This window comes from Amblyomma americanum, chromosome 8, assembly GCF_052857255.1.
Source record: "Amblyomma americanum isolate KBUSLIRL-KWMA chromosome 8, ASM5285725v1, whole genome shotgun sequence".
Lineage (NCBI taxonomy): Eukaryota > Metazoa > Arthropoda > Arachnida > Ixodida > Ixodidae > Amblyomma > Amblyomma americanum.
In genome coordinates, this window is record NC_135504.1 from 39579821 (window position 1) to 39868178 (window position 288358).

General features: G+C 47.5%; 7 protein-coding genes and 1 non-coding gene across 8 annotated transcripts; 3 read left to right on the forward strand and 5 right to left on the reverse strand.

The window, feature by feature from the left end:
- Positions 1-21255: 21255 nt before the first annotated feature.
- Positions 21256-28999, reverse strand: LOC144100228 (uncharacterized). Its single transcript, XM_077633246.1, has 3 exons — positions 28809-28999; positions 24049-24583; positions 21256-21459 (listed from the first exon to the last, which is right to left on the reverse strand). The coding sequence occupies exons 1-2, from the start codon at positions 28900-28902 to the stop codon at positions 24093-24095; spliced, it is 585 nt and encodes a 194-aa protein (XP_077489372.1). The 5' UTR covers positions 28903-28999; the 3' UTR covers positions 21256-21459; positions 24049-24092.
- Positions 29000-54848: 25849 nt separating this feature from the next.
- Positions 54849-59479, reverse strand: LOC144100229 (uncharacterized). Its single transcript, XM_077633247.1, has 2 exons — positions 59476-59479; positions 54849-55379 (listed from the first exon to the last, which is right to left on the reverse strand). Exon 2 carries the CDS (start codon positions 55372-55374, stop codon positions 54889-54891), a length of 486 nt encoding a protein of 161 aa, XP_077489373.1. The 5' UTR covers positions 55375-55379; positions 59476-59479; the 3' UTR covers positions 54849-54888.
- A 65316-nt stretch (positions 59480-124795) lies between these two features.
- TRNAT-GGU (transfer RNA threonine (anticodon GGU)) lies at positions 124796-124871 on the reverse strand. Its single transcript has one exon. It is a non-coding gene; the product is annotated as a tRNA-Thr (tRNA).
- A 1342-nt stretch (positions 124872-126213) lies between these two features.
- On the forward strand, positions 126214-127795 carry LOC144102100 (uncharacterized). Its single transcript, XM_077635389.1, has 2 exons — positions 126214-126425; positions 127627-127795. The coding sequence occupies exons 1-2, from the start codon at positions 126214-126216 to the stop codon at positions 127793-127795; spliced, it is 381 nt and encodes a 126-aa protein (XP_077491515.1).
- Positions 127796-132007: 4212 nt separating this feature from the next.
- Positions 132008-153113, reverse strand: LOC144100231 (uncharacterized). The gene is made up of 7 exons (XM_077633249.1): positions 152995-153113; positions 150419-150568; positions 145859-145929; positions 141280-141375; positions 138468-138515; positions 136197-136238; positions 132008-132148 (listed from the first exon to the last, which is right to left on the reverse strand). The coding sequence occupies exons 1-7, from the start codon at positions 153044-153046 to the stop codon at positions 132095-132097; spliced, it is 513 nt and encodes a 170-aa protein (XP_077489375.1). The 5' UTR covers positions 153047-153113; the 3' UTR covers positions 132008-132094.
- A 7187-nt stretch (positions 153114-160300) lies between these two features.
- Positions 160301-164431, forward strand: LOC144100232 (uncharacterized). Its single transcript, XM_077633250.1, has 3 exons — positions 160301-160324; positions 162418-162600; positions 164255-164431. The coding sequence occupies exons 2-3, from the start codon at positions 162428-162430 to the stop codon at positions 164415-164417; spliced, it is 336 nt and encodes a 111-aa protein (XP_077489376.1). The 5' UTR covers positions 160301-160324; positions 162418-162427; the 3' UTR covers positions 164418-164431.
- Positions 164432-169061: 4630 nt separating this feature from the next.
- LOC144102322 (uncharacterized) lies at positions 169062-176504 on the forward strand. Its single transcript, XM_077635623.1, has 3 exons — positions 169062-169622; positions 171264-171496; positions 175834-176504. Exons 1-3 carry the CDS (start codon positions 169062-169064, stop codon positions 176186-176188), a joined length of 1149 nt encoding a protein of 382 aa, XP_077491749.1. The 3' UTR covers positions 176189-176504.
- A 2818-nt stretch (positions 176505-179322) lies between these two features.
- LOC144101420 (uncharacterized) lies at positions 179323-237795 on the reverse strand. The gene is made up of 10 exons (XM_077634584.1): positions 236887-237795; positions 199397-199508; positions 193485-193649; positions 191605-191849; positions 190596-190699; positions 189696-189804; positions 188005-188172; positions 186385-186507; positions 184516-184920; positions 179323-183905 (listed from the first exon to the last, which is right to left on the reverse strand). The coding sequence occupies exons 2-10, from the start codon at positions 199485-199487 to the stop codon at positions 180879-180881; spliced, it is 4437 nt and encodes a 1478-aa protein (XP_077490710.1). The 5' UTR covers positions 199488-199508; positions 236887-237795; the 3' UTR covers positions 179323-180878.
- Between the last annotated feature and the right edge of the window lie 50563 nt (positions 237796-288358).

A 288358-nucleotide genomic window follows, 5' to 3' on the forward strand; every position in this document is an offset into this window, starting at 1 on the left:
AAGTGCCTCCTGAATTTTTTTTGGCTGATTAACTGCGAGAAAAGCTTTGCGCCTTACTCTGTTTTGAAACGCATGGTTTAGCATTGATGCTACAAGTTTCGTTTGCGCAGTACAGGGGAAGATAATCATTAGTACCTATTGGTTCGGGAATTGTGCATGGTTGTGAAGCCCGGAGCATTTATCTGTCAATTTAATTTCGATTTTATTTTTAAACATACCGTCAGCTCGGCGTGCACGGAAATACATTTCCTTGCGAAGCTCGCCTCTTCCAGAACTTTAATCCTGCAATCAGCAACTGACATGCGGTGGACGACAGACGAACCTACAGCTTGTACGATATAGCCAGAGGTTTAAAAACGGAGCCAAGTTATTGATTTCGGCACAAATTTAGTACAGCAAGCTTTTACCAAATCGTGGAGAAACTTTCTTGATAACTAAACCTTGATCACCACCGCCGCGTGGAGATACGCTGGCCGAAACAATAAACGGGGTTCTTACAGTCGTCGGTCGGCGCTTTCATCTGTTGGGCTGGAGAACTAGTATCAATTTCAGCATCAAAACAATGTGTCAGTACACAAATACGCCAGATGAGAGACGCCAGTGGCGAAGCGCCGCTCGCCGGCCATGGAACGCAGTGTATTGTTCTGCCTGCGTTAACCTATCGAGAACCAGCACGGCCGCTGTTTTCAGCACAGAACGCGGCCAGGTCACAAGTGTTTTCATCCCGTCCCATTCGCGGCACCATTGAACGCGGCTACATGCGCGGATTCCGCGTTCAATTCAATTCTTTATTTTCCAGAAATAATGGATCCTGGAAAGGGTCAAGAGCTGAAAGCTGTCTCGTTCGGAAGCGTAAACTCCCGTAGACGTCCACAGGACGTGTAAGGGTGTTCCAGCGCCCGTCGGGGTGGCTATACCGGCACGCGAGTGCAACTTCAGGTGGGATTTTTCTATATTGCCCGTGCTCTCTTTTCAAAGCAGAAAAAAAACTAATGTTTAGCTACACAACTTCCTCGCTAGCTGCCATGCTCCCGACCTGTGCTTCTCTCCGTACTTTAGGCGGTTCCTGCATCAAAGAACTTACTCCACTGGTCCTCTTTTCGTGCATGACCCTCCTTACACGTTCCCAAGAGGTCTTCATCGAGGGTTACGCTGACTCCACATATACGCAATATACTGTGGCGAAATGGCGACGGCCGGAAAACACCACGGTGACGTGTTCGCACTTCGGGCTTCACTGCCGCGCGTACCTTACCCAGTTACACTGACAATGTGCTGAATTTGAGACCGGTAGAATGGCCATACTGTCCTCCCGGCACACTGTACCACGTTGCTCACGGATACCAACATACAGATCCTATTTTCTGCATATGGTAGCCAAAGCGGCCTGATAAGCACGGTCCTTCTGATCAGGTCCAGCCATAGCAAAATGGACTATACACTGACTCGGACCTCGATTGTGACTAACGTTCTTTCCCCGTTTCCACCCACAGTGGCCTTGTGCCTTCCTCTCAAAATAAGAAACTTTCAATAAATCAGTTTAGCGCATCAAAATAAGAACTGATTTATTAGAATTTTTTTTGGCGCACTTTAAAATTTGGCACGGGAATTTTCACCGGCGACGTGGAACTAAAAAGTTAATTTTTCAATGTAATTATTTTTTATTTATTTATTTGCCCCGCTGCGGTGGCTCAGTGGTTAGGGCGCTTGCTACTGATCCGGAGTTCCCGTGTTCGAACCCGACCACGGTGGCTGCGTTTTTATGGAGGCAAAACACTAATGCTCCCGTGTGCTGTGCGATGTCAGTGCACGTTAAAGATCCTCAGATGGTCGAAATTATTCCGGAGCCCTCCACTACGGCACCTCTCTCTTCCTTTCTTCTTTCACTCCCTCCTTTATACCTTCCCTTACGGCGCGGTTCGGGTGTTCAACAATATATGAGACAGATACTGCGCCATTTCCTTTCCTCTAAAACCGATTAATATTATTATTATTATTATTATTATTATTATTATTATTATTATTATTATTATTATTCCATTCCACAAACTACAAAAATTCTCTTCCCACATGCAACTGGTCAACAAAACGGTTCAAGTTGCCTTGGCCTATTACGCCACGGTCTATATTTAATCTTTGGCTAAAGTTAACTGGGACACTGGTTCACATGAGACTCTTAATTCGTAACATGGCTTACCAGTTTTTTTATACGTCTTTATTTCTGCATAAAATAGGCCTAGCCTTGCGGCAGAAATGAGGGGCATCATGGGGGTGGAGGTGGGGGAGGGGGAGGAGGGCCGGTCTCCACGGTTGCCTCGGGCATCGTCTCTCAATAGACCTTTTTAATGCGAGCTGTTTGCCATTGTGATCAGCATACCTCAGTCATGCGCGAAATACACATGCGCTCTGTTATTTAGTGAGTAGATGCCCGCAGCAATACGGAGCGGTAGCGACACCTATTCGGATAAAGATCGCAGTGTGCTATTAGCACTGAGGTTTGTAAAATGAACAGACCAGTGCAGCCGTGGTCATTTCTCCTATTAGTGCGGCCTTCAGGCCTCGTCGTGAGGATTTCCACCTGAAGGAAAAGCGATGGCTAAAAAAATTGACAGGACGGTGACCACGGTGTAACGCAAGATTCAGCGACAGCTGTTAACGTATTTATATTTTAGAGCCTGTTGACGTATAGATAACATGAGAGCGACTACTTATCTGGGTAGTTGTAAAAGCTGCTTTAAGTTTTCCATAGATACTCGCTTTCCGGATAGCTCTCCTCACCACTCCGCCATTCTAGGCCCGCGGTGTAAGCGATTACGCTCTCTTCACGCGGCGCATTTCGCAGCAGCTGCCACAGATGGACCATGATACATTCCTCGGTTCCCGGCATACTCCCCCCCCCTTTTTCCAGAGTAACTACCCCCCGGGTGGTTCCCATGACAACCGCCCTCCACTGGTGCCTTCCACAGTCACTTCTTTGGCTTTAATACCTTAAAGACCCCGTTGGAGGGCCTTGGATAAGGGATGAGACACGCAGGAATGATACACAGAATAAATACAGATACTTTTAAGCAAGTTATACAAAGAAAAGATTGTCGTCGTGTAAGTACGTGAGAAAGTTGTTCAAGAAACACAGATGGTCAGGTGATAGTAGCAAGTTCTCGAGGAAGGCCGTGCCAGTCGCTGGCAATCCGGGAGAAGAATGACGAAGAGATTGTAGTTGTGCGGGCGCAAGGTCGTGATACTTGCTGTTGGTGGCCGGTGCGAAGGGAGATGCGTGGTGGGGGGTGCGCAGATGTAGGGTTCCTGATGTAGTTCAGAATAAAAGAGCTTATGAAACAAACAAACTAGCAATGTGGCGACGAAGGGCAAGGACAGGTAGGTAGTTTGTACTGCGATTTTAAAGATGATATGTTGATATAAAATCAGTACGAGGAATGGATGAATCTAGTTGCCCGGTTTTGAACTGCTTGAATTGACATAGAGAGGTATGCTTATTTCGGAGACGAGATGGGAGATGCGTATTCTAATTTTGATCTAACTAGTGATATGTATGCGCGGAACTTTACATGCTGTGTGGCAGAGCGAAGATGACGCTTTAAAAATCTAAGTGCTTTGTTGGCGGATGATATAATGATTGAAATACGCGTATTCCAGGTAAGGTCTTGATAAAGATGAACACCAAGATATTTGTATGATTGGAAAAGGTCGAGAGGAACGTTAGATATGCTGTAGTGGAATGGGACATGGTCACGGCGACGGTGGAAAGACATATTTGCCTTTACTTGTGTTAAGTGTCATTAGCCAGTCATGGCACCAGTTCAGTACTTGTGTTTGGTTATTTTGTAAGGATATTTGGGAAGGTGTTAGTGACTGTTTTGTAAATAACACAATCATCTACAAAGATACGAATATGGTCATCTAATTTCTCAGGTAGATTATTTCTCAGGTAATTTCTCAGGAAGAAGGAAAGCTTGACTCTCCGGTTAAGCTTTCTCATGTCCATGCCAAGCCCTCCTCCTTCCATTGTAACCATGGTAACCACTCTCTGGTTACGCCCTCCAACACTGTCGTGATACCTTCCTTCTTTCATGGAAACCTTCCACCTCCTTCCAGAGTAACTACCCTCCGAGTGGTTCCTGCGTCAACCACCCGCCGGTCGCGCCTTCTTACGGCCTCCCCGTACCCTTCTTCTCTCTTGGTAACCTTCTTCTGGGTGGGGGTTCCTTCGCTTTCGCGATATTTTCTTTCACGATAACCACCTACCGGATTCGCGCACGCTGCTACTACTAGAACTGCGACGACGATGCGAAACCCAGGAACGTGCGCTTAACAGCTCTCGCTGCAAAAATTATTTCTTAACAATACAAAGTATTGCTGTCTGCTTCTATCGATGTTCACTTAGAAGTTTCCTGATTGCACCCTAACGAGAAATGGCAGCTCTAGATATGTGGAGGTTAAATACCCGAAGCTGTACATGGGCTGTGAGGGACACCGCAGAGGAGGGTTTGAATTTGGACCACTTGAAGTTGTGTAAATGATGTGCATTGGCATCGCACAGCACGCAGGAAAATTGGTTTTTGGGAAAGGAAATGGCCCAGTATCTGTCTCACATATCCAGCGGACACCGGAAGCGCCTCGTAAGGGAAGGGAAAAATGAAGGACTAAGAGAAGAAAGGAATAAAGATGTGCCGTGATGGAGGGATAGAGGCCTCGGCGTTTCGAATTTCACCTCTACAGAGATCTTGCAACCGCCACATGGGTTCGATCTCGCAACATAACAGTTTTAGGAGCACCTTCGTCGGTAATTTGAGTATACATGAACGTTCGACGTCCTTCTACTGACATTTTTTCAACGGTTTCAAGTAGGCGTTGAAAGGTAATCAGGTAAAGCACAACTCATCGCTTGAGAGAGCTGTGGCCACCTCTGCAGGGGAGATGGCGTCTACGAGCATGCTGTTCCTGGCTGTGGCTATGCTGTGCGCTGCGGCGGCGACGGCCGGTGAGGACACGGAGCCCAGTGGCGGGGCCGACTTGCAAGGAGGGTACCTGCCGAGAGGAGGAGCGGGCTGGCAGCAGCCATCGCACCAACCCGTGCATACCCCTCCTTATGGCGGGCACGGCTGGAAGCAGCCATCGCACCCACCAGTGCATACACCTCCACATGGCGGGCACGGCTGGAAGCAGCCATCGCACCCTCCAGTGCATACACCTCCATATGGCGGGCACGGCTGGAAGCAGCCATCGCACCCTCCAGAGCACACCTCTCCGCATGGCGGGCACGGCTGGAAGCAGCCATCGCACCCACCAGTGCATACACCTCCGCATGGCGGGCACGGGTGGAAGCAGCCTTCGCACCCACCAGTGCATACCCCTCCGCATCGCGGGCACGGGTGGAAGCAGCCATCGCACCCACCAGTGCATACCCCTCCGCATGGCGGGCACGGGTGGAAGCAGCCATCGCACCCACCAGTGCATACCCCTACGCATGGCGGGCACGGGTGGAAGCAGCCATTGCACCCACCGGTGCATACCCTTCCGCATGACGAGGCCGGCTGGGAAGAAGGAGCGAATGGGAAGCAGCCATCACACCCAAGCCCCTGCAAGTACCGGTAAGTGGCTCCCTAGACGCTGTTACGGGCCCCGGCTGCTTGTTATACTGCCGCTTGCTTTCGATCACTTGGTGCCACCCACCATTCCCGCAGTCGTCCGTGGCGAACAAGTGTCGATGACCCTCAAACCTGTCCCACACCACCGCCAAACCGACAACACACACACGCGCTCTTCAAGGAAGCGTCAATTTGTAGAAACACAAATAGTCGGGTCACATTGTCACACTCAACACTTTGCCAAAAGTGGCCATTGTCCAGTCCGCATGGAGACGACCAGCCGATTAACGGAAGAGTAGTTGGTTACACTAGAGTTTTAGCACCGTCAAACAGAATGCTCCAACTATGAAAACTGTACATCACCATCATAAAAAGCCTGACAGCGCCCATTGCAGGGCCTGCAGAGGCCTCTTCCTTGCCTCTCCAGTAACCCTGTCCTTTGACAGCTGCGGCCACCGTATCCCCGCAAACTTCTTTATCTCATCCGACCACATAACTTTCTGCCGCCTCCTGCTACGTTTGCCTCCTCTTGGAATCTACTGCGTTACCCTTAAATATAATACGGCAACTATTACCGCACGGCAAATGTGGCCACGCAAGTACGGCTACGGTAGCAACGGCAATGCATTTCCGTATGTGAGGACCATTGGCCGACACCCAGTTGCTGGTAGGAGTGATAATTTCGATACAAGCAAATTTCATCTCATAGCCGCTCTGCTGCTGCCGCCGCCGCCGCTTGGTGCGGCTCGCCTGGCCTCTTGTAGCTCCACTGCCTAGGGGGTAGTGGAGATCGAGCATATCTTTATTTTATTATGGGACGGGTTCACAGTAAAAAGGTTGACGAGAGTAGTACCTTTATTTCAGCGCTGGCCAATTCCAAAGCTCCCTCAGCAGCGGCTGAGTTGCTTATCCGCGGCATTGATGCGAAACCAGCTATGCTTAGCGACGATCAGGGCAGTCCGAAGGAACAGCGGAGTTCCCCGCCCGGTGCGCCCATATGCGGCGTCGTTGTCGAAAGATCGGCTGCTCCGCAGTAATGCTGTCATTGCTCGAATATAGAGTGCTGCCTTGGTGTTCACCGAGCCTGCCGGCCGACCAGCCAGCCTAGATCCCGTTCGCTGTCGTCATAAAAATGAGCTAAATATTGTTCTTGGCGTAAATCATAAACGCTGGGATGAGGAAATGTAAAAAAAAAATATACCTTTTTTGTGGATCGTTGATCAATACCGAGTTGATGGTAGAAGGAACAGCAGTGATAGGAGCAAACGAGTTAACTTCTTGTCACCACCGCGCCGGAGCTGTCGGCCAACCGTTGCGGTCCGGCTCGCCTGGCGTCCGCTATAGTTCTGCTGCCGAAGGCGTCGCGTTAATTGATCGCACTTTTAGTTTGTTGTGAGAGGATGGTGTTGACAGTAAAGCGATGTCAAGAGTAGGACATTTATTATGGATGAGGTGGTGGTTTCGATGCGAAACAGGCTGTAGGCTTCGTGACGACCAGGGTAGCCAGGCAGCAGCGCAGTTCGTCACCCGCCGCGCCTGCGAGCGACGCCGTATAGCTGAAGGCTCGCTACTTGCGCAGGCATGCTTTGTCGCTGCTCGAGTACAGCAAGTTAACGTGGTCACAGCGCGGAAACGACATCACGAGAGGGAGAACGGGACACACATCCCTTTCGTGATGTCGTTTTCAAGTTTTGGCCAAGCTGCCTTACTACCATAGTGGGCTTGGTGACACCGGTTACAGAAGGATGCTGATCCCGATTCTTTTTGCCCAGATCGCCTGCCGGGCGCACTTCGCCGTGGGATCAACGGACCCTCCGTTCGAAAGGACTCCTGAGGAGCATGCGCCGACTGACCTGGTCATCATGCCATCGCCAAGGCTGACCCAAGAAACAACGCCCTACGTGCATCAAGCCTGTCAGCGTATCAGCACGGTGACATCATCGGATAGCGACCACTTCAGGCATAAATACTGGACGCTCTTGCAAGATTCCTTCAGTGGGCTTGGTGACACCGGTTACAGAAGGATGCTGATCCCGATTCTTTTTGCCCAGATCGCCTGCCGGGCGCACTTCGCCGTGGGATCAACGGACCCTCCGTTCGAAAGGACTCCTGAGGAGCATGCGCCGACTGACCTGGTCATCATGCCATCGCCAAGGCTGACCCAAGAAACAACGCCCTACGTGCATCAAGCCTGTCAGCGTATCAGCACGGTGACATCATCGGATAGCGACCACTTCAGGCATAAATACTGGACGCTCTTGCAAGATTCCTTCAGTGGGCTTGGTGACACCGGTTACAGAAGGATGCTGATCCCGATTCTTTTTGCCCAGGTTGGTGACAAGTATCTAACTTCTTCTATTAGAGATGATACAGTCATATTGACGGTGTTGCCAAGCCCACAGTGTTTGTTTGGTCTATTATGTGACTGTTTGCATGTGATCAGGTTATTGCTACTAACATCCGGAGACATAGAGCTAAATCCTGGTCCTACTTCTGATTCAGAGTCTGAGACACAGTTAAACAACCAATTACTTAAGAAAATTTTGAAAGAGCAAACAAAGACTAATAAGACTCTGGCTACGCTGACTAGTAATCTGAAACAGGTAGAATCAACAGTCGAGAATATTCAAACCAGGATTACCAAAATTGAGAAAGAACTGTGCCGAATTGAAAATTGTGAGCAAAGGTTGCAGAAAGTGGACGAAGCTTGCAATAACACGAACAAACTAGTTCTTGGGTTAACCAAAAAGGTAGATGATCTCGAAAACAGAAGTCGTCGCAACAATATCGTAATATATGGAGTAAAGGAAGATCCAGAGGAGGACTCAGTAGAACTGGAGCGGAAAGTTAACGAAGAAATTTTTAAAAAGATTCTAGGTGTTGAAGTAAACTCAATAGAGCGTATTCACCGAATTGGCCTAAAACATGCACAGCGACATCGTCCGATCATTTTGAGGTTTTTTAACTACGTAGACAAAACAAAGGTTATGTCATCCTGCTTCAAATTAAAGAACACAAAAGTAGCTATATCGGAAGATTTTTCAAAAAGCATTCGGGATATTCGTGCAAAATTATGGCGTTCAGCGGCTGAAGAAAAGAACAATGGTTCTAAGGTTTCCCTTCGTTTCGATAAGCTCAAAGTTGATGACAGGCTGTACGTATGGGACGCAACGCGCAATCGCAGAATAGAGTTGTCCAAATCATCTGCGCCTGCCCAACCCGAAACTTCCTCTCATCGATCCACACGTGCGAACACGCGTAAGCTAGATAACAAATGACGGGAATCCGTCAAGACGCTACGGCTTGTTTCGTTGAACGCACGCAGTGTACTGAATAAGATCCAGAGCCTTGAAGATATAATTCTGACCTATCAACCACACGTCCTAGTGGTAACTGAAACCTGGCTGCATTCCGATGTGCAAAATTCAGAAATAATGCCTCCTTCGTACACGCTTATCCGTAAGGACAGAGGATCAAGGGGTGGCGGAGTTGCAATTGCAATAAAGAATAACATTAAATTCACACGCTTAAACGGCATCAGTGATCATGAAAGCATATGGTGCAAAATAAAGTTTTTTGGAAAAACTATATTACTAGGAGGGGTCTATCGGCCTCCGAATGCTCCTCAGGAATACTTAGATTCCTTATATGATTATTTGCTGCAAAAAACAAATTCGCGTTCCAACATCCTTATAACAGGAGATTTCAACCTTCCAGGAATTAACTGGTGCAGCCTTTCACATGACGGCAAAGATTCCAAAAATGCTGAGTCATTACTACTAACTGCATTTACGTTTTCGTTAACCCAGTTGGTTTTGGATGCTACAAGAATTTCCAGCTCTGCTGTACTTGACCTTGCGTTTGCAAGTAGCTCGCTACCAGACTGCTCAGTCAGTGTCAAGGACGGTATATCTGATCATCAGTTACTTGTTCTTGAGTGTCCTATTTCGGGCTTGCGATCGTATGTTAAACCTTCTGACACATTTGTAAGAGACTATACGCATGCTGATGATGACGGAATTATTAGTTGTATGGAATCTTTATTCCCTTCCTTTAATGAGACAAATGACGTTAATGTGCTGTGGACAAAGTTTAAAGACATAGTCATGCACTGTGAAAGCACCTACGTGCCTTTGAAGAAAAAGCGCATCAACAGGGAGTACCCGTGGATGGATCGTAAACTGATACATCAGAAACGCAAAATAAAACGCTCTCGAAAACGGGGTGACAGGAAACAACTTGCAAGTCTAGTACGCACTTTCAAAGATAAAGTGCGCGCTGCAAGAGATCAGTTCTTTTCTTCCACATTGACTTCTTTCATGTCTGAGCAACCAAGGAAATTCTGGCAATATTTATCTAAAGATAAAAGCGGCATCACAGAGATCAGAACATCTGGCACAGGCATTGACGATCCTTTGACCATTGCTAATGAATTTAACGCCTTTTTTCAATCGGTGTTTACCATAAACGCATCGCACGCGCACTTGCAACCTTACACGCTTCGTAATCCGATGCCCGAAGTAGATTTAAGCAAAAACGGCATCCTTAGTCTTTTACGTAATCTAGACATAAAAAAGTCATCAGGTCCGGACAAAATATCTAATGTTTTCCTTAACAGATACGCAATCTGGGTAGCAGAGTACTTATATGTAATATATAAAACATCGTTAGAATCCTGTGTGATACCAGATGACTGGCGCCTTGCAAGGATAGTTCCGATTCACAAATCTGGATCCCCTCTAGAACTAAATAATTACAGACCAGTTTCCTTAACATCCACAACTTGTAAACTGCTAGAACATATTTTATTTAAAGCGATTATAACACATTTAGAGAATAACCATTTACTTCATGCAAATCAACATGGATTTAGGGCTGGTTTATCCACAATAACACAGTTAGCTGAGATAACGGATGATTTTATGAATGAGCTGAATATGAGGGGTCAAATCGATGCAGTGTTTCTGGACTTTTCCAAAGCGTTCGATGTAGTTCCGCATGCCGATTTAGTAACTAAACTGCTCTCAGTGGGCATTGAACGCAATATCATCCGTTGGATAGAATCTTATTTGTCCTCAAGAAAACAATACGTTGCTGTTAAAGACTGCGTTTCTAGTACACTGAAAGTGCACTCAGGGGTGCCACAGGGGTCAGTTCTCGGTCCCTTGTTGTTCTTAGTTTATATCAATGACATCTATTTATCTGTTCAATCGCCTGTGAAGATCCGGTTGTTTGCGGACGATTGTGTTATTTATACTAATGTAAATCATCACTCCGACCAAGTAAGACTTAATGACGCGTTGCACTCAATTAGCGTATGGTGTGAAACATGGGGACTGAAGCTAAACACTTTGAAGACGGCAGCTATTACATTTACCAACAAGAAAGAACCCTTAGATTTTGCTTATATTATTAATAATTCTTATATTCATAAAACCCAGCGAGTGAAGTATTTAGGTGTTACACTCACAAGCAATTTAAGTTGGGAACCCCATATAGAAAACGTTTGCGGCAACGCGCTAAAAAAGCTGGCATTTTTGAAACGAAAATTGCGCCGTACTTCATCAACCGTTAAGTTAACAGCATACAAAGCTCTTGTCAGACCAAAATTAGAATATGCGGATTTAATCTGGAGCCCTCGTCAAAAATATTTAATCAAGAAAATAGAAAGAGTGCAAAATTTAGCTTTGCGGTTTATATACTACACATACTCGCGTTTTTCAAGCGTGTCCGTTCTTCGCGACAGGGCGAAATTGAAAAAACTAGTTCATCGCAGAATTGTATCTCGCATCAAATTTTTATATCAGCTGTACCATGGTCACTACAAAATAGCGCGTGAATGTTATTTACCCGAGCCCCCCATGCGCTCTGCTCGTACAAACCACAACAAAACAATTAAGCAACCATTAAGCAACCTTAACATCCATCAATATTCTCTTTTTCCCCATGCAATTTCACTATGGAATAAATTACCCGAAGAAGTAGTTAACGCTAATACAATAGAATCGTTCGTTCAGCTTTCAAATAACCTTTTCTTTGACCTCTAAAATTGCCGCAATGAGAGCAGTTTCTTTTGCGTTACGCTTTTTCATTGTTATTTTGTTTACGTATTGCACTGTTGTACGTTCATGTTTATTTCTGTTACGTATAGTGTTACAATGATGTATGTACATGTTTATTGTGTTCTTAATTGCTAATTGGCAATGGTAATTTACGTTGTTGTATGTACCCACTCCTGCTTGGGCCCGAATAGGGCCTGCAGTATTTGTAAATAAATAAAATAAATAAAAAATAGCTATACCATAGCTACCATACTTCCACTTTCGAGTGGAGCAGGCGGCCTTTCTGATAACATGGCTGTTTTGAATTTCTCATACGAGCTTCCTCGCGATCTGGAAACCTTTAAATACCGACTTCGCCTGAACGCAGAGTTTACAAACAGCTTCCGATACCGTTTCGGTCAAATGAACACTCCGCATTGTGACAACTGCGGCTCAAGCTAAACCCTGGAGCATATCCTGCTTCAGAGCCCTGCATATGCTTAGGAGCCTGCGTACTATGAGCAGTGCTTGGAAGAGCTCACCCCAGTGCCTCTAACAATGGACAGTGTTTTAGGACCCTTAGTCTGCCCTATAGGGAGCAGAGACATGCAATGAACTTTTTGTTTGCGTATTTGAAGGACACTGGACACCTCGACAAGCTCCAATTTCACCTTGCATGTTGCCCTCACGCACTGTCTTCGCAGTGACCTTTGTTAGCCCATTTATCAGACTATGGGCTTCATCATTTCATATGCAACATCATTATTCACCGAGGCACCTCAGTACGCATTTATTGGCTGCTATTTAATTTCTCACCTTTTTATTTGTTTTATTTACTTTTATTTTACCCTTTCCGCACCGCTCTCATTGTGCCTTTATCTCCCAATTCCCTTCCCCGCGCAGAGAAGCATGCCAGCGTTTAAACGCCGGCTTTTTTCATTAAAGAGATTCTCTCTCCGATGTGAACTTCAAGTACGCCAAGCTAAGCAGCGTTCAAGCAATGCTGCGCGGTGGCTAAGTTTGACACCTGTTGTGGGCGGAGCTTCAGTCGAGCGCCCCATCGATGCTTGCCGCTACGTGTGTCTCTGCTTGCAGCGGGGCGGCAGTTCGCCAGCGGCGACCGGTGCAGAGCGACAGCCAAGTTTTCGCACATGTGTATCCTGCTTTAGTCGTACAGCTGTCCGGCAGTGCTAAAAATCTGTAGGCGAAAGGGGCTGGTTTAACGATATGCATGCGTCTGTAGACAGTCTATATATACTTCTTATATACTATACTGCCTTCCTATAGAAATTTCTGTTTGTTTATTTATAGTCTACAGAATGTCTATAGAGAAAGGTCTACTAAAAGTGTATGGCCATAAATCTATAGATTGTCTTTAGACTGTCTATAGCATGTAGACTGTTTTCAAGGGTTTGTCTGTAGAGAGTCTATAGACTTTATAGACAGAAGTTTATGGACAGCCTATAGACTGTAAAATAAGTTTTTTTAAGGGGCCACGCTCTCCTAAGCGAGTTTATTTTCCGGGAAAAGTGCAAGGATCACAATTAACTTTTTTTCCAGGGAGTGTCACATAAGTCTATTGATGCGAGAATTTTGTACTGATCCGGAGAACATCAAACTTGGGATCAATGCTAGGCTACGTGAAAGACTTCTGCATCACAGACACCGTCCAGGACATGCAGACCAGAACACAAACACAAGCGCTTGCGTGTATCTTATCGTCTTACGTCCCGCGCTGTGTCTGCGCTAACAAAGTGCCTTCATGGATAAACTCGGCCGGATCCGCCACAATTCTCTACCTGAGAATTCACTGCCGCATGTCCCGATTTCATGGAACACGTGCTAACGCGTCTGTGTTCGTCTGTGTGCCTTGCTGTGCGCAGGTGTTCGCTGCGGGGTTGCGATAAGAGCCAGTGCCACTACAAATGTGTGCGTGGCGTCGAATGTCCGACCCTGGGCGGGCTGGATGCGCGCAGGGGTCAGGGCGCCGAGATCAGCGTCTCCAAGCCGCTCACGGAAAAGGTGGATGCTTTCGACTACGATCCCAAATGAAGCCTGCAATAAAGCGTTGATCGCAAAAGCACGATTGACTGTTTATTGGACAGAAAAAAAGAAACAACGTTTACTACTTTTCGACAGTCACCTTAGCATGTGAACATAATTAAACGCTCAGTTATTTTTCCGTCTTCCTTTCTGAATTCGAACATGGTTGCTTTACAGCAATACCTGTTGGGCGCCCGCCCCTGGCCTTCTCATCTCCGTCGGTGTAACCGGAGGGAGCGTTAATATCACGTGACCGTGACATTAACGCACCCATCGGTTGCGATCACCGTGACCATAATGACCTTAATGTCACGTGACTTTAATGTCACGGTCAACCTGGGTTGCATAACCCTACGGGTGGGTCTGATTGGAACAGCTGCCTGCAAGCGCACGGGATATTCACTTGACCACTACACACCAGTCTGACAGGAACTTATCCCCAAAATTAAACGCATAAACAGGTATCGCTGAACATCGCGTTACACAGTCGTAACCGTCTTGTGAGTTTTTTTGAAGCGAAAAGATTCACTACGCTAGTCAACACCGCGCTCCGCGTGAGCCGGCGTATGTCAGAGCACGAGTGACGTCACGCACGGCGCAGGTGGCCGCCGCCGACTTCGTCGCCTGACCTTTCGCCACTGCCGCGCGTGACGTCACGCGCGGGGCAGGTGGCCACTGCCGCGCGCTATGCGTCATCGTTTGACGTTCGAATCGCCCCAAGCGCGTGCCTATCGCGGAGGCCGACTATATAACTTCTTGCAAGAGAATAGGCGTGCGTACTCGACATGGAAGGGAAGGAGAGTGCGGCTGCTGCTAGGCTAAGCAGAAAAGTTGAGAAACTAAATTCGTCCGATCCAGAAGACTCGCTTGGGAGTTGGCTGCACAACAGCGAAAAAATGATAAAGCCAAAGCTAAACGTGCAGCCGAAACGCCCGAACAACGGGAAATACGCCTTGCTAAACGACGTCGGAAAGAAGCCGAAAAGCGTGTCTTGGCCGCATCTTCAGCCAGCAGTAGCCAAGCGAGTGAGGCTGAGGAAACGAGAGAGTCCGAAGAGGAAAATCCCGACTCGCCGTTACAACGACTACGCGGTACAACTTAGTGGTACGACTGGCTTTTCGCTTGTATATGCAGGCTTAACCAGAGCTAAACCACTTCCCATTTTTTTTTGTCGTTAAAAGAGCACGAATCACAAACTACAATCCTGTCATTGACGAAAAAGCAGCGCAGAAAAGCAGTGCACTGGCTTCTGTCACCAAAGAGAGAGAGAGAGAAAAGTTGACAGCAAAAGCATGTTAATCTGCCTGACCTCCGTGACGTGTGACTCAAAATCAGCTCTTTAAAATTTCCTTCATCATCCGTTGACGAATGCATCCGGTGTGCCAGCTAAAGATAAGCAAGGCTTTAAAAAAAATATGGAGCGTCTTAGAACAGTGACACCAACTCTGGGGTAGAGTAGTGTGGCCTAGCCTGAAGAAATCTTCTGTATATTAATTTGGAAACGTTATTTATCTTGCTTTTTAAATATTGGTGTCAGCAACACAGTATCCATGCGCAAGTGGCACATCTTTAAAACGAGCCGGCCGAAATGTTTGCATAATTGTACAATTTAGGCAGCTTTATTTACCGTCCTTAAAAGCAAGCTACCGCATGACAGCTGCTATCTTATTTGTCTCTCTCAGTGCTAATGCAAAGTTCATGCCGGGAAAAGCCCTTTGGTAAAAAGCGGACTTACTTCTCCCAGACGCGTCATGGGGCACTGAAGCAGCATCGCTGTCATATTGAAGCTTTTGTATTTCGCGAGCATCCACTTAAAGGTGCACTAAAGAGGAATCTGAACTCGTCTTTTTACCGCGTGAACTCTGTATACACGTTCCGGGCATTCTTAGAAACTTCGAATTATTTTACTGTGCGGCCAATTTCTCTAATTAAATCGGGTTAAACGTCCCAGTTCCCGCCTTTTTTTGAACTCAACGCTGTAGGTAGGCGGGGTCACCCAACGCGTGGAGGGCCTTCCAGCCAGTCCAGTGGCGGCTTCGCTTTCGCTTTTATTTTGTTTTTTACGTTTCTGTGAATAAACAGTTTCAGTCACAGACAATATAGCCGCCAATTAGGCCCACGGAAATAACAATACATGTGGACTCTGATTTACGTATTACTCCGCCGATGGCAGAGCGCCAAGCCGCCACAGGACTGGCTGACGCGTTGGTTGACTCCTCTTACCTACCGCGTTGAGTTAAAAAAAAAAGGCGGGAGCCGGGACGTTTAATTTGATTTAATTAGGGCAATCGGCCGCACAGGACAATAATTCGAAGTTTCTAAGAATGCCCGGGACGGGTAGATAGTGTTCCCGAGCTAAAAAGACCAGTTCAGATTCCTCTTTAGTGCACCTTTAAGGTCAGCAGAAAAAAAAGCCTCTTTACGTAAACGGTACCTTGGTGCAAACATTTCGGCCAGCTCTTTTTCAAAGCGATATACAACTTCCGCCTTAATACTTTATTCCTGACAGAAATATTTATAATGTTATGTATTAGTCCTTACTAATTAGGCTTACATAATGAAACAAACAATGCTGGCGAGTCCACGCAACTCTTAGAAGGACTTAATTGATTTCACTCGTCTATGACTCGCATTTTGAAAAAAAATTCTGAGGACGCTTACGATACTCCCTAATCCCAAATTTGAGCGCAGCTCTCTACGTGTTTTGGCTTGAGATATATTGGGGTAAAGAATTTCAGAGATACGTGAGAGTATGTACAGTTACAAAGCACTCTTTATTTTCAGCACACACTCTTCCTTCATGTAACACTCCTTTCCCAGTCTTTGATTTTCATGAAGGTGGGTTTGTGGTCAGAGAAATGGGTGGAAGTATGCTCAACCTGCTGCACCAATTCCCGGTTCATACTAGGAAGACAGCGCTGTGAGTGGCGTGGCCGACACGGTCAATTTATTACGTGCAGCACATTTCACAGCACCCCACGCCAACGGAGCGTGGCGCGGCTGTGAGCGGGCAGGGGAGGCTCAGGGAATATATACATTAACTATAGTCAGGCATAATCAGGCAGACTATAGTCCACTGACCTCCACTAGGGAGCTGGGTGACGCATCGGGTGTCCGAAAATGAAGCCACCGGAAGCAAGTATCCTTGTCCCGGAACTCAGCCTTTGGCAGCGCACGAAATGAGGCATCAGCATGGTCTTTCAGTTTCAGTCTCGGTTTTCACCTTCATCGTTCCCTTCTTTCTCCGCGACAATGCGTACGTGTTGCGCCGCCACCTGCACGAGAAGACCAGCAAAGTCTTGGGGAGAGGCGTCTCAAAAAGAAGGGTCTTTCGCACTGCAATGCACGACACCAGCAGACGACAGGAGGTCGCCACAAACAACACGTACGCACGGAGCCCCGTCTGCTCAGCAGTGCGCCGGTCGTCCCGATGCGCACACCACCCGCGATCTATGCGACGACTGCCTGTAACTGGAAACAGAGACTGGCTCTTCGAGGGGCGAGTGTGACGATTTCCGTCATCGTTCGTCGTTTCTCTGTTACGCGGAAATTCGGTTTAGAAATGACCTTAGCCTCATCGAGTTTCCACTTGGGCTCCTTTACGCTCGGCAGACAACAACCAGGTGTGCAGTCTTTGTCGAAAGTACACAGCCCAAAGGGTCTGCTTCTGAGCTCTGCAGTGCGGCTCCTCTTGCATACTCAGGGACCCTAATCTTACGAAGGCGGGAGGAACAAATGTCCTCAACTGTCCCAATCTTCCAACTGTCAAATGTGCGTAACAGACCAGCTACAAGGACTGGAGGCAAACCCGTTGGGCTGTATGCTTTTGACAAGTGCGCTACGTACGCCTTTGCTGCGGCAGGATGTGAAACCTTCATGTCTGTTTTCCTACATTTCTCTGAAATTATAGGCATTCTCCAAATGATACTTACATTTCTAGCGTTAATCTTTCTTATTCCTTTTTTTTTCATTTGATACTGTAAGTCCCATCAGGGACTGTAACAGGAAGGGCTCTGAATGATACAGTTGTAGTGCACATGTTGGTAAGTAAGCAATTTGAACAATAACATATGGCAAAAATAGTTACAAAATCGGTTAGAGAATTCAAGTTGAGGTACAAATAATAGGCGGCAAACATGATGACAAGCATACCAAAAAAGGAAATCAGCTGCAGTTAGTGTTGTATTTTCAATCTAGGCACAAACAAAACGGTAAAAATAAACAGGGCAGAAAAGTGTGGAAAATGAGAATAACTACTGGGAAACAAACAGGTGATCTATAACCAGGGCACTGAACGCATCTAATGATGAGCTGTTAGTAATATCTATGTTTAGATTGTTCCAATCTCGTGCAGCTCGAGAGAAAAATGAGTATTTGAATATGTCAGTACGGAATGGAAACTCGGTTAATTTGTGTGTGAGGTTGTGGCGGGTAGATCTAGTTTTTGTGGTCGTTATGTATTTTGCAGCGGGCATTTTTAGTTCGTTGTGTATTAGCTGATACATAATTTTAAGTCTTGCGAATTTTGATCTATTCTCCAGGGTTAGAAGTTCTGCACGTTTTAGTAATTGTGTTGGTGAGTCTGTAAGGGAGTGTTTATTATATAAACATCTTAGTGCCTTTCTCTGCACCCCTTCAAGTTTTTTAATGAGCTTTTTAATAAATGGAAACCAAACATTGTTGCCGTATTCTCGAATTGGTCTGACAATAGTTTTATATGCTAGTAAATTTTGTTTCAGAGGGTGCTATTTAAAGCGTCTGTTAAAGATGAAGACTTGTTTTAGTGCATTAGATGCGATGATATTAACGTGCGAATCCCATCTGAAATCAGAGGTTAGTGTCACACCAAGGTACTTATGCTCAAGGACAGATGCAAGATGAATATTATTAAGCGCGTACTGAAAAGCTGATGTGTGTTTTTTCCTAGTTATAAAAGAACAGATTTATTTAAATTGATGTCCATCTGCCAGTCCTGACACCACTGGTACACATATAAGGGCAGATGTCACGCGAGAACAACGCAAAAAAGTACGAACGAAAGGACGAAAAACATGACTTTTTGCATTGATATACTCAGCAGACACCCGACTTCCGGGAGAAGCCGTCGAACTTCCGGCGATTTCAGTCGCGCTCGCCTCGGAAAGCGGGAATGCGGCATCCAGCCACCAAATGGAGGTCAGGGCTTTAGTTGTGCTTTAGTCAGGCTTGCCTTAATGCTCGAGCCCTCGTGCAGGGTGGAGTCATTCTGTGAAACGGTGAGTGCCGCCTAGCGCTTTTAGATAAAGGAAGTTGGGAAACAGCCGCAGCGCGCCAGTGAGCGGCGCGGACCCCTGCGATTGCCACCTAGGCTGTGGCGCTACATGCAAGCGAACCGCTCGCGAACTCCGCCGCGGCGGCGAGTACACCCTCTCTCAAGCCGCGGGGAAAGCCCCAGCGGCTGGAGCGGCGAGGTTCGGGCAAGTTGGAAATTTTCGCGGCGGCGACGCGGCAGCACCGCATCTCAACCAATGACGGCCCGGCGTTGCCACGCGAGTTTCTACGCCGCACGTACAAACTTTTGTTTAAAAAATAAATTGAAAAGTGCCGTTTAATGCTTAAAACGCAATATTTATATTTATTTAAATAAACTGTGAAAAGAAATGACAAAATAATGCTTTTATATTAAACTTTTTTTGTGTTTGCAGGCCACCAAAACTGGTTGCAGGCCACCAAAACCGGTTGCGGCGCATACCTTTTGCCAGCAACATTGGTTTTCGCAGCGGTGGGAAACGCGCAGCGGCGATGCATGTGAAACGAAAGCTCGCGAACCGCTTCGCAGCGCCGCGCCGCTATTCGCTCTGTTCGCCAATTCGCTTGCATGTGAACCGCCATTTAGAGGGTGCGCGCATTGAGGCAGCCTATGCGTGACTAAGCTACAACTAAAGTACTGATCTCCATTCGGTGGCTGGATGCCGCATTCCCGCTTTCGGAGGCGAGCGCGAGCGAAGTCAATGGAAGTTGGACGGCTTCACCCGGAAGTCGGGTGTCTGATAAGTATATCAATGCAAAAAGTCGTGTTTTTCGTCCTTTCGTTCTTAAATTTTTCGTTGTTCTCGCGTGAGGTCTGCCCTTATATCAAAGGAATAAGAAAGCTGAACGAGAATAGTAAGTATCATTTGGAGAATGCCTATAATTTCAGAGAAATGAAGGAAAACAGACATGAAGGTTTCACATCCTGCCGCAGCAAAGGCGTACATACAGTCTTTGTAAGAAATATACAGCCCAAGGGGTTTGCCTCCAACCTTTGTAGCGGGGCTCTTACGCACATTGGACAGTTGGAAGATTGGGACGGTTGAGGACATTTGTTCCTCCCGCCTTCGTAAGATTAGGGTCCCTGAGTATGCAAGAGGAGCCGCACTGCAGAGCTCAGAAGCAGACCCTTTGGGCTGTGTACTTTCGACAAAGACTGCACACCTGGTTCTTGTCTGCCGAGCGTAATGGAGCACAAGTGGAAACTCGATGAGGCTAAGGTCATTTTTAAACCGAATTTCCGCGTAACAGAGAAACGGCGAACGACGCCGGAAATCGTGACACTCGCCCCTCGAAGAGCCACTCTTGGTTTCGAGTTACAGATAGTCGTCGCATAGATCGCGGGTGGTGTGCGCATCGGGACGACCGGCACACTGCTGAGCAGACGGGGCTCCGTGCGTACGTGTTGTTTGTGGCGACCTCCTGTCGTCTGCTGGTGTCGTGCATTTCAGTGCGAAAGACCCTTCTTTTTGAGACGCCTCTCCCCAAGACTTTGCTGGTCTTCTCGTGCAGGTGGCGGCGCAACACGTACGCATTGTCGCGGAGAAAGAAGGGAACGACGAAGGTGAAAACAGAGACTGAAAAAAGCTCGCGAAATGCAAAAGCTTCAACCTGACAGCGATGCTGCTTCAGCGCCCCATGACGCCTCTGCGAGAAGTCCGCTTTTTACCAAAGGGCTTTTCTCGACGTGAACTTTGCGTGAGCACTATAGGAGAGATAAGATAGGAGCTGTCACGTGGTAGCTTGCTTCAAGTTATGGACGGTAAATAAAGCGGCGTAAATGGTATCATTATGAAAACATTTTGGCCGGCTGATTTTTAAGATGGCACTTGTGTTTTGACATTGTATTCCTGGCAGTAAATATTAAAAATTAAGGTAAATAATCATTCCAGGTTAATTAACAGAAGACTGCTGCAGACTAGGCCAGGCTACTCTAATCCTGTGTTGGTATCACTGTTATAAGACGCTCCACATATTTAAACTCTTGTTTATCTTTAGCTGGAACACCGGATACTTTCTTCTAAAGATGAGAAAGGAAATTTTAAAGGGTTTATTTAGAGCCACAGGTCACGAAGTAGGGCAGATTAAGAGGCCTATCATGTCAACTCTTCTTTTCTTTTTTTGAAGAATGAAGCCAGCGCACTGCTTTTGTGAACTGCTTTTTTGGCAATGACAAAACAACGATCTCGGAATTCAAAAATAGATACATGTTGACATCTGCAGGGTACTGTCCAAAATTAGTAAACTTTCTTTTTTTTCTGTCCAATAAACAGTCATTCGCGTTTTTGCTATCAACGCTTTATTACTGGCTTCATTTCACCTCCCAAACGAAATCATCCACCTCTTCCGTGAGCGGCTGGGAGACGTTGATCACGCCGCTCTGACCCCTGCACGCATCCAGCCCACCCAGGGTCGGACATTCCACGCCACGCACGTAGTCGCAGTTGCACTGGCTCTTATCGCAACCCCGAAGCGAACACCTGCGCACAGCAAAATACACAGACGAACACAAACGCGTTAGCATGTGTTCCATGAAATCAGGACATAAGGCATTGAATTCTCACGTATAAAATCGTGACGGATACGGCTGAGTTGTAGCTTTATCCATGAAGACACTTTGAGCGCAGACAAAGCACAGTACAAGACGATAATGATACACACAAGCCCTTGATGTGTGTGGTCTGGTGTGCATGTCCTGAACAATGTCTGCGATACAAAAGTGTCTTTCACATAGCCTGGCATTGATCCAGAGTTTGATGGCCTCCGCGGACAAGTGCAAACTTCTCACATTGATAGACTTTTGTGAGGCTCCATGGAAAAAAAGTGAACTGGAAACCTCGCACTTTTCTCAGAAAATAAAACACGCTTAGTAGAGCGCGGCCCTTTACAAAACCTTCATTACACAGCCTATACATTGCCCAGACTTCTGTCTATAAAGTCTATAGACTATAGACGAACCCTAGAGAACAGTGTATATATATAGGCAATGCAAATCCTATAGACAGTCCATAGACAATCCATAGATTTATGGCCATACACGTTTAGTAGACCTTTCTCTATAGATATTCTGTAGACTATGAATAAAAAAACAGAAATTTCTATAGGAAGGCAATATAGTATATAAGAAGTCTATAGACGCATGCATATCGTTAAACCAGCCCCTTTCGGCTAGAGTTTTTTAGCACTGGCGGACAGCTGTACGACTAAAGCAGGATACACATGCGCGAAAACTTGGCTGTCGCTCTGCACCGGTCGCCGCTGGCGAACTGCCGCCCCGCTGCAAGCAGAGACACACGTAGCGGCAAGCATTGATGCGCAGCTCGACTCAAGCTCCGTGCACAACAGATGTCAAACTTAGCCACCGCGCAGCATTGTTTGAGGGCTGATTGGCTTGGTGTACTTGTGGTTCGCATCAGAAATGCAAAAGAGCCGTGTTATCATAAAGACTGCTTGCCAGGCGCGATAGTGGAAGTTCGGGCGGGTTGTTCAAGATATCTTGGTCACAGCGCGAGAACGACGTCAGGAAAGGCAAGTCGCAAAGCCTACAGCCTGTTTCCCAATGAAACCGCCGAGGACAGGAATTCGGAAGTCGTCTCAGCTATAATAAGAAGCCTACTCTTGACACCGCTTTACTTTCAATGCCATCATCTAAAAGTAAAATAAGCCTTCGGTCAATTACCGCGACGCCTTGGCCGCAGAACTGCGGACGCCAAGCGAGCCGTACCGCAACGACGGACCAGCTTGCGCTGCGGCGCGGTTATGACTAGAATTTTAACTCCTTTGCTCATATTAACTGTTGTTCCTTCTGCCATCAACTCGTTGTTGGTGAACTGTACACAAAAATAATATATTTTGACACTTCTCTATCCCAGTCTTTTTTTATTTACGTCTCACGCTGGAGCTCATTTTTATGACGACGGCGGACGCGATCCTGTGGTAGGCATGCATGCTCGTTGTACTTCACGCTCGCACCTGAAAAGACAAAGGAGCCGCGCCATCGGAAAGGCCCCCCTCTATATTCGAGCAATGACAGCATTACTGCGGAGCAGCCGACCTTTCGACAACGACGCCGCATGCGGGCGCACCGGGACGTGAACTCCGCTGTTCCACCGGACTGCCCTGATCGTCGCTAAGCCTAAATGGTTTCGCATTAATGCGGCGCAGCTAGAGTTAACTAAGCCTCAGCTGAGGGAGCTTCGGAGCTCGCCAGCGCAGAAATAAACGTAGTACTCGCGTCACCCCTTTACTGTGAACCCGTCCCATAAAAAAAGTGATATGCTGGATTTCCAATACCCCTTCAGCAGTACAGCTACAAGACACCAGGCGAGCCGCAGCAGGCAGCAGCAGCAGCAGCAGAGCGGCTATGAGATGAAATTTGCTGGTATCGCAATTATCACTTCTACCAGCAACTCGCTGTTGGCGAGCGAAACTCAGACACAGAAATGCATTGTAGTTGCTACCGTAGCCGTAATTGCGTGGCCACATTTCCCATGCGATGATAGTTGCCACAATATAGTTAACGGTAATGGACTGAATTCCAAGAGAAGGCAAGCGTAGCAGGGGCCGGCCGAAAGTTACGTGGGCGGATGAGATTAAGAAGTTTTCGTGGTAACGGTGGCCGAAGCTGGCAAAGGAGAGGGTTAATGGAGAGGCAAGGAAGAGGCCTCTGCACACCCTGTAGTGGGCGCTCCCAGGCTTTCTATGATGGTGAATTATAGTTTTCATTCTTGGAGCCCTCCGTATGACGATGCTAAAAGTCTATTGTAACAAAATACTCTCCCGTTAATCGGCTGGTCGTCTCCATGCGGACTGGGCAATGGCCACTTTCGCCCAGGAGTTCTGTGTGACAATGCGCCCGGCAAGTTGCGTTTCTTGCAAATGGCGCTCCCGTGAAAAGCGCATGTGTGTGGTAGGTTTGGCGGTGGTGTGGGACAGGTTTGGCATAGGGGTCATTGTCACTTGTTCGCCACGGACGACTGCGGGAATGGTGGGTGGCACCAAGTGATCGAAAGCAAGCGGCGGTAAAACAAGCAGCCGGGGCCCGTCACAGCGTCCAGGGAGCCACTTACCGGTACTTGCAGGGGCTTGGATGTGATGTCCGCTTCCCATTCGCTCATTTTTCCTCCTGGCCGGCCTCGTCAGGCGCAGGGATATGCACCGGTCGTTCCGATGGCTGCCGAGGAGAAGGCGGCGAGGCTTGGAAGCGCCTCATAAACTGCTTAAGCGCTTTCTTCATAAAGCTCTTTATTCCACTCTTCTGGTACCATCTGCGCCGGCCGGCCCCGCCGCGAGGCTCCGTTTCCTCGTCATGCGGAGGGGTATGCACTGGAGGGTGCGATGGCTGCCGAGTTCGGCGGCTCTCCAAGAATTCAGTGCTCGGCGTTGCAACCAAACCAAGAGCAGGCGGCGAGCCCGAGTCACGCGGGGAGAGCGTGGGAATCGCCTCGATAAGCTCCCCAAGAGCTTCGACGATCTCAGCCGTTTCTTCCTGCCGTCCCTGCAATTCAGTCCCGCCACTGGGCTCCGTGTCCTCACCGGCCGTCGCCGCCGCGGCGCACAGCATAGCCACAGCCAGGAACAGCATGCTCGTAGACGCCATCTCCCCTGCAGAGGTGGCCACAGCTCTCTCAAGCGATGAGTTGTGCTTTACCTGATTACCTTTCAACGCCTACTTGAAACCGTTGCCAAAATGTCAGCAGAATGACGTCAAAGGCTCAAGTATACTCAAATTGCCCATAAAGGTGCTCCTAAAACTGTTATGTTGCGAGATCGAACCCAAGTTGCGGTTGCAGAATCTCTGTAGAGGTGAAATGCGAAACACCGAGGCCTCTATCTCCCCACCACGGCACATCTTTATTCCTTTCTTTTCTTAGTCCTTCATTAATCCCTTCCATTACGAGGCGCTTCCGGTGTCTGCGGATATGTGAGACATATACTAGGCCATTTCTTCTACCCAAAAACCAATTTTCCCGCATGCTGTGCTATGCCAATGCACAACATTCACACAACTTGAAGTGGTCCAAATTCAAACCCTCCACTGCGGTGTCCCTCACAGCCCATGCACAGTTACGGGTCGTTAGCCCTCGCATATCTGGACTGCCATTTTTAGTTATGGTGACTTTAGGAAACTTCCAAGAGAACATCAATAGGAGCATACCGCAAGACCTTGTATTTTTACGAAATATATTTTTTTTCAGTGACAGCTGTTAAGCGCCCGTTCCTGGGTTTCGCGTCGTCGGCATAGTAAAAGTAATAGTAGTATGCCGTTGTCGTCGGCGCAACAGGCGGGTGGTTACTGTTGAAGGAGGAGGGTATGATTTTAGTGGAAGAGTGCAAAACCAGGGAGCGGCTACCATCCGAACATTCCGCAGGGTGGTCACCGCGGGAGGGGATATCGCGAGAGCGAAGGAACCCCCAGGAAGAAGGTTACCATGGACGAAGAAGGGCATGGCGAGACCGTAAGAAATTGCCACCGGTGGATGGTTGCCGCAAGAACCACTCGGAGGATTGTTACGCTGGAAGGAGTTGGAGGGTTGCCGAGGAAGAAGAAGCTATTTCGTAAGTGTTGGGAGGCTTAACCGGAAAGTGGTTACCATGGGAACCGTCCGGAAGCTGGTCATCGTGGAAGGAGGATCTGGTGAGGACATGGGAAAGCTTAATCGGAGAGTATGCGGCGGAAAGATGAAGGTATGGCGATAGCGGACGGCAGGAGCGGAAGGCGGTTGTCATGGGAACCACCCGGAGGATCGTTACTCTAGAAGTAGGTGAGCATGCCGGGAACGGAAGAATGTGTCATGGTGCTTCTGTGGCAGGTGCTGCGAAATGCGCCGCCGAAAGAGAGGGTAATCGCTGACCCCGCGCGCCTAGAATGGCGGAATGGTGAGCAGAGCTATCCGGAAAGCGACTGTGTGTGGAAAACTGAAAGCAGTTTTCTACAGTTATAAAAACAACTAGTCGCTATTATATTAGTCCGTGTGTTCCAACGGCGGGTTAAGTGTACTATTACTAGGAAAGACAGACAGCGATAGATAACCATACTTACTGTGCACTTATTTTCCAGCAAAAAGCAATGAAATGACTGGTACCCAGATACCTGCCACCACAGAGGTTCAGAATTAAAATATATTGTAGCGAGAGCTACACTACGCCAGCTCTTCGAGCCTTCAGCGTGGCATCCCTCGAGCTCCGTGGCGGCGCCGGTTGGTCATGTGGTGCGGAGCAGCTGGTGCTGCCAGCGGCGCGGCGCGCCAACAAAACCGAGATGCAACCGCAGTGCGCATGCGCCGTGTCGAACGGGAGAGGGGGGAATGGAGATGGGGAGAGGTGTCACAGCTCTATGGTCATGCGGCTCGGCAGAGCCGCTGGGTCAAAGTTTGAGCGCAGAGGAGAGGTCGAGCTTAGGTCGGCAGCTCTGAAAGAAGCCAGGGCTCGGCGTTTTAACGAAACCAAGAAAAAGCGGTGAGCCGAGGAGACGGAGGAAGAACATGCGATACGCCTCGATAAGCTGGGTAAGACCGACGCGGTTCGGAAGGCGCGCCTAGCCGCCGATAGTGAAATCATGTACAGGGACGAAGATGAAGAAGGAACGCCCAGCTCTCGCGTCACTCCAGGTTTAACCAAAGCTAAACACAGCCAATTTTAAAACAATAAATAAATGACTAAATCACTTGTCTGCACCCACCTTCTTTCCATACCATCCATCCACCTATCTACTAATTAACGGTCATATTCCTGTTATAAAATGCTCATCATAATCAGCCTGACTATGCTCATTGCAGGGTCATGGCCTCTCCCATTTAACCATGTCCCTTGCCAGCTGCGGCCACCGTAACCCCTCAATCTCTTTAATCTCATCCGCCCAGCTAACCTTTTGCAGCCCCTTGGTACGCTTGTCTTCTCTTGGAATCCACTTCGTTACCCTTAAGGACCAGTGGTTACCTTGCCTCCGATTAACATGCCCTGCCCAAATCCATTTCTTCCCATTGATTTCGACTAGGTTGTCATTAATCCGCATTTGTTCTCTCACCCACTCTGCCTGCTTCCGGTCTCTTAACGTTACACCGATTCTTTTTTTCCATAGCTCGCTCCATTGTCCTTAACTTAAGCTGAACCTTTTCCGTTAGCCTCAGCGCTTCTGCCGCATATGTGAGTACCGGTAACATACAAGTGTTGCATAGTTCTCTCTGGAGGGATATTGTTGAACAGGCATTGATGATCTGCGAGAACCTTCGACGTTTGCTGCACCCCTTTTCACTCTCATGATCCGGATCTGCCGTCAAGACTCTGATGTACCAGTTGTTTACCAATTGTAAACTGCTGTTCCCTTCAAAATTTGTGTAAAATTACTTTGATTTTTTCCATATTAATTTTTAGACCCATCATTCTGCTATGTCTGCCTAACTCATTGATCATGTTTCAGAGTTCATTTCCTAAGCGACTTAGAAAGTCAATGTCTTCACCAAATCGGAGCTTACGTAGGTATTCTTCATTAATTCTTATTCCCAACTGTTCCTAATCCTGACCGCCTGTAAACAGGCGTCATATAGCACTGGCGAGATCGTGTCTCCTTGCCTGACACCCTTCATTATTAGAATACTTTTGCTGACAATATGGAGGACTGTGGTAGCTCTGCAGTCGTAGGTGTATTCCAGTATTCGCATAAAAGTCTTATGCGTATGGAACATATATACGACTGCATAGCCACCACAGTAATCCGTAACGTCAGCAAAAAAATTTATTAAAGAACGGTGTCGGGAAAGCGGACACGATCTCGTCAATGCTATTCGTCGGTTGTTTACAGGAGGTCTGGATTAGGAACATTTGGCGATAAGATTAATGGAGAATACCTAAGCAATATGCGATTTGCTGAGGATAATGACTTGCTAAGTCGCTCAGGAGATGAACTGCAAATCATTATCAATGATTTAGACAGGCAGAGCAGATTGATGGGTCTAAAATTAATATACAAAAAAAACCAGAGTAACGTTCAACGGTCTCGGAAAAGAATAGTTTACAATTGATAAACAATACTGGTAATTATTTACGGATATATATATATATATATATATATATATATATATATATATATATATATATATATATATATATATATATATATATATATATATATATCCGTAAATAATTACCAGTATTGTTTATCAATTGTAAACTATTCTAAAATATTCTATATATATATATATATATATATATATATATATATATATATATATATATATATATATATATATATATATATTATATGTGTGTGTGTGCGTGTGTGCGTTGCTTATGTTTTGCTCATTTCTCTACCACCTGACTGATAGTGTGAATATTGCCTATATATGAGTATCCTTTACGAAATCCTGCCCGAAAATTTGGTTGATTGATGTCTACGGTTTTTCTTATTCTATTTGCAATAACCTTAGTAAATAATTTCTAGGCAGCGGATAGTAAGCTGATCTTTCAGTAATTTCTCAAATCCTTGACGTCTCCTTTTTATGAACCGGGATAATGTTAGCTTTCTTCCAAGCTTCTGGTGCGCTCGAGGCCATAAGACATTGCGTGTACGGGGTGGCTAATTTTTCCAGTGCCATCTCCCCTCCCTCCTTCAAGAGGTCCGCTGTTACGTGATCCTTATCAGATGCTTTTCGTCTTTGCATTGCATTGCTGACAAGGCTTTCTTTACTTACTCCTAAAAATGTTAAGCTATAGGAATTAGCGAAGGGTCGAGTACAAATATCCTATGGCTGCGTTGATCCATTAGATAGATAACACGTTATAGTTTGGACGTGAACGAGCAAAAGAGCAGCGGGGAAGCCCGCGGACTTACCGCTTGAGATCTCTGGATTGAAGGGCCTGCAGGAGCGTCTGCCCATGTCCCCGGTTTTCAGCCGTTTTATACACACGTCGTAGAGGAGCCGCATGCCGCCTTCCCTCCTAACTTCCGGTCTGCCCCAATACACTCTGATGAACAAGGAACAACGAGCACCTCGCTGCTAGGAGGAAGACCGCCCTCCCCTCCATCCGGGCTGAGCCAACAGCATTGGAACACAGTATGTTGGCTGCGCCTGCCTTTTTTTCTTCTTATCCACGGAGGAAATGGTTGCCCCCGAATTGCACTCAAGAGACACGTGCGCGGTCAATGCTTTACAGGAAGCAACAGAAGAAACAACGAGCACCTCGCTGCCAGGAGGAAGACCGCGCCCCCCCCCTCCATCCGGGTTACGCCAACACCATTCGAACACAGTATGTTGGCTTCGGCTGCCTTTTTTTCTTCTTATCCACGGAGGAAATGGTTGCCTCCGAATTGCACTCAAGAGACACGTCCGCGGTCAATGCTTTACAGGAAGCAACAGAAGGAACAACGAGCACCTCGCTGCCAGGAGGAAGACCGCGCCCCCCCTCCATCTGGGCTGCGCCCACACTATTGGAACACTGTATGTTGGCTTCGCCTGCCTTTTTTTCTTCTTATCCACGGAGGAAATGGTTGCCCTCGAATTGCACTCAAGAGACACGTGCGCGGTCAATGCTTTACAGGAAGCAACAGAAGGAACAACGAGCACCTCGCTGCCCGGAGGAAGACCGCGCCCCCCTTAATCCGGGCTGCGCCAACACCATTGGAACACAGTATGTTGGCTGCGCCTGCCTTTTTTTCTTCTTATCCACGGAGGAAATGGTTGCCCCCGAATTGCACTCAAGAGACACGTGCGCGGTCAATGCTTTGCAGGAAGCAACAGAAGGAACAACGAGCACCTCGCTGCCAGGAGGAAGACCGCACCCCCCCTCCATCTGGGCTGCGCCAACACCATTGGAACACAGTATGTTGGCTTCGCCTGCCTATTTTTCTTCTTATCCACGGAGGAAATGGTTGCCCCCGAATTGCACTCAAGAGACACGTGCGCGGTCAATGCTTTACAGGAAGCAACAGAAGGAACAACGAGCACCTCGCTGCCAGGAGGAAGACCGTTCCCCCCTCCTTCCGGGATGCGCCAACATCATTGGAACACACTATGTTGGCTGCGCCTGCCTTTCTTCTTATCGACGGAAGAAATGGTTGCCCTCGAATTGCACTGAAGAGATACGTGCGTGGTCAATGCTTTACAGGAAGCAACAGAAGGAACAACGAGCACCGCTCTGCCAGAAGGAAGACCGCCCCCACCCCCTCCTTCCGGGCTGCGCCAACACGCTCTGAACACAGGATGTTGGCAGCGCCTTCCTTTATTTCTTCTTATCCATGGAAGAAGTGTTGGCCCGTCATGGTGGCTTGAGCACCATGGTTTCTACCATCCGCCCAAATTGGCTTTCGTACGTCCATAGGTCCTAAAGATGGACTGGCTGTTTTGACGTCAGCAGTTCTGGCCTGAACTCGCAGCCACAATGTACGTATTGTACTGGCCATGGACGTTGAAAAGGCGTACGATAATATCAGTCATGCTGCCATCTTGGAATCGCTTGACATGCTGCATTTCCCCGCCAGAGTGCACAATTTTGTTAAATCCTTCCTTGAAGGCCGACTATTTGCCATACGCCTCGGTGGTGAGGCCGTCGGATCATTTGTGCATCTTCGCGGAGTTCCACAGGGATCCGTGTTATCGCCAACATTATTTAATATTGCTTTTATCCCCCTTTCTAGGCGCTTACAAGATGTTTCTGAGATTAAGTTCTAATTGTATGCTAATGATATAACGGTGTGGAGTACTCACAACGACCTGATGACTCAAGCAGCAGGCCTGCAATCAGCCATAGATATTACGTCGACTTTTGCTTCTTCAATTGGTCTGCAGCTTTCAGTGAGCAAAACCCCGTCCGTGTCAGTCGCCATCCGCTGCGGGCGTCGTAAACAGGCTGCAACACCAATTCGTCTCCATCTATCCGGAGCTCCAATTCAAGAAAGTTCGACCGTAAAAATCTTGGGCTTGACAATACATGAGTCAGGAACAGGTACTGATTGGCTTTTTCGGGCTAAAAAGCAAGCAATTCAGGCGTTCGGTCTGATTAGACGCATTGCTCCAGAAACAGGCGGAGCCCGCTCTCATGCTGCACGGCAGGTGGTGCGGGCGGTTGTGTAACCGCGCCTCGTCTACCAAGACCAATTCCAGCATTTGACGTGGGCTCAATGGGATCGTCTAGAAGCTGTTAATCGAGAGGCAATGGGGGTCATCACTTGCCTTCCCCGCATTACCCCGATCGTGGAGCTCCAAGAACATGCGCAGCTGAATACACTAGATGAGCTTGTGCAGCAACGACGCGATGCTCGCCGCCCAAAATCAAGTCTTACATACACAGCGTGTGCACTCAGGGCATATGCTTCATCGCACTCCATTCTTCAGCCGCCCCCGCCACTTCTTCCTTCTTGGCGTTTTGTGCAGCTAAGCGACCACACGACAACTGATCTGCGTCGGCCATCATCTACCCGCGCGGCATCGTCGTTTCGCGACCGAATTACAGAGCAAGACGCCAATCTGCCGCATGGATCAATCGTTATGTACGTTGACGCAAGCATCAAGGCCTGCGAAACAACAACGGCAGCTTACTGTCCTTGCAAGCTTGCTCTGAACAAAACGTCAAGGTTTCGCCTCTCAGAATATCCTTTCTACTTATGTGCGGAGATGCTTGCGGTTCAAGAGGCACCCATGCTCCCCACGGCCCGCATTGTCATTGGCACCGACGCCCTTCACGTCACACGCCTACTACGACGAGTCAGTCGCACCCCAGAAATCAGCCAAGACATCCATCGTCTAGCGGCACACATCCCGGCAAATCCGTATTGAGTGGGTCCCGCGTGACCTCCTGAGCGCACAAAGCCGCGCAGATTCTGCGACCCGCCTTTCGACCCCAACCTCGGCTTTGCCTCGAGTCCTCACTCTGGATGACACCACCCTCCTTTTAACAAACATCCCTTCAAAAAAAAAAAAGTGGTTGCCCACGAATTGCACTCAAGAGAAACGTATGTGGTCGATGCTGCACACGAACGAACAGAAGGAGCAACGAGAACCACGCTGCCTGGAGCATAATCGATATTTGTGTCAATAAACTAAATCTTTTTTTAGACAAGTGTGTTAATCGGATAATCGCAAAACGGGCGTGCAGTTTCTGGTTATAGCTTTCGTTCCGGTAAAAAACACACAACCAATGCACTTAAAAAATCTCTGCGTATAGGGGCTAAAGTTTTTCAAAAGAAAAGCTTTTTCTTACGAGTGTATACAAAGAAGTTCAGGCGTTTTTCGGTTTCAATTTCTAGCATTCCGAGCAGTCGGTCACACCTGTGAGACTCCTTGCACACATCTCAGCCCCATCATCATCATGTATAATTTTCTTCAAAATCATTCGGGAGTTGCACAAATGGGGATGCGTGAAAAACGGGTAGTATTCGTAAAATCTGAACCATTTATTTAGCCTCCTTGAATATAAGCCCTGCAAATATGTGCGTTATAACTATAATTATATCGTTGGAAGCTTTCATAAACCGATTTGGTAAATGTATATTATCTTCTGAATACCAATTGATCTGATTTGTATTTCAAAATTATGTACATAAGGTTGCTCGTCTGTTCCCTGTGTAGCCCATAGGTATTGAAGGCGATTTGTTGAGGGTACAGATTTTTCTTAATGCGAAAGCATTATAGTATGTCCCACTAAAACAAAAGTCGGCGTCCGTCGCCGTCATTGGCAGGAAATTCCTCAGTGACATCACCATGTTCTCTCATGACGTCAGCAGCAGACCATAAGATAGTGATGACTACAGCAAAGAAGAAAAAGTAATTTTTTTTTTCAACGACCACAGAATTCAAGATTGCGAGGCGACCACTCAACCCTTAGGCCGCAAAAACAGATTTTTTTTAATGGCACTCATTGAAGTTACTGTCTGTTTACATTAATTATTTACAAAGTTTTTAGCAAATGACACGAAAAACATCTTAACCAAGAGAGAGGAACTGAGCACTACACGGGGTTTAAGTCTGAACATATATGAACAAGAGGGAGTTCCATTGCGGTTCAAAAACGGTCTGCTTTTACAATTGCCGGAGATAGACAATCATTGTGCAGAAATGAGATTTCGTCCAATGAAATGATTCACAGTGCCGGTCCATCATCCATGGGCTGTGTAGTCCGATCAGAAAAAAAACACATATCGAGGGGTTCGTCAACAACAGCAAGGTACCTTGTGGTATGAGAGGTGAAATAAAATCGCTTTTTCAAGATTCCTCGCAAGACATCCCAAAATAGAATTGCGTTCTTACAATAGATGGAGCAATGCTCAATTGTTTCAGGAACATCACAGAGGTCGCACATCACGGAAAACAAAAAAAAATGCCCTTTCTCTCAAGCCGAGTCTTCAAGGGCAATGTTTCCGTGCGTGGCTTGCGGAAGAAAGTTAGATTTCTCGCACCCGCCTAAGTATGTCTCGTCCTGGCAATGCAAAGTACATTGAGCGGTAAGTAGGAGGAAGGAAAACATTGAAATCAAGTCTTTATACAAGATTTTTCGTGACACTGAAATTGAGAGCTCTGTTCAAAAATGGACTGCGAGAAAACACGCAGAAGAATATACCTCATTCATGAACCCCCCTAAACAAGGACGGTCGAGAAGTTAGAGGACACAGTCAGTGTGGGCAAAGCATCAACTGAATTTTTACGCGAAAACGCTCGAAGTATCGAGTGGGAAGTGTCGCGAAAAGATATAAAGAAGGCAACAATCTGCCGCTCGTAAAGATGGACTTAACCTACACTATCCCCGCTCAGAGGTCGGAAAAAATAATAGCCTCGCAAAGGTTTCATTGAAGACCTCCAAACTAAGTTCGCAAAGTTTTCTGTGGAAGCGATCAACAGAAATGCTGCCAACGAAATAAATTTTTGTTGCTCGAAAGAAGTTACAGCTGGTAGCTTTGCCGAATATTGGCAGGCCATGTTGGACAAATGTCTGATCATAGCGCTGTACATCCGATAGCCGATCTTTACAATGGCCTTCGCGGTGCCTTGTGCACCTTGGCGGTAAGCACACGCCCATGCCACGCCAGCATATTGAGTTGGTGCAGATAGCCACAATCCAAAGCGCAGACGAACAACTCATGGAACGGCAGCCGAAACTGCGCCAAACTTCATTTACGCGAACAGCTACAGGCTTGTGTGCAGAAAAATGCTGCATCATCTGCATAATTTAATAATTTGAGCTGACTGTCTAGGAAACGGAAACCTTGAATGCCACTACTGAAGCGTAATGCTCAACAACAGCTCTAAAAAGAATGCGAACAGAAGTGGGCGTGGTGGACACTCCTGTTTAACAAACGAAAAGATGGACACGGGTTGCGAAAGAGAACAAAGCAAGAACATGGGGCAATAACTGTAGCAAAGACGTATTCAATCACAGAGAACTGTGCCAACATAAACGCGCTCTAAAGGTAAGAAGAGATAATTGTGCTGGACACGGTCAAAGGCCTTCGCAAGGCATCATACCACGCAAATCACGACAAAAGCATCTTTGAGCGGGAAACCATTCATGAACGCAATTTTTTTCATGTATAACTATAACAATCATTATGTCCGTACAAGTTACCCGACGGCAGCATTGAATTTTTTTTCTACTAACGTTTTTCCTTCCGTCAAAATTGTTCCCCATTGGTTTTCTAAGGCAGTCTTTACTGTTCGATGCGATCGATGAAAACACTTTAAAAGAAAGTTTTTGCTACTTATCAGAAGGAAGGAACTTCATCTTCAATAATTGTATAAGACCGTCTTTCAATTTTTCAATTTTCGAAATTTCTCTCTCAGAATGTCGGACATGAATTAGAAACATCGCAACTTGTTCCTGAGATTTCTCACAAAACTGTGCAACTGTTCGTGCAATATGTATGCTAGATTGAATGGAACGTCCCCCCAGACCACGTTTCTGATGAGGTTTAATGACAGTCGAACGTGGAAACTGTACATAGCCAATACGCTAAGACTTTTCGAAAAACCTTATAGTCTACGTTAGCTTGCTATTGGGCATACACATTGCAATTTTTATTTATCAGCGCTCTTTAGTATCAGTGCTGTGCTACGTTTTGTAAACGCCTGCGGCAGAACTCCGATATTCAGAATAATAGTGAAATCCTTAGTAGAATGGGACTCGAAAAGGGCGTAAAGGGATTTTACTTTGTCGAACAGTCATCCTCTGACAGGGGCTTCACAAGGGAGACGAACCATGCCACAACTTCAGCAAAGGAGGCGTGGGAGGAAGCGGAAATCAGACACGCATAGGGTTCCTCGACTTCGATTTTATTAAATCCGTGCTAATCACCACGGACCTACCTTAGTAAAGTGCCGATATTCTCTTGGAAACCACATTAGGCGCTCGACAAGAAGCCTGACGGGTTGGGTCCTCAAAGTGCAAGGGGTTATTGATGCGAGACGGAATACGAACACCCCTGTAGAGTTCCGCGTCGAAGAGTTGAAGATGTCACTTCAAATCAGCAATTTCCTCCATGTATACAATCCAGGAGCGCCACAGTCAAGATCATAAAGGTTATAAGATGTTTTCTGTAACTGCTTCTCTTCGGCTTTTTAGAGCAAGACAGCGTTACTTATTGGCTGATCTGGGCAACCTGATGAGGTCGACCTCAACCTCAAACTGACGTCAACCTCACGCCGTGAGGTAAGGTTGAGGTGAGTTCTGCGACGGCTCTAAATTTTGTGAGTAAGGCCAGCAAATCAGACCTCAACTTCACGCTAGAGTTCGAGGTTGAGTGATGTCGTCCTTTAGTGAGGTCGAAATTTTGAGGTCGAGGATCTTTGCAGTTACCACGGCTTTCTTCGACGAGTGCTACTTCCGAAGCCGTGTTGGAGCGCACCACCGCAGTGTTCATGCAATGACGCTTGGTCTTGGGTTTCCCCTGTTTGGACAACCGGATGCCGCAATTCGCTCTTAGCTATCGGCGCTCCGCCGTGATATCCGTTCAGCCAGATCCTACAGGAAGGCGCACCCCTCTGGTCTTCCTGGAAGGATTGCTGCTGTCACGACGCGCCACTCTCCCTCCCCTTTCTTCCTCTGGCGTAGCATCCGTAGCGACCTGCAAGTCGGCCCAATTTCCTGGGAGCGCGCAAAGCACATAACCCATGTTAGCCCGCACTAGCTTTGTTTGATGCCGCAGACGCTTAAGTTTTGTCCAATAAGCACGCAATAAATTCGTCGCAGCGCGGATGGCCCAAAGGAAGTCTGCTTCGTGTTCATGCTCGTTACCAGCGCTGACGTCACGGCTCTTGCCTTGCAGTGGAGTAAATGGGATCCTGCTGTACATTACACGGTGATTTAACAAAAACTGGAGCAGCAGACACAGGGGAGAGAATATTATTCAGGCGCTTCCTAATAAGGACACCTGCTGATTTGATGAAAACAGTAGGAAGCCAGAAAAACCTGGATAACACCTTCAAAACGTTTGATCGGTGTCTTCCCGTTTCGAATTTCACGCTACTTCTTTATATTCCCATTCCGTAATGCAAGCAGGATACAAATATATTTTCACTTGCATATTCTTCGGAATAACCTCTCATTTGTCTCCTATTCCTTGTTCCTTCTCGGAAATTAAGATATTAGGCCAAAACACCGCCGCACGTTGCGAACGTACTAACACAGCGGTGTTATGGTGGTGAAAAAATGTACAACTATAATGAATGCATGATTATGGGCCACCAAACTGTTTTCGTTTAATGAACATGCGTGAAGAAAACTGATTAAGTGCTCGCGCTGTGCTGCTGAGTCGCTGTTTCAAACCTTCTAATATGGCGTTCAATAGAGAGAACTGATGTTCGCTTCTGTTTTTGTGTGCAATTTTGTTTCTTTGTTTCGTTTTATGGGTGGTTAACGTGCCGAAGTGACTCTGGCTATGAGGGGCGTCGTAGTGAAGGACGCTGGAAATATCGACCCCCTGGGATTCTTTAACGTGCACTGACATCGCACAGTACATGGGCTTCTAGCATTTCGCCTCCATAGAATTTCGACCGCCGCCGCCTGGATCGAACCCGCGTCTTTCCGGTCAGCAGCCCAGCGCCATAACCACCTGGCACAGCGGCGGCTCCAATTTAGTTTTGAAGTTTGTAAGCATTCTCTTTGTTCTTTTTTATGTTCTCGTATGTGAACAGTTGGGCTGGCGGCTTCTTGCAGACGACCAGGCGCTAGCAGTTATCTTTCCTTTAACTGTATTGTAGAGACCCATCGTTCACCTTAAACGACTTCGCGGAATGCTCGCGTGCTGGTCGCGGGTAAAAAAATTGACGATAGACGACGTGCCATTGATGCGCTCAGTTTTGAAGGAAAAGAAGTGATTGACTGAATGCAGCTTCTCTCAGACTGGTTAACGAAATTGTACCCAAAATTCTGTTCAGGCATATGAGTATTTAGGCGGTGTTTTATTTGTTCTTCTCCGCGGGCGGAAGACGCTGGAAAAGGGCTTCGCTGCGGCGAAATTTGACGAAGAGCAGTGGTGCTCTCGGTTGAGTGAGAGCAGTTCACGCTGCACACTCTAGGCCAGTTGTTTAGAGCCGTGTGATTTCAAAAGTCGGTACGTACAGTGTTTGAAGACGTAATGTGGCCCGTTCTTGCAAAATGCTGGGGGATTTCAAACTCATCGGAGAATTCCCGGGATTTCGAAACCAATATCATCACCACCTGGAGGTAAGTGGCAGAAACGGGGGATGGTCTTGGCTTCCCAAGAACACTAACACGTTATCCTTAAATATTAGCTGCAGGCATTCCTGTTTTCCCGCAGAATAATTGTCTTCGATGGCTGGGCAATGCACAATATTTATTCAATATTGTGGAAACATTTAATTTCGTAGCGGTATAGCAGAATTCCCCTGGGGCTCCTAAAAATACACTATTAGCATCATCATCACCATCATTATCATCAACATCATCGCCCTTATCTGGAGGGTCAACAGAGTGGGTCGTTGCATCGTCGTTGCAGTATGTCACACATGAGATCTGGCTCGTTTACCGGCTGGAGAACCCGAATGTCACGTGGACCTGGTTTTGGGCACTCTTTACAATGCGTTATGCGCGCATGCGTAGGAATGTGGGATTCATATGGATCATGAAATGGTGGTCGGTGGGGACCTGGTATGACGTGACATTACAGTGATGTAACGTGAATTGTTGTGACGTCACATTACATCGTTGTCACGTAATTAGGTGTCACGTCATATTACGTCGAATTCACATTACATGGTTGTCACATGACCTAGTATAACGTCACACACATATGATGGCATCACTAATTATACTAATTAGTCTTTAGTTACCTAATTAATTCAGTTACCATTAAATAATGATATCTCGTCATAATCTTCGTCACGTGATTCGTCGCCTTGTGACGACACATGGTGCCGTCTTGCGGACACTTTTACCGGATATCACCTAGAAACTGAGCCCTCTAATGTTTTCGCATCAATAAAGGAGCCGGTCGCTTTTACGTACACATAAATATAACGCGCCTCTGTTGGTGTACCACAGTCGCAGCTTAAGTGTTTTCGAAGGCACCACGCCGAGGACTGAAAAGAGCTTTAGCAGGGCGACAAAATTTTTATCAACGCCGAGTTCTCTCGCTATTGCGATAGATCTAGAAAATTGAAGTATACTGATATTCATCTGTGTAGCCCTCACAGTGGAAAGTACATCTGCGACCAGTTTCTTTACGTTCGCTAACTATTCTCAAGACTAAAAAACAGTATCGCGATTGACCCCCTCCCCCCCCCCCTTCCCAAATTCCTGGTAGACGTTATAGAAGGTCTGTGTTTGTGAATTGTCGGTTGGAGCGCTAATGAGCGATGGGCTTCCAGTAAGAACAAGCATGCGCGAACAAGGTTGCCGAATACCGACACTGATAAGCTTACACATAGTCAGTGAAGCGAACCTAATGAAAAAAGTACCCTCCGAAGTACTGGTGCTAACCGCGTAAGGGACACCCCTGTCCGCAGGCCATCAGCTCTCCGAGCGTTCATCCCAGATTATAAACTTCTCCGATAGCGTTCACATCAATTGTCTGCACACATCTTATTAAAAAATACAGTCCTCTCTCACGGGATTGTCAGAAATGTTTTACTGAAAACTTTTCAATCTCTTTTTGTTTTGTTTTTCGATGTATTCGGAAGTCGAGCAGCTGACCTCAACCTCAAAATGTGAGGATGAGGTGATGTTCAGTGAGGTCGCCAGTGGCCTCAGGAAAAGTGAGGTGAGAGTGTTACAGGGGACCCCAACCTCAACTGATGAGGTTAATGCTGAGTGAGGTCGGTAGTTTTTTTTTATGTTGAGGTGAGGTCGAGCTTTTTGAGGTTTAATGCCCACCTCTGCTTATTGGCGAATAATATTGAACCTTGTGTATGCGTTTCCTTTCAACTCTATATGCGTCATTTCAAAAGGTCGGGATCTTTAATTATCCTCGCAACGGACCTCGCGACGAGACACTGCTTTCTAATTCAAAGCACACAAGCAGTCTTAAGTGCCTTCCATATTTAAAAAAAAAAACTGTGGAATATACGTCAGCGTTGCCTGTAGATGGCACTGCAAGGTGGGAAATATATGTGCAGTCATTGAGAAAAATACTCAGTAAAAGGGGTTTGCTTCCAGGCTCTGTAGCGGGGCTCGTTAGCACATTTGACAGTCCTAACCTTGGGAGAGTTGAGGACTTAAGTTCGCCCCGCCTTCGTGAGAGTAGGGTCATCGTGTATGCAAGAGCAAGATTAGTAGCGATGCAGGGCTCAGAAGCAGACCCCTCGGACTGTATACATTTGACAAACACTGCACGTGACTTAGCAATGTATTTCCGATTACCGCACGTCGAAAGGACTCAAAAGTAGCGAATTTAGTTCAATATTATTCAAAATACAGAGCTCTATCACGTGCATAATCCTCGCCTTGCTGCACAGTCCCCCTGCACAGAGCACACGGACATCGCTGTCAGTTTCAAAATTACAGCAATAACCGCAGCCGATTTGCTTTTTTTGGTACGCTTGATACCATGTTTGTAGCCTATTATTTGTACGTCAACCTGAATTCTCTAACCGATTTTGCAACTATTTTTGCACACATGTTATTGTTCAAGTTGATTTACTTACCAATATGTGCACTACACCTGGTGGTATCATTCACAGCCCTTCCTGTTAGAGTCCCTGATGGGACTTACAGTATCAAATAAAAAAATGAAGATATGTAAACTTAAAAAAAAACTGTTCACATACATTATGTTATTCCGTAGCATTTCTTTTTCTTTGTCAAGTGTGGGGTTTGCTACGACGGCTGTTATTGAAGTGAAACTTCGCCCACATAACGCGTATTCGGGCCAAGGGAAAACTATAGGCAGAGCAAAAGCAAAAACTATACACGTGCGAAGGCACAGACAAGAGCGATCGCATGCCGCGTGGCCGACCAAAGGGTTAAATTGCGCGCGCACAAAACGAGGGAGGATCGCCACAACACGGGAAAGGTGCGGAGTACATCTTGACGTCACAGCAGGTCGCACGTCGATGGCCCATCGAATCAGGAGCGTCAGCGCCGCACTGGAGGGCGACAGGACTCCGTTCGGGCCTGGACTCCGGCGTATATATGTGTACATACTACGTGCGAGCGTTAAAGAGGAGCCATAAAATGCTGTGGTTGGGATGAGGGGACATTCGAAATCACGTGTGCACATTTTTCTTTATTCTGTCTGCAAAAAGAGCTGCGGACCCTTCTTGAAAACCCGCCGCCGACACTTCCTCGTCGCTTCCGGAAGAGCCAGGTGGGGGGACGGCAGAATGCGGGAACAGGCGGAAGTGACGCCATTCACGGGGAGTCGGCCGGCCGTCCGGCTGTGCTTTCTCAGCTGCGGCTCGCGCTTTGGCTAACGACAGATCAACGTAACCTTCTGCCGTTTGCTTTCTCTGGTTCGGGCGTTCTGCGTAATGCTTGAAGGCTGTTTATAAACCAGTTTTGGCATGGCACATATTTCGAGCAGCGCTTAGCGCAGCTTGGTCGAATCCGTCGGTTGTGCAGCCCCAGCCTCTTGCACGTTAACCAGACAAACAGGCGGTGCGCATCATACCGCACCTGCCAGCACAAAATATGTCCATCAATATTTCATCTTTCGTAAAATTACTTCCTTACCTCTTAGTAAACTTTTTGCCTTTTCCAGCTGGTTCACATCCATGCTGAGCTAAAGCCACTTCCAGCACTGCTTTGCTCAGGCACACAGCTTTGAACTCTTTTGAGATCGTCAAGCACTGTGTGAATTTTTGCGCTTTTTCCTGATTTATTCCACACCTTGGCAGCACAAGCAACACTATTAACCTTTCATCAGCGCGCAGCACATGCAGCTGCACGTAATTGAACAAAAAGCCTATTATATCAACCTAGTATATTTGAGAAATGCAAACATGTCCATTCATGATCGCGTGCTCACCGCTGACGGTCGACAATGGCGCCAGAATTCATGTAAATTTGTCCCTGAGACAGAACAGTAAAGTCGTCGAGCTGCCGTGCGCATATATCTGCAAAAAGTAATTCTGCTCGTTATCTCGGTACGCATCAGCAACAACTACATCTCGCTGCACACTAGTTTCGATGAGCAGAACTGCAAGCTCCGAAGCGCAGCTTTAATTATTGTTCAAAAGCGTGTTCAGCGGGCTTAAAAATAACGTATCGGGTTAAGCGCAGGAGAGTCCCGGTTTAACCGTACCCCGAACATGCGACAGAAGGAACAGCGCACACGAGAGCTTCCTCCGTCGTCTCGTCTCTTCGCGCTGCAGTGCAGCAGTGCACCCACTCCGACTCATCTGCAGTTTGGCATTGCTTTGCAGTTCTACGAGACCAACGGGTGTAATTAGGCACGTCACTAAGAATAAATGAACTAATATATGATTTACCTTCCGCGACTCGTGTAAGCATGTCGGCAATCTGAATTCGATCATGTTTACAGGTGCCCCAAGAAGTTGGTGGCCAAGATTTTATGCAGAAGCGGTGCACAACAACGTTTCGACGCAATTTGCTTTGTTTTATTGCCATTTACGCATGCACCTGCACCAATGATATGCACGCGCATGCACCGACGCAAAACGTATGTATCAGTTGAGCGCCTTGATGACTCAGTGGTTATGGCGCTCGACTGCTGGCCCGAAAGACGCGGGTTCCATCCCGGCCGTGGCAGTCGAATTTCGATGGAGGTGAAATCCTAGACGCCCGTATACTGTGCGATGTCAGTGCACGTTAAGGAACTGGTGGTCGAAATTTCCGGAGCCCTTCGCTACGGCAGGAGTCGCTTTGGGAAGTTAAACCCCCATAAGTCAAAACAAATTGAGATTTCCAACACGTGAAAATGTCGAGACTTGACCTTCGCTCCCTGACCCGCCGCGGTGGCTCAGTGGATAGGGCGCTCGACTACTGATCCGGGGTTCCCGGGTTGGAAGCCGACCGCGGCGGCTGCGTTTTTATGGAGGAAAAACGGTAAGGCGCTCGTCCACTGCGCTCCCCAGCTGGAACCGCATGGCTCGTTTTCCGCGAGCGAAAAACGTGACACGCGGCCAACGCCGGCGTTGCCGCCGACGCGCGAGCACCCGCACTACAGTGAATTGGAATAGGAACTACAGTGAACTAGAACTAGAATTTTCGAGTTCGCTCTACCGGCACGAAAAAAGGTGAGCTGCGCTTTCGTGTCGCGTGTTCCGCGTTTCCAGACAACATAACTCCCAACGGCATAAATTGTCCCTGTTACCGCATATATAATATGCCCTTAAACTTACTGAACACCACAATAAAAGAATTCATAGTGCTATTAGGCGGCGACATTTTTCGGAAATGTATTTATCAAGCTTAATTTCAAGCAGCAAGATTGTGTGCGAAACTGCGACTATGCACCTTCCTCATACTGAGAGGCCGCTGCTTGTTTACAATTGCTAGAGGTGAGCGCGGAGGCATCGGCGCACCGCCGCCGCGGACGCAAACTGAAGGCGCGAGGCACGCGTTTTCACTCGGCGCGATGGCGCGCCCTCTGAATATGAATATATTTAACCCGCAAAGGTAGCTGCGTTTGAGATTGTGTTTTGTCGTTTTAAATTCTTTTCCCGGTCTTAGACATAAAATCATGTGAAGTAGTCAACATGTCAAGTGTGTTGCAATGAATCTACACTAAATAAACGAAAGCAACCCTGCTCTCCGGTAGTCTACGCATGCGTATCGTCACCAGACAACGCAACGTGCCACTCCGAAACTTCTTCAAAGGCGCAATATTGCGCCACGAAAAGAAACAACGGTTTCGGAAAATCGAAATCATGAATTGAGAGTTGCGGGCACTGTTTCTGCGGGCGGAGTCAGCGATAAGTCCCAAAATGGCGTCAACGCATCGTAACATATCTCAGATAGAAAAATGTTCACCTGCTGATTGACAGGTAAAAGGCTGAACGAAGTAAATGTTGGTCATAGAAGAGGTCTGTTTCTTTTCGCTTGAACAATAATGTATAACCACAATCTCATTCAGAACAAGTGGAAGTACGATTAACATATCGAGTGTCACATGCGTCGGTGCCGTCGTAACAATTCTAGACGGATTCACTCACTGTGTGCAATGGAAAACTACCTGTATAACCCAAAGATAGCAAAAAAGAAAACGATTGCGACTACAACGCAGTAAACAAGAAAGGTTCGGCACTTTCGTGAGCAAGAAAGATATAAACACATCCAAAATACGCGCCAGTGATATGTACAGAACATTTTGCATTTCTCTCACCCTTCAACCCCTCTGTAATCTGAGCCCTTTGCAGTGTTGTAAGTGTTACCGAAAGAAATAACTCATTGCGTTACTCGTTAGGCTAACAAAAAAAGGAAAGCGTTACCGCGCTACGTCGGCTACAAAGAAACGTTACAGTTACCGACAAAACTACCGCACCTTATTTTGCCGTTACTCTATGGCATAAATTTTAAACAGTGCGTCTTCGCGTCAAGAACTCACCATATTAACTTTAAAAAGCTCATGTTTAGCATAAAAATTCTAGCCCGAACAACGGTTTTACCCCCAATCCTGATTTAACGAGAACACTGCAAAAATGTGCAGGAGCTTAACAATGTTATAGGGGATTTAACTTGCCTGTAGAGTTACATGTGATGCCTTCTAACATTGCGGAACATGGCGTAGCCATTTTCTTATTCTGACATTAAACACAGAATGACACTTCGTCATCAATACTAACGTCACAAAGAAAACATCGCTGAAATCTAAACATATTTACAGTTATTCTGAAAAATGTGTTGTTCGAAAGTGCTCGTTGTGCGCCTCCTCACAAAATAGAGCCGCAAATTGTGCAGCAATAAACAAATGCTTAAACGGCATAGTTCTCAAAAAATATATTTGCGCACATAAACAATTGTTTTTTCACTAGCACCTGTGTAATTTGCGCAAAAAATGCGACTGATCATGTGAAGGTATTCAGCCTCGCACGCTAAGTAATGCAATATCCAGAAACATAGCCGCAGTTCCAGATAGAAATAATAATAATAATCATAATAATCGGTTTCTTGGGAAAGGAAATGGCGCATTATCTGTCTCATATATCGTTGGACAGCTGATCTGCGCAGTAAGGAAAGGTATAAAGGAGCGAGTGAAAGAAGAAAGGAAGAAAGAGCTGCCGTAGTGGAGGGCTCCGGAATACTTTATACCACCTGGGGATCTTTAACATGCACTGACATCGCACAGCACACGGGCGCCTTAGCGTGTTGCCGCCATAAAAACGCAGCATATAGAAAGAAGCAAAAATTTATTTTTAAAAGAAACTTGATAAACCGCGCTAGAGGATTGCAGCGACAACTTTCTATAACCACAACTTGCTCTTGAATTTAGACAACAGCTCTGTTTCGAGGCTGTCATCGGTAATCTTGCCTCGCTCATTAGCCAATACTTCCGCACCTATGCCAAAAAGGCGCTCGACGGACGCACTCTATGGTACTCCTGTATTCACTTAAGGAAGAGGTGATGAAGGCGTATAAAGTTTTCCTCAAGCCAACTCGGCGCAAAGTTACGAGGCACCAAAAGGCACCGAGACAGTTCCTTATCTTCAGCTGGCGACGATGTCGAGAAAGCGTTTCCGATAAAAGTCATCCTCTGTTGAGCTGGAGCTGAAGCGGTTCGCTGTACCCCGAGTCTGGATACCCGCAAGCCGAGTAACGAGTAACGTGACACCTCACGTTGCCGAAAAATGTTAACGTAAGTACGTTACGCGTTACATCTCTGGAATGGTAACGAGCTCGTTACTAAGTTACCGTAAAAAAGTAACGCGTTACAAGTAACGCCGTTACTTGTAAAGAGTTGCCGCAAACACTGGCCCTTAGTACGAGTAGCCCTAAAATTTCAACAAGTCTAGCAAAGAAGGCTGTAGCGAAATACCTTTTTAAATGTGTGCTTTAGCTTTCGACGCCACCGGCGCCACCGCCGCCGACTAAAAACGACTGCCACGCCACCGCCGTTCGAAACCGACACGGCGAACACCTCTGCTTCACATAGAATTTGGAGTGTCGGCCGCTTACTACCGAGCAGAAGAGGCTATTGCTACTATTAAGGGGGATGCTGATACTGAAGCAAGAGCAAATGCGGTTGAGGAGGTATATGTGGGTGCGGCCTGCATGGTTGAGAAGAAAGCAAGAGAGTGAGTACCAGTCACTGGTAATATTATTTCAAATTCCCCGCCAGAATTAGGGATGAGAAATGGGGCCCTGAAGCTTATGTGTTTGTTATATGCAATTTCAGGTTATGAGGGAACAGGATCCGGAGCTCTTCTTCAAATATTGTCGAATGACCTCCGAACTCCTTCATCGAATTCATGGCCGCGTGCGGGAAAAACCCACAAATATGCACGTCGTTCAAGAGCCCATCTCATCTGGCGAGTTTCTGGCTATGACATTAAGGTAACTTAGTGGCATGAATCAATTTATGGCCCACTGTAGTGTTCGCTTTGTATGTGTGCTTGATTATTTGGCACCCACACAATTCTCATAGGGAAGTTGTCCAGCCAAACGCAGATGTATGCAATATGCAGATATAACTCAGGTTTGCGCAACACATTGGTGTGGGATCGATTTGTGGTCTTTCGTTATTAGAAATGAATTAAAAACCGTCCTGCGGATACTGAACCTCATTAAAAGCACAGCTTATTGATTGCTTTAAAAATAGTGCTTAAATGACCTATAAAACATGTGCTTCATGGTTTTGGGTGTTATTGTTCTGAAAAGAGACCTGTGGAAGAATGCACGTTTGTTTATACTTTCTACAACGCTTGGCAGGCGTGAGGTATCTATGTTCAGGTAGTGCCATTGTTGACATCGCCAAAGACTTTCCGTGTCGGGCTGGAGACTGCACGAGAAGCGATCCACTTGACCCTCCAAATGCTGCGGGATGATCTCGCTCCTCAGTATATGAAAGTACGTCGCTTAGAATGAATACTTGCTGTTGTGCAATGACAGTCCACCTCTTGCAAGACCCAGGCTATTTCTTTAAGATTGTGTGATGTTATCTAGACTTTCCTAAATCCTCTGGTCGCTTTTCTCTGAGGCACTTTTCAAAACTGTGTTATAACTGTTTCATGTAATTGGCATCACTGCTGTGGCTTGTACCCTTGCAGCCTCCAAATGAGCAAATGTGGCGGAACATTGCTGATGGCTTCTGGCCGCCTATACTATAATTATAAGGTAAATGACACATAAGTATTGAATACTCGAAGATTTTGATTTATATGCGGAAATTGGGGTGTTAAACCTTGTACATATAGGTGCATGGCTCCATGCGAACAAACACTGAGAGATTAACTTATTTGAGCATAAAATGTTTTAGGCCTTGAAATTTCGTGCGTCTGAATCCTGCCTCCTATCCAATTTCTTTTTTACTTTTTCCTGTGGCCTTGCCTATTGCTCAGAAGTGCCTTTTCTTTGCTTACTTCTTACAGATTACATTTTGAATCGTGTTTTGTGGCTGTAGCAGACAGCCGATATCTGTTTCGTCTCGTCGACGTTGGGACTCCTGGCCGCGCAAAGAATGGAGGCGTCTTTAAAGCTCTCCATTTGGTCGACAACTGCATGCTGGTCTCCTGTAGCTACCTTCACATTCACAGCGGCCTGGCTCACACAAAACACTCCCGTTTCAGTTGATAGGGGATGAGGCCTTTGAGCTGTGAGATGACATTTTGAGACCATTCAATAGATGTAGGGAAGACCCAGCTGCGGGAATATTCAATTATTATCTGAGCCATGCACGGTGTGTGTATTTTGCATATCCTCTTCAAAGGAAAAGTACATCATTTTCAATTAGTGTTTATTTTGACACCGTAATTATGCTCTCATGCAAAGGAAGTTCCTTGGTAGGAGTGTAACAAATTACAACTTTGGTAAATTAGATAAATGGCAATGTTTTGTATTCAACCACGATAAATAAGAGGGGAGCAGTGGGAAAAATTCTTCTACAGGTGAAGAGATCGCACAGATGGAATGTTTCTGTTGTCTGCTCTCTTTTTGTGCGTTGCTCCCCCTCCTTTTCCCTTTTGCTCAGTATGAGAACACCGAATAGCTAAGCGGTAGCTTGAAGAGGCAAGTCTTACTGCAAAAGATGAGAAAGAAAAATGTAGTGGTTTCAACATTCACTACCATACCCATAACCTCATCGGTACAACGAATTCCCTGCTATATTTCTTTGTTTCTAATAAACGATTAAAGACACTGTTTCCTGCTTTGTTATTGTCGCCACAAACTTCTGCTCTTGTCCTGAGCTCGATTTTTTTTTCCAGCTGTGCAACTTTAAAATTGTTTTGTGTGTTGTTTGTTTAGCACAACTAAAAATTATTTGCACATGAAAGCCCGTTTTTTTCGCTTGTACGAATCGCCTTGCTATGAATGCATCTTCCGTTTTTCTTTCTGCAGGAGATGTGTAGAGAATTCGTTTGGCATTCTGCGGGCACGGTTCAGATTCTTTCGTGGCCCCATCAACCCGAGCCCTGAAAATTCCGGACCGGCTGTGAAGGCCGCGTGCGTGTTGCACAATTCCTTGCGCGTCCAGTCCAATGGACGCTCTTCATATAGCCCCAGTTGGATTTGCCGGCCATGCGGTTGTATATGGCAATATGATTGACGGTGCGTGGAGAGCAACACCTGACGCAGTATGGGCAACATTTGGCCTGAAGCCAACGCATGCGCGGAAGTGTGCTCACTCGGCATTTAAGGTACGCAACCTGTGTGCAGCGTACTTTACGAATGAAGGAAAAGTGCCCTGGCAGTGTAAATTACTGGAAACTGATTGCAGGAAAATGATGAACCGACTTTTGAAGAAGTGCAAGAATAGTGCCTCAATATTGTGGAACTATTTTCTGGAAAAAGCTGTCAGGCGGCAGAATAAAAATTGTACTGTAATGAATGTTTCTTTATGCAATTTTTTTTTCAACGTTTTGCCGAAATGTCGTCCTCAAAATGCGCCGACGATGCCCCGTTCTTGCTCGCTGACAGCTTTACTCGTTGTCCGCATAACGAGCTGCAACTCGCAGAAGCTCCATCTCGAACTGTCCTCGTATACGCTGTGCGCACCGTCTGTTTGTCCCCCATAAAAAGCCCGAACAGTTCTGAAGCGTCGGCTCGTTTGGAAGCCAATTCTCCCAAGATCCCTATTTCTTTTTCAAAAGCCTTATCATGGCCCCTTTTCCTTTTTTGTAAACCAGATGATGCGCTGCTGGCTGCTGATGGCGCTAGCACGGGGCTGGAACATCCACTCCCATCTTCCTGTGCAGGCGTGGCAGAAAAGTAGGAAGCATCCAGATTGGCTTCGATGTCGATGATGCTGGGGCTTCCCGTCTGGATACGCGCGATGCCCGCTTCGTCGGACGAGTCCTCGTCTTGAACATCTGCGAGGTTCCCGCTCGTCCTGCATGGATAATGCACATTGCAAAAGCACACTGTATTTCAACATTCGTGTAAAACTACCACGACTTGTGGCCCGGAGATTTTGCAACTTGTCATAACCTGATTGTGGACAAGATCAAAGATGTAGAAAATTGAACCGCTAACTACTGACAACACTTCGACACTATTTTAAGCGGGATTAATTTAAATGTACACAGTACATTTGAAATGTACACCTTACGGTAATATGACTTTGAGTAATGTGCTTGATCTGAAAGAAATACTCACTCAGGATATTCCAGTGTGTCAAGGAGAAACAGCAACTGATTATAATGGCACCCCCGCACACTGACGACACTGTCAGTGCCGGCGCCACTTTTCGTTGCAGTTACTTCTTTACGTTTCTTCATAAAAGTGTCTCGTAGTGATTTCCAGCGCTTTATTACTTGCGTCACTGTAAAGCAGTAACAAAGTGTTAGTGTGGGCAATGACACATATGCGCCCGCCGAAAGGTGATGCAACTAAAGAAATCTGCTGCATAAATTTATTTTCTGCAGAAAAGAAAAACAAACTCTAGAAGGCAGCATCAGTCCACGCTAGCTTCCTACTGCTAGTATTTTCTTACAGGCATATTCATGCCAATCAGATGTCAAGAAGCAACCCAAGCCTCAATAAACATACTTTTTCTCGCGCGAATAAACAAAGAAACCGCGGCGGCACGCGCTCTGCAAGCGAGATCAGTACGAGAACGGTGGTAAACATTACAAGTTCACAAGCTTGTCGAGGCGAATGTACGCAGAACAAGCAGGGCAACCACACCACGCGTGCACAGATTTGGTACATACCGTCTGCGCTGAGGGCATCTGATATAGCTCGCCAAGCCTGGTCACGCTTGATGTTGCTTTTGTAGTAGCGGTCGCGTACGTCCCACAGGGCGCGACGCTTCTCCACTTCAGTTATTAGGGCCTCGTTGAAGGTTGCTTTGTCCATTTTAGGTGAAGACGATGCGCGAACACGGTAGCGTTTTTCTTTTTGACGCACGCGCCAATTCTGCCGAGAAAAAAAATGAGCCAAGGAGGTCCCGTCGAGATGAGCAGATAGCAGGGCCATCTGGTACAAAACGAAAAGAAAACAAAATGCCATGTGACTTGCCTGAATTCTGATTGGCGGAGGTGCTGCGCGAGGCGCTTTTCGACTGCGAGCAGCAGCACGAGGCGGCGCGATTTCGTGACGGATCATGCTGGGCACGCCTCAAAATGATGCGCGCGTCCTACCAACAGCGCGTCAATCGCGCCTGAAATCGCGTCATGCGGTTAGCCGACGACGCGCCCATCCTAAAGTGACCGCAGCGCCACAGGCTAGGCTTCAATCGAAAGGGTCCGCGCCGCTCACTGGTGCGCCGCGGCTGTTTCCCAACTGCCGTTATATAAAAACGCTGGGAGGCACTCACCATTTCACAGAATGACTCAACCCTTAGAGGGTGTGCGCATTGAGGAAGCCTATGCGTGACTAAGGTACAACTAAAGCACTAATCTCCATTGGGTGGCTGGATGCCGCATTCCCGCTTTCGGAGGCGAGCGCGAGCAAAGTCAACGGAAGTTGGACGGCTTCTCCCGGAAGTCTGGTGTCTGATGAGTATACCAGTGCAAAAAGTCGTGTTTTTCGTCCTTTCGTTCTTAGATTTTGGCGCTGTTCTCGCGTGAGGTCTGCCCTTATATCAAAGGAATAAGAAAGCTGAACGCGAGAATAGTAAGCATCATTTGGAGAATGCATATAATTTCAGAGAAATGTAGTTTTCCCATCCAGACAAAGTTTTCACATCCTGCCGCGGCAAAGGCGTACGTAGAGTACTTGTCAAAAGCATACAGCCCAACGGGTTTGCCTCCAATTCTTGTAGCTGGCCTGTTACGCACATTGGACAGTTCGAAGATTGGGACGGTTGAGGACATTTGTTCCTCCCGCCTTCGTAAGATTAGGGTCGCTGATTATGCAAGAGGAGCCGCACTGCAGAGCTCAGAAGCAGACCATTTGGGCTGTGTACCTTTGACAAAGACTGCACACCTGGTTCTTGTCTGCCGAGAGTAAAGGAGCACAAGTGGAAACACGATGAGGCTAAGGTCATTTTTAAACCAAATTTCCGCTTAACAGAGAAACGGCGAACGACGACGGAAATCGTGTCACTCGCGCCTCGAAGAGCCAGTCTCTGTTTCCAGTTACAGGCAGTCGTCGCATAGATCGCGGGTGGTGTGCGCATCGGGACGACCGGCACACTGCTGAGCAGACGGGGCTCCGTGCGTACGTGTTGTCTGTGGCGACCTCCGGTCGTCTGCTGGTGTCGTGCATTGCAGTGCGAAAGACCCTTCTGTTTGAGACGCCTCTCCCCAAGACTTTGCTGGTCTTCTCGTGCAGGTGGCGGCGCAACACGTACGCATTGTCGCGGAGAAAGAAGGGAACGATGAAGGTGAAAACCGAGACTGACAAAAGCTCGCGAAAAGCAAAAGCTTCAACGTGACAGCGATGCTGCTTCAGCGCCCCATGACGCCTCTGTGAGAAGTCCGCTTTTTACCAAAGGGCTTTTCTCGACGTGAACTTTGCGTGAGCACTAGGAGAGATAAGATAGGAGCTGTCACGTGGTAGCTTGCTTGATGTTATGGACGGGAAATAAAGCGGCCTAAATGGTATCATTATGAAAACATTTTGGCCGGCTGATTTTTAAGATGGCACTTGTGTTTTGACATTGTATTCCTGCCTGTAAATATTAAAAAGTAAGGTAAATAATCATTCCAGGTTAATTAACAGAAGACTGCTGCAGACTAGGCCAGGCTACTCTAACCCTGTGTTGGTATCCCTGTTATAAGACGCTCCACATATTTAAACCCTTGTTTATCTTTAGCTGGAACACCGGATACTTTCTTCTAAAGATGAGAAAGGAAATTTTAAAGGGTTTATTTAGAGCCACAGGTCACGAAGTAGGGCAGATTAAGAGGCCTATCATGTCAACTCTTCTTTTATTTTTTTTGAAGACTGAAGCCAGCGCACTGCTTTTGTGAACTGCTTTTTTGGCAATGACAAAACAACGATCTTGGAATTCAAAAAGGAAGCCGGAAAAATAATTGAGCGTTTATATATATGTTGACATGTGCAGGGTACTGTCCAAAATTAGTAAACTTTCTTTTTTTTCCTGTCCAATAAACAGTCATTCGCGGTTTTGCTATCAACGCTTTATTATAGGCTTCATTTCAGCTCGCACACGAAATCATCCACCTCTTCCGTGAGCGGCTGGGAGACGTTGATCACGCCGCTCTGACCCCTGCACGCATCCAGCCCACACAGGGTCGGACATTCCACGCCACGCACGTATTCGCAGTTGCACTGGCTCTTATCTCAACCCCGCCGCGAACACCTGCGCACGGCAAGGTAAACAGATGAACACAGACGCATTAGCATGTGTTCCATGAAATCAGGACATAAGGCATTGAATTCTCACGTATAAAATCGTGACGGATACGGCTGAGTTGTAGCTTTATCCATGAAGACACTTTGAGCGCAGACAAAGCACAGTACAAGACGATAATGATACACACAAGCCCTTGATGTCTGTGTTCTGGTGTGCATGTCCTGAACAATGTCTGCGATACAAAAGTGTCTTTCACATAGCCTGGCATTGATCCAGGGTTTGATGGCCTCCACGGACAAGTGCAAACTTCTCACATTGATAGACTTTTGTGAGGCTCCATGGAAAAAAAGTTAACTGGAAACCTCGCACTTTTCTCAGAAAATAAAACACGCTTAGTAGAGCGCGGCCCTTTACAAAACCTTCATTACACAGCCTATACATTGCCCAGACTTCTGTCAATAAAGTCTATAGACTATAGACGAACCCTAGAGAACAGTGTATATATATAGGCAATGCAAATCCTATAGACAGTCCATAGACAATCCATAGATTTATGGCCATACACGTTTAGTAGACCTTTCTCTATATATATTGTGTAGACTATGAATGAACATAGAGAAATTTCTATAGGAAGGAGATATAGTATATAAGAAGTAAATAGACGCATGCATATCGTTAAACCAGCCCCTTTCGGCTAGAGGTTTTTAGCACTGGCGGACAGCTGTACGACTAAAGCAGGATACACATGCGCGAAAACTTGGCTGTCGCTCTGCACCGGTCGCCGCTGGCGAACTGCCGCCCCGCTGCAAGCAGAGACACACGTAGCGGCAAGCATTGATGCGCAGCTCGACTCAAGCTCCGTGCACAACAGATGTCAAACTTAGCCACCGCGCAGCATTGTTTGAGGGCTGACTGGCTTGGTGTACTTGTGGTTCGCATTAGAAATGCAAAAGAGCCGTGTTATCATAAAGACTGCTTGCTAGGCGCGATAGTGGAAGTTCGGGCGGGTTGTTTAAGATATCTTGGTCACAGCGCGAGAACGACGTCAGGAAAGGCAAGTCGCAAAGCCTACAGCCTGTTTCCCAACGAAACCGCCGCGGACAGGAATTCGGAAGTCGTCTCAGCTATAATAAGAAGCCTACTCTTGACACCGCTTTACTTTCAATACCATCATCTAAAAGTGAAATAAGCCTTCGGTCAATTACCGCGACGCCTTGGCCGCAGAACTGCGGACGCCAAGCGAGCCGTACCGCAACGACGGACCAGCTTGTGCTGCGGCGCGGTTATGACTAGAATTTAACTCCTTTGCTCATATTAACTGTTGTTCCTTCTGCCATCAACTCGTTGTTGGTCAACTATACACAAAAATAATATATTTTGACACTTCTCTATCCCAGTCTTTTTTTATTTACGTCTCGCACTGCAGCTCATCTTTATGACGACGGCGGACGCGATCCTGTGGTAGGCATGCAGGCTCGTTGTACTTCACGCTCGCACCTGAAAAGACAAAGGAGCCGCGCCATCGGAAAGGCCCCCCCTCTATATTCGAGCAATGACAGCATTACTGCGGAGCAGCCGACCTTTCGACAACGACGCCGCATGCGGGCGCACCGGGACGTGAACTCCGCTGTTCCACCGGACTGCCCTGATCGTCGCTAAGCCTAAATGGTTTCGCATTAATGCGGCGCAGCTAGAGTTAACTAAGCCTCAGCTGAGGGAGCTTCGGAGCTCGCCAGCGCAGAAATAAACGTAGTACTCGCGTCACCCCTCTACTGTGAACCCGTCCCATAAAAAAGTGATATGCTGGATTTCCAATACCCCTTCAGCAGTACAGCTACAAGACACCAGGCGAGCCGCAGCAGGCAGCAGCAGCAGCAGCAGCAGCAGCAGAGCGGCTATGAGATGAAATTTGCTGGTATCGCAATTATCACTTCTACCAGCAACTCGCTGTTGGCGAGCGAAACTCAGACACTGAAATGCATTGTAGTTGCTACCGTAGCCGTAATTGCGTGGCCACATTTCCCATGCGATGATAGTTGCCACAATATAGTTAACGGTAATGGACTGAATTCCAAGAGAAGGCAAGCGTAGCAGGGGCCGGCCGAAAGTTACGTGGGCGGATGAGATTAAGAAGTTTTCGTGGTAACGGTGGCCGAAGCTGGCAAAGGAGAGGGTTAATGGAGAGGCAAGGAAGAGGCCTCTGCACACCCTGTAGTGGGCGCTCCCAGGCTTTCTATGATGGTGAATTATAGTTTTCATTCTTGGAGCCCTCCGTATGACGATGCTAAAAGTCTATTGTAACAAAATACTCTCCCGTTAATCGGCTGGTCGTCTCCATGCGGACTGGGCAATGGCCACTTTCGCCCAGGAGTTCTGTGTGACAATGCGCCCGGCAAGTTGCGTTTCTTGCAAATGGCGCTCCCGTGAAAAGCGCATGTGTGTGGTAGGTTTGGCGGTGGTGTGGGACAGGTTTGGCATAGGGGTCATTGTCACTTGTTCGCCACGGACGACTGCGGGAATGGTGGGTGGCACCAAGTGATCGAAAGCAAGCGGCAGTAAAACAAGCAGCCGGGGCCCGTCACAGCGTCCAGGGAGCCACTTACCGGTACTTGCAGGGGCTTGGATGTGATGTCCGCTTCCCATTCGCTCATTTTTCCTCCTGGCCGGCATCGTCAGGCGCAGGGATATGCACCGGTCGTTCCGATGGCTGTTGAGGAGAAGGCGGCGAGGCTTGGAAGCGCCTCATAAACGGCTTAAGCGCTTTCTTCATAAAGCTCTTTATTCCACTCTTCTGGTACCATCTGCGCCGGCCGGCCCCGCCGCGAGGCTCCGTTTCCTCGTCATGCGGAGGGGTATGCACTGGAGGGTGCGATGGCTGCCGAGTTCGGCGGCTCTCCAAGAATTCAGGGCTCGGCGTTGCAACCAAACCAAGAGGAGGCGGCGAGCCCGAGTCACGCGGGGAGAGCGTGGGAATCGCCTCGATAAGCTCCCCAAGAGCTTCGACGATCTCAGCCGCTTCTTCCTGCCGTCCCTGCAATCCAGTCCCGCCACTGGGCTCCGTGTCCTCACCGGCCGTCGCCGCCGCGGCGCACAGCATAGCCACAGCCAGGAACAGCATGCTCGTAGACGCCATCTCCCCTGCAGAGGCGGCCACAGCTCTCTCAAGCGATGAGTTGTGCTTTACCTGATTACCTTTCAACGCCTACTTGAAACCGTTGAAAAAATGTCAGTAGAAGGACGTCGAACGTTCATGTATACTCAAATTACCGATGAAGGTGCTCCTAAAACTGTTATGTTGCGAGATCGAACCCAAGTGGCGGTTGCAGGATCTCTGTAGAGGTGAAATTCGAAACACCGAGGCCTCTATCTCCCCACCACGGCACATTTTTATTTTTTTCTTCTCTTAGTCCTTCATTAATCCCTTCCCTTACGATGCGCTTCCGGTGTTCGCGGATATGTGAGACAGATACTAGGCCATTTCTTCTACCCAAAAACCAATCTTCCCGCATGCTGTGCTATGCCAATGCACAACATTCACACAACTTGAAGTGGTCCAAATTCAAACCCTCCACTGCGGTGTCCCTCACAGCCCATGCACAGTTACGGGTCGTTAGCCCTCGCATATCTGGACTGCCATTTTTAGTTATGGTGACTTTAGGAAACTTCCAAGAGAACATCTATAGGAGCATACCGCAAGACCTTGTATTTTTGCGAAATATATTTTTTTTCAGTGACAGCTGTTAAGCGCCCGTTCCTGGGTTTCGCGTCGTCGGCGTAGTAAAAGTAGTAGTAGTATGTCGTTGTCGTCGGCGCAACAGGCGGGTGGTTACTGTTGAAGGAGGAGGGTATGATTTTAGTGGAAGAGTGCAAAACCAGGGAGCGGCTACCATCCGAACATTCCGGAGGGTGGTCACCGCGGGAGGGGATATCGCGAGAGCGAAGGAACCCCCAGGAAGAAGGTTACCATGGACGAAGAAGGGCATGGCGAGACCGTAAGAAATTGCCACCGGTGGATGGTTGCCGCAAGAACCACTCGGAGGATTGTTACGCTGGAAGGAGTTGGAGGGTTGCCGAGGAAGAAGAAGCTATTTCGTAAGTGTTGGGAGGCTTAACCGGAAAGTGGTTACCATGGGAACCGTCCGGAAGCTGGTCATTGTGGAAGGAGGATCTGGTGAGGACATGGGAAAGCTTAATCGGAGAGTATGCGGTGGAAAGATGAAGGTATGGCGATAGCGGACGGCAGGAGCGGAAGGCGGTTGTCATGGGAACCACCCGGAGGATCGTTACTCTAGAAGTAGGTGAGTATGCCGGGAACGGAGGAATGAGTCTTGGTGCTTCTGTGGCAGGTGCTGCGAAATGCGCCGCCGAAAGAGAGGGTAATCGCTGACCCCGCGCGCCTAGAATGGCGGAATGGTGAGCAGAGCTATCCGGAAAGCGACTGTGTGTGGAAAACTGAAAGCAGTTTTCTACAGTTATAAAAACAACTAGTCGCTATTATATTAGTCCGTGTGTTCCAACGGCGGGTTAAGTGTACTATTACTAGGAAAGACAGACAGCGATAGATAACCATACTTACTGTAAACTTATTTTCCAGCAAAAAGCAATGAAATGACTGGTACCCAGATACCTGCCACCACAGAGGTTCAGAATTAAAATATATTGTAGCGAGAGCTACACTACGCCAGCTCTTCGAGCCTTCAGCGTGGCATCCCTCGAGCTCCGTGGCGGCGCCGGTTGGTCATGTGGTGCGGAGCAGCTGGTGCTGCCAGCGGCGCGGCGCGCCAACAAAACCGAGATGCAACCGCAGTGCGCATGCGCCGTGTCGAACGGGAGAGGGGGGAATGGAGATGGGGAGAGGTGTCACAGCTCTATGGTCATGCGGCTCGGCAGAGCCGCTGGGTCAAAGTTTGAGCGCAGAGGAGAGGTCGAGCTTAGGTCGGCAGCTCTGAAAGAAGCCAGGGCTCGGCGTTTTAACGAAACCAAGAAAAAGCGGTGAGCCGAGGAGACGGAGGAAGAACGTGCGATACGCCTCGATAAGCTGGGTAAGACCGACGCGGTTCGGAAGGCGCGCCTAGCCGCCGATAGTGAAATCATGTACAGGGACGAAGATGAAGAAGGAACGCCCAGCTCTCGCGTCACTCCAGGTTTAACCAAAGCTAAACACAGCCAATTTTAAAACAATAAATAAATGACTAAATCACTTGTCGGCACCCACCTTCTTTCCATACCATCCATCCACCTATCTACTAATTAACGCTCATATTCCTGTTATAAAATGCTCATCATAATCAGCCTGACTATGCTCATTGCAGGGTCATGGCCTCTCCCATTTAACCATGTCCCTTGCCAGCTGCGGCCACCGTAACCCCTCAATCTCTTTAATCTCATCCGCATACCTAACCTTTTGCAGCCCCTTGGTACGCTTGCCTTCTCTTGGAATCCACTTCGTTACCCTTAAGGACCAGTGGTTACCTTGCCTCCGATTAACATGCCCTGCCCAAATCCATTTCTTCCCATTGATTTCGACTAGGTTGTCATTAATCCGCATTTGTTCTCTCACCCACTCTGCCTGCTTCTGGTCTCTTAACGTTACACCGATTCTTTTTTTCCATAGCTCGCTCCATTGTCCTTAACTTAAGCTGAACCTTTTCCGTTAGCCTCAGCGCTTCTGCCGCATATGTGAGTACCGGTAACATACAAGTGTTGCATAGTTCTCTCTGGAGGGATATTGTTGAACAGGCATTGATGATCTGCGAGAACCTTCGACGTTTGCTGCACCCCTTTTCACTCTCATGATCCGGATCTGCCGTCAAGACTCTGATGTACCAGTTGCTTACCAATTGTAAACTGCTGTTCCCTTCAAAATTTGTGTAAAATTACTTTGATTTTTTTCATATTAATTTTTAGACCCATCATTCTGCTATGTCTGCCTAACTCATTGATCATGTTTCAGAGTTCATTTCCTAAGCGACTTAGAAAGTCAATGTCTTCACCAAATCGGAGATTACGTAGGTATTCTTCATTAATTCTTATTCCCAACTGTTCCTAATCCTGACCGCCTGTAAACAGGCGTCATATAGCACTGGCGAGATCGTGTCTCCTTGCCTGACACCCTTCATTATTAGAATACTTTTGCTGACAATATGGAGGACTATGGTAGCTCTGCAGTCGTAGGTGTATTCCAGTATTCGCATAAAAGTCTTATGCGTATGGAACATATATACGACTGCATAGCCACCACAGTAATCCGTAACGTCAGCAAAAAAATTTATTAAAGAACGGTGTCGGGCAAGCGGACACGATCTCGTCAATGCTATTCGTCGGTTGTTTACAGGAGGTCTGGATTAGGAACATTTGGTGATAAGATTAATGGAGAATACCTAAGCAATATGCGATTTGCTGAGGATAATGACTTGCTAAGTCGCTCAGGAGAGGAACTGCAAATCATGATCAATGATTTAGACAGGCAGAGCAGATTGACGGGACTAAAATTAATCTACAAAAAACCAGAGTAACGTACAATGGTCTCGGAAAAGAACAGCAGTTTAGAATTGGTAAACAATTCTGGTAATTATTTACGCGTGTGTGTGTGTGTGTGTGTGTGTGTGTGTGTGTGTGTGTGTGTGTGTGTGTGTGTGTGTGTGTGCGTGCGTGCGTGCGTGCGTGCGTGCGTGCGTTGCTTATGTTTTGCTTATGTTTTGCTCATTTCTCTACCACCTGACTGATAGTGTGAATATTGCCTATATATGAGTATCCTTTACGAAATCCTGCCCGAAAATTTGGTTGATTGATGTCTACGGTTTTTCTTATTCTATTTGCAATAACCTTAGTAAATAATTTCTAGGCAGCGGATAGTAAGCTGATCTTTCAGTAATTTCTCAAATCCTTGACGTCTCCTTTTTATGAACCGGGATAATGTTAGCTTTCTTCCAAGCTTCTGGTGCGCTCGAGGCCATAAGACATTGCGTGTACGGGGTGGCTAATTTTTCTAGTGCCATCTCCCCTCCCTCCTTCAAGAGGTCCGCTGTTACGTGATCCTTATCAGATGCTTTTCGCCTTTGCATTGCATTGCTGACAAGGCTTTCTTTACTTACTCCTAAAAATGTTAAGCTATAGGAATTAGCGAAGTGTCGAGTACAAATATCCTATGGCTGCGTTGATCCATTAGATAGATAACACGTTATAGTTTGGACGTGAACGAGCAAAAGAGCAGCGGGGAAGCCCGCGGACTTACCGCTTGAGATCTTGGATTGAAGGGCCTGCAGGAGCGTCTGCCCATGTCCCCGGTTTTCAGCCGTTTTATACACACGTCGTAGAGGAGCCGCATGCCGCCTTCCCTCCTAACTTCCGGTCTGCCCCAATACACTCTGATGAACAAGGAACAACGAGCACCTCGCTGCTAGGAGGAAGACCGCCCTCCCCTCCATCCGGGCTGAGCCAACAGCATTGGAACACAGTATGTTGGCTGCGCCTGCCTTTTTTTCTTCATATCCACGGAGGAAATGGTTGCCCCCGAATTGCACTCAAGAGACACGTGCGCGGTCAATGCTTTACAGGAAGCAACAGAAGAAACAACGAGCACCTCGCTGCCAGGAGGAAGACCGCGCCCCCCCCCCCTCCATCCGGGTTACGCCAACACCATTCGAACACAGTATGTTGGCTTCGCCTGCCTTTTTTTCTTCTTATCCACGGAGGAAATGGTTGCCTCCGAATTGCACTCAAGAGACACGTCCGCGGTCAATGCTTTACAGGAAGCAACAGAAGGAACAACGAGCACCTCGCTGCCCGGAGGAAGACCGCGCCCCCCTCCATCCGGGCTGCGCCAACACCATTGGAACACAGTATGTTGGCTGCGCCTGCCTTTTTTTCTTCTTATCCACGGAGGAAATGGTTGCCCCCGAATTGCACTCAAGAGACACGTGCGCGGTCAATGCTTTGCTGGAAGCAACAGAAGGAACAACGAGCACCTCGCTGCCAGGAGGAAGACCGCGCCCCCCCTCCATCTGGGCTGCGCCCACACTATTGGAACACAGTATGTTGGCTTCGCCTGCCTTTTTTTCTTCTTATCCACGGAGGAAATGGTTGCCCTCGAATTGCACTCAAGAGACACGTGCGCGGTCAATGCTTTACAGGAAGCAACAGAAGGAACAACGAGCACCTCGCTGCCCGGAGGAAGACCGCGCCCCCCTTAATCCGGGCTGCGCCAACACCATTGGAACACAGTATGTTGGCTGCGCCTGCCTTTTTTTCTTCTTATCCACGGAGGAAATGGTTGCCCCCGAATTGCACTCAAGAGACACGTGCGCGGTCAATGCTTTGCAGGAAGCAACAGAAGGAACAACGAGCACCTCGCTGCCAGGAGGAAGACCGCGCCCCCCCTCCATCTGGGCTGCGCCAACACCATTGGAACACAGTATGTTGGCTTCGCCTGCCTTTTTTTCTTCTTATCCACGAAGGAAATGGTTGCCCCCGAATTGCACTCAAGAGACACGTGCGCGGTCAATGCTTTACAGGAAGCAACAGAAGGAACAACGAGCACCTCGCTGCCAGGAGGAAGACCGTTCCCCCCTCCTTCCGGGATGCGCCAACACCATTGGAACACAGTATGTTGGCTGCGCCTGCCTTTCTTCTTATCGACGGAAGAAATGGTTGCCCTCGAATTGCACTGAAGAGATACGTGCGTGGTCAATGCTTTACAGGAAGCAACAGAAGGAACAACGAGCACCGCTCTGCCAGAAGGAAGACCGCCCCCACCCCCTCCTTCCGGGCTGCGCCAACACGCTCTGAACACAGGATGTTGGCAGCGCCTTCCTTTATTTGTTCTTATCCATGGAAGAAGTGTTGGCCCGTCATGGTGGCTTGAGCACCATGGTTTCTACCATCCGCCCAAATTGGCTTTCGTACGTCCATAGGTCCTAAAGATGGACTGGCTGTTTTGACGTCAGCAGTTCTGGCCGAACTCGCAGCCACAATGTACGTATTGTACTGGCCATGGACGTTGAAAAGGCGTACGATAATATCAGTCATGCTGCCATCTTGGAATCGCTTGACATGCTGCATTTCCCCGCCAGAGTGCACAATTTTGTTAAATCCTTCCTTGAAGGCCGACTATTTGCCATACGCCTCGGTGGTGAGGCCGTCGGATCATTTGTGCATCTTCGCGGAGTTCCACAGGGATCCGTGTTATCGCCAACATTATTTAATATTGCTTTTATCCCCCTTTCTAGGCGCTTACAAGATGTTTCTGAGATTAAGTTCTAATTGTATGCTAATGATATAACGGTGTGGAGTACTCACAACGACCTGATGACTCAAGCAGCAGGCCTGCAATCAGCCATAGATATTACGTCGACTTTTGCTTCTTCAATTGGTCTGCAGCTTTCAGTGAGCAAAACCACGTCCGTGTCAGTCGCCATCCGCTGCGGGCGCCGTAAACAGGCTGCAACACCAATTCGTCTCCATCTATCCGGAGCTCCAATTCAAGAAAGTTCGACCGTAAAAATCTTGGGCTTCACAATACATGAGTCAGGAACAGGTACTGATTGGCTTTTTCGGGCTAAAAAGCAAGCAATTCAGGCGTTCGGTCTGATTAGACGCATTGCTCCTGAAACAGGCGGAGCCCGCTCTCATGCTGCACGACAGGTGGTGCGGGCGGTTGTGTAACCGCGCCTCGTCTACCAAGACCAATTCCAGCATTTGACGTGGGCTCAATGGGATCGTCTAGAAGCTGTTAATCGAGAGGCAATGGGGGTCATCACTTGCCTTCCCCGCATTACCCCGATCGTGGAGCTCCAAGAACATGCGCAGCTGAATACACTAGATGAGCTTGTGCAGCAACGACGCGATGCTCGCCGCCCAAAATCAAGTCTTACACACACAGCGTGTGCACTCAGGGCATATGCTTCATCGCACTCCATTCTTCAGCCGCCCCCGCCACTTCTTCCTTCTTGGCGTTTTGTGCAGCTAAGCGACCACACGACAACTGATCTGCGTCGGCCATCATCTACCCGCGCGGCATCGTCGTTTCGCGACCGAATTACAGAGCAAGACGCCAATCTGCCGCATGGATCAATCGTTATGTACGTTGACGCAAGCATCAAGGCCTGCGAAACAACAACGGCAGCTTACTGTCCTTGCAAGCTTGCTCTGAACAAAACGTCAAGGTTTCGCCTCTCAGAACATCCTTCCTACTTATGTGCGGAGATGCTTGCGGTTCAAGAGGCACCCATGCTCCCCACGGCCCGCATTGTCATTGGCACCGACGCCCTTCACGTCACACGCCTACTACGACGAGTCAGTCGCACCCCAGAAATCAGCCAAGACATCCATCGTCTAGCGGCACACATCCCGCAGCAAATCCGTATTGAGTGGGTCCCGCGTGACCTCCTGAGCGCACAAAGCCGCGCAGATTCTGCGACCCGCCTTTCGACCCCAACCTCGGCTTTGCCTCGAGTCCTCACTCTGGATGACACCACCCTCCTTTTAACAAACATCCCTTCAAAAAAAAAAGTGGTTTCCCACGAATTGCACTCAAGAGAAGCGTATGTGGTCGATGCTGCACACGAACGAACAGAAGGAGCAACGAGAACCACGCTGCCTGGAGCATAATCGATATTTGTGTCAATAAACTAAATCTTTTTTTTAGACAAGTGTGTTAATCGGATAATCGCGAAACGGGCGTGCAGTTTCTGGTTATAGCTTTCGTTCCGGTAAAAAACACACAACCAATGCACTTAAAAAATCTCTGCGTATAGGGGCTAAAGTTTTTCAAAAGAAAAGCTTTTTCTTACGAGTGTATACAAAGAAGTTCAGGCGTTTTTCGGTTTCAATTTCTAGCATTCCGAGCAGTCGGTCACACCCATGAGACTCTTTGCACACATCTCAGCCCCATCATCATCATGTATAATTTTCTTCAAAATCATTCGGGAGTTGCACAAATGGGGATGCGTGAAAAACGGGTAGTATTCGTAAAATCTGAACCATTTATTTAGCCTCCTTGAATATAAGCCCTGCAAATATGTGCGTTATAACTATAATTATATCGTTGGAAGCTTTCATAAACCGATTTGGTAAATGTATATTATCTTCTGAATACCAATTGATCTGATTTGTATTTCAAAATTATGTACATAAGGTTGCTCGTCTGTTCCCTGTGTAGCCCATAGGTATTGAAGGCGATTTGTTGAGGGTACAGATTTTTCTTAATGCGAAAGCATTATAGTATGTCCCATTAAAACAAAAGTCGGCGTCCGTCGCCGTCATTGGCAGGAAATTCCTCAGTGACATCACCATGTTCTCTCATGACGTCAGCAGCAGACCATAAGATAGTGATGACTACAGCAAAGAAGAAAAAGTAAATTTTTTTTTCAACGACCACAAAATTCAAGATTGCGAGGCGACCACTCAACCCTTAGGCCGCAAAAACAGATTTTTTTTAATGGCACTCATTGAAGTTACTGTCTGTTTACATTAATTATTTACAAAGTTTTTAGCAAATGACACGAAAAACATCTTAACCAAGACAGAGGAACTGAGCACTACACGGGGTTTAAGTCTGAACATATATGAACAAGAGGGAGTTCCATTGCGGTTCAAAAACGGTCTGCTTTTACAATTGCCGGAGATAGACAATCATTGTGCAGAAATGAGATTTCGTCCAATGAAATGATTCACAGTGCCGGTCCATCATCCATGGGCTGTGTAGTCCGATCAGAAAAAAAAAAAACATACCGAGGGGTTCGTCAACAACAGCAAGGTACCTTGTGGTATGAGAGGTGAAATAAAATCGCTTTTTCAAGATTCCTCGCAAGACATCCCAAAATAGAATTGCGTTCTTACAATAGATGGAGCAATGCTCAATTGTTTCAGGAACATCACAGAGGTCGCACATCACGGAAAACAAAAAAAATGCCCTTTCTCTCAAGCCGAGTCTTCAAGGGCAATGTTTCCGTGCGTGGCTTGTGGAAGAAAGTTGCATTTCTCGCACCGGCGTAAGTATGTCTTGTCCTGATAATGCAAAGTACATTGAGCGGTAAGTAGGAGGAAGGAAAACATTGAAATCAAGTCTTTATAAAAGCGTTTTCGTGACACTGAAATTGTGAACTCTTTTCAAAAAATGGACTGCGAGAAAACACGCAGAAGAATATACCTCATGCATGAACCCCCTAAACAAGGACGGTCGAGAAGTTAGAGGACACAGTCAGTATGGGCAAAGCATCAACTGAATTTTTCCGCGAAAACGCTCGAAGTATCGAGTGGGAAGTGTCGCGAAAAGATATAAAGAAGGCAACAATCTGCCGCTCGTAAAGATGGACTTAACCTACACTATCCCCGCTCAGAGGTGGGAAAAAATAATAGCCTCGCAAAGGTTTCATTGAAGACCTCCAAACTAAGTTCGCAAAGTTTTCTGTGGAAGCGATCAACAGAAATGCTGCCAACGAAATAAATTTTTGTTGCTCGAAAGAAGTTACAGCTGGTAGCTTTGCCGAATATTGGCAGGCCATGTTGGACAAATGTCTGATCATAGCGCTGTACATCCGATAGCCGATCTTTACAATGGCCTTCGCGGTGCCTTGTGCACCTTGGCGGTAAGCACACGCCCATGCCACGCCAGCATATTGAGTTGGTGCAGATAGCCGCAATACAAAGCGCAGACGAACAACTCATGGAACGGCAGCCGAAACTGCGCCAAACTTCATTTACGCGAACAGCTACAGGCTTGTGTGCAGAAAAATGCTGCATCATCTGCATAATTTAATAATTTGAGCTGACTGTCTAGGAAACGGAAACCTTGAATGCCACTACTGAAGCGTAATGCTCAACAACAGCTCTAAAAAGAATGCGAACAGAAGTGGGCGTGGTGGACACTCCTGTTTAACAAACGAAAAGATGGACACGGGTTGCGAAAGAGAACAAAGCAAGCACATGGGGCAATAACTGTAGCAAAGACGTATTCAATCACAGAGAACTGTGCCAACATAAACGCGCTCTAAAGGTAAGAAAAGATAATTGTGCTGGACACGGTCAAAGGCCTTCGCAAGGCATCATACCACGCAAATCACGACAAAAGCATCTTTGAGCGGGAAACCATTCATGAACGCAATTTTTTTTCATGTATAACTATAACAATCATTATGTCCGTACAAGTTACCCGACGGCAGCATTGAATTTTTTTTCTACTAACGTTTTTCCTACCGTCAAAATTGTTCCCCATTAGTTTTCTAAGGCAGTCTTTACTGTTAGATGCGATCGATGAAAACACTTTAAAAGAAAGTTTTTGCTACTTATCAGAAGGAAGGAACTTCATCTTCAATAATTGTATAAGACCGTCTTTCAATTTTCCAATTTTCGAAATTTCTCTCTCAGAATGTCGGACATGAATTAGAAACATCGCAACTTGTTCCTGAGATTTCTCACAAAACTGTGCAACTGTTCGTGCAATATGTATGCTAGATTGAATGGAACGTCCCCCCAGACCACGTTTCTGATGAGGTTCAATGACAGTCGAACGTGGAAACTGTACATAGCCAATACGCTAAGACTTTTCGAAAAACCTTATAGTCTACGTTAGCTTGCTATTGGGCATACACATTGCAATTTTTATTTATCAGCGCTCTTTAGTATCAGTGCTGTGCTACGTTTTGTAAACGCCTGCGGCAGAACTCCGATATTCAGAATAATAGTGAAATCCTTAGTAGAATGGGACTCGAAAAGGGCGTAAAGGGATTTTACTTTGTCGAACAGTCATCCTCTGACAGGGGCTTCACAAGGGAGACGAACCATGCCTCAACTTCAGCAAAGGAGGCGTGGGAGGAAGCGGAAATCAGACATGCATAGGGTTCCTCGACTTCGATTTTATTAAATCCGTGCTAATCACCACGGCCCTACCTTAGTAAAGTGCCGATATTCTCTTGGAAACCACATTAGGCACTCGACAAGAAGCCTGACGGGTTGGGTCCTCACAGTGCAAGGCGTTATTGCTGCGAGACAGAATACGAACACCCCTGTAGAGTTCTGCGTCATAGAGTTGAAGATGTCACTTCAAATCAGCAATTTCCTCCATGTATACAATCCAGGAGCGCCACAGTCAAGATCATAAAGGTTATAAGATGTTTTCTGTAAATGCTTCTCTTCGGCTTTTTAGAGCAAGACAGCGTTACTTATTGGCTGATCTGGGCAACCTGATGAGGTCGACCTCAACCTCAAACTTACGTCAACCTCACGCCGTGAGGTAAGGTTGAGGTGAGTTCTGCGACGGCTCTAAATTTTGTGAGTAAGGCCAGCAAATCAGACCTCAACTTCACGCTAGAGTTCGAGGTTGAGTGATGTCGTCCTTTAGTGAGGTCGAAATTTTGAGGTCGAGGATCTTTGCAGTTACCACGGCTTTCTTCGACGAGTGCTGCTTCCGAAGCCGTGTTGGAGCGCACCACCGCAGTGTTCATGCAATGACGCTTGGTCTTGGATTTCCCCTGTTTGGACAACCGGATGCCGCAATCCGCTCTTAGCTATCGGCGATCCGCCGTGATATCCGCTCAGCCAGATCCTACAGGAAAGCGCACCTCTCTGGTCTTCCTGGAGGGATTGCTGCTGGCACGACGCGCCACACTCCCTCCCCTTTCTTCCTCTGGCGTAGCATCCGTAGCGACCTGCAAGTCGGCCCAATCTCCTGGGAGCGCGCAAAGCACATAACCCATGTTAGCCCGCACTAGCTTTGTTTGATGCCCCAGACGCTTAAGTTTAGTCCTATAAGCTCGCAATAAATTCGTCGCAGCGCGGATGGCCCAAAGCAAGTCTGCTTCGCGTTCATGCTCGTTACCAGCGCTGACGTCACGGCTCTTGCCATGCAGTGGAGTAAATGGGATCCTGCTGTACATTACACGGTGATTTAACAGAAACTGGAGCAGCAGGCACAGGGGAGAGAATGTTATTCAGGCGCTTCCTAATAAGGACACCTGCTGATTTGATGAAAACAGTAGGAAGCCAGAAAAACGTGGATAACACCTTCAAAACGTTTGATCGGTGTCTTCCCGTTTCGAATTTCACGCTACTTCTTTATATTCCCATTCCGTAATGCAAGCAGGATACAAATATATTTTCACTTGCATATCCTTCGGAATAACCTCTCATTTGTCTCCTATTCCTTGTTCCTTCTCGGAAATAAGGATATTATGCAAAACACCGCCGCACAGTGCGAACGTACCAACACAGCGGTGTTATAGTGGTGAAAAAATGTAAAACTATAATGAATACACGATTATGTGCCACCGAATTGCTTTTTCTTTAATGACATGTGTGAAGAAAACTGCTTACGGGCTCGCGCTGTACTGCTGAGTCGCTGTTTCAAACATCTAAATGGGCCAAACTGATGTTCGCTTCTGTTTTTGTGTGCAATTTTGTTTCTTTGTTTCGTTTTATGGTTGGTTAACGTGCCGAACTGACCCAGGCTATGAGGAACGACGTAGTGAAGGACTCCGGAAATATCGACCCCCTGGGATTCTTTAACGTGCACTGACATCGCACAGTACATTGGACTCAAGCATTTCGCCTCCATAGAATTTCGACCGCCGCCGCCTGGATCGAACCCGCGTCTTTCCGGTCAGCAGCCCAGCGCCATAACCACCTGGCACCGCGGCGGCTCCGATTTTGTTTTAAAGTTTGTAAGCATTCTCTTTGTTCTTTTTTATGTTCTCGTATGTGAACAGTTGGGCTGGCGGCTTCTTGCAGACGACCAGGCGCTAGCAGTTATCTTTCCTTTAACTGTATTGGAGAGACCCATCCTTCATCTAAAACGGCTTCGCAGAATGCTGGCGTGCTCGTCGCGGGTAAAAAAAATGAGGATACCGACGTGCCATTGATTTTTTTCATTTTTGAAGGAAAACAAGTGATTGACTCAAAGCGGCTTCTCTCAGACTGGTTGACGAAATTGTACCCTAAATTCTGTTCAGGCGTATGAGTATTTATGCGGTGTTTGATTTTTGCTTGTCCGGGGGCGGAAGACGCGGGAAAAAGATTTCGCTGCAGCGAAGTTTTACGAAGTGTCGTGGTGCTCTCGGTTGAGTGAGAGCGGTTCACGCTGCACACTCTAGGCCAGTTGTTTAGAGCCGTGTGATTTCAAAAGTCGGCACGTACAGTGTTTGAACACGTAATGTGGCCAGTTCTTGCAAAATGCTGGGGGATTTCAAACTCATCGGAGAATTCCCGGGATTTCGAAACCAATATCATCACCACCTGGACGTAAGTGGCAGAAACGGGGGATGGTCATGGCTTCCCAAGAACACTAACACGTTATCCTTAAATATTAGCTGCAGGCATTCATGTTTTCCCGCAAAAATAATTGTCTTCGATGGCTGGGCAATGCACAATATTTCTTCAATATTGCGGATACATTTAATTTCGTAGCGGTATAGCAGAATTCCCCTGGGGCTCCTAAAAATACACTATTAGCATCATCATCACCATCATTATCATCAACATCATCATCATCGCCCTTATCTGGAGGGTCAACAGAGTGGGTCGTTGCATCGTCGTTGCAGTATGTCACACATGAGATCTGGCTCGTTTACCGGCTGGAGAACCCGAATGTCACGTGGACCTGGTTTTGGGCACTCTTTACAATGCGTTATGCGCGCATGCGTAGGAATGTGGGATTCATATGGATCATGAAATGGTGGTCGGTGGGGACCTGGTATGACGTGACATTACAGTGATGTAACGTGAATTGTTGTGACTTCACATTACATCGTTGTCACGTAATTAGGTGTCACGTCATATTACGTCGAATTCACATTACATGGTTGTCACATGACCTAGTATAACGTCACACACATATGATGACATCACTAATTATACTAATTAGTCTTTAGTTACCTAATTAATTCAGTTACCATTAAACAATGATATCTCGTCATAATCTTCGTCACGTGATTCGTCGCCTTCTGACGACACATGGTGCCGTCTTGCGGACACTTTTACCGGATGTCACCTAGAAACTGAGCCCTCTAATGTTTTCGCATCAGTAAAGGAGCCGGTCGCTTCTACGTTCACATAAATATAACGCGCCCCTGTTGGTGTACCACAGTCGCAGCTTAAGTGTTTTCGAAGGCACCACGCAGAGGACTGAAAAGAGCTTTCGCAGGGCGACAAAATTTTTATCAACGCCGAGTACTCTCGCTATTGCGATAGATCTAGAAAATTTAAGTATACTGATATTCATCTGCGTGGCCCTCACAGTGGAAAGTACATCGGCGACCAGTTTCTTTACGTTCGCTAACTATTCTCAAGTCTAAAAAGAGTATCGCGATTCACCCCCTCCCACCCTTCCCATTCCTGGTAGATGTTATAGAAAGTCGGTGTTTGTGAATTGTCGGTTGGAGCGCTAATGAGCGATGGGCTTCCAGTAAGAACAAGCATGCGCGAACAAGGTTGCCGAATACCGACACTGATAATTAAGCTTACACATAGTCAGTGAAGCGAACCTAATGAAAAAAGTACCCTCCGAAGTACTGGTGCTAACCGCGTAAGGGACACCCCTGTCCGCAGGCCATCAGCTCTCCGAGGGTTCAACCCAGATTATGAGCTTCTCCGATAGCGTTCACATCAATTGTCTGCACAGATCTTATTAAAAAATACAGTCATCATTTTGGCTTTCCTCTCTCACGGGATTGTCAGAAATGTTTTACTGAAAACTTTTCAATCTCTTTTTGTTTTGTTTTTCGATGTATTCGGAAGTCGAGCAGCTGACCCCAACCTCAAAATGTGAGGATGAGGTGATGTTCAGTGAGGTCGCCAGTGGCCTCAGGAAAAGTGAGGTGAGAGTGTTACAGGGGACCCCAACCTCAACTGATGAGGTTAAGGTTGAGTGAGGTCGGTAGTTTTTTTTTTTATGTTGAGGTGAGGTCGAGTTTTTTGAGGTTTAATGCCCACCTCTGCTTATTGGCGAATAATTTTGAACCTAGTGTATGCGTTTCCTTTCAACTCTATATGCGTCATTTGAAAAGGTCGGGATCTTTAATTATCCTCGCAACGCACCTCGCGACGAGACACTGCTTTCTAATTCAAAGCACACAAGCAGTCTTAAGTGCCTTCCATATTTAAAAAATAACTGTGGAATATACGTCAGCGTTGCCTGTAGATGGCACTGCAAGGTGGGCAATATATGTGCAGTCATTGAGAAAAATACTCAGTAAAAGGGGTTTGCTTCCAGGCTGTGTAGCGGGGCTCGTAAGCACATTTGACAGTCCTAACCTTGGGAGAGTTGAGGACTTAAGTTCGCCCCGCTTTCGTGAGAATAGGGTCATCGTGTAAGCAAGAGCAAGATTAGTCGCGATGCAGGGCTCAGAAGCAGACCCCTCGGACTGTATACATTTGACAAACACAGCACGTGACTTAGCAATGTGGTTCCGATTACCGCACGTCAAGAGGACTCAAAAGTAGCGAATTTAGTTCAATAATATTCAAAATACAGAGCTCTATCACGTGCATAATCCTCGCCTTGCTGCACAGTCCCCCTGCACAGAGCACACGGACGTCGCTGTCAGTTTCAAAATTACAGCAATAACCGCAGCCGATTTGCTTTTTTTGGTACGCTTGCCACCATGTTTGTAGCCTATTATTTGTACCTCAACCTGAATTCTCTAACCGATTTTGCAACTATTTTTGCACACATGATATTGTTCAAGTTGATTTACTTACCAATATGTGCACTACACCTGGTGGTATCATTCACAGCCCTTCCTGTTAGAGTCCCTGATGGGACTTACAGTATCAAATAAAAAAATGAAGATATGTAAACTTAAAAAAAAAACTGTTCACATACATTATGTTATTCCGTAGCATTTCTTTTTCTTTGTCAAGTGTGGGGTTTACTACGACGGCTGTTATTGAAGTGAAACTTCGCCCACATAACGCGTATTCGGGCCAAGGGAAAACTGTAGGCAGAGCAAAAGCAAAAACTATACACGTGCGAAGGCACAGACAAGAGCGATCGCATGCCGCGTGGTCGACCAAAGTGTTAAATTGCGCGCGCACAAAACGAGGGAGGATCGCCACAACACGGAGAAGGTGCGGAGTACATCTTGACGTCACAGCAGGTCGCACGTCGATGGCCCATCGAATCAGGAGCGTCAGCGCCGCACTGGAGGGCGACAGGACTCCGTTCGGGCCTGGACTCCGGCGTACATATATGTACATACTACGTGCGCCCGTTAAAGAGGAGCCATAAAATGCTGAGGTTGGGAAGAGGGGACCTTCAAAATCATGTGTACACATTTTTCTTTATTCTGTCTGCAAAAAGAGCTGCGGACCCTTCTTGAAAACCCGCCGCCGACACTTCCTCGTCGCTTCCGGAAGAGCCAGGTGGGGGGACGGCAGAATGCGGGAACTGGCGGAAGTGACGCCATTCACGGGGAGTCGGCCGGCCGTCCGGCTGCGCTTTCTCCGCTGCGGCCCGCGCTTTGGCTAACGACAGATCAACGTAACCTTCTGCCAGTGCTGTTTGCTTTCTCTGGTTCGGGCGTTCTGCGTAATGCTTGAACCCTGTTTATACACCGGTTTTGGCATGGCACATATTTCGAGCAGCGCTTAGCGCAGCTTGGTAGAATCCGTCGGTTGTGCTGCCCCAGCCTCTTGCACGTTAACCAGACAAGCAGGCGGTGCGCATCATACCGCACCTGCCAGCACAAAATATGTCCATCAATATTTCATCTTTCGTAAAATTACTTCCTAACCTCTTAGTAAACTTCGGCCTTTTGCACCTCGTACACATCCATGCTGAGATAAAGCCACTTCCAGCACTGCTTTTGTCAGGCACACAACTTTGAACTCTTTTGAGCTCGTCAAGCACTGTGTGCATTTTTACGCTTTTTCCTGATTTCTTGCAAACCCTGGCAGCAAAAGCAACACTATTAACCTTTCATCAGCGCGCAGCACATGCAGCTGCACGTAATTGAACAAAAAGCCTATTACATCAACCTAGTATATTTGAGAAATGCAAACATTTCCATTCATGAACGCTTGCTCATGGCTGACGGTCGACAATGCCGCCAGAATTCATGTAAAGTTGTCCTTGAGACAAAACAGCAGAGTCATCGAGCTGCGGTGCGTATATATCTGAAACAAGTATTTCTGCTCGTTATCTCGGTACGCATCAGCAACAACAATATCTCGCTGCACACTAGTTTCGATGAGCAGCACTGCGAGCTCCGAAGCGCAGCCTTAATATTGTTCAAAAGCGTGTTCAGTGTGCTTAAAATCAACGTATCGGGGTAAGCGCAGAAGAGTCCTGGTTTAACCGTACCCCGGACATCCGACAGAAGGAACAGCGCACACGAGAGCTTCCTCCGTCGTCTCCTCTCTTCGCGCTGCAGTGCAGCAGTGAACCCACTCCAACTCATCTGCAGTTTGGCATTGCTTTGCAGTTCTACGAGACCAACGGGTGAAATTAGGCACGTCACTAAGAATAAATGAACTAATATATGATTTACCTTCCGCGACTCGTGTAAGCATGTCGGCAATCTGAATTCGATCATGTTTACAGGTGCCCCAAGAAGTTGGTGGCCAAGATTTTATGCAGAAGCGGTGCACAACAACGTTTCGACGCAATTTGCTTTGTTTTATTGCCATTTACGCATGCACCTGCACAAATGATATGCACGCGCATGCACCGACGCAAAACGCCGTGGGCTTAGTGGTTATGGCGCTCGTCTGCTGGCCTGAGAGATGCGGGTTCGATCCCGGCCGTGGCAGTCGAATTTCGATGGAGGCGAAATCCTAGACGCCCGTATACTGTGCGATGTCAGTGCACGTTAAAGAACTGGTGGTCGAAATTTCGGAGCCCTTCGCTACGGCATGAGTCGCTTTGAGAAATGAAACCGTCATAAATCAAAACAAATTGAGATTTCCAACACGTGAAAATGTCGAGACTTGACCTTCGCTCCCTGACCCGCCGCGGTGGCTCAGTGGTTAGGGCGCTCGACTACTGATCCGGAGTTCGCGGCTTGGAAGCCGACCGCGGCGGCTGAGTTTTTATGGAGGAAAAACGGTAAGGCGCTCGTCCACTGCGCTCCCCAGCTGGAACCGCATGGCTCGTTTTCCGCGAGCGAAAAACGTGACACGCGGCCAACGCCCGCGTTCCCGCCGACGCGCGAGCACCCGCACTACAGTGAATTGGAATAGGAACTAGAGTGAACTAGAACACGAATTTTCGAGTTCATTCTACCGGCACGAAAAAGGTGAGCTGCGCTTTCGTGTCGCGTGTTCCGGGTTTCCAGACAACATAACTCCCAACGGCATAAATTGTCCCTGTTACAGCATATATAATATGCCCTTAAACTTACTGAACACCACAATAAAAGAATTCATAGTGCTATTAGGCAGCGACATTTTTCGGAAATGTATTTATCAAGCTTAATTTGAAGCAGCAAGATTGTGTGCGAAACTGCGACTATGTACCTTCTTCATGCTGAGAGGCCGCTGCTTGTTTACAATTGCTAGAGGTGAGCGCGGAGGCATCGGCGCACCGCCGCCGCCGACGCAAATTGAGGGCGCGAGGCACGCGTTTTCACTCGGCGCGATGGCGCGCCCTCTAAATATGAATATATTTAACCCACAAAGGTAGCTGCGTTTGAGATTCTGTTTTGTCTTTTTAAATTCTTTTCCCGGTCTTAGGCATAAAATCATGTGAAGTAGTCAACATGTCAAGTGTGTTGCAATGAATCTACACTAAACAAACAAAAGCAACCCTGCTCTCCGCAAGTCTACGCATGCGTATCGTCACCAGACAACGCAACGTGCCACTCCGAAACTTCTTCAAAGGCGCAATATTGCGCCACGAAAAGAAACAACGGTTTCGGAACATCGAAATCATGAATTGAGAGTTGCGGGCACTGTTTCTGCGGGCGGAGTCAGCGATAAGTCCCAAAATGGCGTCAACGCATCGTAACATATCTCAGATAGAAAAATGTTCACCTGCTGATGGACAGGTAAAAGGCTGAACGAAGTAAATGTTGGTCATAGAAGAGGTCTGTTTCTTTTCGCTTGAACAATAATGTATAACCACAATCTCATTCAGAACAAGTGGAAGTACGATTAACATATCGAGTGTCACATGCGTCGGTGCCGTCGTAACAATTCTAGACGGATTCACTCACTGTGTGCAATGGAAAACTACCTGTATAACCCAAAGATAGCAAAAAAGAAAACGATTGCGACTACAACGCAGTAAACAAGAAAGGTTCGGCACTTTCGTGAGCAAGAAAGATATAAACACATCCAAAATACGCGCCTGTGATATGTGCCTAATTTTTTTTAATACGCCGCCTAAAAAACAAAAGGTTTACAGAACATTTTGCATTTCTCTCACCCTTCAACCCCTCTGTAATCTGAGCCCTTTGCAGTGTTGTAAGTGTTACCGAAAGAAATAACTAATTGCGTTACTCGTTAGGCTAACAAAAAAAGGAAAGCGTTACCGCGCTACGTCGGCTACAAAGAAACGTTACAGTTACCGACAAAACTACCGCACCTTATTTTGCCGTTACTCTATGGCATAAATTTTAAACAGTGCGTCTTCGCGTCAAGAACTCACCATATTAACTTTAAAAAGCTCATGTTTAGCATAAAAATTCTAGCCCGAACAACGGTTTTACCCCCAATCCTGATTTAACGAGAACACTGCAAAAATGTGCAGGAGCTTAACAATGTTATAGGGGATTTAACTTGCCTGTAGAGTTACATGTGATGCCTTCTAACATTGCGGAACATGGCGTAGCCATTTTCTTATTCTGACATTAAACACAGAATGACACTTCGTCATCAATACTAACGTCACAAAGAAAACATCGCTGAAATCTAAACATATTTACAGTTATTTTGAAAAATGTGTTGTTCGAAAGTGCTCGTTGTGCGCCTCCTCACAAAATAGAGCCGCAAATTATGCAGCAATAAAGAAATGCTTAAACGGCATAGTTCTCGAAAAATATATTTGCGCACATAAACAATTGTTTTTTCACTAGCGCCTGTTTAATTTGCGCAAAAAATGCGAGTGTTCATGTGAAGGTATTCAGCCTCGCACGCTCAGCAATCCAGTAACCAGAAACATAGCCGCAGTTCCAGATAGAAATAATAATAACTGATTTCTTGGGAAAGGAAAGGGCGCAGTATCTGTCTCATATATCGTTGGACACCTGAACTGCGCAGTAAGGGAAGATATAAAGGAGGGAGTGAAAGAAGAAAGGAAGAAAGAGCTGCCGTAGTGGACGGCTCCGGAATACTTTCTACCACCTGGGGATCTTTAACGTGCACTGACATCGCACAGCACACGGGCGCCTTAGCGTGTTGCCGTCATAAAATGCAGCAAATTGAAAGAAGCAAAAATTTATTTTTAAATCAAACTTGATAAACCGCGCATGAGGATTGCTGCGACAACTTTCTATAACTACAACTTGCTCTTGAATTTAGACAACAGCTCTGTTTCGAGGCTGTCATCGGAAATCTTGCCTCGCTCCTTAGCCAATACTTCCGCACCTATGCCAAATAGGCGCTCGACGGACGCACTCTATGGTACTCCTGTATTCACTTAAGGAAGAGGTGATGAAGGAGTAGAAAGTTTTCCTCAAGCCAACTCGGCGCAAAGTTACGCGGCACCAAAAGGCACCGAGACACTTCCTTATCTTCAGCTGGCGACGATGTCGAGAAGGCGTTTCCGAAAAAGTCATCCTCTGTTGAGCTGGAGCGGAAGCGGTTCTCTGTACCCCGAGTGTGGATACCCGCAAGCCGAGTAACCAGTTACGTGAAACCTCACGTTACCAAAAATGATAACGTAAGTACGTTACGCGTTACATCTCCGAAATGGTAATGAGCTCGTTACTAAGTTACCGTAAAAAAGTAACGCGTTACAAGTAACGCCGTTACTTGTAACGCGTTGGCGCCAACACTGGCCCTCAGTACGAGTAGCCCTAAAATTTCAATTAGTCTAGCAAAGAAGGCTGTAGCGAAATACCTTTTTAAATGTGTGCTTTAGCTTTAGACGCCGCCGGCGTCCCCGCAGCCGACTAAAAACGACTGCCACGCCACCGCCGTTCGAAACCGACACGGCGAACACCTCTTCTTCACATAGAATTTGGAGTGTCGGCCGCTTACAACCGAGCAGAAAAGGCTATTGCTACTATTAAGGGGGATGCTGATACTGAAGCAAGAGCAAATGCGGTTCAGGAGGTCTATGTGGGTGCGGCCTGCATGGTTGAGAAGAAAGCAAGAGAGTGAGTACCAGTCACTGGTAATATTATTTCAAATTCCCTGCCAGAATTAGGGATGAGAAATGAAGCCCTGAAGCTTATGTGTTTGTTATATGCAATTTCAGGTTATGAGGGAACAGGATCCGGAGTTCTTCTCCAAATATTGTCGAATGATCTCCGAACTCTTTAATCTAATTCATGGCCGTGTGCGGGAAAAACCCACAACGATGTACGTCGTACAGGAGCCCGTCTCATCTGGCGAGTTTCTGGCTATGACATTAAGGTAACTTAGTGGCATGAATCAATTTATGGCCCGCTGTAGTGTTCGCTTTGTATGTGTGCTTGATTATTTGGCACACACACAATTCTCATAGGGAAGTTGTCCAGCCAAACGCAGATGTATGCAATATGCAGATATAACTCAGGTGTGCGCAACATATTGGTGTGGGATCGATTTATGGTCTTTCGTTATTAGAAATGAATTGACACCGTCCTGCGGATATTGAACCTCATTAAAAGCACAGCTTATTGATTGCTTTAAAAATAGTGCTTAAATGACCTATTAAACATGTGCTTCATGGTTTTGGGTGTTATTGTTGTTCTCAAAAGAGACCTCTGGAAGAATGCACGTTTGTTTATACCTTCTACAACGCTTGGCAGGCGTGAGGTATCTATGTTCAGGTAATGCCATTGTTGACATCGCCAAAGACTTTCCGTGTCGGGCTGGAGACTGCACGAGAAGCGATCCACTTGACCCTCCAAATGCTGCGGGATGATCTCGCTCCTCAGTATATGAAAGCACGTCGCTTAGAATGAATACTTGCTGTTGTGCAATGACAGTCCACCTCTTGCAAGACCCAGGCTATTTCTTTAAGATTCTGTGATGTTATCTAGACTTACGTAAATCCTGTGGTCGCTTTTCTCTGAGGCACAACTTTTGTCAAAACTGTGTTATAACTGTTTCATGTAATTGGCATCACTGCTGTGGCTTGTACCCTTGCAACCTCCAAATGAGCAAATGTGGCGGAACATTGCTGATGGCTTCTGGAAGCGGTGGCAGCTTCCGAACTGCCTCGCATCAATGGATGGTGAGCACGCTCAGATTGTGGCACCAGCAAACCGTGGCAGACTATACTACAATTATAAGGTAAATGACGCATAAGTAGTGAATATTCGAACGTTCTGATTTACATGCGGAAATTGGGGTGTTGAACCTTGTACATATTGGTGCATGACTGCATGCGAACAAACACTGACAGATTAACTTACCTTAGCATAAAATGTTTTAGGCCTTGAAATTTCGTGCGTCTTCAATGCTGCCTCCTATCCAATTTCTTTTTACCTTTTTCCTTTGGCCATGTATATTGCTCAGAAGTGCCTTTTCTTTGCTTACTTCTTACAGGGTACATTTTGAATCGTGTTTTGTGGCTGTAGCAGACAGCCGATATCTGTTTCGTCTCGTCGACGTCGGGACTGCTCGCCGCGCAAGTGATGGAGGCGTCCTCAAAGCTCTCCAATTGGCCGACAACTGCAGGCTCGTCTGCTGTAGCTGCCTTCACATTCACAGCGGCCTGGCTCACACAAAACACTCCCGTTTCAGTTGATAGGGGATGAGGCCTTTCAGCTGTGAGATGACATTTTGAGACCATTCAATAGATGTAGGGAAGACCCAGCTGCGGGAATATTCAATTATTATCTGAGCCATGCACGGTGTGTGTATTTTGCATATCCTCTTCAAAGGAAAAGTACATCATTTTCAATTAGTGTTTATTTTGACACCGTAATTATGCTCTCATGCAAAGCAAGCTCCTTGGTAGGAGTGTAACAAATGACAACTTTGGTAAATTAGATAAATCGGGATGTTTTGTATTCAACCACGATAAATAAGAGGGGAGCAGCGGGCAAAAATCTTCAACAGGTGAAGAGATCGCACAGATGGAATGTTTCTGTTGTCTGCTCTCTTTTTGTGCGTTGCTCCCCCTCCTTTTCCCTTTTGTTCAGTATGAGAACACCGAATAGCTAAGCGGTAGCTTGAAGAGGCAAGTCTTACTGCAAAAGCTGAGAAAGAAAAATGTAGTGGTTTTAACATTACACTACTATACGCATAACCTCATCGGTACAACGAATTCCCTGCTATATTTCTTTGTTTCTAATAAACGATTAAAGACACTGTTTCCTGCTTTGTTATTGTCGCCACAAACTTCTGCTATTCTCCTGAGCTCGATTTTTTTTCCAGCTGCGCAACTTTAAAATTGTTTTGTGTGTTGTTTATTTAGCACAACTAAAGATTATTTGCACATGAAAGCCCGATTTTTTTCGCTTGTACGAATCGCATTGCTATGAATGCATCTTCCGTTTTTATTTCTGCAGGAGATGTGTAGAGAATGCCTTTGGCATTCTGCGGGCACGGTTCAGAATCTTTCGAGGCCCCATCAACCCGAGTTCTGAAAATGCCGAACGGGCTGTGAAGGCCGCGTGCGTGTTGCACAATTTCTTGCGCGTCCAGTTCAAAGGACGCTCTTCATATAGCCCCAGTTGGATTTGGCGACCATGCAGTTGTATATGGCAATATGATTGACGGTGCGTGGAGAGCAACATCTGACGCAATATGGGCCACATTTGGCCTGCAGCCAACGCATGCGCGGAAGTGCGCTCACTCGGCATTGCAGGTGCGCAAGCAGTATGCAGCGTACTTTGCGAATGAAGGAAAAGTGCCCTGGCAGTGTAAATTACTGGAAACTGATTGCAGGAAAATGATGAACCGACTTTTGAAGAAGTGCAAGAATAGTGCCTCAATATTGTGGAACTATTTTCAGGAAAAAGCTGCCAGGCGGCAGAATAAAAATTGTATTGTAATGAATGTTTCTTTCTGCAAATTTTTTTCAACGTTTTGCCGAAATGTCTTCCCCAAAATGCGCCGACGATGCCCTGTTCTTGCTCGCTGACAGCTTTACTCGTTGTCCGCATAACGAGCTGCAACTCGCAGAAGCTCCATCTCGAACTGTCCTCGTATACGCTGTGCGCACCGTCTGTTTGTCCCCCATAAAAAGCCCGAACAGTTCTGAAGCGTCGGCTCGTTTGGAAGCCAATTCTCCCAAGATCCCTATTTCTTTTTCAAAAGCCTTATCATGGCCCTTTTTCCTTTTTTGTAAACCAGATGATGCGCTGCTGGCTGCTGATGGCGCTAGCACGGGGCTGGAACATCCGCTCCCATCTTCCTGTGCAGGGGTGCTGGAAAAGTAGGAAGCACCCAGATTGGCTTCGATGTCGATGATGCTGGGGCTTCCCGTCTGGATACGCGCGATGCTCGCTTCGTCGGACGAGTCCTCGTCTTGAACATCTGCGAGGTTCCCGCTCGTCCTGCATGGATAATGCACATTGCAAAAGCACACTGTATTTCAACATTCGTGTAAAACTACCACGACTTGTGGCCCGGAGATTTTGCAACTTGTCATAACCTGATTGTGAACAAGATCAAAGATGTAGAGAATTGAACCGCTAACTATTGACAACACTTCAACACTATTTTAAGCGGGATTAATTTAAATGTACACAGTACATTTGAAATTTACACCTTACGCTAATATGACTTTGAGTAATGTGCTTGATCCGAAAGAAATACTCACTCAGGATATTCCAGTGTGTCAAGGAGAAACAGCAACTGATCATAATGGCGCCCCCGCACACTGACGACACTGTCAGTGCCGGCGCCACTTTTCGTTGCAGTTACTTCTTTACGTTTCTTCATAAAAGTGTCTCGTAGTGATTTCCAGCGCTTTATTACTTGCGTCACTGTAAAGCAGTAACAAAGTGTTAGTGTGGGCAATGACACATATGCGCCCGCCGAAAGGTGATGCAACTAAAGAAATCTGCTGCATAAATTTATTTTCTGCAGAAAAGAAAAACAAACTCGAGAAGGCAGCATCAGTCCACGCTAGCTTCTTACTGCTAGTATTTTCTTACAGGCATATTCATGCCAATCAGATGTCAAGAAGCAACCCAAGCCTCAATAATCATACTTTTTCTGGCGCGAATAAACAAAGAAACCGCGGCGGCAGGCGCTCTGCAAGCGAGATCAGTACGAAAACGGTGGTAAACATTACAAGTTCACAAGCTTGTCGAGGCGAATGTACACAGAACAAGCAGGGCAACCACACCACGCGTGCACAGATTTGGTACATACCGTCTGCGCTGAGGGCATCTGATATAGCTCGCCAAGCCTGGTCACGCTTGATGTTGCTTTTGTAGTAGCGGTCGCGTACGTCCCACAGGGCGCGACGCTTCTCCACTTCAGTTATTAGGGCCTCGTTGAAGGTTGCTTCGTCCATTTTAGGTGAAGATGATGCGCGAACACGGTAGCGTTTTTCTTTTTGACGCACGCGCCAATTCTGCCGAGAAAAATAAATGAGCGAAGGAGGTCCCGTCGAGATGAGCAGATAGCAGGGCCATCTGGTGCAAAACGAAAAGAAAACAAAATGCCATGTGACTTGCCTGAATTCTGATTGGCGGAGGTGCTGCGCGAGGCGCTTTTCGACTGCGAGCAGCAGCACGAGGCGGCGCGATTTCGTGACGGATCATGCTGGGCACGCCTCAAAATGATGCGCGCGTCCTACCAACAGCGCGTCAATCGCGCCATGCGGTTAGCCGACGACGCGCCCATCCTAAAGGCGGAACCGCATGGCGCGATTTCAGGCCGTCGGCTAACCGCATGGCGCGATTTCAGGCGCGATTGACGCGCGGATGGTGGGACGCGCGCGTCATTTTGACGCGTGCCCAGTATGATCCGTCACGAAATCGCGCCGCCGCGTGCTCCTACTCGGAGTAGAAAAAAACGCCTCGCGCGGCGCGTCCGGGGCGCGTCCGCCAATCAGATTTCAAGTAAGTCACGTGGTATTTGGTCACGTGGCATTTTTGGTTTTTGGTTTTGCCCCTAGATGGCCCTACTCTCTGCGCATCTCGACGGATCCTCTTCGGCGCATTTTTTTTTCGCTCTGCAGAACCGGCGCGCACGTGAAAAACACGTGCTACTGTTTCGTGCGCGCATCGTGTTCATCGAAAATGGAGAAAGCAGTCTTCAACGAGGCCCTTATCACGGAAGTGGAGAGGCGTCGCGTCCTGTGGGATATACGCGACCGCCTCTTCTGCTCTGTAGTAAGCGCCCGACACTCCATTTTCTATGTCGAGTTGTAAACAAGCAGCGGCCTCTTGGCATGCAGAAAGTACATAGTCGCAGTTTCGCACACACTCTTCCTGCTTGAAATTAAGCTTGATAAATATACTTCGGAAAAAAAATGTCGTTGTGTAATTACACTTAGATTATTTCTATTGCAGTGTTGTGTAAGTTTAAGGGCATAATACATATGCGGTAGCAGGGACAATTCATGTCGTTGGGAGTTACGTTGTCTGGCAACCCGGAAAACGTGCCGCGAAGGCGCCGCTCCCCTTTTTTCGTGCGGGTGCTCGCGCGTTGACGGCAACGCGGGCGTCCACCGCGCGTCGCGTTTTTCGCTCGCGGAAAACGCGCCATGCGGTTCCAGCTGAACCGCATGACGCGATTTCAGGCGCGATTGACGCGCGGATGGTGGGACGCGCGCGTCATTTTGACGCGTGCCCAGTATGGTCCGACACGAAATCGGGCCGCCGCGTGCTGCTGTTCAGGCGGAACCGCATGGCGCGTTTTCCGCGAGCGAAAAACGCGACGCGCGGTGGACGCCCGCGTTGCCGTCAACGCGCGAGCACCCGCACGTAAAAAGGGGAGCGGCGCGTTTTCCGGGTTGCCAGACAACGTAACTCCCAACGACATGAATTGTCCCTGCTACCGCATATGTAATATGCCCTTAAAGTTACACAACACTGCAATAGAAATAATCTAAGTGTAATTACACAACGACATTTTTTTTTCCGAAGTATATTTATCAAGCTTAATTTCAAGCAGGAAGAGTGTGTGCGAAACTGCGACTATGTACTTTCTGCATGCCAAGAGGCCGCTGCTTGTTTACAACTCGACATAGAAAATGGAGTGTCGGGCGCTTACTACAGAGCAGAAGAGGCGGTCGCGTATATCCCACAGGACGCGACGCCTCTCCACTTCCGTGATAAGGGCCTCGTTGAAGACTGCTTTCTCCATTTTCGATGAACACGATGCGCGCACGAAACAGTAGCACGTGTTTTTCACGTGCGCGCCGGTTCTGCAGAGCGAAAAAAAATGCGCCGAAAGACGGAACCGCATGGCGCGATTCAGGCGCGATTGACGCGCGGATGCTGGGACGCGCGCGTCGTTTTGACGCGTGCCCAGCACGAAATCGCGCCGCCGCGTGCTGCTGCTCGGAGTAGAAAAAAACGCCTCGCGCGGCGCGTCCGGGGCGCGTCCGCCAATCAGATTTCAAGTAAGTCACGTGGTATTTGGTCACGTGGCATTTTTGGTTTTCGGTTTTGCCACTAGATGGCCCTACTCTCTGCGCATCTCGACGGAGCCTCTTCGGCGCATTTTTTTTTCGCTCTGCAGAACCGGCGCGCACGTGAAAAACACGTGCAACTGTTTCGTGCGCGCATCGTGTTAATCGAAAATGGAGAAAGCAGTCTTGCTTCAGAATCAGCATCCCTCTTAACAGTAGTAATCGCCTCTTCTGCTCTGTAGTAAGCGCCCGACACTCAATTTATATGTCCAGTTGTAAACAAGCAGCGGCCTCTTGGCATGCAGAAAGTACATAGTCGCAGTTTCGCACACACTCTTCCTGCTTGAAATTAAGCTTGATAAATATACTTCGGAAAAAAATGTCGTTATGTAATTACACTAAGATTATTTCTATTGCAGTGTTGTGTAAGTTTAAGTGCATATTACATATGCGGTAGCAGGGACAATTCATGTCGTTGGGAGTTACGTTGTCTGGCAACCCGGAAAACGCGCCGCGAAGGCGCCGCTTCCCTTTTTTCGTGCGGGTGCTCGCGCGTTGACGGCAACGCGGGCGTCTACCGCGCGTCGCGTTTTTCGCTCGCGGAAAACGCGCCATGCGGTTCCAGCTGAAGAGGTTCCGTCGAGATGCGCAGAGAGTAGGGTCATCTAGTGGCAAAACCAAAAACCAAAAATGCCACGTGACCAAATACCACGTGACTTACTTGAAATCTGATTGGCGGACGCGCCCCGGACGCGCCGCGGGAGGCGTTTTTTTCTCCTCCGAGTAGGAGCACGCGGCGGCGCGATTTCGTGACGGATCATACTGGGCACGCGTCAAAATGACGCGCGCGTCCCACCATCCGCGCGTCAATCGCGCCTGAAATCGCGCCATGCGGTTCCGCCTTTCGGAGTAGAAAAAAAACGCCTCGCGCGGCGCGTCCGCCAATCAGAGTTCCGATAAGTCACGTGGCATTCTGTGTTTTTTGGTTTCCCTACCAGATGGCCCTGCTGTCTGCGCATCTCGGCGGGACCTCTTTGGTGCATTTTTTTTTCCTCGCGGCAAAACTGGCGCGTGAGGTAAAGAAAACACGTGCTATCGTGATTTTGTTCGCGCATCGTGTTAATCGAAAATGGGCAAGGCAACATTCAACAAGGCCCTAATAACGGAAGTGGAGCTGTGGGACGTGCGCGACCGCGACTATAAAAACAATATGGATCGTGACCAGGCTTGGCGAGATATTGCAGTTGCCCTCAGCGTAGACGGTATGTACCAAATCTGTGCACACGTGATGTTGTTGTCCTGCTTGTTCTATGTACATTCATTCGCCTCGACAAGCGTGTGAACTTGGAATGTTTACCAGCTGTTTTCGTATTTATCTCGCTGGAAGAGAGCGTGCCACCGCGCTTTGTTTATTTGCGAGAGAAAAAGTTTGATCATTGCCAGCTGCGTTGTTTCTTGACATCTGATTGGCATGAATATGCCTGTAAGTAAATACTAGCAGTAGGAAGCTAGCGTTGACTGATGCAGGCTTCTCGAGTTTGTTTTTTTCTTTTCTGCAGAAAATAAATTTACGCAGCACATTACATTAGTTGCATCACCTTCCTGCGAGCGCATATGTGCAATCGCTCACAGTGACACTTTGCTACTGCTTTACAGTGACACAAGTAACGAAGCGCTGAAAATCTTTACGGGATACTTTTATGAAAAAACGCAAAGAAGTAACTGCAATAAAGAGTGGCGCCGGCGCGGACAGCGTCGTCAATGTGCGGTGGCCCCATTTTAATCAGCACTGTTTCTGCTTGACACACTGGAATATCCTGAGTGAGTATTTCTTTCGAATCAAGCACATTACACAAATGCGTGTTTTACACAAATGTTGAAATATAGTGTGCTTTTGCAATGTGTATTATCCATGTAGGACGAGCGGGAACCTCATAGATAAAGACGTGGACTTGTTCGAAGAAACGAGCTCAGAGTGCCTCCAGACTGGAAGACCTATTATCAATGAAGCTGAAGCCAATTTGGATGCTTCCGACTTCACCACCGCTACACAGGAAGATGGAACTGGATTTTCCAGCCCCATACCAACGCCATCACCAGCCAGCAGCACATCATCTGGTCCACAAAAAAGGAAGAGGGCCATGATAAGGCTTTTGAAAAAGAAATAGGGATCCTAGGAGAATTGGCTTTCAAACGAGCCGACGCATCAGAACTGTTCGGGCTTTTTATGGAGGACAAACACAGACGATGCCCACAGCGTCTGCGAGGACAGTTCGAGATGGAACTTCTGCAAGTTGCAACTCGTTATGTGGACAACGAATAAAGCTGTCAGTGAAGGATGGGGAGTTGTTGGTGTATTTTGGAAAACGAATTTCGGCAAACAGTGAAAAAATGAAACAGTTAAAGGAACGTTTAATACAATGCAATTTTTCTTCTGAAGCCTGACACCTTTTTCCAGAAAAATAGTTCCACAATATTGAGGAACTATTCTTGTACTTCTTCAAAATTGGGTTCATTAATTTCCAGTAATTTCTACTACCAGGCCACTTTTCCTTCATTCGCAAAGTACGCTGCATACTGCTTGCGCACCTGCAATGCCGAGTGAGCACTCTTCCGCGCATGCGTTGGCTGCAAACCAAATGTTGCCCATATTGCGTCAGATGTTTCTCTCCACGCACCGTCAATCATATTGCCATATACAACTGCATGGTCGCCAAATCCATCTGGGGCTATATGAAGAGCGTCCTTTGAACTGGACGCGCAAGAAATTATGCAACACGCACCCGGCCTTCACAGCCCGTTCGGCATTTTCAGAACTTGGGTTGATGGGGCCTAGAAAGATTCTGAACCGTGCCCGCAGAATGCCAAAGGCATTCTCTACACATCTCCTGCAGAAATAAAAAAGGAAGATGAATTCACAGCAAGGCGATTCGTACAAACGACAAAATCTGGTTTCCATATGAAACTAATTTCTAGTTGTGCTAAGTAAATAACAAAGTAAATAAATTTAAAGTTGCACAGCAGAGAAAAAACGAGCTCAGAATTAGAGTATCAGTTTGTGGCAGCAATAAGAAAGCAGGAAACAGTGTCTTTAACCGTTTATTTGAAGCAAGGAAAAATAACAGGTAATTCGTTATACCGAGTTGGTTAGGGGTATATTATAATGTTGAAACCACAACTTTTTCTGTCTCAGCTTTTGCAGTAATACTTACCTTTTCAAGCTACCGCATAGCTATTCGGTGTTCTCATATTGAACAAAAGGGGAAAGGAGGAGTAGCAGCGCACGAAAACAGAGCAGACAACAGAAACATTCCATCTGTGCGATCTATTCTTCTGTAGAAGTTTTTTGCCCACTGCTCCCCTCTTATTTAGTGCGGAGGATTCCACAACTAGCCCATTTATCTAATTTACCAAAGTTTTCATTTCGTTACCTTCATACCATGGAACTTCCTTTGCATGAGAGCATAATTACGGTGTCAAAATAAACACTAGTTGAAAATGATGGACTTTTCCTTTGAAGAGGATATGCAAAATACACACACCGTGCACGGCTCAGATAATAATTAAATATTCCCGCAGCTGGGTCTTCCCTGCATCTATTGAATGGTCTCAAAATGTCATCTCACAGCTGAAAGGCCTCATCCCCTATCAACTGAAACGGGAGTGTTTTGTGTGAGCCAGGCTGCTGTGAATGTGAAGGTAGCTACAACAGACCAGCATGCAGTTGTCGACCAATTGGAGAGCTTTAAAGACGCCTCCATTCCTTGCGCGGCCAGGAGTCCCAACGTCGACGAGACGAAACAGATATCGGCTGTCTGCTACAGCCACAAAACACGATTCAAAATGTACCCTGTAAGAAGTAAGCAAAGAAAAGGCACTTCTGAGCAATAGACATGGCCAAAGGAAAAAGGTAAAAAGAAATTGGATAGGAGGCAGCATTGAGACGTAGGAAATTTCAAGGCCTAAAAACATTTTATGCTCAAATAAGTTAATCAGTCAGTGTTTGTTAGCATGCAGTCATGCACCTAAAGTACAAGGTTCAACACCCCAATTTCCGCATCTAAATCAGAACGTTCGAGTATTCATAAGTTATGTGTCATTTACCTTTTAATTATAGTATAGGCTGCCAGAGTTTGCTCGTGCCAAAATCTGAACGTGCTTACTATCCACTGATGTGAGGCAGCTCGGAAACTGCCACAGCTTCCAGAAGCCATCAGCAATGTACCGCCACATTTGCTCATTTGGAGGTTGCAAGGGTACAAACCACAACAGTGATGCCAATTACATGAAACATTTAATACACAGATTTGACAAAAGGTCTGCCTCAGAAAAAAACAACCACAGGATTTAGGTATGTCAAGATAACATCACAGAATCTTAGACAAATAGCCTGGGTCTTCCAAGAGGTGGACGGTCATTGCAAAACAGCACGTATTCATTCTAAGCGACGTAATTTCATATACTGAGGAGCGAGATCATCCCGCAGCATTTGGAGGGTCAAGTGGATCGCTTCTCGTGCAGTCTCCAGCCCGACACGGAAAGTCTTTGGCGATGTCAACAATGGCATTACCTGAACATAGATACCTCACGCCTGCCAAGCGTTGTAGAAGGTATAAACAAACGTGCATTCTTCCAGAGGTCTCTTTTCAGAACAATAACACCCAAAACCATGCAGCACATGTTTTATAGGTCATTAAAGCACTATTTTTAATGGAATTAATAAGCTGTGCTTTTAATGAGGTTCAGTATCCGCAGGACGGTGTTAATTCATTTCTAATAACGAAAGACCATAAATCGATCCCACACCAATGTGTTGCGCAAACCTGAGTTATATCTGCATATTGCATACATCTGCGTTTGGCTGGACAACTTCCCTATGAGAATTGTGCGGGTGCCAAATAATCAAGCACACATACAAAGCGAACACTACAAGTGGGCCATACATTGATTCATGCCACTAAGTTACCTTAATGTCATAGCCAGAAACTCGCCAGATGAGACGGGCTCCTGTACGACGTACATCGTTGTGGGTTTTTCCCGCACACGGCCATGATTTCGATGAAAGAGTTCGGAGGTCATTCGACAATATTTGAAGAAGAGCTCCGGATCCTGTTCCCTCATAACCTGAAATTGCATATAACAAACACATAAGCTTCAGGGCCCCATTTCTCATCCCTAATGCTGGCAGGCAATTTGAAATAATATTACCAGTGACTGGTACTCACTCTCTTGCGTTCTTCTCAACCATGCAAGCCGCACCCACATAGACCTCCTGGACCGCATTTGCTCTTGCTTCAGTATCAGCATCCCCCTTAATAGTAGCAATAGCCTCTTCTGCTCGGTAGTAAGCGGCCGACACTCCAAATTCTATGTGAAGGAGAGGCGTTCGCCGTGTCGGTTTCGAACGGCGGTGGCGTGGCAGTCGTTTTTAGTCGGCGGCGGTGGCGCCGTCGGCGTCGAAAGCTAAAGCACACATTTAAAAATTTATTTCGCTACAGCCTTCTTTGCTAGACTAATTGAAATTTTAGGGCTACTCGTACTGAGGGCCAGTGTTGGCGCCAACGCGTTACAAGTAACGGCGTTACTTGTAACGCGTTACTTTTTTACGGTAACTTAGTAACGAGCTCGTTTCCATTTCGGAGATGTAACACGTAACGTACTTACATTAAAATTTTTCGGTAACGTGAGGTTTCACGTTACTGGTTACTCGGCTTGCGGGTATCCAGACTCGGGGTACAGCGAACCGCTTCAGCTCCAGCTCAACAGACGATGACTTTTTCGGAAACGCCTTCTCGACATCGTCGCCAGCTGAAGATAAGGAACTGTCTCGGTGCCTTTTGCTGCCTCGTAACTTTGCGCCGAGTTGGCTCGAGGAAAACTTTTCTACGCGTTCATCACCTCTTCTTTAAGTGAATACAGGAGTACCATACAGTGCGTCCGTCGAGCGCCTATTTAGCATAGGTGCGGAAGTATTCGCTAAGGTGCGATGCAAGATTTCCGATGACAGCCTCGAAACAAAGCTGTTGTCTAAATTCAAGAGCAAGTTGTAGTTATTGAAAGTTGTCGCTGCAATCCTCTAGCGCGGTTTATCAAGTTTGTTTTAAAAATAAATTTTTGCTTCTTTCTATTTGCTGCATTTTATGACGGCAACACGCTAAGGCGCCCGTGTGCTGTGCGATGTCAGTGCACGTTAAAGATCCCCAGGTGGTAGAAAGTATTCCGGAGCCCTCCACTACGGCAGCTCTTTCTTCCTTTCTTCTTTCACTCCCTCCTTTATACCTTCCCTTACTGCGCAGTTCAGGTGTCCAGCGATATATGAGACATATACTGCGTCATTTCCTTTCCCAAGAAATCAGTTATTATTATTTCTATCTGGAACTGCGGCTGTTTCTGGTTACTGGATTCCTGAGCGTGCGAGGCTGAATACCTTCACATGAACACTAGCATTTTTTGCGCAAATTAAACAGGTGCTAGTGAAAAAAACAATTGTTTATGTACGCAAATATATTTTTCGAGAACTATGCCGTTTAAGCATTTCTTTATTGCTGCACAATTTGCGGCTCTATTTTGTGAGGAGGCGCACAACGAGCACTTTCGAACAACACATTTTTCAGAATAACTGTAAATATGTTTAGATTTCAGCGATGTTTTCTTTGTGACGTTAGTATTGATGACGAAGTGTCATTCTGTGTTTAATGTCAGAATAAGAAAATGGCTGCGCCATGTTCCGCAATGTTAGAAGGCATCACATGTAACTCTACAGGCAACTTAAATCCCTTATAACATTGTTAAGCTACTGCACATTTTTGCAGTGTTCTCGTTAAATCAGGGTTGGGGGTAAAATCGTTGTTTGGGCTAGAATTTTGATGCTAAACATGAGCTTTTTAAAGTTATTATGGTGAGTTCTTGACGCGAAGACGCATTGATTAAAATTTATGCCATAGAGTAACGGCAAAATAAGGTGCGGTAGTTTTGTCGGTAACTGTAACGTTTCTTTGTAGCCAAAGTAGCGCGGTAACGCTTTCTTTTTTTGTTAGCCTAACGAGTAACGCAATTAGTTATTTCTTTCGGTAAAACTTACAACACTGCTAAGGGCTCAGATTACAGAGGGGTTGAAGGGTGAGAGAAATGCAAAATGTTCTGTAAACCTTTTGTTTTTTAGGCGGCGTATTAAAAAAAAATTAGGCACATATCACAGGCGCGTATTTTGGATGTGTTTACATCTTTCTTGCTCACGAAAGTGCCGAACCTTTCTTGTTTACTGCGTTGTAGTCGCAATCGTTTTCTTTTTTGCTATCTTTGGGTTATACAGGTAGTTTTGCATTTGCACAGAGTCAGTGAATCCGTCTAGAATTGTTAAGACGGCACCGACGCATGTGACACTCGATATGTTTATCGTACTTACAATTGTTCTGAATGAGATTGTGGTTATACATTACTGTTCAAGCGAAAAGAAATAGACCTCTTCTATGACCAACTTTTGCTTCGTTCAGCCTTTTACCTGTCAAGCAGCTGGTGAACATTTTTATAGCTGAGATATGTTATGATGCGTTGACGCCATTTTGGGACTTGTCGCTTACTCCGCCCGCAGAAACAGTGCCCGCAACCCTCAATTCGTGGTGTCGATGTTCCGAAACCGTTGTTTCTTTTCGTGGCGCAATATTGCGCCTTTGAAGAGGTTTCGGAGTGGCACGTTGCGTTGTCTGGTGACGGTACGCATGCGTAGACTTCCGGAGAGCAGGGTTGCTTTTGTTTATTTAGTGTAGATTCATTGCAACACACTTGACACGTTGACTACTTCACATGATTTTATGTCTAAGACCGGGAAAAGAATTTAAAACGACAAAACACAATCTCAAACGCAGCTACCTTTGCGGGTTAAATATATTCATATTCAGAGGGCGCGCCATTGCGCCGAGTGAAAACGCGTGCCTCGCGCCTTCAGTTTGCGTCCGCGGCGGCGGTGCGCCGATGCCTCCGCGCTCACCTCTAGCAATTGTAAACAAGCAGCGGCCTCTCAGCATGAGGAAAGTACATAGTCGCAGTTTCGCACAAAATCTTGCTGCTTGAAATTAAGCTTGATAAATACATTTCCGAAAAATGTCGCTGCCTAATAACACTGAGAATTCTTTTATTGTAGTGTTCTGTAAGTTTAAGGGCATATTATATATGCGGTAACAGAGAGAATTCATGCGGTTGGGAGTTATGTTGTCTGGAAACCCGGAACGCGCGACACGAAAGCGCAACTCATCTTTTTCGTGCCGGTAGAGTGAACTCGAATATTCTAGTTGCAGTTCACAGTAGTTCCTATTCTAGTTCACTGTAGTGCTGGTGCTCGCGGGTCGGCGGCAACGCGGGCGTTGGCCGCGTGTCACGTTTTTCGCTCGCGGAAAACGAGCCATGCGGTTCCAGCAGGGGAGCGCAGTGGACGAGCGCCTTAGTGTTTTTCCTCCATAAAAACGCAGCCGCCGCGGTCGGCTTCCAACCCGGGAACCCCAGATCAGTAGTCGAGCGCCCTAACCACTGATCCACCGCGGCGGGTCAGGGAGCGAAGGTCAAGTCTCGACATTTTCACGTGTTGGAAATCTCAATTTGTTTTGATTTATGACGGTTTCACTTCTCAAAGCGACTCATGCCGTAGCGAAGGGCTCCGGAAATTTCGACCCCCAGTTCTTTAAGGTGCACTGACATCGCACAGTACACGGCCGTTTCGTAATTCGCCTCCATCGAAATTCGACCGCCACGGCCGGGATCGAACCCGCGTCTTTCAGGCCAGCAGACGAGCGCCATAACCACTAAGCCCACGGCGTATTGCGTCGGTGCATGCGCGTGCATATCTTTTGTGCAGGTGCATGCCTAAATGGCAATAAAAAAAGCAAATTGCGTCGAAATGTTGTTGTGCACCGCTTCTGCATAAAATCTTGGCCACTAACTTCTTGGAGCACCTGTAAACATGATCGAATTCAGATTGCCGACATGCTTACACGAGTCGCGGAAGGTAAATCATATATTAGTTCATTTATTCTTAGTGACGTGCCTAATTACACCCGTTGGTCTCGTAGCACTGCAAAGCAATGCCAAACTGCAGATGAGTTGGAGTGGGTTCACTGCGGCACTGCAGCGCGAAGAGACGAGACGACGGAGGAAGCTCTCGTGTGCGCTGTTCCTTCTGTCGGATGTTCGGGGTAGGGTTGAACCAGGACTCTTCTGCGCTTACCCCGATACGTTGTATTTAAGCACGCTGAACACGGTTTTGAACAATATTAAGGCTGCGCTTCGGAGCTCGCAGTTCTGCTCATCGAAACTAGTGTGCAGCGAGATGTAGTTGTTGCTGATGCGTATCGAGATAACGAGCAGAATTACTTTTTGCAGATATATGCGCACCGCAGCTCGACGACTTTGCTGTTCTGTCTCAAGGACAAATTTACACGAATTCTGGCGCCATTGTCGACCGTCAGCCATGAGCAAGCGTTCATGAATGTAAATGTTTGCATTTCTCTAATATACTAGGTTGATATAATAGGCTTTTTGTTCAATTACGTGCAGCTGCATGTACTGCGCGCTGATGAAAGGTTAATAGTGTTGCTTGTGCTGCCAAGGTGTGCAAGAAATCAGGAAAAAGCGCAAAAATTCACACAGTGCTTGACGAGCTCAAAAGAGTTCAAAGCTGTGTGCCTGACAAAAGCAGTGCTGGAAGTGGCTTTAGCTCAGCATGGATGTGAACCAGCTGGAAAAGGCAAAAAGTTTACTAAGAGGTAAGGAAGTAATATTACGAAAGGTGAAATATTGATGAACATATTGTGTGCTGGCAGGTGCGGTATGATGCGCACCGCCTGTTTGTCTGGTTAACGTGCAAGAGGCTGGGGCAGCACAACCGACGGATTCTACCAAGCTGCGCTAAGCGCTGCTCGAAATATGTGCCATGCCAAAATTGGTTTATAAACAGCCTTCAAGCATTACGCAGAACGCCCGAACCAGAGAAAGCAAACGACACTGGCAGAAGGTTACGTTGATCTGTCGTTAGCCAAAGCGCGGGCCGCAGCGGAGAAAGCACAGCCGGACGGCCGGCCGACTCCCCGTGAATGGCGTCACTTCCGCCTGTTCCCGCATTCTGCCGTCCCCCCACCTGGCTCTTCCGGAAGCGACGAGGAAGTGTCGGCGGCGGGTTTTCAAGAAGGGTCCGCAGGTCTTTTTGCAGACAGAATACAGAAAAATGTGCACACGTGATTTTGAAGGTCCCCTCTTCCCAACCACAGCATTTTATGGCTCCTCTTTAACGCGCGCACGTAGTATGTACACATATATACGCCGGAGTCCAGGCCCGAACGGAGTCCTGTCGCCCTCCAGTGCGGCGCTGACGCCCCTGATTCGATGGGCCATCGACGTGCGACCTGCTGTGACGTCAAGATGTACTCCGCACCTTCCCCGTGTTGTGGCGATCCTCCCTCGTTTTGTGCGCACGCAATTTAACACTTTGGTCGGCCACGCGGCATGCGATCGCTCTTGTCTGTGCCTTCGCACGTGTATAGTTTTTGCTTTTGCTCTGCCTATAGTTTTCCCTTGGCCCGAATACGCGTTATGTGGGCGAAGTTTCACTTAAATAACAGCCGCCGTAGTAAACCCCACACTTGACAAAGAAAAAGAAATGCTACGGAATAACATAATGTATGTGAAGTTTTTTTTTTTAAGTTTACAGATCTTCATTTTTTTATTTGATACTGTTAGTCCCATCACGGACTCTAACAGGAAGGGCTGTGAATGATACCACCAGGTGTAGTGCACATATTGGTAAGTAAATCAACTTGAACAATAACATGTGTGCAAAAATAGTTGCAAAATCGGTTAGAGAAATCAGGTTGAGGTACAAATAATAGGCTACAAACATGGTGGCAAGCGTACCAAAAAAAGCAAATCGGCTGCGGTTATTGCTGTAATTTTGAAACTGACAGCGACGTCCGTGTGCTCTGTGCAGGGGGACTGTGCAGCAAGGCGAGGATTATGCACGTGATAGAGCTCTGTATTTTGAATATTATTGAACTAAATTCGCTACTTTTGAGTCCTCTTGACGTGCGGTAATCGGAACCACATTGCTAAGTCACGTGCCGTGTTTGTCAAATGTATACAGTCCGAGGGGTCTGCTTCTGAGCCCTGCATCGCGTAAAATCTTGCTCTTGCATACACGATGACCCTACACTCATGAAAGCGGGGCGAACTTAAGTCCTCAACTCTCCCAAGGTTAGGACTGTCAAATGTGCTTACGAGCCCCGCTAAACAGGCTGGAAGCAAACCCCTTTTACTGAGTATTTTGCTCAACGACTGCACATATATTGCCCACCTTGCAGTGCCATCTACAGGAAACGCTGACGTATATTCCACAGTTTTTTTTTAAATATGGAAGGCACTTAAGACTGCTTGTGTGCTTTGAATTAGAAAGCAGTGTCTCGTCGCGAGATCCGTTGCGAGGTTAATTAAAGATCCCGACCTTTTGAAATGACGCATATATATTTGAAAGGAAACGCATACACTAGGTTCAAAATTATTCGCCAATAAGCAGAGGTGGGCATTAAACCTCAAAAAGCTCGACCTCACCTCAACATAAAAAAAAACTACCGACCTCACTCAACCTTAACCTCATCAGTTGAGGTTGGGGTCCCCTGTAACACTCTCACCTCACTTTTCCTGAGGCCACTGGCGACCTCACTGAACGTCACCTCATCCTCACATTTTGAGGTTGAGGTCGGCTGCTCGACTTCCGAATACAACGAAAAACAAAACAAAAAGAGATTAGGGAGTTTTAAGTAAAAACATTTCTGAGAATCCCGTTAGAGAGGGAAGCCAAAATGATGACGGTATTTTTTAACAAGATGTGTGCAGACACTTGATGGGAACGCTATCGGAGAAGCTCATAATCTGGGATGAACCCTTGGAGAGTTGATGGCCTGCCGACAGGGGTGTCCCTTACGCGGTTAGCACCAGTACTTCGGAGGGTACTTTTTTCATTAGGTTCGATTCACTGACTATGTGTAAGCTTATCAGTGTCGGTATTCGGCAACCTTGTTCGCGCATGCTTGTTCTTACTGGAATCCCATCGCTCATTCGCGCTCCAACCGACAATTCACAAACACAGACCTTCTATAACGTCTACCAGGAATTGGGAAGGGGGGGAGGGGGTCAATCGCGATACTCTTTTTAGTCTTGAGAATAGTTAGCGAACGTAAAGAAACTGGTCTCAGATGTACTTTTCACTGTGAGGGCTACGCAGATGAATATCAGTATATTTCAATTTTCTAGATCTATCGCCACCGCGCGAGGACTCAGCGTTGATAAAAATTTTGTCACCCAGCGAAAGCGCTTTTCAGTCCTCTGTATGCTGCTTTCGAAAACTCTTAGGCTGCGACTGTGGTACACCAACAGAGGCGCGTTATATTTATGTGTACGTAGAAGCGAGCGGTAAAAGTGTCCGCAAGACGGCACCATGTGTCCTCACAAGGCGACGAATCACGTGACGAAGATTATGACGACATATCATTATTTAATGGTAACTGAATTATTAAGTATTTAAAAAGTAATTAGTATAATTAGTTACGACATCATATGAGTGTGACGTTATACTAGGTCATGTGGCAACCATGTAATGTGAATTCAAATCTAGCCATTTCACGATGTAATATGATGTGACACCTAATTACTTGACGACGATGTAATGTGACGTCACACCTATTCACGTGTTATCACTGTAATGTCACGTCATACCAGGTCCCCACCCACCACCATTTCATGATCCATATGAATCCCACATTCCTACGCATGCGCGCATAACACATTGTAAACAGTGCCCAAAACCAGGTCCACGTGACATTGGGGTTCTCCAGCCGGTAAACGAGCCAGATCTCATGTGTGACATACTGCAACGACGATGCAACGACCCACTCTGTTGACCCTCCAGATAAGGGCGATGATGATGATGTTGATGATAATGATGGTGATGATGATGCTAATAGTGTATTTTTAGGAGCCCCAGGAAAATTCTGCTATACCGCTACGAAATTAAAAGTTTCCACAATATTGAATAAATATTGGGCATTGCCCAGCCATCGAAGACAATTATTCTGCGGGAAAACAGGAATGCCTGCAGCTAATATTTAAAGATAACGTGTTAGTGTTCTTGGGAAGCCAAGACCATCCCCCGTTTCTGCCACGTACCTCCAGGTGGTGATGATATTGGTTTCGAAATCCCGGGAATTCTCCGATGAGTTTGAAATCCCCCAGCATTTTGCAAGAACGGGCCACATTACGTCTTCAAGCACTGTACGTACCGACTTTTGAAATCACACGGCTCTAAACAACTGGCCTAGAGTGTGCAGCGTGAACCGCTCTCTCTCAACCAAGGGCACCACTGCTGTTCGTCAAATTTCGCCACAGCGAAACCCTTTTCCCGCGTCTTCCGCCCGCGGAGAAGAACAAATAAAACACCGCCTAAATACTCATATGCCTGAACAGAATTTTGGGTACAATTTCGTTAACCAGTCTGAGAGAAGCTGCATTCAGTCAATCACTTCTTTTCCTTCAAAACTGAGCGCATCAATGGCACGTCGTCTATCGTCAATTTTTTTACCCGCGACCAGCACGCGAGCATTCCGCGAAGTGGTTTAAGGTGAACGATGGGTCTCTACAATACAGTTAAAGGAAAGATAACTGCTAGCGCCTGGTCGTCTGCAAGAAGCCGCCAGCCCAACTGTTCCCATACGAGAACATAAAAAAGAACAAAGAGAATGCTTACAAACTTCAAAACTAAATTGGAGCCGCCGCTGTGCCAGGTGGTTATGGCGCTGGGCTGCTGACCGGAAAGGCGCGGGTTCGATCCAGGCGGCGGCGGTCGAAATTCTATGGAGGCGAAATGCTAGAAGCCCATGTACTGTGCGATGTCAGTGCACGTTAAAGAATCCCAGGGGGTCGATATTTCCAGCGTCCTTCACTACGACGCCCCTCATAGCCAGAGTCACTTCGGCACGTTAACCACCCATTAAACGAAACAAAGAAACAAAATTGCACACAAAAACAGAAGCGAACGTCAGTTCTCCCTATTGAACGCCATATTAGAAGGTTTGAAACAGCGACTCAGCAGCACAGCGCGAGCACTTAATCAGTTTTCTTCACGCATGTTCATTAACCGAAAACAGTTTGGTGGCCCAAAATCATGCATTCATTATAGTTGTACATTTTTTCACCACCATAACACCGCTGTATTAGTACGTTCGCACCGTGCGGCGGTGTTTTGGCCTAATATCTTAATTTCCGAGAAGGAACAAGGAATAGGAGACAAATGAGAGGTTATTCCGAAGAATATCCAAGTGAAAATATATTTGTATCCTGCTTGCATTACGGAATGGGAATATAAAGAAGTAGCGTGAAATTCGAAACGGGAAGACACCGATCAAACGTTTTGAAGGTGTTATCCAGGTTTTTCTGGCTTCCTACTGTTTTCATCAAATCAGCAGGTGTCCTTATTAGAAAGCGCCTGAATAACATTCTCTCCCCTGTGCCTGCTGCTCCAGTTTCTGTTAAATCACCGTGTAATGTACAGCAGGATCCCATTTACTCCACTGCAAGGCAAGAGCCTTGACGTCAGCGCTGGTAACGAGCATGAACGCGAAGCAGACTTGCTTTGGGCCATCCGCGCTGCGACGAATTTATTGCGAGCTTATTGGACTAAACTTAAGCGTCTGTGGCATCAAACAAAGCTAGTGCGGGCTAACATGGGTTATGTGCTTTGCGCGCTCCCAGGAGATTGGGCCGGCTTGCAGGTCGCTACGGATGCTACGCCAGAGGAAGAAAGGGGAGGGAGAGTGGCGCGTCGTGCCAGCAGCAATCCTTCCAGGAAGACCAGACGGGTGCGCCTTCCTGTAGGATCTGGCTGAGCGGATATCACGGCGGATCGCCGATAGCTAAGAGCGGATTGCGGCATCCGGTTGTCCAAACAGGGGAAATCCAAGACCAAGCGTCGTTGCATGAACACTGCGGAGGTGCGCTCCAACACGGCTTCGGAAGCAGCACTCGTCGAAGTAAGCCGTGGTAACTGCAAAGATCCTCGACCTCAAAATTTCGACCTCACTAAATGACGACATCACTCAACCTCGAACTCTAGCGTGAAGTTGAGGTCTGATTTGCTGGCCTTACTCACAAAATTTAGAGCCGTCGCAGAACTCACCTCAACCTTGCCTCACGGCGTGAGGTTGACGTCAGTTTGAGGTTGAGGTCGACCTCATCAGGTGGCCAAGCTCAGCCAATCAGTAACGCTGTCTTGCTCTAAAAAGCCTAAGAGAAGCAGTTACAGAAAACATCTTATAACCTTTATGATCTTGGCTGTGGCGCTTCTGGATTGTATACATGGAGGAAATTGCTGATTTGAAGTGACATCTTCAACTCTATGACGCACAACTCTACAGGGGTGTTCGTATTCCGTCTCGCAGCAATAACGCCTTGCACTGTGAGGACCCAACCCGTCAGGCTTCTTGTGGAGCGCCTAATGTGGTTTCCAAGAGAATATCGGCACTTTACTAAGGTAGGGCCGTGGTGATTAGCACGGATTTAATAAAATCGAAGTCGAGGAACCCTATGCGTGTCTGATTTCCGCTTCCTCCCACGCCTCCTTTGCTGAAGTTGTGGCATGGTTCGTCTCCCTTGTGAAGCCCCTGTCAGAGGATGACTGCTCGACAAAGTAAAATCCCTTTACGCCCTTTTCGAGTCCCATTCTACTAAGGTTTTCACTATTATTCTGAATATCGGAGTTCTACCGCAGGCGTTTACAAAACGTAGCACAGCACTGATACTAAAGAGCGCTGATAAAAAAAAATTGCAATGTGTATGCCCACTAGCAAGCTAACGTAGACTATAAGGTTTTTCGAAAAGTCTTAGCGTATTGGCTATGTACAGTTTCCACGTTCGACTGTCATTGAACCTCATCAGAAACGTGGTCTGGGGGGATGTTCCATTCAATCTAGCCTACATATTGCACGAACAGTTGCACAGTTTTGTGGGAAATCTCAGGAACAAGTTGCGATGTTTCTAATTCATGTCCGACATTCTGAGAGAGAAATTTCGAAAATTGGAAAATTGAAAGACAGTCTTATACAATTATTGAAGATGAAGTTCCTTCCTTCTGATAAGTAGCAAAAACTTTCTTTTAAAGTGTTTTAATCGATCGCATCGAACAGTAAAGACTGCCTTAGAAAACCAATGGGGAACAATTTTGACGGTAGGAAAAACGTTAGTGGAAAAAAAATTCAATGCTGCCGTCGGGTAACTTGTACGGACATAATGATTGTTATAGTTATACATGAAAAAAAATTGCGTTCATGAATGGTTTCCCGCTCAAAAATGCTTTTGTCGTGATTTGCGTGGTATGATGCCTTGCGAAGGCCTTTGACCGTGTCCAGCACAATTATCTCTTCTAACCTTTAGAGCGCGTTTATGTTGGCACAGTTCTCTGTGATTGAATACGTCTTTGCTACAGTTATTGCCCCATGTGCTTGCTTTGTTCTCTTTCGCAACCCGTGTCCATCTTTTCGTTTGTTAAACAGGAGTGTCCACCACGCCCACTTCTGTTCGCATTCTTTTTAGAGCTGTTGTTGAGCATTACGCTTCAGTAGTGGCATTCAAGGTTTCCGTTTCCTAGACAGTCAGCTCAAATTATTAAAATATGCAGATGATGCAGCGTTTTTCTGCGCACAAAAACCTGTAGCTGTTCGCGTAAATGAAGTTAGGCGCAGTTTTGGCTGCCGTTCCATGAGTTGTTCGTCTGCGCTTTGGATTGTGGCTATCTGCACCAACTCAATATGCTGGCGTGTCATGGGCGTGGGCTTACCGCTAAGGTGCACAAGGCACCACGAAGGCCATTGTAAAGATCGGCTATCGGATGTACAGCGCTATGATCAGACAGTTGTCCAACATGACCTGCCAATATTCGGCAAAGCTACCAGCTGTAACTTCTTTCGAGCAACAAAAATTTATTTCGTTGGCAGCATTTCTGTTGATCGCTTCCACAGAGAACTTTGCGAACTTAGTTTGGAGGTCTTCAATGAAACCTTTGCGAGGCTATTATTTTTTCCGACCTCTGAGCGTGGATGGTGTAGGTTAAGTCCATCTTTACGAGTGGCAGATTTTGTCCTTCTTTATATCTTTTCGCGACACTTCCCACTCGATACTTCGAGCGTTTTCGCGGAAAAATTCAGTTGATACTTTGCGCATACTGACTGCGTCCTCTAACTTCTCGACCGTCCTTGTTTAGGGGGTTCATGCATGAGGTATATTCTTCTGCGTGTTTTCTCGCAGTCCATTTTTGAACAGAGTTCTCAATTTCAGTGTCACGAAAACGCTTGTATAAAGACTTGATCTCAATGTTTTCCTTCCTCGTACTTACCGCTCAATGTACTTTGCATTGCCAGGACAAGACATACTTACGCGGGTGCGAGAAATCTAACTTTCTTCCGCAAGCAACGCACGGAAACATTGCCCTTGAAGACTCGGCTTGAGAGAAAGGGCATTTTTTTTTGTTTTCCGTGATGTGCGACCTCTGTGATGTTCCTGAAACAATTGAGCATTGCTCCATCTATTGTAAGAACGCAATTATTTTTTGGGATGTCTTGCGAGGAATCTTGAAAAAGCGATTTTATTTCACCTCTCATACCACATGGTACCTTGCTGTTGTTGACGAACCCCTCGGTATGTTTTTTTTTCTGATCGGACTACACAGCCCATGGAGTTAGGGCAATTCCGACCCGTATCCTCTGAAGCGCAACCTCCTCCGCACGGGTAATACCACGGGGGAGGGTTACCGCACACAGATGGATTAGAGCACGTGTGTAGCGCCGGAGGTGTTCCTTTCTTGTTAAAAGGAGGGTGGTGTCATCCACAGTGAGGACTCGAGGCAAAGACGAGGTTGGGGTCGAAAGGCGGGTCGCAGAATCTGCGCGGCTTTGTGCGCTGAGGAGGTCACGCGGGACCCACTCAATATGGATTTGCTGCGGGATGCCTGCCGCTAGACGATGGATGTCTTGGCAGATTTCTGGGGGGCGACTGACTCGTCGTAGTTGGCGTGTGACGTGAAGGGCGTCGGTGCGAATGACTATGCGGGCCGTGGGTAGCATGGGTGCCTCTTGAACCGCAAGGATCTCCGCACATAAGTAGGAAGGAGGTTCTGAGAGGCGAAACCTTGACGTTTTGTTCAGAGCAGGCTTGCAAGGACAGTAAATTGCCGTTGTTGTTTCGCAGGCCTTCATGCTTGCGTCAACGTACACATAACCATTGATCCATGCGGCAGATTGGCGCCTTGCTCTGTAATTCGGTGGCGAAACGACGATGCCGCGCGGGTAGATGATGGCCGACGCAGATCAGTTGTCGTGTGGTCGCTTAGCTGCAGAAAACGCCAAGCTGGAAGAACTGGCGGGTGCGCTGTAGAATGGAGTGCGATGAAGCATATGCCCTGAGTGCACACGCTGTGTGTGTAATACTTGATTTTGGGCGGCGAGCATGGCGTCGTTGCTGCACCAGCTCATCTAGTGTATTCAGCTGCGCATGTTCTTGGAGCTCCATGATCGGGGTAATGCGGGGAAGGCAAGTGATTACCCCCATTGCCTCTCGATTAACAGCTTCTAGACGATCCCATTGAGCCTACGTCAAATGCTGGAATTGGTCTTGGTAGACGAGGCGCGGTTACACAACCGCCCGCACCACCTGTCGTGCAGCATGAGAGCGGGCTCCGCCTGTTTTAGGAGCAATGCGTCTAATCAGACCGAACGCCTGAATTGCTTGCTTTTTAGCCCGAAAAAGCCAATCAGTACCTGTTCCTGACTCATGTATTGTCAAGCCCAAGATTTTTACAGTCGAACTTTCTTGAATTGGAGCTCCGGATAGATGGAGACGAATTGGTGTTGCAGCCTGTTTACGGCGCCCGCAGCGGTTGGCGACTGACACGAACGTGGTTTTGCTCACTGAAAGCTGCAGACCAATTGAAGAAGCAAAAGTCGACGTAATATCTTTGGCTGATTGCAGGCCTGCTGCTTGAGTCATCAGGTCGTTGTGAGTACTCCACACCGTTATATCATTAGCATACAATTAGAACTTAATCTCAGAGACATCGTGTAAGCGCTAAGGCAGGGGGATAAAAGCAATATTAAATAATGTTGGCGATAACACGGATCCCTGGGGAACTCTGCGAAGATGCACAAATGATCCGACGGCCTCACCACCGAGGCGTATGGCAAAGTGTCGGCCTTCAAGGAAGGATTTAACAAAATTGCGCACTCTGACGGGGAAATGCAGCATGTCAAGCGATTCCAAGATGGCAGCATGACTGATATTATCGTACGCCTTTTCAACGTCCATGGCCAGTACAGTACGTACATTGTGGCTGCGAGTTCAGGCCAGAACTGCTGACGTCAAAACAGCCAGTCCATCTTTAGGACCTATGGACGTACGAAAGCCAATTTGGGCGGATGGTAGCAACCATGGTGCTCAAGCCACCATGACGGGCTAACACTTCTTACATGGATAAGAAGAAATAAAGGAAGGCGCTGCCAACATCCTGTGTTCAGAGCGTGTTGGCGCAGCCCGGAAGGAGGGGGGGGGGGCGGTCTTCCTTCTGGCAGCGCGGTGTTCGTTGTTCCTTCTGTTTCTTCCTGCAAAGCATTGACCGCGCACGTGTCTCTTGAGTGCAATTCCGGGGAAACCATTTCCTCCGTGGATAAGAAGAAAAAAAGGCAGGCGAAGTTAACATACTGTGTTCCAATGGTGTTGGCGCAGCCCGGATGGAGGGGGGGGGGGGGCGCGGTCTTCCTCCTGGCAGCGAGGTGCTCGTTGTTCCTTCTGTTGCTTCCTGTAAAGCATTGACCGCGCACGTGTCTCTTGAGTGCAATTCGGGGGCAACAATTTCCTCCGTGGATAAGAAGAAAAAAAGGCAGGTGAAGCCAACATACAGTGTTCCAATGGTGTTGGCGCAGCCCGGATGGAGGGGAGGGCGGTCTTCCTGCTAGCAGCGAGGTGCTCGTTGTTCCTTGTTCATCAGAGTGTATTGGGGCAGACCGGAAGTTAGGAGGGAAGGCGGCATGCGGCTCCTCTACGACGGGTGTATAAAACGGCTGAAAACCGGGGACATGGGCAGACGCTCCTGCAGGCCCTTCAATCCAGAGACCTCAAGCGGTGAGTCCGCGGGCTTCCCCGCTGCTCTTTTGCTCGTTCACGTCCAAACTATAAAGTGTGATCTATCTAATGGATCAACGCAGCCATGTAATATTTGTGCTCGACACTTCGCTAATTCCTATAGCTTAACATTTTATAGGAGTAAGTAAAGAAAGCCTTGTCAGCAATGCAATGCAAAGGCGAAAAGAATCTGATAAGGATCACGTAACAGCGGACCTCTTGAAGGATGGAGGGGAGATGGCACTAGAAAAATTAGCCACCCCGTACACGCAATGTCTTATGGCCTCGAGCGCACCAGAAGCTTGGAAGAACGCTAACATTATCCCGGTTCATAAAAAGGAGACGTCAAGGATTTGAGAAATTACTGAAAGATCACCCTACTCTCCGCTGCGTAGAAGTTATTTACTAAGGTTATTGCTAATAGAATAAGAAAAACCGTAGACATCAATCAACCAAACTTTTGGGCATTCATCGTAAAGGATATTCATATATAGGCAATATTCACACTATCAGTCAGGTGGTAGGGGCGCAAAACATAAGCTATATATATATATATATATATATATATATATATATATATATATATATATATATATATATATATATATATATCCGTAAATAATTACCAGAATTTTTTACCTATTGTAAACTGTTGTTCTTTTCCGAGACCGTTGAACGTTACTCTGGTTTTTTTGTATATTAATTTTAGACCCATCAATCTGCTCTGTCTGCCTAAATCATTGATCATGATTTGCAGTTCATCCCCTGAGCGACTTAGCAAGTCATTATCCTCAGCAAATCGCATATTGCTTAGGTATTCTCCATGAAGTCCTATCCCCAAATGTTCCTAATCCAGACCTCCTGCAAACAGGCGACGAATATCATTGACGAGATCGTGTCCGCTTGCACGACACCGTTCCTTAATAGAATTTTTTTGCTGACTTTATGGATTACTGTGCTGGCTATGCAGTCGTAGATATGTTCCATAAGCTTAAGACTCTTTTATGCGAATACTGTAATATACCTACGACTGCATAGCTACCATTGTCCTCCATATTGTCAGCAAAAGTATTCTAATAATGAAGGGTGTCAGGCAAGGAGACACGATCTCGCCAGTGCTATACGTCGCCTGTTTACAGGCGGTCAGGGTTAGGAACAGTTGCGGATAAGAATTAATGAAGAATACCTACGTAATTTGCGATTTGATGACGACATTGACTTGCTAAGTCGCTTAGGAGATGAACTATAAAACATGATCAATGAGTTAGGCAGGCAGAGCAGAATGATGGGTCTAAAAATTCATATGCAAAAAATCAAAGTAATGTTCAACAGATTTTGAAGGGAAAAGCAGTTTACAATTGGTAAACAACTGGTACAGGAGAGTCGTGACGGCAGATCCGGATCATGAGAGTGAAAAGGGGTGTAGCAAACATCGCAGGTTCTCGCAAATCATCAATGCCTGTTCAACAATATCCCTCGAGAGAAAACTATGCAACACTTGTATCTTACCGGTACTCACATATTGGGCAGAAGCGCTAAGGCTAACGGAAAGGGTTCAGCTTTACTTAAGGATATTGGAGCGAGCTATGGAAAAAAAAAGCATCGGTGTAACGTTAAGAGACCGGAAGCGGGCAGAGTGGGTTAGGGAACAAATGCGGATTAGTGACAACCTAGTCGAAATTAATGGGAAGAAATGGATTTGGGCAGGGCATGTCAATCGAAGGCAAGGTAACCACTGGTCCTTAAGGGTAACGGAGTGGATTCCAAGACAAGGCAAGCGTACCAAGGGGCTGCAGAAGGTTATGTGGGCGGATGGGATTAAAAAGTTTGAGGGGTTACGGTGGCCGCAGCTGGCAAGGGACATGGTTAAATGGAGAGAATGGGAGAGGTTATGACCCTGCAATGGGCATAGGCAGGCTGATTATGATGAGCATTTTATAATAGGGATGTGACCGTTAATTAGTAGATAGGTGGATGGATGATATGAAAAGAAGGTGTTTGCAGACTAGTGATTTATTCATTTATTTATTGTTTTAAAAATTGGCTGTGGTTTAGCTTTGGTTAGACCTAGAGTGATCCGAGAGTTGGGCGTTGCTTCTTCATCTTCGTCCCTGTACATGATTTCACTATCGGCGGCTAGGCGCGCCTTCCGAACCGCGTCGTTCTTACCCAGCTTATCGAGGCGTATCGGACGCTCTTCCTCCGTCTCCTCGGCTCACCGCTTTTTCTTGGTTTCGTTAAAACGCCGAGCCCTGGCTTCTTTCAGAGCTGCCGACCTAAGCTCGCCCTCTCCTCTGCGCTCAAACTTTGACCCAGCGGCTCCGCCGAGCCGCATAACCATAGAGCTGTGACACCTCTCCCCCTCTCCATTCCCCCTCCCACGTTCGACACGGCGCATGCGCACTGCTGTTGCATCTCGGTTTTGTTGGCGCGCCGCGCCGCTGGCAGCACTAGCTGCTCCGCACCACATGACCAACCGGCGCCACCTGACCAACCGGCGTCGCCACGGAGCTCGAGGGATGCCACGCTGAAAGCTCGAAGAGCTGGCTTAGTGTAGCTCTCGCTACAATATATTTTTATTCTGAACCTCCGTGGTAGCATGTATCTGGGTAGCAGTCATTTCATTGCTTTTTCTGGAAAATAAGTGCACACCAACTATGGCTATCATTCGCTGTCTGTCTTTCCTACTATTAGTACACTGTAGAAAACTTCTTTCAGTTTTCCACACACAGTCGCTTTCCGGATAGCTCTGCTCACCATTCCGCCATTATAGGCGCGCGGGGTCAGCGATTACCCTCCCTTTCGGCGGCGCATTTCGCAGCACCTGCCACAGAAGCACCATTACACATTCCTCCGTTCCCGGCTCACTCACCTACTTCTAGAGTAACTAGCCTCCGGGTGGTTCCCATGACAACAGCCTTCCGCTCGTGCCGTCCGCTATCGTCATACCTTCATCTTCCCACCGTATACTCTGCGATTAAGTTTCCCATGTCCTCACCAAATCCTCCTTCCACGATGACCAGCTTCCGGATGGTTCCCATGGTAAGCACTTTCCGGTTAAGCCTCCCAACACTTTCGAAAAGGCATCTTCTTCGGCAACCCTCCAACTCCTTCCAGCGTATAACTACCCTCCGAGTGGTTCTTGCGGCAACCTTCCACCGGTGGCACCTTCCTGCGGTCTCGCCATGCCCTTCTTCGTCCATGGTAACCTTCCTCTGGCTGGGGGTTCCTTCGCTCTCGCGATATCCCCTCCCGCGGTGACCACCCTCCGGATTGTTCAGATGGTAGCCACTCCCTGGTTATGCACTCCTACACTAAATTCATACCCTCCTCCTTCCACGGTAACCACCCGCCTTTTGCGCCGGCGACAACAACATACTACTACTACTTTTTCTATGCCGACGACGCAAAACCCTGGATCGGGCGCTTGACAGCTGTCACTGAAAAAAAAATTCTCTTGTAACAATACAAGGTATGCTCCTATTGATGTTCTTTTGGAAGTTTCCTAAAGTCACTATAACTAAAAATGGCAGTTCAGATAAGCGAAGGCTAACGACCCGTAACTGTGCATGAGCTGTGAGGGACACCGCAGTGGAGGGTTTGAATTTCGACCACTTGAAGTTGTGTGAATGTTGTGCATTGGCATAGCACAGCATGCGGGAAAATTGGTTTTTGGGTAGAAGAAATGGCCTAGTATCTGTCCCACATATCCGCGGACACCGGAAGCGCCTCGTAAGGGAAGGGATTAATGAAGGACTAAGAGAAGAAAGGAATAAAGATGTGCCGTGATGGAGGGATAGAGGCCTCGGTGTTTCGAATTTCACCTCTACAGAGATCCTGCAACCGCCACTTGGGTTCGATCTCGCAACATAACAGTTTTAGGAGCACCTTCATCGGTAATTTGAGTATACATGAACCTTCGACGTCCTTCTACTGACATTTCGGCAACGGTTTCAAGTAGGCGTTGAAAGGTAATCAGGTAAAGCACAACTCATCGCTTGAGAGAGCTGTGGCCACCTCTGCAGGGGAGATGGCGTCTACGAGCATGCTGTTCCTGGCTGTGGCTATGCTGTGCGCCGCGGCGGCGACGGCCGGTGAGGACACGGAGCCCAGTGGCGGGACTGGATTGCAGGGACGGCAGGAAGAAACGGCTGAGATCGTCGAAGCTCTTGGGGAGCTTATCGAGGCGATTCCCACGCTCTCCCCGCGTGACTCGGGCTCGCCGCCTCCTCTTGGTTTGGTTGCAACGCCGAGCCCTGAACTCTTGGAGAGCCGCCGAACTCGGCAGCCATCGCACCCTACAGTGCATACCCCTCTGCGTGACCAGAACACGGAGCCCCGCGGCGGGGACAGCTGGTTTGGAGGGTTGGCGAGGATTTTTGGGTCGCTGGCTAAGACGATCTACCGAAGCTCGCATGCCCTTGCGCATGACGGGCGCGGCTCGAAATAAAAATGAGCGAATGGGAAGCAGCCATCACATCCAAGCCCCTGCAAGTACCGGTAAGTGGCTCCCTGGACGCTGTGACGGGCCCCGGCTGCTTGTTTTACTTCCGCTTGCTTTCGATCACTTGGGGCCTCCCACCATTGCCGCAGCCATCCGTGGCGAACAAGTGTCGATGAACCCTATGCCAAACCTGTCCCACACCCCCGCCAAATCGACAACACACACGCGCTTTTCACGGGAGCGCCATTTTTAAAAAACAACTTGATGGGTCGCATTGTCACACAGAACTCTTGGGCGAAAGTGGACATTGCCCAGTCCGCATGGAGACGACCAGCCGATTAACGGAAGAGTATTTTGTTACAATAGAGTTTTAGCTACGCTTGCCTTCTCTTGGAATCCACTCCATTACCGTTAACTATATTATGGCAACTATCATCGCATGGGAATGTAGCCACGCAATCACGGCTACGGTAGCAACTGCAATGCATTTCAGTCTCTGAGGATCGCTGGCCAACACCGAGTTGCTGGTAGGAGTGACAATTTCGATACAAGCAAATTTCATCTCATAGCCGCTCTGCTGCTGCTGCTGCCTGCTGCGGCTCGCCTGGTGTCTTGTAGCTCTACTGCCCAAGGGTTAGTGGAAATCGAGCTTATCTTTATTTTATTATGGGACGGGTTCACAGTACAGGGGTGACGAGAGTACTACGTTTATTTTTGCGCTGGCGAGCTCCGAAGCTCCCTCAACTGAGGCTTAGTTAACTCTAGCTGCGCCGCATTAATGCGAAACCATTTAGGCTTAGCGACGATCAGGGCAGTCCGGTGGAACAGCGGAGTTCACGTCCCGGTGCGCCCGCATGCGGCGTCGTTGTCGAAAGGTCGGCTGCTCCGCAGTAATGCTGTCATTGCTCGAATATAGAGGGGGGCCTTTCCGATGGCGCGGCTTCTTTGTCTTCTCCGGTGCGAACGTGAATTACAACGAGCTTGCATGCCTACCACAGGATCGCGTCCGCCGTCGTTATAAAAATGAGCTCCAGCGTGAGACGTAAATAAAAGACCGGTGATAGAGAAATGTCAAATTATAATGTTTTTGTGGATAGTTGACCAACAACGAGTTGATGGTAGCAGGAACAACAGAGATAGGAGCAAACGAGTTAAATTCTTGTCACAACCGTGCCGCAGGTGAAGCTGCTCCGCCTTTGCGGTCCGACTCGCTTGGCGTCCGCTACCACAAGTACTCCAAGCCAATCGGCCCTCAAACAGTGAGGCGCGGTGGCTAAGTTTGACATCTGTTGTGCACGGAGGTTGAGTCGAGCGGCGCATCAATGCTTGCCGCAACGTGTGTCCCTGCTTGCAGCGGGGCGGCAGTTCGCCAGCGGCGACCGGTGCAGAGCGACAGCCAAGTTTTCGCGCAGGTCTATCCCTGCTTTAGTCGTACAGCTGTCCGCCAGTGCTAAAAAACTCTAGCCGAAAGGGGCTGGTTTAACGATATGCATGCGTCTATAGACTTCTTATATACTATATTGCCTTCCTATAGAAATTTCTGTTTTTTTATTCATAGTCTACAGAATGTCTATAGAGAAAGGTCTACTAAAAGTGTATGCCCTAAATCTATGGATTGTCTATGGACTGTCTATAGGATTTGCATTGCCTGATTTGCATTTGCATTGATTTTGATTTGCATTGCCTGATTTGCATTGCATACACTGTTCTCTAGGGTTCGTCTATAAAGAGTCTGTAGACTTTACAGACAGAAGCCTTTGGGCAATGCATAGACTGTGTAATGAAGGTTTTGTAAACGGCCGCGGTCTACTAAGCGAGTTTTTTTTTTCTGGGTAAAGTTCGAGGATTCCAATTAACTTTTTTTTCCATGGAGCCTCACATAAGTCTATGGATGTGAGACGTTTGCACTTGGCCGCGGAGGCCATCAAACCCTGGATCAATGCCGGGCTATGTGAAAGACACTTTTGTATCGCAGACATTGTTCAGGACATGCACACCAGAACACAGACACCAAGGGCTTGTGTGTATCACTATCGTCTTGTACTGTGCTTTGCCTGCGCTCATAAAGTGTCTTCATGGACAAAGCTACAACTCAGCCGAATCCGTCACGATTTTATACGTGAGAATTCAATGCCTTATGTCCTGATTTCATGGAACACATGCTAATGCGTCTGTGTTCATCTGTTTACCATGCTGTGCGCAGGTGTACGCTGCGGGGTTGAGATAAGAGCCAGTGCAACTCCGAATACGTGCGTGGCGTGGAATGTCCGACCCTGTGTGGGCTGGATGCGTGCAGGGGTCAGAGCGGCGTGATCAACGTCTCCCAGCCGCTCACGGAAGAGGTGGATGATTTCGTGTGCGAGCCCAAGTGAAGCCTGCAATAAAGCGTTGATAGCAAAAACGCGAATGACTGTTTATTGGACAGGAAAAAAAGAGTTTACTAATTTTGGACAGTAGCCTGCACATGTCAACATGTATCTAAACGCTTAATTATTTTCTGAGCTCTGCTTCTGAGCTCTGCAGTGCGGGTCCTCTTGCATACTGAGGGACCTTAATCTTACGAAGGCGGGAGGAACTGAAGTCCTCAACTGTCCCAATCTTAGAACTGTCAGATGTGCGTAAGAGCCCCGCTACAAGGTTGGAGCTAGGCAAACCCCTTGGGCTGTACATTTCTGACAAAGACTGCACGTACGCCTTTGCTGCGACAGGATTTGAAACCTCCATGTATGTTTTGCTCCGTTCTTGTCAAATTATAGCGATTCTCCAAATGATACCCACATTTCTTGCGTTAATCTTTCTTATTTCTTTATATGAGGGCAGATATCTCACGAGAACAACGTCAAAAACTTGGAACGAAATGAAGAAAAACGCGACTTTTTACTTGGATATACTCATCATCAGTCACCCGCCTTCCGGGAGAAACCGTCGAACTTCCGGCGCCTTCAGTCGCGCTCGCCTCGGAAAGCGGGAAAGTGGTATCCAGCCACCCAATGAAGATCGGTGATTCATGTCACGCATAGGGTGCCTCAATGCGCGCGCCCTCTTGTAGGGCGGAGTCATTCTATGAAAGGGTTTGCGTGGCCTCCGCGATCAGCTCCGGTGGCGTGCCGTTGCTCAGGCCGTCCCATTCTGCGCGTAGCGCAGCGGAGAAGTGTAATTATGCTAACTCCGTAACACGCCGCGAGATGGCGACCTTATCCCAAGGCTCAAGCGGCGCTCGCCTGGCCGGCACTGCCTGCGATTTCAGTGGCGACATCAACCCTGCTGGCACGTTTTTACGCAGAAGAACAGTGACTACGAAGTCAATTTATTTCGTCTCCTTCTTGCAGCTGCAAAGAAGTCGAGGTACAGTACGGTCCACTGTTAAAGGGAACCTCGCGCAGCGTGGCCGCCGCGCTCCGCGAAGCGCCCCTTTTGAGAAGCGGCGAGAATCGGCGACACCAGGCACATGCGCAGTAACCGCGGAAGGTGGAGCCAGGACCGCGTCGTCTGCTACGGCTCTCTTTTGGCGCTTGGCTTGCTGAGACAAACTCTTGAACGTGACGGGAGAACTAAACATAAAAACCACATTTTCCTCGACGCTACATAATGGGCGTGCGTTTCTGCAATATACATATGTATTTAATTTCTGATTGTTGGTTAGGCACTTTTTCCGCGATGCAATAGTTCTGCAGGAGAGACATCTCTGGTTCTCGTCCACTTTCTGTTCTGAACCCACGAAAACCACTTCCTCTAGCTGCGGCGAGACTATTAGTGCATTTGGTCAGTCGCCCCACATCAATGACCGGCATGGTTGCGCTACTCAAAGTCCAGAACGACAAACGGTGCAGCTGTAGGCAACGAGACAGGTTAATGATGCAGAAACCCACAATTTTATGCAAAAAAAATTGTCCGGTTCATTCTGCTTTAGCAATCAGGGTACAGATTTTAGATATTGGGAATCACGCGTGATGCAACGTCCGAGTGCATGATCGGCGGCTCCAGGCACACGGGCACGAACCGTGGAAGGCGCAGCCGGCCGCGTGGGTTCTTCCACAGCGTGGCGCAGCCCCGCCGCCAGACGCCAAGGATGCCGTTCTTCGAATTACTTTCGCATCAAAGAGTAAAATAAAGTCAGAAATTACGAACTGAGCTGGAGACAACCAGAAAGCCGTCGATTTTGAAAGCAGCCCGGTAGCAAAAGGGATGATGCGGCATTTCGTATTTCCCAGGGAACGGACGGCGCCGATAAAACGCTGTTCGGTACCGAGCGGCTTCACTTGTCTGGCAGCAGTCAGTTCGAGATGGCTAGAGTACCAGAGAGCGAAAAATGGAATATCATTTGGCTATGCCTTCGCAACGTGTGATTTAACAGTTGTCACAAAGGCCACTCAAAACTGTTAACCGGATCATACAAGCCTTCGAGAAGGAAACCCGAATCAAGGATGCACCTCGCAAGCTGCGGTCTGGAGCAACAAGCCACGCAGAAGACCCTCATATCGTTGCGGTCGCAGCCGGAAATCCAGGTTCATCCGGCGATGAAATACGGGAAGCGGTTGGTTTTCCCGTTTCCAAAACAACGATCAAGCGGCGCACTCCAGACGCAGGCCTGAGAAGCAGATTTGCAGTTCAGAAACCACTGCTGCGTGTGTGCAACAAAACGAAGCGCTTGGCGTTTGCCCAACATCACGAGTCCTGGACTGCTCACGATTGGAACAAAGTGGTTTTTACAGATGTGTGCAGTTTCACAACTAAATGGGACCAAAAGGCTCGTGTTTGGCGACCCATAAACAGGCGGTGAGTTGTCCAACTCTGATGGACTTCGTGAAGAATCTGTCGCATTTTGTGCCATTTGACAAATATCTTGTTAATTTTTGCCTCGGAGTTCGTTTCTCATTGATAGATGAGCTAGGCTTGCTGTGTTTGCGGACAAGTACACTGCCTAATACGATGACGTGTTCTCTCTCGCATATATAGAACGTGTCCAAATTTTCAACCGTCGTAGCTTAGCTTTACCACGCATAGTAAGGAATCTGCGCAATGGGCACGCCCAACCCCTTCTTGGTACGAAAGCCTATAAGCTGAAGTGAGTGAGCGAAAAAACTTTTGTTGTCCAAAAGAGAAGTCCCCCCCTCAGCGCTAAGGCACACGCGTAATCTTTTTGCTCAGCATCTCTCAGAGCGATGTTGACAACGCATTTTTGTTCTTTTCTAGGTTCCGACCCCATTCGCGCAAACAGTTGCGGCCAGTGGCCGGACCGTCGTTAGCATGTGGGGCGTAGTTACGAAGGAAAGCTCGGCCCCCTCGTACGGATTCAGGGAAAATTCAGGGCTGAGAGGTACTGCGACATTTTGGAAAACGTAGCGTTGCCCTACGAAGACTACGTGTTTCATCATGACCGCTCGCGTGTGCATATTGCGAAGAAAGTGGAAGCGCTACTACAGCGACACGGCGTGGCTGTCCTCCCCTGGCCAGCTCAGTCACCCGACCTTAACGTGAGTGAAAACATTTGGGGGATGATGAAGTTTGCTCTGGCACGCCAGTGCCTACACGGACTGTCTGCAGACAACTTGTGGATTGCAGTGGAGTCCGAATGGGAGCGGCTAAAGCGCGACACAACATTAACAGAGGCGTTGTACCGATCATTACCCGCGCGTAGGAGTGCAGTCATCAAATCTGAAGGCGACGTTACACGCTACTAAGTAGATGAAGCGCTCGTTAAGCCGCCTTATTTGTTGTGAATAAATTATAGGAAAGTCCCTCACAACCACGATTTGCGAGGTAGTGTTATCTTACACTGAAAGCACATTGCAATACTAACGATATACGCATTCACTTTCGAAGTCTTCTCGTTTTCGAAATTACTACCCCTGTTTAAGGCGAAAAAAAACGAAAAATATTTCTTGCATACAATCGTGATTAAACTAAAATCTCGTTAATTCCAAGTATAAGGGAGTGGAAAAAACGGCCGGATTATCCGAATGTAGGATTATCGAAAAGTTCCGAAAACTTGCCGAAAACAGTTTGCGTGAAAGATAAATTTATTTCGTGAAAAAACTGCGCAATGGCCATTTCCTCTCAGGACAAAAACTGCGCGACAATGACAACTTCTTGCAATTAGAATTCTTCAATTTGTGCACACTATCCGGAGTGTCGGAAGCGGAACTGATCCATAATGGTAAAAGTTTCACCGGCTACTTTCAGTATATGGTAGATGCTCCCGCTGGAGCTTTTTTTGCAAGTGGTTTTGCACTGGAGGCGGCTTCACCGCATAAACAGCGAGCATCACGTAGAAAGCGTGTAGTTTCGACTCGTCGGAATAACGGGAATGCAACGCTAACAGAAGATTGGCGAGTGCGCATTGGCTGTGCAGGGGCAAGACGCCTTCGAAAAACTTGAAGGATCAGTGACAAGGCATTCATTGTTCTAAGCGGTGTGCAGCTACACGCTTCGCTTGGTGTCTGATATGCTCGGGCGGTAGTCGCCGCCGCCGCGTGCTGCATGCATGAAAGCGATGCTCCGAAAACGAAATTGTGCGGCCGGATTCTTTCTCGGCCTATCAACGGTGGTCTGAAAATTTGCCAACACACCTGCAACTGCGCGAAGTGATAAGGACGCAGGAAACGATGCAACATGCAGTTCAGGGCAGAGTACCAATATTTGAGTCAACCAGGTCATACCTCGGCACGTCGCCACTTCGGGAGTCCGTCTGATAAACAATATCCAGCCGCGAGGTGTCTGCATAAACGAGCATTCGATGCCATTGACTTGCATAGGCGTTTGGCGGGACCTCGAAGGCAGTCGGAATTATCCGAAGTAACGGGGGTCGAATTACCAAGGTTTTCGAGTATTTCTGCGTCATTAACCTGTCTCGTTGCCTACAGCTGCACCGTTTGTCGCTCTGGAGCATGAATACCACAACCATGTCGGCCGTTGATGTTGGGCGACGGACCAAATGCGCTAATAGCCCCGTCGCTGCTACAGAAGGTGCTTTTCGTTGGTTCAGAACAGAAAGGGGACGAGAACTAGAGATGTCTCTCTTGCACCACTATTGCATCGCGGAAAAGTGCCTAACAAATAATCGGAAATTAAAAAAAATATAGATTGCAGAAACGCACGCCCCTTAAGTAGCTGGGAGGAAAATATGGTTTTTATGTTTAGTTCTCCCGTCACGTTCCACAGTTTCTACCACAGCAAGCCAAGCACCAAAAGAGCGCCGTAGCAGACGACGCGGTCCTGGCTCCACCTTCCGCGGTTACTGCGCATGTGCCTGGTGTCGCCGATTCTCAAAAGGGGGCGCTTCGCGGAGCGCGGCGGCCACGCTGCGCGAGGTTCCCTTTAACAGTGGACCGTACTGTACAGGAACGCAGTCCAAGGAAGCAGCGGCGCTTTAGAAACAGCCTGCAGCAGTGTGAGCAGCTGAACGCCTCTACCTCGTCGCCATTGTGACGTTTTGTTCCCGCGTGGAACAAGGAGAACGCAAGCGAGCAACCAGCCACGCCGACGACAACTTTGTAAATGTAGCTAATTAGCACATACAGGTGATCTGGAATGACTGCATGATGAAAAAACCTTGCTCACCGCGAAAGAGCCGGACTGACGTCCACCTTGCCTGGTCAAGAGGCCCCCTTGAAAGTATGCAAAGGTAGCTAATTGGCACATACAGGTTATCAGGAATGGCGGCACTGAAGAGAAAAATAACCTTGCACTCCGCAAAACAGCCGGACTAACGTCCACATTGCCTGGTCATGAGGCCCCTTTGAAACTATGCAAATGTAGCTGTTTAGCAGATACAGCTGAGCAGCAATGACTGCACAAGACAGACAAGCGCGTAAAGGAGAATCTATATCGAATGCAGGATGAACAGACAGAGTGTTATAGGGTGGGCCATTAACTGTTACTCAGTAGTAGCATCATACGTGAGGCAGGCAAGAATGGAATATCGTGCGTGGATGCCGGACCTAGCCAGAGATCCAAGCTCGCACTTGCTGAGGTGTCTTCGAGAACCCAAGTCGACGTATCTGCAAAGACAAGCTGAAAGCATCGGTTTCGTGCGCATGCAATAGAGGTGTCCGGCGGACACGCTGAACACGTACCCTACTCCAGGGAGCAAAAGCGGCGTATGCCAAGCGAGCATCGATTCAGTCCGGCTTACCGCCCCATTCCTGGTGTCAATAAGGCTGAAAATAGGTGGTATGCGCTCGGAGCCAGAAGGGAACACCAGAATAACGGCCTGAGGGGCGAGTTGGTGCATGATGAAATGAACGGCTGCGCAAATCAGGACACAGACAAGAAAGAGACACCAGTTGGTAGTGTGCGCATGTGGTGTCTCTTTCTTGTCTGTGTCCTGATTTGCGCAGCCGTTCATTTCACCAGAAGGGAACATTTGCGCGGTGCATGGATGCCGGACCGGGACCAAAGATCCGAGCTCGGACCTGCTTATTCGGCTCCCTGCTATCCGCATTCAAGGGAGACCTGAAGTCGGTGTGTCTGCGAAGATAGAGTGAACCAAGGCAACCGTGGATACCGCGAGCATTCCAAAGGCGTCCCAGCGTGCGCTCTACACTGACATTGTCGTGAACCAACGCAACCGTGGATGCCGTGAGCATTCCAAAGGCGTCCCAGCATGCGCTGTACACTGGTATTGTCGTGAACCAAGGCAACCGTGGACGCCGTCAGCATTCCAAAGGCGTCCCAGCGTGCGCTGTACACTGGTATTGTCGTGAACCAAGGCAACCGTGGATGCCGTGAGCATTCCAAAGGCGTCCCAGCGTGCGCTGTACACTGTCTGTACTGTCGGGAACGGACGTGGCGTACACCACGCAATCTTCGACGAGCTGCATCCTCCGTCCCCTTCAGCGATAGCTGGTGTAGATGCAACCTTAGGGGGCACCGCTGTCATCTGCAGCCTTGTCAGTTTTATCGTTTCGATAAGTCGTGGTCCTACAGTACTTATCGAAAACGCAGAAGACTGGACGCTGCGATGCATCGAAGTTTCCGACAGTGCAGCGCTTGGGTTGGTAGGCAGAGGGTGCACGAAAGGAACGCTGCACGACCCGCAGCTGCCGTATCGGGCAAGGTGTAATGGCGGGCCGACTGCACCGGTGCCGTCGGATCAAGCATGAGAATGCTGCAGTTAGCACATCTGCAAAGAAAAAGAAAGGGTGACAGACACGCAAGCATATATCGCAGTAGCACATACTACTACTCACCGTGGAAGCAAAGTGGGCGCGACTGAAGCCTTACTACGCGGGGCTGAGGAAAGTAGGAATTGGGAATTACCAACTTTGGCTGCAGCGGAAACGCGATGTGCCGCAGGCCGTGGGCAGCGTCCGTTCTTCGGAGTTGCTGGACGCGGGTGGCGAGAATTTCCTAGCGCCGTCTACGGCCACAAACCACACGCGACTACATAGTGAAGGAATTGGGAATTACCAACTTTGGCTGCAGCGGAAACGCGATGTGCCGCAGGCCGTGGGCAGCGTCCGTTCTTCGGAGTTGCTGGACGCGGGTGGCGAGAATTTCCTAGCGCCGTCTACGGCCACAAACCACACGCGACTACATAGTGGCTTGGTCGCAGCGACGTTCGGAACAGATTTTTCTCCGTGAACGACAGCGAGCTCGGACATGTAACCCACCTTGAAGCAGCCAGCAAAGCGGGCCTGTAGTTTCCTCGCTGGCTCAGTACCTACAGCTGACCTACCTATCGGGAGCAAAGGCCTGAAGCTGTTGCACCCTGAATCATAGCTCACCGTGCTTCCGTCAAGGACAAAAAATCCCGATGGCTACAGTACATGAAACCTCTCTTCTGTACGCTGCATGTTACTTGCTGATTATTCTTCGATGCTCGCGGAAACAGCGAGTGTGAACTTTAAGTTCGCTCTAACAGTCCACAGCAGGTTTCACGGACATTTGTCACCCTCGCCGCGAGGCTTAGCCTCGCACTCACCTTCGATGCCGACGGCCTGGCTCGGTGCATTCCGCGGCAGTCGTTAGACGGTGGTGAGCGTAACGTTTCCTACGAGTCTCCGCTGGACGGTGAAGACGACAGCAACGCACTAGAGACGGCTACAAAATCATGTATAGAACCACCGTTGCTTGCACTGCGAAAGTAAGTTCAGCGCCTAGCAGCCACGAAGAAAGAATGGCTGTCTGACGATCCCATCTATGGCCGCGAGTCATCTGCTTGCGCATGCGCGTTACTGTCGGCTGCAAGACTTTTCAGCGGCGGTCTGCGCTGTCGCACTTATCAGCGCTTATCAGCGCTAAAAAACATCTCGTGGGTGCACTAGTCGAGAACAGTGACATTGCACTCCGCCGCACCGCTGCTGCCATGAGCAGACGGCGCATCGTAGCATTTCCTGCGGGCAGACTTTTTTTCTTTTTGTTTTCGTCGTCTGTCGCTGGCAAATCTATACGAAGTGATAATAAAACTGCTTTAGACGCGCAAGTTTCACATGCATGCGCAACCCACAGCTTGGGCGACGTTTTCCGTGTTCTTCTTTTCTGCTGCACTTTAAACAAGCGGACTGAGAGAAATAATTTTCGCATCCCGTCGTTTTAATTAAGCAGCCCAAAGAGCTCTAACTTCCGCAGTGTGAACGAAGCGCCTTCAATGACCCTATAGGAGACAGTTGTGCATAATGCATCCATACGGCGAGACTATTTCTTCTTCAACGGCTGTATGGACTGGCAGTGCTGCTAGGTTTTCCTGCATTCCTCTCAATTTCTTGCTGCGTTGCTTGTGCTGCTGGCGGTCCTGTAGTGGTGCTCGTGTAGTGGTAGTGAGAGTAGTTCGCCTGCGCGTCTGTCAGGAGGATTAACAGTACACGACCAAATCAAAACAAAGTCACACATCTGGCTCTTGCCCTGCTCCTAGCTGTTCTGGCTAGATACCCGTGAATGACAAGACAGCTACGGTAACCTTAATGGCTGTTGAACCCATGGTTGTTACTCTTAAGCATTGCACACATGTCATGACTTTGCGGCCACAGTCACATGCAGAGGTAGACTAATGCCCTCATTTTAAACAGAAAGGGTATAAACTGCGCGAACAAGACGGGACGAGAGGCACACAAATCGACAGACAAAGCGCAGACTTCCAATTGATTTTATTTGTGAAAAACACATCGTTAATAAGGCCAGAGAACATAAGAAAAATAAGAAAAACACTATCACCATAGGGTTCAACGATAGAAACATCAGCAGAAATTTACAGGTTAATCAGATCCGATGTGAACACCAACGTGCCCTTCTAAAAACTCTAGATCTGGTGTCGACAGCGAGGGCGAGCTAACGCAGTCGTCACCCCTTTTGGCTATCAGCAAAGCTTCGATAACCTCCCTTTCAGTTTTGCTGCGTGCATAGGAGAGGAATGCAGTTTTGTCTAGCAAGAGAACGCAGTTCCGGCTGTCACAGTTTTTGCAGTGTAATGGCAGATTGCTGCCTGTGCCGGTGTGCATCGATCGTCTATGTTCCAGGGCTCGCTCATTGAAGCACCGGCCAGTTTGGCCGATGTAAACCCGCCCGCAAGATAGAGGTATCTGGTAGATAACCTCGGAGGCACACCTGGTGAACTTGGTCTGATGATTCTTCTTCCAAGGCCTGCGTTCCGATCTTGTTTCTTTTTTCTCTTCCGAGAGCATGGGACAGACTTTTTTCAACTTACAAGGCGCTGAAAACACTACTTTTATTCCATATTTGCTTGCCACCTTCTTGATGCTGTGGGAAAGGCAGTGAAAATATGGCATGACGAAGGGAGGGGTCCTGTCTGCACTTGGATCTTTCCTTATTGCTTTTTTAATCCTCTGAAGAAGGCACTCACATGAGCTGCGAATTACTTCCTGAGGGTAGCCCGCGGATTCAAGTCGCTTGACTTGATTATGGAAACTAGATGAAAGAGAGTGAACACATGACTTATGAAGAGCAGACAAACAACACGACTTGATAATGCTACGCTTCAATAACTTCGAATGAGCACTTTTATAAGGTAGGTGGCTTTTGTTGGACCTGGGACTGTAAGCCCACCAGACATGAACATCAGAACAATGCAATTTTAAATCTAGATACTGAATGCGGTTGTCCCTTGTTACTTCATGAATTAAACGGAGTCCTTGCCCCTCAGAGGAGAAGGTGGCGAGAATGCTAGCAACCGTGTTGTCAAGGTCAAGATTAGTAGTGTAATCTAATATCACAAGACAGTCGTCAACATAACACTTGGAACACCGGATGCTTTGAAAGCTCTAGTTTCAGGCGCCTGTCAAAGGAAGCCAAAAATATGTCGCACAAAACAGGAGCTACAGAAGAACCGATACAAATGCCAGACTTCTGGACATAAATTTGTCCGTCATAAAAAGCTAGCGGTAGAGTTAAGATAAAACTGCAAAAGTTCTAGGAACTGCTCTGTGCTAATGCCAGCAGTATTCTGGAAGTCAACTTCACCATGTTCGTCAATACTGTCTCTGATTGCTTTGAATAAACCATCATGAGGCACGGAGTAAAACAAATATTCTACGTCGATGAAAAAGGCCGTAGATGATAACGGAATTCCGTCTTCCAGGACTTTTACCAGGTCCTTCGAGCTGCGGATGAGTTAAGGATCACCGCCTGCAAGGTTGTCCAGGTGTGGTTTTAGAAAGTATCCCACAATGTGTTGCCAGCTGCCTCTCTCCGAAATAATAGCGCGAAGTGGGCAATCCATCTTATGTGTTTTGCCGGTGATAAACATCTCCAAAGAGCCCCTCTCGTCTTTTGAGACCGAAAGCGCGACAGAACTAAGGTTCATTTTCTTAAGGAGCCTGGTAGCTTGCTTTCGCTGTATTTTCCCTTGGAATTCAATGGGATGAAAGTTCTTCAAGACAGCTTCCCGGGCTTTTTCAACAAACATTCCCTGTGGCAAGACAACGAAGCCGCCCTCCTTGTCCGCTTCTATTATTGAAAGGTCGTTGGCGCTCAGGAAGTTCACAAGTCTCTTCACTGGGGCCTTCCGTGAAGTGAAACGACTTACGTTTCGCAGTAAGCAGCCCCCAGAGTTGTTGACAGCCCGTTCCTTGTCCTGTAGAGAGGCAAACGCCCCCACACGGCGTACCATGGCTAGTAGTTCAGAACGTCCTGCTGAAGGTTCGAAGCAAAACTTCGGTCCCTTTTGCATAGTCTCCTTGATGTTACTAGGAAGGTCGATATTGCCCAGTATCGAGACGGAACCCTCTGTAAGTGTTGTCCGGAGTTTTGGCGGAAGCGTTAGACGCATTCTCTGCCAGAGAAACTCGGTCGTCTGCGCTGAAAGTCGCTTGTATTCTTGAAACCGTCTTGTGGCTACCCAATCGTTAGATTCTTGGAAGACGATGAACTTCAGCCAGTCTGAGTAGAGCCTCACTCGCCTCCAAGCTTCTGATTTCATTATCTTGCACATCCTGCGAGCGTGCCCCCAGGAAGGACCCGGGACTCCAAAGAGCCCCAGAAGTTGAGGTGGGACCATCTTCCTCCTGAGGTAGTAGGCCAGCACTCGCGACTGGCACGTAGACAGAGCGATCAGGCTCACAAAGAAGAGTGCTTGATCGTTGGTCTTGAGAGGTAAAAAAAGAGCCCAAGGGAGAAGAAATATAATGAAGAAGGACGTTCTGGCGGGCTAGTTGGTTCATGATGAACAGAAAGGGTATAAACTGCGCGAACAAGATCACACCTGGACAAACTTGCAGGCGGTGATCCTTGCCTCATCCCCAGCTCGAAGGACCGGGTAAAAGTCCTGGAAGACGGAATTCCGTTATCTTCTACGGCCTTTTCCATCGACGTAGAAGATTTGTTTTACTCCGTGCCTCATGATGGTTGATTCAAAGCAATCAGAGACAGTATTGACGAACATGGTGAAGTTGACTTCCAGAATACTGCTGGCATTAGCACAGAGCAGTTCCTAGAACTTTTGCTGTTTTATCCTAACTCTACCGCTAGCTTTCATGACGGACAATTTTATGTCCAGAAGTCTGGCATTTGTATCGGTTCTTCTGTAGCTCCTGTTTTGTGCGACATATTTTTGGCTTCCTTTGACAGGCGCCTGAAACTAGAGCTTTCAAAGCATCCGGTGTTCCAAGTGTTTCGTTATGTTGACGACTATCTTGTGATATTAGATTACAGTACTAATCTTGACCTTGACAACACGGTTGCTAGCATTCTCGCCACCTTCTCCTCTCAGGGGCAAGGACTCTGTTTCACTCATGAAGTAACAAGGGACAACCGCATTCAATATCTAGATTTAAAATTGCATTTTTCTGATGTTCATGTCTGGTGGGCTTACAGTCCCAGGTCCAACAAGAGCCTCCTACCTTATAAAAGTGCTCATTCGAAGTTAGTGAAGCGTAGCATTATCATGTCGTGTTGTTTGTCTGCCCTTCATAAGTCATGTGTTCACTCTCTTTCATCTAGTTTCCATAATCAAGTCCGCGGGCTACCCTCAGGAAGTAATTCGCAGCTCATGTGAGTGCCTTCTTCAGAGGATGAAAAAAGCAATAAGGAAAGATCCAAGTGCAGACAGGACCCTTCCCTTCGTCATGCCATATTTTCACTGCCTTTCCCACAGCATCAAGAAGGTGGCAAGCAAATATGGAATAAAAGTAGTGTTTTCAGCGCCTTGTAAGTTGAAAAAAGTCTGTCCCATGCTCTCGGAAGAGAAAAAAGAAACAAGATCGGAACGCAGGCCTTGCAAGAAGAATCATCAGACCAAGTTCACCAGGTGTGCCTCCGAGGTTATCTACCAGATACCTCTATCTTGTGGGCGGGTTTACATTGGCCAAACTGGCCGGTGCTTCAATGAGCGAGCCCTAGAACATAGACGATCGATGCACACCGGCACAGGCAGCAATCTGTCATTACACTGCAAAAACTGTGACAGCCGCAACTGCGTTCCCTACCTAGATAAAACTGCCTTCCTCTCCTATGCACGCAGCAAAACTGAAAGGGAGGTTATCGAAGCTTTCCTGATAGCCAAAAGGGGTGACGACTGCGTTAGCTCGCCCTCGATGTTGCTATCGACACCAGAGCTAGAGTTTTTAGAAGGGCACGTTCGTGTTCACATCGGATCTGATTAACCTGTAAATTTCTGCTGATGCTTCTATCGTTGAACCCTATGGTGATAGTGTTTTTCTTATTTTTTCTTATGTTCTCTGGCCTTATTAACGATTTGTTTTTCACAAATAAAATCAGTTGGAAGTCTGCGCTTTGTCTGTCGATTTGTGTGCCTCTCATCCCGTCTTGTTCGCGCAGTTTATACCCTTTCTGTTCATCATGAACCAACTAGCCCAGCAGAACGTCCTTCCTCATTTTAACTTTTTCCTCCCTCACCCCCACTTTCGGAACCATGACCCTTGGCCCTTCCTCGCCCTCGTTTTGTAAAATTATCCGGCCCTGGTATTGTTCCGCCAAAAGCTTCTATTTACCTAAAAAACCCTATCTTTAGAAAATAGTGACCACCTTGCCTGAAACCCCTGGTATTATTTCAGCTATAACGGGAACCTTTGTAGGTTTATAATAACGAGGCTTACCAAATAACTGTTTAGATTATAAGGATACTACCTGTCTAGCATACTTCTCCCTATTTATAACCGCAACTGCCTTCAACGATGTTATATATGAGAGCGATGATATTGATCTGCTTTTGGGTGTAACCAACTAAGCTAAATGCTTATAATTGCATACCATTTTCACCTTAGCTTATTTGAATACAGTCGTAAAGAAAACCTCTGTGACCTTTTAAAGCTTTCGCAGATGAATAAATAATCATCCTAGACACGGTATGCGCACAAATTTTTAAATACATTAGTTGTTTCAGTGTCTATGAACCTACAAACAAATATTGCCGAATTCCGCTACACACACTAAACTACAAAAAAAAAACCTGCACTTCATCGCGGCGACACCAGCCTTCCGCCAGGCACTGTGCCGCTCGCAGTATCCTCCTGCTTTTTATGCAGGCATTGACCGCACCACGACCTCACACGTGCTCCTCGACTGCCATTCTCGGGGTATTGATTTCTTCCGAGGGTAAGAAGGAAATGGGAGGGAGTAGCAACCCGGAAGAAGAAAAGAAAGCAGGTTCTCCGATGACTTCTTGTAAGTAGACTGTGAGGAAGGGAGGTTTTGGGGGAGAGGCGAGGGGTGTCCGGGTCGCATCTGGTCCGACCGGGCTGCTGTCCGATAAGGCACGGCTCCGGCGAGGTGTATATAAAACGGCCGGAAACCATGGCCAAGGACACGCCCTTCTCCCGGCAATCTCCAATCCAGGGATCTGAAGCGGTGAGTCCGGAGGCTCCACCGCATTTCGCGTGTTATCTGTTGACGTGTTATCTTTCTTATGAACAAACGGGGCCATCTTAATAGTTTCCAAGGAGTAGATAATTAGTAACTTCATTTTTTAGATCAGGGATATGGCAGTTAATGCGAAGGTAGGTGGACCGATAGTATGTGGAGCTGGTGTTCGCAAAAAAAAATTATTTCGGCGTGTATTTCTACTTTAAAACCTGTATATTCTGAGTATCCGTGGTAGTGTGACAACGCTTCACTGTTCGCTACCCATGAGCAGTGTCGCATATAGATGCACTTACTTGTCTTCGATACTACCTTTCAAAAAATTTTTTGTATCGGCATTGGGTATCGCTTGTCCATACATGATAATATCGGGTTATCGGCACCGAAAATACATTTCTAGTGCACCTTGTATTTTAATGGTACTTCACTGTTTGCTAGCCATGAGCAGTGTCGCATATAGATGCACTTACTTGTCTTCGATACTACCTTTCAATAAATTTTGTGTATCAGTATTGGGTATCGCTTGTCCATACGTGATAATATCGGGTTATCGGCACCGAAAATACATTTCTAGTGCACCTTGTATTTTAATGGTACTCGACACTAAAGCTGTGCCGCATATTCTGAGAGTGAGACTTTGGGACTGCGGCGCTGGGTCAAATAAACACTGAAAAGAGGGGGATTGAGTACAATTCTAAACAAAATATGTCACTGGCATTGTCGCCATCACTTTTCGTTGTTACTACGTTCATTATTTGGTAGACAGACGATGTAGACTTCGGGTTTCTGCACACTCGGTGGCAGAAGGATTGAGGAGACAGTCTCACCGTGGTAGAAACAACGCCCCCCCCCCCCCCCGCCTCTCTTGAAAGCTGCAGTGGTTGCCAACAGAAATGGACGACTTTCGCCATTATGCTCAGGTGCTTAGAGAACATTTGTTATAAGTGAGTCATTACTCATTGGCATCCATCCAAGCGCAGCCACACGGCTACAAAGGAAACTTCGCAGTTAAAGAAAAGTTCGTCCTGGTCCGGGGTTCGAACCCGGGACCACCGCTTCACCGGAGCAGTCGCTCTACCAACTGAGCTAACCGGGGCGGCAAGCTTATGGTAGGGCGAGGGCAAATTGACCAATAACTCGAAGTGGAAACAGTGTTGGACAAATGTTCTTAGGGGAATCCTCCCAAGGTAGAGTAGATTTGTAATAATGAATGGATGCCAGTGAGTAATTACTCCCTTCTAATCTTCTCCATTTTCGGAGATTCCCCTAAGAACATTTGTTGTTTACTTTACAGCCCGAGAAATGTCACGCACTCTTCCACCCGCGGGTAAATGGGGTCATCTGCGCCAGCAGCGTCAAATACATCAGCTGATGCATTCCTTTCGCTTGGAGCTCCTACAAAGATTTTCTTAGCGCTTTCTCAGGAGGCGAGGTTAATTCGTCGTACGTATCAAATAAGGACGGCACAGTTGATGCTCGATGATTTCAATCAAAAGCGTTCATTGAATGACCTAGAAGTAAAACCCGTGCGAGTATGCTTTAACAGCCTGCGATGGTGTTTTCTGTGACCTAATAAAATTGCATCAATGGCGTTCCCATAGAAAAAGTAAAAATAAATACCATGGTGATGAGCTGTACATTGTCAATTTGGAGTAAACGTAAAATACAAACGAAACAAATGAAACGCACATACCAGCATCACAAACAGGAAATATGTTGTGTCCCAACAAGCCTTACACCTGTCTAGTTCGCCTGTGATAACCAGTTCTTAATATGACTTACCAATTCTTTCGTTGAAAGACGGTTACATCGGCTATCCCCTCTCATTAGAATGTTTAAGCTTGAGTGGTTTGGAGTATTAAGCACTACCTCTGCCGCGTGCTAAATACACGCGCGCTTCGTAATTTAACAAGCACATGCGCACAGCTTTGCGAGGGTAGTGACTATTCTTGTTAGTACCGCGACCACGATGTGCTAGTCACTGAAGTTTGAAAAATCAGCAATCCAGGGTAGCCATGGTCGCATGTTATCGCAATAGTTTGGCCTTGAGACCCAGACTTGAAAACCTACCTGCAAAGTAAAAATAACGGTTTAAAAAAGTATTTGGCCACAACACCTAGGCTTACTGTAGGTTCATACTGAGGTGCACTTTAAACCTCTCTGCTGTCAAATTAACGACCGATGACAGCTAGAGAAGTACGTAGGGTTTGACGGCCTGAAGCTACACATAGGTTGTGAGAGGCACCGCAGCGGAGGGCTTGAATTTCGAACACTTCAGGTTCCATAACGTGCACTTAATCGAACAGTATACGGGCCTCTTTCGTTTCGCCTCCATGAAAAAGCGGCCTTTCGATATTTTGTACAAAGGCTGCATGCAATCAGATGAAGCACAAATCGTCTCTCGAGAGGGCTGTGTCCACCCCACTCCCGCAGGAAAGATGGCGTCTTCGAGCGTGCTCTTCCTGGCGGTGGCCGTTCTCTGGGCTGCCGCGGTGATGGCTGAAGACAACCCGGAGCCTCGAGGCCGCTACCCTCCGCACGGAGGAGGGTACCCATCGGGAGGGGGAGGGTACCCATCGGGAGGAGGAGGGTACCCATCGGGAGGGGGAGGCTACCCCGGTGGACATTATCCAAGGCCCTGCCAGTACAGGCAAGTGGTTCCCTGGACGCTATGACGGTATTCCGCTGCTTGCTTTACTGACGCTTGCTTTCGGTCACTTGGAACCGCCCACCATTTCCACAGTCTTTCATGGGGAACATGTGACAATGAACGAGATGCAAACTTGTCCTCCAACCCCTCCATGCATACAACACACCCATTAGAGCGCCAGAAAAAGATATGGTCTGGCTGCACTGCCACACACGAGGAACACATCGCCAAAAGGGTCATTGCCCAGTTCGCATGGAGACGACCAGCCGATTAACGGCGTGAGTATTCGGTTATAATAGAGGATTTTAGCACCGTGGTACGGAGGACGCGAACTACGGCCACTACTACCCTACGGCAAATGTGGCTATGCAACATTTCACACAGTAGCAACTCCAACGCGTTACAGTCGTACGGCTGTCTGGACATGCTATAGAAATTTGTAGCCTAACAGGAGTTGGTTTTAGGATGGTCGTGCGGAGCTATTGTCATGCGCTTCTATACGAGAATTTTTTTTTTGTAATAAAAGAACTATGGTTTCATATGGTTCTTCTTTCGGCGAATGAAGTTCATAAAGTGCTCTGTACAAATACTAAGACCGAATACTGTCTCCTCTAGTGCTCGTCTATAAATCCTCACCTGATACCGACGGTGACGTTTAACGCAACCCGGCCAGGTCTTCAATAAGTGTGTCTTTGTGAGAATCTTGCTTTGGTCCGGGTCTCACTGAAGCCGGGACCAACGCCAAGTTGCAAGGAAAGACACTTTGGTAGCGGAGACACCGCCCAGGATATAAATACAGGAGTACAGACACAAGCGTTTCTGCGTATCTTCTCATTCTAGGTCCGGTGTTGTGTTTGCGTTACACAAGCATGTTGCCGCATTTTAAAACTTGTGTAAAACTTTTCTAAACTTAATTGTATTATCGCTCAGTATCTCTTGCCAAATATTGTACGACGTTTCTCTTCAATCTTTGTTTTTGCTTTATTGTTTTCTAACTTCATGTATACTGCCCCACTCACACAATCCTCCCATATAAAAAGATCATCTGAGTAAATTGAATGAGTAAGTACAAAGAAAATAAAGAAGTAAGTAAACTCATCCAAATCCGTCACTTTTTTTGAGAATTCACTGCCGCATGCCCTGGATGCAAGGGACACAAATTGACGCGGGTGCATATCTCTGTGTGTAATGCTGTGCGCAGGTGTTCGCTGCGGGGCTGCGACCAGTTTCAGTGCCACTACAAATGCGTGCGGGGCGTCGGCTGTGCGGCCCTGGGAGAACTGGATGCGCGCAAGGGTCTGGGCGCTGAGATCACCGTCTCCAAGCCGCTCAAGGAGAAGGTCGCCGCGTTCGACTACGTGCCCAAGTGAAGCCTGCAATAAAGCGTTGGTTGCGAAAACCGGAACGAGTGTTTACTGCACAGGAAGAAAAAAATCCACGGATGTTCAATGCGATTTGTGCGGCAAAGCATGCGTTACCATTTGTGTTTCCCCCGGACGGAACAGCAGCCACTGCCGCTGAGGAGTTCACACAGCGTGAGAGGGTGGCGTGATCCATTCCACCAATCACCGTGTGAGCCGCCCTAGCCCGACTCCACTCCCGATCCAATGGGAATGTGACACGTCGTACCCGTTCTCCGCTGTCCCCAACCCTAGACTATGATTGGTGACCGCGGCGTCCTTCTCGCCATCCGTCACCTCTCACCCTCTCCCCTTTCCTGCCTCTTTCCTTCTTAAAGTGGAGAGAGAGAATTCCCTCCATTCACTTTGCCTCCAGCCAACCGAGGCTTCGCACGCCAACACCAACGACGGACGCTTTTTGCGATAACGGGTGTTGTTATGCTAACGCATTCAAAAAAACAATAACGAGGCTGCCTCATTTTGGGCAGTGATCTGAAGACATGAACAAAGTATTTTTGCGCCATCCCTTTAAAATCAATCTAATGGCCGTTTAGCAGCGCTTGTTTTGGGGATAGTTGGCTTCTGATTAGTGCTTATCGCGTCTATCTTTATGTGCTGTGTTCTGCACTTTGCGCTAAGAAGTAGTCAGTCCTTAATTTAGCGGTGAGATATCATTGTTTTCGGGTCCTAAAGGTAGGAGGCCAGTTTTCTGAGAAGTTTTTAATAGAAGTTAAAAGGGGAAAATAAGTTTGTTTCTTAGTAAGAGATTCGCTGTGTCCTATTCAAAATGTTGGAACGTATGAAAAAATATTTTATTTTTATTTAACTAATGTGCTAAATATACAACTGACTCCAGCTGCCAACTTTAATACAGGCCATCTCAAGCCAAACTGCTATTACGCGAAGACAGGAGCTGTGCAAAGGCCGAAAATAATTATGGTGCCATCAACGGACACTGTGTTATAGTGGAATGACCAGAGACGCTTGTTGTAGTATAGGAATCTTGTGAAAAAAATGCAGTAGTGAGGAATCTACCTGCATGATTTTAATTATTGAGGGTTATTGTACAGCTTGATATATAAGGAATAAATGTACAATGTTTGAATAAAGACTCTTTGCACGATAAAGTCAGGATTACTCGCGTAAGAAGGAATTGCAAAAAAGTGAGTTGCGAGAAAAACGAGAAAGGCGATTAGGAATAAGTACAAATGCCATAACTATTGTCCGAGGCGGCTAAAATCAATCATATTTGTACCTCAGCTCCTTTTTTAGTATTCGTCTTCCGTGATTTTTCTAGTGTGGCAGCTGACTCTTTTTGTGTTTTTGTTTTGTCATCAGGAGACCTAAAGGAAAATTTGAAGACACGCTTTTCGTATCCTGTCAGGCAAGCTTTCTGTGCGTGGGAACCGGATTTGATCCCAATGCTTTCAAAACGTCCAGGGTACCTCTGTTACCGTTCTTGAAATGGCACGTGCCATTGTACAATAATAATAATAATAATAATAATAATAATAATAATAATAATAATAATAATAATAATAATAATAATAATAATAATAATAATAATAATAATAATAATAATAATAATAATAATAATAATAATAATAATAATAATAATAATAATATTAATAATAATAATAATAATAATAATTGGTTTTGCGGGGAAAGGAAATGGCGCAGTATCTGTCTCATATATATCGTTGGACACCTGAACCGCGCCGTAAGGGAAGGATAAAGGAGGGAGTGAAAGAAGAAAGGAAGAGAGAGGTGCCGTAGTGGAGGGCTCCGGAATAATTTCGACCACCTGGGGATCTTTAACGTGCACTGACATCGCACAGCACACGGGCGCCTTGGCGTTTTTCCTCCATTAAAACGCAGCCGCCGCGGTCGGGTTCGAACCCGGGTACTCCGGATCAGCAGTCGAGCGCCCTAAACACTGAGCCACCGCGGCGGGGCACCATCGTACAAGCCAAACTTGAGTGCTTGAGTGTTGGTATCTCTTCATAATCAACCAATATGTTCCAAATGTCTTGTGTCGCTTTTGTTTTAGCGTTTTAGCTATGAGAAGTGCAAACTTAAAGATAGTTATGAGAAGTGTAAACTGAAAAATTGACAGGAAAAAATTGGTTAATTGTGCAAAAAGGATGATTTTATATGACTGAAAAAACATTTAGTTCTGGTTCCGCGAAATACGTGGTGATTACAACTTTGGCTGCAGCTTTGTAACGCTGTTAATTAGAAACATAATTTTTATTGGAGTTCATTCAGGAATGAATCAGATTTCTTATGAAACAAAATTTGAAAAAAAAATAGGAGTAGTTGAACGCGGTCGAACCAAGTTGGTCGAGCGATAGCTCGGCTTTGCTTGGTTTGTGAAAGGACGAGACCATTGGTTTGCCGGTATTTTTTATCGCAAGTAGACTCTCGCTTTATCGGTCGCCGAGCTCGCTGCTGTTCGCGCTGCTTGGCGTGGGTGCGCCAGTTTCCGTGAGCCCGCTACGTGGGCGCCAACGCCGTCTATTGGGAGGCGCTGTTCGCTTCGGCAGATCTGAAAGGGACGCCATTGGCCACACAGTTTTCTTGCTCCCTCGTGCGCGAGCCGTTCGCCCATAGCAGGGGCCTGACCTTGGCTGATCTTGAAGGTGAAATTGACGGAGACAGCCGTTCTCGTAGTTTGTACGTCAGTAATAGAGCTTTCGCTCTAAAATTGAAACTATCAAAACGAGGGAGTGAAAGAAGAAAGGAAGAAAGAGGTGCCGTAGTGGAGGGCTCAGGAATAATTCGGACCACCTAGGGATCTTTAACGTGCACTGACATCGCACAGCACATAAACGCATAGGCGCCCATGTGCTGTGCGGTGTCAGTGTACGTAAAAGATCCCCAGGCGGTCCAAATTATTCCGGAGCTCTCCACTATGGCACGTCTTCCTTTCTTCTTTCACTCCCCTTTTTATCCCTTCCCTTACTGCGCGTTTTAGGTGTCCAACGATATATGAGACAGATACATTCCCATTTCCTTTCCCCCAAAACAAATTATTATTATTATTGTCAAAAATATTCCGTTTTCTAAGTGGCCTCACACCTTACCAAGTACAATCCTGTCAGTATCGGAACAGAAGTGCAGAAGAGTAATGCGCTGGCTTCGGTCATCAAACACAAAAATAGAAAGGTTGCTAGCTGCGGCATGCTAATCTGCCGTGCCCTCGTGGCACCTAACACAAACGGATCTCTTTCAAATTTCCTTCGTGTTCCTGTGAGGAATATACCGGGTGTCCCAGTTAAGAGTAGCCATCTTTCTATAAAATGCAGACTGTTCTATCCAAGTGAAATCAACTGAGGTCTGTTGAGAGTCGAGCGGCATAGCTTTCAGCAGCTGTTATCGTTCTGCGAAGATAATTATTTAGCAATACTACTTAGCGCCTTAACGCTCTGGCGTTTGAAAAATTGGATGGCGTTAGCGTCAGCCTCTCCTCAGGCGTTGGAAAGAAGGCATGTGGAAAATTTTGCGGCCGGGACATGTACTTCTAGAAACAATGACTGGTTTGTCTGCCATAGCGACAGGGCTAACACGAAAGGTGAAAAATATCGATGGCGGAAGGTTTCAAATGTGGTAAGCAGGAAATTATTTATAAACAAAAAAATATGGAAGAGCACATGGTACACCTTCCGCCAGCACCCATCTTCTTGTATGTTATCGCGTATGCTTTTTTTCACTTTTACAGCGATAGCTGTTAGGCATCTGTCCCGGGCTTGCTCGCCGTCGTCACCGTAACCAGCGGGTGTGTTTATGACATCCGCACACAGGGTGGATGTCATTAACGCACCTGCCGGTCATTAATGCACTCACTTTATATAACGGTCAACTTGGCTCGCGTAAGCCTACGGGTGGCTCTGTTTGGAACAGCTGCCTGCCGGTGCAGGGGTGCATCACTTGACCACTACACCACCTATCTCTGAATCTCGCGTTATATAGTCATAACCTGCGTCCTGTGAGTTTTTTCACAAAAAAAAACTCGCCAAGAAGAAAAAATCACATGGAGGTAGAGGATTTTCTTGACATAGAACGACTGCATCTGGTAAAAGACTGCGCTAACTGGATATCCTTAGAAGATGCTTCACTTCTCTATTCGACTTGGTTGTGATTATAAGGTTTGATTATGATTGACTGAAATATTCTACTTAATTGCAGGAAGCTTTTCAACGCACTCTTTATTTTGGAGCGATCACAAATTTCACCAAGTCAGTCCGAGACGGGTCGGTGCAATAGCATTCAGCTCTTATTCATTTCTACAAGTTTTTTTTGATGATTGGAAGCCAAGCAGTTCTGAAAAAGAGGAAAGAGAACAAAAGATGAAATGAACCGAGACACACATGTCGATGCGGTAGCCAATCTGAACCGCGCGAATTACGAGAGGGCACGGAAAGTCGAATAATTTGATCACGTGAAAGTTTTTAATTGCATATCAACTCCGCTAAGTCTTCCCGATGCAATCGCGTTTTTCATTCTCACAGTTAATCATTCACCCCGCGTGCGGTATGGTGTCTGAGGGCAAAGAGAGGATCACAGTCGACTATGTATAAGTCCGACTCTAATGGGACGGAAGATTTGTTCGAATAAAGCTTAGTTTTTATTGACAGGAGTAATTCTATGAGGACTTTTGACGGCTCGAAAGTACGGCTTCCAATAGGCCGCAAGTTCGATGTAAGAGAGTTCTAAATGACGACGTTTCGCTGTACCAGTATTCTCCATTCCGCTTCAATCTGTAACAGCGATTGGCTGCATAGTTTAGCCGTTCAGGATTTCCCGCCTGGACAGCCATTTTGCCCCCTTTGAAACGGTGGGTTCCGGGTGCCACCATGCTGCGAATATATGGTGTCAAACTTATATATGTCAAACTTATATGTACTACCGTGAAGTTTTCGCTTTAATAACACCATTTTTGTTCACTTCTACGCTATACAAATTTTTAATCCTCTACTTGTATTGTTGGGTCATTGCCCTGTTTTTCACCCGCCAATTCACCAACCTTGTTTGGCTAAAGTCTACGGCTTTTTCGTGATGACGTGTTTCTTTGGGACATTATTCAAAGGACTCCCAAAAAGGACATTGAGATCACGCTTTATACTATAAGACTCTAGTCTACAATATAAGGTTCTAAGGTTCCATGTATTCTTTTGTGATCAAAGGACTGTTTAGCCTGTCGAAGAGCCTTTTATAGATCGCCAGGCAGAACCGCAATGTTCATCGAACTCTCTGTTCAGAGAGCAGAGTACTTTGGTACGGGAGGCATATGCTGCTCAAGGTAGACCTCCTGTATGGGTTGCCTTTACTCGATGCATGTGAGTGTCTCCCGGAATGTGGACGTGCGCGCGCAGTGACAGCAGGATGCTCGTGCGACTATGACAGTATCGCGAGATGCAGCCTGGATAAGTAACGCCTGTCGATGTTGTTGTACTTCCGTGCAATACAGAAAAAGGTAGCTGTGATCTAGTAAATAGCTCGTCAGTTTCTCTGCCTACTACATTGAGGTTCGATTTCAACCACCAGCACGCAATCTTTTGTAGCGAAAGCTACACTACGCTAGCCGGAGCAATTTGGCCCGTCTTGGCAATCTGCTCCCACTGCGCAAGCGCGAGTTTCGACACAAGTGCGCCGCGCGTGACGTCACAGCTGCGCCCCCACCGCGACCGCTTCTCCCCCGCTGCGCGTTGACGCCATGACTAGCCATGCGCCTTACTGCGCATGCGCGTGGGGTCGATTGAATGCGGGAGGTGATGCGCTCGGTCGTCAGTTGCGAGTCAGTTGCGAGAAGCCTTGCTCGTTGTGGCAGCAATGCAGGCTTCGGGAAATGAACTCGACGGACCCCGAAGTCGTTGCGCGGGCTGTTCGGCACGACTGAAGGAATGACTAAGCTGTTTATTTAGAAAGGGGGGCTCAAGGACGTTTGTTGGCGAATTGGGTTGTTAAGGAAGGGAAAAGTAGGGGCCTATTGATACATGAAGGGACGGCATGGGTGGTCTAGACACGCTTTACACTGCTTTGTTTAGGGGCCCACTTAGCATATTTGCCGATATTTTCCCAGATGCCGCTCACTCCGGCTGTGGTCCATGCACGAAATTCCTCGCCATCAGTGGGAAAACCATACTTGGCAACGAAGTCGTCGCGTCCTTCGCGGAACTCTGAACAATGCCAACTAGGTGGTACAGGTCAGCACGACACCTACAGCCACAGTACGGGCACCTCACAGCGTCAATATTGCCCCCTTGATGCCAGCGAGGGCCGGTAAGTCATTTACGGATGATGTTTGGCGTGTAGGAGGTATCGGCGATGATATTTTTAATGAATATCTGCTCATGCCGCGGGAGTGCAGCTTAGGTACCAAGGTAACCTAGTGGTGTAACGGCCGTAAGTCGTGCACGGCTCCTCTGTTTGGGGCGCTCTAGTCTGCACGTCAGGACAGCCAAGTTGTTGGACATATCAGCAGGTCGTCGGTAACGGCGGCGTATTCCAGCTGAAGATGGAACGAGACACTATCCCGAGCCGCTTTGTGAGCGGACTGGTTCCCGTCGTCATCGCCCGTGTGTCCAGGGATCCACGCGAGGCGCATGCGCACGTTGAGTGTTGAGAGGGTTCTGATTATAGAAGTAATCTGCTGTGCAATTGGGTGGTTCGAGAATGGCTTGTGGAGCTCGCGTACAGCTTCATGTGAATCAGAGAGTATTCGGATTTTGCGCAACATGTCAGTTTGGAGCAATTGATTGCCGAACAGAACGTTTTCCACCTACAGTAGAGCACCGTACATAGCGAGCAGCTCCCCTTCCTTTACTTCCTTTATGCACCCATCGAATGCACGAATAGTACGGCAGCCGTTGAATTGAGATTCTCAGGGCTGCGCCATTGCATTGATAAGGCGCCGCCTTTCAGGGATGCACCTACGTATATGTCCTCCTCATCTTGTTCTCTATCAACGGCCATGTGTCGAGCTAGGTAGAGCCGTGCCGCCGTGTGTGGTCTGGGTGGAGCCGTACGTCTGTAGCGGCCGAGGTGTGGATGAAGCCAGGGAGGAGCCGGCCGGCCTTCATAATCAACCGGTGCCGAGAGTTGGCGGTCCCAGCGTTCCAAGGCGCGTCCCTGTTTCGTGCAAATTCTGCGTGTTTCATCGGCACGACTCACAGACTCATAGGCTTTCATCAGTTCGGCTCCATCTGTTAATGGCTTCTTTCGCTACGGATACTAGGCATAGCAGAGCTAAGCTGCTGCTATTTTTTTCCTCTTTTTGGTTTTGCCCTCTCAAGATGAATGGTTCCTCTCTCAAGACGAACAGCTGAGCCCTAGGGATGATTCGTTGCTAGACTAATGGCTAGTATCTCTGCCTCCGCATTTAGTCTCGGGAAGGACTAATGGTTGCCGCAACGCACTTCGTCTCCCAAAGGACCTACTTTTATTCCAAAATTACCAAAAAAGGGTTAGAGTGCTGAGACACCTCCACTCGCTTCCAATGCGATGCTGTCGGCCTTCCTTTGGATTTGACGTCATTAGTTTGAACTAAGCGGTAGGAAAAAAAGTATTGTTTTCGAGTGCGACTTTCTCAGCAAGAAATGCAACCTTTAGTAACGGATCCCAGTCAAAAACACAACAAAAAACGTTCTGTCGTCATAAATTATTTTCTGTAATGTTCTGGTCAATGAACATTTAGTAGAACGAGTTTTTGTAGTAACAACAAGTTTCTGTGCTTCAGGAAAGTCCAACCGAATTACACACTACAGCAAACTACTACACAAAGAGCCGCAGTACTACAGAAACATGCCTAAAACGACAGAAAACATTGTTGCAACGGCAAAACATGTCCATGCTTGTAGTACAAGTTTTTCTTGCAACAACAAGAGTTTGTGTACTGGAGAAAAGTGCCGCCGAATTACGCACGACAGAAAAGTACTATAGAAAGAGCTGTAGTACTACAAAGATATACTGGAAAACGAAAGAAAAATCTGTCGTAACGACTAAACGACAAAACATTTTGCTGTATTTTTGAGATTCTTCTGTCGTGCTTTTCTGACTGATATAAACATCAATAAAGCAGGAAAGAGGAACACAATCCGTTTCTACCAAGAAGAAAAGTATTGAGTTTTCGTCAGAGTCCCATTTAAAAGTTAAGCTATGTCGTGGAACGAAGCTCAGAAACTGATTTAGAAACTAAGTAAGACAAGAAGGAAGTGAAATTTTATTTCACAGTAAAGCAGGCGTGTGTAAGCGCTTCTCAAACTTGCACAAGCCAATAAATGTCTCTATTCTATCGGCACCGTACATGCTGTAAATGCAAACTCTCTTTCCCTATCTTTTGTGATGAAATCATCCCATCTAGTATGCTTACCGTAAATTCATTCACAAAATTATTGTTCTTCTTATCGCCGCTCTGCAAAAAAAGTAACACCACGGAAATTACTGTGGTGGTAGGATTGGTGCTGCAAACTGATGGCCGCGCTATGACACTGCAGATCAATTGTAGTAACAAATTAAGTGACAAAAAGACAAGACTGGCTGTTAAAATTGAGTGTGAAACATGTTGGAAGCATGCTGCGCTTCTAGAGAAAATGGGCTCAGTGGTTTGCACCTCCAGATTCGTCATAACCATCATCGTCTTCATCGTCATCATCATCATCATCATCAGTTTAACTATGTTCACTGCGAGGCAAAGACCACTCTCACCAGCCCCTAATTAACCATACCCAGCGCGAACTGCACCAACTTCATCTGGGAAACTTCCTAATCTCCACTGCCCACCCGACTCTGCCACCCTCTGCTGAATTTGCCTTTCTTTGAATTGACTCCCTTACCACGAGGGATCACTATCGGTTTTTTTTTTGCACTATATGCCTCGCCTATGCCCATTTCTTCTTGATTTCAGCTCAGGTAGAAGTACCTGCGTTTGTTCTGTGAATTATCCTGCTCTCTTCCTATCTTTTTATGTTACTCCTATAATTTTCTTATCAGTTGTTCACTGTGCCGCTTGAAGATCAGTGTCGTTAGCTTCTACGTCTGTGCCCCCCGGTTGGGCAGTTGTAAGATACAAAGTTGTATCATATATATTTCTCGTCACGAATATGCGCATGCTGCCGTTTACAAACTGAAAGTACATGCGAATTGACTCCACCTGATTCTTATCCTCACTCAATGATAGAAGTTTGCTTAGATAGGTAGATGTTAGCCCCAGTAGCGATTAGGATGATTAGATTTTGGTAACAACAGTAGTATCCGTGTCTATACCAAAACACCGTCTTACTTTGCCTGAATAGGATCACAGTGTTAAAATTAGTATAAAAAAGGCGCGCTGTCAGTAGCATGGCGAAAAGGCAAATTCGCTACAGGAATTTAAAAGATTATCTTGCAGCTCAAGTACCATCACCTTTACGTTCCATGTCATTGATGCGTGTGGCTGGTATAGCTAGCACAACTTGGATTAATACAGCGGGTGCTGTTTTTCTGTTAGGTGAGCGATTGCATGAGGCACGGGGAGCCTCAGGAGCTTCAGAGGTTAGCCTACCCCTACTCTACACATGTGGTTATCCGGTTCACAGGTACCCCTGCGTGGACGCCTAGATTTGTCAGAGCGACCAATGCTCCACATACAGCTAGTGGTGTGAATCAACCAATAGTTTAATATTACAGCGACAGGGAGCTTACAAAGGAAAGCAAACGCCGCAGTGTGCGGCAGAGAATGTGGTGAAGTGATGAATGAAACATATGCACCAGCCTTGGTTTTAGCCACCGCCGTGGACTTCACATCCATGAAGGGGAAGAATGATGTTAAATCACAACAGAGGCAACTATGCGCTTCAGAAACTACCTTGCCTAGAGAGAAAGCGGTTGACACATCGTCATCATCATCAGTCTGACTGCGCCCACTGCAGGACAAAGGCCTCTCCCATATCACTGTATTTAAACCTGTCCTGTGCCAGCCGTAGCCACCTTCTCCCCTCAAACTTCTTAATCTCGTCCGCCCACTTAAGTTTCTCCGCCACCTGCAACGCATTGCCTTCTCTTAGTACCCATTAAGTTACCCTTAACGACTATCGGTTATACGGCGTTCTCTTTGTAGCTCTGCCCAAGCCCAATTCTCCTACTTGGTTTCGACTAGAACGCCATTAACTGGCCTTCGTTCCCTGACTTAATTTGTCATCTTCCGCTCCGTTAACGTTACACCTATCATTTTTCTTTCCACAGCGCACTGTGTTCTCTCCAGTTTAAGTTGAACCCTTTTCGTTAGCCTCCATGTTTCTGGCCGACAAGTCAGTACGGACAAAGTACAAAGCTTATATACTTTTTCTTTGCGGGAAGCGACTGGAGGCCTTTCAGTTCTCTGGACCCGGATGGTGAAAATGAACGACAATATTATCAGTACTTAACGCAAAAGAAGAAAACTCCAGGCTTATTACTCTTGAGCTGACAAGTGACAGATAAAAAGTGGGAGCAATGCCCGTGCTTAAGTGTGGGTTTCAAGAGCGGCTTTGTTATTGATGCATCCTCTCATACATCTGTTTCAAACACCCCAGCTGTTTCGAGACCAAAATACTCGGGCTGATAGGAAAGAAGCTCTCCTTAACACAAAGCGCTCTTCGAAGCTTGAAGAACTGAAGGCACTTACGTTGAACTTCTTAAGAGTTAGCTTGAGGCAACCCGAGAGTACTGAGACCTGCGAGGTACAAATGCGGAACTAAGGTGTGAGATCTACTAGCAACAGAACGAATGCAGGAGGATAAGGTCAAAGGTTCTTTCCAGAGCTGGAGGGTGGAAAAACCCGTCTTCAAATTATACTGTACTTTCGTCGTCAGATCATTCTTTTATTCGATGATTGTTCCGTTTACTGCGTCAGCATTATAGCTCAAGTTCCAGCTAAGCAGTTGTTGTGGGTGCTGTTACCGGAGCGAAGGAGTGTGAGAGAGCAGGCGAAGCGAAAGGTGAAATAGAGAGGGGAGAAGAGAGGGAGAGAGAAAGAGACAAGATGATGGATGGATGGATGGATGGATGGATGGATGGATGGATGGATGGATGGATGGATGGATGGATGGATGGATGGACGGACGGACGGACGGACGGACGGACGGACGGATGGATCGTTGGATATGAAAGATACAAGTGTCCCCTTTGAAACAAGGTTGTGGCAGTTGCTCGCATTCTCACTTTTTCTTTATCTTTATTTAACTGTGTCACAAAAGGATGGATGGATGGATGGATGGATGGATGGATGGATGGATGGATGGATGGATGGATGGATGGATGGATGGATGGATGGATGGATGGATGGATGGATGGATGGACGGACGGACGGACGGACGGACGGACGGACGGACGGACGGATGGATCGTTGGATATGAAAGATACAAGTGTCCCCTTTGAAACAAGGTTGTGGCAGTTGCCCGCATTCTCACTTTTTTTTTATCTTTATTTAACTGTGTCACAAAAGGATGGATGGATGGATGGATGGATGGATGGATGGGTGGATGGATGGATGGATGGATGGATACGGCTGAACCCTTTAAATCGGGCGGTGGCTAAAGCCACCTAGCCATTGCTTATGAAATTTTACTCTTGTCTTGATTTTAGCCACCAACCAGATAACCTTCGCTTGGTTGCTTCTACCCGCTTAAAATCTACTTTCCCTTCACTGTCCTTAAACCCCAATGCCTTGGATAAATCCGCCCCGTTGCTTTCCACTGTAGGGTGAAGCCCTTTACAGAAAAGTATCAAGTGTTCAGCCGTTTCCTCCTCCTCTCCGCACGCAATGCAAAGCGTGTCTATCTCGTGTTACCTGACTCTATACGTCTTAGTCCGCAAAACTCCCGTCCTGGCCTCAAACATCAAAGAGCTTCCCCTACAATTATCATAGATATTTTCTTTGGCAATTTCCTGCTTAAAAATTCTATATGTTTTGCAGTGCTGATTTCGTCAGCATCCCTGTTTTCCACAGAGCTCTCTCTGTTTCTTTAACCTTTTTCTTAACCGATAATTGCTGATTTGCCCCCTTACTGCTGTCCAGATATTTGCTTGTCAATGTTTTAGTTCGCTTTCTCCATTTGGTGTCAACATTCCTTATGTACAGGTATTTGAAAACTTTCCTAGCCCACTGCTTTTCCCCAATTTTTCTCAGCTGCTCCTCAAATGCTATCTTACTGCTAGCTTCTCTGCTATCGAACGACGCCCATCCCATATCACCCTGTACCCCCTAATTTAGTGTATTGCCATGTGCTCCCAAAGCTAGCCTCCCTACGCCACGTTGTTTAATTTCTAACCTTGCTTTCTAACAAATGCTGCTGAGGAATAACGCCCCTTGCGGGAGTGAGAGGAACTAGCGCTCGGGTCGGAGTGAGTGAATGAGCGCGAGAGAGAAAGAAACGCGTCGGAGAGAGCGCAAATGACTAGAGGGAAAGTGCCAGAAAAAGGCGCGTAGAAATAGCGCCTCTAGCTGAAGCATACGTAACGCTCGCGCTAGCGTTGGCTCAAGCATTCGCAATGGAGACTCCCAGTCCTCAGACTAGCCGTGCCGTCCGTGCCGAAGCGCAACGAAAAAGGCGTCAAGATCCATGATTTTGACTGGCTGAAGAGGAGGACTCAAAGAGGTGGAGATAGTAGACCCCTATACCATACCGCCTACCGTGTTACAGTTACCGAATTACCTGTAGCCCTGCCACCACTAGTGCGCTCGCGCTGATTGGTCCCAGTGCGGCAGGCCTTCATGCAGCTGCCCGATACCCGGCGCCATCTGGTATCGTAAAGGTAATCTGCGCATGCGCACTGATGGCACGCTGGCTCACGGTACTCCGGTAACGATAATACGGTACACGACATACTAAAGGTGTCTAGTAAAGATACCTTTCAGTGCAGCATAAACGGCGGCAAGCCCCTGTTGCACGAGAAGCTCAGGGTGGAGAAATGAGAAGGGCAAGCTAAATGGGAAATATGCAATTCAAAAAAGAATCTTAAAAAGTAACTTGTAAAGACGGGAATTAAAAATGTACTGCTGACACACATATGCCATGTTTTTTTCACTGTTCAATAAGCAGCGCACAGAACAGGGCTGACAGACAGACAGACAGACAGACAGACAGACAGACAGACAGACAGACAGACAGACAGACAGACAGACAGACAGACAGACAGACAGACAGACAGACAGACAGACAGACAGACAGACTGACAGACAGACAGACAGACAGACAGACAGACAGACAGACAGACAGACAGACAGACGGACGGACGGACGGACAGACAGACAGACAGACAGACAGACAGACAGACAGACAGACAGACAGACAGACAGACAGACAGACAGACAGACAGACAGACAGACAGACAGACAGACAGACAGACAGACAGACAGACAGACAGACAGGAGGACGGAAAGGATGGAAGAAAGAAGCCTAGTAGTCTTGTGGGCTGATGCAAGTGCTGCCACTTACTGATTCCTTTTCAGTGCAGTATATTCGATCTGGGATTTTGGCGGCATTCTTGGCAGCACACATCATCAGGTCCTCGTCTGCTCTTTTCTTGCTTAACTGACACAAGGACCAGGGAAGAGGGAAAGAAAAACGCGCCAATGCGCAGCAGTGAACTGAGTTTTTTAGCTCTTATTGCGGCTGTTTGTTGTTTCGAGACGCACGAACAAATTCAACTTCCTTCCTTTTTGTTCCATATGCACCGAACGATCCTTTACTTCTCACCACTGAGAACCACCTATGGGCAGTTTGTGGCTGCAGTGGTGTGCAACGTTTCCTGATGGAGTCGTTTTCAGTTCAGTGAGGTTCATCCTCCTTAACTGCAAGGAAGATAGCCTTCGCAGATGTGCTGCCTCGGTAGATGGATTCCCTTCAGTATAACAACCCGCGTACCGTATTTGCCAAAAGTATTTAGGCAACGGGGTTTCATTCTCAACCGTATTTGCGAGGAGACGCGTCCTTGCTACATTATGCAGATTTAGAGCTAAAGGGATTCTTAAGTACTCTCTCAGATGGCGAATAAAGAAATCCTATTACTTGATCGTTTTTTGCAGAGGCGGTGCATAGATCGAGACGCGTATATACGTATTTATTACATACGTGAAAGGGTAGGATGTCAATTTACGCGACAACATTACTGAATTGCAGTTAGACCTTTGATAGTGCGCGGAATGAGAACAGTATACATGGCTGATAGCGCGTCGTCCAAGTCCCCTTTCTGCACTGCTCTTCGGGCTGTTTTGTGATGCATTTCGAACATTACTGAAATTGAGTATGTATATCAAGACTAGCAATTGCAGTGTAGCCTGTTCACAAATTTCTGCGACGTGTTCGAAAACTGTTTCTAATGGCAGCTGTCTAAATTTCCTGGCACAAAATTGACGTAAAAATTATGTTCTAGATGTGTGACCTGGCACAAAATATAAAAATATGAAAAAAGAGCACACTCTAAAAAAACTGTTCCGCTTTAACCAACAAAAAACATGGACGGTTAACTACGGACATTAGGAACAAGTGTAGCAATTACGTAACCGTATTATATATTCACTAGACTGAATATTTTCAAATTATAGAAATATAATTAGTTTCTTCGGGTTAAAAGTGGTTGCTTACTCTTTCTTTACTACGCGAACTGGACTGCAAGATTTTTAAAAATAAAAGTTTGTAGCCTACCTCGACGTCGACAGCTGTAACGTGTAAGCTGTGCATGATGTTCAAAATCACCATACGTGCCAGGATATTGCCTCTTCATTTTAACTGGAAACTACAATGAGCCTGAACTAGTTTAATTTACCTTCGCTCCCGCATGCAACGTTTCGCACCTGTCGCGTGCATTCAGATGCAATATTACGTGTTCTGTTTGAATCGACGCCTCCTTTATTATGTATCCCTGTCACATAATCCAGTTTCCAGTGGAAGAGTGGACACGTCGTTCACCTGTTAAGCACGATGTGGCGCTCTCTGGCTAAAGCCCGGCTCTCATCATCATCAGCCTTACTACACCCACTCCAGGGCAAAGGCCTTTCCCATGTCTCTCCAATTAACCCTGTCCTTTGCCAGCTGCATCCACCTTTGCCTGCAAACTTCTTAATCTCGTCCGCCCACCTAACCTTCAGCCGCCGCCTGCTACGCTTGCTTTCTCTTGGAATCCACTCCGTTACCCTTAAGGACCAGCGGTAATCTTGCCTTCGCATTACATGCCCTGCCCAAGCCCATTTCTTCCTCTTGAGTTTGACTAGGATGTCATTAACCCGCATTTGTTCTCTCACCCACTCTGCCCGCTTCCGGTCTCTTAACGTTGCACCTATCATTTTTCTTTACATCGCTCGCTGCGTTGTCCTTAAGCTGAACTCTTTTCGTTAGCCTCCACGTCTCTGAGCCGTAGGTGAGTACCGGTAAAATACATCTGTTGTACACTTTTCTCTTGAGGGATATTGGTAAACAGCTATTCATGATCTGAGAGAACCTGCCATATGCTCTCCACCCCATTCTTATCCTTCTAGTTATCTCCTTCTCATGATCCGGATCTGTTGTCACTACCTGCCCTAACTAGACGTATTCCTTCACAACTACCAGGCTCTCGCTGCCAATTGTGAACTGTTCCCTTCCTAGGCTGTTGAACATTACCCTGGATATCTGCATGTTAATTTTTAGACCCATCGTTCTGCACTGCCGGTCTAACTCATTGATCATGATTTGCTGTTCACCTCCTGAGTGACTCAGCAAGGAAAGTCATCAGCGAATCGCATATTATTTAGGTATTCTCCATTTATTCTTATTCCCAACTGTTCCCAATTCATGCCTCGGAATACCTCCTGTAAACAGGCGGTGAACAGCATTCGTGAGATCGTGTCTCCTTGCCTGACGCCTTTGCTTATTGGAATTTTATTACTGACTTTATGGAGGACTATAGTAGCTGTGCAGTTGCTATATATATATATATATATATATATATATATATATATATATATATATATATATATATATATATATATATATATATATATACCAGTATTTTGACATAAGGCTCTTCTACCCCCTGATTACGCAATGACTGTATGACTGCTGAGGTTTCCACTGAGTCGAATGCTTTCTCGTAATCAATGAAGGCTATATATATATAGAGGTTGGTTATATTCTGCGCATTTCTCTATCACTTGATTGATGGTGTGAATATGATCAATTGTGGAACATCCTTTACGAAAGCCTGCCTGATCATTTGGTTGATTAGAGTTTAAGGTTGCCCTGACTCTATTCGCGATTACCTTAGTAAATACTTTGTAGGCAACGGATAGTAAGCTGATCGGTCTGTAATTTTTCAAGTCCTTGGCGTCTCCCTTCTAATGAATTAAGATAATGTTTGCATTCTTCCAAGCTTCTGGTACAGTCGAGGTCATAAGGCATTGTGTATACAGGGTGGCTAGTTTTTCTAGCACGATGTCCCCTCCATCCTTCAACAGATCTGCTGTTACCTGATCCTCCCCAGCTGCTGTTCCCCTTTCCATTGCTCCTAAGGCTTTCTTTACTTGATCTTTCGTTACTGGCGGGATGACGCATTGCTCTTCACTACTGTCTTTCTTATTAACGCTCTGATTACATTGGCTACTGTACAGGTCTGTATAGAACTCTTCGGCTACGTTAACTATCTTATCCATATCATTAATGACATTGCCATGCTTGTCTCTTAACGCATACATCTGGTTTTTACCTATGCCTAGTTTCCTCTTCACCGCTTTTAGGCTACCTCCGATCTTTAGAGCATGCTCGATTCTCTCCATATTCCAGCTCCAGGCTTTATGTAAGTTCCATATTCCGGCTCCAATCCCGGCTCTGTGTAACTTTAACTGCGGCACATCATGGTGCTTTCTACAGCCTCCACGACACGCCCTTACAAAAATTTTTTTACATAGTCAATAGACTGTCCGCCCTTATGAAAATGGTCTATAGACAGTCTATAGACTACTTATAGACTCCATTGCCTGTCTTTAGATGTTTCTTTTAGTCTATTCATAGTTTATTGTCTGTCTGTAGACAAAAGACTACTTAAAGTGCATGGCTATAAATCTATAGATTTTATATAGACTGTGTATAGGTTCGCTAAGATTGGTCCATTGAGGGCCTATAGACTGCCTAAAGAAATTTTTGTAAGGGCGTACACTTTTGTCTATAAACTCTATAGAGCGGTCTATAGTCAAAACCTAGAATATAGTTTATAAGCAATACAAATCATATAGAGAGTCTATAGACAGTATAGATTTATGGTCATACACTTTTAGTGGACTTTTATCTATAGGCAGTCTATAGGCTATCGTATTTGTATTGCCTATAGACTACTGTCTGTAGACAGTCTATAGTATTGTACAGTATTGACTACGGACTGTTTGAAACAGTCTGTTCATTTTGGTTTTATCCGGTTCAACGCCCCCAAGCGACTCAGGCTATGAGGGACAGCGTAGCAATGGGCTCTGGGAATTTCGACAACCTGGGGATCTTTAACGTGCACTGACATAGCACAGTACACAGGCCTCCAGAATTTCGCCTCCATCGAAATTCCACCTGCGCGACCGGGATCGAACCCGCGTCTTTCGAGTCAGTAGCCGAGTGCCATAACCACTGAGCCACCGCGGCGGCGCGGTCTGTAGATTTATGGACACACACTTTTAGTAGACTTTTCACTACAGACAGTTAATAAACTGTGAGTAGAAAACAAAGGAAATATCTCTAGGAAGGCAATAAAGCCTATCAGAAGGTAATAGACTGCTTACAGACCGCACTTAAAAAGGTAGTGCAGAAAGGCGCCACCCTACGTGGTCAGCGATAGCCAGGACAGGCAGGAAGGCTTGTGTGCGGAAAAGGGCAGGATGGAGAGGGATGGGAAAGGGGTTGATCTTTGTTTTGGGCTTACATGACAGGCATTGTTAATAAAGGAAGCGTTGTTCGATCATACTCGTCAAGCGCCAGTCAGCGAACCGTTCAAGTTACAGCTGGTGAACGCATGATATGTTGGTTTCAGCTCATTGGGAATGAGTAGGAATGTACGTACGGCTGAAAATACGTGTTGGAAACCCTTCATCGACAGCAACTTCCTGGTGCAGTTGCGCATGACGCGTGTGACTGGGAGGCACATACAAACAAGAATGTAAAAGTTATAAACAGATGAAACAATTATAAACGAGCTGAAGCAATGTAAGACCTCTGCAACTGGGCGATGTGAGCGCCTTTTACCAGCGCAATTAGTTTCTCTCAATTTCAACGAAAGCCGAAGCCGTCACTTCTCGGGGTCACAAAAAGAACGTACGCTTTTACCTGTTTCACGAGCCACCCTTTTTTTCATTTCAAGACAAAGAGTTTTCCGTCCATATCCAAATCTCAAGAAAGGATTTTCGTAAGTTTTACAAATCCAGACACCACCGGATATTTCTTAGCCGCCACAACTCCGACCGCGGCGCGCCCGCCGCCGCCTCGCCAGATGTGGTCACGTGATTATGCACGTGGCTAAGCGTTCGCTTAAAGAGCCGAAATGCAGTTTTGCCATGGATGAGAGCGCGGCTAACACTGTGCCTGAAACGCCTGAGAGGCGTTTAAATCATCTAACCAAGCGTAGTCAAGTGTAATGGATCTTTAACTCTTTCTAACTAGGTTTAGAAGAGTTTAACCACTGCCAGTTTTCTTTTTTTTGCCAGTACAGTACCATTGTCGAAGGGGCATTGTGCTGCTATGTGGCCCAAGGCGTGACCGTATAAGCTGTTGTCCGGCGTTCAGTTTATTGCTTTGCGCAGATATCTGAAAAATCACTGGTCTACAATACTGCTCGATGCACTCAGCCTTCGTAAACTATGTATACCGTTTTACGAAACTAAGAAAACCTTTGCGCTAAGTTTAGCACCACTGCCAAGAAAGCTCAAGAATTTAAGCCTAAAGCTCTTTTATGTAGTCGGTGTCATAAGTATTTGGGCCAAATAAATCCCTCTTGGGTTGTACAGTGGTGCACTGCAGATTTATATTAACTCGCCAAGATATGATCAACTAAGAGAAAAACTGACGTTTTGGGGTCAGATTGCGTACTAAACAAGTGTAAATTTCCCGCAAGGCTCCACGTCATGTTAAGAGCATGCTTGGTGTTTCGCATGTGCAATGATTCTAGGAGAAAGCACGATTATTGGCATTTATCTATGGCGACGACTGCGTAACCCATCATTGCGCACGCAAAATACTTCATACGCGCTAAATTGGACGCACGGAACGCTTCGGCAAATCTACACTCGCTCAGTGGTTGATTGCAGCTGCACAGAAGATATCGCCGTTCCATTCGGCGCTCATTGTAAACAATTAACCCGTACGGGCAGCGAAATATTGCCTTCCATTTTAATTCCAGCTATGTTGCTCCTCATTTCTGCTAGTTCGCTCCTCCTAAGAAATATTTGTTCTAGTGGAGCCGTTCACCATCATCATCATCATCGTCAGCCTGACTACGCCCACTCCCATGTCTCTCCCATGTCTCTCCAATTAACCCTCTCCTTCGCCAGCTGCGCCCACCGTATGCCCGCAAACTTAATCTCATCAGCCCACCTAACTTTCTGCCACCCCCTGCTACGCTTGCCTTCTCTTGGAATCCACTCCATTTCCCCTTAAGAACCAGCGATTATCTGCCTTCACAATGCATGCCCTGGAAAACCATATTTATTCCTCTTGATTTCGACTAGGATGTCATTAGCCCGCGTTTCTTCCCTCGCCCACTCTGCAGCCCGCTTCCGGTCTGTTAACGTTACACCTATCATTTTTCTTTCCATGGCTCGCTGCGTTGTACTTAACTGAACTCTTTTCGTTAGCCTCCACGTTTCTGCCCCATAGGCGAGTACCGGTAAGGTACAGCTGTTGTATACTTTTCTCTTGAAGGATTTGGCTAACTGCCATTCATGATCTGAGAGAACATGCCATATTTGCTTCACCCCATTCTTATTTTTCTAGCTATTTCCCTCTCATGATATGGATCATCGACCACTACCTGCCCTAAACAGACGTATTCTTTTACCACTTCCAGCACCTCGCAACCAGTTGTGAACTGCTGTTCTCTTGCCATACTGTTGAAGTTTACTTTGGTTGTCTGCTTGTTAATTTTAAAACCCACCATTCTGCTCTGCCTGTCTAACTCATTGATCATGCTTTAGAGCCCATCTCGTCAGTGAGCTAGCAAGGCAATGTCATCAGCGAATCGCAGATCACTTAAGTGTTTTTCATTAACTCTTATCGACAACTGTTCCCAATCGAGGCCTCGAAACACCTCCTGTAAACAGGCGGCGAATAGCATTGGCGAGATCGAGTCTGCCTGCCTGACAGCGTTCCTTATTGAAATTTTATTGATGAATTTATGAAGGACTACGGTAGCTGCATATTCGTTGTAGATATCTTCCAGTATTTTTACATAAGACTTTTCTGCGCCCTTAATCCACGACGCCTGCATGACTGCTGAGCTTTCCACTGAGTCAAATGCGTTCTCGTAATCAATGACGCGCGTGAGGCGGGAGCACTCAACAGCGCTGTTGCTGTAAATGATGCGCTTGAAGAATGCAAACCAATGGACCACTAAACACATAAGTTCCAAATAGAACGCGATTTGAAATGCACCGCCTGAAAACAGTGAGATGGCCACAAACAGAGCTGATATCTGAGGACGCTTGGTACGAAACATTACCAACTGTAGCTCGTTATATACCATGTGTACTTAGAGTAGCAAGCAGAGCGGCTTCATCAATCTTTGCTCAGGGTAAAAATTGATTTGTGGCTCCTTCCTGCCATGGTGGTGTTTCTTTTTCCGGCAGCGAAGTACGATTTTATTTCATATGAAACTGAATTTAAAACAACTCCACCTCGGAACTCCAGCAAAACAAAAACGGCATGGATCTGCTTCGGCCTTCTAACTTCGGGTTGCACTTTTCTAGAACAAGGGTCTAGCGGATAAATGCCGTTGAAATTTCGCTCTTCCGTAGTGACTGCAGTTATTTACGTGTCAAGATGGTTTGAGATCTCATATATTGCTTCATCAACGATTTGTGGAGTAATTGGACGCGAATAGGCATAGGCCATAGGTTTACCTTCCCTTAAGCGGCTTACTCAGCACAATGCTTCGAAACATTACACCTGAATTTTTTTGTTACGTCATTAATTCACACCCTTTTTAATTTGTGCTCTGTTCTCATTCCTTGCAGGCGACATTCGCTTTGTGCGCACTGAGCTTGTGGCTTTCATTGAACCATCCCGTATGTTTTGAGTGCCTTTGAAGCAGCCGTCCGGAAAGCCCGAAACGGATGCTTGCAGTATGCCTGCAAATAAAAACATAAAAGCGCAGCTGCTACTTCTCCTGATGGTGATATTGACAAGAATATAGGCTTAATAAACAACACCGCTGAGGAAACTGCTGGCAAACATTCCTATCGTTCCACTGTTCCATATTATCTCAAGAGAGCACCTAAGCAACTCAAACATCACTCGATTTTCTAGAGCAAATAACCTATTGCTTCGAAACGTTCGTACCAATTATGGCAAACTAACTATCGGTCTCATCATGATTAAAATAAGGAACTAACCTCCCTCCTGTAATAAATTATTGCGCTCTCTGTCATAATTCAGGAAATCTTTCAGGCAATACATTTCCGATCATCGGATAATGTTATAGTATTGTAAAATACGCATTGTTTAATGGATATTTTTGCGTATAGCCATCCTGCTAAAACTTCTACTCTTCTCTCGTTACGCATTACGTGTCGCATGCATTACGTGTTTAAACCTTGTCTTCAGTATTTGCCACCTTAAACTTGACGAACATATTTATTTGATACGATGCTTGTGCCCCTTCTTTATACATGCTATTTTGCTTGTTGACATATTGAGTTATTGAGTTATTCGGTATGCTTTGCTACTGACAAATAGTTTTGGTTTGGTTTGGTTTGGTTTATGGGGTTTAACGCCCCAAAGCAACTCAAGCTACGAGGGACAAATGATTTTGCTCATTGTCTGACTGCTTCGGTTTTACTTTCCCTATGCATTTGTAAAAAAAGGTCCCAAAGCGATATTGACTTCAGGACCTCTTTCTGTATAATATTGCTGCGTCCTCTGTACAACCCTCAGTGACAATGAAACTAGCAGAGGTTTATCGCTTGTTAAACCTATTGACACGAGCGAAAGCTCTGTTAAGCATTGTTACGCATAGCTTGTCGCCGGAGTCAGTCCGGAGCGCGCTCCTCATTGATGGCGAGACTGGGCGGATGAGAGCCAGCGAAGCAGCTGTTATACTAGTTATACCTCCGCTAGTCACGTGGTAAAGCAGTGACGAGGCAACGAGCGAGTGCGGCTGCGGCTCCTCTCCACAGCGAGTGACGCCGTATGACGTCACTTGCCACACCTCCGCTCCGCCGGCTCAAGGTCAAATGCGCACCAAAAGTTGACCTTGGGAGTCATAGTGCGAAAAGTAGAGCTTTCGCTCTAAGACTGCAGCTTAAACACGAAATGTAAAACAGAAAACGCTTCATCATCTGATGTGCGGCAGCTTTGGCTGCGTAACAATATGCACTGTTCTGTGCGTCACACGGTTGAACTCGTCACTTACACCACTGGCACTCGTACGGTGCAAGGGGCATGTAATCGACCCCGCCTTTGGCATTGGTGAGCGGCTCTTCCTGGGATTCCGCGATGTGTGGGGAAGCAAGAAGAGCTAGAGGCACGAGAAGAATCAGGATTCGGGCGCCACCCACACCTCCTGGATGGATGGAAAGTTGGAAATGGGTATTTATGCATTTGAAGTGGCATTCGGGTTAGCTGCTGAGTTATTCGCGTGTGATAGGTTTCTGGCGTTTGTCAGATAATCCGCGGGACGCTAATCATCAGCTCATCACCAGCCAGAACAATCCTAAAGTTCTTGTAAGTGGCACTGTAGGAATGTTTTGCTCCCGTGTATCGTGCCTTGAGTCTTCAGGTGTGTCTCGCAGTGGTATTCCTGAAGATGTCACTCACATTCATTCTTAACTCGAGGAGAGCAGGAGCAGGTGATTTATTTTGGTCAGATATGAAGTGTCATTGACATTGACGGGTTGTGGCACCAAAGCACTCTTGCACTCCGCCATGTACCCTTCAATCAACCCATACGTATTGGCATAAGCGACAGTCCTCGGTGAAAAGTTCCAGAAGTCTCAACCCCACAAGGCGATTCTAGTAATCATACTTTCCAGATGCACTAGCCGAGAATTTTATCAGGGGACATGAATTTTTTAGAGAAAGGAATCAGCAGAATACACAAAAAAAGTAAGACAGGACAAGGAAAGGGAGAGAAAATTTTCGGGTGAATCTCACAGATCTTGCCTTTAGGCTAACTCCAAAAGCCACTCAAAACGGTGTCCTAACTTCTACAGGCCCATGACTGGGCTCACTTCAGTACGCTCAAGAATAGGTGGCTTTAGGCGGCACTTTGTCTAGTGACTAATTCTCGGTACGTGCAGTCTTGGTCAAAAGTCTTAAGGCCAAAGGCTTCGCTTCAACCGTATAACAGAGCCATAATGGCACTATTAAAGGCCGAATGATCTTGAAATGCTAGCAGAAGGTTTCTTCTTGCGGTAAAGAAGATTCCTGCTTGACTTGTGCTTTGAATGGTTCGCTACACGGAGCATTCTAGGAACATTTATTTCGCGGCAGCTGGACGCTGTGGCATTGAGACTTTTGACAAAGACTGTTCATCCCTTATGGCCGGGACAAACCCGAGGACTTTGTCTATGATCCTCAAGTGAACGCTAGTTATCTGTGCGTACAATCTTCAATAGTCTGGCCTTTGTATATATTAGTTTTGTGCTAACGAAACCCCATTTGGGGCTACTGCTGCAATATAAGAGATAGATGATTAAAAAATCTGACCGCACAGTGGCGATGAACTGCACGATAGAAGAGGCAGACGATTAATGTTTAAAACCGAATAAGAATATACCTCAGGTTTAATTTGTAATATCTGCCGAAGGAAGCGGAGAGTACGTGTCGCATTTGGAAGAGAAAAGGTGAGAGGATGTTGAAACAGACAAAACTCGCAAGGAATTCAAGCACCTGGAGAACACGAAACCCAGTGCGTAAATGATGGACAACTCATTTCCACCGGAATACCTCGCGTAGAAAAAAAAGACAGGTCGTAGAACATTTCTTTAGATTTATGTCCAGCAGTCTTGGATAAAAATCTTGAATTCTCATGTAAAGCCCTCACCCAAGGGCCCTTGAGGTATCTCTAATATAGCAAGGTGCTGTTATAGAAATATTGAAGGTAATGATATGTATCCAAATCTTTCTTTGAAAGTCTTTTCAGCGCTCGCAACGAGCAGTTAAGAGCTGCAATAGAAAAGCAATGGGGAACGTTTCCGACGATAGCGAAAACGTTCATAGCAAAAACATGGAAACCTGCATAGAGGATATCAGCGTATATATCAACTGTTATTGTGAGATTTTGCAATTTATGATAACATTGCTTTCATTAACTTTATTCGATTGAAAAGTGCTTTTGTTCAGACTTGTTGAGTATGTATTTGTCTGCTTTGCCCGTGTTTGCTTTCTTTTCATGGTACCACTATTTTACTGCTACATGGCTACTGCGTGCGACCAGAGAATCTTGCATTGTGTTACAAGAACACACGCATTCTCGGCCACTTTGTCTGCATTGTAACTTCTGAAATTGACTGAAAGGCAACAAATCCATTAGACTTCGTGTTTCTTAAGCAATAAGGGGGGGGGGGGGGGGGGGACAAGGGAGTCAAAGGGATATTAGTGAAGATTCGCTGGGTAACGCTAAGTGTTCCTGAAGAATATTTTAATTACAGTTATTCCCGGTATGTAACTTAAGTTAATTCTTTTTGCTGTATTTTCTTTTAAATTTAATTATTAAAATCACTAAAGAATTGTCCTGTTCGCGGGAAAAGTTCAATAAGATCCTCTTCAGACGAGCCTGCGGTCGGTACTATAGCAGAGCAAGGTAGTAACATATGATTTCGTATCCGGCTAGGTATGGAACCATGGTCCATAAATATCCCAGTCCAGTGCTGCTCCGGGCATCATGTATGGCAAGCACAGTTATCTTGCCGTACGTAAAAACGGAGCAGCAAGCACGGGCGGGGCAAGCCCTCCACGCTGAGGCGATGAGCGCAAGATAGACATTACCTTTCATCTTCAAGCAGGCTTCAAAGCTTGACCGAATACGACGACGAAGCATAAAGGGAGCATATGCGGTCGTGAAATACGATGAAAGCCAAAGGAGCGCTGTAAAGAAATGCGCTGACAGCTGGTTGAAACCGGCCAGCCTAATTGCTGAGCTGTACTAAACCCTTAGACACACGTGGATCTTCAGGAATAAATGAATCCGGAGGCGCTACCCGTGGAAATAAATGCAAGCATTTCTCTAAAGGCCAGAGGTAAAAAAAAATAAATCAGCGAACTGAGAAGGGAGCATCGGGTTTGAGTAATGTGCACATTATGAGATCAGGTCTGTTAGACAACATTGGAGCACTGCTTTTTCACCCCCTATGTATTACTGGGGACAAAAGTTTCCGGGACGCGAGTTCTGGGAAAAACGTTTATTGTAGCTCCACCTCGCAACCAAGTCGCCTGATATTGTGAAGAGAGGAAGGAGCATTTAGGCCTTTCATGCCTTCGTACAATATCAGGCGGCTGGATAGCGAGGTGTAGCTACAATAAACGTTTTTCCTAGAAATCGCGTCCCGGAAACTTTTGTCCCCAATAGTACATGCAAGGCATAAAGCCCGCAGTCGTAAGTGTAAACCTTCTTGTCGCCGCCGTTAAGACCTCCAAAATTTAGACACGCACGGCTGTTTCTGCTAAGACGAGCAATGCATAAAGGTTTTTTGCTGCAATAGCCGTAGCTTCTGCTTTTAAAAAAGGGGCGCGGATTTCTGCCTCATTTCCGCAATGTTTGGCGAGCACACTTGCCAGTAGCGCAGCGCTCTTGTACGCAGTCAGGCTTTGGAAAAATGGTGTGTCAGTGGAAGGTTGTCGAACCAGAACCCGAGAAAAACACGTAGTTTTGCCCAGAACAGCATCCGAACCGAACAAGTATCTTTTTTTCCCATCTTGGAACTGAACCCGAACCGGTCAGTTTTACAGGAACCGTTCCGAACCGGTGTGGGGCATGGTTCAGCCACAAATTTTGCGCAACACGGCATACTTTTCTTTTTTTTTAGATAAAAAAAAGGAGAGAACAGTGTAGGCTGCGAAACAAACTAAGTATTTCCACAATGCAAATTGAGCAATCCTAAAACATTTTACACTAAACCAATGTGAAACGTCCTTGAAATACATGTGAAAGATGTTTTTGGATGAAAATGTTCAAGGAGTTGTTAAACTGCTCAAAATAAAGAGCACCATGTGCGAGAAGATTTCCGCTCTCTATGTCATGTAGCTTCAATATTTTAAACGTAGTTAGGTAGATTGACACACGCCTTCCAACATTTGTGTTCCAAGCAAGTCGTCAATTGACTCTTACAGCAATAAACTCGTCCCGTTCTTTCAGAATCTGTAGTGTGTTGCAGCCGACGGAAATAAGCATACAAAGGTAGTCTTTGGGCAGCATTAAATGCAGTAAGATTAAAAACGAAACATCACAGCCAGTTCCCTCTCATGGCCTCCGCAACCCTAAGATTACCTTCCGAGCCTTTAACGGGCTATAGGACGTCTATCAACAGTCGCCCTGCTATTACACGTTGAATGGCATGCTTTTTGCTCTATGCGTATAACAATTAACCTTAACCACTTGGCCCATCTGGCATATTTATTTCTGATCACTATGCCCCCAAAACTGCATTTCTTTATCTTGATTATCCCTAAAGTAACAAGAGGGGCGTACATACGATGTTCGAATAGAGAACGCATATATGCATTGTCAGCATTGCAGCGGCATTGCATCAACAGCAGCAATGACCCTCCTTCGGTACTGCTCGAAAGTCTAGACGTCAGCACGTGTTATGCTTAACGGCTGGTGAAAACTTGAGCAATGGAGCGATGATATGTCGTCCACGAAGGCATGCTTTGCATAACGGATGAACTGTAGGGTTTCGAAACTGTAATACCAGTACCGTGTACAGCTGAGACCGCCACAACTGAACTTTACAAGGAGCCCACACCTGGAGATTTGCACAGCATATCACTGAAATTTCGCATACAGGTGCCTAAAATAAACGTCTCGGTTGCAACCAACGTGGCTGCCAGCATGAAAACGCGGAGATGGTCTTGTTCGAAAGCCACCTGTTCCGTGTCTCAGTTTTTAAGCAGGGTAGTGGCATGAGAAAATCGTTTGTTGCTAAGGTTTTTTACCATGACTTTCATCCCCAATATTTCCCTCTCTAACTCCCCGAATCCCTCTCGTAAGCACGTTATTTATAACAGCAGCTATATTTCTTCATACCGTATGATGCCTTTTCTGATTCGTATTATGTAACTTATCGTGTGATTGAGCTGCGCACTCGAAATACCTATTTATAGCACCTTTAAATGTCTCTTCCGCGCCTAGATTGCACAATGACTGGGCGATTACTTATGTTGCCTCCGAATCAATTGCTTTCAGCTCCCAATCCTCGGCAAACGAAGGCGAACATTTTCCAACCCATGGTGAAACTGATGCACAATACGAATAACTCTTCTAAGCATTTCTAAACATTTGTAAACTTTTACTTTCGAATGGCATCGTCCAAAATATAGATGCCAACGTGTCTACGCTCTGCCTCGTAGCGCGCTAAACTAAGCCGAAAGCTGCTGGCCCTCTTTAGCTAATGGCTAGACCTCCAACAAAGTCTAACGCCTACACAGTTTGTGAACCTAAGCTAGTACACCGATCCCAACGGGCGCGCGATGAAGTGCTCGGCGCTGGTAACGCGGGCTGCGCTGGTCGTTTGATGAACCGTGATCTCATCACGAGGACATGACGGTCAATATCTGGTAACATAGCGGGTCACATGACCGAATGCTGACGTTCTACGAAACCCAAAGAAACAATGAAATGCAACTGATCTATGGATGCAGGCATGGAGAGTTTTCAATTTCTGCACGGTGCATGGAACCACATGACGCATGTAGTTTTCGGTGCCAAAATTACAGGAGTGCATTTAAGCCTGCTTAGGTGCAGTAATGCGAAACCATTTCTCTTACTGCGCGTCCTTCCTCCCTAGTGCGCGTCCGCCATCTCGTCTACGCGCCTACGCGCGTGCCGTCTGCTGAACCAGCGCCGTACTTTGCAAGGGGGGTTTCAGTAGGTACCGCATGGTGGCGCTACGACTGCACTCCAATCATGCAGTAAATTCACCGGAAACGTACCCCTACGACTTAGATGCTCATAATTACGCATGTACGCCTCAGTACACATCTCGAAGATACGTTTCTGAGACATCTGTGCGTTCACCAGACTGCATTAGTTTTACTGCGTTTGTGCGGACGCGCTCTGCCCACAACTTCCAGTGACGCCACTTATGAGCCAAGAAATGTTTTCGCATTAAAACGAACGACGTGTGCGACTCCCATATAGACCCCCATGACCATAAGAAATGGGCGTTTGACGGCATAACGATGACCAAAATAATAGTTTTTTCCACTCACGAGCCTTTAGCGCTGTTTACGGCTGGGCTATGTGTTGCGCTGGACTGCCAGATGAGCGGCCTCATCTGCTGCCGTCCTTCGCCATTCTTTCCGCTCTGCGAGAAAGGGCAGCTTTATTCGCCTGTCGTTCAAATTCAGAGATGGGCCCATCAGTGAAGAGCCCCAACCAGACATTGTGGGTTTAGTGGGCAGCCAACATTCATGCCAGCTTGTGGGATGTGACTGCTAACGTATTCACTTCTAAGTCTTCATTGTCGAGAATTCTAAGGAAAGACACCCGCATCCCCTCCAGCTACTGCGAAATTCAGAAGGCACAGACCTGCAATGTCGGCTTGACTTCGTGAACCTGAGGCTTAAGAAATATCGGACTTTAATGACAGGGTGCTTTGAAGGGATGAAGCTAAATTGTCCAGAAATACCCAAGTCAACATTCATAACGTGCATTGCTGGAGCGATGCGATCCCAGACTGGGTGGCGCAATCAAAACGCAATTACTTGCGGTCATTCGGTGTCTGGTGTGGGTTCTTTGAGGGAAGAATAACTGGACCCGCATTTCCTGACCATAGGCTCGCTGCGCAGCGGTTCCTGGACAACATCTTACGAGGCCCAGTCACAGATTTTCGCTGCAACCTGCCCCTTGCACTTCTACCTACCACTAGGCATCAGCATGATGTGGTACCGGCCCACTGCAGCAGCCTTGCCAAAACATGGCTTGACGGGGCCTCCAAAGAAAAGTGGCCTGGCCTGCAAGGTCACCTGGTTTAACTCCTTTAGAATTCTTGGGGGGTTATGTGAAGGACCGAGTGCACCGCATACGGACAACTACGCCACAAGCAGTCAAGGCGGAAATTGCAAATGTCTGCAAAGGTATACAGGCTAGGGCCGCCAAGGAGGCTGCCACGAACGTGCTGAAAAGGTGCCAGTGCTACATTCTCGCAAAGGGCGACTTAGTCGAGCACATTCTTTACGCGAATATCACTGCGAAAAACTACCTGGAACCCTTTCCCGTTACAGACGGCCGTGCGAAGCTCGCTTTTTGGACGTTAACAAGCCACGTATTATGGACAGCAAATGCCAAACCATCGTTATGCTTATTTTTTATTTTGTTTCTTCATAAGAAACGCCGCAGTTAACGGGCCATTTTCCAGCGTGTTAATATGCGTCGCTGTTCGTTACTGTCACACTATTTTAATGCAAAGACAAGATATTGTCATTATTTTTCCACGTGCATTTCAAGGACCTGTATTCTGTTATCGTGAGTGAGCATATATCGCTATACAGTAATGGGCGTCGCGAATTCTTTCTGTAACTGTTTTGCTGGCCCTTACCTCGGAACCAGCGAAACGAAAAGCTCGGCTCAGAAGGCAGAAAGCAGGGGCCGCTTTACGAAGTCGCGGATGAGAGCGTTGTAACTGCGGCGCATATTGGTCACACGGAGCACACTGTCATGTGGTATTTATTAAATTTCGAGGGCTTTCCTTTTTGCCGCATAAATAAGGCTACGCTAAGGCTACTCCGTCGGTAGAACCTGGATCGGACCGTTTTTATGGCGCCTGAGAACTTTCCTATCGACGTCTAAGCGTTTGAAGACATCATTGAAAGGTTACATAACTAATGTTGACTTATTATTAAAATAGGAGAAACGAGAAAAATACTAGCGGGTACTTTACATAAATCATAGGAAAATTCATTTGATTTCTGCTTGGATGAAAGCTTTTCTTTTTTTACTTTTGGTACGTATTAGCTGGAACACCCTGTATCTGGAAGCAAGGTATGCAGAGTTTAGCTTCTTGGCCGACGCATTTCGCGCCCACTGCTCAAAACGATTATCTACCAACTGGCTAACTCGCATTACTCTCCACTTATGCTTTGCAAGCTCAGTCCTTTTATCAACATACGCGGCCCAATAACTAACTTCTATAAGTGGGCTACTTAGCGTTGTAACATATCGAAAACCTAACAGCACCATGTAATTGTTCGACATTGTGGTTTGATTCCGGGCACCCGTGCTTCGCGTTGAAAGAGATAGCAGGCTATCTTAACCTTTTAGTTAAGTTAGCTATAGGCTCACAACTGCATCTAGGGCTGCTTTTGTCTGCAGGGTGATGATTGGAGCGCTTCTTTTATCTTTTCATGGCATACAGTTGAGTTGAGTTGAGGTGTCGAATGCTACAGGTGGGGTTAGCCTCGCTTTAACGGCCGGCAATTGCTGCACCGTAGCGTCTCTTCTATATTAACAATGTCCTAAAGCCTGCCGCATCTACCCCGCTATGCGCAAAGTCTCTTGTAATAGCACACATTCTCTCTCGCAGTAACCATCTATGCACACAATCAATCCACACAGTCCACATCACAGTCGACTCCAGAAGTCACCATCTATGCACATTTTCAGTCACAGTAGAACATAGGCCATTGTAGTGCCATAATCTATACACACATTCACTCACAGTATAACGTAGTCCACTCCGGAAGACACCATCTATGCACACATTCCATCACAGTACGCCATAATCCGTTCCTGCTGTCACCATTTAGAAACAAGATCCTGTCCTGCAGAAATGTTAAAAGAAGCCGTGCAGCCTCCCTTCTGCATGTCTGGTTTCCACTCGGGTAGACAATGTCCTGGACTGTGCTGTGACGGGTTCCTGTCTTCTTGAAGGAAGCGAACATCGCATGCCTTTCCGCGTTGTACTCTGGGCAGTACATAATATAATGGCATAGTTTCATAGGCCCAGCCTTAACTCTCATCTCCTCGTGCTGACAAGTTTTCATTCCTAAAGTTTCAAACGAGGTTTGTTGGCGCGATTGTTGGATACTACAGTGTGCAGTGTCTGCACCGTGTACAGGAAGTGGTGTGCATTGTGCAGTCTGTATAGTTATTGCAGGATATTACAGTGTACAGTTAATGGTGTGCATTGTGCAGTCAGTACAGTGATTGCGGGATACTACAGTGTACAGTGTCTGTACCGTGTACAGGAAATGGTGTGCATCGTGCAGTCTGTACAGTGATCGCAGGATATTACAGTGTGCAGTGTCTGTACAGTGTATAGGAAATGGTGTGCATTGTGCAGTCAGTACAGTGATCGCAGTATGTTACAGTGTACAGTGTCTGTACAGTGTACAGGAAATGGTGTGCATTGTGCAGTCTGCACTGCGATTGCAGGATACTGAGTTTAGACTGTCTGTACAATGTACAGGAAACGTTGTGCATTGCGCAATCTGTGCAGCGTACAGAAAACAGGAAAGACGAAACCAAGGCCGCATTACACGAGTAAAGGCAACTTTCTACCAAAGCGCCACTGCTAGGGTTTTCTCTTCGCTATTTCTTTTACCTTTCAAATCTTTTTTTTTATCCACTATATTCGCAAAGTCCCGAAACCGGACATTAAACCGCCAGTTGCAACTGCCGTTATCCTCGAGCCAAGCGCAATTCTAGCATCACACAAGTTTTCCTCAAAGCCAATTTCGAAACAGCAGTTTCACCATAGATTCAGATATTTACCGCGGCTTCAAACACGCCATATACATCCAGGTACCTGGCTCACGGACACAGCGCCACTGCGGCTTATCGGGCACATTCCGTCCCGTCCTCCCACCGACATTGAGACGGTCGCAGCAAAGACTTTGGTCTGAAGTTTTCATTCTCTCCATTGACCGGTCAAGTGTCGCGCCATACCGAGAGACGCGGGAAGGGAAGGGTGCAGCACGTGCAAAGGAAGGGTAAGCTGGTCGGCATCACGATGACGTCCCGCCGTTTGGGCGGTTGTGTCCGGTTCACCCGGTCGGTCACGGCCGATAAGGTGACGGCCCCGGCGGCGGGCATATATAAGGCGCAAAGCGCCCAAGCTGCATTCACCTTTGGAAGCTCCACTCTTCAGCCCACCGAGCGGTGAGTTCAGCCGTCGCGACATACCTCCTTGTGCGGTCTTGGCCCGATCCACGTGCAGCCGGCCTCAGATAGCCGGGCTGTGCGGGCAAATATTCATAACAAAAGCATTTTTGAGCGGGGAAACAGTTTATGAACGCGATTTTCTCATATAATGTAAGGTTTCAGTATAGCAATTAATATATCCGCAGATCAACCGACGGCAGTCTTTTTTTTTTCTACTCACGTTTTTGCTATCGTCAAAAGCGTTCCCCATTGGTTTTCTGTGGCAGTCATAACTGTTCGGTGCGAACGATGGAAACACTTTAAAAGAAAGATTTTGCTACATATCAGAACAATGGAGCTTCATATATATTTCCATAATGATTGACGAAATAATAAGCGCACAGGTCAACACACACAAGAGCAGAGGAAGACACGGACATAACGCCAGTCCGTGTCTTCCTCTGCTCTTGTGTGTGTTGACCTGTGCGCTTATTATTGCGTCAATCTGCAATGCACCATCTAGCCCGTCAGCAGGTGTTGTTAAACTATATTTCCATAAGTGCCTTACAATTTTCCAATTCTCAAAATTTTGCCCAAGAAAGCTAGACTTGTCTCTGCCTTGAGCTGTGTTACGGTGGAACGATGAGCCTGTTAGCATTTCAATATTCTGAACAACAGGGTAACACTACAAATTATACTTCTGCCAAAAAATTTTATAAGCTCTGCTTTTGAAATTTACGCAGAAACAGACAATTTCGTATATACTAAAAGCGAACCTAACAGTCCCGTTCTGCCACCTTTTCACTTTAGGGTGGCTAATATCAGTGAATGCGCGTCCGGTGACGTTATCACAATTGATAATAGACTTCTACTGAGAAAAAAATGAAGATAAGAACCGACAACTTAGCCCCACAGGCCTTTTGTCACCAGGTCACAGGGGACGCGCAGAACCTTCGTAGCTCCATCTTTGGTGGTGGTGACAGCTGCGCCATTGAAACTGACGGCTGCCAACGGAATAACAGTTGTCACCACTCTAATTGGACGTGTAGGCATAAGGGCGCGCAGTACACTGAGCGCGATAAATAAGGAAACGTCATGAGAGACTAAGCCTTAGAGACTGTCTGGGAGAGTGCAAATCTACAAAAGAAAACCTGATAGTGTCGATAAAAGAGCTGCAGATATCATCAAAAGGGCGTTGCACCCCGTTAATCGTATCTGGCAGACCATAGGCAGGAAAGCTCGTTGAAGTGGCCCGTTTTATACCGTAAAAAATGCAGGTCTGAAAGTTAAAACAAAACAAAACAACGGACGTAGTTTGAGGCGCTCAATTCCACCGGCCTTCTTTTTACACTGATAACGGACGACGCATTAAACGGCTTTTCGAATCACTGCAAAATCAGTGGCAGCAACACTTCACCGGCAGTAAAAGTCGACGCCAGACTTTGCTCAGGACTGTACTCAAACTTGAGCATGCGAACGGAAAGAAACGCTCCTGTCCACTGACCAACATTTAAACAGAAAGTGTCTCACCTTCAATTCTACGTAGTCGTAGACAAGTTCTCTTGCCGGAAAGTTTCTGCGCGGACTGAGTCTTGCCTTCTGCGTACCTAGCTCAAGTTCTTGCTTCAATACCTATCCCCCTCTCCCTCTTGTTTCCTTAGCCTATCTCCTGTGAAACGTTGCGTATGACGTTTCTCACTATTTCGTTTAGTTTTCGTTGTGTGCACTACGAAAACCAACGTGATTTTCATGTTCCTCACATTACTTGCATAGAAGTTGGAATCTGTGCGCGCAGTACGATAAACAACACGTAATGAAAGGACGGAATTCATGCGAGCTATATATAAGAGCCATACACGTCATACGAAACTCACGCCAAAACGATAAGGAATTCATATGAAAACTATAAACAAAAGTTTAGAAAGCATGCTGATTACCGTGTTTATGATTATTTTTTCATATTACACGCGCTCTTCATTCTCGTAGTTCAATATGCGCAACTCATACGGAACGTTTTAATAGAGAAGCATCTCTAAGCCAAGCAGTCTAAGCCCAACATGCGTCGCTTGGGATACGCAGCGTGGTTTGAGAGCGTTGTAACTACTGTGCAGTTAATCCACGATGGCGTCAACCAGCATGCTGTTCCTGGCGGCGGCCTTGCTATGCACTGCTGTGATGGGTGACTCCCCGACCAAGGAGGAGCCATTAACAGGAAAGGTGCTACCCGGAATATATCCGGGCCACGGAGTATACCCAGGAGTAGTGCCCGTTGTGCCACGACCCTGCCACTACACGTAAGCGCTGCTCTGGCTTTCCGCTTAAACGCTGCTGGGCTGCTCGTCCCAAGTTAATGTTAGAAGCCCAAGGGGCCAAAACGCGTCATCTGTCATAATATTCGCCCATTGGCTGGACGGAAGTGACGCCACCAGACCGGAGCATTCCCATTGGTTGGAGGGAAGTGACGTCCCCGGACGAATCATTCCCATTGGCTGAAACTAAGCAACGTCACCAGACCGGAATTGATGTCACTTCTGGGAAAGGCGCCAAAAGGTTACGTTAATAACTCTGTCTAGCAAAAGGGTCTTCTCCTCGTGAACCCCAATATTTAAAATTCTGTTTCATGGTTTCATTTGTTTCATTTATTTTTTTTGCCCTCGTGCTGTTATTCCCGCGTTTATCTTTGCGTTTGCTTCGAATGCAAATAACTATTTTGGTTTATTTTTTTTTCCGGTCACGCTGCATGCTTATTTGAATTTTTGTTTGTCTCATATAGCTTCGTTTTGTTATGTGAACAACGGTGTTCCTCTCTTGAACTGAAATGCTCGACTTACATTTATTCATAGTAGCTGTACTATTTAGCATGTGGTCTTCATCCGAACACCTTTATATACAGTCGCACCTCGGTATAACGAAACAGTTTATATGAAATAATAGGTATAACGAAGGAATGACGATTCCCCTTGTGAGCTCGGTTAACACGGGCTATATAGCGAAGTTACTGATATAACGAAGTATTCGCCGGTCTTCTTCAACGTCACTATAACGAGGTCATGCTGTACATATCAGTACGCTGTCCGTCCTTTTTGCACAACTCGTTTGCAGATAGATTGATAAGTAAGATATATTGTATTAGAAAAAAAGAACTTATGAATGCACAAAGATGGTGCTGCAAAAGACGTGGAGCGGCATAGCTTGGTCAAATCCTCGCCTCTGAAAGCGTGCTAATGTCTGAACAGCGTCTCCTCGCCGCCCTCGCTTACACATTTACTCACGTCCTGTCCTTACAGAAAGTGGTCTATAGACTTCTCATCCCCTCGATTGCATTCCTGTAGATATTTTCTTCCGTCTATTCACTGTCTGTAGATTGTTTATAGAATAAATTCAACTAAAATTTATAGATCTATAGATCTATAGATTGCCTATAGAGAGTCTGTAGAATTCGTGTTGCCGATTGATTAATGTCTAGGATTCGCCTATATGCTATCTATAGATTTTATAAACAAAACTCTGTGGACAGTCTATAGACTGTCTAAAGAAATTTTTGTCAGGGTCGAAGCTAAGTGATCCGCACCCCTACGCACATAAGTAAGCGCTTCTGCAATAATTTCCCGTGTACGGCTTGACCGGCAGCGGGCTTTGTGCACTAAGCTTTGCGATGCATTGCAGGTAAAACCTTGTAGGCTCCAGTGGTAACACGTGTATCTGGTTGTAGTGTATTTTTATTATGAAAACGTAACTACATACATTGATGTAACGCCCTCTCTCGGGGTTCAGTCGATCCTCGCAAGGCTTCGTCACGACGACCATTTGCGTGCGTGTTAGTCTGCGACGTAAAAGTAAATTGATAATAATTACTACTATATAATCGTTGCTACGTGCAGCAGCCCTGAATGCTAGCGCGCTTGGCCGCTGATGTGACGTCACTGATTTTTCCCTTTGTGGGCGCAGGTGTCTGCTAAGAGCCTGCGACCTGTACCAGTGTCACTACAGATGCGCGCCCAACCCCAACTGTCCCTTGATAGCAATCGCCGGCCGCAAGGGAGGTACCGTCAACGTCTCCAAGCCGCTGAAGGAGAAGGTGGACTCCTTCGACTATGTGCCCCCTCAGTGAGGGATGCAATAAAACGCGCACAAGGCGAATGCGATTCATTGTTCATTCGAATCCAGAGCTGTGTGGTGGGCCATTCTGAGGTCTTGGCGCCACGCACCAGCACTGGCTGCAGATTGATCAATGACTGAATGAACGACGAACGGATGAATGAACGAATGAATGAATGAATGAATGAATGAATTGAGATTGGTGGACGGATGAAAGAATGAATCACTCACTCAGTCACTCAATAAATAAGTACGTAAGTAAGTAAGTAAGTAAGTAAATAAATAAATAAATAAATAAATAAATAAATAAATAAATAAATAAATAAATCGTTCTGTCTGTCGGTCTTGCTCCAATTTACAGGCCAATTGTGATGTCAGAAGCCCTCGGATCTCGGATCCGGATGTTTGTAGAGGCGTGTGTGCCCGGCCACCTAAATAGGCGAATTCTCGGCCAATTAAATATGCCATTAGGGCCGATTTATGAATTACTTATGCTTGTACATAATAACGAAAAAGCTACTTCCATCGGAAACAAAGCTCTTATGGGCTAGATAGGAGTGAATAATGACAGGCTAGTTTCGCTATCAGCGGCCATTTCTGCAAGTCCACTGCGGGGCCATCATTTGAGACTTCTCATCTCCATTCTACGGAAAACCAAGGATTACGCGTCTGAATATTAGGACACCTTTTGCATCACTATCGCATGCGTACTTTTATTGCTCAAATAATCTTCAATGTCAGCAGTTTGAGTCGTAGTGGCGCGGAGGAATATTCCGGGAATATTCCAACGCCATCTCCAACTTTCAAAGCAATTAAAGCACTGGTATCTGCCGACTGACGCTCAGAAGAGTCACGGTAGATCCAGCTAACCAGCTATCAGATTTTACCGAGAACGAAAGCACAATGTAGTTGCTGTCAGTGTTTTTTTTTTTTAAACTTGCATTGAGCCGGAACTTAAGATTCTTGTTCTCAGGGGCGGAGGCGTTACCGCGCTGTGCTGTGATTGGCAGACGACGGAGAGAACTTCTGTCAGAGATTAGCCCCGAATGGATGTTGCAGGAGCACGACGCAGAACCCGATCATGCTGATATAGCCTTTGAAAGAGGAGAAAGGTGCCGGAAAGCTCGCCAGCAGAACTTTCCCCGTCCTTACATGACCTCAAGGATGCCCTCCAGGTGTCGTTGATCTTTCCTGGAATGGAAAATAAGAAAGTGCTATCACTATAACTAAAAATATATCAAGTTAAGCTTGCTGGTCTCCAGGTACCGACCGGAAAAATCCCCTCGTGTTCTCCGCGTGCCTGCATAATCGCGGAACTCACGCACCCGGTGATGCGTCGGTTCCGCGTACACCCTACATTCAATGTTAGTTAGCCAAGCAACAAATTTTTTTTCCTTGGCTGCTCTATCGTTAAACACACTGAAGTGGCCTAATTGTCTTAGCATGCAATATGGAAATGTTAAGCTCGGATTTAAGCTTACATTTCTAAACAGCATTGCCTGTTCTGGATCGGACTGCGTGCATCGCATTTCTCATTTTTGTATAAACGCTAAGGCGCCCGTGTGCTGTGCGATGTCAGTGCACGTTAAAGATCCCCAGGTGGTCGAAATTATTCCGGAGCCCTCCACTACGGCACCTATTTCTTCCTTTCTTCTTTCACTCCCTCTTTTACCCCTTCCCTTATGGCAGCTCCTTCAGGTGTCCAACGATATATGAGACAGATACTGAGCCATTTCCTTTCCCCCCAAAACCAATTATTATTATTATTATTATTGTATAAATCATCATCATCCTAACCACGTCCACGGCACGACAAAGTACCCCAGTACCCCCCCCCCCCCCCCCATCTCTCCATTTAAACCTGTCTTAGACCATTAGACCAGATGCGGCTACCTTATCCTCGCAAACTTCCTAATCTCAACCGCACACCAGGCTTTCTGCTGCAACTTGCTACGCTTGGCTCCTTTTGGAATGCAATCGATCAGCCTAAGGAGTCATATCTTGTCATCGCTTTACAAGTCCTGCCCATGTCCATTTCATCTTCTGGATGCCGACAATGATAATTACGGGGAGCTGAAATTATTTTTTTGAGAATTTGAGGTGATTCATACCATACAATTCTGGACAAAAGCATTTTTGAAAGGGAAAGAGTTTTTGAGTGCATTTCGTTTCCCTATTTTGCAAGATTTCACTATAACAATCAATATATCCGCATATGTCTCGCCGGCAGGCTTGAATGTATTTTGCTATTAACGTTTTTGCTACCGAGAAAAGCGGTCCCGATTGATCTTCTACGGCCGTCTTAACTGCTCCATGCTTGCGATGGAAACAGTATAAAAATTAAGATTTTGCTACATATCGGAAGAGTGGACCACCAATCACCTTCAACATTTCTATACTAGTAACTTACAGTTTTTTAATATTCAAAATTTTTGCCCAAGAATGCTGGACGTGCAACGAGTCGAATGCATAAAACTTTTGACTGAAGCAGGGCAAACAGTTTTTCGTTGTCATTTAAAATGGTGATGCAATCACCGATTAAACCAGCAACGATGCTCAGGCTTTTTCCTCATTGCGTCGGAGAATTGAGGAGAAACAAGTGGTGACGTCATTGCGGAGAGGTGGCTGGTGGAAAGCAAGGACTCCACCTAAAGCCCCCTGCCACGGGCAAATGGAGGCCTCACACAGAAGGAAACGCCGGACAGTTTTCGCCGTCATGGCGTTCCTAGTGTTCTACATCTAAAAAGGTGTAACAAAATGCACCCACACAAGGCTTGCTGATAAAGAAAACAAAAAAAATTGGCTGAATTCAACTCAGCTGGACCTGGTTGTACGGAGCGAAAGCTCGGTTAAGCATGCTTACACACAGTTTAGCTTTGGTTCCTCTATCCCTGTTCGAGCCTTGGTCAATCTTTATTGTTCAACACTGGGTAAAGCTTGGCCTTTCCTGCGGATTATCGTCAGTTTCTGTTTCTAACCTAGCACGTTTCCTCGAACTTACCTTTGCTAAGCCTATGCCTCGGCGCCTAGAATCTGCAGAGTTGTCAGAGTCGGCCTGGCGCCATCGATACACACTGGGGGTTTGCATGAGCCAGGGGGTCGACCTAAGTGACCATTGAGTCGGGATGGGCAAGCCCGACTGCAGAGTGTGAGCTGACTCGCAGCCCCCTCGGCAATTTAACACTTAATCCTCTTTCACGCTTGGGGAAAGCATTTTCTGCAGGGGAGAACAGAAGCAGGCGTCGGTTTACTACTCCTGCGGTCGCTACTCGCAGGACGCGCCGCGAGAGTCGACTCGCTAGTATCGAGTTCATGTAAACAGACAGTCATCGAGTTGAGTTTACCTTGCTCAACTCGACCCCCGACTCGACCTGCAACGTCGGGCTCATGTGTACGAGGCTACAGTCGCACGGCTGGGACCCGCTCGTGGACGTGGCTCTTCCACAGCTCTGCGAAACACCAAGCAGCGCCCGCGATTATATTTGGGCGAACGTGAGTCACGTGGTTAGGCACACCTGCCGAGCGAGTGAGTGCCGCGGGCTTTCCGCGCCACAGCCCTGGCAGCGAAGCACGGTGAGTCACGTGGTACGGCGCGTAGCAAACAGCTGCGCTCCTTTGAAGGGCATTTTCCCAACGCGACATGACCTTCAGCTTTGCATGCAAGAAGTACAGCTTTCACTCCAAAAGAAATAAAGGATTAAGAAAGTACTCAAAGCAGGGTGGCAGCGACAAATAAAAAAAAGAACTCTCTCACTGAGCACTCACAGTGTGTTACAGAGTTACAACCCTCCGAGCAGTCCGGCTGATCCCAAAAAGTGTAGGAAGCACTCTAGACGGGACAAATTTAAGTAGAACCTACAGCGCTGGTGTCTGGGTCTTTCTCTTCTACTCTGTGTCGTCCAATGCGCTGCTCAAACTATTAGCCTGAAATGCTTTCTGCCTAATGAGTCCAGAGCAGCCGTAATCTCCTGGCATGTGCGTGGCGGGCTTTAGAGCGCCCAATAGGTGTCCGCGCCCGACAGGTGTGTTGTTTAAGAGCAGCGAGGGATCCGTAGAAAGAAAATCAGGTGTTGGCACGGCAAGTCAGCTAAAATTTAATTCTGTGTGGGGTAGTCTCCTAGAGGGCGGCACGTGTATTTCTTTCTCCTATTTACAGGCTTTTCAGGCCATTAATGTCTTGTGTGTTTGCCACTTAACCTGACTGGCTGTGTTTCTTTATGGGCTTTGCCGAAGCGATCCTCGGAATTCTCATCGTAATCGTTATTATCATATTTGCCGTCTGTACGTGCAAAATACCTGCAAACAAGAAAACAGTGATGATAACACACTGGCGTCTTCCACGTACTTTTCTTCGCTTTCCGACGTTGAATCATACGTCCGTCATTTCTTCCTTTGCTGTTGCTGCCGACGTCTTTATCAACGCAAATAAGAGGCAGCGGGAAAGGAGTTAGTGGCGTTTTTTTTTGTGTGTGTGTGTGCAGTTTGCAAGCTCTAGGTAGTCACCATTGAAGCGAAGGTTCTTTTGCAGCCGAGACCAAACAAAATTTTGGCATTGGCTACATTATTTTTCTTCGTCACCTGTTTTCACTTCATCATCGCCATCGTGGCCAGTTCCTCGTGGGCACGCCAGGAACGCGCGCGGAGAACGAAACGAGCCATGGCCCAGGCGAGCGGTCGCTCTGGGTGCGCTGCACCGAGCACCGAACAGGCCTCCCGGGGCGTCATCCCGTGGGTAGCCGACACCAGCTACTTCCACTGGGCACCGGGCAGCGAGGCGCGCCGTCTGGACGCCCCCAGCTGCGACGGTGGCGCCGACTCATCGGCCTCAGGTGCCTCGGGGGCCAACGCCTCCGGTGGCCGGTTCCGGCCTAGCCGCCCATTCTTGGCCTGCACGGTAGCGGGCCTCATTGGGGCGACCCTGCTGGCGGCCACCATCTGCCTGGCAGCGAGCTCCAACTGGATGCTGCTCTCGTCAGCCGTGAGCGACGCCGGGGCCAATACCTCCAGGGAACGTCGAGGACCACCGCGTCTAGGCCTCTTGCTTCGTAGACAGAGCGGGAACCGCTCCAAGTCGGTCTCCGAAGAGACGCGGTCGTTGCAGGTGTCCTTGGCCACGGAGTCGGTCGAGGGCTCGCAGCCACTCGCGGATTCGACCATGGCGAGGGGCAACTGGACGGAAAGCATCGCGGTGACAGAGCCCCCGACTTCCCCGACGCCCGTAAGAAAGCACGCGATAGCATTGAGACAGCAGCCAGAGGCTTGGTCCGCGACGTCGCATTGGCTGTCAGCAGAAAACGCACGTGGCATATGAGACATTTGCCGAAGCGATCTTTGCGCGCCCCTTGTTTTCACGCATACGAGTTTTACCTGCTCACCGCCGGCTCCGTGTCACAGGTGTTCAGTGACGTCATAGCACCTTACGGTCGAGAATTTGCCCACAACGACGTTTCATTAGTGTTGGGAGTATAAAAGACCGGCTCGTGCCATTTTTCTGCTTTTCGCACAAAATTCGCTGCAACGACTCTTTGCCTTAACCCTACCAGAGAGGTGTCGCAGCTCTCTACATCTTGAACGATAGTTTAAATTAATATTATTTTTCTTGCATCCTTGTGCCGTTTATCAGGCGTGCGAGGGATTACACGCTTCAATATTAACGGAGCTTGCGTTCGTGAACAATTCTCTAGCGGATGTACAAGCTTCGATCGAGCTGGCTGCTGCTGCTAGTGTGCTGCCGTAGGTGTTTGCCGCAGGAACCGGGTTGCTTTGGTGCGACGCAGGAAATACATTGCGAAAGCCAGCTGCAAATCTAAAAGCCGGTTTTAACCTTACACTAATTTATTTTTGCTCTGGTACGCACAGCTTGTAGCTAATTCAAATGGCGGTGCTCACGACCACACTCAAGAAGGAATCAGTTTCTTACATTAACGCGACGCCTTGTGACCTGTCCGCTTTTAGATGCAGGACCATGCGTACTGTGGTTGTAAAAAAACACTGTGAAATCATGAAACGGGTGGAGTCATTATCGAGCGCTTCGGCTCTCTAATGCCTAATCGTATTAGACTTCTTTGCTATTGTCGCTGGCGCAGTTAATTACGAAAGGACTCTCCTTCCATCCCATAATCTGGAAAAAATCGCACTGAAGCGTTTTCTTCTTGGGCAATTTTTCATCCTCTGTCACAGCTTTACAGAATTTTAAGCGCGTGTCTCACGGTAAGCGGTTGCGGTATTGTGAGCAGGCTTTCTTTTTACCTCTCAGTAATAATAATAATAATAATAATAATAATAATAATAATAATAATAATAATAATAATAATAATTGGTTTTGGGGGGAAAAGGAAATGGCGCAGTATCTGTCTCATATATCGTTGGACACCTGAACCGCGCCGTAAGGGAAGGGATAAAGAAGGGAGTGAAAGAAAGGAAGAATATGTGCCGTAGTGGAGGGCTCCGGAATAATTTCGACCACCTGGGTATCTTTAACGTGCACTGACATCGCACAGCACACGGGCGCCTTAGCGTTTTTCCTCCATAAAAACGCAGCCGCCGCGGTCGGATTCGAGCCCGGGAACTCCGGATCAGTAGTCGAGCGCCCTAACCACTGAGCCACTCTGCGGGGCAAGTTACCTCTCAGTAAATGGCGGAATACAGCACTGAGGAAGTAAATACGTCAATCGACAAACTAATAATCCGTCACTCAAGTAGTAATTCAACCAACGATTCGTCAGTAAGTGACTTATATCATCAACTAATCTCTTGCCATGCACCTGTTAATTAAATAGGCAGTCTTTCAACCTATCAAGAGTTCCCTCCCTTATTGTTGTGGACTTGCTTACGCGGCGTCGACTTCCATTCCGTGCAGGCTGGGGCCTGCGGCGTGGCCTTCTACACGTACTGTCCCATTCTGCGGGACGAGTACCGGGCCTCAACGCGGGACCGCATGTGCGTGCCCAGCGGTGCCGACCGCGTGGCGGTGTGCAACAGGGGTCGAAACCGGTTCGCCAGCCTCGAAGAGTGCCACCGCGCCTGCGCCCTCCTCCAGGGACCCACCAGGGAGACCTGCTACGAGCAGCCGCTCTTCACGGCCTGCCACAGGTGAGCCGTTTGGACGCACTGGGAGAGCCTAAACTTGACGTCTATAGTTGCTGGGGCAACGCGTTTATGACCGCATATTGCCGCTAGATTTTATAGCGAAGAACCTGCCAGCTCTGAAACGGTGCACTGTCGGCTCTTCCACTAGATAGGAAGATGGAAGGGGAACGCATCAGGATTCTTGCCAACGTTTTGACAATAGGACTGGTCGCGTCCATCATTGGCGGGGTCTAAATATGACCTTCCCTTATAAAAATGATCTTTGAATTTTCTATAGACTTTTTGTTGACTCTATTGCCATCCTTCACACTTTCTTCTTTTTTTAAATAGGCAGTTTATAGACGATCTATAGACTAAAGTGTGTAACAGCCTTAATTTTTCCTTTTCTATAGACGGCCTGAAGACTATCTAAAGACGGAAATCTTTAACTGCCTTAATTTCCATTTGGCAGTAGGCAGTTTATAGACACTCTATAGCCTAAATCTATAACAACCTTATTTTCTTTTCGCATATAGATATATTATAGACAACCTGTGGGCTAAATACTATAACAGCCTTACAGTCCATAAACAGTCTATCTAATATCTACAGACTATAAATGGTCTATAGTCTATGGATCAGTCTACAACAATCCCAATTTATTTTCATCCCATAATATGCACTGCCTCTCCACGATCAACAGAACAATGTCAATTTCTTTTTGCACTACATGCTGAGAGGAACTGCATCGGGTGACCGCAACTATGGATAAAGTCCTCCACCTGCTTCGCTATTTCGGCCGTTAAAAGATATTGTGTGAAGACAACGCAACGCCCTCCTGTATAATGTTTTTAGAAGCCTTGAAAAGCTGAATTTTCGTTATACTTTGACGTATATTTTGAATCCAATTCAAGAATTTTTAATGCTAGCCGGTAAAGCGAGGAAACTTAGCCATTCCTGAAGTAAGGGCGCCCGCAAACTTTACTACATCGAACGAACACGCTCTCCCTTAAAAAGATCGCTCGAGACAATTCCATTCAACCTCGAGATCGTTACTGTTCAGCGCGCTTAATTCAGAAACATTTAATCGGCGATTCTACATTTTTATTTAAAACGATCTTAAAATAAAGGGGGAAAGACTTGTGTAAGGCTTAAAGGATGTACCCATCTATTAGAAACACCGTTAGAAGTCTCTCAACGAGCATGGTCTTGTCGCGATTAACAAATGCTATTTATGCCTTTGAAGTTTCATTCACGTGAAAAAGTGCTGCGACGCAACAATAACAAAGCCAGTATTTTTTAGTTCCTTCCCATACACCTGCTGCTTCGGAGCCGATGACACGCTGATGTCACCCATATCAGTTTTCAAAACAGGAACACACGCAAAAAAGACGTTGTGCTATGAAGCTTTTTCTTTATTATTCTAAAACTGTACATCACACTATTCGGTGGGAGATGAGGCACGTATAAGCAAAGCAGGAAGGTTTCGGTTTTGTTTTCGCGAAAACAATATGGTTTCTAAATCGTGTGCGAAGAATTTAAGCTAGTGAACCAATTGCCCTCTGTGGTCTTGGATACCAGATCAAGCTTACACATGGCAAGAGTGCGAGCGATGGTACGACCCTGATAAGGCTCTCTGTTTCACGTTTTACACATTTTACCGCGGAACGGTGGAAAATCATTCAGGCTGCAAACAACTGTGTGCACGGGTGTGTCGGTGTCGTCGGCGTGTTCTTTCGTGGATTAGGTTTTCAATTAAATCCAACTTAATTGTCCACTTACGGTGAGTTTACACGATCATGCTTTATTAATTTGGTCTCCTAGCTAAACCATTCTAAGCGGAGCTGTGTGTGCAGAGAAGATTATGTGCGCAGCGACAATCTTCCTGTCCTCGTTTGTAAAAGGCGTTATAAGCAGCGCAAGTCATCGTATTCTCGACTAATGCCGCTTATATCTGTGCCGCTGTGTCTTTCCTAACGCGCGGAAAGGCAGTCGGTGCGCAACCCGTGATGGCAAGCTGCTCCTCGCGAGCTGTCTGCTGTCTTTTCCGTGTTGCAAGGTATACATGCGCGGCAAGAAATACCGCTTAGCCCGTGAATGACGGCCGAAATGGAACTTTGCGTTAGTTTGCGCCGTGTTAGCTCGATTTACTTGGCACCTCCGGAAACGCACACTCACCTTCTGAGGTGGATTACATCTATTTTTTAATCTTTGTTATCGCCTGTCCGGAATATGGAGTGCTGTTCATTGAAAGGTCTGCATTGCTTGTTACGTGTAGACGTTCGCTCGATGCGTGTCGTGGACAGCGATGTTTCACCAAAGATGCTTTGTAACGCTACAGACTGGAGCACGGGACGTTTTGTTAAAGTTGTAGTCAAGCGGCGCTGGAGGAATGCTTATAGTGTGATTCCTGAATAAAAGTCGTTGCCGGCGCGAATGGCCGCGTGCACAAACACCGCGAAGAACCTACGAGTTGAATCCCGACTCCCCTTTCTTTGCACACGTATGGATTCGTCCATCCATGTCATCCGATCCGGTGGCCGTCGCCGGTGGCCTGCGGGCACTTCATTTTCAAAGCTGAGTAAAGGTCGCCTCGAAAAGAGATGGCTTACATTTCGTCCCGAGAGGCTATTTCATGCACCGCGCTCACGCGTGCACAAATTTCGCGAATAGAGAGGCAGAGTAAGCATTTCTGATGCTACATTACGAAAACACCAATGTAACTCGGCGCTTATTAGCGCCACGAATGGAATTCAGCTCGCGCTGTGTTGTTATGGCTGCGCGCTTTGATGAAGACGTTAACTGTTTCTTTCAAATAGTTCCTTCTTTGACACGTTCATTGCTTTCGGTGATTTTTCTAGCATCGTTAGTTTAGGGTACCTGCAGGCAAGAACCACCTGTTTGCTGTTCTGTTCGGGCTGCACCTGGAGGAATAGCTAACCGAATTTGAGACTATTTCATCGTGACAGTAATGCGTACGTCTGCTCAAGCTCGCGCCTGCTTTTGAAACGGCGCAGCTGCAGCCACTATGTGAATGCTGTTTGCGTTTTTATGGATAATGCGAGCGGCATGGAAGCGCTGCATCCCGCTTGTTTCTAAGAGCGTGCGCTGATGTACAAGTATGCTGTTCAGTCTTTGTGCTTCAAGTTATGGGCACAAAACTGTGCTTCCTGGTAGGTTTTGCATGTATTGTGCCCGTTTGAATATCGGCGTACGTACTAGAATTCACTCACGATATTTTGAAGCACTTGTTCAATAGTGGGTATGCGAATAAATGCTACAATGTTCTCCTGTCCGGATCCCTGTATAAGGAGAACTGAACGTGCATTTTAGGGGATGGCATTCTCAACAGCTCGTAGCGAGTCAGTGTCGATATGTGGAATAATCCTTCGAAGTTTTCTGTTCCGGTTAATGTAAAAGGAATGCCAAACAGACCGGTATAGGCAGTAGGTATTCAGTGTAGAGGTAAAGTGCTCTAGGGATTATTGGTCTTAATTACAACGTGTTATTAAAACCACTTCGAATTTATCATGCGTATTTACTGAAATGAAGCCGGCGCGGTGTCTCAATGGTTATCGTGCTTGTCTGATGACCTGAAAGATGTAGGTTCGAGCTTTCTAAGCAGAGGGTTCAAGGAAGTCTGAATTTACTGGAAAGCGCGAAGTAGCTTGAGCTCTTGAAGACGACGTACCGGACACCTTAATCCCTTTAGTCCTGTTGCTAGTTTCATAGTGAAAGCTGTTAGCGTTACTCGTAGCGTAACTTCCGTGCACGATGCATGAAACTCTTCGCTTTCCAACCACTCCGACGTATTCGCACGGGCTCTGCTCGTATCCCTGCGTATATTGTATAAGACAGTTCTGGCATCGTCTCCGCTGTGTTCCACACGTGATGTGTGCGGGGATGTAGAACGTTATCTTATGTGCTCTCCTGTGTACAACGCTGAAACGTTTGTGTAGTTCGCTTCCCTCAAGAAGACGGGAGTCCCTCACAGTTCCCTTCAGGACATTGTCTACCCGCGCCGAAAACAGTAAAGTAGAAACGAGACTTCACGCCTTGTTTTGAAGTTTTTCGAGGACTCTGATTTGGACTGCAGATGGCAACAACAGGAATGGAGTACTGACTGTTGTAGGTGTTCTCAACGTTATGTAGATCAGTCAGGTCTATGTATGATCAATCAGTTCTATGGCCTATGTACATAAGTGAGACGTATGTAGATCAGTCAGGTCTCAGGTATGTGCCTGATTTGTGGACCTTATTTAGCAACTAAGTGTACCTATAGAGGAGCAATTGCCGGGACAAAATCCGCTGAATCCCTCCGGTAGCTTTCAACAACCTCAACCTCTCATGTCCCGGTGCAGACAGGACGTGGTCGGGGCCTGGTGGTACTTCGACGGGTTTCGGTGCGCCGAGTGGGACTTCCCCCACGGCGAGTGCCCGCTCAACAGCACCGGCGGCGGCGTGGACGTGTACTCGTCCCTGGACGAGTGCCGCGCCCAGTGCGACGCTGGGGGAAGACGTCGCTGCCGCCCACCGGCTTCGGCCACCTGCGACTCGGGCCAGCTACGGTTCCCTTACTTTGCGCGCCTCCTGCCCAACGGTCGGGGACTGTGCGCCAGCGCCTCCCTGGGAACCCTGTTCGCGCACCGCTGCCTCGTTGGGGCCAACCGGTTCGACAGCCTGGCCACGTGCCGGGACACCTGCCTGCGCCAGTAGTCGCTGGTGGTCCCCGTTGTATAGGGATTGTATATATAGGGAATATAGGGATTGTGTATATAGGGACTTCTGTGTTGCTGTGAGCGCTCGGCTCCCCATGGCCACCACGACGTCCGGAGTCAGGCGCCATGCTTGACTCGTGTTGAAATGCCGCGAGCCAATCTGCTCTAGCCGGATGAATTAATAAAATGTGTGCATTGGGTTGCAAGAAAGGGTATAAAAGGCCGAACAACAAATACAAAAAACGCGCGAACACAAAAGCGAACTTAAAAATTTACAAGAGGCTATAAATACAAAAATTAGCTGTGGTCTAAACTTTGGTTAACCCTAGTGAGAAGCGAAAGCTTCCTCCGCATGGCTACGTTCACAAACGCCACACACACTGCCGAAAGGATTGTCTGTAAAGCGTCGATGAAATGCCCGATGCCCGATGGGGCAGTTCATTGCCACCAGCTGCACGGTGGGCAGATTGTGACGACGTGAGTAGGTCAAGTGACGGCCACCTGACACGTGTCACGTGACTGCACTGACGCTGTTCTCTTGAAAACCTAGTGTAGTGAAGCTTTAGCTTTAAAAAAACGGGCCGCAACTAATTCGGTTCTGTTTGCTGGTCATCTTCAGCAGCTATATTTGCCCAGGAAATGAGTTGTTTCTAATCCGACTTCGTTTTCTTTGCTTCATATAGCTGTGATTGGAAGTAAGGACAGGGTCGGGGGTTTCGTTTAAAAATTGTTGAGGCGATTTTAGGTCTCTGAATTAAGGGAGAGTCAGTGGTACAACGTATGCCGTTATCATAGTTAATTCAACACGCAACTACTCTAAAGAATTGTGCCCGCACTTCAAGTGAACTTTTCTGAACGTTTGGCGACATGCTTACGTAGTCGAGGAAGCTCGTGGTTGGAGATCTTGGCATGTGAGAGGGGACATCAGATGGAGACTCCGGCGAAAGTTATAGAGTATGCTTGGTGGCCGAGGGCCGCATATTTGACCAAGATCCAGTGCTCACCTTCTACGGAGGCCTGAGAAGCCTCAGTTTATCAAGATCAATTACCGAATCGGGCTGTCCACAAATCCTAATTGTCCTTGCCCACTCCCAGCAACCCGATTCCCCGTTCTTGCAACCAATACTATATAACTGTGTGCCACCGTCAGCACCTTTAACACGAACGCTCGAGCGCGTGTCTGACCACTGACATTAGCGCCGCTGGGCGTCGACCGCTGGATCTCAATGTTAGCCTGGAAGCAGGGCACCAGCTTTCACAAGCCCCCGCAAACACCGTGCAGCATGGTCTCGGACTTAACGCTCAGGGGCTGTAATATGAATGCACGACGCGCAATCGAGCGTTCGGGTTAAACGTGCTGACGGCGGCACACTTAGCCTTTCGTTCTTACGTTTTTTTTTGAAATATCAGAGAAATTGAGGGGTGGATTAGGCAAGCGGCGCTTTACTTGTCGTACCCAACAACATCGCACCTATCACGTGGTCATCAAACTTCGCCGAAAATGTCATCTTTCGCTGTGTTAAATACTTGCTCCTCATGCTATTTGTACTGGCCCCTTTTGTAACACACATCGCCGGGTCTTTAAGTTATTAAAAATAAATAAGAAGTGCGTGTATTCTGTACTGCGCATATTTCTTACTGTTTATAGGAAGTGGTATAATTCGTCATGGTCTGCTGCTTTGATTTTTCTGCCTTCTAAAATGGACGCCGAAACTGCTGTTTAAATTTAGTGCCTGGGCCTATAGTTAAGTTGGCCTAGTTAAGCTTCTTGCGCAAGTAGCCATTTCAGAATTGCATAACATCTGGAACAAACCGAATAAGCTCTTTCTTCCACCCCCAATAGGGCTAGAGGGTTCAGACGCTTTTTTTTTCTCTTTAGTCCTCCCTCCATGACGCCCTTCTGTACACGCTGTAATGGTCGAGCAAGTCACTGCTCATTTTCATTGCTTAAGCCATTTCCTGATGGCTCGCTTCAATATGTGACGTCGCCTATGCTTGTTGCCAAAAGTGTTTCGCGTCCTCTCTCAAAGGGCATCATCATCAGCATCATCAACAGCCTGACTACGCCCACTGCAAGGCAAAGACCTCCGATGGTACCCGAACTGCTAACTTTGCATCAGAACGTGGCTACAGAGGATTTCATGACAACAGGTAACTTTATTAAAAGCAGGGTTAAGAATTAATTCTATTGCCGTGTTTAGTACAAGGCAAGCAATGATTTGAATCAATTTCCTGCGGTCAGATTTTTTTCTTTCGCTGTTCCAGTGTACAAATAAAATGCTTACTATCTTCTGTCTTTTCAATTGATATCGCAGCTATCACATCGACTTTAGCGAGGCTTACTCAAAGCCTTCAAGCTTTTTTTTTTCCTTCTGTACGCTAGCTGATAGGGACGCAAACCTCGCGCATGTCCCATCGACGCTTAAGGATGCAAATAACCACGACCTTACCGTTTCACGTGTGACGCCAGTGCAGGGAGGAACATGCGCGTTTTCTACTGGCCAACAAACTTGCTGGAACTTTTCATAGAAATGGGGTGGAGTTCCAGCGAAGAAAGCGCTTTGACCTTGAATGCTTACGAGTAACATTCGATGGTTTAGTACAGAGTTCTTGCGGGCTAGTTCTTGCACCCGTGGTGCCGTATTCATTTCTTTACCTGCTGTCCTCGTCCTTCTGCGCAGTTTCTAGACTTCCTCCAGCATTAACTGATATATAGCACAGTCCACTTAGATGCCCAGTCTACGGTATTGTAACCAGGAAACCCTTCAGCAGCTCTTTTTCGAAAACAGTTAAAATTGCTTCGATAATATTTGATTCTCTACGTAACGATACCTCCAGTGACAACGGCCACCAGCAGTGCGGCACTGGCATCGGCTTCACTCTCCAATTGCACATAGAGTTGCTTTCCATGAAAACGTGTTTGTGAACCGATTTTCATTTGCGGGAAACCCTGCTACGTACTTATCATCACCGAAAGCAGGACCGACATGCTGATTGTGAGAAAAAGTGGAGACATTGAGCGTGGCGTCCGTTTCTTCGCGACATAGTGTCCACACTGACTACTAGCCTCGTTTATAACAAGGCACCAGTCGTTAGACAAGTACCCGCCTCAGGGGAGTACAAGTTTAACTCTTTATGAACAAAGAAATAATTTTATTTCTCCAACCTAACACAACTCATAACAACAGTAACTCCACTGCATAACATAACATGTAGATAGACATCGTAGAGATTCTTTGTTGCCGTGGTCACAGGCGTAGCTCCCGCCTTGGTCGATTCTTCAGCATGCCACTGAAAGGCTTGGGGAGCAGTGGCGTACTTGCCTGGCGAAATGCATGCTGCGTTACTGTGATCCATGTCGCTAGTTGAGAATGATTATGGTCGACGTGTGCTTGTGTAAATTGCGTGTGGACATTGCTTTTTGTAACATATGGTGTTTAAGTGCGTTGAAGTGTGCTTTGTTTTATAACGGTATTAAAAGCTTGTTCAGTTCCCATAGTCCCCTCGATTTTAATCGCACTTCTCGACGCAGTTCGCTTGGGCACACCTTTGCTTATGATTGCAGCACTTGCGCCTCTTCCGCTCACATGAGTTAGTGCTGCTGAGTATTTTGTGTGACATATCTTGGTTTTAAATAAAACAATTCTGCTCCTGCTCTGTGGAAGATTTGCCAGCTGTAACCTTTCACAGGTTCTAGCAAAATCTTACTTTCAACAAAAAGTATCAAACAATAGTGTCGTCGCCAGTCGATGCATAATGAACAAAGTGAAGTAGGGGAAACAAGTCCATGGAACATGTCTTCCTCAAACGAAGCCAAAAGCTCTGCTATTAGCCAGCGGCTGGAGGCCACATTTGTTGACGTGAAGGTCAAAATTTTGTTCTTTCATCTCCACAAGTCTGGTCTTCAGCCGCCGGATAATAACAGAGCTATCGCTTCGCTTGAAGAACATGTAGTCTAGTGACTTTTGTCCCCGACTGCAGGTTCATTCTCACGCCCACGCAACGCCATTCCCACGCCACGACCTTAAAGTTTGATCACTATCACTTTTTTCTCGAACGCATGTAGCTGAAGTTCTGAACTGTTCCCTATGGTTATAACTATGACGCACGTTAAGACCTCTTTCATTTATCTTTATTTCGTCTCGAAATCCAGACAGGCATTCCTCGCCGATCTGCATCGCAACATTTCCTATGTTTTCTGCCGACGCGGCCATTAGAGAGTCACTTCAGGCATGTGGGCACTTCCGTTGTCATTGACTTGCTATTGGTATTGATTTGGCATTAATGCTCGCGCGCAGTTTCATTTCCGTCTTTGCCTGTACTTCCTGGCCTACGTCTCTGCCTTGCGGCGAGAAGGGACGATGCTCACAGTCTGCTATAACTCCTTATTGAGTCGAGGGTCGACATATAGGCTTACGAAGCGAGCGACACTGTCCTTGCCATTCGATTGAACCGGTTCACCCTAACTATCGCTCCTGGAAAGTGAACCTAGAATCGGTATTTGCTGCTGCTTTTCCAGAACATCCACCGCGTCCACAAGACATTCGAAGACATTCGGTCATAGTACACCTCTGAGCGCTGTAACGTATTTTCCTTTTGAGTGCGTGTTCATGTGTGCGGGTGCGCAGATGACAATGTACAGGGCGAGCGCAATTCCTTCTACCAAGAATATGCGCGCACGTGTCCTTTCATTTCGCTGCGGCAGCACTCTTCTTGCTGCAGAGCTTCTCGTAGCCTTCGGAGCTGCAGGCGGACACAGAGCTGTCGAATGCCAGCTTGATGGGACACTCGAATTCGTGCACCGTGTACTTCTGTAGCCACTTGTCGTAGTAACACTCGTAGAAGCGGCTGCAGTCGGTCGGGTGCCTGAACAGACCCACCCGAGTACAGGCCACCTCCGGAATGGTGGACATCTTGGAAGCCTTGTCTCTGAGCTCCTGCTGGAGACCGTCGGCCGGTACTTTGTTCGTGGCCTGAATGTTCTCGACCAGAGTCTTTCCCTTGAGGAACACTGAGGACTTGTCCGGTGGCGGACTGTCCGCAACGCTGGCCGCGGACTGCTGAGCAGACAGCGGTTTCTGGACTTTGTGCGCCAGGAGCTGAGGGTCGAGGATCTCGACCGGAAGGGCCGGCTTGGATAGGACGCGAGCTCCAGCGTGCGGCAGCTCCGGTGGTCCCTGGTCGCTGGCGATGAGTTTGACGGCCTGGTCGTCCTCCTCTTCGAGCAATTGTTCGATCGGCGTGATGACAGGGTTGGCATAGCTTCCGGGTCGCATCCGTCCCAGGACAGTCTGCAGTTCTTCGATGATGGACTGCGGAGGATCGTCGAGCGGAGCAGTGTGGAGGATTGGCTTGACGTTTGTGATAAGCGGGTCGCGCTCTTCGACAACGAGCTTGTTGACGGAGTACTTTGCGGCCGGTTTGGTGACAGCTGTGGTTGTGGTAGGAGGCACAGGAGGAAGCGAAGGAGGAGGCGAAGGAAGTGGTGGGAGTTTTGATGTCGGCTTGGTGGGAATGGGCGCAGGCGGCAGTGCGGGAACGGCAGGCGACGAGTAGGCGGGAGCTGTGGGCACTGGGGGTTGAGAGATTGGTATCGTATACGTTGGCCGCGGTGGGGGTGAAGGTGGTAGTGATGGAGGAGGAGGCGGTGCTGGTCGCCTTGTCTGTGCAGGAACTGTGGGTGGAATCGGTCTGAGAACCGGGACAGTCGGAGTCGGTGGTTTGGGAGCCAGAGCCGCAAACGTCGGGGCAGGACCGGCAGGCAGGATTGTGGGGGTTGGCAGTGGAGGCGGGAGCTTGCGTGTGGCACCAAGATTCTGTCCTGGAGAGAATGAGAACGAAGGCTTCTGCGGTTGAACTGGTGGCAGCTGAAGGGAGGGCGGCGCTGTGTAACTGGGACCATTGTATTTGGGAAGTTGCTGTGAAAGCGGCGGCTGGCCGAGTGGCGTAGGAGCTGCCGGAACCAGTGGACGGCTCCTGGTGTTGGTCAGTGCGTCGAGTGAAATGAGCTCGTCGTCGTCCCTTCTCGGTGCTGGAGGTGGCGTTGTGTACGTGTATTGGGTTCCTGGTCCACCAATGGTGAATGGAGGAACAGTTCGAGTCTCGGGTGGCTTGGGCACAAAGCTCAGAGGTCTGGTTACAGGCAGCGTCGGAACCGTGGGTTTCGGTGGGTCCGGAGGGCGCAAAGGGAACATGTGGTGGCTATCTCCGTAGAGGTAGTTGGAACCAAACATGGTCATGCCTTGCCTGAAATTGGTGTTCATGTAAGTAAGTGGGTTGAAGAGGTACACATTTGCCGTGCCGAAGGGCAGTCTGGTTCTCACAACCTGCGTGAGGCCATCGTAGCGTGGAGGTTGCGGTTCCGTATTGCCAAAGAGGAAGGAGTTGCTGCCTGCCTGTGGCTTCTGCGTTTGGAAGTATGAATCGCCCTGTGGCCCTGTTTGGAACTGAGGCGCCGGTGGCAGCGTTTCGTATCGAATGCGGGACTGTGGCCGCACAAGCGGAGGCGAAAACGCTTTGCGTTCGTAAGTGCCAGCATAGCCACCGTAGAAGGACGTGGCAGGGTTAAACCTCATATAACTGTTGTAAGGTCCAGATAGAGGCCTCAAGCCTGAATCAAGTTGCGGAGGATACGAGAGCGGTCTGGGCAGTTCTTGGAACGGCCTGTAATACTGAGGAAGCTGCGGTGGTCCAGGAATGAACGCTGCACTCGATCCAGGACCGTGGACGATGTGGTGACGGTAGAGGTTCGAGAGCGTGTGGTCGAAGTTTCTGTGCACCTCTGGTGGTCCGTACTGGACGCCAGGAACCTGGAACTTTGGTGGCGGTGCTGGAGGAGGTGGAATGTTGGCTGTTGGCACCCTATACGTTCCAGGCGGGAGCTGGCCGACTGCGCCGTAGCTTCCATCCTGGCTGTACAGAGTGGGGCCAGCCGGTTGCTGGAGCACAGGAGCCTGAGTTCCCTGAGGCACGGTTACTTGCAAAGCTCCGTAGCCGCCGGTCGTCTTAGGGACCTGCGGCGCTTGTTCGTACAGTGGTGGCTGCCCGTAGACCTGTTGTCCGTAGTAGACGCCCTGTCCCTGAAGGTCCGGCGACTGGATGAGGCGAGCCTCGATTTGGATCTCGGGATAGTGCGATCCCAGTTGACCTTGGTACGCAGAAGGCAGGAAATGAGCAGGAATGTCCCTTGTTTGCACGTGCGACGGCCGGTGGTAGGCGCTCTTTTTCACAAGCGGGTGTATTCTCTGCTGAGCAAATGGGGCGGAAAGGTGAATCTCGGTCGGGATCACGCCCGTCGGGACGGACACGCCATGAAGGCCGAGAGGCTGAGGCCTCTGGACGTGTCCAGGAAGAAGGGGAACACCTCCACGAATGGCCGCCGAGCCAGCTGGTCTGTGGTAGAATTCTCCGGGACTGAACAGCGACGGTCCGAAGAGAGCCTGCTGAACGACGCCGGAGTAGCCCTTGCAGCCGGGAGTGACTGCCTGGTAGTTGCAGCTGAAGGTGTTTGGGTCGAAGCCGAGGCCGTGTGGACAGCGCATGTCGAAGGCCATAAGGGTTCCATTCTCGTACGCATCGTCGCAGAAGTAGAACCAGCGGCAGTTGTCAGGGTCTTGATAGTAGCCTACTCCCGGGCATCGGAAGGCGGACTTTGGTGTGGTGGCAATCTCTCCTGAACCGTGGCAGGACTCAGACCACGACGGCCAATTGCAAACCTGCAAGGAAGATACGCCCTCATATATCCAAGGTTCATTTGCAACTAAACGAACACTTCAAATTTCCTTTATCATTCAATTAAGGCAGCACCCGTTGCGCCAAGGAAGAGAACCTCACGGTCTCGAGCGTACAAAACTTATATGTTGCAGCATTATCTCTCTTTTCCCCCTAGGATACGGTGCTACCACTTCTAAAAACCACTTCTGTCACGTTGACTCACTCATTTATTCGCAATGAATAAACGATTTATCCGTTCTAAAGCTGACTAAGAGGTTTCGAACGATATTCGTAAATTCATTTCATAGCAATGTGAGAATATCTCTTCCTACTTTTCTTCATATTGCGTTCATTCATATAAAGAAAAAGTGATCATACATATGCTTCATCAACTTAAAAATTCAGACGTAGGGTGGTCGGCTTGCATGTAAGTTCAATAAATATGAACTTTTACAGTTTATAACCATAGTATGACAGTAGGATGATGGATGCCTACCTTCTTTCCCCAACTGCCCAGCTATCGGACTGGTTATACCGTTGGCGTCAGATTTAATCTGACTATATATTGCGACACGTGCAATCGGTAAACAAAGCCCGGGACTTAGTACGCACCTCGATTTTCTCGTCGAACACGAGTCCTGGCGGACAGTCGAAGATGAAGACCGTGTAGTCGTGCTTGCGCTGGTCGTACTTGACGCAACGGAAGAACTTGGAGCAGTCTCCCGGATGCCGGTAAGACCCGGCACGGGTGCAAGTGAAGCCGGCGACGCTGTACGAGTTGAGTCCGTCCACGTGTAAGTTGTGCCCGGTCTGGTCTACGATTCGCACGATGCGGGTCTCGGTGTTGGTAGCCACGTAGTCGAGCTGGCCACCGGCGCCATGCAGACCTCCCGTAATGCCCTCGTGCAGGCTGTGCAGCAGCGGGAACTGTCCCTGTCCGCAGACGGCGCGCGTGTCGTCGTCGTTGACGGCGTACGCGTAGACACCTCCGAGGTCTTGGACATGGACATACTTGCCCTGCAACGTGCAACACAAACATGTGGTTAGGGGCCTGGGATAGTCTTTGTTGTTAAGCCCTACTGGTTACAAGGGAGAAGACTTCAGTCAAGGTCAAATCCCGATACACTGCGACTGGAATGACCTTCCCTCCGACTTAGCACTAATCCCTGATCCAGCCGATTTCACGACTGCCATCGAGGAAGCCATGTCATCGTCTTGATTCCCATGTAACATCCATTGTTAACCGCTGTTATTGCGCCCACTCCTCATGTAATGTCCCGTCAGGGACCCTTGAGGTTCAAATAAATAAATAAATAAATAAATAAATAAATATTCTCTTATGTTAAGTGGACAACGGCCAACTGGTCGACGAACTTGGAATCAAAATCTGACCATGATATGACCTGGGATCACTTTCTGGGAGTTTGAAATTGGTGGCGCCGCTGGTGAGCTGAGCAGCCAGCTAATGGTGGTGCTCTGCCGTGTTCTGTATATGACATGTTCAAGTTTTCAGCAGCCCTCTGCACTTTGTTTCAATGGCACAAGTGGCGTACGTGGCACTCAGATGATGTTCAAGTTTAGGGCCAGTAAGAGTGCCGGATTTCAGTGCATGAACCCTGTGGATAGTATCACAATTGGTATTGTCGAGGAGCTCAAGGGTATAGTCGGAACCCGCGCGAAAGACGTGCAAACCATCCGATTGTTCACACAAAGGTTTATTTAACGAATAAGACAGCTGTAGTGCGTAATGAACGTTGTTCATAAAGCACCAATATGCACTCTACACGGCATTGGCTCCTGCATCCTCGCGTGTGCAATAATTATGTTTGTGAAACGCACATTTTCACAGTTGAATTGTGAAATAAATTTGCAAATAAGATTAGGTCTCCTTCCATAGTTCGTTTCAATTTAAAGTTCCTGCTTTAATTCGGCTTGCGTTATATTTCCTGATTTTCTTGCGCAGGTGTTTTGCTGTACGCGGTTCAGAAATTGCGGTTGTTTTTTTCTGTATCTGAAAGCGCCTTACGTTGCCTCCTAGCGTGTGCTTTTGCATTAAAATAACCCCGTTAGTTTGCGTTGTTATCAGCAATTATAGATTTCTATTTAATACGGGTTCGGACTCCGATATTATATAGGCGGACGCTGGCAGTTGCATTAATATTACAATAGAGGCGTAAGAAAATATTCCAAGGTTATAAAAATGGTATAAGCGAGACACTGCGCTGTCTACCGCGCATGCGCGGTGCTCCATTCGCAAATTTGTTGGTTACGCCACACGTGAAACTCCTATCATGCAGTTTTGGTTAAAGCGAAACTGCACTGAACCTCTACTAACTGCGTTTGGCAATTTCCCCTTTTCACTAAAAGCTGTGGACGTTCAGTAATGTTTTCAGAAGTGCCTGCAAAGCTTGCATTCACGAACGATTTTTACGCTCGATAGCTGTTCTTCAATTAAAATCCAAGCAGGCCACGCGGTCTTACCTTGAGTCTCAAGCTGAGCTCGTCCTCAAATCCCATGAAGGCATCTCCGCTGACTGCGTAGGGGGCTGTCAGGTCGGCGTCGCGGGCAACGGTGAAGTTCAAGTTGTGCTGCAGGGCGCAGAACTGCGGAGGAGAGAGGGGCGAGAGAAAACGTGAGAGCATGCTGGAGCAGAGAGAGAGAAAGAGAAATAATATTTATACTGCTATATATTATAAAAATGTAATATTTATATTTATTCGGGCAATTTCAATGCCGGTCGAGCCCGAAATCGACCGAAGTTTCGAGCGCCCCCTATGCAAGGTTGCTGCACGTTCCCACTCGATCCAGATCGGCTAGTTCGCCTGCTAAACGACAAGTGGCGCTGCATGCCCACGTGGTTGTATGAATGGTGGCAAACCAATGAGTTTGTAAGAAGTACAAGTAAGCAAAAACACTTTTTATCATAAATGCCGAAGCATTGACGCAGATAGATCAGGTTTCACCACAAACGCACGCCGACCTCGATACGCTGGCCAGTGCACGTGGTCGCTACGTTTCTTTACTGGTTAGACAAAAAAATAAAAAATTCAAAAATTTATAGCCGCTGTAGAGTACGTTTATGGATGTCTCAGATTTATTTTGCGTTATTTCATTTTCTGAGCATGAAGGTGGCGCTTTGATCGCGCTTCAGGAACCGGCTTGGGGTCGAGCAGGATTGAAATGGCCGTGTATCAGCGTCGGATTTGCATTGATATTGATATCGATTGAAAGTTACCGGGCGACAGCGGCATTGCTGCATGTGCTAGTCCGGCTATGTGCCTGGCATGGTGCTTCGGTCGACAGTGGTGAAGGATGAGACAAATACAGGCGTGCAATAGTGTTCGCACGCACTCCTCCCAGAAAACGAGTGAGAGAAAGCACTCTGTCGGTGACAGACACCCTGGTCTTCCAGTCTCGCGGCAGCACTGAAACACACTGAACAGTTAAGGGGTCGAAAAACAAAAAAAAACCTGAAAAACCTCTTCCTTCACCGCCGTGTAGTGTTTCTGCGGTAGCACGCTAATTGGGCACCACGTACAAGCAACTAGCCCCTATTGCCCATTTAATTTGTTTGGCAGTATAGGCGTGCGCAGAGGTGGGGGGGGGGGGGGTTGCAAGTGGGCAGTGGCGCCCCTAATAGACATGGGAAAGGGGCAAAAATTTTGCACCATATTTCCTTCTTTCTACCCCGAAGGCATGAACAACGGTCGCTGGCATGAATTGTCTCTCCCCCTCGCCACCCCCCCTTGCGCTCCTATGGAGAGACCAGTTCACTCTTGGGTTTGACAGGCATCTATTCATTGGCGATATTTAGCTGTACCTGCGTATATTTAAACCATATGATGTGCAGTAACCTGGCAACAAACACCAAGCCCTATACGACCTTTCTTTTTGTCAAGCCAAACGGGGTCGAGAATCTAACGCTTCCTTTGAACCCATTTACGAGCTATTTTTCCTGACGATGCTCGTAGAATACTGCAGTGAGTGAACAGAATCTTTTCTGCTCTAGTCTGGATAAAGGCATACTTAACCATCACTAACGTGCTCAAGCGCATAGAACGTTCTCAAGATAATCGTCAAAGTAAGCCTGTCTAGCACACCTGCGGGTGATTGAACTGGTAGGAGTCGTCGTGTCCGTGGTACAGCGGAGCGCCAACCGTCGCCACGTTGGGGTCGGCCAGGCGGTAGGTCATGCCGAACATGGGCACGCCCACCACCACCTTCTGGCGCGGAACACCCATCGCCAGCACCAGGTTCACCAGGGAATCCTGCGTCGCAAAACGGTTGAGCATTTACGGCCGATTCGTTACACCGAGGGAAGATGTCATCCACGTTTCTCTGACTTGAACTGACATTACATTTTATCGTGAGTTTCTTGGAGCCTATATTTATTTAATTGCATGCACCTCAGGCTCTTATCGGGCTTGTGGCAGGAAGAAACACAAGAATCACAAGGTGTAATCGCATCAATGATAGGATAACCAGCAGCGTCTGAAGTGTTCTTCAAAGGCAGATATTTGCAACATCATGGAAGTTCTCATTTTGTATACTTCGCTGAAAAAAACACTACGTTTAAACACGCGTGTGCGAGAATTAAAAACGTGAAATATTTTCTAGGCTGTTTCAGGGCTTTCAGGTGGTTGCACTCTTAAACTACTGTGACCTTTTTTATTCGATTCTTTTCAGTATTTTTGTTTTTTTGAATACAATAACGAAAGAAGTTACAGAACGAGCAAGCTGTTTATTGGCAGTAGGATGCATGCTCATCATGCAATTGCACTTTTTCGCTATATTATATGCGATTTGATTCTAGCTCTGAATAAAATCCTGATTGAATTTAATTATCTTTAAATAGAAACGGCACCCGCCGAAATGTTGGGGGTTGCTATAACGATTCAGTATGTGTTGAAAGGTGAATGACCCCATGTCTCCGCAGTTATTGAAAGATAGGCCTAAAAGCGAATGAGACTCCTCTCCTTTTTTCGCTTGACTGCGGGTTCATTGCAACGACTTTGCTAATTTGAATAAATGTGGGAATTCTGGGTAGGGGTGAGTGACTGTGTACAGCGTTATTGGTCCACATCTCCTTAGAGCTGGTGAGCTCTATATGTAAGAATAAGGCAAGCTTCCACATTCATGAATTGACGACCCTAACTATGCTGGATCGCCCTTCCCTGTCATGCATACAGGGGTCATTCTATACAGCGCCACTAACCTCAAGCTGTAAAGCAGTCCCTTTGGTGTACTGGAGTCGGATACAACTCAAGAACGAAGCGGCTTTTCCCCGTCAGCAGACCCCCTTCCAGCCAACGGCGTCGGCTGATTCTCGTGGTCCTGCTAGTGTGACAATGCAGGGAGTGGCAGATGAAAGGGAACACACCCCTCCCTCTATAGTCAGGGATAGCCCTCTCTTTGCATTGTCACGCTAGCAGGTCCACGAGAATCGTCCGACGCCAATGGCTTGAATATCGTCCTCTATCGGGGAAAATGCGCTTCGTTCTTTAGTCCTCTCCGACTATAGGCCAGTTGTAATTTGACACACTGCGCGATGCAACTGTTCCCTTACAAATGTGGTCTATAGATTGTCTATAGACTGTCTGTAGGATCTGTATTGCCTGTAGACTGTTATATAGGGTTTGTCTATAGAGATTCTACAGACTTTATAGACAGAAGTCTATGTGCAGTCTATAGACTGACTAAAGAAATTTTTGTAAGGAGTAGCAACACTGCTTTTAGAGCAGTCCAATGCACGGCTACAAGATCGCAGTCACTGATGTAGCCGCATTCATACCGTGTTGTCCATGGCTCCTCGATCTCCGTGCAGAGGCGCAGGGTGCGACGCGTACTCGGGCTGTCCGTCGTGGAACATAAAGGCCGGAACGTTAACGTAGTCAGCGTTCCTGCAAACGCAATGGGAGAAACGGGAGAACTGCTTTAGTTTAGGACCAAGACGACAAACTCAAGAACGACAGCGAGTGTCATAATGCTTAAAATAGGAAGCAGAGCTAATAGAAAAAGCTGGAGGTCCCAGGTCCTCCTGTCGGAACGATAGCTCTAAACCAGATGTTTTTTGTCAGATTTCATTTGGCTTTAACTGAACGTGCTATGTATTTATGGTTTCGTTTATGGTTTGTGGGTTGTTAACGTCCCAAAGCTACTCAGGCTATTAGGGACGCTCCGGAAATTTCGACCACCTGGGATTTTTTTTAACGCGCACTGACATCGCACAGTACACGGGCTTCTAGAATTTCGCCTCCATCGAAATGTGACCGAAGCGGCAGGGACCGAACCCCAGTCTTCCGGGTCAGTAGACGAGCGCCATAACCACTGAGCCACCGCGGTGGGATGCATTTATATACGGAGGTGTGATCACAAAGGCACATGCAGTACCTGTCACGTTTACAGAACGTTGTCTTGCAGGTTTTCCTCGCTCAAGTAATAAATGGCAAAAATACAAAGAAATTTATTTCTGGAAAAATTTCTTCACTGTTCTTGTTTCTGTCCACAACGTCCTGTTCAGTTATCGGGGACTCTGTACTGGCTTAGCCAAAAAAAAGAGAGAAAACACTTATGAAACAGAGTTTCGCATGCATTCATAAGAGCGCTGGAGCAGAAAGGCAAAAATAGCAGTGACAGATTAGAGAAGCATAGCGAGTGAGGTAGGGTGCAAGGAGGAGGAGGAGGAACAGACCTGACCAGCGTCCTGAAATCGTAGGCGTGGTTCACGAGGTGGGGCTCCTTGGCCACAGTGACCGTCACGACCGGGTGTCGGAGGGGCGTCTCTTGCCGGAAGTGCTGCAAGAGGGAACCGCACCAGTGTACTGAGCGAGCCGCACGCAGCGGCTGGCGCCAAGCGAGGACGCGGAGACGGCAATGCCAGGACTTGAAATGGCGCCAACAGACTAAGGCAGACGGCGCACACGTCGCTCTGCCGTATGCGGTTTACTCTTTCTTCAGACGCCCGCTAGATAAATCTTTTGCGGCGAAAGACTGAGGGGCATGAGTATTAAGAAATTTGTGGTTTCAAGCCACAAATACGTGCAAACATGCAGATGTACTAGCTCATGATGAATCGTACTATGGACGTTGGTTTGAAACGCCTTGTGTTAGCACACTGAAATGGCAATTCATGCGAACGAAGTAAACTATTTCCTACCTTGGCCATCGCAAGTTGCTTCAACGTAGCTTGGCTCAAGTAGAACAATGCACTTCTCTAACAATAAAGCAGTCGAACCCTATAGACTGTTACGCTAACCGTGCACCACGCTCCCATCGTCTCAGCGCCGTTTCGCCTGAATGTAAGCGCGCAGAAGCCAGGTGCTTAACATTCCAATCGCGTGTGCTGCATTTTATTGGTAATTAGTCCAACTGAGCATTGTTTTGTTCTCCCTTAAATCACAATTGTTTTCAATCATGAGAACGAGATATTAGGCATCTGCTACTCACTGAAAAGAGCACTTCAAGGCGTCTATAACACTTTCAGTCTGTGTGCTGGGCCGTCTCTTAGAAACTTTCTGCGTTGTTGTGTACTCATTATGTTCTACAGCATATTACACCGTAATTTGCGCCTGAATATTTCAAAGTTCCCTAGTACCGCTCTTCCAAAGAGCTGATGCTCATTTCTACATGCAATATGCTCTCGGGTTGCGCTAACCGATGGAGGTTTAGACCTAACTCGTGCAGGGAAGTGGGTGACTCACGTGCAGGAACTGTCCCAGCACGGGCCTCTGCTCCATGGCCACCTGGTAGTCGACGCCATGCAGCTGGTAGTCCACGTCCAGACCCCTGGGCTTGGTGGGGGCCACGACGTGGGACACCTGCTGGGCCAATTGCACCAGCTGCTCCTCGTTGGGCACCTGCTCCACGTGGTCTAGACCACGCAGCTCCACCATGGGCACCAGCTGAGGGTTCCTCTGGCGGAGCACGCCCAGGGCCGTCAGGTTACCTGCGTAATGAGTCCGTAAAAATGAGCCCATTTTTCCAAATGCTCTGAAAACTGCCATGGTCAGCTGGAGGTGAGAATGGGGTCGACAGAGAGAAATAAGTTAGAAGAAAGGCAGCGATTGTTATTTCTGGCTACTCCGCACAAGGGCAAAGGGGATAAGGGTCAAAAGGTGAGAACGACAGTGAGGAGAGAAGGTATGCTGTATATACGGAAGTATGTATCAAAAGCCTATAAGCCCACTGAAGCCCATTACTTAATGCACTGCTGGCGCAGACCACAGGATTTGTTACCCATGAAACACTCAGGTCAGAGTGAAAGTATATTCGCCTCTAAGAAAAGGTCTGAGGTGCAGCTGGCTTAATGCAGTTGTGGGAGCCACTCGAGTATAAAGCCCTGGAAATACACACCATAAACATCCAAAACAATTTACAGTGCTACGCTGGCATATTAAGTCCTCGAGAATCACTTCCGAAGACTAGCCGGTTCACAACTATCTCCACTTCGTAAGATTTCATTCAGCTTTTCTTTGGCCTACTTATCGGATAAAAACAACTCTCGTTTCAAGCGCGGAAGTGATGTCAGAAATAATTGTAATGTGGAAACTTATCAGCGCGCATGTTTTAAGGTGCCCTACCAAGCACAAAAAATCAGCGAGGAGTGTCTATCGTAATCTTTTTTAATTCCTTGTTCGTATTATAAAATATTGACATTTATATGGTGATAGTAAACTGAAACAAACATCCCTCTAATCAGTCTGGTTCAAAAATACATTTTGCGGTTTTCATTATTAATAATTCTTCTTGACAGAAAACGATATTCTTTACTTTCGTCTTATTTTAGAAGTATGTACACTACGTTTTAAGGCGACACCATCCAGCGCGTCATCAGGAAAAAATTTGACACCGGGCATAAATTATGTCCATTCGCTGGAGTCAATTGACGCCACCAGAGTGGATAATTCTCCTTAGCTGGAAACAAGTGACGTCACCAGAGCGGAATTCACGCCAGTTCCGGTGAAGGCATCAACAGCTTCTAATGATGTCGCAATGCAAGCACGTAAGGTAACTAGGTACCCCTGTCAATTTCTGCTTTTTTCTTGTAAGTGCGTGCGCAAAGCACTGGAAAGAGCCAATTTTGTTCTTGTTCTTTCTATTATTTCTTTATTATATAGCAAGTCGAATACTAAAACACTTGCAAAATCTGCTGGGGCCACAACCGAAGCAAGTACAGTCCCATTGTACACATTCTTTATTTCGGCGAGAGAATATACACAAAGCTCGGTTACACACGCTCAGTCAACAAAACAATGGCAGCCAAGACGCAGGATCCGACATATGAAATTCAGCAAACATAACCTTCAATCTTAAAAAAGTAGAACACCGTAATAAAGGACAGGAAATTGGGAGCCATATTGATTTTGAGTTGTACTGTTTTTAACACTTTCGCCCCATGATATTGAATTCAGCGCTCTCCGTTGTTTCAGCTAACAGGGTAATTAAAATCATTATTGCTCGCATTTCTAGCAAGCAATTCTAAGCAAGCCTCTCAGCAAGCAAGCATTTCTAGCAAGCTTTTCTAAAGTACCGAGAAATTTTCTTTGTGCGAAAGCCAATTCGTTGCACGAAAGAAACTCACCGTGGTTGAAAGGTCCCAGCGACAGATCCCCCTGTATCTGTAGCGTCCCGTAGACGACGTGTGTGCAGAGGCAGGGGTCCAGCTGGGACAGGTCGAAGTGTGGGTCATCGGGCCTCACGTAGCACACCACGCTACGGGTGGGCAGGAGGCTCTTGTCGCACACACCTGCATTAGCCAATGAGAGCTCAAGATGTGTACTGTGCAGGCGAGAGCGAAGAACAACAATACACATACAAGATCTCTATGAAATGCTTGTTTATTCAAAAGCAGTGTGCACAGCGTCATATGAATCAAAGCCGATAGATTAACCATCGAAATTCGTTCACTGGTTTGGCAACGAAGGAAAGCGGGATTATAGCGCGTGCGGGAGTTCAGGTATCGGAATGCCCGACGTTTGTAATGGTAAGTGTTCTGTTAATAGTATTGCAAAGGCCTACATCAACAAATGGTAACTGTCCAAAATCGAAAGATATGAAAACTCATTAGCGAAAAGAAAACGAACAATGATGTCACGTACAAAATATTTGGCTCAAATAGGAATAATGCATTTCAAAAATACTGCCGCGAACCTGGAAGTCTTCAGCTACTGTTTCCTATCGTAGATCTGCGAAGGAGTGAACGTACTAAATAAAAAAGAGCTCTAGAAAGGTTGTGCGGGTTAACCCTGGAATGGCGAGAACCATCAGGTGAGCACTGCACCGCCCACCAAGTGTGTGCTGGCTCGTACTGACGTCAGTATTAATGTAGGGAAATGTGAGGCCTCCCACACTACGCTGACAACATTTCAGTGCGCTGGAATCTCTAATAAGTCCTTCTTTTGAATATGTTTGGTCGTTGCTGCTTTATAATGCATTAAAAGCAGTGTAACAGCGGCCCAGCTTTATTGGCTTATTGAATAAACAACACGCATGTGATTAAAATGAAAAAACAATGAATGAAAGCTAAATTACTAAATAATCACAGAAACAAAAGCTAGAACATGGGCACTTGCGTGGAAAAACTCTCCCCGTAAGTGCTTTCACGGTGACCGGTCGCTTAGATTACCGCGCGGAAACTTAGTACTGGCATGTGACGTCACACGTGGCTAATGCGTCTTAGCTTTCAAGCGAGGTGGGAGATACTCTTTACTATTGAAGAAACGGAGTTAGCCATCACGTGACACATAAGTGCTGTGTACAATGCGTGATCCTATCATTTTCACACCGCAGGGTTTCGAGTAGAGTTTTGATTAACTCATCACTAGTTAATTCTAATTTTCCTTCGCTCTGATCATTTTCAGTCCTGAACTAAACATTCAGGTGCAGATTTGTGAAAGTCATGCGGAAGAACACAGTCGCAAAAAAAAGAAAGCGTTAGGTAGCTAAAGGAGACTCTCATAGTTTTCTTAATTAGTAGCTGCCAAAATAACCTGCACAAATTTTGCACCCACAAATGACATTAAAATGCTTTCTTGTGGGTATATTAAAAACTGCCGAAACTGGGAATGGCAGATCTCCGAAGATGGTACTAAAATATTCTCAGTGCTCCATGCATAAACCAGGCTACTGCTTGATTGCATTAGTTTCATTCGTTTCACAGTGAACTTTCTTCTCAGGGTGTAGTATGGGAACAGCGTTTACTGTGTCCTCAAGGTATTTTCTTACGTATAGATTGCATGGCTTCTCTGCACAGTCAAAAGCTCATTTGTTCAAAGCTAAGCCTTAAAATGTTGGACGGCTCATGGTATAGAAAATCGAATAAAAATAGAGAATAAATGTTTTAGGAGTCTAGCTTGCTGAACACTTTTATGTCCAAGTTTTGGAATTTTGTCGGACCCCACCACTCGTCGACACTGCACCTGCCGGAGGCGAAACCCAATAGGCAGGGAGTTTAGATGAGCACTGCACAGGACCAGCCAATGAGCACTGGAGCTCTCTTGGACGTCCTGCAGACGTCCTAAACGTCCGAAAGATGTCCATGGTAATTTTAATGTCCATTCAGCAGGAACGGCGGCCATCTGTGGCAACTGTTATGACTGACAGCAGGGTATCTATGGTGCACAAAAACTATGCCTAACAGGTTTTACACCGCATAACGGTCTTGAGAGAGAGTTTGTACTTCACCTACCTATGGCCACAGTAACAGGCAGCCATCTCTTGTTCCGACTAAACAAAACCATTGTAACAGCACGGTGACAGCATTTCATGAACCCATGAAGAAAACTAAGCAAGCAGCCTTTCATGAGTCATTCATGAAAAGTTTCGTGAGATATGAATGATTTCACGAGCCCTGCACGGAAGATTTCATCAAACTGCAAATAAAATCACTGTTGATTTCGAATGTTCACACCTCCCCTCACTCTGAATCTAACTTCAATTCGTACTGATTTTGCACGGTCCATCTAAGCCGAATTGAAGGAAGTCGATTTGTATTCTATTCACTAACTCCTACAACACGCTTTTAAAACAACCTTCGTGGCCCGGTACTGATGAAGTGCTTCCGGGAGCTTTATTCAGTTCGACCAGAATGCCTTCCAACCTGCCTCTTATTACTATGTGTCTTAATATTACGGACGCAGCTAAGCATCGCCCGGCATAGCTGCAATGCACTGGCCTTCATCCCACCGCGAACGGGAGCCAAGCAGCAGGATTAAGACCCATTATTCTTCGAATTGCAACAGTTGAGCTCCTGCTGAGATTTCTGGCATGCGCGGGCACCTCTCCTAAGTGTCGCTGCCTAGGACATAAATTAGCGCCATCTATCATCGTGTTCCACAACTAAGCTGAGCGGCGAGAGCGCTTCAGCTTTTCTCAGCATGATCCGGATGCGCAGTAATTCGTGTGTGAACACACGTATGCGTGGGTGCGTGTGCGGCTTGAAATGTTGGGGAATTAATATGAACATCATTACGTTGCCTAATGCGCATTAAAATCTTGGCACGACTCAGCACCGGAGCAATCCCATGCTTTACGGCTTGGTTGAAATGTGGTAGCCGTGGCACCGGAAGCATGCCTCGGGGTCAGAGGTTGGCGCCGATTCAGCCCAGCACAGGCCAAGCCATCTGAACTTGGAGTACCTTTTTTAAAAACATTCACGTAGAGTTACCCCGCTGTCTTTACAACACGTTTCTCGCTGCTGCAACGCGCTTCCTGAATCTTAATTCCAAATGCAGAATATCATGTCCTAGCGTGGCTTAATTCCTTTCTTCTCCATGCTGCACTCTCAAAGATGACCGGTGGTCGTTCATCATCAGAACAGACTTATGAAGATGCTTTTATGAGTTGGCATCGCAACGTCCCCCAGCCCTGTTTCGAAGAATGCGAACGCTTCTTGATGCATGGGCAGCCCGTTTCCACACTGACACGTTAGTGTATTTCATTTGTACAGCCACCCCTTTTACCCCCTGAGCATAAACTGCATTAATAGGAAGAATGATATTCCCGGAATAACTTGTTCAAACGAAAATTCATCGCCTGAAGCTCCTTGTCTTCCTTGACGCCTAAAGGGTCGCTGGGGGCCACCGGCTTATTTTGCGATAAATTAATTTTATTTCTCGGGCAGCTATGGCAATGAGAAAAAAGGCGTAGGACCCCTTTCCTCTCGATTCATTCAGTTGGCTAGTTTATAATTTACAACCGACTGACAAAGCTGCGTCGATATTCCGCTAATTTATTACAGCCTTCAGGCTCCCAATGTTAACCGCAAGTTCCGTTGCAGAATTGGCACTGTGTCTCTCCACACTTAAAATTTTAGGAGAGTGCACCACAAAACAACAAAGCGCTACATTAAGTAGAAAGAATGCGCGAACGTGCTGAATTTTCAGAAAGCCGAAAATGCGGATGCGTTTTCTTGAGCCTTCATGCTTCGCAGCAGGGGCTGATTAATGTGCGGTTTCGAAGTCGTACCTGTGTGCCTGGAATTAAGGCATTCGAGAAGGCCGTACAAAGTTAGCAAAATTACATGCTCCACCCAGCAGTGTACATCACCGTTTATCGATTTGTTCTGCTAACGTTATTTGCGCTTATACCAGTACATAGGAATGGCTATTTGTAGTAGGCTTTATACTTGACGGTAGCAATCCATACGACGCAATATGTGCATTTATACGTTATACGTTATAAAGTTTGTCTGCCATACCACTAATTTGTTCCCAGTGAAATGTTGAGATCGCGTTCTGTGGTCTGCAATGCTGCAATGTGGCTTTGTTTGCTCAAATGCAAAGCCGTACGATTTGATAGTCCCGCTGACAAAGCGAGTCTTGGCATAAACGCGGACTCGTAGCACCATCTGCCGGGAAAAATCAAAGGCCAGAGTAGCGAGGAGCATGGTGTGGTGGTAAGGTGTCTCTGCGGGCTACGCGGCTGATCCAAAATTTCGTTTTGTGTGCTAGCTCTAAGTAACGTAGGCAGTCGGGGAGATACGTATTTCTTGAAGGCATCACTTGAACACTGGGCTGGAAGGAATACTCAGTCCGCTATCAAAAGATTCGCCTCTTCCAGTGGGAGGCACGTGTTCTTTTCGAAGCTTTGGCTAGAGGACTGAGGATTCCTTCACGCCTCGTGTTCAAATTCTATTGCTTCTACTTAAGTAATGCGCACGGGGAGATTTTCGGTTGACTCAGTGCTGAATTGGATGCCTTTAAAGTGATGGCGGTTTTTCATTCCGACTACACGAACCAGATGAGTATAATCACGAATGGATCGCTGAGCGAGGCGAAACAAGAGGCCTGATTCATGTGCGATGATTTTGTTGCGAACAGGAGCTATTGTTGATAATGTATGGCATAAGTACGAAACTTGCAGTTCACATCAGCAGTGCGCGTCGTGCTTGTCGCCATCTATTCCTGTCTTTTTGTGCGCTTTATGGCGGTGCCGTTTATGTATACTTCGAAATGCTTACGTTCAAGATTAGTTACCAACTATCCCGGACACATATTTTACTCAGCTCGCAGAATAGTTCTCAATAGATGCATATTATTGGCATCCCCTTTGATTCGGGGCAATGGCAAGTGCCATTTTACGTCGTAAATTATAGTGCCAATTTTATTAATTCCTGTACTTTTTCATTTCCTTGCGTTGAATGCCATTCTGTTTATATTTTACTTCATTCTAAGCTATTATCTATGATCAAAGCGTTATTACTTTTATTCTTGTGACGGTTTGTGTAATTTTTATTATGCTTTTACTTCACCAGCTCTTGCTCGTTCTAGGACAACCTGATTTATTTATTTATTTATTTATTTATAGCAGGGCACTGTCTCTTGATTTGTCATATGAAGATTCTTTCCGGATTTTTCTCATTCCAGCCCTGTATTCACGCAACGATTTTTTCCTTTTTTTGCGTATACTTAACCGTGTTGATTTCGTGCACTTTATTTTTGATGTTCGCCATAACTTCCTCCCCTCTTGGGGCCTGCATAACCTGTTGTAAGCTTTCTAGTACCTCCCCTTTATTTTTTTCTTTACTTACTAGCAATTGTCTGCGCTATCGATTGGTGGTCGGTAGAGTTTCCATGGAGGCAAAATGCTAGATACGTTCCTGTGTACTGTGGGATGTCTGTGCACGTAAAGAACCCCAGATGGTCGAAATTAATCCGGAGCCCTCCACTACGGCACATCTTTCCTTTCTTTTTTCACTCCGACTTGCTTACCTTCCCTCACGGCGCGGTTGGGGCATGCATCGAGAGTGAGGAAGTTACCGCGTCATTCCTTTCCTCATAACCGCATGTCATTTTTAGTATTAAATTTATAGCACGGACTGAAACCAAGAGTGCTATTTCAGCGGCGAATAATCCACCGCGCAACATTTATCTGCTCATATTCTCTCCTACTCTGTGATCGCACGTTTTTGTCGCAACTCGCCAAGGTGACAAGACTATTGCAGTAACCGTAAACGTAAGCGAGGAAATGTCACGAAATGTTTCGTTCTCTTACCGCCAGGCACTGGTTGCGAGAGGCACAACTCGGACCACGTCGCCAGCGCCGCCAGAAGGAAAGCGGCGAAGACAGAATTCTTCGCCGCCATCTTTGTTTTCAGGCTCGCCCGCTGCAAAGAGAAAAAAAAGAGTTGATGTCATGAATAAAGCGACCTGTAGGGCATGCGATTTTTTTACAATATAACAAGTGAAAAGACTATTTGCAATCACCATTAAGCCTTGTTAACGAAGCACCAACGGTATACTTGACTGAGAAGTATATTCATAGCGTATGAATAACGCGACATAACGTTAACATTAAGTCAACGAAAGCACAGTGAAGTTTCATTGTTGCTAGTTAGCTGATGCGATCAGCGATACCAAAGCACATCTTCACAAAAGTTTCCGTGCTCATTTCCAACACCTATGAATGTGGGCTCATGCATTTTGCTATTATGGTGTGGACGGCGATTCAAGTGGTGACTACATCCGGAGTGGGAACGTTTGAAAATCCACGCTTCGATGCACCGTCGAAGTGATGGAGATGCTTAAAGGATCATGTAGTCCGAGAGAAGGTAAATGACTGAAGCAGTTCGGGTGTAACCTAACCAGAGCCCGCTGCACTGAAGCTGCGACAGATGGCGGCAGCTATCAAGCATACACTTGCCACTTCACACGCGCAGTTGGTGCCTCGTGGAACCGGATCGCGCCAGCGTCTCCAGAGTGTGTTTGTTTTCAACTGGTAGCAGGTGACTTTTCGCCAGTCCCTAGATGGCGCCACATGTTGCGAAAGGGGAATATAAACCATGCGTGGAGCGAGCAGCCTATCCCAAAGTATAGTCTGCATGTTTATTAGGTGTGAGTATTACTCATATACAAATTTCTGACGTCGTTCGTGCAACAAATATGTCAAGAATGTGAAAATACGAGGAAAACGACCTAGTTGTGTACTACGTGCCTAACAAGGTTGTTTTCAATAACAAGCGTGAATATCGGTACCTGGGACTAAGGTCAGTGTAATCGCTATTAAACGTTATTGTCATTGGGAAATGACCAGCAGAAAGAGGTCCTAAAAAAGGAAAATTTACAGGGACACCTAAATACATTGTGCTGGTGATGCGATAGAACTTCAAACTGTTGACGCCTTTGCGGAAAATGACGTCACTTCTGGTCTGGTGACTTCCCGTCCTGTCGGGTACGTCACTTCTCTCCAGCCAATGGGCGAATGTTTAGGACCAACGACACAATTTTCTTCCCATGAGGCTTTTGTATCGCCTTAAAACTGGTGGGACTTAATGTAGTTCAGTAGAGTTGAGTTCGTGAGCTATTAGCCTAGCAATTAATCTGCCGCCAATTGATGCGCAATACATTAATTATGCAACTGAGGAGAAGCTCGTGCAGATTCCACGCACTTAACCAGCTACTCGTTAGGAGGAAAATATCATACAAAAATATAAACACAAAATGAACACAACAGAACAACCATGTAGCCCGTGAGCAATGCTTAGAAAGACATACAACAAGCTTTCAGAACAAGCTTTCGGGTCGACATTGCGCTTTCACTGTAAAGGTATAATCCCTAGAACACTTGATCACAGCGTGCAAACTATAAGCTCTGGACTTAGTTGGCAACATCTGCTGCCGCCGTCTTGGCTTGGTTTGACTTTCCTGGAACACGAAGTATTAGTTGGCTGTCAACACAATGGCGTATCACAGCAAGCGAGTTTCCAGCGAGGTTTCCTTCTTAAGGCTGTAACCAGTCTTCGGACCATACAGTGTGCATCCAATAGACAAGACTGCTGAACATTGTAGTGCATCTTCCAGAAGACTACTACAATGCGCGTGACGCTATAAAAGTTCCTTTAGGAAAGAGTAAATTGTGGCTTACGTTACCACTGTTATTTGGAGGGTAAAAAGATTTATGGGAGCCCTTTGCAAATTTATGACCCGCGTTTGGCGCTTGTTTCCTGTAGACATTCACACAGTTTGTGGAGTGCTCCAGGAGCGGAGCCAAGAAGTCGCGACCAGCAAGAGACGATACGGAAGGCATGCTTCCCCGCAAGGAGAAACTAGGGAAACACAATAAGAGCACCCTTATTGCTAGAAGACGAGAGGATGCGCTTACGCACACGGTTCCTCCTCTCTATCCACCCTCTTCCACTTGGCACTGGAAGGAAGGACAGACCGACGTGTCGGGTCTTACGGCGCCGAGTCCTCACCGTAAATGAGGAGAGCCCGCCAGTGACACCTGGACGCATAATCTTCAGATTCAACCGCTTTCATTCTCTCAACTTCCTCGTTCGAAATTCGTTTCGCTACTTGTGTTTCCATTTCTCCGTCCCTTCCGTTGAAATCGGCCAGTAAAGTGCCCACTCTCTACACCGGCAAGCCTCTCCGCAAAGTTTCACGTGCTTTACAACCACGGCTGGGTAGCTGGCGCAATGTCTACGTGACTCCTGGCTTCCCTTGCGCGCTCAAGTCGTCCGAGCCAGCCGCGGCCTTGACATGTCGAGCGTCCGCGGGGAGCGCTTATCGGGAACATCTCCTCGCCTTATATCCGCTTTTCGCATGCTTGCGTATTCTCCGCTGTTCAGAATTTCAAAAAGAAAAGCAGCAGAGGAAAAGAAAAAAGTAAAAAATAACTGATAGAGCTTCGTGCAGGTGGCGTGCGGCCAGCCGCAAAGCCCTACGCGCTGCCTCTGTAGGACTGGATCGGTACTCGTCCCATAGGAAGTCGTTTTTCGCCGGCATCTCGCATACATGCAAAACTCCACTGAGGACACAGGAGACGCCATCTCGGCCCTCGTTGTACGTCGGCGCTTTCATTTGTCATGTTCCCTTTTCATTTTTTTTAACGTTACAATCTGTTTAGTTATGCATGACCAACCGGCCCTCCGACTTCGACTCACGCTGAAGACGAAGAAATGAATGTATTGAAAGAAAGCAAAACGAACAGATGCAAGCACGTTATCAATGACCCGCTTTTTCTTAGACAAACACCGACGGGCAGCCACATTGATCTTGAGGCATCTCTTCGCTTCGCATCCAGCTCTGCGGGTAAAGAGTCCTAAAAGATGCGGAGGCTTTGAAAGTCGATTTGTTTGCCGTTACTCGTTTTTACTCCCGCGATTTGCATAGCCGACATCGAAACGAATGCAGAGGCTTCGTGTTCTCAATGCGCTTCGTCTTTCTGGCTGATGATGCATGCGTGTTCGAAGAAAGCACGCATTTTTCACTGGCTTGTGCGCACGTGTGATAAATGCCCTTTGAGAGAACATAAGGCACAGAAGTTGTTGGTGGAGAGGCAAGCCGATCCTTGAACCGCCTACGCAGAAGTATGTGCCGAAGAAGCCGCGGGACTATCGCGTTCTTGAGGAGGCGTCTTTAATCAATACGCGTTTGACGTTCGAGGCCGTACGACTTGCGTAAAGGATGGGGAGAAAAGCGAGCCACGCGTCATGAAAGAGCGTGCACTTAAAAGACAGTGGCATGTTTGGCAGAGTCAGTATGTACTTCTACACTTTCCTTACTCATTTTTAAGTGCTTCAGTACTCCGTCTTTGATCTTAATCACAGTTGAGGGGAAGCTACATGCCCGAGAGGACGGTTTTCAGGAATGCGTGGTTGGCTCTAGAGAGAGCAAGAACGGCTCACATGCGGACGAAGTCGCCTCAAGTTCGTAGCATCCACTCCGTTGCTAACATGCTCTGAAGTGGAGTTTAGAGGCCTGCAATTCTAATTTGCCGTAGTTTTTTTTTTCAGCCCAATTGTTGGACGATAAAATTTAAGGCTTCAGGAAGCATATTCGTGCAAAGCAAGATTTAATTAGCTGCAAGAAATCTTAAAGTACGACTGCTTCACTGTAATAACTTTTGCGAAGCCACCTATTACACCATTCCCAACAAAATTCACTCCGCTACTACTAGCTACGTATACAGCTGATTTCAGAATGGCCAGTAGAGCACTAGGTGTCAATGCTCGTATATAAACGCTTTTCAGGGCTTAAATGTTTCGGGAAGTAGTGATCGGCATCACTTTATTATGCATCTGAGATATGCCCAGCTTTTCTGTCATGCTGCATCCCAGATATACTCAGCTTCCCTGTCACGCTGCGTCCCAGATATTTTCAGCTTCCCTGTCATGCTGCATCCCAGACATGTCCATCTTTCCTGTCCTGTTGCATCCAAGAAATATTCAGCTTCCCAGTCATGCTGCATCCCAGATAAGCTCAGTTCTCTTGCGTTACTGCATCCCAGATACGCCCAGCTTTCCTGTCATGCTGCATCCCAGATAAACTCTGCTTTCCTGTCATTCTGCATCACAGATATGCTCACCTTTCATGTCATGCTGCATCTCAGACATGCCTAGGTTTTCTGTCATGCTCTATCCAAAACAAACTCGGCTTTCCTGTCATGCTGCCTTCCAGACGAGCCCACTTTTCCTGTCAGGCTGCATCCCAGATAAGCTCTGCTTTCCTGTCATGCTGCATCCCAGACATGCCCAGTTTTCCTGTCATATGCTGCATTCCAAACATGCCCTGCTTTCCTGTCATGTTACACCCCAGATATGCCCAGCTTGCCGGTCATATGCTGCATCCCAGACATGCCCAGCTTTTTTGTCAATTCTGCATCCTAGACATGCCCAGCTTTCCTGTCATATGCTAAATCCCAGACATGCCCAGCTTTCCTGTCATATGCTGCATTCCAGACATGCCCAGCTTTCCTGTCATATGCTGCATCCCAGTCATTCACAGCTTTCCTCTCATATGCTGCATCCCAGACTTTCTCTGCTTTCCTGTCATGCTGCATACTTGATATGCCCAGCTTTCCGGCACTTTCAGCGACTATGACGTCATCTGTGGGACGCCAGTAGCGAACACCTTGCAACTCAATTTAGATATTTAAAACTTGTGATTTTTAGAAAAACTATGTAGTTTCGAGGTATTCTGCGGGAAAATAGTGATTAGCATGGCCGATTCTTCCTGCGCGTTAGGACCTATAAAATGCTATAAAATACGACCTATAAAATGCTTTCGGCGCTCACCTCAAGTATTTCCGACGGTCATAAAAAATTAATGGGATGTACCGAACATTCTAAGTTCCCGCGGTGGTTTTGATGGTTCAGCGTCATGCGGCACGTGGTGCTAGCCTTGCAAACTAGAAGCGTTTGTCCAGACTTCTTGGGCTTGCTTTAGCTGCCTTGCATCACTGGGCATGCAGAACGGCTGAAAATGCTAACAGTGTGATTACCATAGTACAATGCGCGAACAGTGTTTAGTGATACAAAGCGGTAGGAAGAGGAAATAGTGCTCCAAGATAAGCAAAGAGTGATTTGAACAAAGTAGTATAAAGTGCGACCAGCTCGGAACACTGCCGAGCACAAAAAGTACAGCAGCGCAAGGTAGTTGAATAAAAAGTACGGAGCAGTAGCACGAAGCACAGATAATATAGTGAAGAAGAGCTAAGTTGCAGGAATCGCACGTGGAAGAGTAAAAAGAACTAAGAATACAGTACAGTTAAGGTTCCTCCCCGCAACCTTATGCGGTCTTCCTCGATCTCAAATGGAATAAGCTTGTTCTTCCTTCCCTCTAGAGGTTTTGAAGTAGTACTGATAAATAAATGTGAATGCCACGATTGGCGCGACAGTGAACTAATCACCGAATTTAGGTAATATCAGAATTCCTTATTTCGAGGCGCTGTCCCTGTGGGGTGTTTCACAGCTGGCATGAATAAACGCTTCTGTTTTTTATCATGCACGCATGGAGGGCAAGTTGAACCTTAATTTCAATGCGCTGAAGCTGAAACTAGCTGCAGGGAAGGTATCTTCAAGTTTTGTACGCATCAGAGTCGCGAACTGCAAAACGCTAGCCCTGCTTGGAGTGTCGAAAGTGACAGGATCAAACAGGTCTGATCATTGCAACAACCGCATATCAGCAAAGTCAAGGTTTCTGGTCTCAGCAGTTTATTTATAAAACCTGCGCATGCTGATGAAAAGTGAATGAGAAGTGCGGTCCTGTCTCGTTCGTATCGGATAACGTATTTCGTTAAAATTACTTTCTGTGTAGATTTTTTTTCCTCATGAGCAAATGGTTGGCCCAGTCTGTGATAGCGGAACAGGGCATTGCTGATTACCAACTAGCGCTGCCCGTCACAAACGGCCGCTACCAGTGATAAAGGGCTAAACATAATGAGTCAGGAAAAGTCATAAAAAAGACTGCCTTGGTACTGCAGAGGTTATTATCTCTACAGGTTCTCCTTCTGAACGAATAGAGAAGGTGATTCTGAGTCGTCGAATGAATATGCGAACATGTATATGAGCGAGTTAAGTATTTAGAACGCTCGTCGTAAATCGGTGATATTCGTATATGTGAATTCGTGCATAATTTCGCGTTGCCAGTGGTCGTGACTGTTCAAGCCTTGGATGTTCTTATCATGGGGGCAACCGCTCTACGTGCAATTGAGTATAATCAGCCCTGCATAACTGACGGATTTCTAGTTATTACTGATTCGTTTTGCGAAGCACAGAATAAATACTGACAGCGCAATAGTAAAGCAGGAATATGCAAGACATGAAAACCAATGGCTGAGAGTTGTAAGGCCAGGTTCGTGCCTGAGATTAGCGCATGCACACTAACGGCAATGAAGTTTGTATTTTCAGCTCTAAGCCGAAAAATAATACAGGAAATGTAGAAGGGGCAACGCTGCACACTTTCTGTTTCACGATACATGGTTTCGATTTGAAGCGCCTGCTCTTTTTTTTACCCACGAATACGCGTCTATAAAACATTGCGTCTTCAGCGTTTCACACAGAATCCGTAGTATGCGTAACGCACTAACCGCTGTGGTCATTGCTTAAGCGCCTTCAGTCGAAAAAGTGTGCAGGCGACTTGCCCAGTGTTTACTGTAACAGTGAGGTATACGCGAACGCTTCACAATTCTCTGCAGCCAGCCACGGTCACTCTGGGCAGTCATCCAGCCAGTGAAGACAGGCGGCCAAACGGTGTTCGATTCTGCGAGGCGCCATGAGCTATGGATGGCGGATAGCACGCAAAACCGGAGCCTCTACGCGTAACAGATTGCCAACTGGTTACGTTACTGTGGCATGATGTTCAGGTTTTTTGTGCTCTGCGTCCGGGACGTCTCAGTAATCGATGTCGACACAGATGCGCCCATTGTTCTGGTCGCGCTGAATACTGGAAGGGTGCCATGAGTAACCGCACATACTTGGCACTATGGAAGTAGGCACGGTGATTTGAATGGGGGCTGGTTTGCTCACTGCTCATCACAACTTCCGTCTTTCTATTCACGAACGTACAACCTCGTTTCTAACCGGATGTGTTCGGACAAGAGATGATGGTGTTGGCGGCAACCTCCCCCCCCCCCCCCCTCCCGGTGTCCTATTTTTCGTTGTTTTTTTTCTATTGGTCCAAGGCACAAAAGCGTTTATCTCCTTTTGTATTGTTCACAAAGCCTCGTTTCTTCACACCTCCGGGGTATTCATGCACTTTCAATATCAGTTGATAAAAATTGTTAGCCAGAACTAAAGGAAGCGATGGGTGCGAATTGCCTTATCGGGGAATGGGGTAGGACGCTTACGGTGGTGACTTCACCTGGAGAGAATACAAAAGAAAATGTGCGGCCTATTCCACGGCTGGTACTGAGACCTGAGATTCCTGATGTTTGTACCTGGCATCGGCATCCACTGTGCTAGTAAAATTGAGTGGTCATCGCCATCGTACTCATCTTTCTTACAGCGAGGTCCAGGGACTGTTCTCAGCATTCGACACGCAATGCGTGGTATAACAATATGGCGTTTGCTGCTCCAAGCCAGAGTTGGTGGTCGTGATTGCGTGGTTCAAACGGCAGAGGGCAGAGCTTAATAGCGGGATGTTCGAGTTCCGGGTCTCTCTGCGGTAGTAGCCTACTTCCTCTGTTGTACTTGGTTACCAACGATGACCTGATTTTGAAGCAAATCCGCGAGCACTCGGCAGGCAGGCACCCTTCCGACTATGTATGCAAGTTGTTCAGATTTCAAAAGCTCCGGTTTGAGTGAATAAACGTAACGTGATCTGAGCCCCTCTTTGGAAAATTTCGGCTAAATTCTTGCTTACTTTTATCTTAGCTACGTAAAAAATGAAATGTTAGCAGCTGACGCCGCGGCGGGATGCTCAGTTATTGCTCTTGTAAAGTCACAAGAATACTGCCAGAAAAAAAAAATCCTCAGGACTTCTCTCCTATATTCGAGGGAACATCGGCCGCTGGAAGCTCATTTCCGAGAGTGCGGCGTCCACATGTTCATGGCTGTGGCCTACCTTAGTAACATTTTTTTTCGGTAAGCAGCTGAAAGTGGAAGCCTTCGCGCATTGTATTCAACGTTGACTTAGCTACTCACTTGTCCTAAAACCCAATCTAACACAACACACACATAGGCATTTAGGGCAGAAAACTGGGCTAGTTGATGTTTAGATATGAGAGGACATAGTAATAGCGCTACTACTATGTCCTCTCAACACACACAGACACACACAACAATCCGTGTGAAAGCTACTCCTGCGGCCTGCTCGTCCGCCCATTCCAACGGCAGCTTCGACGCCCTGGGTTACCAGTTGGCGCGTGGCTCAGAGTACTTGAATGATTGCGCGTGGACGCGTTTCAATCTGGCGTCACAGCGCGCCAGGCACCGGATAAGAAATAACGAGAAGAACAGTAAGACGCTCGGTGGGAGGCCATCGAAGGCCTCCGGTCTGGCTCGCGTCGCGAGGTCACCGTTCGCGCACCAGAGCAACTCGGCCGCGCATATTACATACACGAAGGCGGCACTCCGCCGTGGTCCCTTAGCACCGGCCGGATTTCCCCCCCTTTCGTGCAGCGGGCGACGCGAAGTGTGCGTTGCGGCGGCGACACATTGCGGGCTGCATTCGGCGTCTCTCTGCCGGCCCTCGGCCCGTTTCAATTATGGATGAGCGATTCCGGATCGAGTATACGGAGGTTTCGCGGAACTGTGCGGCTTGCGTTCTGGTCGACGCTGGGCCTGCCCTGTTCATACTGCTGTGATGAGTCATTCGTTGTTAAAGAGGGGGTGGGCTTACGCTTACAAAAGTTCTTTACACAGTCTATAGAGTCTTCATAGACTCCTGTCTACGAAGCGTCAAAAAACAGCTTTATAACTCTCTCTTCCTGTCCCATCTGAATTGCCGTCATTTAGTCTGGGGAAACACCACGATGTCTAACATCACAAAACTTCTTCTATTGCAGAAGAAAGTAGTGCGCGCTATCGCCAATACTTCATATGACGCTCATACGCAGCCTCTCTTCAGCGCCCTTAATTTACAACCGGTCACCTCTATATATCGTAGTATTTTACTCAAGCGTTTCACTACTGCGAAAAAACAGAACGCGAAATTTTTCGAGCATTTATCTCTATTGACAATGAATTCTAACATTTACAACACACGTCACAGAGAAACATGGTACGTTCCTAAAGCGCGCACTAACTACGGTCAACAAATGTTGCGCCACGCACTGCCATCTTTTTTAAACTCATTAGAAACTCAATAGACACCTATCTCTCCTTTTAATGGGCTCACTGTGGTTCCCTTTTTTTCCCTGGTATACACTGACGCCATGAATGCTTGACCAATTTTCTCTGCTTGTAACTAACTTATTATTTATAGATGTGAATTTCAAGACTATTTGCATCATTTTATACTATTCGCTTTCTGTAATATAATTCCTTGCAGCATTATATCGTTGATTTTTTTATCCTTATGTATATCTGTTATACAATGTTCACTAATGCTTTTTTTTTTCTCGTTTATCCAGTATTGTATGTTTGTGTTCTCTTTATTGTGCACAGTGCCATTTCTGTAGGGGGTACACACCCTGTCAATCCGAATTCATTTGGCTTTTTGTCTGTACTCCTGTCATCTGTGCATGTATAGATGCAAATAAAACTTGAATTGAATTGAATTGAAAGTCTATAGACTCTCTGTAGACAAACCCTAGAGAACAGTCTATAGGCAATAAAAATCCTATGTACAGTCTATAGACAATCTACGGATTTATGACCATCCACTTTTAGCAGAATTTTGTCTGCAGACAGTCTACAGACTTCTTATAGTCTCTACTACCTTCCTATAGATATTTCTTTTTGTCTATTCATAATCTATAGACCGTTTATAGACCATTTTTGTAAGAGTAACCACATCACTGTTCCCTCTTAACAGGTTGTGCGCAACAAAGGGCATCGCCTTTGTTCTAAAGGTTAGACTGGTAACTAGATGAACTGTGCAGCTAGCGCTGAGGTAATTTCTGTTCGTGTCCGTGCGGCCGTGATGAGTAACACATAGCTAAAGAACGAGGGGGGAAACTAAACGAGTACTTGGCATAACTAGATCGGTCTTCACTCGTTACGGTTCCTACGCAATGTAGGGCGCCGGCTTTCTTTGAGCGGTTGAATTGTTAACTAACGGAAGTGTGTAGAGCTCTGCAGCTTGTTCCCTGACTTGCCGAATAGGCAAGGCTGCGATGTGTCACGCGTGGCAAAACAGGGAAGAGGAGAAATTAATGCGAAGGTTGGCTCAATCATGCAAATGTGCGCACTCAACAGTTCGTGCCTAATGTACGGCGTCGGCTGTATGGCAATAGGCAGGCAGTTAACAAAGGTCGAAGTCGAAAAATCCCCCTTGTGAGTTTTCAGTGCTGAGATCACTCTCGTACATGGTACCAAGAATGCAGACGACCTTTTGGTCAACTAGTGACCCATCCGGTTGATCGAGCTCTACCTCTACCTTCGAACATATCCTATCAAGCATTGCGTGGTGTTTTATGTTCAGGCGAACCGCTAGAGCTCTCTTCTTTTTTTGCCTTGAACATCTGGGGGAATATCGGCTACCTCCATTCAGTAAGCATGTCACGGTGCGTTGTAGTTCAGGGCTGGATAACTATCTGGGTTCACATCGATCGATTACCACTGCCCAGCGCAGTCTCTTCAAAAGCACGGATTGGCCCATAACTTCCTTTCGGTACAGGGCTGTGGCGGTTCCCTCTTGTCATTGAGTGAAAGCCGCCTCATTATTGGTTGAGTTATCATACGCGCCTTAAGCCGTGCTCATTCAGAAATGCCATCGTATTTTCCTTAGTTTTCCTAGCGAAAACTCCTCGTTACTTTTTTTTATACACACTTTTAAACGGCTTGAAGTCTGTGGAGTTCCTTTTCTTTCATGTAGACCACGTAGGCCGTTATTCAGGTTGGCCTAAATGGTAAGCACAAAACAGAAAACTTGGCAGACGTGGTTGCACCTCTCAAGCGCAAAGAATATATAACGACTACAATACATCACCCACCCCTGTCCTACTTGAGTGAAGGTTTTCCCAGTTCCACGCTGGACGTACAACGACAAGAGCTCTTTGATAATATATGGTGCAAAAGTGCGATTCGGAAAGTGGCCGTTTCCTGTGGCCACTTCGCATAGGTAAGCACTCAGCGGCGCCATCTAGGAGCGGCAAATAAAATTTTACCTGCTTATAGTCGCAAAAAGCTCACCGAGGAAAAGTCTATGCAATGTTTGTTCTAAGTAAAAATAAATTATACGGCTCTTTCTGGCTACGTTGATGTTTGTCCGGAATCAAAAGACTTCTAAGTTGCTGAAAAGATTGCATTTAATAATCTTCCGCAACTCTATTCAAACAGGTGTAAAGGACTCCTTTACAGATTTACAGATTGGTCCTTAAAAGTAAAGGACCAGCTGTAAAGGACTCCGTGATCACAGTTTTATAGTTAATGGCTGTGTATCCTAGGCTCGGAGAAAAGCGCAGAAAAAAAACTCTGTCCACGCACAGCAGCGCACTTCGAAATCGGCTGGTGGTGGTTACACCTGAGCTGTTTTTTGTGTGTTTTTTTAAGGCCTTACAAGCTTATAAAAGGTCCGTTTTCAGTGAAAGCAGTCTTTTCTTGGAATGCGGTAATCTATTGATAAATGTCAACTTCAATCTGTGCTCAGGCTCAGTATCCCTTTAACTTCAGAAGCCCTGAAGTTCACTTCACTGTCCACAGGGGTCGCGACAATCTGGCAACCGGCGGCTTTTGGCCCAATCAGAACGTCAGATTTCAATACATGGGCCCTATAGGGAGTTTCAAAAGTCCATAATCAAAGAGCTGAGGCTGCCAATAGCACACTAACCCATGACCTCTGTGCGTCTCTGCTCGCGGTGCTCTCTCATCGACCTTATCCTGCCGTTTATTAGGCTCGGTAGTATGCGTGTTTTTCTGGCACCGCAGCGCAGTGCGCATTGGGCGCGCCTAGCCTTGAGCGCAGTGGCGACCTGCGATCCGCGCCAACAGCAAGGGCAGACGCCTAACGTCCACACGCTTAACTCGCGGCAGTCAGATAAAGGGAGACAGCGTAGGGGGCGCTAGCGTTCAGAGAATGGTTGCCTAGAGTTCCGCATCGCTTATTATGTATGTAGTGCGGAAGCCGTTAGTCGCATGAGTCACGCATCTCCCGCGAGACTAACCTTGGAGCCGCCTGGTGTCGACCGCTGTATGCAGAGCATCCCGCATCTCCTGCATATCGGAGCAGTAGACCTGCTATGTGCGCGCTTTAAAAGCAATAGCTCCTCCCGCGACTGTCTTTTGGGCAAATAGCGTCGGTGCCGTAGTACGTCGTGACGAAAGCTATCGCGCCCTTTAACTCAAGGCTATCACCACGGACTCGAAAATGAAACGCTCTCCAGAATGTCATCTTGTGGTGATGTGATTCGAATTAACCAATACCATCTTGCAGCTATGAGGGGTGGGAGGGGAGAGGGGGTTATTTGTTTAGCCTTCCTCTATAGAGATGGCGCCGTTCGCACGGAATGACGTCATTGTCAGGTGACCGCCAGCGGTAACATGACATCCTTTGTAATGTGTCTGATATCAGAGTCCCACAGCCGATGTGTGCACGACCCATTCGTCCCGTTAAGGTCCTCACATATGATTATCACTTCCGTACACGTCCTCAGTCTCTTTCCCAGTTGACGCTGAAACTCGAGTCATATTAAGTAAAAGCCCCTTAAAGTTTCGTCCCTGCGTTTCAAACAATTTAAAATATAAATCGTACGATGGTTACCACTATGTAGCGCGACATTCAGCGAGTGATGGTGATGGGTAATATATAATGTTATTCGTACGCTATTATTTGTGTTCTAGAGTGGGTGTGACGTCAGTATGCTCTCACTCGTGACGTAACTGTGTTGGGAGCACTCAGCGTGGTGAAATGCCATAACGCTTGCAGGCTCTCATGCGTGACGTAATTGGATGCTGACCAATCAGCGTGCCGAGGTGTTACACCAGCGCCGACGTCGAGGAACCGGGAATCATGCATTTAACAGCCTTCGCTGTAAAAAGAGAGAGAGAGAGAGATATCGCTATGCGTCATTGCCCAGATTCTACCTAGTGAGGTACAGTTCTGTCGCTGGCAGTCAGGGCAGCCCATTCAACGATTACAGCAGGGCAGGAAAGATCTTCCCTCTCCGACCAAAGTCCTGACTTGAGAACAGCGGGAACTGACCCACTGATGCGATATAGTGACATCCTCACGCCTCTTTCTCAGTGTCCGAAGCTGTCTCGTCGATGGAAACGCTAAACTAGCATTTATCATCGACTGGTCCCCCCAGCATTTTTCCATATGGTAGAGGTCTCCTTCGGTAAGCTGCACTGTCCAACGCCATTCCAAGCTTTACATAGGGGACGGGGTCATGAGTCATGACACAGTGAAACTGTCCTCCACGAGAAGGCCTGCGCTGCGACCCAAAGGCGCAGCGTAGCGCGCCATGGTTCTATTATGCTGCCGGCAGTTGAGACTTCGAACCAGCCGTGTCTCATCACGCTATCACAAGTCGATATACCGGAAACGGAACAAGTACGCATTGACGAAAAAGGGCCAAGCGTCTCCGAAATTGCTAACTGCTGCACCCTGTCGCAAAGAGCCGTTGGCAGCCGCGACGGCGTTTCAATTTTTTTTTTTTTGGCCTACGCACACTTGTAAGTTGGCAGTACAGGATGGTGGCAGAGCTATGCCGCTATGGATTCCTAACATGAAAAGGTGCGTAGAAGCTAGAAATTTTCTTGTACTTTATAAGTGCATCGTACAATTGGTCTCTACTTTTTTTAAACTAAACTCCTGGTACACAAGTTATCATAGTCCAGGTGCTCAAGGGTTGCGTTGCTCAGTGAAATTGTTTTTTTTTGTTTCAGGAAGGTCATGATTCTTACCCGAAAGTCATTCGCGCATTTAATTCTTGTTCAGTTGACCTTTTCGCGCGCCCACTATGACTGGCAGCTCGGAGAATGTGTGACCTTTGTTTCTTATTCTATTTTTTTTTCATTTCTGCTCAGTATTCGACGCCTAAAGAAATAACAATACGCAAGCATTAGAGCACCGCATTAAGGACAGCTTTCGCTGTGGGCGTCATAAAGAAAACAATGATGCAACAAAAAAAAAGGGAGGAAAAGTGCTTGGTCAAGAGCGCAACACTTTCACCATACTCTCTTCTTGCTGTCGGCTTACCCCAGCCGAGGGTAGAGGCCACTTAGCACCCTGGAAGGCCTATCCGCGTCGGTCATTAGGCCACCTAAGCCACGCGCCCCTTGCTCTCAGGGATAAAGGCAGTGCTGAGCTCGCCAGCCTATCCCGTTTCGACACTGGCGCCCGGACGTGATCCATTAGGAAGGCATAAGGCACGCCGCGCTTTCTCGGACGAGCTAAGACAAAAAAGCGGCCCAACTGGCTCGGACGAGAGAGGATGAAAAAAGAAAAAAAAATACCAAGTGAAAAGCGAGCGGGGCGGTGAAGTCACGCAGCTTCGGCGCGCTAAAGAGCCGGCAGGGATTGCGAAAAACAACAACGGTAGGAAAGCATACCGGATTGACGCGCGTATGCTTATGTATGGGTGGGACGTTACGTCCGAGAGATGGACGGGTCCGTTCGAACTGTACCATTTTATGACGACAACGTCTTCTAGGGGATGCATCGTCATTCCACCATCATCTCCATCGTCATCATCATCATCAACTTCCACTGCAGGAAAAAATCTCCAAAAAGCCTCCAGTTCGCCATCTGTGTCATTTTAACATGACATTGTCTTCTAGGCGATGTATCGTCATTCCGCTATCGTGCCCATCGTCATCATCATCATTAGCATCATTGTCATCAGCCTGACTACGTCGATTGCAGAAAAAAATCTTCTCCAACTAGCCTCGAGCTAGCCCTGTGTACCATTTTAACATGAAAACGTCTTCTGGGTGACGGATTGTCATCTCACCATGATTCCCATAGTCATCATCATCAACGTCAACATCATCAGCATCAGCCTGACTACGTCGATTCCAGGAAAAAGGCTTCACCAACTAGCATCCAGTTAACCCTCTCACTGTAACAACTGCGGCCACGACGTCATTGCAAGCTTTTTGATCTTGTCCTCCCTTCCGAGTGTCGCCGACTGCCACATTTGCCTTTTCTTGGACATTTCCTTTGGAATGTTCGAAATATTTCAGTTCATATCGATTGATCTTCTAAAACTGTACTTGCAGGTTTCCCGTGCAGGAAGCTGTTTTTGTAAGCTAAACTTGTTGAAAATGGCTGCCTGAATGCCACCGTTCTTTCTTTAAGCCTGTACGATATGCCAACAAAAAATTGGGAGGGGGGGGGGGACACTTAAGCTACGCCTTTAAGGGTATGACGGGATAGCATTAATGGGTCCCGTCACCGGTTCCTCAGCATTATGCGCACGAAAGACCACACAGCACACTTAGATTGTTTCGCCGAAGACATTACAGACATTTTCAAAACAGGGTTTTTGACTTAGAAGAGCGCTTTTTTCGGCGTAGCAATGTCAGCGGTTTAATACGCCAGAGTGCAGCTAAGAGTTGTTAACCAGCATGCTGGTTAACAACCACAGGTCGCCGGTTGGATCCTCACCCATGACCTCCGGATGCCGCGTGCAGTGCTTTACCAACTGAGCCACGGCAGTGACTGCCTCAATTCTACTTTCGAATGTATTTGTGAATGCGCGCAGCCTGACCTTCAGAGTGCTCAGGAGTGCCAACCCCCGACCATAGCTATGGACGTGGCGTCAAAACATGGCCGAATAGGCAGGGGGGCAGTTGCGTCAGAGCCCTCTTATGCTACTGGTTATTTTGAAAGCATCTGGAATCACTTGATCACATTATTCGCTATTTATTTGTTGTTGCTGTCTTCTCCTGCGTCTAAAAACCCTGATAGGTTTTGAAGAAGACTGTAGGGTGTAAAAACTGTAAAAGGAAGCTGAATCAGCACAACGAAGCTGGCAAGCTGCGGCAGCTCGTTGGATTGTTCGTTCAACAAGCACAACAGTACAGTACAGAGAACGATCGTCATTCTCCTCTCCTGTGAAAAACTACATTGCGCCCGCGCTTGTCTGTTGTTTTAAAACACAAACGTAAACCTTGCACGATGATCCAGTCTACGCCTAATCATTCCTTTGCTCAGTAGTTACACACGACGTCAATAGTTTACGGGGCATATCAGTTGCGGAAAACGTAAGTTTTCTAAGCCACTGTATGTACAAAGAAATGAAAACCTGTAGGCGATTTTTTTTGCGGCAGGGGCTCTGCAGAGTCCCTGTCATTTCAAAGCTATCTGCCCATACTACAAGAAAATAGTGTTTCTATGGCGATGCCTGTGTACCGGAAACTTTTTATGCCGGGTGTACCTGTTTCGTAGCTTTCCTCTCAACGGAGCTCCCATCTATGGTTCGACGTTATCATGTACGTGTGTAAAGCCTTGGGTGATCATTTATTAAGCGGGTGATGTTTGACTTGCATTAATGAGGAGGCGTCCAACTGGAGCGCATGTATTAGAGCGTTCGCTGTATGAGCGCCGTTGGTCCGTTCAACGCACTTAGCTGTCCACAAACAGACGCAGAGCAGGGGTAGACTGACCTCTGAACAAGAGCACCTGAACAGATGAACAGACAAAATCAGTGGGTCCGGGAGACCGCCCATGCAAAAATGGTCTATAGAGAGTCTATAGACTTCTTATAGACTATATTGCCTCCGTATAGATATTTCTTTTTGTCTATTCATAGTCTATAGACTCTCTATAGATAAATGTCTATTATAAGTGTACGGCCATAAATCTATAGATTGTCTACAGACTGTCGATATGATTCGTGTTGCCTATAGAGCGCCTATAGACTTTATAGACAGAAATCTATTAACAGTCTATAAACTGTATGAAGAATTTTTTCTAAAGGCGAACACGGGAACTTTCGAACGTAACCGCTTAATGAATCTCACGCATTAAAAACAACAACAAATAAATGCAGTGTGAAGCAAAGACTTGCTGGCTTTGCCTTCTTATTATTAGCCCACCCGTAACCACGGCCAGAACTTCGAAACCGGTTACTCCGATTAAGAGCGCAAAAGAAAGCACAAAGGCCGAATAAGGGCGCTCAGCGCGTAGCGGCTTCAGCGGCTGGACGGGAAAACGGGCTTGAGGACGTGTCCGATGCCCCGGCCGCGATACGCGATCGCAGGTACGTCATTAGCTCGCTGCCCTTCTCTAAGCTGTACCGAGGGTCCCTTGACATCGCGGTCTACACACCGCATTGGATTGCGTAACACGAAGGACCAAGCGGCGGAACAAACATCGATATACCGATCGAAGGGAACCCACTCTGTATGCTGTTCGAAGAAGGGAACCTCTGCCGGCAAGAGGAGACGGCCTTCAACTATGTGATATCGACGTGTGATCTAAGCGCAGTAAGTCGGCTGAAAGTCACCGCTGCTTTGGCAATTAGCCGGCTGGCCTTTACAAACATAGTCCCACGACGTTCTCCGTTGGACCACTTAAGCCAGCTGCAAATATCGCATTCCTCTAAAAGCCCCCTTTGGCATGTTTTTTTTTTCATCTGAATAACCCGTAAGGCGCTTCGTATTTCGGCTACTTCATCTCCCGTGCGCTACACCACGTAAGGCCGAAAACGAGAAAGAAAAGGTGCACTAGCGATGTGCTGCCCTCTGTCACATACACCTCAAGAGTCAATATCATAATTTATAAGGGGCGTGGTTGTTCCCAGAAGCCTCACTTGCACCCCACAGTTGTCGCCTGCCCCTTAAAAGCAGCATTCCACACGCTATATAGGCTTATCATTATAGCCCACAGCTCGGATGTAGTTGGTTATATCTGATTCCGAGTTTGTGCAGAGGAGAGCAGAGGAGAGACTGATCAGGAGGCATGAGGCTCAGTGCAGAGGCTCCGTTCCGACGGTCCTCCAGACCACAATCTGGTAGGAGCGGGAAGATCCTTCCGCTCTCCGTTGAGTGGACTACTCTGACCGTGAGTGGCGGCACTTAACCTCGCTGTGTAAAGTCCAGGAAACAACGCGTATGCATTTCTTTTTACAGCGACATCTGTAACTGGCACGATTCTCGTTTGCACGGTGTCAGCGTAACACCGTGCCACTCTGATTGGCCAGCATCGTGTGTCGTTACGCGACATGTCCTGCAACACGTTATGGCAATGCGCCACGCTGAATGGTTCGAACACACTGACGCCACGAGTGCGAGCATGGGTACGTCAAGCGCACTCTACTAGGGAAGACAGATGGTAATGCATTTTTTTACATTCACCACAGCAAAAAACTGGCCTTACGCACGCGTCATAGCAGTCGTGCGTGTTTTTTTTTTAATGCAGAAATGCAGTCTAGGGCTTGCAAGCCCGGTTGTAACCAACAACTGTGTCCAAAAATCATGGCGGCGCTTTTGCGTCGATGCAAAAAAGGTCTGATGAGTGTTAATCCTGGTCCGAGGTCAAATAGACGCCAACAAAGGGCGCCCACATCTTTAAAAGAGTACACTGTGTACAGGACCACGTAGAGATAGGAGGTTAGGTTGTCCATGTCATCTAGATAGATAGATAAAGAGGAGGAGGAAAGGGCAGGGATGTTAACCATGCAGAAAGGGGTTCCGGTTGGCGCCCATGTCATCTAGGTAGTGCTTGAAAGAAATAGAAGCAGAAGTCGGTGACGAAAGTAGCCTAGATTGTATAAATAGGCAGAATTGCGTACCAGCCTACCTTATCCGGATAGCAGTACAGGTCTAAGGTAACCTGGATAAAATAATACCACACACACAGTGCACGTTAAATACACCGCCCTTTAAAGCCCACACTACATGCATGGCCGTGCAGGTATACGTTACGTGTATTACTCGTAGGTGAATAGATAGGCGATCCATGTTAGCTAGGTGATCCTGGAAAATGGCGAAAGCGTAGAAGATGAAGGTGAAGAAGAAGGAAAAGACAGCGTTTAAGAATGCATCTGGTTCAATGGGAGTTCACCTAAGAGCGTTTAGCGCAATGTAGGTAATAAGGGAGTAATTACTCATTGGCATTCACCCAAGCGCAGCCATACGGCTACAAAGGAAGGATATACAGACCTCTCAGAAACTTCGCAGTTAAAGAAAAATTCGTCCTGGTCCGGGGTTCGAACCCGGCACCACCGCTTCACCGGAGCAGTGAGCTAACCGGGACGGCAAACTCATGGTAGGGCGAGAGCGAATTGGTCAATAACTCGAAGTGGGAACAGAGTTAGTGGAACCTACTCCACCTTGGGGGATTCCCCTACACATTTGGCCAGCGCAATGTAGGCTTAGAAAAAGTTACCCTATACCAAAAAAAAGGTACCGAACCTCAGATTGGCCTGCGTTTTATTTTTTTTTATTTTCAGCGGCAGGCAGTACAACAGTGGTTTCATATGCTTTAGTTGATCGCTCTCACTAGTCGTGGCCACTTATGTACGAAGGCGATCGGCATGAATACAACAACCTCCCCTTACAAAAATTTCTTCAGACAGTCTTTAGACTGTCTATTGATTTCTGTCTATGAAGTCTATAGACTCGCTATAGACAGACCCTAGAGAACAGTCTATAGGCAATACAAATTCTATAGAAAGTTTATAGACAATCTATAAATTTATGGCCATACACTTTTAGTAGACTTTTGTCCATAGACAGTCTATATACTATGAGTAGACAAAAAGAAATATCTATAGGAGGGCAATACAGTCTATAAGAAGTCTATAGACTGTCTATAGACCATTTTTGTAGGGGTCGGACGCTTATAACCGGGATAACACGGAAGAGCCTGTAGTCGCGGTCATCACAGCACGTATGCGGTCACGAGCCGCCCAGCGAGGTCATCCGAGCGATCGCAGAGAGTCGTTCACACGGTCGGCCCACCGAGCAGCCACTGGAAGAGCGGGGGACGGACGAGGGCCGGTGAAAATCGGGCGCCGCAGAGGAAGAGCGGTTGAAACAAAGGGCTCACGTAGAAGGCGAGGAAGACTGTTTCGCCGCAGGCTTCGCGGCCATGGTTTCCGGCGAGGCTGGCACGGTCGCCTCCAGGCTCGTTGTAGGCGCCAGCGGAAGTTCTACCGATATATATTCAAGGCTCCCGAAGGGTTAAAAGATGGTCTGGCTGCGTAACTAGACAACTCAGCACGCCAATCTCCGTGGGTGCGTCCTTGCTCAAGCTCTGCTGGTTCGTTCTTAAGGGGGAACAGAGTAGGGCCAAGGCGCTTCAGATGTACACGGATGCGACTTCCAGTACTAGCGACGGGCGCTTACTAGGAGATGGTTTAGGATTCATAGTTCACACTCTTGGGAATGTCAGGACCCTTGTAGCCATCAAGGCTTTCCTCACATTTCGAGAGACGCTTTTGGAGACCAAAGGACGACTTGGAAAAATTCCACACTGCGAGCTTAACATAACTTTCATGCTCGATTCACTTGTTCTCCTTTCATCTCCCTTTCCATTGTGCAGAGTAGCCATCCATGGGTAGCCATGAATAATCTCCCGTCACTTCTTTTCTCTGTCTCTCTCTTTCTGAAAACTAAATAAAGATGGCATGGGCGCAGTAAAAACAACGCGATACATGCACTATCCGGTGTATCTTAAATCTTAAAGCTCCAAATGTACCACCATATGCACTGCATCCGACAGTTATTAGGTCACTGAGCTTCATTAAGTTGCGCAGACCATTAAATTGTTTCCAACGGGCTCATTTCCATCCGAACTCTGGGAGAGACAACCGGTGACATACAATGCCTCGTCGGTTGAAACGCTACACTGCCGCCCTTCCGTCTTGAGTTCGAGCTGACCCCTTTTGTACTCCACCTAACAAACTGAACGCTACGCAAAACGGGTCCTTAGTCGATAATATGTGATGAATGACCTTTTCCCGAGCGTGTCTGTCGCCGAACTGAGAATTCGTTTGCTCAGACAGCGAGAGCCTGAGAAAGCCGCTTTCAAAAGCGGTCGGTTCTGGGGCGGCTGAAGAACGTTATCGCTCTCTGGAGACCAACTGCGTAGGTGCAGAGTTGCGAAATCCTCGCTTAGTCGGCGAGTGCATGCGCCAACCCCCTTGAATGGTCACCGTGAATGGCGCTGAAACTGTGACCTGCATAAGGTTTTCAGAGATAACGGACGCGCATTGTTTCAGTGGGCAAATGCGTTGCAGCACGACTGCCCTGCAGAATGCGGCGAAAAATGTAGACGGCTGTTGTTTTTTCTATGTTGTCGAAAATGGCGCGCTGAATTGAAGGTGGGCTTTCAACTACACAGGTCTCTTGAAAGCGGTGTTTGATTTTGTTACTCCGACGCAAGTATGCCCCAATTTACGGCATGCACAAGGTGCAAACATCTTACCGACGTCAACATCCACTCGACCGGCCTTCCGAGACATTCTGTTGTTTGTTAGCCCTGGAATAATTCTGGGGAAGACTGAGAACTGTATACTACAACCCTCGCCATCCTTCGTTTCTTTGCTGAGTCAGGTTGGTTGAGGTGTGCTATTGGAAACAAAACTTTAAAAGCTATCATTATTTTGTTTCTTGCACCAGTCGAGAGCTCAATACGTTCAAAAGCGCGTAATCGAAAGAATGGGAATATGTCCGTGGCACTTGCCATGCTAGTTCTAGAGAACTCAATGGCACCAGTCTAAACACAGAGGATTGAAGAGCTATAGGCGCCACAAAAACGTTGAACCAGCGCTAACGAACGCCTGTTAGTGCTGGTGCTCAGGGGAACTAATGAGCCTAGCTGTCTGCACTTGGTCTACAGTATAAAGTACTTCAGCTTGTACAGGTCTTGACAACTTGAACCGAAGAGCTTTATTTTCACACAACCAACACTTACTTCAAAGCTATAATCGACATGCGTAGCTATTTTTTTTCTTGGCAATGTACCTGTCGGACACTAACGCCCATTACTTTTTTTTTCATGACACTTTGGGGCGAACGATGGAGGCGCAATTCTAGAGGCGCGGGTAATGTGCGTTGTCAGTGCACGTTAAAGAACCCCAGGTGGGCGAAATTTCCGGAGCCCTTCACTACGCTGTCTCTCATAGCCTGAGTCGCTTTGGGGCGTTTAACCCCCATAAACCAAACTAAACCAACTTTGGGGAAAAAATGTTGTGTTTACTGCAAACTTTGGGCTTCTATATTGCTCTTAAATGCACCCTCCACTGCACAGGTAAGGCCTATATGAATGGGATAGCTATAGAGGCGGAAGAAAAGGTCCTGCGGGGCAGCGTCCAAAACTCCGGCCTCGCCGACTTGCGAACATGGAGCACCCAAGAGCAAACAACAGCTCACAGGCGCGCCTATGCTGAAGACTCTTGATATGCTCGCACCTCTGTGTAGCGGCCTTGCATCTCTTCGCGTTTCAATGGCACCATTCGGGCCACTTAAAGAAGCACCTCGGCTAAGCTGTTGGCGATAATGCCTTTTTCCCGAACACTGCGCGTGTTTGTTGTTCCGTTACAATAGGTCGGCTCTTGCTACGTACTTGCTGCTCGTCGCTCGCACCCCCACCGGATACACGAGGGTCTCGTTTCACGGCCTTGACTTGACTCTGTTCTCAGCGTTCACTCGCGTCTCGCATCGCCGCCGGTTGTAATGGCGGTTGCGTATACGATGAGGCTAATTGATTATGCGCGGCTGCACGGGGCGAGGCGAGTCGCAATTAGCGTTCCTTATTCTCGCGCCTCTGTCTGCCGCGCGCTAGGATGATGGGATGATAGCGTGGGAGAGTCGGTGTTTACATCTCGCTGCTTTCTCTCTGTGTATTCGAGACTCGTATTATGAGAAAGAGAGAGGGCAGGGAAAGGTCGGAGGAGAAGGAGAATGCCACCTCTAGCGTTTTCATCAAAGGGGATAGGTAGGTAGGTGAAAACTTTATTGATCAGCCTTGTGGATGAGTGACTGCCTTGGGTTGGTCTAGCTCTTGATCCCGGGTGGCGACCAACAATCCATGACGTGCGGCGACCCCTCCAGCCCACTCTACCAGCCGCCTTTGTGAGGCTGGTTAGGAGCTGGAGACCGCGATCTCCCAACCCTCTTTGTCCGTGAGGTTCCAGTGAGATGGTAATTGGAATTTTCGGCAGAGATATAAAATGCGGTAAAAGTTGGCTCTCGGAGCCCCACAAAGAGAGCTTTCGGGTCTGTATTGGCCTGGGTGGATAAGGGCTAACAAAGCCAGTGAATGGAATGTGCGAGCCTGAAGCTGTCTCCAGGTAGTTTGTTGTTCTTTCGAGAGGGAGATGTGTGGTGGGGGGTAGACGAGTCTTTGCTCCCTGTAATAGAGGGTTATTTCATGATAGGTGACGAGCCGGTCCCTAGCGCTACCCCGGTCTACAGTGTGCCCTGCTCGGTTGACGTACGCTCGACCAAGAGAGTGGGCCATTGAGCCAGAAATCAGAGAGGGGAATTGCATCAGAAATTAGGCGCTGGCATTCACCTTCGCAGTTGCTTCGATATCACAGGAGCGCCGCTGAAGCGAGTCCTGTGCCAATGATAGGTTGTCAGAAATAATAAAAATTCGGTCAGACCTGCCGTAGTGGTTCAGCTGTCATGGCGTTCGGTTTCTGAGCGCTGGGATGTCGCGGGATCGAATCCCGGCAGCGGGGGGGGGGGGGGGGGGGGGGGATGTTTCGATGGGGACGAAATGCAAAAGACGCCTGTGTGCTGTGAGATATGAGCACGAACAGCAGAGCACACGCCAGTCCGAGCACTCCGAGTATCACGCATCATTGTTTGGCCACTGCACAGAGTGTGATCTGTATTTTGTGGATGCCTAACTCCAGCAGCAATGCAATGATGCAGCTATTATAGCGTTCAAGCTTTAGAAGACATCATACGAGTAGTCCAAGGCCATCACTTAATGATGCAGCGGTCGGAATATGAATGCCGCTCTAGGCATAGAATCTTTAAAGATGGTTGAATCATGACTCGTTCGTAAACGTGTATGATGCCTACACAGGCAGGGCAAAGTGACACCTACTTAATTTGCCAGACCGGCAAAGCGGTGAACAAACAGCTTGCAAAACTTCACAGGACGCCATACTTGCTACCGACGTGACTGATTTTGGCGCATGCGCAGCTTTGACATCATTTGTCAGCTTGGCGTAGTGTTGCATGTGGCCTCGATATACAAGAGCGATGATGCAAACGAAGCCGCAGTTCGATAACTTCGAGCTATTGCTTGCAACAAGCAACGTGACCAGACTTTATGCCATACCGACCAACGCAACGACCATGGAGTCACTTTAAGTCGTGCAAAGACTAAGGTCAGTGCACGAGTGACTCAGTGTTTGCTATGATGGACTGCGTACCAGCCCGCGACAGTGTCTGCCAGCAGCGCTGTCCCAAGTTTCGACAAAGCTCCACCACGCCTACACACAACATGGTTTGTCCATAACAGCTCACATGTATCAATTACCCTTTCTCAATCAGCCATTAATGGCCTTCACTGGCACTGCGTTGGTCGCTGAACAAAATGCGAGACGACAGACAAATAAATCATTGCTAGGAGCAAGGGACTCAGTGGAATCAGCAAGTGCGCTGCGCTCAAAAGCAAAAAGCAAACTGAACGTAGGAGCGATGACTTACACGGTATTCAAGGACATTGTCAATGTTCGTGCTCATCGTAGGCTCAGGAAAATACATATCGGCATAATCGAGCTAAATTCCAAAGAGCTATCTGCACCCAGTGTATAACACCACACCTCTGTCTTTTTAACAACTCTTTGATCGAGGGTGACATCTCCATGGCTAGGATATCATATCCAGACGACCCACGTATAGGAGTGCACATAGACGATGCATACGTGCTTCAAGCTATGACGTCAATCAATTCAACCTCCACACGCTTCTCTCTTTCATTGAAAGAAAAAGGAAAAAATGGCAGGGCTTGCCTTATGGAGGTCAGAACGAGGTTGGAATATCAACGAACGGAAAAGACCGACCGCCATGTGAAAAAAAAAACGCTGTGTAGTCTTTGATTGCAATCCCTCACCTGAGTGAAAAGAAACTGAATTAAACTTGCTTAGGACGGTCGACGACTGTAGATGCCTGTATCCTACTCTACCGCCTTTTGAAGATTTCACCACCGTTCTTTCATTTTTCAGATGAGCTTCCAGGATGTTCAAATGGGATTCTGTAGAGTATCCATTTCTTACCCAATCGCTTTGCATCTAAGTTGCGGACAGGTGATCGATGGTAGAGATAGCTGCATTTACTTTTCCCGCTGTATTGATCAGAAGATTTTTCCTCATTAGCCTTGCTACTCTCGAATGTGTGGAGGCTGCGTCACATCTCTTCAAGGTGCGTATCAGTGGAAAAAGAAATTAGCTGGGCGAATTATCAAACGGGTACTTACAGTGTTACATCACTTCCACGAGTATGTTGTCTTAGTGCCTTCTTGCACTTGTTCATAATCGTGACTAGTTTGTTTAAACAAGCTTGGTAGCCTAAATTATAAAGTTACAAATGGGCCCATTCCAGTTAAATGTCAAACCTTCAACCGGATGAATAAGATGTTAGTCTAGTACCTACCAGGCTAACAACCTGTCTGGTAGGCTGGTTCCTGGGCTGGTGTGTATTCCGGTGCCCAGCCTGATACCCACTTATGACTAGCCTGGTGCCCAGCCTGGTTAGGACGCTGCTAATACGCTCGAAAATGCAGGAGCAGTCCTTATCGGCATCTCTACTACCGCATCAAGCATGCTGCCCAACACGCGCAGTGCGCTTTTTCTACGCGTTAGAGGCGAATATGTATACACAGGTAAGATGCGTGCCGACTCTCCCCGGTCGCGTTGATGCGTCCTACACTTCGCAACTTCCTGGCGGATCCATCGATTTTATCAGGCGTAGCGATGGCATCGAGCGAGACCAATCAGAGCTTAGCCTTGGCCAAAGATCGTCTTGCGAGCCGCAGTGTGTCGATACTGCGGTGTGAAGTCGTACTCGATTCCAGATGCGACATCTAGCCGTCGCAGTGAGGTGCGCCGACAGCAGACGCCACTCGCATACAGCCGACTTTCTTGCACGGCTGCCCGAGCCACTCGTTACGCGCAAACCAGTGCGTGCGATGTCCTAATGGCCCCGACACGGATGCGCCACCGCCCGCCCGACCGCCTGTGCCGACAGCTCTTCAGGATATGTTTTTTCCATCCTGGTAGACTTGGGCTGCTTTTTTTTTCTCTTGGCTTTCATTCCCCTTTGGGCGTAATATTCTGGCTTTTATTTCCTTTACATTCTACTGATCGCAAACGAGTGACTTGACGGCACCTTGCTGCAGTAGAGTGCCGATCACACTAAGCGGGAACACTTAAGAGCGTGGTTTGGCCGCCTCGCGCATCTGGCGCACTGTCACATTTTCTGCACGCTGTCACACGATGCAGTGGTGGCTCGCACTGTGCGAGATGGAAAACCACGTTCTCAAGTGTTCCCGCTAAGTGGGACCGCCGATGTACATTCTACGCGGTCTTGTGCTTTATGTGCTGTCCTTCAGTGTAGATAACAAGTAAGATGTGGTCTTTTAGAAGTGCATTTGAACGGAATAAAAACGAGGCAGGGAAGTCAGAAGATCGGGGGGGGGGGGGGGGGGGGGGGGACAAGCGAAATTAGGAAGTTTGAGCGGATTTGCGGAAATTAGTATGTACAATACTAATCTCAGGGGTCGACCAGAAGGCAGGTGTGATGTGTAGAGCACATAATATAGGTAAAGTCGCGGCTATTTGCTTTATTGACAGTACCATTAGTGATGTGGCCACCATTACTTCTATTACCATTACCATCGTAATAAGGGTCATCACTGTTGTCTACATGAGAGGTCTGAAAGTTGCTCCAAATCGGATGTTTAGGATTTTTTTTAGTTTTGATTATTGCGCCACCTCTGTAGTGAAAAGTGCACTGATAAGGTGCCTAATGGTAGACGCTGATATGGCACGCATGCCTTTTAGCCTTTCGCCTATTTGCACACATTGCGGCCGAACAATGAAGAATTATTACTCACTTGTTTGAACGTGTTGAATTTTGTGGTTTCAATATGTTATACTGCACTTAACCAAATGTTACCCAAACTGCCCTCTGTATATTTACCATCATTTGTTATGAGTTGATTTGTTATGTGTGCTTTCTTTTCATCATTCCCCCCCCCCCCCCCCCCTATGTAATGCCCTCTTCTGGGTCTTTAGGTTAAATAAATAAATAAATAAAATGTTCGCCGATGGCGCGATTTGATAACTCTGGGCAACATATGCACTTGTTCTCCTTGAATTAGCGGCACACATCTTCCCCGCATTCCACCAAACGAACGCATTAAGTCCGCGAACAAATGTGCGTCGTTACCCTTCGATTGTTCCTTGAGTTCGGATTAGCGGTCGCTCCGCTCATAGCTGTGTTCGCTCTTGTGAACACGCAATCTGGCCGTGCCGATCGGGTCATCGAAGTTGAATCGAAAGCGCGAGTCGGTAAAATAACCCGCGTGCTCTTTTTACAGCCGTCTTTGTGGGCGCAACCCGCAGGCTCAATGCAAAAAGAATGCTAGGGCCCAATGCTTAATGCCTGTGACACAGATTAAACAAAGCTGATTCAGTGAGGCGGATTCCGTCCGTCCTCTGCCGACCACTTTTCGTTCTCGTGCTTTCGAGTTCTTGCGGTTCGCGTTGGGAGGGCTTTTTTAATCCAGCCGGAAAAATGCGTAGCACGTACTCTGGCAGTTTCTGCTGTCGCTGCTGAAGCATTTGCATACGCATTTCTCTCGCCGAAACGAGAAATACGCGACGCGGCTGGCGTATTGGAAATCGTGCTCGGCTGTATAGGATTTTCGCAAGCCTATAACGTTTTTGCGGCGTCTGTGTCGTCTGCAACGCATTCGTCTTCTGCGACGTCTGCTACGGTCTGCTCGTGCAGACGAATGCAATCGCGGGCTCGGTTTGTCAGCGACGATGAATTCATTCGCTGTTTTTATAGCATGCCGTTTAACTCTTTCGATTTTGTTGTTGAACAAAACGATTATTGTTGCTTTTTTTTTACTTTTCGCAGCAGAGTTGGGGGAGAATTCACCTCACTAAAGACCGCAGCAGAAGTAGCAGTTTAGAAACTTTTATCTACAACAGAGTGCCATCACGTGGTCTTTCCAGAATGAATTAATAAAACTTTTATTGAGTGCAGCCAGGAACGGTGGGTGGCTCCCCTATAGATTGCAAGAAGCCATTGGACTAAGCTGCGAGCTCTTGTTCAAAGAACAAAGCGATAGTTGTGGCTACATTTGATCGCTTCCAAACTGATGCGCCCCGCGGCGGCAGTGAAACTAACTAATCTTTGCCTTAATGTAAGGACGGAATAGGTTAAAGGCCTTTTATTATTCATAATGGGGGTGTGTACGCGTTCATCTCTGAAAATACGGCGCAGAAGATTGCCGGATTACGACGCTGAATTTCGCAAAGGGGTTGACTGCGGAATACGTTAGAGTTCAAAACTGAGGAGTGGATTACCTTCTGAAGGCGAGCTGATTAGCGAGGTTTGGATATCTAAAATGAAATATTCATCAGGCGTAATTGTCATGCGTAAATGACGCCTGCAGTTCAATAGCCCAATCTCGTCCGCAATTTTCGATAGAAGCGGGATGACTGGCTCTTTCTATTTGCATGGTGAAAGCTACCACTGGTGCCTTGCAGCTGATATCAAAACTGCGGGTATTACTACTATGGTAAATTGGTGCTGGGAGTGTAGTTTTTTTTTTATTGCGACAGTGTGCCTGCTGGCATAAAGTATTAGTTGCATTATAGATACAAACTCTATCTGAATAAGCGCTTCGACAAAATCTTATTGTTGTACAGTTCTCTTTTTTCTTTTTTGCAACCGTGACCCCCGCCTTCCCCGTCTTTCCCTTCGTGGCTCAGTGGCTACAGCTTTAGGCTACTGAGCATTAGTAGGTGGGTTAGAGCAATTTTTGTATCAACCATCAGTTTATGTTCGACCACCTTTAGGCCTACAATAAAATTCACCTTGAAGTTGGGCTAGATTATACTGGTTCTATAATTCGCCTGCCATCAGATTATTTGGCGCTGTTTTGGAGTAGCCGTCAGATTATGTTACTTCATTTTGGGTGAGCTGTTAGTTTGTGTAGGGTCCGCTTCGCACCAGCATTAGTAATTGGCTTTCTTGCGACATTTCAAACATTAATAAGATATACGTTGTCCATACTATTAAACATAAATTCTTTTGGCTGGATTCATTCCTATAAAGCTATCAGGATATGATGGATTAATTCTTGAGAAACCATTACATTATGATGGATAACTTTTGGGTCTGCCATTAGATAGGGTCAGATGCATTTTTGATCAGTTATCAGTTATTTCGTCAGGTGCACAGGTCAGTTCCAATATTCAAATTTTAAATTACATATAAAGGGGATTGTGCTCCTTTACACGAAACGTACAGTGCCGTCGAGTTACTGACACTAAAACTGAAATATAAATACAATGTTATTCACTGGGATGCAGCTGCATTCCAACTTCTGTAAAACTTGACGGTCATTGAATGCCCATCTTAAGTTCAAACTGGGATCACTGCTATGAGCGCTGAATCTTTGAACGGCAATAAATTGACGAAGGTTCGTTCTTCGCAAGTTACCAACCCGGAATTCTTTTCTATGCTGCCATTACTGCCACCTATGTTTCTTGTTTCTGCAAGTAGTTAAAAGACGTCTTGACCTGGTCTATTAATAATATGAGCGATTTGGTATTTTCTTGTGCACACTACTTTGCGTAGTCAACAGTACAACTAGTCTGAAACACGCCAATGACCGCCAGTAACAAAATTGTTGAGTCTAACACACGCTCAAAATCACTACCTCACACATGCACCACCAAACCTTCTACACAGAAAAAACATTGTGTTACCGCGCAAACCACCGATTTAAAGTCAACGGATGAAACTTCATAAACAACCCTTCCTTTGATTTTGTTTGTCTTGAACCCTTTAGCACACTCCAGAACCATCCCTGCACCCAACGACCATTATCGCGCTGTATGCCTTGGAATCCACAAAACGCAATCGTCACCGCTAATCTGGTCAATACGCATCCAATATATCTTTAACCGCTGGTTCTTATATGGGTAACGGTGTGGATTCCAAGAGAAGGCAAGCGTAGCAGGGGGCGGCACAGAGTTAGGTGGGCAGATGAGATTAAGAAGTTTGCGGGGATACGGTGGCCGCAGCTGGCAAAGGACAGGGTTAATTGGAGACATAAGGGAGAGGCCTTTGCCCTGCAGTGGTCGTCGTCAGGCTGATGATGATGATGATGTCCACCTTTCTTGTTCCTTTGCACCAGCTCGTGTCTGGAACACTGATCGGCTCTGAGAAAAAAAAAGTCAAATTAAATTAAATGAAGGGGCGATCGGCACTCCGAACATTTAGCCCTGCGTGCCTGACACACCGGCTGGTCGTGTCAGGGCTGCGGGTGTGACGTCCATAAGAAAACGCCGCATACCGGCGACTATGTGACCTGAAGGAAAAAAAAAGTCGAGTCGAGATCCTTATTTGCGCGGTGCTGCCTCGGAGCGGTGCAAAGGCGTCGCCACTGTATGATGGGGTCGCTGGCATCGGGAAGGCCACGCCACGGTCAGCCTTGCCGTGGGGGCGACGTTGTTCGAGGGGCTGAGCTACGCGTAGAAGAGAAAAAGTTACGCTCGCGAGAGATGTCTATCGCAATTAATAACTCGCCGAGAATTCCGCTCTGGGCGAAGCGAACGTCCGGTCGCGTGTCTAGAAGAGGAAAACAAGACCGTGAATGTCTCCCTGCCTGCTCGAGTCTCCCGCGACCCTTGTTTGGCATGCGTATCGCTATACGCAAAACATTTCGATGCTGGAGTCGCTGTGCAATCTGACGCGATTTGAAGGTGATGAAATTAGCTAGTCGCTAGACACATACAAAAATCTCTTTAGACAATCTATAGATTGTCTATAGACTTCTTTCTATAAATTCTACAGACTCTCTATAACAAATTCTAGAGAACAGTCCATAGACAATACAAATCCTATGGACAGTATATAGACAATCTATAGATTTATGGCCATACACTTACTAGATTTTTGTCTATAGACAGTCTATAGACTATAAATAGCCAAAAATAAATATCTATAGCAAGGCAGAGAAGTCTATAGACTGTCTAGAAACCATTTTTATAACGGGAGTCCTCTATCCTGCGCAGTGACTTTTATCGGAGGGTAATTTGCAACTACACAAGGAAGCCGTGGTAAATGGAGAGTATTTTGGGCCGATCCGAGCAAGTTCATCGGTCCTCGGTCGCCGGAGATACGACGATGAGCTTCAGATCGTGTTGGACTGTGTATTTGCCTTCGAAAAAAAACTCTGTTTGGAGTTAGGGAAGCCTGTCGTACTGTCTTGGCTGAAAGTGTTCATGTCACGTGGTTTTCATCTCGACCATGCGGTGAAGGACTTGTGGTCTGCCTGAAGTTCTAAATCTATGTACTGTGAATGGAACCATACTCTCCACGTTTCAAGACCTTTATTATTGTCAATCGTGCACCAAGTGCTCCATTATGAGCTTCAAAAGCAAACCATGTCGTCTAAAGAGGTTTTCTTCAAGTTTGTACACGGAAAGAGCGTATAAACTTGCTATGCTCTTTCCTACCCTGCAAGAGCCGAGTGACTGGGTGACAATATGACTGCGCCTTTCAATCATGCGCAGAATTGAATGGTAAAAAAACAGGGAAAAGAAAGATCAGGCGTCGAGTTTCTGAAACAAGTTTCAGGAACTAGTCTCCAACGAATACTGCCAAGATGCTGCTGTACTCGAGCCAGACAGACTCTGGAATCAAAATCTCCGCGGTGCAGCTCGAAACGTTGTGGCGGACATGGCAAAAAAGAGAACTCTTAATTGTACGTCGCAATGTTGGAATCTCTCCAGGAAGCTCTTTGTTATATAGGGCGTGAAGGTGAAGCGTTTAGATTGTGGTTACTTCACTTTCGAGGCTTCTTCAACGTGTTCTCCGCATACAAAAAACCACGGAGTGGTTAAAGTCTCGCTAACAAGAATTTGCATCCTGCTTTCCCATTCACACACTGAGAGAATTACAAGGGAGGTGACCTTCACAAGAGCATGATCTCTCTGAATGAGAGCATGACATTGCTGAGCATGACACCTGCATGAATACAGAATGACACCTGCATGACACTGCTGAGCATGAATGAGCATGACACCTGCTGAACTCAAAGCAAAACCGCATCAAAACGGAGAGAAAGGCTAACAATCTCGTTCTCCTAATATTAGGACTAACCTTGGTAGTGTCTCCTTTCTCACAAACCACATAAAAGGTTTTCAGTGCATTCCCGAGCATACTTTACAAGGCTCGTTAAAAGGACGATCACGTCAAGGCCATTTCTCGAGCAAAAAACTTGAATATCGAAAGATAAAAGTGAACTTTGAAATGTTCACGCTGTGGAATTAAAAACACCTTCTCGTTCCCAGTGTAACTGTGGGAAACAAGCAATAATAAAAATGATATTCGAAGACAGCAATATGTTAACTTCACCAGTGTCAGACTGTTATATCTCATGGACCGCTGGAGTAGCCTTCTGTTTTTAAGATATGCCTTTCTTTTCTAGTAGTATGACGGCTTTTTTTTTAGTCACCACTGCAAGCAGTTCATTTTCTTTGATTCGGAAGCGAATATCGCCTTCTTGAGTCGTTGCCAGTTTTTATTTCTTCCCTTTTGGTCGGCGTCTATTTTTAAGTATTAATATAATTGTCCCCGAGCAGACGAGATTTCGCCCAACCCTCGACTTCATCGCTGAAAAGATGCCTGTTTAGGATCTGTAATCCCGCTCGAAGTATGAGGCAGGCACACATTTGTACCGGCTTGAACACATGATGGCATGCAAAGAGAATAAAATTTTAATGCTTATTTTGTAGTTCTTGTAACGCCTGTCTCCAAGCATTCCAGTCAATTAAGTGTCCCCGAGTAATTCTTGAGAAGAATTCATCGCCTCCTATAATTCCAGGTTACAAGTATCGCCATTTATTACACGCTACGCATCGCCCTCATTTACATTGGTCAGCGAACTCGCCACAGCGCCCTCAGGTATGCCATTCATTTCTCCATTAACACTTTTCGCTTGTTTCAATGCAAACAACGCATTCAACATCAACGTGACGCTCTGGGTATACCGGCGACTTGCCCGTGCGGTCGGAAATCCAGGTATCTGATCGCGGAGAAGAGCCTTATTATTCACGTCCAGAGGAAAACGTTTAAGAAAGGGTTTCCCCCCTCCGTGCAGACTTGCGCTGGGCAGCTGCAAAGCGCGTTTAACGATCCGTCTTCTCCGAGTTGTAGCAGGAAGCGGGCAGGTGGGGGGTAAGGTCGTTCTAGGAATGCAAATCCTCGGGCCATATCTCTTCGCCAGCCGAGCGAATCCGGGCGCCTGACTGTTGACCCGCTTATTTGCGCTGCGCGGTTACGTCAGGTCAGGTAGGAGAAGATTCTGAGGCAGCCAGAGTTGCGTAGGAGGTTGGTTATGAGTGCACGTCTGGGAGATGAAACATTCGCACTGCGGACAGTCGCCTCTGGGTTAGGTAGACATTGTGTACAAAAATCAACAAACAACCCCCCTGCCCCCTGCACACAAGCAACACGCACATAGATGTCAAGAGATCTTTTATCTGTCACGCCGTCTATTATAGTGCTGGTTGGTGACTATCCTGCGTTCGGTGTGGTCATCTAGAGTCGAACAAATGCATGTCAAGAATGCAAAGGCAAATGACCTTTGAGAGGAGGTCCTTTAGCCAACGCCGCTGTACGATTGTCATGGCATCGCGGTTAATCCGGTTGAACTGTAGTTAATCTTGCATCTGCCAGTCGCCTGAGATGTTAACGTTAGCAAACGTAAGGGGGTTAACGGCGACGTCTTCATAATTGGTCGACGGGATTGGCTGGACTGTCGCCTCTTAAGGGCATTTTTCGCTGCGTTCTGGACTTGCGTCTGACTCACGGTGACCGGACTATAGCGTCTCCGAACGAAGTTCAACAAAACAACTTGTTGGGTGAGTTGGTTCCTGTATCCCATGGTTACAGCGCGACGGAAGTAGACAACACAGAGCTGACAGGCAACAGAAATTTTTATAGGATAACCAGCTAGCGTAAACACCTACTAGCGGCCAGAATTGAAAAACCGATGCACAGGACATGCGCAGGAAATAAAAAATGCCAGCATACAAGTGGCATGTGTGAACATTCACAGTCTAAGTACCATTATTTCCTTTGTGAATGCGTTACGGAGGGTGCGCTGGTACATTCGTCCTGAAGCCATGCTATTGTATCTGCTTCTATTATTTCTCTTGCCAGCAAGTCCCCGTTGATAGGCAGGTGATCGGGAGAAACCGCGAGTCGGTACGAAGAGAAATAATATGTATGGTAGCAATCCTTCAAGACGAATGCATCAGGTCACCCTCTGTAACCCATTCGCAAAAGAAAAAAAAACGCTACACTGTGAATATTACCACGTGCCAGTTGTATGTTGGCATTTTCTATTTCGTACGCATGACATTTCTGCATTGGTTTTCCAGTTTTTGGCCGCCAGTGGTTATTTACACCTGGTGGTCAGCCAATAAAGATTTCAGTTGCCAATCAGTGCTGTGTTGTGTCCTTCCTTCAGCGTACCGTCTGTCGCGCTGTAACCGTGGAATTTGAAAAAGCTTGCTCGAAATGTTTTGCGAATATTTCCAACGTTCTTGTCGGTAAACGGCATCCCAAAAGATTTCAGGTCACAACGTAAGCGGAATGTAAATGTCTCATAAGTAGATTAAGATGGCCGTCCCATACGAAAATTACTTCTGACACTCTATAGACTGTCCGTGGACTTCTCTCTATAAAGTCTGTACAGAAATCCTAGGGAATAGCCCATAGGCAAAACAAATAGTATAGGTAGTCTATAGACAATCTATAGATTTATGGCCATACACTTTTAGTAGACTTTAGTCTTAAGGCAGTCTGTAGGCTATGAATAGATAAAAAGACATATTTATGGGAAGGAAATAGACTAAAAAATGTCTATTCGCTGTCAATAGCCCATTTTTATAATTGGGAATGGCCCCACCCTCGGTGTACACCTGATTCAGGGAGAAGAAGGATAGTTGAGGACGTGAGAGGTAGGGAGACAGAAAAAAAGTACCGTATAGTGGAGTGCTCTGCATTGATTTCAACTCCCTCGGTAAAGCTGCAGCCTTGGCCCCCTATCTGGTCTACCTCTTGGTAATCTCGCCCGTCTCTACACATCTTTTCATTGTTTCTACAGAAGAACCACAACACGTGGTTCGTAAGACTTGCGAGCACGTCCCAAAGCGATCTCGGCGCCATCGCTGAGTGCCTTCAGCCACGTGCTGGCAAAAGTGCGCAGGTGAAGATGGCAACATTTAGAAAAGTGGGGGCCTTGCTAAGTGAGTACCGCTCTGTCTCAGAACTTGCTGGCACAAAGCCAGAAGCAGCCGCCCGCGCTAGTAAATCAGGGCTGAAAACTCGAACCTTCCTCACTCTCGTTAAATAGGTTCACCATTGACCGGCACTTTTGCTACCTATTAGCCAGGAACTCTTGCTTGTCGAAGTCTTTGGCGAAGACCGGTGGCGAACCGCAGTGGAGTAGAAAATATTTCGGTATTTCGGCTCTCGGCTCACTGGTGCATGTTGAAGCTTTCACTTACGTGCCAGCAAACTTTGAGAGAGAAGGTATATGCAGGGATCCATGGCACTAGGAAACCTGCCTATACCCTCTCCGAAGCATAGTCTAGCTTTCCGGGAGGGCAATAGGAATGCTACCAGGGTCACGGTTGTCCTGGGAGGAGGAGGAGGAGGGGGGGGGGGTAACTCCGCTTGTATCCCTTTTTGCACAATCTTTGGTTCAAAATATGCCATGGCCACACTAGCTACTAGCACTTGGATCTGTCAACAAGACCGAATAGAAGGCAAGAAAAGCAAATCGTTACATTACAACCGTCCTGAACAGCAGCATGGACCCCACCGCACTCTGGTATGCAAATCCTGCCTTTGTCTAACGCGACCTTACCTTGAAAATGGTGAAAGGCATAGCAAGCGCTCACGTAACAACCAGCGCCGAAGTGGGCCAGCCAGAAGGCAAAATGCCCGTGAGCTTTTAGCAGGAGAAGCTGCAGTCATTGTCCCGTACATCCGTATCTGGTTTGTGGCGCGGAACGAAACAACAGAATGACTCAGATGCGACAAGATCGCACTCCGGGTCGCAGACCAAAGCTCCCCCCCCCCCCCCCCCCTTTGGCCTTCTGAAGTGGCGACTACGGCTTCATGAGTGCTCGCCTGGCCAACCCCCCAGCCAAGGAGATCTCCTCCAGGCGCATTCGCTTTGGCATATCTTGTCTCCGCATCTCTAAGAGCGCGTGCCTTGAAAGTCTCTTTATTCTCGCCAGGTCTGAAGAAGCCCTTGCATGCGCACGCAGACGCATATAACGGACACCTAGAGAAAACGTACCCATGCGGGCAGAGGTGGTGTCGCCAACTATGACCTTCCCGCAGGGGAAACACGTCCACGAAGACAACGACAGTGTTACGGGAGTAAATCGGACGCCCAGATAACGCGAAGCGTTTTCAAGGTGTCTGTCGTGGCTTGAAACTAATGGCGCGACGCGGTCGATTTGTTCCGCTCGCGAGCGCGAAGTGACGTCATCCGGATGATCATGCCTCAGCTTATACGGCCCATCTGTGCAGGATCTCAGCCGGTCTACTTTGCTAGAAGCGCTACAAGAAAGAGCTACATGCAATTATGGAAGTTGTAAGCCTCCGGTTCTTAAGCTGCAATTTGAAAAGGTACCGTGAGATGGTCCGGATCAACCGCATGGAATATCCGTACAAGACTGCGGTGATCTACATAACCTGCTCTTCTCATCCCGGACAAAGAACGAGCACGTGCAATCCCCAAGGCACAAGAATCAGGACGGGAGGACTCAAGACGATACCTTCTGTAAGGTGCCTGCCGGTTTGTTATTAGCTCTAATCTTGTTCCAATCTTCTAGATGTTTTCACGCTTATTAATTCGTTTCTTTAACCGTTGAGGTGTAACTACCACAAATGTTGTGACAAACTGAACACTCACCAGAATATGCAGGCTGTGGTCAGTGGAATGTAGTAGCGGATGTTGTCGGCTCCTTCGTCGAGGTGTGAAACCCCTAAGGAGTAGATCCGCAAAGGATGTTCGCAGAGTGCAGCAGTTTTCTTGGAGGTTGGCGCTACGTCACTCTTAGTCCTTACGGCTTAGATTCACGATCCTTTACTGACATGTAAACCTTGAAACACCTAAGGAAGCGCTATTTCAGCATATAGGAATCGATTTCGTTGTAGACGTTTTATAGTAAGTTGCTTAGTCTTCCTTTTCAGCCAAGGCAGCACCTCCAGTACAGCTCAATATCAAACGCCAGAGAAGTCTTTTGAAAATTTGCTTGAGAATCTCGCTAAAGCTGACGGCAAGACGGACGTTCTGCCTTGTTGTGTGTACTTTGTACCGAAGAAACAGAAGGAATTTCTGGGATACCACTAAGATGAGGCGCCTTGATATCTCGTTCTTTCACAGCATCCCAGGAAAGGTCAAGCAGTAAGGTAAAGCCCTGTTGAGGATGCGACGAACGACGTCTTCTCACAACCTGCGACGATCCACAAAGTCCAGGACTGTCGATGTCCAAAGTGGTCCGACTGCGGTCGCTGGCCACGCAACGCTAGTTCTGCAGCTCGCAGCCGCGACCACTATGCACAGACACGCACACACACAGGCTGAAGCGGTGATTGCAACCCTCAAGAAAAAAAAAAAGACTAAGAAAAACCACTCAAGAGCGGTCGCACCTTCTAGAAGCCTCGCGCACCGCACTCTATAGCGTCCGCATCCTCCCAGACGTCGTCCCGCTGTGCGGGCTTAGCTGCAGCTTCGCCGCTAGAAGAGAGGAAAGGAGAGCGGCAGCGGAGGTCCCCCGGAACGGCCGAGGCACGGGAGCGACGACTAGCCGACGACTACGACTCTCTTCGCGGCGGAGAAAGCTCCCTTTTGCTCTCTGCGGCCGGATCCGCCACGACGGTATTCCCGCTCTCCTCCTTTCCCCGTCCAGGTGGCGGCGAGGAGCTTTCCGCGCACCAGAGCAATAAGAGCGAGTGAGCGAGGGAGAAAGAGACCAGGCGGCGAGCAAGAGAAGAAGGAGGACCACATCTCAGGGACGACGTTGTCGTCGCTGTCGTCGTAAGCCTCAGCGGCGCGAAGGAGCTTGCCAGCAGCGGCCGCAGAACTTCGGCATCTCGTCCGGGCCGGACCGAGAGAGCGGAGAGGGCACGCTATATCGGCCGGCCCAGATGTTTCTTGGGCTACCTGGCCATAGCGTGTTGATTCTTGGTGTATGGCGTGCCCCTGAACGGGCTTGCGAGGACTGCCTCACGCGCACGCCGAATGCGTCGACGGATCGACGAGTGGAGAGAGGCGTTGGTTGTGGCCGGATGTGAGGCTGCGGACGGGCTTCCAGCGGTGTGACCGTTGTCCAGTCATCCCAGTTCCCAAATGACCTGGACAGTTGCCCTCCCTTACCCTAGCGTTAGCCTCGAGGCGGTCTTGGCAAGCCGGCAGCGTCCACTAGATAGGCTGCGTCTTGCTGCTAATCTTTCTGTGTCGCACGGCGCTTGTAGCCACCTGACGACAACGTTTTGTAATGAGACACGGCGTTGTGTTATGTGTGTGTGGCATGCAGGGTCATTTAGCTCTGCGTGCGCCTGGAGTGAACACTTGGAACGAGACACCCCAGTTTGTTGTTGGAGTAGAATGCTCGTCGTTACGAAGGTAATCGAATGGGGTGTGTGGTCTGGCACATGCTTGTTTACTTGCGTTTATGTTTTTTTTTTCGTCAGCTGAGGACTCAAAGAATATGGGAGATAGCAGGCCATTGCAAGGAGCAAAAATTCAGATTAAAGGTCAGGGCCGCCTGTCCGTTGCCATCTTCACGCGGCGAATGAACTATTAATAGCCTTTGTCAAGGCCCTCATGGAAAGGGTTTCGCCGGTCGAAACTCTGGCATAAGTCCGACGTTTCTTATTCCTTTTCGCGCACACGCTGTTGTCAACAGGTTGGTATATTTGGACGTGGTCGTGGTTTGTATCGTAGCGCGCTGTGTCTCTCCGTAAAGGTGAGAGCGTTTCATATATGATTGGCGTTGATCCTGCTGCAGCGGGAGAGGATCGTACAGCAACGTGTTATGTCTTGAGTGCATTATCAAAGAGAATACAAAAGTCCAATTCAAGGTCGCGTAGTGGCAAGAATAGGAAAAATTCTAACGGGAAAAACATGCTTTGTCACGTGGCAGGTGTGACCAAAATTGTAACACGCTTTCCTACTCGACTGGAAGACGCAAAGATGAAATAGCCGAGGATGTTAACGGCGGTGGAATAGTTCTGTGGTTAGAATAGTAAAGTTGTATTAGTGGTAGTAAAGGATAGGCTCAAATGGTATTGGTGGCTGCGCTCGTGGTGGTGGTGGTAGTAGTAATAGCAGTAGCTATAGCAAAGGTAGTACCAGTAGTGCAGTAGTGGTGGTGCCAGAGGCAGAACTTTTAGGAGCGCACTGCTACTATGAATAAGAAAATACTAATCTGTGAATGACCTTGACACCCGAACCGGGGCGGCTGTCATTCATAGAAGTTGTTAGCAGTTGAAACTAATGCTAATTCAGGAACGTATCACAGGGATACGCTATTTATATCTCCATCATCAGCTGGTGTAGTAGGATACAACTCAAGAAAGAACCGATTTTCTTTGTCAAAGGGCCTATTTCCAGCTAATGGCATCGGTCAATTCTCGACAGCCTGGTAGCGTCACAATGCAGGGAGTGGCCGATGACAGGGGATAATCCCCTTCTTTCATGGTCTGCGATAGTCCACTCCATGCATTGTCACGTTGATCCTTGCATTGTCACCCTAACAGGATCATGAGAATCGGCCGACGCCACTAACTGGAAGGGGGGTCCTTAATAGGGTGAAAAGCCGCTTCGTTCTTGAGTTGTATCTGACTACAGAGTTGTCTTACTTACGACTTTTGGAAGGAATGGAGTAGCATAAGCGACTACCAGAGGGACCCCGCTCTCCACCAACCCGAAAATCTTGATAAATCGGCGTGCCGGATTTTAAAACACAGGGTCTGTGAAGATGTTTTGCACCTGATATGATTATAAAGCTGTGCATGAAACAAAAAAAAAACTAAAGCGGCATTTTATACTTCTGATTCGGATCGAAAATTTACAAGATCCTGCGACTCCCGTTCGCTGAAACCTCAACAAGGTTTGGCATCTCCTCTCCATCTCGCCTTTTCTATTATGGGATCTTCCTCTGTGCAAAATACGGCCTCCTCCATTGGATGGTCAAGATTTGCTGCAACGTCTTCCCCAGCAAACGGAAAGTGGCAACAGGTGCCCTCATCCCGATACCTGCATGCAGCGCAGGGCGGTCAAGCGTTGGCAACAAGTGTTGCATACGTTGGCGTAGGAATGTCAGATTATTGCGCCTCTTTATTCCGCACATTTCCTTGCTTTTACATTGATCGTCCACGGTTTTCGCTTGCAACTTAACCTCTATCCAAGCCCCTCCCCCCTCTCTCCTTTCTTCCCCTGGAGGCATGCAGATCTCAGTCTTCCGGTCGAAAACCATTTCTATTAATACCATTACGTTCAAGTGTGATTTCCGCCGGAGCTGTAGTAGTATCACAGAGCCGGAAAAAGAGGTCACCGACGTAAATGGCTGTGCACGTGACCTTGCCATGCTCCTGGGGAAAAGTGATCCGCGCAAGATCTGTGATCTCCACACCGCGACAACGAGCGGAACTTGGTGTACAGTCGATGCAGATGTCTCTCCGATACAAATGTGGACGATGTAGGCATATGTCGAACGCATTGAAGGTCGACTTCACGGCGGAATGCTTTTTTATTTCATGCTCACCGCTTATGCGGACTTCAAGAGCGACGGTGTGTTTTTCGACATGCGCTGGTGTTGACCGGACGATTAACCGCTACGCGCAACTGTGCGTAAAAGAGAAGGTGCCTTTCTTGCTTAGAGTTCAGCGTTCGTATCGCTTTCAGTTCGGCAAAACCCGCCTCTGTCACCAGCCTCTGAGTGAAGCCATGGCTGTCATGTGGCTTCACTAACTGAAACGCGCAGCTCTTGTTTTTTCGTGCTTAAAGCAGCTTGAGTGTCATGAGCGCATGCAGAAGCTGCCAACGCGGCTGGAAGAGTCTGGAGAAAACTGCGCCATCGGACATTAAAAGCAGTTATCTGAAGACAGTGAAGTTTTCGGGCGACAAGTGAAGCACATTACCCTGGAATTTTACACTGGGGTCCTAACAAGGGATTTCACACTGCAGACGTGTAATGGCCCTCGCAACCGCATACCATTTTAAATTTTAATCAAATTCTAATGAGATTTATTTTTAGTCGGGGCGCTTCTATCAAAAATAACAAAAGCGAAGTCAACGGTACAAGACCAAAATTACGTCAACTAGACGCAAAGCGTTTGTCAGAAGTCCTGGCGCCGCAAGGAATATTATTGACGCACTTGAACGGATGCGGTGAGAAAAATTGATGCTTCGCTTGTGTCAATAGAATAACGCGTCCCGACGGCAAAGATGCTGCACTCAAAATAGGAAAGAGCAAAAAGGGGGTAAGTTGTCCTCTTGCCCACTGTTTATTGTGAAAGGGAGTGCGCTAGAAGACACCTTATTCCGTTCTTAGTCCCACATGGACGCATTCGTGTATAAGGTGGACTTTCACTAAAAACGGAGATTTTATAAAATACGAAGTATTTGTGTCACCACTAGCCGATTTGGCAAGTCATCTGAAGTGTGTCGACACAGTTTTTTTTTGGAGCGGATCCCGGAGGCTAGGCTACACAGCCATTCACTTCAAAAATGGCGATCACAGAGTCAATCCGTTGTAGACGTAGACGTCACAAATTTATTTTGAGTCACCCAAAAATTTTGAACTGCAATTTTCTTGAGCTACTAACGCGTTTTTTGACGCCAGACAAGCATCAACTTACGCAGAAAAACCCAGAGGATCGGATATATACAAGGAATAAAATTTAGATTGAATTTCCCTAAGTGTCGTTCTATTCAGGCACTTGCTGCACTCCTGAAGTCCCAAAGGTCTAGAGGCGAGTGAAAGGGTTCTTTCCAGCCTCGGTAAATATGAAGCGTGATGTCTGCCGTAAGTTCACCATTAAGAGGCCCAGGAAGAAACGCTGCCACTTGGACACTTCTCACCGACTCTCTACCTCTTCGGTATCTTTACATTCTCTTTATGTTAATAAATTTTTATTATTTATTTTATCAGGAGCATAGCTATCAAAATGAAGGCTGACAGGCAGGTGCTGTAGATGAATTTCAGCCATCATCATTATCAGCCTGACTGCGCCCACTGCAGTGCAAAAGCCTCTCCCATGCCTCTCCAATTCACTTTGCCAGCTGCAGCCACCGCATCCCCGCAAATTTCTAGATCTCATCCGCTTACCTAACCTTCTGCCGACCCCTGCTACGCTTGCCTTCTCTTGGAATCCACTTCGTTACCCTCAAAGACAAGCGGTTACCTTCCCTTCGCATTACGTGTCGTGTCCAAGCCCATTTCTTTCCCTCGATTTCGACTAGGATGTCATTAACACGCGTTTGTTCCCTCACCCACTCTGTCCACTTCCGGTCTCTTAACGTTACACCTATCGTTTTTCTTTCCATAGCTCGCTGCGTTGTCCTTAACTTTAGCTGAACCCTTTTCGTTAGCCTCACCTTTCTGCCCCGTAGTTGAGTACCGGCAAGACACCGGTAATCAGCCACCGGAATTCCAGCCACATCTCGCGATATTCGGGGCTTTATAACGACCGCTCGATAGTATAGAAGCTGCACGTTTACGCCACTGGTCGAAGGTCGGTTGCGAGCTGAGCATGGGAGCACTCCGGTTTAAATACCGGACAGGCCATACGATATGACGAGCATCTGCTTCCAGTCGCCCGAAAGCACGACAGTCGAGACACGCCGCGGCAGCTTTAATCGAAAGCGCACGGCCTTCAAATGTCGCGACGGCGTTGAGTTGTTGACAGTGTTGGCAGCACGGCGCGGCGTGCCGCGACGTCCCTCAACTTTCTTGTTTAATATTGCTCCTGGTCCGGAAAGAGGATGGGGGGAGGGTGGGGGGGGGGGGGTCGCTTGCAATCCGCGCGTCCCTCACTGCAGACGCGTCCCATGCAACATTCATCGCGCCCGAGGCGGGAGCAGGCAATGTGACATGCGTCGTATACGCGAGGCTTCCTCAGAAACGTTGAGCGCCGTCGAGCTATTCTCGTCTCAATGATGTGACCCCTTGTCAAGGACAGATTCATCGGCGCATTGCTGTTTTCTGGACCGCATACGCGTAGCGATTGCCGGAACGATGAACTCGCTTCGGTGGGCGCCGTTGGCAAGTTTCCGCCTCCGAGTCTGCACGCCCTCTGGGCTGTGTAGGCAGTCAATAAAGATCTAAAACGAACTAGCTCGAGCGCCGATTGGCTACCAAAGGTACAAATTAACTCTTTTAAACGTTATATACACAGTTGCTTGCATAGCGCCTCTGAGCCACACAAACACGACACACTAACAGCGCACACAGGGATATTTTTTCGGTCATATACACCCTGTGAATCCGGCATTCCGTTAAGAGCCACTGGCTCTTAACGGAATTAAGACTACTCTTGAACCTACGATTGCAAGAAAAGAAAATATAGCTTGAGAGCCTGATACTTTAAATAATTTTATTTACAAAACCACGTAATTCGACCCGGCAATCGTCTCCGTCATTAAAAAAAAAAATTGGTTGTTGGGGAAAGGAAATGGCGCAGTATCTGTCTCGCATATCGGCGGACACCTGAACCGCGCAATAAGGTAAGGGATAAAAGAAGGAGTGAAAGAAGAAAGGAAAGAAGAGGTGCCGTAGTGGAGGGCTCCGGAATAATTTCGAATACCTGGGAATCTTTAACGTGCACTTACATCGCACAGCACACGGACGCCTTTGCGTTTCGCCTCCATCGAAACGCAGCCGCCGCGGTCGGGTTCGAACCCGGGGACTCTGGATTAGTAGCCGAGAACTCTAACCACTGAGCCACCGCGGCGGGGTCGAGTTTCAACTTCTGCGTTTCAACCACTGAGACATTGCGTCATTTTCTGTTCTTTCATTTCAAGGGATGAATGGTTGACATTGAACTTTATTTTACCAGACATGCTGGTGGGTTACCTTGTCACTAACGATGTAATAATATCCAACCATAGGTAGTAAAACACGTAAATGTCGATATTTACTAACCTTATTTTTGTGAGAGTAGTAAAAATATACCGACAAGCAATTACAGTAATTAAAGAGCTACTGTTACTAAAGCTTTAATATCTTTTTTAGAGAGTATACTGCTACAAGTGCAAAGCTCTACGCTTGTAGCTAATAGCGGCATTGTTATAGCTGTGCGCAGCTGTACGCCATCCACGCATCCGTGTATACTTATGATTTCTTTGTTTCAGAAAAATGGGCCGTTTCCTACGCAACGGAGGTGTTTTTGTTTACATGTGAGCTTCGGAACGCAGCTAACAATATTATCGAAAGAGTGAGCCTGGCAGCAGGTACGTCGTCATAATCACGCAGAAATATTTTCCCCCTTCTTTAGACATCATTTTGTTCTGGCTTTTGAGCGTCATTACCAAGTCCAAAAACGAAATATGACCCCACTGTCCCGCGAGAGCCTATTCGAAAAATAGAGCACGGTGCTTTTAATCTTTTAAAAGAGCCTTAACTAGACCAAGATACAAATTTAGGTCATCTGGGGACTTCTAACGTGCACAGACATAGCACAGCGCAAGGTGTTTAGCATTTTGTCTCCATCGAAATGCCGCGACTGCCAAGAGTAGTCCCATCTGGCACTTCCAGCGTATACACAACGCCGTTTGGTGAACTAAAACGAGAGCATTTCTTTTTTTAATCTGCATATGGTTTAACAGAGTTTTGTAGTTAAAACACTGATCAGGAACCCTTCTCTCACACAAACCTCCACCGAGATGGCGCGCCGATAAAGCGTGCTTCGGAATGCAACAAAGCGCGCATGCGCACTCAGTCCTCGTCGTATTACGTATGCGACTCGCTCAGGCCGAGCAAGCTCCCACACGAAACGTGCGTTTCCGCGCCCACTGTCTCCCTCGAGACTCGCGGCGTGCGGACGGCATTAGCAGAGGAAGCGCCGGTAGCCGCGCCCGGCACGGAGACCATTGTAAGGCGGCTCGGTTCCCAGAAAGTGGGGCGCCGGCCTTTCGTTATCAGCAGCCCGGATCGAAAAGCCAAGCCCCAATGCAAACACCGTATCAGGAGGGAGACGGCTTCATCACAGAGCTAGCGGCGTTAACGCTTGTCAGTGCCTAATCAACGAGACATTAATCAGTTTTCTTATTTCTGGTATCTGTAAGGCGGTTGAACATTGACGTGTGGATAACGCCGGCTGATTTACCTGCGCGTCTCATTGCTCTTTGAAGTGAATGAATGACATCCTAGTCGAAATCAAGAGGAAGAAATGGGCTTGGGCAGGGCATGTAATGCGATGTCAAGGTAACCGCTAGTTTTATAGTTTTTGCAAATAATTAAAATACGTCGTGACCTCAGCTATTAATGCTGTGTGCGATTTAGTATTTTCTCGTGCACACTACCTTGTATAGCCAACAGTAGAGCCAGTTTGAAGCACGCCAATGACAGCCAGTCACAAAATCGTTAAGTCCAACACACGCTCAGAATCAGTACCACGCACGTACCACTAAACCTTCAACACAGCAAAAACCTTGTGTACCGCGCAAACCACCGATTTAATGTCAACGGATGCAGCCACATAAACAACCCTTCCCTTGATTTAGTTTGCCTTGAACTCTAGCCCAGACTAGCCAGAACTCTAGCCCAGACTAGAGCCACCACTGCATCCAACGCCCATTACCGCGCTCGATGCCTGGGGATCCGCAAAATGCAATCGTCACAGCTAATCTGGTCAATACGCATCCAGTATGTCCTTAATCGCTGGTCCTTAAGGGCAACGGAGTCGATTCCAAGAGAAAGCAAATGTAGCAGAGGGCGGCAGAAGGTTAGGTGGGCGGATGAGATTAGGAAGTTTGCAGGGATATGGTGGGCGCAGCTGGCAAATGACAGGATTAATTGGAGAGACATGGGAGAGGGCATTGCCCTGCAATGGGTGTAGTCAGGCTGATGATGATGATGACGATTGGTTTTGATAAATACGCGCAAAAATTATGTGATGACCCCAAATACTGCGCTGGTCGACACGGGACGGAGAGGCAAAAAGACAACTCTAGACTCAGTTGGAACAAAACAGATATATTCAAGAATTACACATTATTGAGTGAGTACATGATGCAGAGGCTGGGGCGCCCAAGCTTACAAGCAGCTGCGTTGGCGCCGGAACGGAGAGGCTGCGGTGTGGAACTTCATTCGCTCAGGCTCGTCTTCTGCCCCGATGGCTTGGGCGCTTGGGGCGCCGGAGGACGGACTGCCCAGCGGTGTCGTCTCGGGCCTCGTTCTTCTCTCTCTACTGACGAGCTCTCCTCGTCTTTTTTGCCGTCCATTCGGGCAGTCAGCACAAGCACTCAGTTGACCTCTAATCAATGCGCAATTCAACTTAAGATTTTGCTTATAGACAGAAATGATGCCGCCGCTAAAAAATGCGATGGTAGCGACTTGGCGTAACAGTAAGACTGAACGCATTGCTGGGCTTGTTGGTTACACGTACCTAACTTCAGCACGGCGCACAAAACACGAACAAGCACTGGCAGAATAAAAGCATTTCAGCAGGTTCGAAGTCAGCCCAGTTGTGATGTCTTTCCTTCAGCGTTCGTTTTCTATGTGCTGTGGTGACGTGAAGCGCTAGACAAGAACACAAGCGGAATTTTCTTTTTAAGCCTAGGCTACCGTGTTACTGCTGGGTGGTTGAGCGGTGCTGAGCAAGAGACCCGTGCATCGCATCACCTGCTTCTTGATGGCAGCGATGGAACTGCCGCTGAAACGACGCACCAGTCAGAACATGCCATTTTCGTGGCCCTTATACATAGTTTCGCGCCAGTGTCCTCATACGCAACGCGGAAACCTACTTAGCCAAGAAACTGTCCCAAATGTGTGATGAGAGCGAGCAGAGCTAAACTAGCAGACGGCATCTGGCGAGGAGCCTCCCGAACTGCCTAGGAGTGCGGCTGAGCACTGCCTCAAAACGCACAACTTACTTAATGCAACAGTACCGTGTCAGCACGGCCCTGGCTTCTGTACTTGAATTCTCTCTAGGGAATGAGTGTAACTCTTACAGGCGCCCACAAACCTGTCCAGAGCGCTTGAATTCAGTGCCGTCTGCGCTACGCAGCGCGCAAAGCGACGTCTAGCGGCAGCTCCTGGTTCGAGGTAGCGCATGTCTGATCCTCAGACGACACTCAAAGGTGCGCAGTCTCGATCCAGGCGCTCCCGTTAGACGCCACTTAGGAGGGTAGATGTGTAGGCCAGTTGATGAGACATCAGGAGTCTATACACCACAGCTGATCTCAGGACAGAGGGCGGTGACGAGGGAGATGTGTCGTCACCTCCCCCTGTCCTGTGTTCTGTTGTGATGTATAGCCTCCTGACGTTAGACGTCACTTTGCGCGCTGCGTAGCGCAGGCGGCGCGAAGTTCGAGCGCTCTAGACAGGTCTGTTGACTACTATACTAAATAGCCAGCTTGCTGTATCATACATGACAATCACCATGGCCCTGGCTGATGTACTTCAAAAAGAATAGTCACCTTTTTTTCGGGGGTAAAGTCAAATTTACAAAATTTGATTAGGCGAACTTGTATCGTCTTTTTTTCGATTTAAGTCAAATTTTCCCACCCTTAGCAATAATCGTGGTATCGGCAGCGCTGAGCAGTTACTGTGAATAGCCCCAGATGGTGCTACCGTCTGTTAGCTTCTGAGCTTTAGCCTGCTCAGACATCTGGATTTCAGAGCATGGCTCTATGGGGGAGCTTCGCAACCAGTAAGGTCAGATAGCCTTTGCTGTGGCACGCATAACGCCCCTACCACTTCTTACACAGCTTCCTCGTAACGCACATTGGTACCGCGGTAATCTATCGAGGCCATACCGGACACATCAAAGTTGGCTTTATCATCTTTTTATATTTGAAAGAAGGTACAGAGTGGTTTCGAGGAAGCTTCATCACGTTTTAATCATTCTGCAGTCTGTCAAATGGCGTTCAACGAGACATGGATCATGTTTCCGGCTGAAACAACGCCAGACCTATGGCGCCGTTCGCACGGCACCAGGCTACCGGATGCGACCCTCTCCGAAAGCAGCGCACGTACCTCTTATTTGACCTCTCGTGTTGCGTGCCGTTAGTTGGGAGAAGCGCCGCTTTCTTTTCGTCTAGCTATCGTGCCAAAGAGGCGGGCACCAATGCGACCCAATGAACCTTACCTTGTTTAACCAGGACGACCTCTAGCGCTCCTTACACGAGTAATTTGTGACCCCTAGGCGGTTTGCGACCTCAAACCATAACCGCGGCGAATATGACGCGTTAGCGGTGGGTACTCGATCACGCGAATTTCTATACTGGCCGGGTCGAGTTGAGTTGAGTTGTTGTATGCTACTCGTGGGATAAGCCTTGCTTAGCAATGCTGGCCGAGTTGGTGAGCCTGCAGACGGAATTCGGGAAGTTGGTTTCCGCTAACATACAATTCGACTCTTCATTTCTTCATTCTGGCACTTACCAATGAATACAGAAATGGTACGGGTACACATTTAACTGCAGTTATACCTGTCAACAAGAAAAAAATTTGTAAAAAACTAACGAATTTATCAAAAAGGTGACTATTTTCCTTCCAGTGGAAAGCCTTAGCGTCAGCCCCCTACTCACGTAAAAAAGAAAGTTAACAGAAATACAAGAGACTTGCTCATACTGCATATTGGCACAAGCGGTATGCTGAGAGACCTCTTGATCAGCCGGCCAAGGACAAATTTTTCTTCGCCTTCAAAGTTTCGGTAAATGCTCTACAGCTTCCCCTTGTATCTGTATGGCTGCGCTTGGCTAGGTGCTAATGACTAATTACTCCCGTATTACAAATCTACTCCACCTTCCCCTAAAAATCGTATCAGAAAGGGAAATCATGGATATTGATTGATTGAACAACTTTTATTTCCATCAGAAAAGACGTTTCTCTCCGCCCCGGCACACAGGCCTGAGAGACGGGGGAGTGGCGCGTCCGCGTTTAGAGGCTGGCTGGCAGTCCCTGACTAGTAGCAGCCTCTTCCGCCAGATGGATGGTAGTGCACTGGAGCTCAGGGTCCGGACCTCTTAGCAGGGTCTCCCAGGCTTCTCTACTATCAATATTTTTGCCCGCGCCTGGAGAATTGGCGCACTCCCAAATTATGCGGTCAAGGGTCCCTCTCACCCCACAGTGTGTGCACCGAACACGCGACCTCAGCCCTGAGTAGACGTGGCAAGCCCATACCGAGTTCATAAATGTATTGATTTGTAGCCGCCTCCACGCGACGGCTTCTCTATTACTTAATTAACCAAAAAATTAAATCATGAAGAAAAACATGCTTAGACGTCATTCAAGGTATTTCAAAGTCGTTGTGCTGTCTACCCGAAGACTGATTTACCTAGCGTGGTGAAGCTTTTAGTTTAAAAAAAAAAATTGGCAGCGGCTGAGCTCGGCTATGGCAGGATATATGTAGCGAGACGTACGTTTTCATAGCTGAGCTTGTTGTGGACACTATGTTTAGCAATGAGAGACACTGGGCTCCATCTCGGCAGCTATGCGCCGTCTATTACGCTCGGAAGTCTGTCATCTCGTTTCGGCAAGCCGTTCCTCATCTCTGTTCGGGCGTCTCCGCTGCTCTCTTCGCCTTCTGACGCTCATTATCTCTGTGTTGAGTAGCCAACTGCCAGGCGACAACTTCAGAATCGGATGAGTTAATCTTCTCTTGTCTGTGCCGCCGTTTAGCAGCGGCTGGACTCTCCTTCTCTGCTCCCATCTCAAACGTTGCGATACAGACACCCATTACATCTCCGCCTTTTACACTCAATGCTGCGCATGCGGCGAGTGCGGTTCGGGTGATAGAGAGGCGTGGTGCGAGGCGGCGACAAAGCGCGCGGTGCACCTGTGCGGTCTCTCTGGTTACCAGGGTATCGGCGCATGCGCACAACCGCTTATCCGCGTGACGTCACGCACGGCTCCGACGGTGGAGCCGGCGCGCGGCAGCGGCGACGGCGCTAACCGCGGACGCGCAACTCCCCGTCTTCTACGCCTGCATTGCGGGGTTCGGGGAGAAACGTCTTTTCTGGAGGAAATAAAAGTTGTTCAATCAAACGATAAAGCAAACGCCACACCTACCTTGTTTAGATGGAGGCGAAACGCTAAGGCGCCTGTGTGCTGTGCGATGACAGTGCACGTTAAAGATCCCCAGGTGGTCGAAATTATTCCGGAGCCGTCTACTACGGCACCTCTTTCTTCCTGTCTTCTTTCACTCTCTCCTTTATCCCTTCCCTTACGGCACGGTTCAGGTGTCGGCAGATATGTGAGACAGATACTGCGTTATTTCTTTTCGCCAAAAACCAATTTTTCGTTTTCATTTTTCAAACTATTTACACAATAAGAAACGTGTCCAGGTTGTGCGCGTGATTAGTTCATCTTAGGTTAATTAAAACACACGCGCACAGCCCTGTGTTGGCTACAACTGGAGTGCAGCGTCCAGTTATTATTCGTTCAAGGTAGAACTCGGGGAGCGTTCGGTCACTGCGTGTAACTACCTGACGGAGAACAGACGGGACGTCAAGCCCGTGTGTTCGAGGAATGCACAGAGGCTCACCAATTTTCGCTCACGGGTGCGCGCACTGCCCTGCAGCCACAATAGCGTCTTGATGGAGTCTGGTAGTATGCCCTGCGCCCTATAGGCCGCGAGCATATCGCGATGAGCATCGGCGAACGCGGCGCAGTGAAGGAGCAGGCGTTCTAGTGTTTCCACTGCACCGCATCCATCACACACATCACTCGTCGCGATTCCATGACGCACCCGTCGTTCCCCGGGCCACACGCAGCCAATGCGCGCACGAAGGATCATTGCACGTTGTGGCCGTGTAAGTGCGCGACAGCCGGTGACACTGTCGATGCGCTCACATCCTGCAATACGTGGGTCGGGGTGCCTGCTATCTTTTATTTCCGCTGCCCCAGCTCAGGTGCTTCAGTATCGATGGCAGATGCCGGGGCTAGCAAAAATCTTTTCCTTACTTTTTACTATTATTTTAATAAAAAACTACTACTACCACCGCCACCTTTCATTTTTCATAATACTTAGTACTCAGCAAGGCTAAACCGTCAGCAATTTTTTCCTAATACTAAGGAGGGAGTGAAAAAAAAAGTGGGAGTGAAAGAAAGGAGCGAGGGAAAGATAGGAAGCAGTGAAAGAAGAAAGAGGTGCCGTAGTGGAGGGCTCCGGAATAATTTCGACCACCTGGGGATCTTTAATGGGCACTGACATCGCTCAGCACACGGGCGCCTTGACGTTTCGCCACCATCGAAACGCGGTCGCCGTGGTCGGGTTCGAACCCGGGTACTCCTAATCAGTAGCCGAGCAACCGCGTCGTAAAGAGAATACAGTGGTGCGTTGGTGCACATGACAATGGGGTGTGCGACCGCTATTAGTGTCATTTGCTTCCTTCTGATCAGGAAAAAAAATCTCCGTGTTTTCCGTGCCTTCACTTCAGGCTTTCCGTGCTATTATTAATTCTGTTAAAAGAAGTTTGCGCGTGGCAGATAGAAAGAAGGCGCATGGTTTCAATTGTCGCCTCTTCTCTTGAGGGGGTAGGGTTCGGTCGAAAATCGCAACCGAACCAGTGCGCCTTGTTGTGCTTGCGATGATGGCTTCGCGAAAACTGTATTGCATCCCTAGCACGCTTTAGCGGTATGGATGACTTGGAATTTTTCAGTTGCGCCTTTGCAGTGCGCGTCATGTATTGTTTACGCGCCATGTTTGTACATGAATGCATGAATGAGCAAACGAATTACCTATTTATTTAGAAATGAAGGTTCAAGGCCGTTAAGGAAGGAAAAAGTAGGGTTTTATTGATATACGAAAGAACGGCATGGGTGGCCTAGCCATCTTGACACTGCTGTGTAGAGAAAAAAATGAAGTAGAAAGTAGTTTTTATTAAAACAATAATAATAAAAAGGAAGGAAAAGTTTTTTGCTGGCCCCGGCGTCTGTCACCGATACTGAAGCAAAGAGTGAAAGAAAAGACGCGCCGCGCTAATATACTTTGAGTACGCGGCAGCGAGTGTGGCTCGGCTTGAGCAGTTATGCAGGGCCGTGCATTTTCCTATTCTTTCTTCCTATCAGCAACACCAGCAGTAGATATTGAAGCACCTGAGCTGGGGCAGCGGGAATAAAGGATAGCACGTAGAATGGGGAAATGAAAAAAAAAATGAAAATTGTTTTTTGGGGAAAGGAAATGGCGCAGTATCTGTCTCTCATATCGGCGGACAATTGAAGCGCTCCGAAAGAGAAGGGATAAAAGAGCGAGTGAAAGAAGAAAGGAAGAAAGAGGTGCCGTAGTGGAAGGCTCCGGAATAATGTAGAGGTCGCAGCATATTTGCCAACATCTTCCAAGATGCCGTTCGCTCCGGCTCTGGTCAATGCCGGAAAGTGCGGACACCATGCTAGGCGGCCAGGTCTTTGTGCACGTGAAAGGTTTCTACGAGTTTGCGCATTTGCCGACCTTGTCGCTGCACGGTGATGAGGTTGGCGGTTTTCATGTCGTGGACGCAAGACGTAGACGCTTGGGTGCGTTGTGCGAACTGAATTCCGAACCACGCACACACGCGTACCACATCAACCGGAATGCTGTCCAACGAACAGTTGCATTCCAACTCTGATAGGAAAGTCTCGGAAGGCATCGCCGTAATGGCTCAGTGGTTATGGCGCTTGGCTGCTGACCCGAAAGATGCGTGTTCGATCCCGGCCGCGGAGGTCGAATTTCGATGGAGGCGAAATGCCAGAGGCCCGTGTACTGTTCGATATCAGTGCACCTTAAAGAAGCTCAGGTGGTCGAAATTTCCGGAGCCCTTCACTACGGCGTTCCTCATAGCCTGAGTCGCCTTGGAATGTTCAACTCCCATAATCCATCATTCTCGGGATTGACGGAGCGGGAGTGAGTGGAGAAAGAGTCACCGTATTGGAGGGCTGCGGAATGGTTTCGAACGTTATAGTGCACTGACATTAGCACATGAGCGTCCTTGGCATTTCCTCTCACCGAAAAGAAGGTTATCTGTTGCTAAACCAGCCCTCGTCGTCGCTTCGGCTGACGCGGTTGCTGTGAGGCACGAATTTTGTTTCCGTCTTTCCGCTCAAATCTCTCTAATCTTCCGTCTGCACGCGGCAGTGTTTGTGGCGCAGACAGACAGACAGACAGACAGACAGACAGACAGACAGACAGACAGACAGACAGACAGACAGACAGACAGACAGACAGACAGACAGACAGACAGACAGACAGACAGACAGACAGACAGACAGACCGACAGACAGACAGACAGACAGACAGACAGACAGACAGACAGACAGACAGACAGACAGACAGACAGACAGACAGACAGAAAATCTTTATTGAGCAAATGAGTTTTAGACCCAGCTGGGTCCCTGGGCCACTGCGCGGTCCCGCACTGCATCAAGTAGGTCATGCCGGGACATGACGTCGGCAGCCCGAGTCACCGCAGCAAGCTGCGATGTCGGGTCTGCAGACATAAGCAGGACCTCCCAGTCCTCCCAGCTCGAGATGGCGTGCTGTCCCCGTGGGGGAGGGTCAGCAGGGCAGCCGAAAAGGATATGGGAGAGTGTGGCATGGGGGTCACCGCATAGGGAGCATGCAGGGGATGTGCCGCAATAATGGGATAAAAGCTGATGGGATGACAGAGAGCGGGTCTGGAGGCGTCTGAAGAGGATCTGTTGGGAGTGCGTAAGAGAGGGGTGGGGAGGAGGGTAAGTCCGACGGTCCAAACGGAGTATTTGCGTGAGCTCCGCACCCTCGAGAATCCTGGATCAAGACTGTCCTGGGCCCGGCAAATCAAACCTCGGGCCAATTTATCGGCAGCCTCGTTTCCAGGGTTCCCAGAGTGAGCCGGCACCCACTGAAGCTCTACACTGCGCGGTAAATTTTGGGCAGGGGTGTTCAACAATGGCGCAGGTAGAGTCAGCTGACAGGCCCTACTGTGGGGGGGGACGGAGGCAGTGCCGCTATGGAAAAAAATGACGTGACACTGACACCTTGTATGCTCTCATTCGTCGGGCATGCAAGGTCTTCATTCAGCTTCCGATAAATACGCCTGCCGACCGAGTCGTACAACTAGGCGTTCACAACACAATCGCGGAACTCGAAGACGCGGACCACCAAACACAACATCTTCAACTTAAAAACCTCCGCTGGCCGGCACGTCCTGCATTCCCTTGAAATCCGGGTACCGGCAAATACCCCTACACCGAGAATAACTCTTAAATCACTCTCTGACATGCACCCTGAACACCGCATCAACGCCGCAGAGTTCGCGCTAAAGCTCTTCACGGATATTACGGCTACGAACCGGACGCCTATTTCGACCACATGGGGATCTTTAACGTGCACTGAGATCCCAGGCGGTGAGCGAACTTTGGTGAGCCTCTGTGCATTCCTCGAGCACACGGGCTAGACATCCCGTCTGTTCTCCATCAGGTAGTTACACGCAGTGACCGAACGCTCCGCGATTTCTACCTTGAACGATTAATAACTGGATGTCCCACTCCAGTTGTAACCAACACAGTGCTGTGCGCGTGTTTTAATTCCTCTAAAATGAAGCAATCATGCGCACAACCTGGACATATCACGCGCACAACCTGGACACATTTCTTTTTGTGTAAATAATTTGTACATATTACTTCTCCTGCTCACCTCTTTAATTTCATTTCTCCATTCAGCCTGCTATCCTTTAATTCCGCTGCCCCAGCTCAGGTGCTTCAGTATCGATGGCAGATGCCGGGGCTAGCAGAAATCTTTTCCTTCCTTTTTACTATTACTTAAAAAAAACTACTACCACCACCTAACGTGCACTAACATTGCACCGCACACAGGCACCTTAGCGTGTTGTCTTCATAAAAACGCAGCCGCCGCGGTCGGGTACGAACCCGGGAACTCCGGATCAGTAACCCGGGTTCAAACCCGACCGCGGCGGCTGCGTTTTTGTGGGGGCAAAACTACTAAGTTCGATATTCATAACACCTTAGCGGAAATGATGGAAGCACACCTCACAGCACAATACGAAAGACTATCAGACACTGAAATGCGACGTTGCATCCTAAAGAAGGCAGGGATACAATATGAAGGAATCCGTGCACACACCTTCCCACTTCCGAGACAACTGCACGAACACTTAATAGCCCATCTTATGCCCAAAAGCATGCATCCAAACTACGATATCGACAGAAGAAAGGCTAGGGCACGAAAAGTTCACGAAAAATTTTCAGTTCAGAAAGAGACGACGCATGTCGACATGGCACAACATGCGGACAGAGACACTTTGCAGTGGTACCCTCCGCGGTGGCTCAATGGTTACAGCACTCGGCTACTGATCCGGAGTACCCGGGATCCCGAACCCGACCGCGGCGGCTGCGTTTTTATGGAGGCAAAACTCTAAGGCGCCCGTGTGCTGAGCAATGTCACTGCACGTTAAAGATCCCCAGGTGGCCGAAATTATTCCGGAGCGCTCCACTACGGCACCTCTTTCTTCTTTCACTCCCTCCTGTATCCCTTCCCTTACGGCGCGGTTCAAGTGTCGAACGATATACGAGACAGATACTGCGCCATTTCCTTTTCCCCAAAACCAATTATTATTATTATTATTATTATTATTATTATTATTATTATTATTATTATTATTATTATTATTATTATTATTATTATTATTATTATTATTATTATTATTATGCATAAGCTCTGACAACGTTGTGGCAGACACGCGGCACTGCAGAAATAAGACGCAGCGTTCAGTGGATGACCAATCTCTCGCGATCAAACTGTCACCTGCAAGGGTGGCAGAGTGAACGCGCTGTCTATCCAGTATGCCGATCACGCTCAACGTTACAGACGCTAAGCCGCGTCTGCATAGCTGCCCAATACACCACAGCTTTCGCTCTTTAACCAGGTTCAGCAGTAGTTAGACCGCAGCTGACTTTTTAGTAAATGAACTGGCGTTGTAATTGCCTCACTCCTCGGTGGACACCTCAATCGCGCTCTAAGGGAAGAGAGAAAGGTGAGATTGAAAGAAGAAAGAGAGAAAGTGGTTACGCGTGGAGCCTCTATTCCTTCTTTCCCCCACCTTCCTCCCTTCCCTCACGGCGTGACTGAGGTGTCCACCGATATGTGAGACAGTTACTCCATCCTCGTGGTCAGTAGTCGAATACCGTTAAGAGATAAAGAGGTGCGGTAGAGGAAGGCCAGCAGTAACGATCGTCGAAAGTGGTCCAAGACCGTGAAAATTAGTTATGGAGAAATGAAACGTGCTGTAAATTTCTCACTATTGGTGTACACCTCTATTATGTAATCAGCGAAGCTACGGATGGAAGGAGTTTCGTAATAAGTATATCTACTGGCGCTTCCTGTATGCTCTCAATATATCATCATCATAAAACTTTAACAGAGCAGGAGTTTGGAGCACGCATGCTCCTGGGCCTCCGCACGGCCCCACTGCACTGAAGCATTTACTTTCCTGAGATCCATAACGCTCACAGCCCGGTGGGCAGTGATGGTCCGCACCACTAGGTCCTGGGAGCGTAGCAACTTCTGCCAATTCTCCCAGGTCTTGAGTTACTTCGGGCCCCGCGGGAGAGAATCTGCCGGGCAATGAGAAACTGGACGGAGAGCACAAGCGAGTTCTACCTTGAACGATTAATAACTGGACGCCCCACTCCAGTTGTAGCCAACACAGTTGTGCGCGTGTGTGATTTAATTCCTCTGAAATGAACTAATCACGAGCACAACCTGGACACATTTCTTATTGTGTAAATAGTTTGTACATATTACTTCTCCCCCTATCCTCTCTTCCTGTCCCCTCACCTCTTTCATTTCATTTCTCCATTCTGCCTGCTATCCTTTATTTCCGCTGCCCCAGCTCAGGTGCTTCAGTATCGACGGCAGATGCCGGGGCTAGCAAAAATCTTATCCTGCCTTGTTATTATTTTATAAACCACTACTACCACCAATTTTCAAGTTCAAAGCCTTACTTGCCTCATGAGTCCGCAGGATGTGCCCGTCCGCAGGAGTGTCCGCCTCACCTGTCAATCCAATGACGTCATCAAAACTAAAATAAAAATGAAAAAGAAAAGAATAAGAAAAGAAGGGCCAAAATTAATTAAAAATAAAAATGAAGGAACGTATAAAAAGTAAAAATAACAATAAAATAATTAAGAGCTAATAAAAAAATAAATAAAAAGTAACATAAAAAAACCAAAATTGAAATGAAGGTACAAAAATTTTTCACAGAAAATAAAACAATATGAATCAAAATTAAACATTAACAACAGAAATAAAAACAGCGCCTACTTGCGTCGTGAAAAAAAACCAATCTTCCTGTCTGTCTGTCTGTCTGTCTGTCTGTCTGTCTGTCTGTCTGTCTGTCTGTCTGTCTGTCTGTCTGTCTGTCTGTCTGTCTGTCTGTCTGTCTGTCTGTCTGTCTGTTGCCAGGAAGAAAGAAAAGGAAAGTGCACAGGCCTGCTCACTGGCTCAAGCCGAGCCACAATCGCTACCACGTGCAGATGGTAGGAGAGTTGAAAGATGGGATAGAAAGACAGGATAGTAAAGACGCGCTAAAGACAAGGCCGATCCCGGAGGCAGTGCAATACCGGGCCAACCGGTGGCGGAAGTGAAGCATCCTTCAAACTCTTCGCCACATTTCCAAAAATAAGTCCAATTTGACCCGTAACAGATATTCTAAGGGGTCCGGACATTCGCATGTCCAATCTTCCTGAAAGTACCGTGCTTTCGCATTCCTGCACTCAGACTCCCGTGAGTTGTGCATGTCGTTAAAGATTGCCAGGTGGTCTAAATTATTCCGGATACCTCCACTGCGGCACCTCTTTCTTCCTTCTGTCACTCCCTCTTTTATTCCTTCCCTAACGACGCGGTTATGGTGTTCGCCGAGATATGTGACGCAGTTACTGCGTCATTTCCTTTCCTCAAAACCAATGAAGCTACCGGTATTTTCGCTTGATAATGACAAGTGCAATGGCAGCTTCCTCTGCAGCTGCGGAGGAGGTGTCTGAGGGGATGGAGGGTTGTTTTACCAAAGAGGGTGAGGGTGTATTACACTGCGGCAGCGGCCGCGACCGCTTCATCGGCCGTGCTGGTTTGGTCTACCCATAACACGTCCGGTTCGTAGCCGTAATATCGGTGAAGAGCTTTAGCGCGAACTCTGCAGCGTTGATGCGGTGTTCGGGGTGCATGTCAGAGGGTGGTTTAAGAGTTATTCTCGGTGTAGGAGTATTGGCCGGTATCCGGATTTCAAGGGAATGCAGGAGGTGCCGACCGGTGAATGCTTGTAAGTTGAAGATATTGCGTTTGGTGGCCCGCGTCTTCGAGTTCCGCGATTGTGTTGTGAAGGCTTTTTCGATCCGCTACACGTTTTAAGAACCCGAACACATGAAATAAATATTATGAAGCTGAAAAATCTTATACCTCAGAAGTTCTCAAAACCAAGCATTCATTTGTTTCATCTACACTGCCCAGTATGCTACGCAGAAGCCCCCGTCAATTCTGTAAGTACATCAATCCTAAATCGAGCGATACGATAACACTTTGCGACGATGATAATAATCCAATTGCGGAGCAAGACATTGCAGAAATCTTAAATTTAACCTTTAGCTCTGTTTTCACTCGCGAACCAGGTGGTGACCTTCCTGATTTCCCTTCCATTGATTTCCCGCCCATGCCTGACATTGCTTTTGACCCCAATGGTATTGTAAAACTTGTAGACTCTTTGAAACTAACGTAATCTGCAGGTATCGACGGCATTAACGCAAAAATACTCAAAAACACAAAGCATACTACTAGCGTCATACTGTCCCATATTTTTCGCCAGTCTCTTTCATCAGGTGCCATACCACATGACTGGAAAGTGAGCAAAGTCATTCCAGTTCCAAAAAAGCGCCCATCTTCTCGTCATAATTACCGACCGATATCCATCACTAGCATTCCTGCAAATTTAATGGAGCATGTAATATACTCGCATAATATGAAATTCCTTGCTTCAGTTAATTTTCTTCAGCCTGCTCAACATGGTTTTCTAAAAGGTTTATCGTGCGACACTCAACTAGCATTGTTTGTTAACGACTTAAGCTCCAACCTCGACCTTAACATTCCAATTGACGCTCTGTTCCTTGAATTTGAAAAGGCGTTCGACAAAGTTCCTCGTAAGCGGCTCTTTCTAAAACTTTCAGGCCTAAATCTTAATTGCTTTGTTTTAAAATGGATTCGGAACTTCCTTACTAAGGACAGCAGTTTGTTTTAGCTAATAAGTGTACATCTTCTTATGCTTCTGTTCTGCCTGTGGTGCCACAAGGCACCGTCCTGGGGCCCCTTCTCTTCCTTATTTATATTATTGACTTTCCAGCTAACTTGTGTTCTAACGTGCGCATGTTTGCAGACGACTGCGTTATTTATGGGTTTATGGGGGTTTAACGTCCCAAAGCGACTCAGGCTATGAGAGACGCCGTAGTGAAGGGCTCCGGAAATTTCGACCACCTGGGGCTCTTTAACGTGCACTGACTGCGTTATTTACCGCCCAATAACCAACAGTAGTGACATCCAACTCCTACAATCCGACATTGACTGTGTAATAACCTGGTGTAACAAATGGCTAATGTCTTTAAACGCGAAGAAATCATCTATCCTATCCTTTCATTGACGTCGCTCCCAACCTACTTCAGGCTACTCAATCTCCAATTCCGAAATCACTGCTGTAACGGAGTATAAATACTTGGGTGTTCATTTAACCCGCGATCTCAATTAGTCACATCATGTAACGCAGATTATTAACGATGCTAATCGTGTTCTCGGTTATTTTCGCCGAACCCTTCGCCTAGCTTCTCCATCAGTAAAGTTGTTAGCTTATTTAACATTCATTCGTCCCAAACTTGAATTCGCTTGCGCAGTTTGGGACCCCTATCAAAGTAACCTTTCTAACTTACTGGAAGCAACACAAAACCGCGCAGCAAGATTCATCCACTCGGCCTATTCCTATCATGTAAGTGTCGCTGAATTAAAACGTAAAGCTCATCCTACAAACTTGGCAGACCGCCGTACTATTGCAACAATATGTCTTTTTCATAATTTTTGCTATCAACCCATGACCAAGTCTGTTATCAGCCCTGCCCACCGCAACTCCAGCAGCACGAAGCACCAGAAGGCCGTTTACCCTCCCCCTGCCGGGACTAGTGCTCATCATTTTTTGTCCGCAATGCAAAGGACTGGAATGACTTGCCCAACACCATCGTACTTCACTCCGACCCATCATAATTAAAAAAATCCATCGAATCAACTATGTGCCCTGAATTCCACTCCCTCATGTAATACCCCTTCAATGGGGCCTTTGAGGTTGTAATAAATAAATAAATAAATAAATAAATAAATAAATAAATAAATAAATAAATAAATAAATAAATAAATAAATAAATAAATAAATAAATAAATAGTTGTACGACTTGGTCGGTAGGCATATTTATGGGAAGCTGGATGGAGACCTTGCAGGCCCGACGAACGAGAGCATACAAGGTGTCAATGTCACGACACTTTTTTCCATAGCGGCACTGCCTCCCTACCCGCCACAGTTAGGCCTGTCAGCTGACTCTACCTGCTCCACAAACACTGCCACGTGCAGATGGAAGATTAGAGAGATTTGAGAGGAGAGACGGAAAGAAAATTCGTGCCTCACAGCAACCGCGGCAGCAGAAGCGACGACGAGTGCTGGTTTAGCAACAGATAACCTTCGTTTCGGTGAGAGGAAATGCCAAGAACGCTCACGTGCTAACGTCAGTGCACTATAACGTTCGAAACCATTCCGCAGCCCTCCAATACAGCGACTCTTTCTCCACTCACTCCCGTTCCGTCAATCCCGAGAATGATGGATTATGGGAGTTGAACATTCCAAGGCGGCTCAGGCTATGATGAACGCCGTAGTGAAGGGCTCCGGAAATTACGACCACCTGAGCTTCTTTAAGGCGCACTGATATCGCACAGTACACGGGCCTCTGGCATTTCGCCTACATCGAAATTCGACCTCCTCAGCCGGGATCGAACCCGCATCTTTCGGGTCAGCAGCCAAGCGCCATAACCACTGAGCCACCACGGCGATGCCTTCAGAGACTTTCGTGTCATAGTTGGGATGCAACCGTTCGTTGGACAGCGTTCCAGTTGGTGTGATACGCGTGTGTGCGTGGTTCGGAATTCAGTTCGCACAACGCTTCCAAGCCTCTACGTCTTGTGCCCACGACATGAAAACCACCAATCTCATCGCCGTGCAGCGACAAGGTCCACAAATGCGCAAACTCGTAGAAACCTTTCACACGAGGACCTCGTCGCCAAGCATGTTTTCCGCACTTTCCGGCATTGACCAGAGCCGGAGCGAACGGCATCTGGGAAGATATTGGCAAATATGCTGTGGCCTCTACATTATTCCGGAGCCTTCCACTACGGCACCTCTTTCTTCCTTTCTTCTTTCACTCACTCCTTTATCCCTTCTTTTACGGAGCGCTTCAACTGTCCGCCGATATGACAGACAGATACTGCGCCATTTCCTTTCCCCAAAAACCAATTTTCATTTTTTTCTACTGATCCGGAGTTCCCGGGTTCGAACCCGACCGCGGCGGCTGCATTTTTATGGAAGAAAAACGCTAAGGCGCCCGTGTGCTGTGCGATGTCAGTGCACGTTAAAGATCCCCAGGTGGTGAAAATTTTTCCGGAGCCCTCCACTACGGCACCTCTTTCGTCTTCCACTCCTTTATCCCTTCCCTTTCGGCGCGGTTCAGGTGTCAAACGATATATGAGACAGATACTGCGCCATTTCCTTTCCCCAAAAAACCAATTATTATTTTATTATTATTATTATTAGTATTATCTACACAGCAGTGTAAAGATGGCTAGGCCACCCATGCCGTTCTTTCATATATCAATAGAACCCTACTTTTTTCTTTCCATAACTGCCTTGAGCCTTCCTTTCTAAATGAATAGGTAATTCGTTTGTTCATTCATGCATTCATGTACAAACATGGCGCGCAAACAATACATGACGCGCACTGCAAAGGCGCAACTGGAAAATTCCAAGTCATCCATACCGCTAAAGCGTGCTAAGAATGCAACGCAGTTTTCACGAAGCCATCATCGCAAACACAATAACGCGCACTGGTTCGGTTGCGATTTTCGACCGAACCCTACCCCCTCAAGAGAAGAGGCGACAATTCAAATTATGCGACTTCTTTCTATCTGCCACGCGCAAACTTCTTTTAACAGAATTAGTAAAAGCACGGAAAGCCTGAAGTGAAGGCACGGAAAATACGGAGATTTTTTCTCCTGATCAGAAGGAAACAAATGGCACTAATAGGTGTCCCACACCCTATTGTCATGTGCATGAACGCACCCACTGTATTCTCTTTAAGGCGCGGTGGCTCAGTGGTTAGAGCGCTCGGCTACTGATCCGGAGTTCCCGGGTTCGAACCCGACCACGGCGGCTGCGTTTCGATGGAGGCGAAACGCAAAGGCGCCCGTGTGCTGTGCGATGTCAGTGCCCATTAAAGATCTTCAGGTGGTCGAAATTATTCCGGAGCCCTTTTCTATGGCACCTCTTTCTTCTTTCACTGCTTCCTATCTTTCACCCCCCTCCTTTTTTTTCACTCCCTCCTCGGTATTAAGAAAAAATTGCTGACGGTTTAGCCTTGCTATATAAGTAGGAAGTATTATGAATAATAATAATAATAATAATAATAATAATAATAATAATAATAATAATAATAATAATAATAATAATAATAATAATAATAATAATAATAATAATAATAATTGGTTTTTGGGGAAAGGAAATGGCGCAGCATCTGTCTCATATATCGTTGGACACCTGAACCGCGCCGTAAGGGAAGGGATGAAGGAGGGAGTGAAAGAAGGAAGAAAGAGGTGCCGATGTCAGTGCACGTTAAAGATGGTGGTGGTGGTAGTGGTTTTATTAAAAATAATAGTAAAAAGGAAGGACAAGATTTTTGCTAGCCCCGGCATCTGCTATCGATACTGAAGCACCTGAGCTGGGGCAGCGGAAATAAAGGACAGCAGGCAGAATGGAGAAACGAAATGAAAGAGGTGAGGGGACAGGAATAGAGGACAGGGGGAGAAGTAATATGTACAAACTATTTACACAATAAGAAATGTGTCCAGGTTGTGCTCGTGATTAGTTCATTTTAGAGGAATTAAATCACACACGCGCACAGCACTGTGTAGGTTACAACTGGAGTGGGGCGTCCAGTTATTAATCGTTCAAGGTAGAACTCACGGAGCGTTCGGTCACTGCGTGTAACTACCTGACGGAGAACAGACGGGACGTCAAGCCCGTGTGTTCGAGGAATGCACAGAGGCTCACCAAAGTTCGCTCACGAGTGCGCGCACTGTCCTGCGGCCACAATAGCGTCTTGATGGAGTCTGGTAGTATGCCCTGCGCCCTATAGGCCGCGAGCATATCGCGACGAGCATCGGCGAACGCGGAGCAGCGAAGGAGCAGATGTTCTAGTGTTTCCACTGCACCGCATCCGTCACACACATCACTCGTCGCGATTCCGTGACGCACCCGTCGTTCCCCGGGCCACACGCAGCCAATGCGCGCGCGGAGGATCATTGCACGTTGTGACCGTGTAAGTGCGCGACAGCCGGTGACACTGTCGATAATAATAATAATAATTGGTTTTGGGGGAAAGGAAGTGGCCGCAGTATCTGTCTCATATATCGTTGGACACCTGAACCGCGCCGTAAGGGAAGGGATAAAGGAGGGAGTGAAAGAAAGGAAGAATGAGGTGCCGTAGTGGAGGCCTCCGGAATAATTTCGACCACCTGGGGATCTTTAACGTGCCACTGACATCGCACAGCACACTGGGCGCCTTAGCGTTTTCCCTCCATAAAAACGCAGCCGCCGGGGTCGGGTTCGAACCCGGGAACTTCCGGATCAGTAGTCGAGCGCCCTAACCACTGAGCCACCGCGGCGGGGTCCGGGTGACACTGTCGATGCGCTCACCTCCCGCGATGCGTGGGTCGGGGTGCTGCTTTCGGAGATGGTCGTGAATGGCCGCACGCACGTCCTCCAGCGCAAGGGGCAGATCGCTGGCAGGTAGTTGGTGTGCAGCGGTCGCGAGGTCGTCAGGTTCTTCGTTGCCGGCGATGCCGCAGTGACCGGGCACCCACTGTTCCCCATTTCCTTTCGCCAAAAACCAATAATAATAATTGGTTTTTGGGGAAAGGAAATGCGCAGTATCTGTCTCACATATCTGCCGACACCTGAACCGTGCCATAAGGGAAGGGATAAAGGAAAGAGTGAAAAATATAAAGGAAGAAATAGGTGCCGTAGTGGAGTCTCTGGCATAATTTCGACCACCTGCGGGTCTTTAATGGGCACTGACATCGCACAGCACACGGGCGCCCTAGCGTTTCGCCTCCATCGAAACGCGGTAAGTGTGGCGTTCGCTTATTGTTTGATTGAACAACTTTTATTTCCATCAGAAAAGACGTTTCTCCCCGAACCCCGCAGCGCAGGCGTAGAAGACGGGGAGTGCGCGTCCGCTGTTAGCGCCGTCGCCGCTGCCGCGCGCCGGCTCCACCGTCGGAGCCGTGCGTGACGTCACGCAGATAAGCGGTTGTGCGCATGAGCCGATACCATGGTAACCAAAGAGACCCCGCACGTGCACCGCGCGCTTTGTTGCCGCCTCGCCCCATGCCTCTCTATCACCTGAAACGCGCGTCGTATGCGCAGAATTGCGTATAAAATGCGGACATGTAATGGGCGGCTGTATCACAACGTTTGACATGGATGCAGAGAAGGAGAGTCCAGCCGCTGCTAAACGGCGGCATAGACAAGACAAAATTAACTCATCCGATTCTGAAGTTGTCACGTGGCACTTAGCTACTCAACAAAGACATAATGGGCGTCAGAAGGCGAAGAGAGCAGCGGAGACGCCCGAACAGAGAGAGGAAGGGCTTGCCAAACGGAGATGCCAGACTGCCGAGTGTAACAGACGGCTCATAGCCGCCGAGATGGAGCCCAATGTCTCCCATTGCTAAACATACAGCGACCACAACAAGCTCAGCTATGGAAACGTACATCTCGCTGTGTATATCCTGCCATAGCCGAGCTAAGCCACTGCCAATTTTTTTAAAACTAGTAGCTTCACCACGCTAGGAAAGCAGTCTTCGGGTAGTAAGCACAACGACCTCTAACGACCTTCATCCCAACCAAGAATAAGCGTGTATGACCATATGTGGTATAGCTATGTGTCGAACTCTTGACCCCTGACCTTGACCAATAACCTTAAGTTGACCTCTAACCTTTTCACATTGGTTCACCTTTGTGTCGACCTTGATTTGAAGCCACGTGATGAGATCGGATGGGGCGCCGTAAGACCATGTGATAGAAGTCATAGCCACGTGGTCGTGTGGGTATAGTATAAAGAACGGCTGTGGCGAGATTGTAGCGGAGCTGCCATAGACAAGCCTTAGATGCTTGGCAAGCCTTCTTGCTTTTCGCTGAATTCCAGGGTTAGGCAAGTTAAGCCACTGCCATTTTTTTTTCTACAACGTCGTCAACGCCACTTCCAGTGAACCCAATGAGCGCCGACGGCGTATTTAAAAATTGGAAAATTAGTTTGGGGAGAAAGGTGCCGTAGTGGAGAGCTCCGGAAAAATGTCGACCGCGTGGGGATCTTTAACGGGCACTGACACTGCACAGCACACGGGCGCCTAAGCGTTTCGCTTCCATCGAAACGCGGCTGCCACGCTCGGGTTCGAACCCGGGTACTCCGGATGAGGAGCCGAGCGTCCTAACCACTCAGCCACCGCGGCGGGTAAAGTCGGAATGGCTCCTGCGATTTTGGGATCAGTAGCAGAACGTCTATCACTTGGCCACCGCGGCGAGTTCAGAAGAGAATAATCTGATGGCAGAAGATAAAGCTTGAATGGCAGCGAACTGTATGCGTTGGAGCAAGCAGTGTTTAGCCAAGTGAATGTTGTCGTCAGTCTTCATTATTTGTCGTTCACAGTTCGGCTACTTTTCATCGTTATCCGACGATACAACGCCGCATTTTCCGAGGACAACTCTATAACTAAGAATACTAGGATAACTCGAAAGCAGCCCGACTTTGTGGCGCTGCTGATGATTTTAGGTACCATCGGGGGCAAAAGTAATAGACCATCCCCTCCACTCCAAGTTCCGACCAGTACCACTAGGTGCGCCGCCTGACAAAACACTTCTGCTGTCGAAACGGGCCCACTGCTCCAGTCTCCACACAAGAAGTATTTTGGCAGGTGGCGCCCTCACGCAGAGTGGCACGTGCCGGAACTTGGAGGGCGTAACTGATTGATTTCTGCAGTTAAATGATTAGTAATTTAAGCACTAAATTAAATGACAATCTTCTAATCTGAAATAAATAATTCTCTAACGCCTATCCCACGCCTATCAGGCGCTGCTGCTGACCTCTCTGCCAGAAGGTCATGTCATTCGCCTCCACACAACGATCTGTTTATGAGCATTGCTCGGTGTTCTCTGGAATTGAGCTCCAGGTGGCCAGTACACAGGCAAACTGCATTGAACCACGGCCGTTCTTTTCGTAGAACTGCCGGATGCGACGGCGGTCGATGTCGCACTTCCCCCGCATACAAAACGGACCTTCGTCACGCATGCAGGGCACTCGGAGAAGGCGAGAGAGAGAGGTCTTGAGTGATGAAGAACGCAGAAAAGGGCAAACAAGAGGTGACAGCGGAGATCGAACTGGGAACCCGTTTCCACCCGAGCTGTTCCGTCGAGAGTAAGAGCTCGGCCGGGGTCTGCGCTGACCGCGCACGCACACAACCGGAATCCTTCGCACTCTGAGCACGAAGGAGCGCTGGGCGTGCTCCCATTTATTCGTGGCCCCTGGCTGTCTGCCGCCGCGGACGTTGCTGCTTGCCTGTGCAGTGCCAGCGCGCAGATATTCGTAATAAGCTTCTCTATCAAAAAACCACGTGGCGCCGATGGCGTTCGCGTGTCTGACTCTTGGTCGGCGTGTCAGGTCGTGTGCACGGCTCCCGGTCACGGTTTGTGAGGTGGCCGGGTTACAGTGCGGCCGAAAAGCGGAGGCTGTGTGTAGGGCCTGGTGTCGAAGCAGGTCCTCCCTCTCATGGCTTCTGTGCACGCACTCTGCCCCTTCAGTGCACTGCGGCACTGAATCAATGATGTAACTTGTAGCGATACCTTCAGGTGGAATCCAATGCGTTTAGGGGTCGTACCACAAGGTGGAGATGGTGTAGTTATTTTGTAATAAAGAGCAAGTTCTCATGAGCATCCACCCAAACACTGCCTTATGGCTACAAAGGAAACCTCTACAGCTTTCCTCTTTCCCGTTTCTATGAAAGCTGTATTTTTTTTCTTTTCCAGCCCTGTGGCTGTGCTTGAATGCAAGTGATTTATATGCTCTCTTTTTGGGACACTAGAATCCATTGATGTCCTGTCACAGAGTTCAGAGATGGCTTTCCATCAAGAATCGCCTAGTTAGGGATGTCAACTTAATGCCCATCTCGCCATGGGTGCATTACCGTACGCGCAGATTGTAACGAATAACTGTGTAAATAGATAAAAACTAGACCGTACACGTCTAACAACAAGAAAATTTATGCATTAAACTCCAAAGCCGGAATGATAAACGATCCATTTAAGCGCGATAGAGGTAAGCCTTCCGTTCTGCAGAAAATCCGGCGTCGTGGTTATCAGCGGCGTTGTGAGCTAAATATCCCTAGAAAAGCAACATATATGTGGGCCACCTGGGTCACATGACCACGTGTCATCACAACATCCCCACAGGACTGTAAGCAAACTGACCACCGGGGCAGGTGGCGGTTACATTAATTATTGGTAACGAGAGTTCGCCCGGAATGAGGAAACCTTGGTCTCACTTGCCTCACCGGTTTAAGCACCTGCCATCGCAGGGCAGTGGCACATCGCTTAACCGCTGCACCACTGCACCAGGAGTTGTATGAAGACTCCCAGGGATATATGCATGTAAAGTCTAAGATGACTAATTCCGCATATATGGACATTAACCCATTAACGCTACCCCATCATACCCTTAAATCATAGCTTATGTGTCCCCTCGAATTTTTCGATTTAATTCTACCCGATTTTTCACCTTTTCGACCTCTGATAGGCTCAGATGAAGCCACGGCCTGCCTCCACTCATCGTCGCTGGCTCTGGCGCATAAATGACGCGAGCGTGACGACGCGTGATCAATTCGCAAAGACTTCAAAATATATAAAATGGAGTGGAGTGGAATGGAATCTAAAACGAATTTCCACATCATACCTGCCCTGTCGTCTGTTTTTGGAGGCCTAGCCCTACCCCTTTCCTCTTCCCTTTTAAGCAATGCGATTGTCCGGCACCAAGGCTATCTTGGGGCTCGACCTCACTAAGGCCTTTGACAATGTTACCCATGAGGCAATATTGAGGAACCTATCAGACATAGGACCGGGGGGTAGAACCTTCCGGTACATCAGATCGTTTCTGGAGGGTAGGACTGCGGAGATTGTAGTCGGAGAAATGAAATCGGATCCCTTCCCATTGGGGGGCAGGGGGACACCGCAATGGTCGGTATTATCGCCCTTCCTATTTAATCTCGCCTTGATCAAGATACCACCCAGGCTGCAAGAGATATCGGGACTTAAACATACATTTTATGCGGATGACATTACTCTATGGGTAACAAGAGGCAGTGACGCACAGTTGGAAGAAACTCTACAACAGGCGGTGGATATTGTGGAGGAGCTAGCAGGGGAAGCAGGACTCTCGTGCTCTCAGCCCAAGTCCGAGCTTTTTGTACTGAGGGATAAACCAAGAGGGATACATGCGAGGCACTATACGCCGCCACCACCTTTAGAGGTGAAAGTGGGGGGAGTACCGGTCGCTGAGGTCCAAACGATCAGGATCCTGGGTATGTATCTGCAGACTAACAGGAAGAATAGCGAGTCCTTGCAAAGGCTTAAAAATACGGTCAATGCTACCGTGCGGCTAATCAGGAGAATCGCCAATCGTAAGAGAGATGTTAAGGAAAAAGACTTGTGTAAGCTAGTGCAGGCATTTGTGCTCAGTAGAATAGTGTATGCGACGCCTTATTTGAAGTTGGACGCGGCGGAAAAAGGAAAGGTGGAGGCTATGATTAGGCAGGCGTATAAAGCAGCCCTTGGGTTGCCTCAAAATGCGTCTACCGAAAGGCTGCTGGGATTAGGGGTGCACAACACCCTAGAAGAACTACGGGAGGCGCACTTGGTGATGCAGCTCGGTAGGCTTTCAAAAACAAAAGCAGGAAGGGACATATTGGAAAGGATCGGCATTGGAGTTGACGTTCCAGCCGGTGACACGAAAATTCAGATGAGGCGGGAAATGCACAAGGGCTTGTACATAAAACCTTTGCCCAAGAACATGCATCCAATACATCATGAGGACCGCAGGAAGGCAAGAGCCAAAGCTTTACATGCTAAGTACGGGAAGTACAACGGGGCAGTCTATGTAGATGTCGCCGAGTATAAGGACAAGGATGCATTTGCAATTGCGGTGGTGGACGGGCGAGGACGCTTGATCGCCTCTGGATCAGTCAAAACCCGCTCCCCAGAAACTGCAGAGGAAGCGGCGATAGCACTAGCTATGACTAGTAGTAATGCTGACCTGATCTTCAGCGATTCAAAAACAGCCATCCGAAATTTGGCGAGGGCCAGAATATCTGTCACAGCGGCGCGGTTGCTGAATCGGGCCACGGAGCGAGGGATTACGGAGACGGAAATTGTCTGGGTACCTGCACACTCTGGGAACCCTGGGAACGAGACGGCTCACATGAATGCTCGAGGTTTCGTCAGCCGAGTAGGTGAGCTGGACGTCCCGGGAAGGTCCACGAGAGATGGGCTGGTATCCTTTCATGACATTACTAATCATTTCAGACTTGAGCGGAGGACTTACCCACCCCCGGACAAGCAATTGGTGAAGGCGCAGGAATGCGTCTGGCGACGATTGCAGACTAGATGTTTCTTCAACCCATACGTATTGAGCAAAATCTACCCGGACATTCAGCCGGAGTGCAAATGGTGTCACGAATTGGCAACCTATGACCACATATTATGGAGCTGTAGCATAGCACCGCCACCGGCGGACATTATGCGTGATCCTTCCCTCGAGCAGTGGGAGGCCGTGTTGGCCAGCTCAGACCGGGTCGTCCAGACCAGGGCCGTGGAGTGGGCCACCCAGGTCGCCGTCAGCCATGGGTTGATGGCCATCTGACACGGAATCGTCCACACATTCTCTCTGACGAAAATAAAGTTTTTCCATCCATCCATCCATGTCCGGACCCCGTGGAGTATGTGTTACGGGTCCAACTTGGACTTATTTTTGGAAATGTGGCGGAGAGTTTGAAGGATGCGTCACTCCCGCCACCGGTTGGCCCGGTATTGCACTGCCTCCGGGATCTGCCTTGTCTTTAGCGCACCTTTACTATCCTGTCTTTCTATCCCATCTTTCAACTCTCCTACTATCTGCACGTGGTAGCGATTGTGGCTCGGCTTGAGCCAGTGAGCAGGCCTGTCCACTTTTCTTTCTTCCTGGCAACAACTTCTCTCTCTGTCTTCCCTTTTAAGCCATTATGATTTATTTTCTTGTTTTCTTGTTTTTTGTTTTGTTTCTTGTTATAATTTGTGTTTGCAAATACTTGCGGTGTTCTCGATCCTCGCACTTATACAACCACGAAAACATTAGAACGCTCCACGCGCGCCGATGTTTCTTTCCCTTCGCTGCCATCAGCAAACAGCGCAGTCTACCTTGTGGTCAAATAATCTAGGAGGCTGCACCTACTAAATTGCCCTGCTCCAGAATAACACCTGCGCGTTACAGTGTTTCTTAGCCCTGCGGATCTCAAAAGCTGCCTATGCAGTGTACGCGGCCATGCTTGTGCGTAGATTTTGATCTTGACTAAACTACTCTACCTGCAGCGGTGGCTCATTGGTTAGAGCGCTCGGCTACTGATTCGGAGTACCCGGGTTCGAACCCGACCGCGGCTGCCGCGTTTCGATGGAGGCGAAACGCTAAAAAAGGCGCCCGTGTGCTGTGCGATGTCAATGCATGCTAAAGATCCCCAGGTGGTCGAAATTATTCCGGTGGCCTCCACTACGGTACCTCTTTCTTCCTTTCTTCCCTCAGTCCCTCCTTTATTCCTTCCCTCACGGCACGGTTTAGGTGTCCGCCGACATGTGAGACAGCTACTGCGCCATTTCCTTTCCCCAATAACCAATTTTCAGTTTTTTACGTGGTGATGGTGTCAATCTAAAAAAAAACTGTTCTTTCGCATAATATTTCGTGGTTACCAATGCTAAACTCATAGCCATTTTTTTCTTCTATACTCCGTGCTTCATAGCCGAGAAAGTGGCTGTAGGTCATAGGAATTTATTATTCGATCAATTAATCAAGTTCAAGCAGCACTGCGGTGAAGGAAACGCACGGAGAGTCCCTTCCACCGGGCCGCTTGGTTCGTGCCTGTAATGTTCGAGGCCAATGGACCAGGACACCGATGCCGAGGTCTGGGCAGCCGCCAGCGTTTCTGGTTTTGCGGCGTCTTAGCGTGACACGCTGCCGTGCGGGGCGCTCTCGGGTTCGCCGTGCGGTGTTTCCACGGAGAAGCCAGGGGTCGGTCGGTCAGTCGAAGAGTTCACCGTGCCATGCATCTTACGCGTTCCTTTTTTTTTCCTTTTTTCTTTTCACACGTTCCACGAAATGTTTTGAGGGCGGCTTCCCTTGTCGGTCGTATGGTACGTCCTCGATGTTTTGTTTGTGAGTGAGTGTCCTTCTTCGAGCACCTATACTGCGCAGTGCTCGGCGAATTAGTACAGAATTCCCAGGCCCTTTCACCTCCGCGTGCTTTGAATACCAGATCCTTTTTTTTTTCACGACACTTGCCTGTTTAGCGTGCTCTAAATTACCAGGTAAGTTGTTAATCTTTGCCCGAAAGTTATGTCGGCGACCGCAGAAATGTTAATCATTCGGCCGACTCAGTTCTCACCTTCACGTGACATACTATTCATGAGAGTTGCATCGCAAATCAAAGATCATTTGTTGTGAAAAATATGGGTAAGGAATGTGCCCACACGGTAGTTTATGTTTTAATGTGTGCTGTCTTGTTATGCATGTCGAAAATATTACAGGCAACGAATCAAGGTATATAGCGGAAATCCCGGGCACTGCACCTCGTCGCAAGATTTCCCAAACAGAATCGAAGCATATAAAAATGAGTTCTCTGAGGCAATTATAGCGCTGCGGGATTGAATGCCATAATGCCGCGAATAACTCACATATGAATTCATTAATACCCTTTGTTGAAGAACTGCGGGATATTAACAGGCGCTTTACTGCCATAACCGCTTGTTTTTTCTGAGGCAAATGCACTCAAGTAATTGTCATTTCCCCAAGGCGATTGGCCCATATGTAGTCTCATGGATCTAAGGTCTAAATTGCACATTCAAAAATACCAGCGCGAGAACCGGAGACGTAGAAGGGTAGAGAAACACAGGACAAGCGCTGATTACTCTCAAATAAAGTTTAATCACAGGAAACAGTCAGGTATAAGGGAAAAGGCAACAACCAAACAACAAAACAACAAGGCACGTGTTGAATATGTATCACCAACTCGCCCGCCTAGCTATTGTGCTAAATTGCATAACCTCCATGATGATATAACTGTAAATATTGGTTTCGTTATAAATGTTTTTGGCCAAATTACGTTCTCGACGAGACATACTGCAAGCGTAATTCGTGATTAAAGGCTGCACATGTCTTTGGGAACACAGATGAACGTAACGAAAGCATGCGGTTTTACGCGTCTGTAGTCTATTGCATGGCAGAATAAGCCTATGCTGCTGAGTGTTTACTTGTGTGCAATACATTTAGAGCGTTAAACTCGCAGCAACAAAAACATCTGTTCTTGGAGCAGCGGCGCTGAAAACAGCGTCGTCTGCCGAGCCGTAATTGCATTCAGCCAACGAAACAAACAAAACTAACCGGTCTTGTTACGCAAGGCGTTAGTTGTTTTCGTTTCACCTTGCTTTAGGACTGTTTACAAGTCGTTTATATCATACCTGGTCCATGTGCTGCTCTACAAGGCATAAGCGTAAATGACAGGGGAAAAGCGAAAAGCCGGCGCCGTATGTGCGCGCGCATCTCTCTCTGTGTGTGTGTGTGTGTGTGTGCGCGCGCGTGTGCGTGTGTGTGTGTGTGTGTGCGTGTGCGTGTGTGTGTGTGTGTGCATGCATGCGTGTGTGTGTGTGTGTGTGCGTGCGTGCGTGTGTGTGCGCGCGTGCGTGCGTGCGTGCGTGTGTGTGTGTGTGTGTGCGTTGTGTGTGTGTGTGTGTGTGTGTGTGTGTGTGTGTGTGTGTGTGTGTGTGTGTGTGTGTGTGTGTGTGTGTGTGTGTGTGTGTGTGTGTGTGTGTGTGTGTGTGTGTGTGTGTGTGTGTGTGTGTGTGTGTGTGTGTGTGTGTGTGTGTGTGTGTGTGTGTGTGTGTGTGTGTGTGTGTGTGTGTGTGTGTGTGTGTGTGTGTGTGTGTGTGTGTGTGTGTGTGTGTGTGTGTGTGTGTGTGTGTGTGTGTGTGTGTGTGTGTGTGTGTGTGTGCGCGCGCGCACTCGCAGATGGTACAGAAAATCCCAGCGGTGGCAAGCAAAACGGGTGACGTCATCAAGCAGCCCTGTGACGCAAACAGGAAGCTGAGCACCGCCATTTCAGACAATCATATCCATTTCGTTCGCCTATGGCCGCCACTGGCCGACCTCCATGTGACGCCATTCGTGTGGTGACATTCACACCGATATTGTGATGCAACCGTTCGTCGTACAGCGTTCGTGTGGTGTCATATGTACGTGTATGTGGAAGGTTATGTCATAATTGATGATGTCATGCTTGAAACAAACAAAATGATCCTGATTGCCTGAAATAAACTCAGTTCGCAAACTGCGACCAAACGTCTACGTCTTGCGTCCATGACATGTTTTCGCGTTCCCACACGCAAGCAGTGTTATCTGTGTCTGCCAAATACCCCCCCCCCCCCACCAACTATCCTCTTGAAAGCACATAATTTACATACGATGACCCTGTCATATTGCGCTACTTTTCTTAATTCATTGCCTAGGGAAATTATTGGCTACGAGGACAAATAGCTTCACTGGTTCAAAGGTGTCGAAAAAAGTGCATATGTGTTATCTGCGCATGCGTTCGTATTTTCTGCGCGTTTGAGTGCGTTGTTTGTACAGGCACGCTAATCAGCGCACATGTAAGATCATCCCTCCTCTCTGGAACGCTGTGGAAATATTTCTGCAAATCCTCGCGAGAGACCAGCTCGGGGAGAATTGGGAGCAATTTGTTCTCGCTCGAAGAGAGAGGTGAAGGATCAGCTCGCAAACGCTCCGTGCCGGAGGGATATTCTCGTAAGAGCGGGAGGCAGGCGCTGCAGAGACACCGAAGGAGGAGAACCCCTGCCGGCAGGAAGTGTAGCGTCGAGCCAACGCGTTATCGATGAAAGCCGCAGGCGGCTGGCTGGAGTTGACCGTGACCTCGCCATAAATATGTAACGCCGAGAGCCGCCAGCGCCGCTATGTGGGACACGGGGAGACACGTCATCCGGTGCAGTGGAACAAACGAAGCGGCGTGCACTTTGCCAGTGGTGCGTGGCTTTTTTTCTAAAGAAAAAACAAACGCAAAACAGTTTTGGTTTTACCCTTGCGGCTTTTTTTATCTACGCTACACAACTGCCATGCTGGAAGCTGAGAGAAAATGCGACAAGACAGGTAGCGGGCAGGATATAGCGTGTGACTAGAACCCTTGTCGTCGTCTTGTCGCGTTGTTGCCACAATGCAATGCAACTGACTCGTCCGACTTGTCGTTCTGGTCCCAAATGTATAACCTTTCACCGAGCAGTAATAGTGACCCAAAAGCAAAACACGATTCATTTTAAAGGGTTGTTGGCCCAATCAAGTGAAAAGTGCACCAGCTCACGTATTGGATATCTACATAACGAAAGAGGGTTTCCGCGATACGCACAAGGTGACGACAAAGAGCTCCTGTGTAAACACGTCAAGACGGGAGTGCTGTACGTCAGGAATTGGCCTGCGTGAGGCTGTTGGTCAGGAACACAGGCGCCACAACGGCACGTCAGACAGGTCCGTGAGGCAGCGTAATTGCAAATAACTTCTCTGATACACCTCGAGACATTTTTTTCTGTTCGAAAAAAGAATGACAGTGCGTTACACACTGCCACATATTCTATTATAAGTAGTAGTAGTAAGAGTTTAATGCAAAATAAAAACAAAAAGGAAGGTAAGCATTTTTGCTAACCCCGGCATCTGCCATCACCCGCCGCGGTGGCTCAGTGGTTAGGGCGCTCGACTACTGATCCGGAGTTCCCAGGTTCGAACCCGACCGCGGCGGCTGCGTTTTTATGGAGGAAAAACGCGAAGGCGCCCGTGTGCTGTGCGATGTCAGTGCACGTTAAAGATCACCAGGTGGTCGAAATTATTCCGGAGCCCTCCACTACGGCACCTCTTCTTCCTTTATTCTTTCACTCCCTCCTTTATCCTTTCCCTTACGGCGCGGTTCAGGTGTCCAACGATATATGAGACAGATACTGCGCCATTGCCTTTTCCCCAAAAAAAACAATTATTTATTATTATTTATATCTGCCATCTCTACGGCGGCGGCACCTGAGCTGGGGCATCGGAAATAAATGATAGCAGGCAGTTTGAAGAAGTGAAATGAAAGAGGTGAGGGGACAGCAAGAAAGAATATAGGGAGAGGTGATAAATACACTATTTACAAGACAATACATTTGCCCAAGTTGTGCGCGTGCAGAGTCAATGAAAGAAAGGAAAAACACACGCCCAAGACACTTTGCACATAAAAGCTGGAAATGAGCTTAATTTCAGGCAAGATGACTCCGCATCATTAACGTGTCACCCTCGCCTACATTTCAGTAAAAGAAGAAAGTGGTAGGGTTTTAACGTAGTTGAACAAAGCAGACGTGCGAAAGCATGCGTTTAGCCTGACTGTGGGTTGTCGGCACGTCTGGCGACGGTGTTAGACACAGGTTAAGCTCTGATCGAGGTTATGATGATCTGATCTGTACGCGCCACAGATGGAAGTTAATATGGACAAAGACATGCAGTGCACAGCGCGAGTGTGTGTTTGCAGTTTAACACTAGTCGTGATCGGCTTCGGCGATAGCACAGTGCTTTCGCGCAGAGGCCACCGAAGATGATCTGTTCGCGCCGCTGCGGGTTCGAACCCCAATCACGGCTACATCTATTTTATTTCTACATGGGCTGTTTCAGTGCTAAGTTTGGCCAAGGTCACGTTACCATTGGCTGCATCTTGCGCGGCGCTCCTCCGTACTTTCTCGAGCTTCCTCCCATTGGCTGCAGCTTGCGCGGCGCTCCTCCGAACTTTCTCGAGCTTCCTCCCATTGGCTGCAGCTTGCGCGGCGCTCCTCCGAACTTTCTCGAGCTTCCTCCCATTGGCTGCAGCTTGCGCGGCGCTCCTCCGAACTTCCCGAGCTTCCTCCCATTGGCTGCAGCTTGCGCGGCGCTCCTCCGAACTTTCCCGACCTTCCTCTCATTGGCTGCAGCTTGCGCGGCGCAGCTCCGAACTTTCCCGAGCTTCCTCCCATTGTTGTCAGGGTGGAACCAGCGGAACACAGACTCAGGACAAGAAAAGGAGGTACAGTACTCACGGATTGAAATAGGACATTCGGAGCGCGTGGCCGTCGCTTCATGGAGCGCCGCCCGTAGACGCTCATGGAACCAAGGTGGTGCATTGTGGTATGGCGCGAGAGGGAGAACATCTACAAAGCAGAATTGTTCCTTCCAGTAGCCAATCAGCCGGCCTGTGGTTTACCACATGCCTGCGTGGCACTGCAAGGCTAGCGCTCCGAATGTCCTATTTCAATCCGTGAGTACTGTACACACACCACACCGCTGGACTTGCAACTTTTCTTGTCCTGAGTCTGTGTTCCGCTGGTTCCACCCTGACAACATTATGAACCAACTAGCCCAGCAATTTACGCTCCTGAACTATTATTCCTCCCATTGGCTGTAGCTTGCGCGGCGCTCCTCCGATCTTTCCCGAGCTTCATCCCAATGGCTGCAGCTTGCGCGGCGCTCCTCCGAACTTTCCCGAGCTTCCTCCCATTGGCTGTAGCTTGCGCGGCGCTCCTCCGATCTTTCCCGAGCTTCATCCCAATGGCTGCAGCTTGCGCGGCGCTCCTCCGAACTTTCCCGAGCTTCCTCCTATTAGCTGCAGCTTGCGCGGCGCTCCTCCGAACTTTCCCGAGCTTCCTTCCATTGGCTGCAGCTTGCGCGGCGCTCCTCCGAACTTTCCCGAGCTTCATCCCAATGGCTGCAGCTTGCGCGGCGCTCCTCCGAACTTTCCCGAGCTTCCTTCCATTGGCTGCAGCTTGCGCGGCGCTCCTCCGAACTTTCCCGAGCTTCCTCCCATTGGCTACAGCTTGCGCGGCGCTCCTCCGAACTTTCCCGAGTTTCCTCCCATTGGCTGCAGCTTGCGCGGCGCTCCTCCGAACTTTCCCGAGCTTCATCCCAATGGCTGCAGCTTGCGCGGCGCTCCTCCGAACTTTCCCGAGCTTCATCCCAAAAGCTGCAGCTTGCGTGGCGCTCCTCCGAACTTTCCCGAGCTTCCTCCCATTGGCTGGAGCTTGCGCGGCGCTCCTCCGAACTTTCCCGAGCTTCCTCCCATTGGCTGCAGCTTGCGCGGCGCTCCTCCGAACTTTCCCGAGCTTCCTTCCATTGGCTGCAGCTTGCGCGGCGCTCCTCCGAACTTTCCCGAGCTTCCTCCCATTGGCTACAGCTTGCGCGGCGCTCCTCCGAACTTTCCCGAGTTTCCTCCCATTGGCTGCAGCTTGCGCGGCGCTCCTCCGAACTTTCCCGAGCTTCATCCCAATGGCTGCAGCTTGCGCGGCGCTCCTCCGAACTTTCCCGAGCTTCATCCCAAAAGCTGCAGCTTGCGTGGCGCTCCTCCGAACTTTCCCGAGCTTCCTCCCATTGGCTGGAGCTTGCGCGGCGCTCCTCCGAACTTTCCCGAGCTTCCTCCCATTGGCTGCAGCTTGCGCGGCGCTCCTCCGAACTTTCCCGAGCTTCCTCCCATTGGCTGCAGCTTGCGCGGCGCTCCTCCGAACTTTCCCGAGCTTCTTCCCATTGGCTGCAGCTTGCGCGGCGCTCCTCCGAACTTTCCCGAGCTTCCTCCCATTCGCTGCAGCTTGCGCGGCGCTCCTCCGAACTTTCCCGAGCTTCCTTCCATTGGCTGCAGCTTGCGCGGCGCTCCTCCGAACTTCCCGAGCTTCCTCCCATTGGCTGCAGCTTGCGCGGCGCTCCTCCGAACTTTCCCGACCTTCCTCTCATTGGCTGCAGCTTGCGTGGCGCTCCTCCGAACTTTCCCGACCTTCCTCCCATTGGCTGCAGCTTGCGCGGCGCTCTTCCGAACTTACCCGAGTTTACCCGAGTACCTCCGAGGCTTCACACAAGGTTTTTGGTTGGATCCGTGTTCAGTACTGCTTTCTCACTAAAAGAGATGAATAAAGGAGGAAGGGCACGAAAGGAGGATAAAGTAGGAAAGGTAGCCAGGCAAGAAGGAAGTATGTAGGCAGAGAGGGAATCAAGGAATTATGCAAGAAAGCAGAAAGGCAGGCTTAAATAATGAAGGAACCAGCAAACAGACCGTCTCATCCCCATCATCATATCGTACGTCCAGACTCTGCACAACTGGCGCGGGCTCACTAAACGCGGTCTCACAAGGGTTATAGTTACGGCGTGCTAAAACACGGCCGTGTGCGCGGTATTTGGAGGCTACAGCACAACCGCTTCCGCTGTGGCGCCAACACTAACGCCCGCACTGCTTACGGGCGCCGCGGCAGCGCAGGACAAGGCGGTAGTAATCGTAGCAGTAGCGCGGTAACGGTGCGCATTAAAACGCTCCATCGATCGCGGCTTGCACAACGTGTTTCTCGCTCTCCCAGTTACGCACGTGGCCCCGCGCCAGACGGTTTACGCAACAGTGTGGGTCGTCTAGAGACGCCTTGAGTTTCCCGCAAGGTCTTAAAAGGTTCAAGCTTCTGAACGCCTCAACACGTGCTGGCTGGCTAGTTGGTGGCTACAGTGCAGTGCAGCGCGTGCCTGTTTCACTGAAAGTTACTGTTTCATCAAGGCTGTGACCCGCCGCGGTGGCTCAGTGGCTAGGGCGCTCGACTACTGATCCGGAGTTCCCGGGTTCGAACCCGACCGCGACGGCTGCGTTTTTATGGAGGAAAAACGCTAAGGCGCCCGTGTGCTGTGCGATGTCGGTGCACGTGTAAGATCCCAAGGTGGTCGAAGTTATTCCGGAGCCCTCCACCACGGCACCCCTTTCTTCCTTTCTTCTTTCACTCCCCCCCTTATCCCTTCCCTTACGGCGCGGTTCAGGTGCCCAACGATATATGAGACAGATACTGCGCCATTTCCTTGCCCCCAAAACCAATTATTATTAATTATTATTGTGGTGTCCTTTCTTCGTTGTGTTCCGTTGTTTAACTGCGCTGTTCAAATATGAATACTGTTTCATCGTTCTGTATTGTTAAGGTCCTTGCTGCTTTTAGCCACACCTTGTCATATTCTTTCGATGAATAATTTTTTACATTTTATCGTTTCTTACCCTTGACACCTCGTAATTGGTGTTTTATCGATTTATGGCCTTTTACACCTTGTGGCATTAGATCTTATGCACTCATCTAGAGCACTTTATTATACATTTTTGAAAACATTCCTTTTAAGATTTCATTGTCCCTTAGCCTTATCAGCTGTTATGTTGTGCTTTTATGGAGCTTTACACCTTGCGGCATTAACGGTTATGCACTCATCTAGTGCACTTTATTATACATTTTTGTAAACGTTCCTTTTAAGATTTCATTGTCTTTTAGCGTTATCAGCTGGTATGTCTTTTATCGCTTTTATGGATCGTTGCACCTTGCGGCATTAACTGTTATGAACTCATCGAGTGCACTTTATTAGATATATTTTTTGTAAACATCCCTTTAAATATTTCACTCTCTTTTAGCCTTACCACCCGTTAGGTTTTTTATCTGTTTTATGACCCTTTACGCCATGTGGCGTTTACTGGATTTGACTACAACTGCCACTGATTTCGTATATATTGTGTACATTTGGCTCAATAAAAAATCAGTTTTTCCTCAGCGCTTGTGCTTTGTGTCCTGTGCTCGTCTTGTCCTTGTTACCTCTGCGCTCTATAGCCTTAAGTACCCTGAACGCCGTTTTCACAGTGGTTTTTCAAAAAGAGATCGTTCCTTCTTGTGTGGCGTTGCCTTCGAAGTAGCGTCACTAGATAAGGGAGAGATTGCTCAATTGCATCCATCCGATTGCAACAACTATGGCTGCAAAGTAAAGCTCTATACAACTTTTCTTTAAAATTTTCGTCCTGCTCCGGAATGAATTCTTTCAAGCGCGATACTTCCGAGAAAGCTCTTTTGTTTACGTTAATCAGTAATTGCTCCCTTAACAGAAAACTACTTACTTTGCGGGATTCCCCTAAATGAATTGGACTACCGTTGTTCTCGCTTTGAATTGGTGATGCCTTCGGCCTCGCCCTATTTCCTGCTAGCCGTCCTGGTTAGCCAATTTTGTCGATGAACTACCTCAGACAGATTCGTACCGGGTTCGAGTCCCGAACTACGTAGGCTGAATTCTTAATCAGTTTCAATGTTTCTGAGAAAGCCCCTACAGCTTCGCTTTGTAGGCATTATTGGCACCTCTCTCTGCAGCGTGAGGACAGTTTACGCTTTTACAGTCTCACAAGTGACGTCACACTCAAGGCATCACCATTGACCCGCCGCGGTGGCTCAGTGGTTAGGGCGCTCGACTACTGATCCGGAGTTCCCGGGTTCGAACCCGACCGCGGCGGCTGCGTTTTTATGGAGGAAAAACGCTAAGGCGCCCGTGTGCTGTGCGATGTCAGTGCACGTTAAAGATCCCCAGGTGGTCGAAATTATTCCGGAGCCCTCCACTACGGCACCTCCTCTTCCTTTCTTCTTTCAATCCCTCCTTTATCCCTTCCCTTACGGCGCGGTTCGGGTGTCCAACGATATATGAGACAGATACTGCGCCATTTCCTTTCCCCAAAAACCAATTATTATTATTAAGACATCACCATCGCTTGTCCACACGTTCGCTCTGAAGCCGCTTTTACCCTCGTCACAGCGACCGCATCTCTGCGAAGAACCCTATATGGTTGAAATTATTCCAGACCCTGCTAATATTGCCTGCTTATAGCAGCCCAGACTGGCGCACAGCCAAGCGAAAATCCGCCAATCATGAAAGTCTTCTCTACCGCTCTCACCGTGTAACGTCCCTCGGTCGACTTCTGAGCCTCCGCATTCACTTCGGATCCTATATTCAGCCGTGGTCTCTCGCAGTGAATCTGGGGCCATCCCGTAATGATGGACCTCTGTCCAAAGTGCCCCGGTTGTTGCCAACTATTCGAAGACTCCTGCCTTTCTAGCTCAACCTTGGCAGAAACACCGGCATGCTACCACGCCGGCACTCGAGTCTGTAATCGGATGTTCTAACACTAGATTTCAGGTAAGCGCTAAATCGATTGGATGACGAGCAAACTAGCAACGGCGCGCAACTGTTTGAGCGGTAACGGTTGATATAGAGCCCGTGGCGTATCTGTAAAATGCTGCCGCCTTGTTGATGCAAAAACGATTATTAAGAATTTGATTCTCCCGTCTCCGTGCTTGTCGTATCTGCTGCAGTTTCTCGCTGAGTTTTATTCCCTCCATTTGCGGCTACAAGTAACGGTGAATATTTAGGGCGAAAGCACTCCTTAACATGGTCCCAACAAAGAATTTTGGGTGAAGAGTCGGAGTAACTCGGGTAAGCTCGGGTTATTCAGGAGGAGGGTAGCGCCAGCTGTGTTCAGTGGAAGGCTGACCTTGAGGGTGACCTTGGACAAACCTAACGTAGCAACGCTCCTTGCAGAAATAAAATAAATGTTGCCGCGACTGGGTTTCGAACCCGCACCGGCGCGAACAGATCAGCTTCGCTGGCCACTGCCCGAGAGCACAATGCTAGCGCCGCAGTTTTATTTTTTTTCTTTATTGCATAGAAACAGTGCCGACAATAAAAGTCTAAGCACTCTTACGCCACAAAACACCAGGTCACCTTACCCCTACATGACTCCTCCTTCCAAAACATCAAAAGTCTAGGAGGCACATACATGCATCCAGAAAGGGGAGCCAGCTAAGTGGCTCTTGCAGGGCAGCATATACTCCCCGCACCAAAGCGCATTGTTCACGAAACAAAGATTTAGACGACCGTGGTTATTCGGCGTGGCGGTCCATCAAGCGGCTCTTCCAGAGACTATATAGTCCCAGCAACATAAATAGATTATATGGCACACCACAGTTTTTCTCTGCGGGAAAAAAACGGATACTTTAGGGTTTGATGTCAATGTCATTCTTAATTTTTCGTTGTAAAATGTGCCAGAAGAATATAGCATCCATGCACAGAATAAAACAATGGTCAATTGTCTCTGGTGTATTGAACAGGCGGCAATTCACTGTTCATGGCGCAAGCATCTCTTTAGCATGAAGGCATTCCTTCACAGGCAGCGTGGATGTGTGAAGTTTAAAGAAGAATGTTTTTTCTGCAGAAGAAATGCACATTCGCCTAACACGTTTTAAAACACTGGTGTCAACGAACTCCAGAAAAGGATTCCGATACAACGGTACAGGGAACAAATACTGTGTAAGTGCCTGAGTCATCTGCCTTCTGGAGAGGCTATGCAGGTAGTCTAAAGAAAAGCGCACAGTGAGGAAATTGAAGGTGCCAGCAACTTCCTTAAGTAATCCCCATAAAGGCCCCTCACGAGTGTGTCCCGTTGGTGCGAATCGGAACGGCAATTGAGCACTGAGACACCTAATAAGCACAGCAACTAAAAAAGGTGGTTTGACAATTTGAAAAAGAAAAAAATGCTGAACAAGCTGATGCGCGAATAAGTGAACAAGGCCGATTCCACCAGACTCTAGAGAAAAAAACAGGTTATCGCTACGCATGGGTTCCCATTGGGAACGCCATACGAATGTATCAAATATTCTATGCATCACCTGCACTTTCTTCCTCGCACAGTGGAGAACCTGCAACACATAGCAAGTTTTTCAAATAAAAAAATGTTGCAGACTTGAGCCCGAGAAAACACTGACAGTTCCCTACACGTCCAAGCCTGAGCTTTTCGCCTCATGGAGACTGTCTGTGAATCCCAGTAGGCGCCACTTTTGCTAAATTGGTGAAGAGGTACCCGTAGGTAGTGAAGGGGCCCGCAGTCCCAGCTTATGCCACCATAATGACTTGGCGTTGTATCTCAATGACCCAACCAAAACCCCTTGGATTTATCTAGATTAAGAGCCGCACATGATACCTCGCAAAACTGTTCAGTCAAATGCAATGACTCAAGCACACTCTTTTTGTCAGAACAAAAGAGGGCGACATCATCTGCATAGGCTAAATTCTTAATTTCACACTGCGCCAGGGAGAAACCACGGATAGATGTGCAGGTAATGATACTGAGGAAAAGTGGTTGAAGATATACGGCAAACAACAAAGGCGATAATGGACAGCTTTGGCGAACAGATAATTTCAATGTAATAGGCTTGGTTAGCTCTTGGTTAACAATTAGCCTTGTATAGCACTCCTTATAGCACAATCTTATGCCCCTAAGCAAAACATTTCCAACATTTACATGGTCTTAGACCGCAAACAAGAAATCGTGACGCACTTTATCAAAGGCCTTGGCAAGGTCAATCTGAATTAGAGCTACGTGTCCGATCTCATCTGATACTGTGTCCACTACTGAACGTGCAATATGAATACGTGTTTGGATGCTGCGGCCTCTGATACCGCAGACCGGATGCGTGCCTACTAAGTGAGCGACAACTATCTCCAGACGATTGCAAAGAACCTTTGCAAAAAGTTTGTATTCTACATTGCAGAAGGAATTTGGACGATATCCCTCAACTGTTTTCAAACCGATTTTAATCTGTGCTTTTTGGAATTAATATAGTATGTCCCGAATAGAATGTGGGGGGCAAAAAACCAACATCGTAAGAAGCCTGGAAAACCTCCATCAAGACAGGCGCTAGGCAAGTACAAAATGTTTTATAGAACTCGTCAGTAATGCCGTCCGGCCCAGGAGATTTCTGAGCGGTCAGGTCAGAAATGGCAGATTTAATTTCGTCCAAAGTTATAGTCCCCTCCACTACAGCACGCTGCTCATTGTCAAGTCGGGGCTAGGCTTCGAATAAATGACTGTAATCTGATGTCACATTTGTGCCCGCACAACCACCAAACAGCTTCCGATAATAGTCATGGAAAGCCTCAACAATACCAGAACCATCGCTGTCTGTGCAACCATCATACTGAATTTCCAATATTTCTTTAGCCAGAGCAGTCTACCTTTCATCACTCAGGGCCCGACGAGATGGTTGCTCATCCAGAAATCTACGGGTTCTAGATTTTATCAAGGCCCCTTTGTATCTTTCGGTTTCAAGCTGCTTAAGCTCTGCTTTTACGGCAGTCACATCTTCTGCATAGGCACCTGGGCTAATCCTCTCTAACTCATATATCTGAACCGAAGTACGGCCGAGCTCTCGAAGGTGATGTCTCTTCAAAAACGTGATTCTTGCTGAGGCTTCAATGACAATGTTTTTTGTTTCTTGTTTAAATAAGTCCCAATTTTTCAAAACTGAGAGGTGACCGCGTGACCACGTTTTCTTCAAGCAATTAGATACAGCACGTTTGAAGATTTCATCTGAGAGCAGGCAGCTATTCAGCTTCCACAGCTCCCATCGAGGATGTAGTATGCGCCGACTTTACCTCCCTATCTGAAGAGATGTCATGCAGTGATCACTGAAGTATATGGGCCGCACCCAGTAACCTAAAACGCTGGACAACATGTCGGCTGAAACGTAAATCCTGTCAAGCTGAGCACTAGACCAACGCTGAAAATGAGTGAAATGAATGTTGTGTCTCTTATCTTCCTCAACATCCACCAGGTTGTATTCGCATGCCAAATCAGTAAGTAAAGCAGCATTAGGGTCATATCGCTTACTTAACACTGTTCGGTCTTCATCCCTACGGGTGGCTCCTGAGCAGCAAGCACAGGACTCAAAGTAGCAGACCCTGGCAGACCCGGGTCCGGTGGCTTTGGGTCTGGAGACAGGGAATCCTGTTTGCCCGTATTTGCAGGCGGACCCCTGCCGTTATCCGGTGCAGAAGCCTTTGGTCCATCTTCTATTGGGAGCTCATGACTCAGTTCACCCGACGCTTCAAAACATCCGACACATCCATAATGTGCTCTGACACCACTTCATCCTCATGTGCCCAGTTGCCTTGGCGTAACCTGTCAGCCTAACTCATAGTTGTCTACCGTGTGCCCGAAGCGTCGGCACTGGGTGCATCGAGGCGTACGGCACTGACGCCGTACGCCATTCACGCCTCGGGTTAAACTGCAACACACTCTCGCGCTGTGCACTGCACATCGTCGTCTTCATCAACTGCGAACCAGTACCAACCAGTGGTTTAACCAAACAAGCTAAACAAATGCTTTCGCAAAGTCTACTCGATTTAACTACTTGAAAACCCTACCGCTTCTTTCTTTCTTCCTTCCTCTCTTTCTTTCCTTCTTTCTTTCTTTCTTTCTTTCTTTTTTTCTTTCTTGTGGCAGCAGCACAAAGCAGCTGTGTTTGTTTAATGCCGCCCAGCACACAACAGAGATCTGGTTTTAACGTAGAGAAGATAGCAGCAAAGAATTTCATACATATGCGCGAAGACAAAATCAACTCAGCTGACTACTCCGCAGATATATACATCGTCGACTACCCTGCCGACCTGTAAGCTCAGCCGGCCTTTATATCTGCCTGGTTCCCCTTGGCGCAATCGGCTCACTCTTAATCCTCTAGACTCGTTCTGTTGCTCCTGCTGATGGTTTCTACCATCCCCTCCTCACTACCTTGCTTCACCCTTTCCGTTCTTGCTATACCACCTACAGATAACACACCACAGGAGATGCCTTCCCTTTACGTTCTTCTTTTAGTTTATGTATTATTCTTCGGTCGCCAATGCTTCCACAACCTTCACCTGTTTCCCATGCAAATTAGCATGTGGGGGGAACGCAGAGCCGCGGCAGCCTGTTCGGTTTAATGAAAAAGAATTATGTCTGCGTTCGGTAGGTTGTTGTACTCTTTCGAGCTCTGTTAATTCGCCTTTTACAATCAGGTCCGCTGGGTCAAACCGCCTGCTAGGGGTCATTACAGTCCATAGGCACATTTTCTCTTCCAAACCACAGCTGTACGCGTTGGATGAGACACCGTACAAATACATGACGGCCAACTTGTTGAACGCGCGAGCGAAGATTATTGGAGTAGCTCTTGTTTACGTTCAGCAGCTACGACCCGACAACCGAAGCCGCGACGCAGGGTCACATTCGTTAGTTTCGGGCAACCTAAAAAGGTCACAAACAGGGTCAGAGTGTGTATGTCCCGATGACCTCTGCTGCGTCCCTTGACACCGCAGGAGCACCATGGTTTTGACCCGGTAGACCCGGCGTGCTGTAATTCAATATATCGAAAGTGACCTATCCTCCTCCATTACTTACGTAATGCGTGTCATCGACTACTAAATTACGCGAAATCTTGCGCAAACTTCGGCCTACGTGTGTTCCGAATGCGAGAGGCTGAAAAATGGTTCGCCTCCGACCCCTCTGCGGAAAAGACGGGAGTCTGGCTCGCTGGCCTTTGCGATCGGCCTCAGAGGTCACTCCCAGAGCTTGCTTTTCGGTGACCCGGTCCCGTCAGTGCGGTAATGACCTTTGACCCCACTTTATTTTCTTCGGCGCTCGCGCAGCGGTTCTGTCGCAACGGCAGACCTCGCAGGTAAAGTCCTCCGGGGCAAGTTGTGAAACAGGCCATTTTGAAGGAATTGAGCGGCCATTATTTTATTCGCTATCTTGGATTGCAGCTGCCTTCAGTAGCACTTTGAAGCAAGTCTCTCTTGTTCGCTTCAGTCTCTTCATAACCTGCAGGCCTAATAAACGCCCAGTGTGTTTTAACTTAGGGGTGGACACGTAAACCGCACCATGAGGGAAGGGAGGAAGGTGGAAGTGAAAGAAAAAAGAGAGAAGGAGGGGCCTTAGTGAAGGGCTCCGGAATGATTTCGACCACCTGGGAATCTCTAATGCGCACTGACATCGCACAGCGCATGGGCGCCTTTTGCGTTTCGCCTCCATCGAAACGCTGCCGCCGCGGTCGGGTGCAAACCCGGGAACTCCGGCTCAGTAGCCCAGCGCCCTAACCACTGAACCACAGCGGGGGGCCGACGTTGCTATGACCGATCAAAATGTTCAGCGATCAATACCGAGCGACCTCGGCATACTTTGAGCCTTTTGTTTGCCGAGAGCTGCTCTGGCTTTAAAAATTTGATTATATTTCAGTGGCGGAAGATATCGAAAAAAGATCAGGGCTTCGCAAGACTGCGTTGGTGTTGACCGAGCCCAGTGTATTTGATTGCGCACTTCCGGTTTGCATAGCGGAGCGCATGACGTAGCTTTGGATGAGATGCGTAGAAGTGGGAAAAGAACTGCCTATTTCCTTAGTGGTTAATGGAAACCGGAAGCATGAGATATAACCTAATTATGTCCCAATTAACGGAAGCGGCAATTAATATGTCAGTTAACAAGTCACGGCTAGAAAAAAATTATATATGAACTTTCGCTCGTTTGTTTAGTGACCTCAGCGCTTGTCCTCAATTTAGAGATAAAGACGTCGCCCGAGCTGGCAGCCGGCTAACAAGAGATATCTCCTGAGAGAGCGAAATCAGCCTGGACATACAGATACACATTAAACTGCAAGTTAGTGAAGTCGTTCTTAAAATATCAAGTTCTTTACCGTAATCGACTGCATTCGTTGTCGTATTCGCTTGCGACCACTGTTTTATGCTTCGTCAACCAGTGCACCGTGCAAAAGTCATTGTGTATTAATATCATTAGACTGTCGCAGCGGCAGTGGTGTTCTTGTTACTTAGATAGAGGTCGAGTGCCCGAAGCATTTTGATGGAAAGTAAATACAA

What these genes read in the sequence shown, in the direction of transcription:
- LOC144100228 (XM_077633246.1), bottom strand. Translation starts at nt 28,902, where the DNA reads ATGCGGCTCCTCTACGACGTGTGTATAAAACGGCTGAAAACCGGGGAC. An exon ending in CAATCCAGAGATCTCAAGCG is followed by an intron (nt 24,584 to 28,808) that starts GTAAGTCCGCGG and finishes CCACCTCTGCAG; the next exon opens with GGGAGATGGCGTCTACGAGC.
- LOC144100229 (XM_077633247.1), bottom strand. Translation starts at nt 55,374, where the DNA reads ATGGCGTCTACGAGCATGCTGTTCCTGGCTGTGGCTATGCTGTGCGCC.
- LOC144102100 (XM_077635389.1), top strand. Translation starts at nt 126,214, where the DNA reads ATGGCGTCTTCGAGCGTGCTCTTCCTGGCGGTGGCCGTTCTCTGGGCT. An exon ending in CCAAGGCCCTGCCAGTACAG is followed by an intron (nt 126,426 to 127,626) that starts GCAAGTGGTTCC and finishes TGCTGTGCGCAG; the next exon opens with GTGTTCGCTGCGGGGCTGCG.
- LOC144100231 (XM_077633249.1), bottom strand. Translation starts at nt 153,046, where the DNA reads ATGCTTCGTCGTCGTATTCGGTCAAGCTTTGAAGCCTGCTTGAAGATG. An exon ending in ACTGCACTGAAAAGGAATCA is followed by an intron (nt 138,516 to 141,279) that starts GTAAGTGGCAGC and finishes TGTACCTCGCAG; the next exon opens with GTCTCAGTACTCTCGGGTTG. An exon ending in TAACTCTTAAGAAGTTCAAC is followed by an intron (nt 136,239 to 138,467) that starts GTAAGTGCCTTC and finishes CTTTTTTTGCAG; the next exon opens with AGCGGCGATAAGAAGAACAA.
- LOC144100232 (XM_077633250.1), top strand. Translation starts at nt 162,428, where the DNA reads ATGGCGTCAACCAGCATGCTGTTCCTGGCGGCGGCCTTGCTATGCACT. An exon ending in CCACGACCCTGCCACTACAC is followed by an intron (nt 162,601 to 164,254) that starts GTAAGCGCTGCT and finishes TTGTGGGCGCAG; the next exon opens with GTGTCTGCTAAGAGCCTGCG.
- LOC144102322 (XM_077635623.1), top strand. Translation starts at nt 169,062, where the DNA reads ATGGCCCAGGCGAGCGGTCGCTCTGGGTGCGCTGCACCGAGCACCGAA. An exon ending in CCCCGACTTCCCCGACGCCC is followed by an intron (nt 169,623 to 171,263) that starts GTAAGAAAGCAC and finishes CATTCCGTGCAG; the next exon opens with GCTGGGGCCTGCGGCGTGGC. An exon ending in CTCTTCACGGCCTGCCACAG is followed by an intron (nt 171,497 to 175,833) that starts GTGAGCCGTTTG and finishes GTCCCGGTGCAG; the next exon opens with ACAGGACGTGGTCGGGGCCT.
- LOC144101420 (XM_077634584.1), bottom strand. Translation starts at nt 199,487, where the DNA reads ATGGCGGCGAAGAATTCTGTCTTCGCCGCTTTCCTTCTGGCGGCGCTG. An exon ending in GAGGAGCCATGGACAACACG is followed by an intron (nt 188,173 to 189,695) that starts GTATGAATGCGG and finishes TTTGCGACGCAG; the next exon opens with GATTCCCTGGTGAACCTGGT. An exon ending in TGTTCGACGAGAAAATCGAG is followed by an intron (nt 183,906 to 184,515) that starts GTGCGTACTAAG and finishes TCTTCCTTGCAG; the next exon opens with GTTTGCAATTGGCCGTCGTG.